Raw genomic sequence first — 288358 nt, 5'->3', positions numbered from 1 at the left:
CATAAATACTGTGAGGGGGCACATATCTGGGCATATTACTGTGAGGGGGCACATATCTGGGCATATTACTGTGAGGGGGCACATATCTGGGCATATTACTGTGAGGGGGCACATATCTGGGCATATTACTGTGAGGGGGCACATATCTGGCCATAAATACTGTGAGGGGGCACATATCTGGGCATATTACTGTGAGGGGGCACATATCTGGGCATATTACTGTGAGGGGGCACATATCTGGGCATATTACTGTGAGGGGGCACATATCTGGGCATATTACTGTGAGGGGGCACATATCTGGGCATATTACTGTGAGGGGGCATATATCTGGGCATATTACTGTGAGGGGGCATATATCTGGGCATATTACTGTGAGGGGGCATATATCTGGGCATATTACTGTGAGGGGGCACATATCTGGGCATATTACTGTGAGGGAGGCTCTACCTGTAGCGACCTACTATTGGCTGCCCCCCCCCCCCCCCAATGTTTTGATACACACGACGAGGAGATGCAGCAGCGGCGGCCGTGCGGGCATCAGTGGTGACGCTGGTGCAGGGGAGCGGGGTAAGTACAATCTGTATGAGGGGCCTGGGCATTGGGGAGGGGGGCATTTTTGGGGTTAGATAACACCTTTAGGGGACTGGGTAGGTATAGCTAAGCTTTGGTCGGAGTTACAGGCTTGTCCGGTTATGGAAAAAAAAAAATCGGCAAACTAAAAAAATACGCCACCTAATAGATGCAAAGGAAGCAAACGCTTTCAGCCCGTGAATAGATCACGTAGACTAGTGGTCAATGAGGCTCCAGTCTACAGGGGCTCATGCCTCAGCTCTCTACCCCAGCACTGTCTGCTGACAGCCGCCGCGTGTCACGTGATGTAAATCGTCACGCGCAATGTTGTGTAGTCAATAAAGTTATCCTGAAAAAAAAGAAAGAAAGGAAGAAAGCTGAAGACGTGGTACCACAGGCACGCAATACCGGCTTCCCACTTCCGGGTGTTCAGGTCGGGGGCATGTTTGTAGATGGCTGTGTGGGCACCGTCTCCATACCCCTGATATGAGGAGAGTGGCGCTCGTGTTGTGTCTGTAAAGTGGAGGGGATCGGACTGTGATAGTCTGTGGAAGGACGTCTGACACGTTGACAGGTAGATTATAATAGCTGTAGAACTACAAGTCACAGCACACATTGCTAGTCTCCTATTCTATTATCGACAAGACCATACTAGTAAGTAAAGGAAAAAAAAGCACACAAAAGGTACAAGTGGTGCCTCTCTACAGTGTAATAGCCCTGATGCACAGGCGGCTCCCCCGTAATGGCCCCGAGGCGCAGGCGGCTCCCCCATAATAGCTCTGATGCGCAGGCGGGTCCCTTGTAATATCCCTGATGCGCAGGCGGGTCCCCTGTAATAGCCCTGATGCGCAGGCGGGTCCCCTGTAATAGCCCTGATGCGCAGGCGGCTCCCCTGTAATAGCCCTGATGCGCAGGCTGCTCCCCCGTAATAGCCCTGAGGCACTGGCTGCTCCCTGTAATAGCCCTGATGCGCAGGCGGCTCCCCATAATAGCCCTGATGCGCAGGCGGCTCCCCCGTAATAGCCCTGATAGGCGACTCCCCCTCAATAGCGCTGATGCGCAGGCGGCTCCCCCGTAATAGCCCTGATGCGCAGACGGCTCCCCCGTAATAGCCCTGATGCGCAGGCGGCTCCCCCGTAATAGCCCTGATGCGCAGGCGGCTCCCCCGTAATAGCCCTGATGCGCAGGCGGCTCCCCCGTAATAGCCCTGATGCGCAGGCGGCTCCCCCGTAATAGCCCTGATGCGCAGGCGGCTCCCCCGTAATAGCCCTGATGCGCAGGCGGCTCCCCCGTAGTAGCCCTGAGGCGCAGGCGGCTCCCCCGTAATAGCCCTGAGGCGCAGGCGGCTCCCCCGTAGTAGCCCTGAGGCGCAGGCGGCTCCCCCGTAATACGGACCCCGGCTGCTAGCATGCCCCCTCCCCTAGGGAAAAGTCCTATTCAAGTCCGCAAAATATACAAGAATAGGACATGTTCTATTTTTTTTTGCTGGGGGACGCTGAACAGATGTAAGGATGCCGACACAATGTGCTGTCCGCATCTTTTGCTGCCCAATGGAGATGAATGGGTCCGCATCTGATCCGCAAAAAACGCGAATCGGATGCGGGCCAAATCTACGGCTGTGTGCATGAGCCCAGAGACGTAGGTGATGCTCCAAAAAAGCATTGTGACTTTATCCCATTCAATAAAGTAGGGCAAAAGTAGACGCAGTGTTTTCCCCGGGGTTATTACCGATCAGACGTTTCTAGCATATCAATCATAATATCCTAAATCTCTGTGATGCAGTCAGTTCGGGTCGGGGAAAGCTGGAAGGTGCGGCCGACGTGTTTTCTAGGCCAAACGTGTATCCTATTCTTAGGATAGGTTGTCAGTATCTGATCAGTTTGGGTCCGACAACTGGCACCTCCACCGATCAGCTCTTTCGAAGAGGTGTGCCAGCACAGCGCCATTCTTCATATAGTGGCTGTGCATGATATTGCAGCCCAGGCCAGTTCACTTAATAGGACCAGGTCACCGATGAATGTGACATCACTGCCCTAGGCAGAGGCCACATTGCTTACCAGAGCTCCGCGTCCTGTTCAAACAGCTGATCGGTTAAAATGTTGGGAATCAGACCCCTCACCCATCAGACACTGATGACTTGGGGCTCACGCACATGACCGTATGTATTTTGCGCTCTGCAGAAAACGGATCCGCAAAAAATACAGATGATGTCCATGTGCATTCCATATTTTGCGGAAGGTAACAGCTGGCTCCTAATAGAACAGTCCGATCCTTACAATACTAGGACATGTTCTATTTTTTTGCGATACTGAATGCGCATAGAGTAACCTAATTGCTGACCCATTAAAATAAAAAGGTTTCGCATACGGTCCACAAAAAAAACCCGGAACGTATCCCGAAAAAATATGTTTGTGTGCATGACCCCTTATCCTAAAGGATAGATTATCCATATTGTACTCCCGGAAAAAACCCTTTAGGGCTGTTTCACACGAGCGAGTCCATTGCGGAAATCAAGCTCCGTATGCGAGTGTGATCCTCCGCTCTGGACTTGCAGGAGCGCACGGCATTATCATGATTTATAATGCTATGTGTCTCTGCTTGACCTTATTTCTACAGAATCACACTGACAGCTTTATGTCACTATTATTCTGTGGAAATAAGGTCAAGCAGAGACACACAGCATTATAAATCATGATAATGCCGTGCGCTCCTGCAAGTCCAGAGCGGAGGATCACACTCGCATACGGAGCTTGATTTCCGCAATGGACTCGCTCGTGTGAACCAGCCCTAAAGGGATCCTGCAAGTAATGAGCAAGAGTAATGATTTGACCGATAGGTCTACAATTATGGTTGTGTATTTTCCTAAAGATTTCTCTGTCTCCCTCTTAGGCCTCATGCACACGACCGTTGTGTGCACCCGTGGCCGTTTTCCGTTTTTTTCTGCGGCTCCATTGACTTTCAATGGGGCCGTAGAAAACTCGGCTTGTGCACCGTTTTTACACCGCGCCCGTGACCCGTGTTTCGAGGCCGTGAAAAAAATATAACCTGTCCTATTTTTTTCACGGCCAACGGTTCACGGGCCCATTCAAGTCAATGGGTCCGTGAAAGAACACGGATGCACACAAGATTGGCATCCGTGTCCGTGATCCGTGGCCGTAGGTTGCTTTCATACAGACGGATCCGAAGATCCGTCTGCATAAAAGCTTTTTCTGATCTAAGTTTTCACTTCGTGAAAACTCATTTCCGACAGTATATTCTAACACAGAAGCGTTCCCATGGTGATGGGGACGCTTCAGGTTAGAATATACTGAAAAACTGTGTACATGACTGCCCCCTGCTGCCTGGCAGGTGCTGCCAGGCAGCAGGGGGCAGACCCCCCCCCCCCCTGTTTTTAACTCATTTGTGGCCAGTGCGGCCGCCCCCCCCCCCCCCTCCCTCCCCTGTAGTTAACTTCTTGGTAGCCAGCCCCCCCTCCCTCCCCTGTAGTTAACTAATTGGTGTCCAGTGGGCCCCCCCTCCGTCCGCTATAGATAACTCATTGGTGTCCAGTGGGCCCCCCCCCTCCGTCCGCTATAGATAACTCATTGGTGTCCAGTGGGCCCCCCCTCCGTCCGCTATAGATAACTCATTGGTGTCCAGTGGGCCCCCCCTCCGTCCGCTATAGATAACTCATTGGTGGCCAGTGGGCCCTCTCCCCTCCCACCCCCTCCTAATTAAAATCGCCCCCCTATCATTGGTGGCAGTGGTGAGTACCGATCGGAGTCCCAGTGTAATCGCTGGGGCTCCGATCGGTAACCATGGCAACCGGGACGCTACTGCAGTCCCGGTTGCCATGGTAGCTTAGCAATTTGTAGAAGCTTTATACTTACCTGAAGAGCAGCGATGTCTGTGACCGGCCGGGAGCTCCTCCTACTGGTAAGTGACAGGTCTGCGCTATAAGCAATGCACCGCACAGACCTTTCACTTACCAGTAGGAGGAGCTCCCGGCCGGTCACAGACATCGCAGCTCTTCAGGTAAGTATGAAGCTTCTACAAATTGCTAAGCTACCATGGCAACCGGGACTGCAGTAGCGTCCCGGTTGCCATGGTTACCGATCGGAGCCCCAGCGATTACACTGGGACTCCGATCGGTACTCACCACTGCCACCAATGATAGGGGGGCGATTTTAATTAGGAGGGGGAGGGAGGGGAGAGGGCCCACTGGCCACCAACGAGTTATCTACAGCGGAGGGAGGGGGGGCCCACTGGACACCAATGAGTTATCTATAGCGGACGGAGGGGGGGCCCACTGGACACCAATGAGTTATCTATAGCGGACGGAGGGGGGGCCCACTGGCCACCAACGAGTTAACTACAGGGGAGGGAGGGGGGGCCCACTGGACACCAACGAGTTTACTACAGGGGAGGGAGGGGGGGGGGGCGGCCGCACAGGGGAGAGAGGGGGGGGGCGGCCGCACTGGCCACCAATGAGTTAACTACAGGGGAGGGAGGGGGGGCGGCCGCACTGGCCACCAATGAGTTAAAAACAGGGGGGGGGGGGGTCTGCCCCCCTGGCAGCACCTGCCAGGCAGCAGGGGGCAGTCATGTACACAGTTTTTCAGTATATTCTAACCTGAAGCGTCCCCATCACCATGGGAACGCCTCTGTGTTAGAATATACTGTCGGATCTGATTTTCACGATGTAGCTCATATCTGACAGTATATTCTAACATAGAGGCGTTCCCATGGTGATGGGGACGCTTCAAGTTAAAATATACCATCGGATTGGAGAAAACTCCAATCCGATGGTATAAAAGAACTCCAGACTTTACATTGAAAGTCAATGGGGACGGATCCGTTTGAAATGGCACCATATTGTGTCAACTTCAAACGGATCCGTCCCTATTGACTTGCATTGTAATTCAGGACGGATCCGTTTGGCTCCGCACGGCCAGGCGGACGCCAAAACGACTTTTTTTTCATGTCCGTGGATCCTCCAAAAATCAAGGAAGACCCACGGACGAAAAAACGGTCACGGATCATGGACCCACGGACCCCGTTTTTGCGGGCCGTGAAAAAAAACTGTCGTGTGCATGAGGCCTTAGTCTATGATCGCTTTGTGAATGAAGTCGTGTGATCCCTGTATGACGGGTTCTATGATATCTTGTAGTGGTGCCCCTTTAATGTCTCGCCTCCCATTACTGGTCGCACAATGGACATATACAGGTCCTTCTCAAAAAATTAGCATATTGTGATAACGTTCATTATTTTCTGTAATGTACTGATAAACATTAGACTTTCATATATTTTAGATTCATTACACACCAACTGAAGTAGTTCAAGCCTTTTATTGTTTTAATATTGATGATTTTGGCATACAGCTCATGAAAACCCAAATTTCCTATCTCAAAAAATTAGCATATTTCATCCGACCAATAAAAGAAAAGTGTTTTTAATACAAAAAAAAGTCAACCTTCAAAAAATTATGTTCAGTTATGCACTCAATACTTGGTCGGGAATCCTTTTGCAGAAATGACTGCTTCAATGCGGCGTGGCATGGAGGCAATCAGCCTGTGGCACTGCTGAGGTGTTATGGAGGCCCAGGATGCTTCGATAGCGGCCTTAAGCTCATCCAGAGTGTTGGGTCTTGCGTCTCTCAACTTTCTCTTCCCAATATCCCACAGATTCTCTATGGGGTTCAGGTCAGGAGAGTTGGAAGGCCAATTGAGCACAGTAATACCATGGTCAGTAAACCATTTACCAGTGGTTTTGGCACTGTGAGCAGGTGCCAGGTTGTGCTGAAAAATGAAATCTTCATCTCCATAAAGCTTTTCAGCAGATGGAAGCATGAAGTGCTCCAAAATCTCCTGATAGCGGCTGCATTGACCCTGCCCTTGATAAAACACAGTGGACCAACACCAGCAGCTGACATGGCACCCCAGACCATCACTGACTGTGGGTACTTGACACTGGACTTCAGGCATTTTGGCATTTCCCTCTCCCCAGTCTTCCTCCAGACTCTGGCACCTTGATTTCCGAATGACATGCAACAGTCCAGTGCTGCTTCTCTGTAGCCCAGGTCAGGCACTTCTGCCGCTGTTTCTGGTTCAAAAGTGGCTTGACCTGGGGAATGTGGCACCTGTAGCCCATTTCCTGCACACGCCTGTACATGGTGGCTCTGGATGTTTCTACTCCAGACTCAGTCCACTGCTTCCGCAGGTCCCCCAAGGTCTGGAATCGGTCCTTCTCCACAATCTTCCTCAGGGTCCGGTCACCTCTTCTCGTTGTGCAGCGTTTTCTGCCACACTTTTTCCTTCCCACAGACTTCCCACTGAGGTGCCTTGATACAGCACTCTGGGAACAGCCTATTCGTTCAGAAATTTCTTTCTGTGTCTTACCCTCTTGCTTGAGGGTGTCAATGATGGCCTTCTGGACAGCAGTCAGGTCGGCAGTCTTACCCATGATTGCGGTTTTGAGTAATGAACCAGGCTGGGAGTTTTTAAAAGCCTCAGGAATCTTTTGCAGGTGTTTAGAGTTAATTAGTTGATTCAGATGATTAGGTTAATAGCTCGTTTAGAGAACCTTTTCATGATATGCTAATTTTTTGAGATAGGAATTTGGGGTTTTCATGAGCTGTATGCCAAAATCATCAATATTAAAACAATAAAAGGCTTGAACTACTTCAGTTGGTGTGTATTGAATCTAAAATATATGAAAGTCTAATGTTTATCAGTACATTACAGAAAATAATGAACTTTATCACAATATGCTAATTTTTTTAGAAGGACCTGTAGACCTGTGTGTTGACGTTGAATATCCACTTTCCTTAATATTAGTAACACCCCATCCCCCCCCCGTTGAATTGTTATCTCGGTCCGACGTGTCAGCTGCATGTTATCTGGTCGGTTAATGTCCAGCACTTTTGTCACGTCACATTAGGAAGCCTGAGCAAGATGACGGCTGTGATCCAGGTGTAACTCTCCCGCACAGGAGGAGGCGGAGGCGATGCTCGTATATGTGACTCCACTTTCCAGCGGCAGATTGCGTAGGAGGTGACATGTGGACAGCCGACACGAGGAGCAGCTGACTAGGATCCTATGGCCAGGTAATTAAAACAAAGGCAAAAGTGATTTTGTCTGGGGAACACAGATCTATAGCAAAGGGTTAGGGGAAGGGTACAAAGGGGCTGCACCTAGAAAACTTTTCATCAGTCTGAAAACATCACCGTAAGCCAGTTTTCGCCACCCTGTGGCTTGGCAGCTGTTGGAAAACTACAACTCCCAGCATGCCCTGACAGCTGCAGTTGAGATGCTGAGTGTGGTAGTTTTGTCATATCTGGAGAGCCACAGATTGGCGACCTCCACTGTAGTTCTGTGTTATTGGCGACCTCCACTGTAGTTCTGTGTTATTGGCGACCTCCACTGTAGTTCTGTGTTCTTTATGACTCTCCAGCTGTTGCAAAGCTATAACCTCCAACGGTAGGCTGTGAGGGGAAGCTGGGGGTAGTAGTTTTGCAAGAGCTGAAGAGGCACAGATTGGGGAACCCTGCTGTGAGACATTGGTAGACTGTACTTTTGAGGTTGGGTAAGAGCAACTTCCATCGACATCGGTGTAGACCAAAATGTAATGCTCCAGAAGCGTATTTCCGTTTGCTACGTGGCTCCTCGGACTTTTCCAGCCATACTAAATTATTTCTGCTGCTTTCTGTTGTCGGCCCTCCTTTTAAAAATCTAAAATGTTCTAAACATAGAGACTCTGCTGTGGCATTACCGCCGCGCCACACATGGCCTCAAGGACAACTGTTTGGCTTTACTATACATAGGAAGATTACAGGATTATTTTAGGTGAATGTCATTGGATGAGCCAAATATATTATGTTACAAAAGCGGAATGATGACTGTGACTTTTTGCCAGTTTTCCCTGTAACATGCTGGCAAAACAGGAGAAAAAACTCTATTGTAGTGTTTTTTGTAATTTTTTTTTTTTCAGGACCAATCCGAAATAAATAATGCATCTTTAAAGGGCATCTGTCAGCAGTTTTGTCCCTATGACACTGGCTGACCTGTTACATGTGCGCTTGGCAGCTGAAGGCATCTGTGTTGGTCCCATGTTCATATGGTGTGAACGCTTTTACACTGTCTGGTCCTGTCAATGACAGTGCAGTGAGAGCAGAGCCTCTAGGTGCAATGGTAACACCCCCGTTGCTCCTAGTGGCTCATTTGCATATATTAAAATATGATTTTTCTCAGCAATGCGGGCACATATGAACATAGGACCAACACAGATGTTTTCAGCTGCCAAGCGCACATATAAGGCTATTTTGTCATCTGTGCTTTCCGTCATAGGATCTCAATAGTGTGTGTGGGGGGGGGGGGGGGGGACCGCTTCAGTTTTGTCCCCATTCATTGTCAATAGGGACAAAACTGAATGAAACTGAATGCTCCAAAATGCATTCCGTTCCGCTTGGTTGCATCCCCATCGCGGACAGAATAACGCTACAAGCAGCGCTTTTCTGTCCACAATGTGGTACGGAGCAAGACTGATCTGTCCTGACACACAATGTAAGTCAATGGGGACGAATCCCTATTCTCAGACACAATAGAAAACGGATCCCTCCCCCATTGACTTTCAGTGGAGTTCATGACTGATCCGTCTTGGGTATGTTAAAGATAACACAACCGGATCTGTTCATAACGGATGCAGACCGTTGTATTATCGTGACGGAAGCATTTTTGCTGATCCAGCAAAAACGCTGGTGTGAAAGTAGCCTAACAGGTCAGCCGGTTTCATAGGTACAAATCTGCTGACAGATGCCCTTTAAGAATTCATTCAGGAAGCGGGCACAAGTGTTGTTTACTTATGATCCAGTTTTTCTTTGGTCTTTTTCAGGATTAGTTTCTCCTGCTTGTTTCCCGTGTCCTGGCACTGCAGCCTGCCCTCGGTCACACAGTTTTCCCGGCAGCGAGTGGCTCTCCTGGTGATTTTTATTGTGATCTTCCTCGTTATTTTGGTGGCCGTTGTAGACCCCACAATCTGGAGCAGCAGGGCTGGGAGTGATCACCAGTTTAGGAGGTCAGTAAAATTTACCATCATTTAGCCTGGTACGTCAGTCCAGGCCATTCTATTGCCTTCACCAGATCTTAAGGAAAGTGAATTGCAAGTCAGTTGTTTAAAGGGGTTGTCTCTCATTTCAGCAAATGGCATTTATCATGTAGAGAAAGTTAATACAAGGCACTTACTAATGTATTGTGATTCTCCATATTGCCTCCTTCGCTGGCTTGATTACATTTTCCATCGCATTATACACATTATAGCAGGATAGTTTGGCAGAGCAGACACTAGCGGATCGCTAGTGTCTGACACCTAATTATGTGAAATCAAAGTGGTAGAAACCCTTTAAGGGGGTTTTAGCTAGCGGGGTTGAAGTGGTTAAAGACTTGGACACCTTTTTTTTTTTTTTTTTTTTTTTTTTTTTTTATTCATTTGATTTCTAAATGCAACGCTGAGCAATTTTCTATTATCTTACTCACTTATATAGTGCTGACATATTCTTCTGAAGCGCTTTACAGACATTATCATTGCTTACTGTCTCCAAATAAACTCACAACCTAAGGCTAGTTTCACACTAGTGATTTTAGATCCAGCAGGTGTTCGGATCGCTCTACATTCTGGCATACCACATAGCCATCCGGGCGCATTCACTATAATGGGGGCTGGTGGAGATCCAGCCCCAACCTGGCAAATGTGCCGAGAATCGGCTGGACGAAAACTGCTGAGCACAGCAAGTGTGAAACTAGCCTTAGGGCTCTTTCACACCTGCGTTCTTTTCTTCTGGCATAGAGTTCCGTCGTCGGGGCTCTATGCCGGAAGAATCCTGATCAGTTTTATCCTAATGCATTCTGAATGGAGTGAAATCCGTTCAGGATGCATCAGGATGTCTTCAGTTCCGGAACGGAACGTTTTTTGGCCGGAGAAAATACCCCAGCATGCTGCGCTTTTTGCTCCGGCCAAAAATCCTGAAGACTTGCCGCAAGGCTGGATCCGGAATGAATGCCCATTGAAAGGCATTGATCCGGATCCGGCCTTAAGCTAAACGTCGTTTCGGCGCATTGCCGGATCCGACGTTTAGCTTTTTCTCAATGGTTACCATGGCTGCCGGGACGCTAAAGTCCTGGCAGCCATGGTAAAGTGTAATGGGGAGCGGGGGAACAGCATACTTACCGTCCGTGCGGCTCCCGGGGCGCTCCAGAGTGACGTCAGGGTGCCCCAAGCGCATGGATCACGTGATCGCATGGCACGTCATCCATGCGCATGGGGCGCTCTGACGTCATTCTGGAGCGCCCCGGGAGCCGCACGGACTGTAAGTATGCTGCTCCCCTGCTCCCCACTACTACTATGGCAACCAGGACTTTAATAGCGTCCTGGCTGCCATAGTAACACTGAAAGCATTTTGAAGACGGATCCGTCTTCAAATGCTTTCAGTTCACTTGCGTTTTTCCGGATCCGGCGTGTAATTCCGGCAAGTGGAGTACACGCCGGATCCGGACAACGCAAGTGTGAAAGAGGCCCAAGTTCCCCATCAGTATGTCTTTAGAGTTAGAAAATCCAGATGACGATGCTCCTTCCCTTCTGAGAACCTGTCGTGCGCCCATACAGCAGTTTACTGTAAACTGCAAATCGGCGTAATAAATATTTAGGTTTGTTTTGTTGTTAACTAGGGATGAGTGACTCGACTTCGGATGAAACATCCGAAGTCGATTCGCATAAAACTTAGTTCTAACGAAGTTTTTTTGCGAATCGACTTAGAATGTTTCATCCAAAGTCAATTCGCTCATCACTATTGTTAACCCCTGCTGTATTGCAGGAAAAAAAATGATTAAAATGGAAAAATCTGCACACAAAAATGAAATTTTTAAATTTCAACTCCATTTTGCTTTAATATCTGTGGAACACCTAAAGGGTTAACAAAGTTTCTAAAATCAGCTTTGAATAATTAGAGGGGTGTAGCTAAAAATTTGTTTCTACTATGTAAATTCCTCAAAGTGACATATATAACTGAATTCGTCCTTAAAGGGATTCTGTCACCTCCCCTCAGCCAAAAAACGATTTAAAAGCAGCCATGCAGCACAGCTTACCTGGATTAGGCTGTGCTGTTTTATCTTGAAATCCGTCCAGCAGTTACTTCAAAAAACGACTTTGATCAATAAGGAAATGCGTCCTGAAGGTGCCCAGAGGGGCGTTTTTTTCTTCCTAGTGAGCCCAGTACCGCCCCTCTTTCAGTGCCCAGCCCGCCTTCCTTGTACTGTCTAACCGCCGCCCCCAGCCTGCCACAGCCTCCCCTCCCTCTCCTCCCCCTCCCTCACGCCGAACGAACTCTCGCACAGGCGCAGTACCCACTGAGGGCTGCGCCTGTGCGATCATCAGGAGACTGAGGGCGGCAGCTTCATCCTCGTCACTGGGCATGCGCTGAGCCCAGTGACGTCCGATGCTCGCTCTTCCCTCAGTCAGCAGGGAAGAGCGAGCATCGGACGTCACTGGGCTCGGCGCATGCCCAGTGACGAGGATGAAGCTCCTGCCCTCAGTCTCCTGCTGATCGCACAGGCGCAGCCCTCAGTGGGTACTGCGCCTGTGCGAGACTTCGTTCGGCGAGAGGGAGGGGAGGCTGTGGCAGGCTGGGGGCGGCGGTTAGACAGTACAAGGAAGGCGGGCTGGGCACTGAAAGAGGGGCGGTACTGGGCTCACTAAGAAGAAAAAAACGCCCCTCTGGGCACCTTCAGGACGCAATTCCTTATCGATCAAAGTCGTTTTTTGCAGTAACTGCTGGACGGATTTCAAGATAAAAGAGCACAGCCTAATCCAGGTAAGCTGTGCTGCATGGCTGCTTTTAAATCGTTTTTTGGCTGAGGGGAGGTGACAGAATCCCTTTAAACTTCAGTTTTTTTTAAACTTTTTCTTGAAATTGTGAAAAATAGTTTATAAAATTCTTAGACTTCTAACATCCTAAAAAATTTAAATTAAATTTACAAAATGATGCCGACATAAAGTAGACAGATGGTGAATGTTAATAAACATTTTATGAGGTGTCACTATCATTCTTAAAAGCAGAGAAATTGAAATCTCGAAAATTGCTAATTTTTCCAAATTTTCCATAATTTTTTTTGGGTGGTTTTATAAGTAAAGGTAAAACATATCTGCTCACGTTTGCCACTAAGTCTACTTTCACACTGGCGTTTTGGCTTTCCGTTTGTGAGATCTTTTCAGGGCTCTCACAAGCGGTCCAAAATGGATCAGTTTGCATTCTGAATGGAAAAGGATCAGTTCCGTCTCCATTCCGCTTTTGAAACTGAGCCAAACGGATCCGTCCTGGCACTCAATGTAAGTCAATGGGGACGGATCCGTTTTCTCTGACACGATCGAAAACTGATCCATCCTCCATTGACTTTCAATGGTGTTCAAGACTGATCCGGCCGAGATCCCGCGCCTGTGCACTGCCTCTCCGGGCCAGAGCATGCGCACTGCAATGCCCATTGTGGGCACGGCATCGCTTTAACTACTGCGCATGCGCCTGTAAACGCCCCCTTGCTGCTGGTTTTGCACCGTTCGCCCGGGGAGGCAGTGTGCAGGCGCGGGATCTCGGCCGGACCGAAGGATGACGCAAGGGAATAGGAGGGCCGCCATAAGCAGAGGCTGGGGCGGAGTAACAGTGATATGAGGCAGAGCAGCCTGGGCTCCAACACAGTGACCGCCGCCCCTGGGCACTTGCCAGTGCTCATTTGCATATGTTTTAAACTTTGTTTTTCCAGCTTCTGCATGTATAGGTGTGCTATAGCACAATGTGAGCGCTGTATATGGCCATATGGAGGTGACACTCCCTTTAACGAGCAGCCGATTGTCGGGAAGTAGCTCCTCCTCCCAGAGTCTAAATGCACCACTCTGCTCTATAAGGGCAAGGTATACTATACTGCGGGGTCCTATTACATATTGATGCACAGTCCTGTAAACCACTGCCCGGCAGTGTAATGAGCCCCGGGCCGGATCCCTCCCGCCAGCTGCTGCCGTTCCCACCGCCTCCTCACAGCTGTCTCCAGGGTCAGACCTGGCTGGGAAGTCCCATATGCCCAGTTCCTTGAGACTTGTTGAAGTGATTCCCAGTTCAGCAGCTGCTTTTCGGAGGCTTAAAAACTGCAGATGATTAAAGTCTTTTGGTAATTACTTTGTCTAACTGTTTACTCATTAGACGTCTTTCCTCTTTGTGGAAGATCATTTTGGAGAAAAACGTAATCTGGGTCATATCCTGGAGCAGACATCAAAGGGCGATGCCAGGCAGTGAAATCTTGTGAGGAATTACCATAGTACTTAATGTGCACCTGTCGCCGAGGGTGATCTGATTTGCAGGAGGGGATGCAATTTTTAAGGGGTTGTCTCATCAGGTCCTATATATGGATGTCATATGGGAATGAGGGGTCGTAACCCACTCGGAACCCCTGGTACTGGCATGGAAAGTTGTTGCACAGAGAGAGAATAAAATATAAAAATATAAAATAGTGCCCCATAAGAATGCATTATCTATAAAGATTGCAGTGTTGCATTTAATGAGTGTTGGTGTGGATTTTTGGTTGGAAGTTGCATGTGACTTCGTCATCATGAGCTGCAGTGTAGTTCACGTGCTTGTATGACATTTGGTTGTGTTGATATGGGCAAAATCAGAACTCTAAGGCCTCTTGCACACGACCGTATGCCCTCTGAGATATACGGTCCGTGAGCGGGCCATATGTCCCGAAGCGGCATTGATCGTGCGCACGGAAGCACACAGCGTTATAGATTACAATGATGCTGTGCACGTCGGGCCGCCCGCAGGACTATTGTCCCGCACTCATAAGATCATATGAATGTAGTCTAAGTGTTGCATAATATACAAGTGTATCGCCACAGCAATTTGGAACTGGCAGCAGGAGGAACAGACTAGAGGTGCAGATAAGGGTCCACACGTCTGTAGAATGGGTTCGCAATTTGCGGAACGGGTGCAGACCCATTCATTCTCTATGGGGCAGGAATGGATGCGGACAGCACACAGTGTGCTAGCTGCATTTCCGGAGCGCGCCCCCGATTTTCCGGTCCGCAGCTCCGGAAAAATATAGAACATTTTCTATTCTTGTCTGCAATTGCGGACAAGAATAGGCAGTTCTATGGGGGTGCCAGCCGGGTGTATTGCGGATCCGCAATACACTACGGACGTCTGAATGGACCCTTAAAGGGATTGTTTGGTTTCAGCAGGATACCAGACAACCACCAGCATTTGCCTGAAATAAAGAACAGACAAGTAACAGATCTCACACCGTGGCTCCGTTATTTTTGGCCGGGCACTATTTACCTGGCTGCAGCAGTGACGTTATGTCGACAACATGTTATCACTGCAGACCATCACTAGCCACAGAGGCGTACCAAACAATGCTGTCGACATGACATCGCCGCAGCGGCCAGGTAAATAGAGCCCAGCTTGGAGAACCAGAGCAGCAGCGGCGTGATCTGTTTGGTAACTACTTACCTGTAATTTATGTCCGTTTTCAGGAGGAAACCCTTTATTAAATCTCTGCATGCAGGTAATTCCTGTGAATCACCGTACTGATGGCATTGGCAGTGGAGCTGTGCATGCACCATCATCGGCGGGATGCAGTTACAAATGGCAGACAATAGGCTGCTGTCTCAGCGTGGATCTGGGACGACTAGAATCCCAGCCGGTTAATCTCAATATTAAGAGTGGTACCTAAGTTACCCCATAGGTAACTGATCTGATCACGGGGTGCCAATGGGCTGCTATGGCAGCTACACCTCATCTTACTGACAGTCGGCCTTCCAATTTAGAATGAACACTATTGATTCTAAAGCAGTCAAGCCAGAAACCGTGCATTGTGGAGTGGATCATGTGTCTTTTGCAGATCTAGATGATGGAAGGCCTTGTAAATATGAAGCGGGATCCACATCTTGCGTGCATCAGACTAGCCCTTGTCGTATGAAAGCAACTTACCTGTAACAGTTTTTGGAAATTTCCTCTATCGATATACATATACATCTTAGGCTACTTTCACACTAGCGTTCGGCTGTCCGTTCGTGAGCTCCGTTTGAAGGGGCTCACGAGCGGACCCGAACGCTTCCGTCCAGCCCTGATGCAGTCTGAATGGATGCGGATCCGCTCAGACTGCATCAGTCTGGCGGCGTTCAGCCTCCGCTCCGCTCGCCTCCGCACGGCCAGGCGGACAGCTGAACACTGCTTGCAGCGTTCAGCTGTCCGCCTGGCCGTGCGGATCCGTCCAGACTTACAATGTAAGTCAATAGGAACGGATCCGCTTGAAGATGACACCATATGGCTCAATCTTCAAGCGGATCCGTCCCCCATTGACTTTACATTGAAAGTCTGAACGGATCCGCTCAGGCTACTTTCGCACTTAGAAATTTTTCTAAGTTATTAATGCAGACGGATCCGTTCAAGCGCAAGTGTGAAAGTAGCTTTAGAAGAGTTGGTCTAGATCAGGGAAGCACAACCTGCGGTCCTCCAGCTGTTGCAAAACTACAATGCCCAGCATTCCTGGACATCCTACAGTTATCAGCCTACAGCAGGGCATGGTGGGAGTTGTAGTTCTACAACAGCTGGAGGGCCACAGGTAGAGCATCCCTTGTGTAGATCATGATGTATGAAGGGCACTAGGGTAATGATCTAATCCTAAACAATCAGTCATCACTTCCAACCCCAGAGCCTCAGCGCGGAGGAGGGACGGAGCTCTGCTAAAACGTGTTTTTATTTACATCATGTGGACATCAAGGTGCATGTGGGTCACTTACCTGGAGAACAGAATGCCTAGGATGTACTATGGGAAGTCGACGAGGCAGTGTGATGCTCTGGGCAATGTTCTGCTGGGAAACCTTGGGTCCTGGCATCATATGGATTGAACACGTACAACTTACTTAAAGGGGTTATCACATGACTAATATAAAAAATCAGACATCATATAGTACATGACAATCTCTTTCTAACAAAGCTAGAACCAGCCCTGTACCTCACATGGATCCAGAGATCTCCCCATTCATTGCTCTGCTAGATTTATATCAAGCTGACAGCTCACGGGGAGTGTCTTTTCTGCTACAGCTAAGTGGGCGTGTCTCAGCTCTCCCTATCACAGCTCAGGGGGCGTGTCTCAGCTCTCCCTATCACAGCTCAGGGGGCGTGTCTCAGCTCTCCCTATCACAGCTCAGGGGGCGTGTCTCAGCTCTCCCTTATCACAGCTCAGGGGGCGTGTCTCAGCTCTCCCTTATCACAGCTCAGGGGGCGTGTCTCAGCTCTCCCTTATCACAGCTCAGGGGGCGTGTCTCAGCGCTCCCTTATCACAGCTCAGGGGGCGTGTCTCAGCGCTCCCTTATCACAGCTCAGGGGGCGTGTCTCAGCGCTCCCTTATCACAGCTCAGGGGGCGTGTCTCAGCGCTCCCTTATCACAGCTCAGGGGGCGTGTCTCAGCGCTCCCTTATCACAGCTCAGGGGGCGTGTCTCAGCGCTCCCTTATCACAGCTCAGGAGTTAAAGGATGAAACTGAGCATGTGCGGCCTTCTCAGTGAGCAGGACAAAGAAATAAGAACAAACAGCAGGTGGCGCTATACAGATACATTTTTTTTGAATAGCTCAGTGGCTATGCTAAATTTTTTATTACATTTAATTACAAAAGAATTCAGATCCAGGTGCTGGTTTAAAAACTGTAGAATACTTTTGTGGGATAACCCATTTAAACACTGTACAGACAACTATTCCCTAATGGTCTCTTTCAGCATGAAAATGCTCCAGCCACACTGCAGAAATTGTTCAGGAATGGTTTGAGGAACATGACAGTTCAAGGTGGTGACTTGGCCTCCAAATTCCCCAGATCTCAATCTGATCGTCATCTGTGGGAACCCTCTAACCCCTTCCTGCACTGATCTCATTGATTGACCCACTCAGCGCTGCTTTCAAACGGTTATTCGCATCTTGGCCTGGTAGGAATAACATGAGTAAGTGCCGATTGGGGGAAGCGTTGTTATGGCCGAGTGGGAGTTACAGAAAGCGGCAGCTTGATTCGCTATGCTGTTTGTAAACCTCCCATTCGCTGCTATGAGAGCTACAGAAACAGAAGAGCGCAGCTAGCTTGGATGTTTCCGGAACTCTGGCCATCCCCAGCCGGCAATTTTTTTGTTTGCAAAGGTTACAAAGGCTGAGTTGGGAATAACCCTTTAAAGGGGTTGTCCGGGTTCAGAGCGGGTTCATGTTCCTCCTTTGGTATGGCGTGTTTTCTTAATGAAGTATGCTTAGGCACGATTACATGTATAGCTGTATTAGGGTCATGCAGACTTCATAATAGATTTTAGATTTGGATATATGTCGTTCATATAATGCCATTAGTAATGATAGTATTGACTTTTTGATTACTACATGTATGTTGGAGGAATGTGTGGTGGTTCCACCCCTATGTTGGTATTCTATCTTAACTTTTGGGGTTATTTGGATTATTTTATTGTTTATTTAATAATAAATTGATTTTATAGGGAAACAGTTTTTTGGCTCAGTTGCAATTTATTTGTTTTAAAGATTAATAGTAGTATCTGGGCCATGCAAGTGGCTAATTTATTGATAGGAGTGGACTATGTGTGATGACGCCCCTAATATGAGCATCAGAGTATTTCCACCTCATCACCACGACGGCTACTAGGAGATTGACCCCTGACCTCTGTAGGGGCAGGAACAGAGAGGGTTTAAATCCCCCTCCCAGCACCAGTGTTTTCCTGTCCCTACAGAGAACAGGGACAGAGAGAGAGAGAGAGAGAGAGAGAGAGTCTCCCTGTGAAGGAGATGAAGATGATGGCCGCCGTAACACCTGGTGTTTCCCCTGCCCTCCTGCGGTCCTGGTACTAATGCTGGGCAGGGGTGACTGAGGGAGGCCTCGCTCCATTACTATATGTGAGCCTCCTCCTCTGGGGCTGTAGCCGGGTGCGCGCCAAGCGCTTCAGGTAATGCGGCAGACGTCGCTTCCGGTGGACGGAGGAAGTGATGTGTTTTAGGATGCGTCTCCATTTAAAACATCGGCACAGCACATGGAAGTGCCGAACAACATAGCGTTGTGTGTGCCGACATGTCGACCGAGCCCCCTGGATGCCAACAACCAGCTCTCAATCTTCCAACTTCAGAGAACTTAAAGCGGTTTGGAAAGCTCTGAAAGCCGCAACGTACCTACTCGCGGGCCGGCATGTAAAGATCCTTTCCGACAATACTACAACAGTAGCATACCTCTCTCACCAAGGAGGGACGAGATCAGAGAAGCTGATGTCCGTGGCAAGGAAAATCTTCAATTGGACGGAGTCCCACGTAAGATCCATCTCCACGATTCACTTGAAAGGAGCACTAAACGTGGAAGTGGGCTATCTCAGTCGGCAGCTAATAGACCACACCGAATGGTCTCTAAACCAGGACGTGTTCCAGATACTAATAGAAAAATGGGGCACCCCCCAAGTGGACCTGTTCGCCTCCAAGAGGAACACAAAGGTACCAACGTTCTGTTCCTTGAATCCACGGGACAATCCCTGGGCGCTGGACGCGCTCACGATACGATGGGACTGGAACCTCTGTTATGCATTTCCACCCCTGCCTCTACTTCCCAGGATAATTTAGAAGCTCAACCGAGAGGATACAACTCTAATATTGATAGCCCCTTATTGGCCGAAGAGGAGCTGGTTCCCTTCCTTAAAGAACCTGTCAATAGAGGACCCATGGCCTCTCCCTTCCAGAAGGGACCTGCTTCATCAAGGGCCAATCTTGCACCCAAACCAGAGTTTCCTCAAATTATCAGCTTGGATCCTGAGGTCCAGAGGTTGAAATCACAGGGTCTTTCCGATCGGGTAATATCTACCCTGAAAGCGAGTATAAAGAAGGTTACCTTCTCGATCTATCTGAAGATTTGGAAGAGGTTTTGCTCCTGGATCGGTAACCCTGCCCCGAACTTAGAGCCGCCTAATTTTTAGAAGATTCAAGACTTCCTCCAGCAGGGTCTCGAATTGGGTCTTAGACCCTCCACCTTGAAAGTACAAGTCTCGGCCCTAGCTTGTTTCTTCGATCAAGATCTAGCCAACCACCGCTGGATCAGAAGATTTATGAAAGCAGCCTCTCGGCTAGGCCCTTCTCTAAAATCCCGGATCCCCAACTGGGACCTTAATACAGTGCTCACAGGCCTGACACTCACCCCTTTTGAGCCCCTGTCAAGTTGTTCCACCAAACATCTATCTCTAAAGACCACGTTTCTGGTTGCCATCACGTCCGCAAGAAGGTTAGGCGAAATTCAAGCTTTATCAATACAAGAACCCTATCTCCGCATCACCGACGATAGAATTATTCTTAAGCTAGATCCCAGGTTTCTTCCTAAAGTAGTATCCGATTTCCACCGAAACCAGGAGATAGTTTTGCCTTCCTTTTGTGGTAATCCCTCTAACAATAGAGAATCCAGTTTCTATTCACTAGATGTAAGACGCTCAGTCTTACGGTATCTTGAAGTTACAAAAGGATTCCGTAAAACCAATAATCTATTTGTCTTATTCTCAGGTAAGAATAAGGGTCTAAAAGCTTCTAGGTCTTCTCTAGCACGATGGATTAAGGATTCCATTACTATCTGTTATGAGATCCAAGGCCTTCCTTGCCCCTCAAATCTAAGAGCTCACTCTACCCGAGCTATGTCCTCCTCCCAGGCCGAGCGTGCTGGAGCTTCTCTAGAGGACATCTGTAAAGCTGCCACTTGGTCCAACATTCACACCTTTACGAAACATTATAGACTAGACCTATCTAGTTCAGACTTGTCTTTTGGACGTAAAGTCCTTTAGGCGGTCCCCCCCAAGTTATAATTTTTTATATCTCCTAGTAGCCGTCGTGGTGATGAGGTGGAAAGCCGGAATTAGACTTACCGGTAATTCAGTTTCCACGAAATCACCACGACGGCACATATTCCCTACCCTTAATCTAGTCCTTAGTTGGGAGGTTATGAAGTAATACCCTCTTGATTTATTAAATTTTTTCTCACCACCTTTTTTTCTGTCTCTGTAATTTTGGACACACTGGTGCTGGTGGTGGGAGGGGGGCTTTAAACCCTCTCTCTGTTCCTGCCCCTACAGAGGTCAGGGGTCAATCTCCTAGTAGCCGTCGTGGTGATTTCGTGGAAACTGAATTACCGGTAAGTCTAATTCCGGCTTTCATGCTCCGATGCTCTCCATTGTCCTGCGCTGTATCGTACAAGGCTAAGGCCCCTTGCAGACCAGAGTTCCTCCCACAGTGAGTCCGCATCGCAGCACCCGGCCGGACTTCCCAGCACTGACGGGATTCACATAGCATTATGCCAGTGTTATCCAATACATTTCAGAACTGTAAGGGTTACATAGCATCTTAAATCAATATAATGCTATGTATGCTAGAAGGTCAAGCCGAGAGCTGCGTTGCGGACTCGCTGTGGGAGGAACGCTCGTCTGCCTAAGGCTTTTTTGAGATCCGGTAATGTACCGGGCTCTCCAAAGGGGTAAGCTAGGCAGAGGCTTCTGCCTAGCAGTGAGCCCGGTGACGTCACTGGCACTAATAGGTGGGCTTTAGCGCTGCCCTAGTCTGTGAAACGGCTAGGGCAGTGCTAAAGCCTGCCCATCACAGCCGATGACGTCACCAAATACACTGCTGGACGGAAGCCTCCTCCTAGCTGTGTAATAATCTAAACAAAAAAGCCCTTGCCCTGTGCTATACAACACAGGGCAAGAACAGCTAATATCAGGGGGGCTGCCTGGGTGAAAATGGGGGTATGTCTGGGTTCCGCTCTGGGACAACCCTTTTAAGCCTAATTGAGGTACTGTGCAGAAGGGGGGGGGGGACCCCTTGTAGCTGTGAGTACCAGCTCCGGTGACATGATCCCTGAACTGGATGTTAATATGGAGATAGCCTGGGACCAGAAAAAGGTCCCTTTAAAAGCCTGTGGTAATGCCCTAACTGGGGCCTGTTCATATCTTCATGCAAAGTCATGATATACAGGCACGCATAAATATGTCAGTATATTATAATAATAAATGAAAAACACATTTGTTATAAAAAAAAATACACAAAACCCTGTTTTATTAATTAGACCAAAATCATTTAAAGGGAACCTGTCCTCCTTTTTTTTTTTTTTTTTTTGCTGTCTGATTCATGGGCAGCATAACCTCTCTACCGGATCACTGATTACATAGAGCTGTGAAGTATTTCAGAGAAAGTGTAGGGCAGGATTGAAATCTCCTGCGCTGAGGGAGAATGTGATTAATTTATGACTAGATGCAGTCCTCGTCATATTTTAGGTGCCTCCTCCGGCAGTCCGTGCTCCAGGATGAGCTACAGAACCTCAGAGCTGATTGAGCAGTTTTCTGTCTTCATGAAAGCGGGTGCAAATAAAGATAACTGTGGTGGACCCACCAGCCCTGTCTTCGTCATGCCCCCTTTTCAGAGGGCGGCGCGGGAACGCAGTTTGCGACTTTTATTCACCAAAAAAGAGGTGCAGGGAAGGGTGATGATAAATCTCCCCCAAAGTTTTTTTTATAAACTGGTAAGGAATGGGGAGAATAGTCATCTGTATGGTGTTTCCCCATCCTGCACGCCTTGATTAGCTAATATCTTCCTATATGAAAATAGACTTGTCAATAAAGCCGAGCCGGAGGATAGGGGCCCTTTAAAAACACACATTCACTAAGCTAACCCCCCCATAACTGTCACAACATATAATATCAAGGTATGCACTTGGCCGTTGATGAAAATGGCTAAAAAACAAATGTCGGAATGGTTTTGTTTTTTGCGTAAAAATGAAATTCAACAATGCTAGCATATATGTACCCCTCACAATGGTACCACTAGACCCTACCACTTTATTCTTGCCTTAAGGCTACGTCTACACGACGACATTTGTCGCGCGACACATAGAGCACAACTACACTGCAACATTTGTAGCGCAACATTTTGTTGCACTAATGTCGCGCAGCAATTTTTATAATGGCAGTCTATGGTGTCACACTGCAACATGCAACATACTGCGACACAACAGTCGCAGAAAAATCCATCTTGAATGGATTTTCTGCGACTGTTGCATCGCAGCATGTTGCAGTGCGACACCATAGACTGCCATTATAAAAATTGTAATGTCGCGCGACAAATGTCGTCGTGTAGACGTAGCCTTATACAACATTAAAAACTCAGTTTTGATGAAAAATCTCTAACATTTCCCTGGTCCTAAATGTTCCTAAAGGGGTAACTATTCCACACACATAATATGGGGCACCCACGACCATAACACGTTCTCCACCCCATAATGATGATCCAGATTTCCACCATATTCTAACACAAGGATTACGTCCTCTTGGTGATGCTTCTAGGCACAAGTGTCAGCTGCCACGAGATGAAAAGCAAAGGCTTGTCGGGGATCATAGCAAAGCGGATTAAAGGCTAAAATATTAGAAAATACCTTTAACCCCCGGCTGTAGAGGGAGACCCAGATCGCAGCAGTTTTGACGACCGCGTTTCCAGACGTGTTAATGCCCTCATTAACCGGCGAAGGGGGCCCTAATGATGTGCGCTTCCAACAAAGGGATTAGAAAAGCAGCAGCCGTATCCTTCCAAGACCACCGCAAAGGAAGCCAAGACATGATGTAACCACAGTGTAACATCAGACGGAGAAGTGACCAGCCAGATGGGTCCTGCTCTAATTCCATCAGAGGAGCCATCGCCTTCAGCGCTGTGGTCTGGTTTTTCTTTTCCGCTCACAGGAACAAGTTCTGTTACAGCGTAACCTGATTGAGGTTTTACTTACCAGCTACAACCCGGATCGGTCAATTTCAGTATGGTCACCCCAGAATGCTTGTACAATTGGGTTGAAACGGCCCGGCGCAGGTCCCCAGGCGGCGGGCCCGGGAACATGATGCTCCTGTGGATTCCTAACGACGTTATGTTTATCCTAATGAGCATTGTAGTCTATTATCTCTCCGCCGCGACTTGTTTAACTGGTGGCTCCATTTTAATTTCTGCTCACTAAGCAAGTCCGAGCACCCCCCGTATTTGTTTTTTCAGCCAGATGATTTCATATAATAGATGAGCTCGTAGCAGCAGACTGACACAGTGTAGATGTAAGCAGAATGTAATCTCGTCTATTGGGATCCCCAGAGGAGTGTTTGGGCCTTCGTCAATATTTTTCGTGTGCATTAGACCCATTAGCCGATCTATACGACCTACTCCCAGGACGAAAGGTGGAATCGGATTAGGTGACTTGTCAGTGTATTATTGCATCCGTGCGTGCTGTGAGTAGTAGTAGTAGTAGTAGTAGTAGTAGTAATTGTTTTACAAACTCCAGTTGATCCCAAAGAAGGCAAAAAACACTATTAAAGGCAGAGATCCAGTTTGCCATAAAGTGGGAAACGTTCTTTTCTGCCCCCTGCTGGCCATCGGACAGATTCCTATATAACCTCACCTGCCGTGAAACTACAACTCCGAGCATGCACACTAAATTGGCTAGTCTTGTAACTCTCATAAAAATGAATGGGAATTTTAGTTTCAGAGCAGCTGGAGTGCCAGAGGTTGCTGATACCTGTCCTATATTAAAGGGGGTTTTCTGGGAGTAGAATATTGATGACCTATCCTCTGGATAGGTTGTCAATATCAGATCGGCAATGTTGATCTGCATCTCCAGATTTGCGGACCCATTGAAATGAATAGGTCCGCATCCGTGATGCGAAAGGGCCACGGAACGGTGCCCGTGTATTGCAGATCCGCGAATGCGGTCTGCAATTTGGCAACGGGCATCACATGTTCGTGTGAACGAGCCCTTACAGAGTGTTTGTTTGCTCCCCTATAAAAGAAGGGCAGGATGATTGGTCGGCCATACTCGCTTACATTACAATGCCCAGGTAGAGAGTGATGCCTTTTTTTTAGGCTCTCATGGTCCATTAGGAACAGTGTCGTAACCTACTCCCACTCCATCATGTTTCGACCATCAGAGGATGCTAGGTGTTGTAATATCTCCACAGCCAGTTGAGCTCTGACCATTGTACAAAGACCCAAACTCCTGAGCAGGTGGTCTAGTTGGGTTTAGTTAGGCTAAGTTCACATCACTGTTCAGCCGGATTTGGCACATAACGGAGCCTATAGACCCCTATAGACTATAATGGGGTCCGTTAGGTTTCCACTCAGAAGATGATTTTGGAGCGGAAATAAAAGTTGTGTATGCAGGACTTTTGTCTCCGCTTCAAAAATCTTCCTCTGAGTGGAAACCTAACGGACCCCATTATAGTCTATAGGGGTCCGTAGGCTCCGTTCGGCTCAGTTATGTGCTGAATCCGTCCTTTCCGTTCTCCTAAACCGAGCAGGAGAACGGAAAGGCGTGAACCAAGCCTTAGTGCTTCTCCTCCAAAGTGACCTGTTCTTCTTCTCTTGCAGATATTTGGATCCGATCGAGGAACTGGAAGCCACAGACACAAAAGACACGAAGCTAAACTATGGCATTGTCATTGACTGCGGGAGCAGCGGCTCGCGGGTGTTTGTCTACTTCTGGCCGCCACACAACGGCAATCCACACGACCTCCTGGATATTAAGCAGATGAGGGACCGCAGCAGCAAACCTGTGGTGAAGAAGATCAAACCAGGTGCGTCTGTAATCCCAGTAATCTGTCGGATGTTTCCATGACAGAACTTCTTTATCATCCAGGATTTCATCTTGAAGCCGGAACTGTCTACATTCCACGGATTGTCACAGACGTGTCAGTTCATAGGTTTATTTCTCCAGGGTTTGATCAGTTATCTGGCACGTGGCCAAAATAGTCATGTTTAGGAGTTGCCTTGGCGTTACTTCACCCTATGGAAGCACAAGGCGACAACAGACTGCTTACAACTGCAAGGCGACTCCTAATAGTCGTATCATTTATAGTGAAAGCCACAATTATTCCTTATAATGCGCCCCAGCTGCTGTAGAACCTCTTCTTGAAGATAAATGGAAACCATTCTGGTCCACTCTATATTAATTGATGTGACACACCTTTATCTTTTCATTAAAGGGGTGTTATATTCGCCTCTTTCTCCCGTGCCGTTCCCTGGGCCTCTGGCCTGGTCCTCCTGTCACTGCTTGTTTACAAACTGCAACAGTGACTAGCGACGCCAGGAAGACGGGGCCAGAGTACGGCGCTGGAGAAAGAGAGCGAATAGAACGCCGTTTATTTTAGACCTTTCAGGGGGCTTGTCAGAGATTTTTAATTATCTCAGACAAGCCTTTTAGGAAGGTCTAAACTAATCGAGATGTTTAAGATGTTCTGCAGCAACTGAGGTGTGTATTATGAGGTTCTGCAGCAACTGAGGTGTGTATTATGAGGTTCTGCAGCAACTGAGGTGTGTATTATGAGGTTCTGCAGCAACTGAGGTGTGTATTATGAGGTTCTGCAGCAACTGGGGTGTGTATTATGAGGTTCTACAGCAACTGAGGTGTGTATTATGAGGTTCTACAGCAACTGAGGTGTGTATTATGAGGTTCTGCAGCGGCTGAGGTGTGTATTACCATGTTCTGCAGCGGCTGAGGTGTGTATTAGGAGGTTCTGCACCAGTTGAGGTGTGTATTAGGAGGTTCTGCACCAGTTGAGGTGTGTATTAGGAGGTTCTGCAGCAGTTGAGGTGTGTATTAGGAGGTTCTGCAGCTGCTGAGGTGTGTATTAGGAGGTTCTGCAGCTGCTGAGGCTTGTACACCGTATACCGCACATGCTGAACAACTTGATAAAGAGAGGGGGTGCAGTACGTGTTAGTCAATCAGTAGTTGGCACAGGGAGAGGAACTCCTTTAAGAAAGTGATCTGTGACTGACCAGTCATGCAGGTAGAGACGAGCAGCGCCTATAGTGCCACTCATCTCTGCCTAATCACCTGCTTCTGATGTCATCACATGATTTGTATACAAATATTACTAACAATACATAATATAATCGTATAACAATGTGTATTCTATTGTTATTCTACCTCTTTTGTGCTGTGGAGTTGACCTTGTTGTATAACTGAGTCTGTGCTGCCCCCTAGTGACTATTTTGTGATATTGCAAACAGTGGCAACATAATGTTATCTGCCGTGCCGTCACATTGGGGTTAGGACTTGCACCCACCGCTGTGACAGCAATATTATTTTTGCTATGCACTGAGTAGTAATATCTCCTGTATCAGACGCCTTGTTATGTTCCTATAGGTATTTCTACAATGGCAGCTACTCCGGAGAAAACGAGTGATTACATGAAGCCTCTTCTGACGTACGCAGCATTGTACATCCCCAAAGCCAAGCACAAGGAGACTCCTCTCTACATCCTGTGCACGGCGGGCATGAGGGTCCTGCCGGAGAGGTGAGGGCGTTCTGCTCCCGTCATCACTATGATATTATATACGTTGTGACTGCCCATGTAACACGTGTTCTGGTCAGTCAGCAGACCGCCATCCTCCAGGACCTGGTGAAGGACGTCCCCCAGGAATTTGACTTTCTTTTCTCAGAAGCTCACGCTGAGGTCATCTCGGGAAAACAAGAAGGTATCGGATCATGTCTCTGGTATACAGTGCGTTACTTCTGAAGCTTGTGATTATGGACCCCCTCCTTGTATATGCGCTTATTATTACTTTTTTCTCTACAGGTGTTTATGCGTGGATCAGCATTAATTTTGTGCTTGGACGGTTCGACCATGTGGTAGACGGTGAGTGGAGATTCGTCCGCAGGTCTTATATGCAACAAATGTATATTTCTATAATTAAAATCAATGTATAAGCTTGTCACATGTTTGCATGTCTGTCCGCCAGAAATGCAAATTTATGCCAGCTGTGGGGTATCGTAGTGTTGCAACTAGTAGTATCTGTCGGGCCCCTAAGCCCCGGACACTTTCTAAAATGCCCCCAATAGACAATCTATAGTGTATCCATCATGTGTGAACAGGGCCTATTGGTCACAGCTCACAGGGTCATGAGCTGTGAGCTTCACCCGCTGATTGACAGCTTTCTCCCTATGCACACTTATGTGGACATATGCCTTTTGGAAAACGTGCACTTCAGGTGTAATGGTTCTGTCACTCCTCTGTTTCCATAGAGGAGGATGCAGTGGTTGCGGTGACTGTAGGGACACAAGAGGACACCATTATCCGCAAAAGAACGGTGGGCATTATGGATATGGGTGGCGGTTCACTGCAGATCGCCTATGAGGTTCCGAAAACGATGACATTCCCCTCTGCGGAACATGTAAGTATGGGTCTAGCCTCAAAGCCAGACGCAATGAGATTTATAATCGGTCACATTTCTCATCGCCATCATATTCCGCAGCGCTGTACAGAGGTTGTGATCACTCGCATCAGTCCCTCAGGCCAGAGCGGCTCACATTGCGATGTCATTTCCCCATCTTCCTCACCAAGGCCAATTTCAATCTATCATGTTTTGGAGGCTTATCTTAAATGTTACAGCTTGTAGTATACTGCAGTGTGGCATTCACAATTCTGCCGGCTTCTGCATTCCTTTCCGATTTAATGTCTGTACAGAGTTTAATCTGCTGATTTACATTCTGAGAGAGACACCATACAGAAGCCAGTGAAAGGAAAAGATATCTTCCAGCAACATAGGAGCTCAGCTAAACTATTATGGTTTATACAACAACAAGCTTATCAACTGTTTCCAGTGACAGCGAGCAGAATAGTGAGTGCCGCTCTGGAGACTATAGTACTAGATGTAAATCAGGATCAGTACAGGGTAAGTAATATAATGTACACAGTGACTCCACCAGCAGAATATTGAGTGCAGCTCTGGAGTATAATACAGGATGTAACTCAGGATCAGTACAGGATAAGTAATGTAATGTATGTACACAGTGACTCCACCAGCAGAATAGTGAGTGCAGCTCTGGAGTATAATACAGGATGTAACTCAGGATCAGTACAGGATAAGTAATGTATGTACACAGTGACTGCACCAGCAGAATAGTGAGTGCAGCTCTGGAGTATAATACAGGATGTAACTCAGGATCAGTACAGGATAAGTAATGTATGTACAGTGACTGCACCAGCAGAATAGTGAGTACAGCTCTGGAGTATAATACAGGATGTAACTCAGCATCAGTACAGGATAAGTAATGTATGTACTCAATTTAAAAAGTTACTTGACTTATTTTTTCAGATAAAATCTTTATAAACTCTAAAATGGTGCTTATACCCTTTTATATGACTTAAATTCTGTTCATTTCAGGAGGAAGTTGCAAAAATGATGCTGGCAGAGTTCAACCTGGGTTGTGATCTTCAGCACACTGAGCATGTCTACAGGGTGTATGTCACAACATTCCTGGGCTTCGGAGGGAACTTTGCCCGCCAACGCTACGAAGACATGGTGTTTAATGAGACTGTGACCAAAAATAGGTATGTCGTGCTGAGTCATTGGAGTTTTGGGAATTGGTATACAAGGGGAGAAGGGGGGCCTTTTGGGTGCGGAAACTAATTCCAGGGTTTATTAGCTTGATTGCAGCCAGTATTGATGATAACATTGCTGACTCCTCAGTGAATAATGTGTCAAGGTCACTTGACCATTGTCTCAGCTGTAACTCTCATAGACTTCACTAGAACGTGGAGAAGTGAGTACATGTACGGCTGTTACTCCATTCATTTTATGCCCAGATGTGGCATCCAGGGGCCATCTCACAAGATGGATAGTGCAACCTCTTCTCCTGGTGGTGAAGGCGGCATCTATTTTATGGAACTGCCTTAATGGGGTTATCCCATGAATAATGTAGAAAATTAAAATCAGACATCCTATAGTACATGACATCCTATTTCTAACAAAGCTAAAACCAGCCCTGGACCTCGCATGGATCCAGAGATCTCCCCATTCATTGCTCTGCTAGATTCATATCAAGCTTGACAGCTGAAGGGGAGTGTCTATTCTGCTGCAGCTCAGGGGGCGTGTCCATGATCCCCCTATCACAGCTCAGGAGGCGGTTGAAGGATGAAACTGAGCATGTGCGGCCATCTCAGTGAGCAGGACAAAGAAATAAGAAAAAAACTAACTGCAGGTGGCGCTATACAGATGTATTTTATTGATTAACTGAATTTTTAATTACATGCAATTACAAAAGTATTCAGATCCAGGTACTGGTTTAAAAACTGTAGAATATTTTTCATTGGACAACCCCTTTAAAGGACATCTGTCAGCAGTTTTGTACCTATGAAACTGGCTGACCTGTTACATGTGCACTTGGCAGCTGAAGGCATCTGTGTTTGTCCCATGTTCCTATGTGCCCGCATTGCTGAGAAAAGTGTTTTGATATATGCAAATGAGCCTCTAGGAGCAACGGGGGCGTTACTATTACACCTAGAAGCTCAGCTCTCTCTGCAACTGCCGCACCATCTGCACTTTGACAGGGCCTGGCAGTATACCATAAGAACATGGGACCAACACAGATGTCTTCAGCTGCCAAGCGCACATGTAACAGGTCAGCCAGTGTCATAGGTACAAATCTGCTGACAGATGCCCTTTAAAGGTCTTTAGTGCAAAAACTTGGGGGAAGTGAAGTGACAACTGCCCTAGAAATATTAGTCAAGTCCACTCGTTGATTGGACTGCTGCTTAAATAAACGGCTTGTCCTTACTGTTCCAACATGAACTACTGCCCCCTGTAGACTTCATGTGGAACTGAACAGAAAACATCATACCTGCCTGGAATTGCTCTTCATAGACAACATTTCTCTTCTCCTTTGCTGTAGAGTGTTGGGGGAACAGAAGGGAATAAACCCCAGCACCCCATACGTGGACCCATGTTTACCGGTTGGCCATAAGAACAAGATTCAGCGGCAGAACCAGGACTTCCATATCCTGGGCAAAGGGAACTGGGAGAGCTGTCGGCAGCTACTGGAACCGCTGTTGTCCAAATCTAATGACACTCAGGCCTATCTGAATGGCGTGTACCAGCCAGCCATTGATTTTCCAAACAGCGAGTTTTATGGTTTCTCAGAGTTTTACTATTGCACAGAGGACGTGCTGCGCATAGGAGGTGTATACGACAATGAGAAGTTTTCCAAAGCCGCCAAGGTACGTGGCAGTGATCCGGCATTTGTCAGGATTGTGATATTACTTTATACATGTTCCTGTTCTGCTCTTCTCAACAGGATTACTGCAGCATGCCCTGGACAACGTTGACTGAACGCTTTAACAACGGCCTGTACTCTGCTCATGCCGATCAGTATCGACTCAGGTAAGTCTAGTTGGAACTCTGTGTTGTCCTTTCCCTCTGTTATTCTACCTGGAAATGTTCCCCTTGTTAAAGTGTGTCTGTCTAGTGGGTGCTTTGTGGTAGAACCTGTAGGGACACGCAATGTTAGCAAGGACAATGGTTACACCCAGTTATCTGTGTGTGTGTGTGTATGTATGTATATATATATGTATATATATATATATATATATATATATATATATATATATATATATACATACAAACCGGATTCCAAAAAAGTTGGGACGCTATACAAATTGTGAATAAAAACTGAATGCAATGATGTGGAGATGGCAAATGTCAATATTTTATTTGTAATAGAACGTAGAATAAGAGGCTGGAAAAAGTACATTTGAGCATAACGAAGAGCTGGAAGACCAATTAACACTAATTAGGTCAATTGGCAACATGATTGGGTATAAAAAGAGCTTCTCAGAGTGGCAGTGTCTCTCAGAAGCCAAGATGGGTAGAGGATCACCAATTCCCACAATGTTGCGCAGAAAGATAGTGGAGCAATATCAGAAAGGTGTTACCCAGCGAAAAATTGCAAAGACTTTGCATCTATCATCATCAACTGTGCATAACATCATCCGAAGCTTCAGAGAATCTGGAACAATCTCTGTGCGTAAGGGTCAAGGCTGTAAAACCATACTGGATGCCCGTGATCTCCGGGCCCTTAAACGACACTGCACCACAAACAGGAATGCTACTGTAAAGGAAATCACAGAATGGGCTCAGGAATACTTCCAGAAACCATTGTCAGTGAACACAATCCACCGTGCCATCCGCCGTTGCCAGCTGAAACTCTACAGTGCAAAGAAGAAGCCATTTCTAAGCAAGATCCAGAAGCTCAGGCGTTTTCACTGGGCCAGGGATCATTTAAAATGGAGTGTGGCAAAATGGAAGACTGTTCTGTGGTCAGACGAGTCACGATTTGAAGTTCTTTTTGGAAATCTGGGACGCCATGTCATCCGGACCAAAGAGGACAAGGACAACCCAAGTTGTTACCAACGCTCAGTTCAGAAGCCTGCATCTCTGATGGTATGGGGTTGCATGAGTGCGTGTGGCATGGGCAGCTTGCATGTCTGGAAAGGCACCATCAATGCAGAAAAATATATTCAGGTTCTAGAACAACATCTGCTCCCATCCAGACGTCATCTCTTTCAGGGAAAACCCTGCATTTTTCAACAAGATAATGCCAGACCACATTCTGCATCAATCACAACATCATGGCTGCGTAGGAGAAGGATCCGGGGACTGAAATGGCCAGTCTGCAGTCCAGATCTTTCACCTATAGAGAACATTTGGCGCATCATAAAGAGGAAGGTGCAACAAAGAAGGCCCAAGACGATTGAACAGTTAGAGGCCTGTATTAGACAAGAATGGGAGAGCATTCCTATTTCTAAACTTGAGAAACTGGTCTCCTCGGTCCCCAGACGTCTGAGTGTTGTAAGAAGAAGGGGAGATGCCACACAGTGGTGAAAATGGCCTTGTCCCAACTTTTTGGGGATTTGTTGACACCATGAAATTCTGATTCAACGTATTTTTCCCTTAAAATGGTACATTTTCTCAGTTTAAACTTTTGTTCCGTGATTTATGTTCTATTCTGAATAAAATATTAGAAGTTGGCACCTCCACATCATTGCATTCAGTATTTATTCACGATTTGTATAGTGTCCCAACTTTTTTGGAATCCGGTTTGTGTGTGTATATGTGTGTGTGTATATATGTGTGTGTATATATGTGTGTGTATATATATATATATATATATATATATATATATATATATATATATATATATATATATACACTCACCTAAAGAATTATTAGGAACACCTGTTCTATTTCTCATTAATGCGATTATCTAGTCAACCAATCACATGGCAGTTGCTTCAATGCATGTAGGGTTGTGGTCCTGGTCAAGACAATCTCCTGAACTCCAAACTGAATGTCAGAATGGGAAAGAAAGGTGATTTAAGCAATTTTGAGCGTGGCATGGTTGTTGGTGCCAGACGGGCCGGTCTGAGTATTTCACAATCTGCTCAGTTACTGGGATTTTCACGCACAACCATTTCTAGGGTTTACAAAGAATGGTGTGAAAAGGGAAAAACATTCAGTATGCGGCAGTCCTGTGGGCGAAAATGCCTGGTTGATGCTAGAGGTCAGAGGAGAATGGGCCGACTGATTCAAGCTGATAGAAGAGCAACGTTGACTGAAATAACCACTCGTTACAACCGAGGTATGCAGCAAAGCATTTGTGAAGCCACAACACGCACAACCTTGAGGCGGATGGGCTGCAACAGCAGAAGACCCCACCGGGTACCACTCATCTCCACTACAAATAGGAAAAAGAGGCTACAATTTGCACGAGCTCACCAAAATTGGACTGTTGAAGACTGGAAAAATGGTTTCTTGAACATCACAATGAGTTCACTGTACTAAAATGGCCCCCACAGTCACCAGATCTCAACCCAATAGAGCATCTTTGGGATGTGGTGGAACGGGAGCTTCGTGCCCTGGATGTGCATCCCTCAAATCTCCATCAACTGCAAGATGCTATCCTATCAATATGGGCCAACATTTCTAAAGAATGCTATCAGCACCTTGTTGAATCAATGCCACGTAGAATTAAGGCAGTTCTGAAGGCAAAAGGGGGTCCAACACCGTATTAGTATGGTGTTCCTAATAATTCTTTAGGTGAGTGTATATATAGATAGATAGTAGAACAGACATGCCAGTAGAGGTCACTGGTCTTCTTTAAACTGGACTTCTGTATGTAAAAAAATATAAATTACCAGAGGTTGCACTACATTTATTCCAGAAGAGTAAAAATATTTCATCATTTTGGGGTACATTTAACATATTGACTAAGCGATGGTGACAGAAGGAACCCTTTCTGCCTATATGCTGCTGTCACTATTAACTGCAGCATCCAGGAGGGGAGAAGGTTAAGCAGCCGGGATTGGTGCTATCTACATTTCTGTCCGTTAAAGCGGAAGCCCGGCTTAAAGGGGTATTCCCCAGCTATAACAAGTTATCCCCTATCTAGAGCATAGGGGATAGCTATCAGATTGGTGGGGGTCCTACCACTGGTACCCCCACTGATCACAAGAAAAGGGGACCTGTACCCTGTGAAGTCCCATTGAAAAGGACAGAGTGGCTGGTCGGAAAAGTGCGCCGCCGCTCCATTCATTTCTATGAGGGCGCTGGAGATAGCCAAATACAGCACTCACAGGAGCACCAGCTGATTAGTGGGGGTCCCGGGTGTTGGATAGGTCATCAGTCAGAAAACCCCTTTATACACATGCAGGTTATCCTGCTGAACCATCATACACTTCTGCTTTCCAGGTATCAGTGTTTTAAGTCCGCATGGATGCATAAAGTTCTTCATGACGGTTTCCACTTTCCATACGATTACCCAAACCTCAAGACTGCCCAGCTGGTTTATGACAAGGAGGTTCAGTGGACACTTGGAGCAATGCTTTACAAAACCCGCTTTCTGCCTCTCAGGTAAGTGACCTTACGTATGGACTACAACCACACAGTCTAATAATCTTAACTTCAAAGCCTACAGATGTCCTCCAGAATTAGCTAGAGGGCCCATAAAGGGGTATTCCCATCTGAGACAATGGGGGCATATTGCTAGGAAATGTCCCCATTGTCTGATAGGTGCTGGTCCCGCACTTATATTGAGACCGGAGCGGGGAAGGTAGTGGCCGGAAAATCCAGGGTCCGGCCACCACCAAGTGCTCTCCCCTTAGAAGTGAATGGGAGCGCACCGAGCTTGTGCAGCCAACGCTCCCATTCACTTCTATGGGGCCAAGGGAAATAGCCAAACCAGTGCTTAGCTATTTTCAACGGCCCCATAGAAATTAATGGAGGGCGGTTTTCGCATGCGCATTGTGCCCTCCACCACTTTCAGTGCTCTGTTCTCAGTGCAGGTCCCAGTGGTGGGACTCGCACTAGCGATATGCCCCTATTGTCTCAGATGGGAAAACCCCTTTAAATGGATTCTCTGTGAATACAGAAGATTCATACTTACCTGTTCCCCACTTCTCCGGTCCTCAGCACTGCCTCCCGCATGTCCACGTTCCGTTCCCTGCATTGTGTTTACATCCACGCCAGCATGGGCATGGTGAATATGTTCCGCTGCAGCCAATGATTGGCTTCAGTGGAGACCAGGCCACAAGCAGCACATCACGGCTGAGGCCAGTCATTGGCTGCAGGGAAGCATGTGACCAAGGCAATGCTGCGGTGGATGTAAACACCGCATGATCCCTGGTAGCACAGTGACTGCTAAAGCAGCTCTGCAGTGTGAGGACTCCACCAAACAGCTCCTCATACCTCAGCTTCCTGCTCTGTACTTTGCATATTAGGCTACTTTCACACTAATTTCACCACCTTTAACAGAACTTTCTTCTTGCAGGGATATCCGCCAGGAAAGCTCCCGTCCCGCTCACGTCAGCTGGTACAGGATCTCGTTTGTCTATAACCACTATCTGTTCTTCGCCTGCATCCTGGTGGTGCTGCTGTCCATTATTCTGTATATTCTCCGATTGAGACGCATTCACAGGAGACTGGCGCGGGCCTCTGCCCTGGACTTGTTATTGCTGGAGGAGGGGGTGCATGTAGTAGCAGAGCCTGCCATTACCAGATAGTGCTGAGCCACAACTGGCTTTTGGGTTTATTATAGGTTTTAATAGTTTTCTCTTTTGCTGACTGTCAGGACAGCCTCTACACTCATGTGCACTATTTTTTATCAAAACGCAGCATGTGCTGGGTATGGCGTTTTTTTTTTTTTTTTGTTTTTTTCTTGTGTTTTTTTTCTGTATAGGTCTTATTTTAGGACTTGAAAAATGCCAGACAAAAACATATTTTAAATGTAAAAAAAGGCACAAAAACACATGTAAAAAATATGAACACATACTCTCTTTTTAAAAGCTTTAAAACTCTTAAAGCGTTAAAGCCCTTAAAGGGTTTGTCTCACTTCAGCAAATGGCATTTGTCATGTAGAGAGAGTAAATACAAGGCGCTTACTAATGTGTTGTGATTGTCCATATTGCTTCCTTTGCTGGTTTGATTCATTTTTCCATCACGTTATACACTGCTCATATCCAGGGGTTACAGCCACCACAGTGGAGCACGATGCGAGGTGGCCGGGACAGGAGCTGCTGCACCTGCACGCTCCCACAGTCCCGGCCACCAGAGAGGCCGGTGCTTTTTCCTATAGTGGGCAAGCACGACCACCGCTGCTGGATTACAGGGTGGTCGTAACACCTGGGAACGAGTAGTGTATAATGTGATGGAAAAATGAATCAAGCCAGTGAAAGAGACAATATGGACAATCACAATACATTAGTAAGTGCCTTGTATTAACTTTCTCTACATGAGAAATGCCATTTGCTGAAGTGACACAACCCCTTTAAAGGATTTGTCTCATAGTTGACACTTATCAACTATCTTGTCTTATCGCTGGGACCCTACTGATCACACGTGTGTGCTACCGCTCCATTTAAAATCTAAAGGGCTGATAGAAACAGGTGAAATACAGACGTATAGATTGAATGTAGCGGTAATGTGCTGTGGAACTGACGTGGTAGCGGAGTACAGTGCTCAGAATTGTATCTGTCAGGCCGTAGCCTTTGAATGGAGTGATAGAGCACATGCGTGACCACTGCTCCATCACACTCCCCATTCTTGAGATTATTGGGGTGATGAGCGTTGATCATGGGACATCCCCTTTACTGTTATTTTAACTAAAATCGCTAATCGCTCCAGACTTCTCAGCGAAAGAGAAAACACTGTGTGAAGTGCATGTGTCACGGATACATTGTGAAGGCAGCCATGTTGTCCTGTATGTCTGCAGCCAGTCACTTAGGGCTCTTTCACACTTGCGTTCTTTTGTTCCGGCATAGAGTTCCGTCGTCGGGGCTCTATGCCGGAAGAACCCTGATCAGGATTATCCTAATGCATTCTGAATGGAGTGAAATCCGTTCAGGATGCATCAGGATGTCTTCAGTTCAGGACCGGAACGTTTTTTGGCCGGAGAAAATACTGCAGCATGCTGCGCTTTTTGCTCCGGCCAAAAATCCTGAAGACTTGACGCAAGGCCGGATCCGGAATTAATGCAGATTGAAAGGCATTGATCCGGATCCGGCCTTAAGCTAAACGTCGTTTCGGCGCATTGCCGGATCCGACGTTTAGCTTTTTTAGAGTGGTTACCATGGCTGCCGGGACGCTAAAGTCCTGGCAGCCATGGTAAAGTGTAGCGGGGAGCGGGGGAGCAGGGGAGCAGTATACTTACCGTCCGTGCGGCTCCTGGGGCACTTCAGAGTGACGTCAGGGCGCCCCAAGCGCATGGATCACGTGATCGCATGGCACGTCATTCTGGAGCGCCCCCGGAGCCGCGCAGACTGTAAGTATACCGCTCCGCGCTCCTACTATGGCAACAAGGACTTTAATAGCGTCCTGGGTGCCATAGTAACACTGAAAGCATTTTGAAGACAGATCCGTCTTCAAATGCTTTCAGTACACTTGCGTTTTTCCGGATCCGGCATGTAATTCTGGCAAGTGGAGTACACGCCGGATCCGGACAACGGAAGTGTGAAAGAGGCCTTAACTGAGATGGTAAGCTAGATTCTGATAACTGTTCGGCTCATGACTTGCAGCCATGCTTCTGCCCCCAGCGGGCACTGGCTCAGACCACACATTGGCTGCCTATATGCACTTTGTATTGATGACCTGCATAAACATGTCCCCTATTTCTGCCTTGAGGCAGTAGATCACTTTATTGGGCTCGTTTTTCTGAGCTGAATCTTTACATTCCAAGTATCTTGTGTATTTATAAGCTAAAGAGAAAAGTGACGTTTTTTTATTAGAATTATCCACCAGTAGTGTTGTACGCAGTACCTTGTGTATACTGGTATGTTCCCCAGTGCCAGCCTGCGTTCTGTCTGCATTAGCTGGCTGACAGTGAGCGCCAATGAGACAGGACGTGTGATCAAGCATACGGTCCATGGTTTAGTGACCGCTTACTGTGGACGCTCCTGTGTGACATTGTATGTACCCAAACTGCACGCAGCTGATATTGTGTGAACTCACTCCTGGTATATGTATGTATATGCTGCCTTAGTTGTAGCAACTAGGGATGAGCAAATCGACTTCGGATGTTTCATTTGAAGTCGATTTGATTTGCATAAAACTTTGTTTCAGTACTGTATGGAGCGAGCGCTCTGATGAGCCGAAGTTATTACTTTGCGAAGTTTCGCGAGACTTTGTGTAATAACTTCAGAAATTGATTTATACTGTAAAAAAACATTTCCCGAACTCTGGTTCGGTTCCAAGGTACCACTTGGAACTGAACCCGTTTCCGCCAGATCTCCAAAACGGAGATGTGAATGCAACCTAAGACAGTGTTCTTGATTTTTCTCCAGTGTATCCTAGACCAGGCAGCCATTTTGCCAGGGTAAACCATTGACCTGGTGTTTCTCCCCCCATGCTCTGGTCTTAGGCCTTATGCACATGACCGTATGTTCGGTCCGCATCCGACCTGCATTTAGATCCATTTATTGAAATGGGGACACTTGTCCGTTTTGAGGGCAAGAATAGGCATTTGTAGCATACAGTAGCTCAGGACCTGTGGAAGGAGAAAAATGCGTGATGCACACAGCTGGGATCTGCGATTTGCAGACTTCAAAACGGATACAGTTGTGTGCATGAGACCTTAAGGGAACAGACACATGTTGAGGCAACTGCAAATTAATTGCTTGAAAGCCGCCCACCTGCGATGGCCAATAGCCGCACAGTTTAAAAGGTAGTGTCCACCAGATCTAAGTGCAGTTGCCTCATCTTTATTCTGTCTCCTAATTATTCCGTGCTTTTTTTTGTTATAGTCGTTCACCATTCACAGTCCAACACCTCCACTTTGATCACCACCTTTCCTTTTGGCAGGGACCCCGGTGACTGAAAGGGTCCATTGCTCAATGACTGCTCCTTTCCCAGCAAGCATTGTAATTAGGGATGAGCGAATGTATTGGCTTCGGCTCATAGGAGCCAGTACCTTCTAATACTGTACGGAGCTCTCGCTCCGTACAGTATTCAAACGCTGTATTATGCGAATCAACTTCGGATGTTTCATCGATTTGTTCATCCCTAATTGTAATCAGTGGACAACTATAGAATTCAACAATAATAATCAATGTATCACAATCTAATAATACAATTTGATTCTCACCCTGGTTAAAATGTTAGAAAGAAAACAAAAAATTATTTATTGGTAGGATAAACTAAAAATGGGGCAAACAAGCCCCTCACCAAGGTGCACTATTGGGGAGGGGGACAAGGGGTATGTAAGTATGTATGTATGTATGTATGTGTGTATAATATTGTAAGGGATCGCTCTCCCTCAGGGGGTCGCAATCACAGATTTCTCGTCAGACAGTGGATTTACAGTTCAAATAATCATTTATTTTGGCATCAGCACAAACCTAACCATCAAAATAAACACCTGCCCGTCTGGGCTCTAACTAATACGTTCGTTTCCCTGACTCACCTCTAAGCTCAGCTTGTACACAAAGTCTTACCCTAAGTTCACACCTGAGCGTTTTACAGCGTGTTCAAACGCGCTGTAAAACGCTCAACACGTGAAAACCAATGCTTCCCTATGGCCCTGGTTCACACTTGAGCGTTTTACAGCGCGTTTGAACGCACTGTAAAACGCCAGACGCATAAACAAGTTCTTGAGCTTTTTTTGGGGCGTTTGTCGCGCGTTTTGGCCATAGACTCATTGGACAACACTGCAGTCAATCACACAAACGCGCGTTTACTATTGAAAAAAACGCGCGTCAAATACGCGCGTCTCAGAAACGCTCAGGTGTGAACCCAGGGTTAAGGTCCACCCTTAGCAGATCCGGTCACGGAACACAAGTCAGGATAGGAAAGAGATTTGGCTTCACATAGCCTCGTGGCCCCTCAGCCCTCCTGGCTGAGACCACCCAGAGCCTTTGTTTCCAAGTCTTCTCTCCACAGACTGACACACAGAGGGTTGGTTTTACCCCTCCTTGATTACAGCAGGCCTCACCTGTGATCACCTCTGGCAAAAGACAACACTTGTACTGGAAGGGTGTGGACTGGAAGATCCCACTACCAAACCTATCCACCAGTCCAAATAAAATCCATCCCAGAACAAAACGTAAACAAAACTGTCTCGGCAAACTAAGCTTTGCTGAAACCTCGGCAGCTTTCTGCTTCAGGTGCACCTTAGCCAATACTCTGTGCAGTAATAACGTAAGACAGACTCACTCTTGTTTCACACAATGAGTGGATGTTTAGCACAGTGTGAATAAACAATTCACTGGGCAAAAGGCTATATATGTACAGCCAGGGGCATTACTAAAGTCTCATGGACCCTTGTGCAAGAGTTCAGCTTAGGCCCCCCTTCGATCAGTGCTTTGTGGTCAAGGGCAGGGAAGCACATAGCCTTCGTGTTGCCTGAGGCAAAAATCGAACCCCCCGCCCATGCCAAATTCTTGACCTAGCCCCTTCCCTCCAGCACTTTCTATAATACTGGCGTTTTCTTATGTGGCACAAGGGTGTTTGGGCCCCCTCAGATCCCTGGGCCCGGTGGAGACTGCTACCTCTGCACCCCCTATAGCTACACCCCTGCGTACAGCTCCAAGCGCATGGTAATCAGCATAGAGCTAAGCGCTGGAGCCGAAAGCAAATCGCCCTGCCTGATGGTATCTAAATTGTCGTGCTCGACTTGTTTCCATGTGGGTGAAATTCCACGTTTCTTCAGGAGCAGCAAAAAAGATGGTGGCTATTTGGATAGAGCTATCCGCTGATCGTTTTTGAAATAGCTTTTTACGCATCCTCTTTGTGTTCAGGAAAAACCACAGCATGCTCTATATTGTGCGATTATTTTTTTTTTTTTTTTTTTTTCCACGCAGCTCTGGCTCCATGGAAGTGAATGGGGCTTGCGTAAAAAACGAAAAGCATCCGGTTGCTTACTTTGCCACTACAGTCTAATGTACTGCAATGTGATATGTTCACCAGAAATCACGTGATTGCAATTGTACAGGGTGGGCCATGAAGTCAGACGCGTTTCCCTTGTGTGGTTTGTACAGGATAATGCTTTATCGGGCCTCATTCATCAGCATGTCTCTATTGCCCATAGAACGAGATTCCTGGTAGTCTAGTGTTCCTGTGTATGCAGGTCAGTAGCGTCATGTGTGAATGTATTCAATTCCATGATGAATTGTGGGCGAGGGGACAGATGTACGCACAGGACTGCTTTGCTGGTCGATTTCTAGACCTTCCCGGTTTCAGCAAAAAGCAGTATGTCTTTTTGTCTTGGTGCAAAAGTGGTGTAAACACAAGACCTGTGGTTTTTGCAAAAAAAAAAAAAACCTGTGGGTTCAGGTACCCGTTATTGTCACAAACATCCATGAGAAGGGGGCGTTCACATGACCGTATCTGTTTTGCGGTCTCCAAAGCTTGGATGCCGCTCATGTACATTCTGCATTTTACAGATCAAACACATCCCTTTGTAAGAAATGGCTACTCTTGTCTGCAAAATGGTCTTCTTCTCTGACTCCCACTGATCCGCTGTTTTATGAGACCACAGCTCTTACCAGTGCTGCCTTCTCTTCACCCTTTGCCTGCTCGCCGTTGACTTTGCAATGAAATTATAGTTGCTCCGTCCCTGCTGCAGTGCCGACGGTGAGCAGGTAAATGTCGAAGAGAATCCAGCATGAGTTCTGCGATCTCTTCAGAGATGCTGAGAGTTTGACCCCTGCCAAGCTGCACCCACAGCCACTTCATGTGCCAAAAAAATATATAAAAATCTGCAAGATGGGCGCAACTCACCGTATGTCACAGGAGAACCTACGTGAGGAGAGAGTTGTGGCCTCCACAGTCACCAGAACTAACTTTAGGGCCATGTTCACATCTCTATTTTGGAGATCCGGACCAAAAAAAGTCACATGCAACGTTTTTTGTCTAACCGAAACCTGGCATTTTTGCCAGAAAATGGCCAGATCATCGCTGGACCTCATTGCAGTCAATGGGGATCTGCCGGTGCCGGAACGGCGTGACAGATCTCCAAATGATGTGAACAAGGTCTAATCGGTGGAGTGACCTGAAGGGTTCATAATCATAATGTCTGAACTATGGAACATGTGGTGCTGTCAAAGGTGTTCCTCCTAAACCTGACGGGCATAGCCGCTGGTGGAAACAACTTTCAGCGTCCTGTACAAACCACACAAGGATTCTTCTTTTTTTTTTTTGCGGTCCACCCTGGATGTTTCGAGTCCAGCCACGCAGACACCACCTGTTAGTGATGAGATTTGCTGCCGCCATCCACCTTTCTAAGTTGTATCATTACAAATTATACAGTTTTCCAATATACTTTCTGAATTGATTCCGCATATTTTACAAAATCTCTGCTTTCTGTCATAAAAAAAAAATAAAATCATCCGAGGTGTGTCTCTTAATGAAGCCCGACAAGATCAGGACCGGTTTTAACTATAACAACAAGCAGAGATCGGAATTCCATTGGAACAGTGAATATGCTTTATGTACATAAAATGGGGAAAACCCCCTTTAATTTTAGGGAGGGGGTGTGTGTGTATGAACCTTCTTTCTGCACACAAGCCAGTCCACTGCCATTTGCATACTTGTCTGGAGGGATCAGTGTGATGGGGATCAATAAATGGATCATGTTTAGCCATTATCATCTGAATCCACCTCATATCTGGTATTTCATGTCCATGCTGTGAAATCTCATTAACTGCCATGTTGAAAGGGGTTACCCAGGAATATGAAAAACATGGCTGCCTTCTTCCAAAAACAGTGCCACACCTGTTCACAGGTTGTATGGGGTATAGCACCTCTATCACATTGTAAAGAGTTTTACCAGGACCCCTGCCAATCCACTGTATGAAGAGGCTGCAGCCCTCAGCGAGTGCCTAGGTCAGTGACGTCTCCGTACTTCGGTCATGTGGCCTAGGTGCAGATCAGCCCCATAGAAGTGAATGGGGTTGAGCTGCGATACCGAGCACAGCCGCTATACAATGTACAGCGCACTGAGGAAGCTGTGGGGCTCACTGTAGCTCCGGGGGGAGCACCGCAGCTTCCTCAAACAGCTGATTTAGGCCGAACGCACACGGCCGTGTTCCGCGGCCAAGAGCAGTCCATGGTATGCCGGGCTGGATTCCTATTCAGAGCAGGAGCGCACGGCATCATTGGTTGCTATGACGCCGTGCTCTTCATGCCGCCGCTGCTGTACAGTAATACACTATACGAGTATTACTGTACAGCAGCGGCGGCATGAAGCGCACGGCGTCATAGCAACCAATGATGCCGTGCGCTCCTGCTCTGAATAGGAATCCAGCCCGGCATACCACGGAACACGGCCATGTGCATTCGGCCTTACTGGTGTCCCGGCAGTCAGACCTCCGCCGATCTCATATTTATGTCCTATCTTGAGGATCAATATGAAAATCCCTGATAACCCCCTTTAAATCAACTGCAATACCAGACAGGGTCTGTGGTGCGGTTTCTGGAAGAAAGAAGCCATGTTTTTCGAACCCCTTTAAGTGAAAGGGAACATTTCTTCTGAGCCGCTTTTAATTTAATGTGAAATCTGTCCCGTGTTCTCATTGTTGTAAGCATCTGATTAAAATTTCTTCAATTTCCATGTCTCCTGGCGTCTGCATTTATACTTCTCCACGTAGGCCGTACAGCGAAATATCTCACTTAGGACTCATGGACATGACAGTGGCTGTGATCCACATCTGATCCACGTTTTTTTGGGGATCGGATCAGGACCCACGCATCTCAATGGGGCAGCAAAAGATGTGGACATCGCACCCATATGTCTGTGCTTTGGCCCCGCAAAAAAAAAAAAAAATTTAACTTGAACATATCCTATTCTTCTCCATTTTCCAGACAAGGATAGGACATCCCTATAGGAGTCAAATATGGTGGCATGCACTCGGCCATGATCCATGACCGCAAAACACAGCCGTGTGCATGAGCCCTAATGTCCATAAGTCGGTCAGCAAAATGCAAATACCGTCCATGTGCACTTTTTTCTCACTCCCATCAATAGAAATGACTATACTCTCCCGCAATACAGACCAGGATAGGAGATGGTCTGCAGAATGGCCCCATAGAAATGAATGGGTCAGTTTACATCCGCAAATAACACAGGGAATAAAAATATGGCTGTGTGCGCGAGGCCTACAATTTTATCAGAATTGTTAATGGACAAAAACGAGTTCTTCACATTATTATTTATTGCACTGTCCAGAAATACACAAAATAAGTTAAATCCACAACATGGCTGGAGAATCGTTGGCAAGATCCGAGCCGCCTCTACATTGGTCACACGCAACCGTATCGACAATGGGGGAGATTTAATCAAAACTGTCTGACTGAAAAAGTGGGCCTTGTTGCCCATAGCAACCAGACAGAGCTCAGCTTTTATCTCAGACTACTGAGGGAAAAAGGAAAGCTGCCCTGTGATTGGCTGCAACGGGTAACAAGGACCGTTCTCCTCTAAAACAGCCGAATGTAGCATTCATTTTTTACTACACATTTCATTCAGAACACACAGGGGGAGATGTATAAACCTGTCTGAAAGAAAAAAAAAAACTGTCTTTGTTGCCCATGGCAACCAATCACAGCACAGCTTTCATTCCATATTTGGCCTTGATGCAATGAAAGCTGTGCTGCGATTGGTTGCTATGGGCAACAGAGTTTTTCTTTCAAACAGTTTAAAAAATCTGCCCCATTACAAACTCCAGTCCATGTCTCCTAGGCCCGGACTGTGTGTGCTGTACGTGGGACAGACTTGGTTTCCATTGTGGGACTGGTCAAAAAACGTACAGGGGTGTGGAAAATTCTCTCAGGTTGTCTAATAGATACTGAGTGTAGGAGGGGGATGAGGATGACATCAAAGTGGAAACCTGCAAAGAGAGGAATTAGCGTATTAGGCTCAAAAACACTAGGCACAGGTCTGATGTTACTGTCCAGACGCATTACCCGTCCCCAGCAATTCCCCATGTAAATCCCTTGTGCAGATAGAGAAAAACCATGGCTGCTTTCTTCTAGAAACAGTGCCACCCCCTGTATTCAGGATGGGTCTGGTATTACAGCTCAGCTCTATTGAAGTAAATCGGACTAAGGTCGCATTCACACGACTGTGGTACTGCCGTGCCTTTGTTGCAAACCCATTGACAGGGGAGGCACAGTTCAGCATGGACAGTATAAAAATCCTATTCACTATTAGGGTCCATTCACACGTCCGCAATTTCGTTCCGCATTTTGCGGAACGGAATTGCGGACCCATCCATTTCTATGGGGCAGCACATCGTGCTGCCTGGACACGGAATTGCGGACCCGCACTTCTGGGTCCGCACTTCCGTTCCGCAAAAAAATAGAACATGTCCTATTCTTGTCAGCAATTGCGGACAAGAACAGGCATATTCTATTAGTACCGGCAATGTGCGGTCCGCAAAATGCGGACCGCACATTGTTGCTTTCTGTGTTTTGCGGATCCGCAAAATACATTGCGGATGTGTGAATGGAGCCTTAGGGTGAATAGGAGAAGAGATCAAAAGATCCCATGTACTTGATAGATATTAACAAAAAAGTGAATTTTTATTTTTTTTATATATATTAAAATGTTTAAATCGCCCCCTTTTCCAATTTGATATATAAACAATAAAAAAAATATCTTTATTAGGTATCGCAGAGTCTGAAAATGTCTTAAAGGGGCATTCCCATCTCAGACAATGGGGGCATATCGCGAGAACGAAGCGGGGAGCGCTGTGGCTGGAGGACTCCGGATTTCCCGGAGTCCGTCCACCACCAAGCGCTGCTCCCATAAAAGTGAATGGAAACGCACCACGCATGCACGGCCCACGCTCCTATTCATTTCTATGGGGCAGACGGCAATAGCCGAGCCAGTGTTCAGCTATTTTCGGCGGCCCCATAGAAATGAATGGAGGGTGGCTACACATGTGCAGTGCGCCCTCCGTTCATTTTCCGGCTCCGTTCTCATTGTAGGTGCGGGTCCCAGCGGTGGGACCCGCACCTATCAGACAATGGGGGCATATCCTAGCGATATGCCCCCATTATCTGAGATGGGAAAACCCCTTTAACTATTAAAATATTAAATATTTCTTGTGCGGTGAACATTGTAACAAAAAAATTGAATAACCGTGATCAAAAGTCGCAGAAAAACTACAGTTACACAAAAAACAAGCCCTCATACTGCTCTGTAGATGGAAATAAAAAAGGTTATGGCTGTCAGAATATAGCAATGCAAAGAAAATTTAGATTTTATTTTCAAAGGTTTTTAAACAAAATAAAAACTATACTATATCGTAAGTTTGGTATTGCTGCCATCGTATCGAGCCGCAGAGTAAGGACGTCAGGTCATTTTTAGAGCATAGCGAACGCTGTGATGTCAAAACCCCAAAAACCTTGGCGGAATTCTGTTTTGTTTTCAATTTTACCCCACAATTTTTTTTTCAGTTTTCCAATACAAGTAATGGTAAATTAAATGGTGGCATTAAAAAAATGCAGCTTGTCCCGCCTAAAAATAATGGCTATGTGAACAGAAAAATAAAAATGTTATGGCTATTGGAATGTGGGAAGGAAAAATCCAAAATGCAAAAATGAAAATAGGGACTCGTGTCTGTGAAAAGGGTGCACATGCGCAACGTCACCGCGTGTTCAGCCCTTAGGCCTCATGCACACAGCCAGTGTGGGGCTCCATGTGCCGCCATACAGTGCTCCATTGGGTGCCGTATGTAAAGAGATATTCTACAAGGGGGCAATACCTCTGTACATACGGCATCTCATGGAACATACCACAACGGTTTCTTTGGCTCCATACAGAAGAGAACCACGATACGGCCGTGTGCACAAAGCATTCAACTTTTGGATCTAATTCCAGTCTTTGGCTTTAAAACGTATTGATTCAGTGTGTGAACAAGGCCGTATGCGGGCCGTGAGACATTACCTTATAAGTTTGCCGTTCCAGCCTCTTCACTCCCATAGGAACCGCACATACCAAATTGTGTCATTTTTCAACTGTGGTCCAAATAGTGGATTGACTTGGGATAAGATGGTCACCAGCCAACTACAGAGAAGAGACATCAGGAAGTCTTTACTGGTCCCAGTATAATCACATCTTGTATGGTTTCTCATCGTACCCATGTCTGAGCTCGTGGTGCATGACATAGAGGGATCAATGAGATGGAGAACCTCTGTCATGCACTGGGTGGTACAAATACAACCAAGGGGTCTCACCATGACTATCCCCTGTACTGCCGATAGGTGCACATGTTTAGACAGCCCTCCATACCACTCCTCCCCTCTATGGTCATCCAACTAAGAGACAGATGGAACAGAGGACCTTCCAAAATACCAGAGTCCTCTGACCAAAGTGGGAAACAAGATGGCTACCATCACACAACCTCTTTAAATAGCGGTTTCCAGGACTAAAAACAAATTGATGACGTTTCCTAAGGATATCAGTTTGGTGGGGGTCCGACTCCTGGCACCCCTGCTGTTTTTGAAGAGGCGGAGTGCTGCAGCCTTTCCATTGCATACGAAGCACAGCGCCATACATTGTATAGTGGTTGTGTTTGGTATTGCAGCTCTGTCCAATTCACTTGAACTTGGGGGCTGAGCAGCAGAAAGGCCATGTGATGTCAGAGGGCAAAGGCACCCAAGCACTGAATCCTCATCAAACAGCTGATTGGCAGGGGTGCCAGGAGTCAGACCCCCAGCGATCCGATACTGATGAGCTATACTAAGGATATCTGCAGATATGTGGTCCGCAGACTGGTAGGAAGACGTCGGTGCTCAGCGGTAGGATATACGCCATATCAAACTTGCAAAAGTAACCACACTCCGAATACGCATGACTGATACTGGTGGTACTATGGATAGTGCATCGGTATTCAGACCCCAGAAAACCCCACTCAGGTATGGTCACATGAGGTTTTTGCGGCAATTCTGCGGTGGATTCACCACGGATTTCACTCTCTGCATTGAAAAGGGCGAAATCCGAGGTGGAGATCCACACTGTAGGTCAATTTACACTGGAGCTGATTTTTGCAGCATCTGGATGAGCTTTCTGGAAATCTCAGCCGCTTTGCTGGTACTGTACAGCACTAAAGATTTGCCTTCAAGGCTATGGACGCCTTCAGGACAATATTTTTATTTATTTTTTATGATTGCATTTTACTCATTTTGGGCTAAAAATAATTTACTGAATTGGTGTTTATTAAAAAATGTCATTGTCAACGGCTCATGTGTGGTCCTTATCTCTGATCTCCTGACAGCTCTAACACTATTTAGGCCATATTCTTTTCAGTTTGATAAGGGCTCTTTCACACTTGCGTTCTTTTCTTCCGGCATAGAGTTCCGTCGTCGGGGCTCTATGCCGGAAGAATCCTGATCAGGATTATCCCCGTGCATTCTGAATGGAGAGAAATCCGTTCAGGATGATTTCAGTTCAGGACCGGAACGTTTTTTGGCCGGAGAAAATACCGCAGCATGCTGCGCTTTTTGCTCCGGCCAAAAATCCTGAACACTTGCCGCAAGGCCGGATCCGGAATTAATGCCCATTGAAAGGCATTGATCCGGATCCGGCCTTAAGCTAAACGTTGTTTCAGCGCATTGCCGGATCCGACGTTTAGCTTTTTCTGAATGGTTACCATGGCTGCCGGGACGCTAAAGTCCTGGCAGCCATGGTAAAGTGTAGTGGGGAGCGGGGGAGCAGCATACTTACCGTCCGTGCGGCTCCCGGGGCGCTTCAGAGTGACGTCAGGGCCCACGCGCATGGATGACTTGATCGCATGGCACGTCATCCATGCGCATGGGGCGCTCTGACGTCATTCTGGAGCGCCCCCGTGAGCCGCACGGACGGTAAGTATACTGCTCCCCCGCTCCTACTATGGCAACCAGGACTTTAATAGCGTCCTGGCTGCCATAGTAACACTGAACGCATTTTGAAGACGGATCCGTCTTCAAATGCTTTCAGTTCACTTGCGTTTTTCCGGCGTGAAATTCCGGCAAATGGAGTACACGCCGGATCCGGACAACGCAAGTGTGAAAGAGCCCTAAGTTAGGCCGATTAGGCGGCGTGAAGCGCACAGCGTCATAGCAACCATTATAGCCTTAAGCTATAATGAGTGTTTATGAGGTCAGGAGATCAGAGATAAGGCTTTACATGAGCAGTCAGCTGATGGACAGTCCGCAAATAGACCCCCTGTATCTCAAAAACTGCTGGAATTTCTTTTATTTTTTATAAAGACCAACTGAAAAAAATGATTGATTTTTTAGCCCAAAATGAGTCAAATACAATCATTAAAAAAAACTGCCTCAAAGATGTCCACAACCTTTAAAGTAGTGCGGCTTTTTACAACTCATTAGAGTCACTTGGTCGGTACGTAATTAAAGGGAACCTGTCACATTGCACGTGGTCTCTAATCTGGAGGCAGCAGGTTATAGAGCAGGAGGAGCTGAGCAGATTGATATCTAATTTGATGGGAACAGATTGGGTATATCTTGTATTTTATTCATTTATATCCCTGCTCATTCTGGGCTTTGAAGTCCAGGAGGCGGTCCTATCAGTGATTGACAGTTATCTCTGTATACACAGTCATAGAGGGAAGGCTGTCAGTCACTGATAGGACCGCCTCCTGGACTTCAAAGCCCAGAATGAGCAGGGATATAAATGAATAAAATACAAGATATACCCAATCTGTTCCCATCAAATTAGATATCAATCTGCTCAGCTCCTCCTGCTCTATAACCTGCTGCCTCCAGATTAGAGACCACGTGCAACGTGACGGGTTCCCTTTAAAGATCAGCCCTTTCAGAAGAGCAGATACTTACAAGAGATAGCAGCACACGGCTGTGGTGACCAACATGGTGATGATGACCCTGAAAGAGGGGAAAGAAATTGGTCAATATGAATGCTCATCTAATATAATTAAAAGTAATACCCCACCTATAAAATTATGGGGGCCAATACTATACCCCCTGCTCCTGTCTGTGCAGGGACCGGCAGGCAGCACAGCCCATAGACTTGCTTGGATTTGGGCAGCACAGCCCATAGACTTGCTTGGAATTGGGCAGCACAGCCCCATAGACTTGCTTGGATTTGGGCAGCACAGCCCATAGATTTGCTTGGATTTGGGCAGCACAGCCCATAGACTTGCTTGGATTTGTGCTGCGGTTCATGCAGAGAAGATGGCCGGGAACACCCATGATAAGAGAAGACCAAGAAGTGGATGCCGCCATAAACCAGCGCTGTGTCCCCTTCACGCTCAGGATCGTGGGAGTCCCAGATGTCGGACCCCCACCTTTCATAAAGTGATGGCATAGTTTATCTATCTTAGCTATATGCCGTCACTTTGTATTACAGCTCATGCACACGACCGTATGTATTTTGTGGTCCGCAATAAATACGGACGACGTCCGCGTGCATTCTGTATTTTGCGCAACAGAACATCTGGCCCCTAATAGAACAGTCCTATCCGTGTCCGTAATGCAGACAATAATAGGACATGTTCTATTCTTTTGCAGAACGGACATACGGAAACGGAATGCACACGGAGTAACTTCCGTTTTTTTTGCGGACCCATTGAAATTAATGGTTCCGCAAAATGGAACGGATATGGAAAGAAAATATGCTCGTGTGCATGAGCCCTAAGTCGGGAATACCCCTTTAACAAAGGATTTGTCAGTATGGATAGGGCCTGGGCTTCTGGTCCCCCTGTACTTGTAGGGGTTTCCTAGAGGTACCCCAATAGTCCCCCTCTAAAAACATACCCCAGCGTGACTCAGACTGGATGGTAGACTGCACTGGGGTCACAGACCGATTACAAGGTGATCCATAGAAAGAGATGTAACAGCCCCTTCTGTGCACAGCCAGCTCTCTGTGTCTTACTCAGCACTGCTACATCTGAGAATGTAGAAGAGGAGAGGAGGTTACAGCAGGACTACTGCCTCCCATCATTTATAGATGGGCCTACTACTACACCAGTCATCCGCACTACAAGTCTAAGCATGCACAGATCTGGCGGGTTACTCCACGGAGAGCTAGGTGTGATCGCAGCCAATGGCCGGCGGCTCCATCACCAGTGATGCTGAGGAGGACCCCGCTTACCCTCTGTTAGGGCCTTTCGGGACGAACCAGGGGGCCGCGATGCCGATGATGCCCCAGAAGGTGGTGAAAATTATCATGGGCACCGTGAACGAGTGCGCCGTCATGTTGGCGAGGATTACCGTCCGGACACAGTGTATCACCGCACAGACCGCCGCTGTCACCTGCACTTCCTGCCGCCCTGCTATTGGCTGCCGCTCCTCCGTAGTCTGATCCTATTGGCTGCCGCTCCTCCGTAGTCTGATCCTATTGGCTGAGTCTCGTGTCAATCCTCACTGAGCATCTCTGATTCATTCTACATCCAGGAGCATCATGTCCTCTGTAGAATAATGTACCAGCAGCCTGGAAAACTACACCTCCCATCATGTCCTCTGTAGAATAATGTACCAGCAGCCTGGGAAACTACACCTCCCATCATGTCCTCTGTAGAATAATGTACCAGCAGCCTGGGGAACTACAACTCCCAGCATGTCCTCTGTAGAATAATGTACCAGCAGCCTGGGAAACTACAACTCCAAGCATGTCCTCTGTAGAATAATGTACCAGCAGCCTGGAAAACTACACCTCCCATCATGTCCTCTGTAGAATAATGTACCAGCAGCCTGGAAAACTACACCTCCCATCATGTCCTCTGTAGAATAATGTACCAGCAGCCTGGGAAACTACACCTCCCATCATGTCCTCTGTAGAATATTGTACCAGCAGCCTGGGAAACTACACCTCCCATCATGTCCTCTGTAGAATATTGTACCAGCAGCCTGGGAAACTACACCTCCCAGCATGTCCTCTGTAGAATAATGTACCAGCACACAGCCTGGGAAACTACAACTCCCAGCATGTCCTCTGTAGAATAATGTACCAGCAGCCTGGGAAACTACACCTCCCAGCATGTCCTCTGTAGAATAATGTACCAGCACACAGCCTGGGAAACTACACCTCCCATCATGTCCTCTGTAGAATAAATGTACCAGCACACAGCCTGGGAAACTACACCTCCCAGCATGTCCTCTGTAGAATAATGTACCAGCAGCCTGGGAAACTACACCTCCCATCATGTCCTCTGTAGAATAATGTACCAGCACACAGCCTGGGAAACTACACCTCCCAGCATGTCCTCTGTAGAATAATGTACCAGCAGCCTGGGAAACTACACCTCCCATCATGTCCTCTGTAGAATAATGTACCAGCACACAGCCTGGGAAACTACACCTCCCAGCATGTCCTCTGTAGAATAATGTACCAGCAGCTTGGAAACTACACCTCCCAGCATGTCCTCTGTAGTATAATGTACCTGCAGCCTTGGGAACTACAACTCCCAGCATGTCCTCTAGAATATTGTACCTGCAGCCTGGGAAACTACAACTCCCAGCATGTCCTCTGTAGAATATTGTATGTGCAGCCTGGGAAACTACAACTCCCAGCATTCCCTCTATAGAATACTGTATGTGCATCCTGAGTAACTACAACTCTCAGCATCCCCTCAATAGAATATTGTGTGTGTACCTTAAGAATCTACAACTCTCAGGATGTCCTCTATAGAATATTGTACCTGAAGCCTGGGAAACTACAACTCCCAGCATGTCCTCTATGGAATATTGTACGTGCAGCCTGGGAAACTACAACTCCCAGCATGTCTGTAGCGTATCAACCACTGAAAGCCATAGTCCGGGAAAGTAATGGGGTTTTGGGGTGCTGTAGGGAAAATAAATGATTTTCCGTGAGGCAGGGATGTCTGTGGCCACTGTTCCCTCTAGGCTGTGCACTCTGGAAATTATAGAGTTAACCATTCTGCAGACAGGTAGAGCTGTTAGGGCAGGGCTTGACAAATTTCCTTGGAATCTAGGAGCCGGGCGGAGCCGCGTCATAAAGCCCCCAGTAGATGCCCCCATAGTGCTCCTTCCCCTCTTCTCCATAGTGCCCGCCCCCCATATTGTGCCAGTATATAGGGCCCACATAGTGCTTCCCCTCTTCCACATAGTGCCCGCCCCCCATATTGTGCCAGTATATAGGGCCCCCATAGTGCTTCCCCTCTTCTCCATAGTGCCCGCCCCCCATATTGTGCCAGTATATAGGGCCCACATAGTGCCCGCCCCCCATATTGTGCCAGTATATAGGGCCCCCATAGTGCTTCCCCTCTTCTCCATAGTGCCCGCCCCCCATATTGTGCCAGTATATAGGGCCCACATAGTGCCCGTCCCCCATATTGTGCCAGTATATAGGGCCCCCATAGTGCTTCCCCTCTTCTCCATAGTGCCCGCCCCCCATATTGTGCCAGTATATAGGGCCCACATAGTGCTTCCCCTCTTCTCCATAGTGCCCACCCCCCATATTGTGCCAGTATATAGGGCCCCCATAGTGCTTCCTCTCTTCTCCATAGTGCCCGCCCCCCATATTGTGCCAGTATATAGGGCCCACATAGTGCTTCCCCTCTTCTCCATAGTGCCCGCCCCCCATATTGTGCCAGTATATAGGGCCCCCACCCCCCTTCTTGCCATACTGTACTATAAATAATAAAAACAATAAACTCACATACTTACCTCAATGTCAGTGATGCGATGCAGGCCTCTTCCGGCCTGTTTCCTGCACTGTACGGCTCAGGCGGCGCTCGTGCCGCCTGCGCCGGCCTCTGATAGGCTACAGACCTAGTGCCTGTAGCCTATCAGAGGAACGGGCAAGGGAGACGCCTCTCCCCTCCTCCTCCGCACCATTCATCTGTATCACTGTCCTGAGGACGGCGATACAGATGAATATGGAGATGAGCGCTTCCACAATGGAGGCGCTCATCTCCACTCCTGCTGCTTCCGGACAAAACGGGCCCCCCTCCGGCGCTCCGCACCCGTCGCCTGGGCACCTTTGAAAACGGGCTGACAAATACCCAAGTGCCAGGACCAAATTCCTGCTCGCCATGGCGCCTGGGATTTGCCGAGCCGTGTACAAGAGGCCTAAAAGGAACGGGGACGTGTGCTGTCCGCGGGGAATGAGGCTTTAGGCTGGTTCACATGATTAGCTGCAGATTTCTGTGCGCTACATCTGCAGCATTGTACAGGACCGGCAAAGTGAATGTTTTTAGCTATCCTCTTTCATACATGGCAGAAAAAAAATCAGCAGCAGAAACTGACCTCTGGTGCGGATTGTTAATCTGTAGCAGCGGATTTCGTAATTTCCAATGCAAAGAGTGAAAACCATTTTTGAGGGACCCATTGAAATAAAAAAAGCCTATAAAATGGACAAGAATTATAAAGGTTGCGGCCCGGATGCAGACAGAACATGGATGCTGCTGTTTTTTTTTTTTGCATAGAAATAAATATGTGAGCAGACACTGACCAAAAATATGGTTGTGTACCTGAGGACTAAGGGTACAGCCACACAGCGCAGGCGTGCAGCAGCATCAGTATTTACGTAACTCAGTATAGAGATGACTTTTTTACTGCTCATTAATGGCCGTGTGGTATCCTCCAACACCTTGCAGCCATTAATGCACAGTGAAAATGCAATTTGTTTTGAATGGGTTACTTGTACAGTCGTGGCCAAAAGTTTTGAGAATGACACAAATATTAGTTTTCACAAAGTTTGCTGCTAAACTGCTTTTAGATCTTTGTTTCAGTTGTTTCTGTGATGTAGTGAAATATAATTACACGCACTTCATACGTTTCAAAGGCTTTTATCGACAATTACATGACATTTATGCAAAGAGTCAGTATTTGCAGTGTTGACCCTTCTTTTTCAGGACCTCTGCAATGCGACTTGGCATGCTCTCAATCATCTTCTGGGCCAATTCCTGACTGATAGCAACCCATTCTTTCATAATCACTTCTTGGAGTTTGTCAGAATTAGTGGGTTTTTGTTTGTCCACCCGCCTCTTGAGGATTGACCACAAGTTCTCAATGGGATTAAGATCTGGGGAGTTTCCAGGCCATGGACCCAAAATGTCAACGTTTTGGTCCCCGAGCCACTTAGTTATCACTTTTGCCTTATGGCACGGTGCTCCATCGTGCTGGAAAATGCATTGTTCTTCACCAAACTGTTGTTGGATTGTTGGAATAAGTTGCTGTTGGAGGGTGTTTTGGTACCATTCTTTATTCATGGCTGTGTTTTTGGGCAAAATTGTGAGTGAACCCACTCCCTTGGATGAGAAGCAACCCCACACATGAATGGTCTCAGGATGCTTTACTGTTGGCATGACACAGGACTGATGGTAGCGCTCACCTTTTCTTCTCCGGACAAGCCTTTTTCCTGATGCCCCAAACAATCGGAAAGAGGCTTCATCGGAGAATATGACTTTGCCCCAGTCCTCAGCAGTCCATTCACCATATTTTCTGCAGAAGATCAGTCTGTCCCTGATGTTTTTTTTGGAGAGAAATGGCTTCTTTGCTGCCCTTCTTGACACCAGGCCATCTTCCAAAAGTCTTCGCCTCACTGTGCGTGCAGATGCGCTCACACCTGCCTGCTGCCATTCCTGAGCAAGCTCTGCACTGGTGGCACTCCGATCCCGCAGCTGAATCCTCTTTAGGAGACGATCCTGGCGCTTGCTGGACTTTCTTGGACGCCCTGAAGCCTTCTTAACAAGAATTGAACCTCTTTCCTTGAAGTTCTTGATGATCCTATAAATTGTTGATTGAGGTGCAATCTTAGTAGCCACAATATCCTTGCCTGTGAAGCCATTTTTATGCAACGCAATGATGGCTGCACCCGTTTCTTTGCAGGTCACCATGGTTAACAATGGAAGAACAATGATTTCAAGGATCACCCTCCTTTTAACAGGTCAAGTCTGCCATTTTAACCCGATCAGACCTGACATAATGATCTCCAGCCTTGTGATCGTCAACATTCTCACCTGAGTTAACAAGGCGATTACTGAAATGATCTCAGCAGGTCCTTTAATGACAGCAATGAAATGCAGTGGAAAGGTTTTTTTGGGATTAAGTTAATTTTCATGGCAAAGAAGGACTATGCAATTCATCTGATCACTCTTCATAACATTCTGGAGTATATGCAAATTGCTATTATAAAAACTTAAGCAGCGACTTTTCCAATTTCCAATATTTATGTAATTCTCAAAACTTTTGGCCACGACTGTATACCAGCACAGCCTTCAGGGTCACATAGTTCTCGCAGCACCGCGGCCACTTCTCAATCACCGCATGGCCATGCCAACCCATGAAAACCAGTGTATGCACAATTTTGACAGGAGACAAAATAGAGCTTGAGTATATGTTAGAGAGCTGCCCATAACCTATTTAGGCCTCTTTCACACTACCACGGCCGTTTTTTGTGTTTTGTATACCGTCCGTATACGGAACCATTAATTTCAATGGTTCCGCAAAAAAAAACTGAATGTACTCCGTATGCATTCCGTTTCCGTATTTCCGTTTTTCAAATCCATTAAAAGATAGAACATGTCCTATTATTGCCCGCAAATCACATTCCGTGGCTCCATTCAAGTCAATGGGTCTGCAAAAAAAAAACAGAACACATACGAAAATGCATCCGTATGTCTTCTGTATCCGTTCCGTTTTGGCGGAACCATCTATTGAAAATGTTATGCCCAGCCCAATTTTTTCTATGTAATTACTGTATACTGTATATGCCATACGGAAAAACGGAAACAAAAAAACGGAACAATGGATCAGTGAAAAAACGGACCGCAAAACTGAAATAGCCATATGGTAGTGTGAAAGAGGCCTTACTCTGGTTGTTTCCATTAATAACTAGCAGAATAGTGAGTGCAGCTCTGAAGTATAATGAGGGATGTAACTCAGGATCAGTACAGGATAAGTAATGTAATGTATGTACACAGTGACTGCACCAGCAGAATAGTGAGTGCAGCTCTGGAGTATAATACAGGATGTAACTCAGGATCAGTACAGGATAAGTAATGTATGTACACAGTGAATAGTGAGTGCAGGTCTGACCTCCTTTGTTAACTTCACCTATGTCGGTCTTAATCATCTTGTCACGTAAGTTAACACCACGTTTGTATGCCATCAATGGCGGTTTATCAAATTAACTTACTGAAGGAAGACCACTGTGTAAAATATGCCAATCCTTTCTCAGGATCTGTGCAATATCTACACTGTGGTGGGCAGGGGCGTCGCTAGGTTAAAACATTCAGGGCCTGGGCCCCGAATGTCCTGCCTGCCTGCTAGATACAACTGTATTGCCGTACACAGAACGGCAATACAATTGAATCTTACACTGGGAAGAGGTGAAGGACCTATGGTGACATCACAGGTCATGTGATCAGCAAAACAGGCTGTGATAGGATGACCTTGATGATGTCACCATCATGTGACCAGTGCAGGATTGGACCGGAGTGAAGAGGAGAAGGAGCCTAATGGTGATGTCTGTACATGAGGAGAGGTAAGTTAAGGGAGAGGCAGATGCTGGGAGTTTATTTAACTGGGATGTATGTTAGGGCTGAAGGGAGGGATGTTATTGACATGGAACTGTGTGCTTGAGGTGGCTGGGGGAGGGAGTGATGTTATTTACATGGGACTGTATGTGGAAAGTGGATGGTGGGGGGGAATGATGTTTATGTACATGGGAATTAATGTTTAGGCTACGTTCACACTTGAGTTTGGGGATCCGCTTGTGAGATCCGCTTCAAGGCTCACAAGCAGCTCCAAATGCATCAGTTTAACCCCAATGCATTCTGAATGGATGCAGATCCATTCAGAATGCATTCGTTCGGCTCCGTACGGCCCCCCGTTCCGTTTTGGAGGCGGACCCTAAAATGCTGCACGCAGCGTTTTTGTGTCCGTGTGGCCTTGCAGGGCCAAACGTATCCATCCTGACTTACAATGCAAGCCAATGGGGACGGATCCCTTTGCATTGACACAAAATGGTGCAATTGTAAACGGATCCGTCCCCCATTGACTTTTAATGTAAGTCAGGACGGATCCGTATTGGGACTTAGAAATTCAAATCTAATACAAACGAATCGGTCCTGAACGGATGCATTTGTTTGTATTATCGGTGCAGATCCGCACGATACAAGTACAGGACAGATCCGCACGAACGCAAGTGTGAAAGTAGCCTTAGGGGGTGATGTTTACATGGGATTATTGTGCGTTGGAGGCGGCTGGGGAGGAGGTGATGTTATTTACATGGGACTGTATGGTGGAGGGAGGATTATAACTGCAGGGGGCACTGCAGATCCAGGGGACATTATAGGCGGTCTTATTACTACTGGGGGCTCTATAGGAGGGTCTTATAGATCCGCCTTATTTCTACTAAGAGCACTATGGGGGTCTTATTACTACTGAGGGGTCTGTAGAGAGCAGCTTTATTACCACTGGGGGAACAATAGGGGGCCTTATTTCTACTGGGGACTCTGTGAGGGTATTATTAATATGGGAGGGCTCTTATAATAATGGGGGCATTGTTGAGGAGCATTATCACGGTTGGGGCAGTGTTACTAATGAGGGCATTCTAGAAGGGAATTACTATTGGTGGGACTATGAGGAGCACTATTACTATGGGGGGCAGTAATGTTTCTTCAGGATAGTATTTGGGGGTATTGGGGGGGGGGCAGGGGCGTAACTAAAGGCTCATGGGCCCCGGTGCAAGAGTTCAGCTTGGGCCCCCCTTCCCTCAGTGCTTTGTGTGTCTTCTTATGCGGCACAAGTGTCTTTGGGCCCCTTCAGGCTCCTGGGCCCGGTAGCGACTGCTAGCTCTGCACCCCCTATAGCTACACCCCTGGGGGGGGGGGCACAGCAAGCAGCAGGATAACACTGTGGGGACTCCAGTTGGGGGATAATGATAGAATGTGAGGAAGCTAAGATGTCTGTGTGTCACACTCTGCAGAGACGAGGCGGCTGAGAGAAGTGTCCGGACCGAGTGGAGAAGATCTACAGAGAAGATGATGACAGAGAGGAGACGTCACCTGGAGGCCCTGGATGTGACAGGTAAGTGCTGCTGTATAGCAAGTACAGCAACGTGCGGGGGGGGGGGCAACATATTTATTGGGGCTTGTGCCCCGGATCTTTTGAGACCCTAGCAACGCCCCTGGTGGTGGCTATAGGTAGATACAAACGGGATTCGTCCCATGTTCTTATTCCTAGATGAAGCCTGAACGGTGGACACCCTGTCAGCCAAGGAGATCCGGGCTCTCGATCTGTGTAACAGCCTGCGTGGATATTTTCTCTTGGCAAATTTATTGCACATCTCATTAATACGGTTCGTGAATACATCATCTGACACCACTCGTCTCACTCGCAGCATCTGGCTCCAAGGTAAGGAGTCATGCATACAGCGTGGATGATTACTGTCATATCTTAAAAGATTGTCTAATGAGTACCAGGTACATTTGATTCTGGAGTAACACTTCTATTGGCAGCATTGATCATTTTAATTAACACAGGTGGTATTAAAGAGTAGTTTTTGCTTATTGGCTATATCATGTCACATGGGGGGCTTAGTAGGGTATTTATATGTTTGACTAATTTTGTACCAGTATACTTCGTCGTATTTGTGTGCACTCTTGGTCCCCAATAAAAGTCACACTGGATATGCTGCTGTGAAATCTTCTGTTATCTACTCATATACATGGGACGGCGTTGGATTGGCGGTTCCATCACGGCTGATGCATTCCGGACAGGTCAGAAGGTCCATTTTGTGCTGCTCTAAAACTATTTCTTATTACTGCACCAGCAGAATAGTGAGTGCAGCTCTGAAGTATAATACAGGATGTAACTCAGGATCAGTACAGGATAAGTAATGTATGTACACAGTGACTGCACCAGCAGAATAGTGAGTGCAGCTCTGAAGTATAATACAGGATGTAACTCAGGATCAGTACAGGATAAGTAATGTATGTACATAGTGACTGCACCAGCAGAATAGGGAGTGCAGCTCTGGAGTATAATACAGGATGTAACTCAGGATCAGTACAGGATAAGTAATGTATGTACACAGTGACTCCACCAGCAGAATAGTGAGTGCAGCTCTGGAGTATAATACAGGAGGTAACTCAGGATCAGTACAGGATAAGTAATGTAATGTATGTACACAGTGACTCCACCAGCAGAATAGTGAGTGCAGCTCTGGAATATAATACAGGATGTAACTCAGGATCAGTACAGGATAAGTAATGTATGTACATAGTGACTGCACCAGCAGAATAGGGAGTGCAGCTCTGGAGTATAATACAGGATGTAACTCAGGATCAGTACAGGATAAGTAATGTATGTACACAGTGACTCCACCAGCAGAATAGTGAGTGCAGCTCTGGAGTATAATACAGGATGTAACTCAGGATCAGTACAGGATAAGTAATGTATGTACACAGTGACTGCACCAGCAGAATAGTGAGTGCAGCTCTGAAGTATAATACAGGATGTAACTCAGGATCAGTACAGGATAAGTAATGTATGTACATAGTGACTGCACCAGCAGAATAGGGAGTGCAGCTCTGGAGTATAATACAGGATGTAACTCAGGATCAGTACAGGATAAGTAATGTATGTACACAGTGACTCCACCAGCAGAATAGTGAGTGCAGCTCTGGAGTATAATACAGGATGTAACTCAGGATCAGTACAGGATAAGTAATGTATGTACACAGTGACTCCACCAGCAGAATAGTGAGTGCAGCTCTGGAGTATAATACAGGAGGTAACTCAGGATCAGTACAGGATAAGTAATGTATGTACAGTGACTCCACCAGCAGAATAGTGAGTGCAGCTCTGGAGTATAATACAGGAGGTAACTCAGGATCAGTACAGGATAAGTAATGTATGTACAGTGACTGCACCAGCAGAATAGTGAGTGCAGCTCTGGAGTATAATACAGGAGGTAACTCAGGATCAGTACAGGATAAGTAATGTATGTACACAGTGACTCCACCCTCTATGTACTTTATGTACATAAACTATAAAATGACAAAGTGGAACAGTAACATACATTATATAAAGTCACTGACAAAACATTATGTCACAACTTAAGAAAGACGTTTATTCTGACTCCCCCAATTGCTCTGCAGACAGAAGTGAAGATTTTTTATAAACATTAAAAATGTATATATTTAGAGAAAAAAAATAGTATATACAAATGCATTATTATAAATTAGGAGGCAAAATCTATGTACAGGGAACTCCTTTTTAGACTGGCTATGAGCTGTGCGCTGCGATTGGCCAGTGCTGCAGCAAGGGACACGCCTCCTACAAAAAAATCAGTCCAGTACAACAGACGGAGCTGAGACACCGGAGCCTATACCGGGCGAACGGAGCGGCGCCCAGGCATACTAGTAAGTGCAGGGGGACCCCTGGGCGCCGCTCTGCCCACAGATAGAGTTAGTTTTTAGTTTGTATACTAGTGAAAGGTCCTCTTTAATCAGACAGAGTTTTTATGAAAGAAAAAAAAATGAAAAAGTTTTCCATCCCAGAAAAAATATAATATTATGTGAACTGAAGAAGTTATATTCGGAAACGTGCGATGATCCCATGTGTACTTTCACTTCTTGGTCACTATTTTGGAAGACGTCTCAGTTCATTCATGAGCCAGATAGCCATACTGAGGAGAGCGAGCGAGCCAGACTGGTGGGTGGCAGCTAGAGGTGTTGGGACGTACAAGAGCAACGTGCTGATGCCCAGCGTAACCTGAGAAGAAGGAAGAAACACTGTAAGATGGGACTGCTGTTCTGCACCATGTGATTGAATTACCTCCAGTCAATGATATACATGACAGCAAGTCTGTGCTTTCCACAATAGAAATATACAAAGATGTAACCGGCTACCTGTAGATAGGCCACAGCAATGAGAGAATTCACAGCGAGCCTTGCTCTTCGAGGCAGAGGAACCTTCCGAGAATAGTAATATAAGCCAGTGATCGCTGCTACAGAGCTGATCCCCTAGAAAAAAAAGTCATAGAAAAGATTGCAAAAATTAGAAGTAAATTAATGAAATTAACAATTTTTTGTAAACTGATGCACCAAATGACGCCACTTATTCAAAATATTTTTGATGCAGATACATTAGTATATCTAGGCCATTGTATTCAATCTAAGTGACTGTTAGTAAATTTAGGCCACTGTGCCTCTTGGCTAACGCGTCTGCGCCAAAATTCTGTCTAAAATTGGTGCATTTTGGGTTTTTACAATTTTTTCGCCATGCTCAAAAGGGGTAAGGATTAGAGAAAAGGAACAGAGCTTCATGGGAAAGGGTGAGACCTAAGATGTGCCATTTTGTGCCACGATTCTGGCATAAAAATCTGTCTTAAAGTAAGCCAACCAATAGCTGGTGTAGAGCCAGAGAAAAGTGTCCATCCCTGCACCACATTTATCATCCAGCCTGAGCCCCAGTGATAAATCTGGCAGAGGTCCAGACCGCCGGTCTACGTTTATGCCATCTTTAGGATTAGTCATTCTGGGTCAATATCTTTTGAGATGTTTGGTGTTGTTACACCTCAGTGTACCCCAATAGTCTTCACACTTTTGACAAGGTAAACTATTTGCATGTGCTAGTGGTTACCATTTAGTTAAAATAGTTGCTTAAAGGGATTCTGTCACCTCCCCTAACCCAAAAACCGATTTTAAAGCAGCCATGAAGCACAGCTTACCTTGATTAGGCTGTGCTCTTTTATCTTGTGATCCGTCCAGCAGTTTCTGCAAAAAACGACTTTTATTGATATGCAAATGTAGTCCTGAAGGTGCCCAGAGGGGCGTTTTGTTCCTCTTAGAGAGCCCAGTACCGCCCCTCTTTCAGTGCCCAGCCCGCCTTCCTTGCACTGTCTAACCGCCCCCAGCCTGCCACAGCCTCTCCTCCCCCTCCCTCACGCCGAACGAACTCTCGCACAGGCGCAGTACCCACTGAGGGCTGCGCCTGTGCGATCAGCAGGAGACTGAGGGCAGGAGCTTCATCCTCGTCACTGGGCATGCGCCGAGCCCAGTGACGTCCGATGCTCGCTCTTCCCTGCTGACTGAGGGAAGAGCGAGCATCGGACGTCACTGGGCTCGGCGCATGCCCAGTGACGAGGATGAAGCTCCTGCCCTCAGTCTCCTGCTGATCGCACAGGCGCAGCCCTCAGTGGGTACTGCGCCTGTGCGAGAGTTCGTTCGGCGTGAGGGAGGGGGAGGAGAGGGAGGAGAGGCTGTGGCAGGCTGGGGGCGGCGGTTAGACAGTACAAGGAAGGCGGGCTGGGCACTGTAAGAGGGGCGGTACTGGGCTCTCTAAGAGGAACAAAACGCCCCTCTGGGCACATTCAGGACTCATTTGCATATCAATAAAAGTCGTTTTTTGCAGAAACTGCTGGACGGATTACAAGATAAAAGAGCACAGCCTAATCAAGGTAAGCTGTGCTTCATGGCTGCTTTAAAATCGTTTTTTGGGTTAGGGGAGGTGACAGAATCCCTTTAAGTTTCATGACACAGTCTCCATTCCTTCACTCATTTTCAGGCCCCCGATATTCAGTTCACAACCTGCTCCTAGTTTCAGGCTTTTCTCATGTGAGCATGTCTCTCCCAGTAAAACATGCTGGACATGAGGCCTGTGTGTCCATGATGCTGCTGGCTTCACCAGCTCTCATGTATCAGCACAGCTTCATTGATAACCATTCACTTGGACTGGCAGCCACTTAGGCAGATGAGTCTGTGATTTCCCTGCCCTGTAGAGTTTGCCGCAGGTTCTATCCTCTCTCTACACTAATATAAAGCTTGTGTGATCTGCCCCCTTTGCAGACAGCCTTTTGTTTGTGTTCTCGTCCCTGTCTACAGCCTGCATGAGTTGCACTCTTTGGATGTTTTTCCCGTCTCCACGCTGATGTGCCGTCTACAACTTCGTCTCCCACCTGCCGGTATCTCTAACAATAAGAGGGAGAGAGCAGAGAAAGAGGAGTGAATGGGGCTGAGCTGCGATACCACGCACGGCGGTGTGCTTGGTGAGCTGAGAGAAGGCTGCACCGCTACTGCGAGCGCCCGTGGCTTCTCAAACAGCTGATCGGTGGGGGTCACAGGTTTCGGACGCCCACCTATTATATACTGATGAGCTATCCAGAGGATAGGTCATCAGTAAAAAAAAAAAAAATAAAACACTTTAATTTAGCATTGAAAAAGCAAATTAACAAGACAGTTCTAGAGCAGGAGGAGCACAGCAATTAGTCAAAATAGATGCAGTAAAAGGTGTAATTTTTTCAATATAAATCCCTGCTCACTCTGGGCTTAGGAGTCCTTTCAGCGGAGTGACTCAATGACTGACCGCTTTCCCCATGTGTATTGTTGGAAAATCAGCATTAGATCTGATAGTCAGCCATGTTGTATCAAGCAGACATCTTGTGTCCTTGCTTTAGAAAGGAGTTCAGTTTGTTGGAGTACACTGTGGTGTGTCCTAGTGGTAGGAGATAGAGTTCTAAGTAATGGATTAAAGGGTCACGATATAAGGGTGACCTTGAGAAAGTGAATGGTATATGTATTAATGGAAGACATCTTGGCTGGAAAAAAAAGGAACTTGTTCACTGAAATTGTAGAAGTTTATTGAAATGTTTATGCTTATGTTTGACCCTTGGTGTTCGGATAGGTCATAAATAAGGATGACCAATTCAAGTGTTAATGGTCCATATGTCTCCTTGGAGAAGGAGAACGGAGACAAGGACTAAGACCGGGGAATATTGATGAATGACTCAAGGGAACAAATTATTTATGGATGACGTGTTACGATAAGAAACTTGTCCAATTGAAAGTTGGTGGAGGTGTAACTTTTGTACGTCAATGTATATGAATAGTAAAATATTTGTGATGACATATGTTATTGTATAATAATGATTTAGTGAAGTATTTTGTGTGTAAACATTTATGTCTATGGCCTGCGAAATACTGCGGAAAACTTGAATTATAATACTAATTATTCCTTTGTTCTTTGGGGACACAGACACACAGCACTGCCCTTTTTCTACTGCCGCTCCATACTTCCATCTACCTCATGTCATATTCTACGCTGTCTTGCTCCTCAAGAAGTCTGGTGTTGCTGCGGCCAATTTCCAACATGTATGTGCATACAGATATAGCTACTCACGCTGATCATATACATTACAAACTCAATCTTTATGACTTTCATATGTCAAGAGACGAAACATATAATGCCACTTACAAGGATGCGATGATCGAACTGTACTGTTGTTGGATTTTCAAAGACGTTTCTCAAGGTTGGAGAAAAAGCAAGTAGATCATCCGGGATCCAACGCTCTCCCATCTTAGGAAAAGAATTGTAAACGAGACCGGCATCTAGTCCTGCCACAAAGGCTCCTGTTGTCATAGAAATGACTCCTATTAGTCCTTAGTTAGACAATGATGATCTTTACTGACACTATATACTAAAAACACATTTCCTTCAATCACTTTCATAAGTCACACACCAAAGACAATCTCATCAAAATCAAAGGGGGCATTTCCATCTGGCCATTTAAGGCATATCGACAAGATATTTTAAGAATTAGGCCCCGTAGTGAATGGAGAGCAAGCCGCGGCTATGCGGCCACCCCTCTGTTCACGGCTAGTCCTGGCTTGGCTATTTTCAGAATTCCTATAGCAGTGAATTGAGGAGTGGGAGCCAATGGATGCACTAGGGGTATCAGGAGACTGACTTGAATTAGAGCATTTGGAACTTTATCAGTCTTTTTATTAGTTCATTCAATTATGTGTATTTATGTAAAATCAGCCAAGTATTTTGAAGCAAAAAAAGTCAATAATGAATATATACACGTCAATGGCTATGGACACCTTTACAGTGGTTTTATTTATTGTTCATTTACATCCTAACCATAACATTACTTTCTAAATAGTCTTTGTTAAAGAATTCTCATTTTGATTCTGCAGAGTGAGTGTATGTCCTTCACCTAATGCTGGATTTACATGGCTCGATTTTCGGGCTACTATTACTTACGAACGCTCGTTCCGGATAATTGGCCTGTGTACAGGTCCTGCAGATCACCCAATGAATGAGCAAAATGCTCACTCTTCGGGTGACATGATCTTTTGTGAGGACATTTCAATCATGGTTTCTGGGCAGCAGATCATGCTGTTTAAGTCACTAAGTCAAACGGTCTATAGCCTACAAATGAAACTGTATATGAAATACCTGACAGCGCTGTTAGGAAGACGAGACCTGTCGTCCAGTGTGTAAACTTCCTTAGCTTCAGCAGCTGAGTTGTCTCAATCATCTTTGGAAAAAAACAACAATGTTATAATATGCACAACCCATGGCACATCATGAAAAAAATGTCATACAAACCCTTTGGGCTACAGCAGCACAGGATGGATTTTGGTGCAAAAACTCAGCAATGAATCCAAGTCAAACTCTGTTTAAGTTACATGGGGATTATGCTGGGAATTCTGGCTGCAGAATTTTTTCCTCACCAGTGTAAGCAACGAGGTATCTTCTCTTTTCTCAGAAAATACCCCTTTGCATTTTGCTTTACCCTGGAGCATTGCCAATAAATCTCCATACTATGCAGCACTATCAGTAAGTCTCCTGCCTAAGCTGAAGCCTCTCAATTGCAAAGGGTCAAGTCTGCTGAGAAAATCTGCAGTATAAGGCCTCTTGCACTTGCACACGATCGTTGTGCGCCCATGGGCTGTGTGCACTCCGCCTCACGGATGCGAACCCGTTCACTTGAATGGGTCTGCAATCGCGGAGATGAGGAACGGAAGCACGGACCGGAACCCCCTGAAAGCTTCCGTGTTTTTTCTGTCTGTGCCAACGTAACGCAACAAAAAAACAACTTGCTCTATTTTTTTGAGGTGCGGACGGATCACGGACCCATTCAAGTTGAATGGGTCTCGATCAGTCCCGGCTGCCTAAGGACGTTGCTCGTGCATTGGGGACCGCAAATTGCGGTCCACAATGCATGGAACGGATGCACAACGTTCGTGTGCAAGCAGCCTAAAATGAAATGTGGATTTAAAGAGGACCTTTTACCTCAAAATGCAGTGCAATCTGAAAGCACCATGTTATAGAGCAGGAGAAGCTGAGCAGATTGATATACACTGTATTATTGTAGGAAAAGATTCAGTAAAACTTGTAATTTATACATTTATATCTTTATTGTTTTCACTCCTGTGAAGGCCTATTGGTACAGGAGGCTGGTGTGCTCAGTGATTGATAGCACTGTGTGTATAAGTGTGGATACAGAGATAGCGGTCACTCACTGATAACACCTCCACCCTGTACCAGATTTTCTAAGATATAAATTACAGGTTTTACTGAATATTTTCCCCGCTCACTATATATCAATCTGCTCAGCTTCTCCTGCTCTATAACATGGTGCTTTGAGATTGCATTGCATTTTCGGGTGACAGGTCCTCTTTTAAATCCACATTTCCTATTTCAACAGCGTATTGCCGTTACTGTATAGGCTGTGGATTTCTCCACTGCTGAAAATCCTTTGCCAAATACCTTTTGTTTAGGAAGTAGAAGAGATAATCCTGTCCAAAGACTTGCACAATAGAGAACAAGTGCAGAACCTAAATGTGCGGCCAGGCGATACTGACTGACACGGGGCACATCATACGAGTCCGGTTTCTCTTCCAGTCCACTCTTCACCATGTACCAGCCCAGCAGACCCTGTAAAGAGACAGACACATACATCAAGATAAACTAACTCTCTCTCTGAGAGGAGAACAATTCCTTTATCCATCTCTGCCCTTCCTTTATTTTATTTTACCTGGAAGCAAACAAATCCGCAGAGGCCGAGCACACGTCCTTTCATTCCCCGGTTAAACCATCCCTTTCTCCAGAAGTAGATGGCAGGTAAAATGTAAGCCAGGCCCACTGCTCGCCCCCACATCCGATGGGAGTACTCCATGTACCAAATAAACTTGAATTCGTTCAGGGTCATGTTGTGATTCAAACTAAAGGAAATTTAAAAAAACAAAAAACAAGATATCAAGTCAGGCCTTTCGAGACTATGGGAGAAATGGTTAACTGGGAGACCAAATGATTGGACCCCCACCAATGACACATGTATGCCATAAATGTATGTGATGGAAAGCCCCCTGATGTTTTCCTCATATGCCCTCCGTCCCCTCCCTGCTGTAAATGCTACAGGCCCAGCTCTTTAATCTCGTTCTATGTCATTGCCTCTTATATATTTGCCACGTCTTACACTTTGAATTCTGGGAACTGCTGGTATTTGTGAAACTCTGCCTCCCATTCTTCCCGAGTTCTCGGTGGCTTCATTTCTTTCACCAGGTGCCAATCGACCATCGACAGCCCGGACTCCGTTAACCTATGGAGCAAAAAGTGGGAAAACCTTTAATTGTCTGTTGGTTCTTCACAATATCCATTTCTGCGAAAGAGTAACAACCAGGATGGATACTGCAAAATTAACCACATGGGTCGTCACCCCTGCTTTCCTGAACTTGTGAATGAAACATTTCGGGAGCTTTAGAAAGCTGGGTGAAAAAAAATGTCATCATCCAGCATTTCCAGACGCATCCGCTGAAGAGAATTCGAACATATAGCATTTAACTAAAGGGGTTGTCCAGGATCAGAACTATATGGCTGCTTTCTTCCAAAAACAGTGCCACAACTGTCCACAGGTTGTTCTAGGTATTGCAGCTCAGTCCCATTTACCGGAGCTGAGTACTCATACCAGTGTGGAGCTGTTTCTGGAAGAAAGCAGTCATGCTTTTCTAATCCTGGGCAACCCCTTTAAAGGATTTTGCTTATTCCCAAAGATACTGCAGCATGACCCCCGGTGACCATTCTGCACACTCAGCAGAAGAAGCCGATGTCTGTGTTTGGGGGTCTTGCAGCAATCATGGATTATACTAGTTCCGTAAATAAAAAAAATAGCACTTGCCTAGTTACTCCACCAATGATCACAGCTCCGGCTACCATACCGCTGCACACAAGAAGCCAGCGACCCATGACACGTTCGGCAGCAGAGTTTGGTAGAGACCCGACCGCAGCTCTGGATGGAGCGGCCACCTCCGACACCACACTGCTCTTCCATCTTTTCTGGACTGTGTGTTTCCACTGAGTGCCGGGATGCTAATACAAGTGAGAGACGATGCAGAGCGATAACTCAATAAGCCACAAAGTACATGATACAAGAAGACTCGCTACATGCATAAAAAACATATATAAAAGGGATGCAACACCAGCTACACAGTAGAAAGGATCAGATGCATATAAAGGGGATACAAGCACTGTATAGCCATAACATGGGTCCACAGATAAATATACTCCTGTGTCCGTGGTAACCCACCATACATAGGTTTAACTTTAGACATAAAGTCGAAATCCTTTAAACTGGTGACCAACTTTTTCTTATTGTGCTTTCCACAGACAATCATATATAGAGGAGGCCAAAATACATAGGAATAATACAGGTGAGCATTTACCTTTGCGCCTGCTGAGTGAATGTAGCGCACAGCTTGCACTCTGCAGTGTGTCAGGCTGGAGCGAAGACTCAAAAGAAGCATCTTTGGTTCCTTCTAACACAAGATCAGCTGATGCAATTTTACAATCTCCCCTCAAAATTCACCTAGAATAGAAAAAAATTATATTAAAAAAAAAAAACAAAAAAAAAACTAAACACACACACGAGAAGTCGTAGCTGTTCAATGGAAATGTAGAATGTTTAACGTTACACCTTAGGACGGCCAGACTCCGCAAGCTGAGCGTCTTCGATTAGGACTAATGTATGGCAGCCTAGCAATCTCAGCAGCATCGCTGAACAAGTTCACATCATTTGATTCGCTTAGGTGAAGGCTGGAAAAAAGATCTAATGCACGTGGCTCTGTTTTTGCGATCCGCAAAACACGAATACCGGACACGCGAGTTCCGCATTTTGCAGATCAGCACATCCTGCCCTCTTAAAAATTCCTATTCTTGTCCATAAAATGGACATGCAAGAACAGGACATGCTCTATATTATTTGCGGGGAACACAGAACGGACATATGGATGCGGACAGCACACTGTGTGCTGTCTGCATCTTTTTCGGCCCCGTTGAAATGAACGGGTCTACATCTGATCAGCAGAAAATGCGGACTGAAACTACCGTTGTGTCCATGAGGCCTTGTTCTGAGGATAGCAGTGGTCAACCCTTATTTTAGGGGTCCAGGATGATAGTTTTTTTAAAGGCTATGTACACCTTTGGGGGCCATTTTTTAATTATTGCATTGTACTCATTTTTAGCTAAAAATACCTTTTTAAATTAATCTTTATAAAAAATATGGTGGCCTTTTTTTGTGTAAATAGCCGAGATGCTCTATCGGCAGCCTTTGGGTTTTCTCTCTTTTCCGTCAGTTGGGGAGCTGACAGCTCCTTATCTCTTTTTTTCTTTTCAATAATTTTTATTGGTATTCTCTCTTTTCCGTCAGTTGGGGAGCTAACGGCTCCTTATCTCTTTTTTCTTTTCAATCATTTTTATTGGGTTTTACAAATAAACAATTCCTGAAATAACAAAAAAGTGCGGGATTCCAAACAATAGATATGATACACAATATCCTTGCCAGTGATTAGCATTTGGAGACCCTATATAAGAAGTGGAACATCTTATCTTAAAACTGAAAAACAGACAAACTAATCAAGTCTACTGCATACAATGGGTATCGTGATTTTTATTGATTGCGTTATGTGCCGAGTATGCATAGGCAGAAAATTAAACCAGACCTGCCAATGGTAGTGGAAATGATCAAGTTTATGGTCTTTGATAGCCATCATTTTGTCATATAAACAGTTTTGTTGCACCCATTGTATAATATCTGACAAGGTCGGGATAGTTGATGATTTCCAACATCTGGTAATGTTTAGTTTGGTAACTATGAATAGGTGAGCTATCGAGGTCCTACAAGATATTGGAATGTCCTGCAGATCCATGAAAAAGAAGGCCCAATATGGGGAAGGTTTTAGGACTAAGCCGCATAATCTGGAAGCTAGGTCAAAAACCTCCACCCATAGATTTGTTAGCCTGGGGCAGGACCATAGTATATGCAAAAGTGTACCTTTAGCTCGGCATTGACGCCAGCATAAGTTAGATGTTCCAGGAAAAATCTTGCTAAGTCTGTCAGGGTACCACCTTAGGCAACTTTCGATAGCTGCCTCGTAGAGATAAATGCTGAAAAAAGGTTGTGGAGATAAATCTCAAAGCTGGTATCCAACTGGTCGCTGGAATTGACATATTCAATTCCTTGTCCTAAGCCAAAAAGGGGGCAGATTTTTGGAATAATAATTTGTCACCCATATATGGTTTTAAGGCTTGGGACCTTCACAGATACCCTACAGCAGTGTTTCCCAACCAGTGTGCCTCCAGCTGTTGCAAAACTACAACTCCCAGCATGCCCGGACAGTCTTTGGCTGTGCGGGCATGCTGGGAGTTGTAGTTTTGCAACAGCTGGAGGCACACTGGTTGGGAAACACTGCCCTACAGGAACCCCATAACTCAAACAGTTGCCTGTTGGCTACAATTTCACATGGGTTGTGCGTTTGCAACAGAAGTCTAAGTATTTATAGAAATCTGTGTCGGGGTAACCCAAATTCTTGTTGAAGATTAGTAAAGGACTTTATTTGCCCATTACTATATAGTTGTGAAATCCACCTAAGACCTTGTGATCTCCAAGTTAAGAGAGCTTTGTTAGGAAGTTTCATCTCTAGTAATTGAAGGGAAGATATAGCTAAAGTGTTGATATTTTCAGGAGCACATCTGTGGTGGAATGAGCGCCAATGATGAAGAGCTGCATCTATAACGTAGGGTAGGTTAGAGAGCTCAGTTGGGGAAGAGTTTAAACAATCAATTAGTATGAATCTGAGATGTTTCAGTTTGGTTAAGGAGGATTCCATTTGAATCCATGGAATGGAAGTATCCCCCTCCCACCACCTAAAAAGCTGATTGACCTGTGTTGCCAGAAAATAATCTACCAAATTTGGTAATCCCAGACCGCCACCCCTTTTAGCTTTGTTTAGGGAGAAGGAGGACACATGTGGTTTCCACCCTGCCCAAACAAAGGAGCTGAGAATACCCTGTTCTTTTATAAAGAAGTTAGAGGGTATTCTGATGGGTACTGTGCGGAAAATGAATAAAAGCTTAGGTAGGGTCATCATTTGAAAAGTAGCAATACGGCCTACCTATGAGACTTCAAATTTACCATAAGAAGCTATATTGTTTTTGATGGTATCTAAAAGAGGGAGGCAATTATGTTGAAACAATAAGGCAATAGAAGATGTTAGATTAATGCTCAGGTATTTTATATGAGTAGTTTGCCAGTCCAATGGAAATTTTGACTTTAATTCAGGTATTTGTTGGGAATGGATATTAAAGGGTAGGAGTTGGGATTTGTTTTTATTCATTTTGTAGTAAGAGATACGGCCACTACTAGAGATGAGTGGGGGGGAGGAGAGGGATAAGAGTATATCGTCAGCATATAATGATATGCAGTGTTGTTTATCAAATGTGAAACCCGCAATATCTGGATGTTGCCTGATAGCTTGAGCTAAGGGTTCTATGGCTAAAACAAAAACGAGGGGGGATAAAGGACATCCCTGACGAAGGAAACGAAGTTGATACCGCTCCATTTACAAATACTTTTGCTGTAGGAACGGAATACAAAGCTTTAATGGCTGTGATTAGAGTACTTCCTAGGCCTAGTCTTTCTAGGACTGAGAAGGCATAAGACCAGTTTAGGCGATCAAACGCCTTCTCGGCGTCTAGCGTGACCAAAAAAGCAGGACTTTTATGACGTACAATATGATCAAGGATATTTAACGCCCTTCGTGTGTTGTCCGTGAGCTGCCTGCCCCCAACAAACCCCACCTGATCTATATTCACTAGTGATGGGAGGACTTTTGAGAGTCTGTTTGCGAATACCTTAGCGTTAATCTTTAGATCTGTATTCAGGAGAGAAATGGGTCTGACATTTGGGGGTTTATCTTGCGTCTTGCCGGGTTTGGGTAGTGCCACAATGGTGGCAGACATTTCCCGTGGGAATGCTCCCTCCTGAAATGCTTGTGTAAATATTGACGTCATATTAGATAATAAATATGGGGTAAAGGTTTTGTAATAAGCGTTGGATAATCCATCTGGGCCCGGGGATTTATGTAGTGGTAAGGATGAGATCACTTGAGATATCTCTGCAGATGTGAACGGAAGCAATATAAAGTTTTGTTGCTGTTCCTGTAACATGGGAAGATTAAGGGAAGATAAAAAGGCGTTTATCTCCTGTGGGGTGGCCTGATGGGTTTGTGGAGATGTTTTCAGGTTGTATAGGGATGAATAATATTCTATAAATTGATTGGCAATATCCTTCAGGTCATATAATTTGCTCTCATTGTCCGAATGAAATAGGAAGAGGATTCTAGATTTAGCTAGCCCCTTTTTAATCCTGTTAGCTAGTAGCTTTCCTGCATTATTATTCTGGTTATAATAACGAGCTTTAACCAAGAGGAGTTGTTTTTCATATCGATAAAGTAGACAGTCTTTTAGTTGTAATCTCAGGGAGTCAATCTGAGCTTTTCGGTCCTCAGTAAAGAGGGTTTTGTTTAGAGCCTCTAAAGCTGCCAGTTTAGAAATAATAGAGTCTAATAGCCGTTCACTTTCCCTTTTTGCACGGTGACCCAACTTAATAAAAATGCCCCTTAGGAAAGCTTTGTGAGCATTCCAGAGGATGAATGGGCTGCTAGACACTAAACCTGTATTTAAGGAGAAATACTCTGATAATTATCTCTCTAGCACGCACTTATAAGTGGGGTTAGATATAAGAAAGTCATTACATCGCCACAGAGTATCCTTGACGTTGTATGTTTCTGTAATAGATAAGGAAATTGCGGCACGGTCTGACCATTTAATACTTTCGATAGTGGATTGAGAGGCTAACTGCAATAAGGATCGTCCTAGAAAAAACAGGTCTATGCGGGAATAAGTATTGTGCACTGAGGAAAAGTCATGTTCTTGGAGGTGGTGAATTCTGCATATATCATATGCAGTGGATATAAAAAGTCTACACACCCCTGTTAAAATGTCAGGTTTTTGTGCTGTAAAAAAATTAGACAAAGATAAATCATTTCAGAACTTTTTCCACCTTTAATGTGACCTATAAACTGTACAACTCAATTGAGAAACAAACTGAAATCTTTTAGGTGGAGGGAAGAAAACTAAAAAAAAAAACTAAAATAATGTGGTTGCATAAGTATGCACACCCTGTTATAACTGGGGATGTAGCTGTGTTCAGAATTAAGCAATCACATTCAAAATCATGTTAAATAGGAGTCAGCACACACCTGCCATCATGTAAAGTGCCTCTGATTAACCCCAAATAAAGTTCAGCTGCTCTAGTTGGTCTTTCCTGAAATTTTCTTAGTCTCCTCCCACAGCAAAAGCCGTGGTCCACAGAGAGCTTCCAAAGTATCAGAGGGATCTCATTGTAAAAGGTATCAGTCAGGAGAAGGGTACAAAAGAATTTCCAAGGCATTAGATATACCATAGAACACAGTGAAGACAGTCATCATCAAGTGGAGAAAATATGGGACAACAGTGACATTACCAAGTACTGGACGTCCCTCCAAAATTTATGAAAAGACGAGAAGAAAATTGGTCTGGGACTGGGAGGCGACCAAGAGGCCTACAGCAACATTAAAGGAGCTGCAGGAATATCTGACAAGTACTGGCTGTGTGGTACATGTGACAACAATCTCCCGTATTCTTCATATGTTTGGGCTATGGAGTAGAGTGGCAAGACGAAAGCCTTTTCTTACGAAGAAAAACATCCAAGCCAGGCTACATTTTGCAAAAACACATCTGAAGTCTCCCAAAAGCATGTGGGAAAAGGTGTTATGGTCTGATGAAACCAAGGTTGAACTTTTTGGCCATAATTCCAAAAGATATGTTTGGTGCAAAAACAACCCTGCACATCACCAAAAGAACACCATCCCCACAGTGAAGCATGGTGGTGGCAGCATCATGCCAAGGGGCTGTTTTTCTTCAGCTGGAACTGGGGCCTTAGTTAAGCTAGAGGGAATTATGAACAGTTCCAAATACCAGTCAATATTGGCACAAAACCTTCAGGCTTCTGCTAGAAAGCTGAACATGAAGAGGAACTTCATCTTTTAGCATGACAACGACCCAAAGCATACATCCAAATCAACAAAGGAATGGCTTCACCAGAAGAAGATTAAAGTTTTGGAATGGGGGGTGATCTGGAGAGGGCTGTGCACAGGAGATGCTCTCGCAATCTGACAGATTTGAAGTGTTTTTGCCAAGAGTGGGAAAATCTTGCCAAGTCAAAATGTGCCATGCTGATAGACTCATACCCAAAAAACTGCTGTAATAAAATCAAAAGGTGCTTCAACAAAGTATTAGTTTAAGGGTGTGTATACTTATGCAACCACATTATTTTAGTTTTTTGTTTTCTTCCCTCTACCTAAAAGATTTCAGTTTGTTTTTCACTTGAGTGGTACAGTTTATAGGTCACATTAAAGGTTGAAAAAGTTCTGAAATGATTTATCTTTGTCTCAATTTTTTAAATCACAGAAACCTGACATTTTAACAGGGGTGTGTAGACTTTTTATATCCACTGTAGTTCTTCCCTATGCAACAGAGGCCCTCGAATTGCTTTGTGAGCCCTGGAGGGGGCTGTAGAATCCACAGCCGCATCTGGAACCATATTAAAATCCCCACATAGTAAAACATGACCTTGCTTTAACTTATTCACTTTTGCTGTGAGTCTATTAAAAAAATGTGTCTGATGCTTGTTAGGAGCATAAACTACTTCTATAGTATAGGTAATATTATTTAGACTACATGCATGAATAATAAACCTTCCATTTGGATCTACAGAAGATGCAATAGGTGAGTAGGCAACTGAGGATTTAAAGGCTAACACAACCCCTCTCTGCTTCTTATGGTAATTGGCTTGTATGATATGGGGAAATGAGTGGTGGGTTATCCTATGGGCATCTTGAGGTATAATGTGTGATTCTTGAATACATAGAACATCAGCATGTAGTTTAATCACCACGGTGCCGCCCCATTATGCTATAATTGTTTTGCGAACTAAGAAGTATGATAGACAACACAGACCTGTAAAAATGGATTGCACAGGGAAAATTTCTACCTGAAATGACAATCACCCAAAATGACCCCGTAGTAAAACTGTGCATTAAAAGAGAAATAACATAAACAAAACAAAAATGCAAAATTTTTGGCTGACCGAATAACAATTCAAACTGAAGTTGACCTGGATTAGTCACCCTATTGTCGGATGAATAGAAACTTGGGGTCAGAGTTCGTGCTGTTGCCCTTAACCATCATAGCGCTCTATGGCACTAATGAAAGATCAAGATAGTCAATGTTTGGTCCCTCGACGGGCGCCGACCGTGGGCCGTTCCATCTCCAGGTGGTATTGTGGTTGATTATGAGGAATAATAGATTCCGCAACTGAAATTGTCATGCCCTGCTCAGGCTATGTGCGGAGGTCTGCCAGGTTAGCAGCGCGTGTGTAGCCTTTTTGTTTTGGAATTGAGCAATATCCGCCTCCCTTCAGGTTTACTGGGTGGGGTCGTTGGTTTGAGTGTAAATTACGCCCACCCCCAGTGTCCTATGCGGGTTATAGCTTCTGTCTGGAAGGAAGGAGAGATATCTTTTACTGAGCAGGAAAAGCAAAAACTAAGTTGGTTTTGTTTTCTTGTGGTTGTCTGTCTAGGCTGTTAGAGAGACGCCTGCCCCCTCCAGGTCCTGAGGGAGCAGGCTGCCACTTTCCCCCTTTCACCATCTTAGGGATTCTAGGGAATCTTCAGCCTAGGCACGAGGACACGTTATTCCTACCTTCAGGGTCTGAACGTGGGCAAAGAAGTCTAGGGAGAGCTGGTAGGGATTTGTCAGGAGGTGACCTCTATCCCCAGCTTCTTGCCTAGACACTTGTATGTTTATATCCTGTGTATCTTGTATCCTGTCTGCCGTGACAGAAATGTTCCAGGATTCCAGTAATTTACGGCTCTCTTCCACTGCACTAATAGTAAGTTGTTTCCCTTCATGGATGAGTAGAATCTTCACCGGAAAGCCCCACTTGTACGCCATTTTATGTTCCCTGAGAGCTGTAGTGATTGGGGCTAACGCACGGCGTTGGCTTGAGAGATCTGCATACAATTTCTCCGTTTGATATTGTGTCGGCAAGTTTGGCATCTGCCTTGCCGCAGCTAACATGATAAAAATGTATGCGCGCCAAAGTGTCCCTGGGAGCTGTGTCAGGAAGATGGTAAAGTCCAGCTCTGAGCAGGAGGGGAGAAGCAATTTAAGAAGGGCTTGCAAAATAGGCAGTTATCGCAGATGGGCTGATATCTTCAGGTATCCCCCTAAACTTAATATTATTTCACCTAGAGCGATCCTCTAGGTCTATTATTTTAGCTTTCATGGCATCTATGGACGCTGCCATTTCCTTATGAGAGTCAATGAGCCGATTGTGAGAAGAGGCAAACTCTCCCATCTTTGTTTCAACATGTGACACTCATGACTCAACCTCTGCAATGGAGGATTTTATAGGGGTTAATAAGGAGGAGAAGTCCTTATGAAGGGTGGAGCTGAACGCAATCAGCATATCTTTCAGTAACTTCCCAGAAGCAAGTTGATCTGATATAGGGAGAGATTGGAGTGCCCCAGCCAGATGGCTCGTCTGTAACAACTCAGACTCAGGGCTTACCTCTTCTGCGTGCTCGTCTTGTAGCCACGGCCTCTGCTTCACCGGGCTTCTGGAATTACGGCTTCCTTCAGACGGTGAGGAGTTTGCTGATCCTTGTCGTGACTCTTTGGAAGAGCCTGCTACTGAAGATATGTGTTGGTTCCCGCAGGGAGATTTAGTCTCTGTGGGAGGCATATACGGGGGTGTAGGTAACTGCTGGGAAGATGGCGGGAGGATGCCGGAGCCAGCGCCGTCTGCTTATTTCTCGAAGAAGAACTTAAGCTTGCCTTGTTTTTGAGGAATTTTCTTCCCTCTAGGCATGGTGAAGGCTGTTTTAGATCTTGAGTGGGGGTGAACAGGTCGGCGAGAGGCTAAGGACCACGCTAAGAAATCGCTGTGTGCCAGAGCTGAAGGATTCCGCTGCGATTCCGCTCGGCAGCCACGCCCCTCGACGGCTCCTTATCTCTGACCTTATAAACACTCATTATGGCTAGAATGTGGCTTTGTTTATGACTAGGGATGAGCTAGGGTACCACTTGGAATCGAAACCGAGTTCGGGAAAAGGTTTTTAACAGTAGAAATTAATTTCTGAAGTTATTACCCAAAGTTATTCTTCACTGCTGTAGGAGAGCTTTAAAGGAAATCTGTCATCAGCATAATCGCTATTGAAGTAAAGCCACGGCTTTATAGCTGTGGATGACACTGTTAAGGGAGTGGAGTGCTGTGGAGGTCACAGTTCAGGGCCATTTAGGCCACCCTGAAAAGACGGACTTAAAACCCCGCCACCAGGTCCCACTAAGCCACGCCTCCGATCCGGTTAGGCCACACCCCCACTCATCAGCCGACACGGATTAAAAAAATGAAGTTAAAAATCAACTTCTAGGTCCCACTAAGCCACGCTCCCGATGCAGTTAGACCACTCCCACTCATCAGCCAACAGGGATTGAAAAAATGAAGTTAAAAATCAACTTCTGTCACCTGCAGAGGTGGGAGTGAGAGTGACTTTCTCCCTGCAGCTCACACTCAGACAGCACAGTGCTGCTGTCTGAGAGTGAGCTGTTCAAAAGGACATCCCTGTGTCTGTCCAAGCCCTGCGCCAGAAGGGGGACAGGGAGTTTGAAAGCCAGACTGTCCGGCCTAAAACTGGACCTCTGGCCACCCTAGGGGCAGGCTGCTGTGGAGGTCAAAATGAAGGGGGTGGGCTGCTGTGGAGGTCCCATTTTAAGGAGACGGGGGTCAGTGTTAAGGGGTGGGGGTTGTGGAGATTACTGTTAGGACATTGGGGTGCTGTAGATGTCACTGTTATAGTGGATAGTGTTGATATCTTTTAACGACACACACACAAACATTAAAGGAAATAGATGAAATATACCCTTGCGAAGCCGGGTCTTTCAGCTAGTCTAATATATAAAGCCGAGTGTATGAGTGTGTTTAGGCCTGCACGATATATCGTCAAAGCAATCATATCGCGATAACGGCATCTGTAATAGGAATAACAGTGGGGTCCGGTGCAGTCCCTGTATTCTAATGCACTGGCCCCGCTCACTGTTGTATAATATTATCTAACATGTAGGCATTGTTAAAGGGGTTCTGCACTTTCATTTAACTGTTGATCTATCCTCTGGATAGATCATCAGCTTCTGATCGGCGGGGGTCCGACTCCCGGGACCCCCGCCGATCAGCTGTTTGAGAAGGCAGCGGCGGTCCAGCAGCGCCGCGGCCTTCTCACTGTTTACCGCCGGCCCACTGACGTCACGACTAGAGTTGTTGCGATACCAAATTTTTGATTCGGTTTCGATACCATGAAAAAGTATTGCGATACTCGATACCACGCGAAAAAAAATAAACCAAAAAAGCCACGTGCATTCCGCATGTTTAAAAATGGCGAATCGCGCAGTTTTTATTAATTTTTTTCTGTTCCGGCGTTCACCACCTAGATTTTTTTTTATATTTTAATAGTTTGGACTTTTCTGACGTGGCGATATGTAATATGTTTATTATTTATATATTTTATATATGTGAAATTGGGAAAAGGGGGTCATTTATACTTCATATTTTGGTGGGGGTTTTTTTTACTTTTTTTTTTACACTTTTTATTTAATAACTATTTCCCCCCTTAGGCTACTTTCACACTAGCGTTCGGGTGTCCGCTTGTGAGCTCCGTTTGAAGGGGCTCACAAGCGGCCCCGAACGCATCCGTCCAGCCCTAATGCATTCTGAGTGGATGCGGATCCGCTCAGAATGCATCAGTCTGGCAGCGTTCAGCCTCCGCTCCGCTCAGCAGGCGGACACCTGAACGCTCCTTGCAGCGTTCGGGTGTCCGCCTGGCCGTGCGGAGGCAAGCGGATCCGTCCAGACTTACAATGTTTACAATGGAAGTCAATGGGGACGGATCCGTTTGAAGATGACACAATATGGCTCAATCTTCAAACGGATCCGTCCCCCATTGACTTTCAATGTAAAAGTCTGGACGGATCCGTTCAGGCTACTTTCACAGTTAGAATTTTTTTTACAATATAATGCAGACGGATCCGTTCTGAACGGATCCACCGTCTGCATTATATGAGCGGATCCGTCTCAGACGGATCCGTTCTGAACGCAAGTGTGAAAGTAGCCTAAGGGGCTAGAACCTGGGATCTTTCATCCCTTGTCCTATTCAGCTCTATCAGGGTGAATAGGACTTCACACTGTCCCTGCTGCTCTGTGCCTTGTGCACACAGCATCAGGGATGTTACCATGGCAACCAGGGCTTCTGTAGCGTCCTGGCTGCCATGGTAACTGATCGGAGCCCCAGGCTTACACAGCTGGGGCTCCAATCAGAAGCTGCCACTGCACCACCAATGAGGGGGAGGGGAGAGGTCCCTGTGGCCACTGCCACCAATGATTTTAATACTGGGAAGTTGAGAGGGGCCGGCGCACTGTGCCACCAATGATTTTAATGGGATGGGGGGTTGAGGGGAGGGGGCACACTGAACCACCAATGATAAATTACCCCTTTATACAGGAGGCGGGTACTGGCAGATCAGCAGTTAACCCCTTAGGTGCCGCACCTGAGGGGTTAACTGCCTCTGATCGCAGCTCCCTGTCAGGGGCAGGGTGCCGGCAATCCGATTCTGCTGCCGGCACCCGCCTCCTGTATTGTGTTAGACTGACTTTCACTATCAGGCCACACAGAGCGGCGCCCAGCGATGTCTCAGCACTCACCATTAGTCCTGGGCGCCGCTCCGTTCGCCTGCAGTGCTCCATTACTGTCTCCTCTCCTGCTCCACATGCTGCTGATTACTATCGGAGCGATGGGAGGAGACATCAGCTTCACTAGTGGGCGTTCCTTCTTCCTGGCTGTAGCGCTGTTCAATCGCAGCGCAGGGAGAAGGAACGCCCACTAGTGAAGCTGATGTCTCCTCCCATCGCTCCGATAGTAATGAGCAGCATGTGGAGCAGGAGAGGAGACAGTAATGGGGCACTGCGGGCGAACGGAGCGGCGCCCAGGACTAATGGTGAGTGCTGGGGCATCGCTGGGCGCCGCTCTGTGGGAAATGGGAATAGTCCTATTTGGTAGCGCAGAGCGCCCGCCCCTCCTCCGCCCCTCTCTCCTCATTGGTGGCGCAGTGCGCCCGCCCCTCCTCCGCCCCTCTATCCTCATTGGTGGCGCAGTGCGCCCACCCCTCCTTCCCCCCTCTCTTCTCATTGGTGGCAGCGGCAGCAGCACAGGGGGGAGGGAGGACTGCTTCCTTCTCCCCGTGCTGCTGAGAGAACATGAGCGCGCCGATAGCAGCGCGCTCATGTTCAGAGATACTAGGCTGCGCAGAAGCGCAGCCCAGTATCGAAAAAACGGAAATCCCGGTATCGTATCGATACCGGGACAAAAGTATCGATTGGGTATCGAAATTTCGATACCCGCAACAACCCTAGTCACGACTAGTGTCAACTAGCGTGGGCGCGGCTAAGCTCTGTTCACTTGAATGGAGCTTAGCCGCGCCCACGCTAGTTGATACTAGTCGTGACGTCACTGTGCCGGCGGTAAACAGTGAGAAGGCCGCGGTGCTAATGGAGCGCCGCTGCCTTCTCAAACAGGAAGAAGCTGATGATCTATCCACAGGATAGATCAACAGTTAAATGAAAGTGCAGAACCCCTTTAAAATATAATAATCCTGCATAATCCAGCTGTATTACTTACAGCTAAATTCCGTAGAAGAGAGGCGGCAGGCCGGCGCGTCACTCACTACGTCATGCACCGGTGCCGCTCACTTCTACGGAACTTAGCTGTAAGTAGTACAGCTGGATTATACAGGATTATTATATTTTAACAATGCCTACATGTTAGATAATATTATACAACAGTAAGCGGGGCCGGTGCATTAGAATACAGGGACTGCACCAGTCCCCACTGTCATTCCTAATACAGATGCTGGCCGCCAGCCCCTTCACACTGCAGGGACACTATTATGGGGGGGGGGGGGGGCATCCACAGATCCCCCTCCATAACAGTGGCATCCACAGATCCCCCTCCATAACAGTGCCATCCACAGATCCCCTCCATAACAGTGCCATCCACAGATCCCCTCCATAACAGTGCCATCCACAGATCCCCTCCATAACAGTGCCATCCACAGATCCCCTCCATAACAGTGCCATCCACAGATCCCCTCCATAACAGTGCCATCCACAGATCCCCTCCATAACAGTGCCATCCACAGATCCCCTCCATAACAGTGCCATCCACAGATCCCCTCCATAACAGTGCCATCCACAGATCCCCTCCATAACAGTGCCATCCACAGATCCCCTCCATAACAGTGCCATCCACAGATCCCCTCCATAACAGTGCCATCCACAGATCCCCTCCATAACAGTGCCATCCACAGATCCCCTCCATAACAGTGCCATCCACAGATCCCCTTCATAACAGTGCCATCCACAGATCCCCTCCATAACAGTGCCATCCACAGATCCCCTCCATAACAGTGCCATCCACAGATCCCCTCCATAACAGTGCCATGCACAGATCCCCTCCATAACAGTGCCATGCACAGATCCCCTCCATAACAGTGCCATCCACAGATCCCCTCCATAACAGTGCCATCCACAGATCCCCTCCATAACAGTGCCATCCACAGATCCCCTCCATAACAGTGCCATCCACAGATCCCCTCCATAACAGTGCAAATAGACTTCTAGCACAATTCCCTTAAAATATTGCATATTGTTATCGCAATTTTAGGGCCCTAATCGCAATCGCACAAAATATATCGTGCAGCCCTAGTGTGTATGTCCGCTAAAGGGATCTGCACTGTTGCATTTACAATCACAAAATTTGGCACACAGGTACATCAGTTTGTCTGGAAAGGTTTTAGACCAGGTCTCAGCTCTCTACGACGTACCGTTCCTGAGATATTCCCAAAAGATGCATTAGCCAATAGAAGCTTGGTCACATGATCCTTATCAGCCAATAGAAGCTCGCAGGCCCTTAGTCTCCACATACACACAGTTTTACACCAGGTTTTCATAACAACCCAGCCATTTTTCTTCACTACTGTAGGTCAGCTTTAAAGAGGCAGGGCGCTGTGGATGACACTGTTAAGAGAGCGGAGTGCTGTGGAGGTCACAGTTCAGGTGGCAGGTAGGGTGGCCATTTAGGCCACCATCTAAAGACAGACTTAAAAACCCCGCCCCCAGGTCCTGCTAAGCCACGTCCCGACCCGGTTAGGTCACGCCCCCTCCACTCCGCAGCTGACAGGGATTGAAAAAATGAAGGTAAAAACCAACTTCTGTCATCTGCAAGGGTGGGAACGAGGGTGAGTTTCTCCCTGCAGCTCACACTCAGACAGCACAGTGCTGCTGTATGAGAGTGAACTGTTCAAAAGGACATCCCTGTGTCCGTCCAGGCCCTGCGCCAGACAGAGGACAGGGAGTCTGAAAGCCAGACTGCCCAGCTTTAAACCGGACCTCTGGCCACCCTAGGGGCAGGCTGCTGTGGAGGTCAAAATGAAGGGGGTGGGCTGCTGTGGAGGTCCCATTTTAAGGAGACGGGGGTCAGTGTTAAGGGGTGGGGGTTGTGGAGATTACTGTTAGGACATCGGGGTGCTGTAGATGTCACTGTTATAGTGGATAGTGTTGATATCTTTTAACGACACACACAAACATTAAAGGAAATAGATGAAATATACCCTTGCGAAGCCGGGTCTTTCAGCTAGTCTAATATATAAAGCGGAGTGTATGAGTGTGTTTAGGCCTGCACGATATATCGTCAAAGCAATCATACCTGTGGAGGTCCCCCGTTAAGGGGGCGGGACGCTGTGAAGGTCCCCCGTTAAGGGGGCGGGACGCTGTGAAGGTCCCCCGTTAAGGGGGCGGGACGCTGTGGAGGTCCCCCGTTAAGGGGGCGGGACGCTGTGGAGGTCCCCCGTTAAGGGGGCGGGACGCTGTGGAGGTCCCCCGTTAAGGGGGCGGGACGCTGTGGAGGTCCCCCGTTAAGGGGGCGGGACGCTGTGGAGGTCCCCCGTTAAGGGGGCGGGACGCTGTGGAGGTCACTGTTATGGTGGATACTGTCGATATCTTTTAACGACACACCCAAACATTAAATTAAATAGATGAAATATACCCGTGCGAAGGCGGCCAATTGAAAAAAATATTTTTAGCCAAGAATGAGTAAAATGCAATCATAAAAAAAAATAAAAAAATTTGCCTCCGAAGGTGTACAAAGCCTTTAAAAGGGGTTATCCGAGTTATTTTGTTGTTCTTTCTATGTTCCTAACTGGGCAAATATAACAACTTTACAATTAAAGGGAACCTGTCACCATGATTTTGTGCATAGAGCTGGGGACATGGGCTGCTAGATGGCCGCTAGCACATCTGCAGTACCCAGGTCCCATAGCTCTCTGCGCTTTTATTGTGTTAAAAAAACGTTTTGACTGATATGAGTCCTGTATCCAGAGATGAGTCAAGCGGAAAGGAGCCCAGCACCGCCCCGCGTCCTCCGAATCTCCTCCTTGCTGGCTGACGTCACAGAGCTGGAGCGCCGAAATCTCGCGATGCGCGAGCTAGTGCATGCGCAGTGTCGGCATCATGTTCATTCCCTGTACTGGCATCAGCACAGGGAACGAACTACTCATGCGCTAGCTTGCGCATCGCGAGATTTCGGCTAGGGATCGACCGATTATTGGATTTACCGATATTATCGGCCGATATTCAGGATTTTGAACACTATCGGTATCGGCATCTATTTTGCCGATATTCCGATAGTGTATGGGGAACACAGATCTCGCTGCTGACAGCGCTCTCCGTGTTCCCCTTAGCAGCACAGGGGAGAAGGAGCAGTGTCTCCTCCCCCTGTGCTGCTCCTGCCGCTGCCGCCAATGTAAGGACAGGGGACAGGAGGAGGGGAGGAGCTATGGCCACTGCTCCACCAATGAAGCTTAATCTCTCATTCATTCATATACAGGAGGCGGGAGCTGCAGGATCACATAGCCGGCTCCCGGCCTCTATGAGCAGTAGCTGCGATCTGTGGTAGTTAACTCCTCAGGTGCCGCGGATCGCAGCTACTGCTCATAGAGGCCGGGAGCCGGCTATGTGATCCTGCAGCCAGCTCCCGCCTCCTGTATATGAATAAATGTGAGATTAAGCTTCATTGGTGGCGCAGTGCGCCCCCCCAAGCCCCCCAGTATCAGACATTGGTGGCGCAGTGCGCCCCCCCCCCCAGGGGTGGCGCATAGGGCCCCCCCACCCCAGTCGCAGTGCGCCCCTCCACAGGATCCCCTCTCCCTTGCTCCTCCGATCGGAGCCCCAGCAGTGTAATGCTGGGGCTCCGATCGGTTACCATGGCAGCCAAGACGCTATTGAAGCCCTGGCTGCCATGATAAGCTCCATGCTGCTGTGTGCACAAAGCACACAGCAGCAGGGACAGTGTGAGCTCCTATTCACCCTGATAGATCTCTATCAGGGTGAATAGGACAAGGGTTCTAGTCCCTAAGGGGGCTAAAAGTTAGTTAAAAAAAAAAGTTACAAAAAAAATAATAAAAACACCAAAATATTAAATATAAATGAAAAAGAAAGATTTACAAAAAAAATAAAAAATACACATTAACAATAAACATTAATTTTCAGCAGATTTGTGGGAATTTTTTATTTTTTTTCAAAAATGAAAATTCCCAGAATATCGGTATAAATTATCGGCTATCGGCCTGAAAGTTCACAAATTATCAGTATCGGCCCTAAAAAATCAATATCGGTCGATCCCTAATTTCGGCGCTCCAGCTCTGTGACGTCAGCCAGCAAGGAGGAGATTCGGAGGACGCGGGGCGGTGCTGGGCTCCTTTCCGCTTGACTCATCTCTGGATACAGGACACATATCAGGTCATTTGCATATCAATCAAACAGTTTTTTTTAACACAAAAGCACACAGAGCTATGGGGACTGGGTATTGCGGATGTGCTAGCGGCCATCTAGCAGCCCATGTCCCCAGCTCTATGCGCAAAATCCTGGTGACAGGTTCCCTTTAACTCACTTTATCTGCAGTGGCTGGTTTCTCAGATTTGAGGGTCACATGACCTGTGATGTCAGCTTCTCTCCCTGCTCTGGTAAAGTTTGTTTACAGGAGATGTCACTGTGCTGGCCACGCCCCCTTCACTGCCATCTCTCTGCTAGGATTCTTAACCCCTTCAGCTGCATACACTGTCTAGCTGCAGCAGTGACAATTCTGGGCACAGGAGCTGACAGACTAGAGAGAAGATCCTGTGTGTATTAGAAGTGTCATTATACAGCTGGGACTTGTAGTCCTACACATACTACATGCAGCAGAGTCTCCCAACAGGCAGACATGTCACTCAGGGCAGCTCTTGTATTCACTCCCTTAGCAGAGCAGGGGGGGGGGGGGGGGGGAGTTTTTATTGCATGTAAACAAAGGGCCAGAAAAGAACCAGGGAAATGAGGAAATATATTATTTTTTTTGCCTGAAACTTGCTTAGTTATATATTGCTGCCCATCAGATTTTCAGTGCTATATTTTTTTTCATAACTCGGACAACCCCTTTAAAGAAATAGTCACAAAAAAAAAGCCCATGGTCACAAGGAGGTCACTTGAATCGCAGTCTAATCCTGTGACATCTCAGCGACTCGCCAGCAAACTCTACTAATTCAAAAATATACAAAAACAAGCAAGCAGCCAAAAAAACCTAAATATAATGATATGTCCAAGTGATACGCTATGATGACAGCCCCTGTCCGGGTAGGAAGGAGACACGTGGACAGAGGTGCTGCTGCTCATTACAATTCTATGGGAGCTGCCGGGTGACTGCACTCACACCTCCTATATATCTGTAGGGGCCTCAGTGCGTGGACTTAGACCCCCAAGGACCTTATGATACCTTCCTATGGATGCGCCTGGGGCAAGGACAAAATGAAGCATCAGACAACCAATCAGATTGCAGCTTATATCTGCCAGCGTCCTTTTGGAAAAAGCAAGCAGCATCCTGATTGGTTGCTATGGGCAACTGCACTTTGTATTGCACTGACGCCCCCCAGCAGATAGCCCGGGCTTAGAAAGCACTCAAGTGTTTCGGTTGTCAGTTTTCAAGGATCTAGAAATACTAACGGACCAAGAATTTTCTCGAATTTGGACACTTACATTCCCTCCGCACACTCGGATGCTAGCCAGTGAAGACCGAAATGTCACTCATGGGCGCAGCCATGTTGGGCGCGACGTCATGACGTAGTACGTGTACGTCAGGAATAAACGTCAGACCAGCTTCTCCTTTAGCGTTAATATATTATAATTATATTATATTATAAGTCGGAGGTGACCGAAAGTGGAGGAATACGTGCACGCTGGCGCCAAGCCGCTGTTTTATTTTACTATATGATAGCCCTACCACATACCTGAACCAAAATGGCGCCGCCTGTAAAGCCGCCAGACGCACGCTAAAGAGTTTCGACCAATCGCAGAGCGCCGCTGTCAGACGTTCAACCAATGAAATACAGCTAGTGAGAAGAGGTTTGCCGCGGAGAGCCAATCAGCGCTGACGCTCACGTTTAGGGAGCCAATGAGAAGGAAAGTAATTGAATAGGCATTTGAAGCGGAAGGAAGTTAGAAGGAAAGGGTAACCTATCAGGAGCCAGTGGGAGGCGCTGTCAGGGAGGGAGTGGGGGATGGTCATACAGGGAGGTAAACATGCCATTTGTGTGTGAGCTGCATGTGTGACCCGTTGTAAGGAGGCAGGATGTGTGTGACTACCCCTAGATACCCATGCCACCTGCTGCTGCCATTGCCCATAGCTCCTTATTGTGCCCATATATATAATGCAAGTTATAAATGAACCCTGGAACCAGTGTGCCATGATGTGCCAGGAGCCCTGCAAGATGCTTGCCGTGCATTGCAGGGGTTAATCCAGCTGTTCCAGTGTAGCATTTCTTGAATTCCTTTGGGGGGGACACAATAAATGTGAAATATTCCACATCTGCCACGCCTCATCCAGCGCAAAAAATAAATAAATGTAGTATTACCCATGATGCACCTGGGCAATGGTGCATTTTAGGGCATTACTGATTTGTCATCTTAATATTCTGCAAATAAAGGTCGGGGTTCCTAATTTTTAACTCTTCATGTGCCCTCATCATGTCTGACCATTACCTATGTGTTCTGATGCAGAGAGATGGGCGACCAGGGGTTCCTTATGGAAGTCTGTGTAGATTCGGTGGAGTCTGCAGTGAACGCTGAGAGGGGAGGTAAGAGATCATTATATTCTCATGTATTGTCTGTTAGTGATGAGCGGCATAGTTGATATTAAAATTCGCAATATTTTGTGAATTTTTGGCCGAATAATCGCCATAAATTCGCAAATTTGAGAATTTGTTATCTCCAGCCATTGTTTACTTGATTGCGAAAATCGGCAGTGTAATAGATTCGCGATTAGAATATTTAACACTATTCGCGACTACGAATATATAGCACTATATTCTAAATATTCACAAATTCTCAATTCGAATATTTGCGCTCAACACTATTGTCTATGGCTTTTATTACATTATTTGGTTTTCTTTCTATGCAGAGACTTAGATAAGGCTCCGTTCACATCACCGGTAACCTGTTCCGGCAGAGAACAGCCTGCCACAATTCACTAGATCCGGCATACTGCTGTTTACCTCTGGACCCCGTGGACTGTGATGGGATCTGGCAGGGATCCGGTCACTTTCTGGCACGAGTGTCCAGCGGTGAACAGAGTCGGCTCCAGTGAACTCTGGCAGGCTGTTCTCTGCCGGCTCAGGTTACCGGTGATGTGAACGCAGCCTTACGCAGTGTTATTCTGCTTTTCTCTCCCTGCTAGGCGCTGGACGTATAGAGCTGTGCGCCAGTTTGCTGGAAGGAGGAATAACCCCCACCATAGGTGAGTATGATAAGACCCAAGTACCTGTGGGCTTGATGCTCGACAGTCCTGAGTGCTGATGGATGCTGGAGGTTTCACCCCAGTGGTGGTTCTAGGGCAGCTGCTTATGAAACTACAACTCCCAGCATGCTCACTTACTCGGCTGTTCTTATTATTCCCATATAAATGAATGGAGCATTCTGGGAGTTGTAGTTTCAGAATGGCTGGAGTGCCCGGAGGTTGCTGATCCCTGATTTACATAAAAGGGTTTCTCCAAGTTCCAATTTTTGAGGGGCAAACGGCAGCGAGGCAGTTAAAATAATAATAAAAAAAAACGAACTTGCCAAATGAAGTCCCTGCTCCCTCACTAGCTACAGTGGTTTATGGCATGAGGCTGGTGATTGGCTGCAGCGGTCATATGTGATATAGGCGACTGCGGCAGTTAAAACTAGGGATCGACCGATATTGATTTTTTAGGGCCGATACCGATAATTTGTGAACTTTCAGGCCGATAGCCGATAATTTATACCGATATTCTGGGAATTTTCATTTAAAAAAAAAAAATTCCCACAAATCTGCTGAAAATTAATGTTTATTGTTAATGTGTATTTTTTTTTTTTTTTTGTAAATCTTTCTTTTTCATTTATATTTAATATTTTGGTGTTTTTATTATTTTTTTTGTAACTTTTTTTTTAACTAACTTTTAGCCCCCTTAGGGACTAGAACCCTTGTCCTATTCACCCTGATAGAGATCTATCAGGGTGAATAGGAGCTCACACTGTCCCTGCTGCTGTGTGCTTTGTGCACACAGCAGCATGGAGCTTATCATGGCAGCCAGGGCTTCAATAGCGTCCTGGCTGCCATGGTAACCGATCGGAGCCCCAGCATTACACTGCTGGGGCTCCGATCGGAGGAGCAAGGGAGAGGGGATCCTGTGGAGGGGCGCACTGCGACTGGGGTGGGGGGGCCCTATGCGCCACCACTGGGGGGGGGGCGCACTGCGCCACCAATGTCTGATACTGGGAGGCTTGGGGGGGCGCACTGCGCCACCAATGAAGCTTAATCTCACATTTATTCATATACAGGAGGCGGGAGCTGGCTGCAGGATCACATAGCCGGCTCCCGACCTCTATGAGCAGTAGCTGCGATCCGCGGCACCTGAGGAGTTAACTACCGCGGATCGCAGCTACAGCTCATAGAGGTCGGGAGCCGGCTATGTGATCCTGCAGCTCCCGCCTCCTGTATATGAATGATAGATTAATCTTCATTGGTGGCGCAGTGGCCATAGCTCCTCCCCTCCTCCTGTCCCCTGTCCTTTCATTGGCGGCAGCGGCAGCAGCAGCACAGGGGGAGGAGACACTGCTCCTTCTCCCCTGTGCTGCTAAGGGGAACACGGAGAGCGCTGTCAGCAGCGCGATCTGTGTTCCCCATACACTATCGGAATATCGGCAAAATAGATGCCGATACCGATAGTGTTCAAAATCCTGAATATCGGCCGATAATATCGGTAAATCCGATAATCGGTCGATCCCTAGTTAAAACATTACAAAATGGCTTGGAGGGGGCTCTAATTTATTTATTTATTTTATTATTTTAACTGCCTCCCTGCAGTTTGGACCCTGGACAACCCCTTTAGGTATCTTTGTTCATATATTGCATTGATCCTGCGTTAATTCTTATATTATGCCTCAGCTGCATTCACAGTCCTGGTTGCTTTTGGAGACAGTAGAGAAGCTTGTTGTCAGGAACACCCCTAACAGCTTAGTCTACTTTCACTCTCGCGTTTTGGCTTCCCATTTGTGAGATCCGTTCAGGACTCTCACAAGCGGTCTAAAACGGATCACTATGCATTCTGAATGGAAAAGGATCCGCTCAGAATGCATCAGTTCAGTCTCTATTCCGCTTTGGAGATGGACAGCGTTTTGGTGTCCGTGTGATGAAACGGAGCCAAACGGATCCGTCCTGGCACACAATGGGGACGGATCCGTTTTCGCTGACACAATCTGGCACAATAGAAAACGGATCCGTCATCCACTGACTTTCAATGGTGTTCAAGACAGATCCGACTTGGCTATGTGAAACATAATACAAACGGATCCGTTCTGAACGGATGCATGTGTATTATCTGAACGGATCCGCACAAAACGCAAGTAGCTGGGTTTTCTATATTGCAGTGACAGCTAGTTTGTGCTACATCAGATCACTGTATGTAGTTGACAAGAAATGCTGGGAGAATTCTGTTTTGAAGTTGCAGAATTGGGAATACAGCTCTGGAGTTTAGTAGAGACTGTAACTGAGGATCAGTGCAAGATAAATAATAATAGGAAAACCCATGGCACTCAATATAAGCGTTGGAATTCCATTTATTGTAATCCATACAGTGCAGGGGAACATCAGGAGGATAGCCCACAGTACGCGGCCTATGGCCGTTTTCGCCTCCTCTGACGCTTTTTCTCCTTGAGAAAGACACTGCTTGTGAATCTATGAATAGGGGCTATTTTGACCACAGAGCACCGCCAGTGCATGAATAAACCCCCAGAAGAAGGTGTTTTGCCAAAACGCGCGTCGGGTGTGGTCCTTCTGAGGTGACAGTAATATCTATGGGTAAGCTTAGATATTGCCTGCTCTAATGTGGGAGGTATATTGAGACTTTCTTTATCAGATTCGTGCACAGTTTTTGCTACAATGCATTTGGCGCTATGCACTAGATGTGCCTGTTATCTGAATATACTATGGTGTTTATATTGACCCCTCACAGTTTACATACCTGATATATTGGTATTGTGCCCCTCAGCAGTGCCACACTATAGTGGTTGTGTTTTTCATCTTTTTAATGTAATTTATTAAATAAAGATTATTGTTATTTTTATGTACTCTTGGCCAGTTAAAAACTCATTTTTTTTGTAGCTTTATCAGATTTTTTATGAGTTGGCTACTTTTTGAGGGGCTATTGTACAGTGCCCAACATTTAGATTTGGCTTATGTTTGTTTTGTTTGTTGGTAACCTACCGTATGTTCTCAGTGCATGAATAAAGCCTAAGGGGGCTCCTTTCTCTTAATGGCTGTTTCACACGAGCGGATGCCGCGCGTGACATACGCTCCGTGAATGACAGCCAAGACCCGATGCAGACTGCAGAGGCACGGAGCATTAACATGACTGATAATGCTCCGTGCCTCTCTGTGACCTCTTTACTACGAAATCACAGTGACAAGTAATGTATGTACAAAGAGGCCTTACTCTGGTTGTTTCCATTAATAACTAGCAGAATAGTGAGTGCAGCTCTGAAGTATAATGAGGGATGTAACTCAGGATCAGTACAGGATAAGTAATGTAATGTATGTACAGTGACTCCACCAGCAGAATAGTGAGTGCAGCTCTGGAGTATAATACAGGATGTAACTCAGGATCAGTACAGGATAAGTAATGTATGTACACAGTGACTCCACCAGCAGAATAGTGAGTGCAGCTCTGGAGTATAATACAGGATGTAACTCAGGATCAGTACAGGATAAGTAATGTAATGTATGTACAGTGACTCCACCAGCAGAATAGTGAGTGCAGCTCTGGAGTATAATACAGGATGTAACTCAGGATCAGTACAGGATAAGTAATGTATGTACACAGTGACTGCACCAGCAGAATAGTGAGTGCAGCTCTGGAGTATAATACAGGATGTAACTCAGGATCAGTACAGGATAAGTAATGTATGTACACAGTGAGTCCACCATCAGAATGGTGAATGCAGCTCAGGAGTATAATACAGGATGTAACTCTGTAAATAGATGTACAAAGTGACTTCACTTTTTATGTAGAATTATTCTGTATGTTTGGGCATATCAGACAGAGATCTAGATCACCAGCTTTGTTCTTCGGCTTTGTTTGTAAGCATGTGTCAATCATCCTCAATCCTTTGAGTGTCAGGAGAAGGGATGACACCAACCTGCTTGGTTATTTTACAGGTCTTCTGCAGGTAGTGAAGCAGTATGTGCAAATCCCAGTATATGTGATGATTCGGCCGCGAGGTGGAGACTTTCTCTACTCTGACCGAGAGGTGGAAGTCATGAAGGCTGACATCCGACTAGCAAAAATACATGGGGCCGATGGACTGGTGTTCGGGGCCCTGACAGAAGACGGCAGAATCGATGCAGAACTGTGTATGGATTTACTTGGTAAGGAATATACAGAAACCATGATTATGTGCATCTGCATACAGGGTTGTGCTGACTGAACCCCCCACATGATTAGGTTTATGTTGCAAAGAATCTAGGCTTAATCTTGTGTTTTCTGGTATTTTTGTGCTTTAAAGACAAAGGGAATAATAAAGGGGTATTCCCATCTCAGACAATGGGGGCATATCGCTAGGTCCCAACCACCTCTGGGACCCGCACCTATCTTGTAATCGGAGCCTTGAAAGTCACAGAGGGCGCACAGCACATGCATGGCCACCCTCCATTCATTTCTATGGGGCCGCCGAAAATAGCAGAGCGCCGGCTCGGCTATTTCTGTCAGCCCCATAGAAATGAATAGGAGTGGTGGCCACAGATGTGCGGTAAACTCCCTTTCATTTATATGGGGCCGACTGAAATGCCCCCATTGTCTGAGATGAGACAACCCCTTTAAGACCCAGAAATGAATGATCACGATTAACAGAAGATAATGTTACTCCCAGTGTTTTTCAGTCTGCAAGATTTTCTGCATGTTCTTGGAACAGTTTTGTAGAAATTCTGCAGAGAACAAAGGGTTAAATATCCTGCTGATCAGCTCCATTTTTGGCTGGGGAACAGCTGAGCATACAGGGCCTTGGGGGGCGCCTGCTGCAGCTTGTTTTCTTACAGCTTGTCACTAACAAGCTGCAGTTAGAAACATAGAATGTGTCGGCAGATAAGATAGTCTGCCCAATATACTGAATACTATGGATAGCCCCTGGCCCTATCTTATATGAAGGATGGCCTTATGCCTATCCCATGCATGCTTAAACTCCTCCACTGTATTTGCAGCTACCAGTTGTCGAAAACAGCTGATTGGTGAGGGTGACAGATGTTGGACCCCCACAATTCTGATGTCAGAGACCTATCCTGAGGAATACATTAAAATTAGCATTAAGGGGGTCATTTATTATTCTGAAATATGCCTAAAAATCTGCAACTTTTCCCCCCTCACGCCAGGTCTAAACAAGTGGGTTGGGAAGGGGACGGCCGGCAGGCAGGCTCGTCTCATTTACCATTTTCTATGCCCGTTTTAGGCCTAGAAAAAGGTCTAAATGTCAGACAGCTCAGAAGCTGTTTTCGATTTAGAACTGGCGAAGGATCCGATGTGCTCTTCATAACTTCGGCGGATCCACCGCCAGCGATCGGGTTCATTAAGACTCAAGTCTTAAAATATGTCCCCCTAAGTTCCCTATGGGGATAAAAATAAAGATCAATCATGAGAAAACGATACATAAGTGATTACAGCCTCGGCGCTCTTTCTTCCAGTTTTCATTCCAGTGAATTGTAGGGATCTCCCAATGATGACAACATTTTGAAAAGTCAGTTATCCTTAAAGTTGAGTATTTCATAAAAACAAAAACAACAACACAGTAGCTCATCTATATGCAAGAACTATAGAAATTTGCAATAATCTATATAATGTGATGTTCCTGTGTTTAATTTTCCAGCCGTCTCTCGCCCCCTTCCCGTCACTTTCCACCGAGGTAAGCATGTTAATGTTGGGCCATGTTAGTGTGTGTCAAAGGTTCATGTAAATGGAGTTACAATGGCTCATGAATTACAGATTTATGATGTTAGAAATGATATATATACTTCCAGTGCAGTGCTCTGTGCTATTGTATTGCAGCATTTGACATGGTCTACGATCCTCTGCTGGCTATGGAGACGCTGATCTCACTGGGGTTTGAGCGGGTGCTGACCAGCGGGTGTGACAGCTCAGCACTGGAAGGTCTGCCTTTAATAAAGAGGCTCGTGGAACAGGTAATGTAAGGGTGCTTGTGAAATTAATTCCTGCACACGACTGTATCCATTTTGCGGTTTCCAAATTGCGGATCTGCACACAGGTACTGGCCGTGTGCATTCCACAGGACATGTTCTTTTTCTTTTTTTTTCTGCGGGCCAGAGGAACAGACATACAAATGTGGACAGAACACGGTGTGCTGCCTGCATTTTTCGGCACCAATAAAATGAATTGGCTCTGCATCCGATCCGCAAAAAATGCGTATTGGATGTGAAAAAAAAAATCTGGTCGTGTGCATGTGGTCTTAAAATTAGCATGAACATCATATACCTGTCAGGTGTCCCATGTTGGCAAGCAAGATCTTTGGACTGGAGGAGGATAGGCTGCCAGGTGCCTGTGGTGCTGCTTATCATGGGGAAGGAAGGATTTGGACCTGTTTAAACGTAGTCCATCAGCAGTGCTGACACCACTAGATAGGGCTCAGGAAGAACAGTACAAACATTCTGTTTAGGAGTGACAGCTGTAGTGGTCTCCTTATTGGATGCTACAGTTGTCAATCAGAGAGGAGTTGAGGGCTGTGAAGCACCTCAATGCATAGTCTATGCTACTGGGAACCCTGCCACTTCAGTTGCTGCCTATGACTTGTCTGCAAGTTTTTAGGTCAACATCTGAAAAAGAGACATTCAGATGCACGCGAGACAGGGGCGTAACTACCATAGCGGCAGACCATGCGACTGCTATGGGGACCAGGGCAAGGGGGGCTTATCTTAGTTGGGATTATCTCCTCTTCTGCTGGAGATGAAAACTTGGTCAGGACTCTACCCTCTAAAAAAACAACTTTTAGCAAATGAGGCAGTGGAAAAAATGGCCCAAGGGTCATTGAAAAGGGTTTAGGCAGAAACCCTTCTGGGGCTGGTTTGATCCTTGCTATGTCCCCTTTCTTCTCTATGTACGCCACTGACTGAAGATGAAGTGGAAAGCACTGAATTTATTGGTCTCAATTAATTGTGCCCATTATATTTAATTTGCCTCAGTGCAGGGTATGGTATTAAATGGGTTATCCCTGGAAAACGGCATTCGCAGAGGTGGAGCCGCTCGGAGGAATAGTCATATATCCATGCTCTAAATTCACCCACCGCAGCTTGATTTACGTCCATCAAGATAGAATACGTCATCTCAAGCCAGCTCTGGCAGCCTCCTATGGAAGCGTAGTGGAGCCGGCACCAGCATGCCTCACTTCACTGCGCATGCGCTGGATATCATCAGAGCTGAATGTATTTAGGGTATGCGTGTCATGACTATTCTGCTCAGCGTCTTCATCTCCATGATGACAATTACCGTATATACTCGAGTATAAGACGAGTTTTTTGGCACATATTTTTGTGCTCAAAAAGCCCCCTCGTCTTATACTCGAGTCTAGGTCTTGATTGCGAAAATTCGCAAAAAAATCGCATTCAAATTTTCGCATAAAAATTCGCATGAACTGATATTTTCCCAAAAATCGAATATTCGCTTTAGTTGGTTTTTGTACTGTTAAAGTTATTGTTGATACCATATTGTTTTTCTTTGAAATAAATATTCAAAAACCTTTAACCTACTGATGCCTCAATAAATGTAATTTTTTTGGTACGGTATCTATTTTTATTTTTGAAATTTACCAGTAGCTGCTGCATTTCCCACCCTAGTCTTATACTCGAGTCAATAATTTTTCCCATTTTTTGGGGGTAAAATTAGGGGCCTCGGCTTATATTCGGGTCGGCTTATACTCGAGTATATACGGTAGGTACTATGCATACATTCTCCAAGTGTTCTGTTTTGCCATTTAATTTCCATCGTCCTCTTATAAATCACATGATGTTACTTTTCTCTTTTAGGCTAAAGGCAGGATCATGGTGATGCCAGGTAGGTAAATCACAAGCTGCCCTTCCATTGTAGTATGCATTATCTATTTAATTTTTTTTAAATTTAACTTCTTTAATGTATTTTTTCATTCCACTAGGGAACTTGAACAGTATATTGGTTGTGATACTACTGTATTGCAGTGTATTATGATTTTACCTTTATCCACATTGGAGCCCTTTCCCTCTGTCTAAGGGCTCATGCACACGACCGTATGTATTTTGCGGTCCACAAAAAATACGGATGAGATCCGTGTGCATTCCATATTTTCAGAACGGAACAGCTGGGCCCTAATAGAACATTCTTATCCTTGTCCGTAATGCAGACAATAATAGGACACGTTCTATTTGCTTGCGTAACGGACATACGGAGACTGAATGCACACGGAGAAACATCTGGGGTTTTTTTTTGTTATTTTTTTTGCTGACCCATTGAAATAAATGGTTCTGCATACGGTCCGCAAAAAAACCCCGGAAGAAAATACGTTTGTATGCATGAGCGCTAACTGCTTAGATGCTGAGGTTGCTATTGATTGTAGCATCTAGGGCAGTGATGGCTAACCTTGGCACTCCAGCTGTGGTAAAACTACAACTCCCAAGATGCCCCCCTTGCTTGGCTGTTCTCAGAACTCTATAGAAATAAATGGAGCATGCTGGGAGTTGTAGTTTCACCACAGCTGGAGTGCCAAGGTTAGCCATCACTGATCTAGGGGGTTTAACTGCATCAGCTGTTTAGTACAGCCAGCACTGGAACCATACACTCCTTTGCAACATGTGACATACCTGTATATCACATATTGGGAAGGGGTTAATGAAACCCAATACATTCCCGCATGTCTAATTGCTCATTATCACACATGCACTCTCAAAATATCTACATTTATTTTGTATCTTTTTTTTATTTTGTGGTCCTGTAGGTGGCGGCATCACAGAGAGGAACCTCCACAGAATTCTGGAAGGCGCCGGGGTTCAGGAATTTCACTGTTCTGCACGATCTACCAAGGAGTCATTAATGAAATACAGGTACAGATCTAAGATCGTATTGCACCTTGCCATTTTCACACTGTACTCCTGGTCATATGGTATGTGTTCTCTCCATCAGAAACAACTCTGTGACCATGGGAGCTGCACTCACTACCTCCGAGTATGCCATCAAGGTTGCCGACGTGACCAAAGTCAGGACATTGAATGCTATGGCAAAGAATTTCCTCTGAAACAACCTCCCATGGAGCCGCAGGGAATGTGGTGTTGCATCAACACAGAAGATTGGTACCTGGAATACTGTGCTTGACTGGTGGTTGGGTAGCTAAAGGGCCAGCCATGGTGTGGAGGCGATTGCATGACGGATTTGAGGTTTATTTGTTCTGCTTGTCCACTATAGGTAAAGACGTGATTGATTGGAGATCTCCTGTAACACAGTCCTGTGATGTTCAGACCAGCTCTGTGCCAAGGAGGGAATACACACATTGTTCTTTTAAAGGCTGCATTCACACGCAGTGGAAAAATCCATGCTGCGGATCTTAACATCTGCAGTATGTTCATTATTGGAAAGGCTGCAGATTAGCCCCATTGATTGACAGTGGGGCTAATCCTTGTGCAGATCTGCAGGTATATCCAGGCAGAAATCCGAGTGTCAGCCTGGATCTCTGCTGCAGGGTGAAAAATATATATTTGCCTTTGACAGATCCTGCATGTGTGAACCCCAGCATTGAAAAGTATCGGGATAAGGGTTGGTTTAGGCTACGAATCTGTGACCTGAGAGCTGCACATGAACTACTACTTTGATACAACCACCATCATCTATTTAGTTGTTTGCTAAATTAAAATCCAAGATACATCAGTGGGATATAGTTGGAGGCTGGACCATAAATGGATAAATTGTGAGCTGTCGGAAAAATTAAAGGGAAAGTCCACATAAAATACTTATTTTGACTCAATATATACTCGTAACAGGTTTAAAGGGCTTGTCTGGCCCAATAAAAAAACACTTTCAATCCAGCAAGGACTTCAGGGAACCATGGCACCTGGAAAAGTGAGCGAGTGTTTTTTTAAACAGGCCAAACAACCCCTTTAATTCGCTGAACTAAGATTTTTTTCCGATTCCTTAGGTGCTGTCCATGGATTTTTGTCACTGAAACTCAAAGTAATTGGCGCTTTATCACAATCATTAAAGGGTTTGGTTCTCCAAAAGCGGAATGCTGGGTCAGTAAGGATCCAGGCTTGTGGACCACAGCAGATGATATCTTGTGTGATATCTACGTGTTCAGAGAAGTGTTCGGAAGATACATTTTAGTATTATTGATTGGCGAGCGGCATAATAGCCTGACCAGGGCGAACCTACCATCCAATTTGACCTCTGTACATCCATGTGGATGGACCCTACAGAAGTCTGCTATGTCCACAGCCAGCAGTTTGTAGCGATCTAGAAACCAACTAGGTTTTATACACGTGACAGTTTTCTTTCACATGGAAGCCCTAAAAGTAGGTAAAAGGCAACTGTAGTGACCTTCTCCTAAGCCTGGATCTATACACGGCTCTAATGTTTTCATTACTATTTTTTTAAAGCAGGGTAGGCACCAGTGCTCCTAGAAATCTGCTACTGAAGCTTAACCTTTTGGGTGGTTTTCTTTAAAATGTGTTCCTTTTCTTAGATATAAGAATGCCAAGAATACCCACAATGTCCATGCGGATGAGCCACTGTGCCTGTCTAATCAATACGTTACGCCCCTCATGTCTAGGCTGGCCCTTACGTCTATACCCCTCAAGGTGTCTATAGGACCTATAATCTGCCTTCTATTCATATTTTGCGGACAATAGGCAGCATGTCCTCATTGAAGGAGTATTCCTATCTGAGACATTTATAGCATATGAATAGAATATATTCCATAAATGTCTAATCTCACCTCTGGGACCTGCTCCTATCTGAAGAACAGGTCACACAGCATGCGCAGCATCCTCTCAGTTAACTGCTATGCTGTATAAATAGTTAAAGGGGTTGTCCGGGCTTTTACTATTAATGACCTCAGGATTGATCATCGAAATCAGATGGGCGGGGGTCAGACACCCGGCACCCCCGCTTGATGAGCTGTATGAGGAGACGGTGCTCGCAGTGCGCACGTGCCGTCTCCAGTCTCTCTTCCTGCTCTGCTGTCTATGGCAAAGACTATAGACCGCAGCAGCGGACAGGAAGAGAGAAGGGAGACGCGCCGTCTCCTCATACAGCTCATCGACGGGGGTACCAGGTGTCGGACCCCCGCTGATCTGATATTGATTACCTATCCTGAGGATAGGTTATCAATAGTAAAAGCCCGGACAACTCTTTTAAATAAGCAGGCTGGCTATTTTTAAAAGTCCCATAGCAGTCAATGGAGAGTGAGCTGTGCAGCCTCTGCCATCCCACCATTCACTGCTATGGGACTTTCGAAAAGGAAGTCCCATAGTGGTGAGTGGACGAGTGGCTGCGCTTGTGTGACTTACTCCCCATTCACTTCCAGGTCCTATTCTTGAGATAGTTGTTGGTTCCTCCTCTGGGACCCTACTCCTATCAGACATTGGTGGCATATCCTATAGCAGGGATGCTCAACCTTCGGGCCCTCCAGCTGTTGTAAAACGACAACTCCCACCATGCCCTTCTGTAGGCTGTCTGGGAATGATGGGAGTTGTAGTTTTGCAACAGCTGGAGGGCCGCAGGATGAGCATGCCTGTCCTATAGATATCATATATGCCCCAGCTGGGAATGTACCTTCACGGAGACTATACCTATGAACACCTCGATTTTATTCCCAAATTCATGTTTTCAGTTGAGTTTGTTGAATTCTGCCCTAATTCTGATTACCATTATTGTTTCCATCTCTAGTGTGGTGATTACAAAGTGGGGGAAGGGCCGGTAAGGTTACAGAATTGGTTAATGAGCCTATTGAGTGTTCCGAATATGACAGTATGGAGTATTAAGGATTTCAAAGTTTATTAAATTAAATAGTATAAAAACAATTACGTGCATTTAGTTGCTTTATAGTTAGACGTGATTTCGCTTTATACGTATTACACAGTTGAGTCCCATTATTCTGACCGCCAGACAGTATCCAGAGTAACGGCTGCGTGTAGCATGGACCGCAGCTAGACGGGCATGGAGTGACTCAGTAAGGTCCTGGTAGGTTGTCACAGGTATCTGGAGCCATGCTGACTGCAGTGCATCCCACAGCTGCTGGAGGGGGCATGATCCTAGAGATGCTCACTTGGGTTCAAGTCTGGAGAATTAGGGGGTCATGGTAGTTCATGGAAGTCTTGGTTATGGTCTTCCAACCAATGTCAGGCTTTTCTATCTACGTGACATGTCGCAGTGTCTTGCTGGAAGATCCAATCTGCCCCAGGAAAGACTATCGGCACATATGGGTGTACATGATTCATACCCAAATCAGTCCAGAGTGCCTTCCGCATGGATAAGTGGAGCCAGAGAATGCCACAAAAACACTCCCTGGACCAGACGGCAAGGCTTTTCAGTTTTGTCGCCATTTGTTGGATGCGCCCCAGAAGCGATAGCAGAGAGTGGCACTCTACTACCCTACAGGCTGGCTGCTACTGTACCTCGCCGCTGCGCATCTCCACCTCCTCAGGACTGCCAGAGGTATTTAAATGTACTGAGAGTTTGTGTGACCGGATTGGGGGTCGGCAGATGAGGGTGAGATGGGAAAACCAGCATGTGACCTGATTGGGACTGGGGGCAGGAAGGTGAGCTTGGGAAGATGAGCATGTCACCAGATTATGGGTGGGGGGAGGTTGGTAAGCCTGGACAAGATGGTGGGGGGGGGGGATAGGGGAGGCTGGTTATGAAGGGAAACCAGCTTTCTGACTACTTTTGGGGGAAGCAGTGATGAGCCTGAAATGATTTCTGGGGAGATGGGGAACAAGCTGACTGACTACTTTGGGGGGTGCGGTGGGGATGGTGAGTCGGAATGTGATTAGTCTGTGGGAGGGGGGGGGGGGTGAGATCGAAGTGTGATTGGTGCAGCTCTGTGGGGGTCACCAGTATATGGGGTACCAATTAGAAATGAGCTAATTAAAAAAAAAAATTGGTTCGCCGAATTTTTCTAAAAAAATTTGATCAGAATATATTCGTGCGAATTATGTTAAAAAAACAGCTATTTCCTGGCTGCTGAAAGCCTTTATAGGGGTGTAGAACACTGTGCCTTGCAGTAACACGCATAGGGAGTGTGCTGTGGTAGCGAAATAATACTGTGAGTCAGTATGACATGCAGATGACAGGCGTCGCTATTAGAATAACACTGCACACTTCACTTATTAGGGCAGTCACGGGGCCAAAACTGACCAAATAACTCAAGTATGAAGCGCACTCCTTTTACACCTTCATCAGCTGATTCCACATAGATGTCTACAGAACCTGTTCTATTAAACGCTTATACAAGTAGAGCCCCCCCGACAGAGTGGAGAGGGTGTCAGCAGTAAGTTTGTGTTGACGTCACTGATTATTTTGCCCTTCCTCTGATCCGTCAGAGCAATAACCCCCAAAAAACTGATCCTGTCTGTTGAGCATCCGCCTTCACTCGGTCAGCATTTGGTCAGCAATCCATCAGTATTACTAATGCCAAAAAAAAAAACAGGAGTGGATATAAAACAGAGATGATACATGAATGTAATATTTGCATGTCTTCTGTGTTTTCTACCCACTCCTGCTTTTGGCTACCAAATCCTAAGCCAATTCTGATGGGACCATACAGGCCTTACAGGTGCGACACAGACATGATCCGTTGTAAGTCTCATTTTTCCTTCCTTCTGACAGATCAGAAGAAAGGTCAAATAAATGATGATGTCAGCCAGGCCGAAAGGCAAAATAGTGGCCCAGTCATGAAGTGGGGAGGGTGGGAACAGCATGAGACGTCCACAGAGTGGACCTATGACATAGTGGTGAGGTGGAAGCAGCATGAGGAGACCACAGAGTGGCAAGGTGACATAATGTGGAGATGACTGTGACTTGTCCCGCAGTGGAGGCTGAGGACACGGTGGAGGATGAGGAGACAGAGGCTGACATTGTTGCAGGACCAACGGCGTGACAACTTGGAGGCAGAAGCGGTGTGACCTGGCCAAGTTGCTGGTGTGGCTGTGCAGGAACCACATTCACCCAGTGGGCCGTAAAGGACATGTACTGTCCCTGACCATAGTTACAGCTCCACACGTCGGCGCTGCCGTGCACTTTGGCAGACACCGATAGGCTCAAGGACTGGCCCACCTTCTGTTCTACATATTTGTGCAGGGCTGGTACTGCTTTTTTCGCAAAGAAATGACGGCTTGGGACTCTCCACCTTGGCTTGGCACAAGCCATCAGTTCTCTGAAAGGTGCAGAGTTCCACCACTTGGAAAGGGAGGGACTGCAGCACCAGCAACTTGGACAGGAGCACGTTCAGCTTCTGCGCCGTTGGATGCGTGCACACATACTGTTGTCTCTTGGCAATCGCTTCGGTGATCGATTGCTGACTGACTGACTAGGAGTAGGAGCAGGAGCATCTGGACCAGCAGAAGATGGGATTGACAGACAGCTCCCTTCGGCTGAGGTGGTGGAGCTATGACTGGCTGAAACCGGGTGCGTGCCACTGGGTGATGCAGCGGTAGCTGCGGAAGGATGGACCACCACATCGGAGCCACGGTTCTCCCAGGCCACTGCATGGCACCCTGGCCACGCTTCACCTTCTACCCACATATTCTACATATGGCCACGTTAACCTCCTCTGGCAGCTTAATAAAAAACTGCTACACCGCCGAGCAGTCCGCATTGACTGACTGCTACCGCCGCTGCCTCCGTGATCCCCTGCACCACTACTTTCCGGGCAGGTAGGTTGCTGCGAAACAGGTGGGCTACCACGGGCACGTTTGGCCTCCGACCTCCCACTGCTTCACCCTGCTGACTCCCAGCCATACTACCACCTTGCTAACTCTGCCGCTGCCTCACGGGCAAGCTGCCACCCTCTTCTGATGATGATGATGAAGCCCCTTCTTCACCTGGCTCCCAAGTGCGATTGGCTTCATCATCATCGAGTAGAGTCTGCACATCACTGATGTCCTCCTCAATGGTCTCTGGGTCAGGAGCCTGACCACTCGCAACACCATCTCCCACGCCACTCTCCTCACCATGGAAGCGGCGGATGTCTCCTCCAGATCTTGGCTGGGCAGTAGCTGCTGAATGTCCTCTAGTAGCTCATCCTCGCTGTATAGTGGAGCTGACGTTAGAAATCGTATAGTGGAGCATGTCGGTGACGTTAGAAATCGGAGAGATACACCTGTGTCACGACATGTAAATAGTGAACATGATGGCAAACCCGACTGTCTTTCCTTTACAGGAATTGAAAGAATCAAGCCAGGGATTAGACGGGGGGATGTGGACAGGAGGATCCTACAATGTGAAGCAAAATGGATCTTCTATTTGAAAACTGTCCACCCCTTCGGTCTAAACGAACAAGAAAATTATAGTTGCTTCATATGACTGCAGTGCTGCTATGATATAGTAATACACCACTTGCACTGAAGGTTTTTTCCGTGCGCACATGTAGCGAATGGTAGGTTTTGTCATTTCTAATAGGATTATTAGCATAAACATAAAACATAATTCATTTTTTCTGTCGGCGCGATCATATCGGGATTGAGGCCTAAGCTCGATTATCCGGCCAGATTAATATCCTATTTTCATCTATACTTGCGATTGAGCATTACTAAAACAGCAGGCAGGACATCAAATGCAGCATAAGGGCTATGTAGAAGCGAGCTGGGCAGTTGCCCAGCAACTTGCGACGCTCAGACGCAGGCCCTGACCTCACTTCCGGTGAGCCCGCACCATGTGACGCCAGCTTCCGGTCCGGTGGAACGCACACGAGCGTTCCACACACTATTCCAGATACCATGGTTGTTACGGACAGGTGAGAGAGGCAATCGGGGGGCGTACTTGTACCGGGAGGTGGGGTATTTAAAGTGGTGGATAGCAACTAACAATTGCTCACCCAGATGACCATTTTGGGTGAGACAGACAACTTACATGGGACACTTCCCATGCTATGGTGTGGATATGACCCATTGAATATCCAGAGTGGAAGTACGAGGCTAAACAATACCTTCTTCTTTCAGTAAGTAATCTGAGTTTTTAATATACTTATTTACAGTTATTACTCAGAGTATTTAGTGATCTATAATTAGTACATATTTGTAATTTGTTTCCAGTTACCCTTGAAAACATTGTTGAAGTCCCCTGATGAGGTCTGGACATTGAGACCGAAACATGGCGTGTAGGGCTGCGCAATTAGGGTATTAATAGGAATAGGCCCCTACCGAGGGTCAGGTTCGGTATGGGGTCGCCCCTGTCGGGGCGGGTGCTCCATGTGTGCTAGGCAGGTGTGTATTTAGCCCCCAGCCCACTTTGTAGGTAGGAAAGACACAATAGGGTGATACAGGAGTATTCACACTGCCTAAGACATCAGCACCCAGGTCACACAGATTCAGGTAACCACTGAACACCTGAACCACCGACCGCAGGCTGAGGTATTCACTAGATGTGGTAAGATCAAACCATTTTTTATTATCTCAACGTGAGACATATCCATAGAGGTATTTGTAAATCTTGTTTGTCTGCGGCAGTTCTGGATAATTATCGTTGTGTTAATAATCATTGTTTTTTCACCCATTTGTAATTTTAAAGGACTTAGTAAACGTTATATTTTAATAATCCCTATTCACATATATAATTCAGTCATAGTGGAGCTGAGCCCACAGCATACATAACTTCTCTGGCTGAGGGAACAGAAAAAGACAGAGGCAGGTTGAGGACAGGTAAAGGCACAGGGCCTGCTCCCGAGCCATGCCAACTAAGGGTTGTGTCTGACGAACCCACCGACTGTTGGTTGGGGGTGTCTGATGTCACTTGGGATGAAGTGGATGACGAGTTAACCAATCAGGAACTTCTGGGTTGTTGGTCAAGACACACCCGCTAGATGACATCGTGAGCTCAGGCCTCTCGCTGCGACTCCTGCTGCCACTCCCCCTTACTCTGCTGCGACCTGTGCCTGCACCAGAAATATTTAGGCCTCTTCCCCTCATTTGTGCATGGCCTGGCACTTCTCTGTCTGACATACTTTTAGCTGAACTAAATAAATTAAAAGCAAATAAAAAAAATAAAATAAAAAAGCGACGAATATATTTTTCTTTCTGTACTGAAATAGACCACTAAATGCTTTTGCCACAAATAACTGCAACAGTGATGTGCGTATATATATTTTTCTTTCTGTACTGAAATAGGCCAGTAAACACTTTCAACACATATAACTGCAGAAGTGAACTGAGAATATATTTTTCTTTTTGTACTAAAATAGACCTTTAAACACTTTTGCCACAAATAACTGCAACAGTGATGTGTGTATATATTTTTCTTTCTGTACTGAAATAGACCACTAAATGCTTTTGCCACAAATAATTGCAACAGTGATGTGTGTATATATTTTTCTTTCTGTACTGAAATAGGCCAGTAAACACTTTCAACACATATAACTGCAGAAGTGAACTGAGAATATATTTTTCTTTTTGTACTGAAATAGACCACTAAACACTTTTGCCACAAATAACTGCAACAGTGATGTGTGTATATATTTTTCTTTCTGTACTGAAATAGACCACTAAATGCTTTTGCCAAAAAATAATTGCAACAGTGATGTGTGTATATATTTTTCTTTCTGTACTGAAATAGGCCAGTAAACACTTTCAACACATATAACTGCAGAAGTAAACTGAGAATATATTTTTCTTTTTGTACTGAAATAGGCCAGTAAACGCTTTTACCAGAAATAACTGCACCAGTGAAGTGCGTATATTTTTTTCCTTTTTGTACTGAAATAGGACACTGAATGCTTTCAACAAATTTAACTATAGAAGTGAAATGCGTATACACTGGTCCTTCAAGTTACAATATTAATTGGTTCCTGGACAACCATTGTATGTTGAGTAAATAACTGCAACAGTGATGTGTGTATATATTTTTCTTTCTGTACTGAAATAGACCACTAAATGCTTTTGCCACAAATAACTGCAACAGTGAAGTGCGTATATATTTCTCTTTCTATACTAAAATAGGCCACTAAATGCTTTTGCAACAGATAAGTGCACCAGTGAAGTGCGTATTTTTTTTCTTTCTATAATGAAATCGGCCACTAAACACTTTTGCCACAAATAAGTGCACCAGTGAGGTGCGTATATATTTTTCTTTCTGTACTGAAATAGGCCAGTAAACGCTTTCAACACCTATAACTGCAGAAGTGAACTGAGAATATATTTTTCTTTTTGTACTGAAATAGGCTAGTAAACGCTTTTACCAGAAATAACTGCACCAGTGACGTGCGTATATTTTTTCCTTTTTGTACTGAAATAGGACACTGAATGCTTTCAACAAATTTAACTGTAGAAGTGAAATGCGTATACACTGGTCCTTCAAGTTACAATATTAATTGGTTCCTGGACAACCATTGTATGTTAAAACCATTGTATGTTGAGTAATCGGTTCCAAAGCCCCAAGATAAGATAAATGTATATTTTTCCTTTTTGTACTGAAATAGGACACTAAACTCTTTCACAAATAAATGCACAAGTGAAGTGCGTATATTTTTTTCCTTTTTGTACTGAAATAGGACACTGAATCCTTTCAACAAATATAACTGCAGAAGTGAAATGCGTATATAGTTTTCCTTTTTTGTACTGAAATAGGCCACTAAACTCTTTCACAAATAAATGCAACAGTGAAGTGCTTATATTTTTTTACCTTTTTGGACTGAAATAGGACACTGAACTCTTTCAACACAAACAATTGCAGAAGTGAAATGCGTATATATTTTTCTTTTTCCACAGATATAAGCCACTAAAGGCTTTTCAACATAGCACTTGCACCCCAATTACAAGAACAAATTGCTAGCATGCCAGAGCTGTATAATGGCTATTTGGATCCCCAAATAATGTTTTCCTGCACTTGTAAATCGCTTATTTTTTTCCACAATGAGGTTTTTCTAGCACTGTCCCTAGCGCCTTCTGACGTCTCTTCCTGCACTAAGATACTGTGAAATGATTCCTCCCTATCCTTTCCCTGCACTTATAAATAGTTTTTTTAGTTTTTTTTTTCACAATGAGGTTTTTCCAATTGCTGTCCCCTGCCTTCTCACGTCTGTCCCTGCACTCTGAACGCTGGAAAATGTCTGACTCTAAGATGGGCGCTGTATTTATAGGGCTGTGACATCACAGGGTTGGCTGCTGATTGGCTGCATGCATGGCATAATGGGTCAGCCCGCCTTCCCAGAGTTCCTTGCCCCATGTCCTCACATGTGTAGCCGCCATTTTAGGAAAAATTGTGATTTGTTACAACGAAGCGCGAGGAAATTTACATTCGTTGCGAATCAAATTTATCCCGAAATTTGGATCGAATTCCACTTCGTCAGCTTCGATTCGCTCATCTCTAGTACCAATGTATGTCGGCCAGAGGTGGGGGGAGGGCTGCTCTTCCCCACGGTCAGTAAGTGTATGGTTGGGGTGGGGGGCCCATATACAGGTCCTCCATATATTGGTCCCTTAGGAGGATTCTGAGGAGCAGTGACAATCTTTACGATCTATTTTTCTGAAACGTTGTAAACCTCTTTAAGCCAGGCAGTCTTGTGGAGAATTTTGGGACATTGCCCGTAAATACCTGATTTATGTCACATATTTGAGTTATATAACTTTCCCGTATGGCTAGGCACACCGAGCACTTCAGCTTTTATTTTTTTTAATCGGCACTCCTGCCCTAGACCTAACGCTGCCACCACCAGCTTGTGTTCTTCCAGCAATGGTTGCAGGGTGTTTGTTCTCTGATGCTTCTTTCCTGACATGCCAACGTCCATCTGCAATAGGGTTCGCTCAACTGTTGTTTAGACATGTCAGGTAGCCCCCTGGTTTATTTTGGGGGTGAGCTGCTCCACTGTAATATGTTGGTAGACCTTCGTAACTGACGTTCACCTCTGACATCAATGGCACGTGGTGCTCCACAGTTTCCACGTAGCTTATTCACAATGGTGCCATTTGTCCACGATATACTTTCACCACAGCAGCAGGAGACCAGTTTCAGATACAACGCCACAGCTTATATACCCACCAAGCTAGCTCACCACACCTTATATACCCACCAATCCAGCTCACCACACCTTATATACTCACCAAGCCAGCTCACCACACCTTATATACCCACCAAGCCAGCTCACCACAGCTTATATACCCACAAAGCCAGCTCACCACACGTGACTTCTTTCATGGGCTACAAACTGCCGACATAGGAAGTGGTCAGATTAATAGGAGTTGACTGCGTATTGTTCTGTGCTTTCCACCAGGCCCCTTGTATCATCCAGGCCAATTAAGTTTCTGCTAGACATTTCAGGATGTTATACTGTAATCACCAAATTAAATCTTTGTAATTACAGTAGAAGACTCAACGGGCCAAATGTATCATTTAAATGTGCCACATTTGTGGCGTGAAAAATTAGCAAACTGCATAATTTTTTTTCCGTTATTCGCCTCGTCACTTTCTTGAAAAGGGGTGTGGCATAGGAGCGGAGGGGGTTGGATCGGTGGCCCCGCCACATTTTCCAGGTCATCTGGTGGTGGTGAAGTCCACAGATGTAGAGGAATGGAAATACAGGACAGAAGTCTTTCTTTATGTAAGTAAAAGGAAGGGTCACTGAAAGAAGGGAATGTAATGGCCCTGAATGGGCGTCCCATAGGATACTTTAGTATGATGAAAAACCATACACAGATGGGGCCTGTAAAATTGTGAACTAGAGAACTGATATGGGACCTCCACATTCCCAGAGCTGTCCTTGGAAAGCTACAAAATCTTCCGATCTGTATTGATCTCAGCGATGTTGGGCCTCCCCCTCCACGATTATAACGCCATTATTTTATTTATGCGGTAAAACTGTTAAAGGATTTGTCCAGCGTATTACATTTATTTTTATATATGGCTCACAGTGGGCTGCTCTACACTTCCTGAACCTGGCTTGACACACAGGAAATGCCTGCACAGCCAATCACTGGTCATCGCGCTGACCCGCCGCTTTTTCTGGCAGTAGTGGGCGATCAGTGATTACATTTAGGTACTTTCTTCAGTTACTGCTCCTTGGCTGTTAGCTCACCTCCATTAGGGCCGAGCTGTGCCTTTAGTTTAGCTACAGTGTCTGCAGGGAGTCTATGGTAGGCTGAGACACAGCCCATGTCTCATCATTAGTTTAGGACCGTAAGACCAGTGAAGACAGTTTGGGACCCACGGAGCCAGAACGGAGCGAGGGGAAGCAGGTAGGTATAGATGTCTTCACCAGTCCCACTGGGACCCTGCACTAGGCAACAGTGTTTTAGAATATTCCTTTAAGTGCTCACGCATACAACCGTATTAATTTTGTGGTCCACAAAAGAGGGATCAAAAAAAATATGGTTGACGTCCGTGTGCATTCCGTATTTTGCGGAACGGAACAGCTGGCCCCTAATAGAACAGTCCTATCCTTGTCGGTAATGTGGACAATAATAGGACATGTTCTATTTTTTGCGAGAACAGACATAAGGGAATGGAATGCACACGTAGTAACCTCATAATTTTTTTTTTTTTTTGCGGACCCGTTGAAATGAATGGTTCCGCATACAGTCTGCACAAATAAACGGGCTCGAAAAGAAGGGCTCAGGCACACGAACATTATATTTTTTCCGTGTCCGTTCCGTTTTTTTGCGGCCCGTATGCAGAATCATTCACTTCAATGGATCCGCAAAAAAAAAAACTGATGCAATACACAAAGAAAAAGGGGCATTTGTCAGCACATCCCAATGGATAGAAACACAAAGAAAAAAAAATGTCTTTGATGCAATACGGATGTCATCCGTATTTATTTTTTTATCCGTGTTTCGCTGACCGCAAAATACATATGGTCTTGTGCATGAGCCCTAAGGAACATCTATAACATTTGTTTCCCTTACATTATATAACCATGTGTAATATCTGTACAGCAGCGGGTCTTGACCTGTCGCCAGTTCCCACTGGCAGCGCAGTGTTTGTTAGGTTACGTACTAGGACTGATGGATTAATTATTAGGATGGATGGTTCTGTTTAGTTTAGCTAATGACTGATACATTTAGTGATTACAGTAGCTTGGGAGCTTCATCATGACATGCAAAGTCTTTATATAGGAAACCTGCACCCCCCTCTCTTGCAGCACAAAACAGAGACGTTGTCTACCTACTGATAGTTTTTTGGAAATGAAAAAAGTTGTCAAGAAGAGTCACAATTTCGGGGGCGTGGCCTGACCGAGCTCGATGGCGGCTGCTTGTTAGCAGAGCTCTCGCCACCAGACCCTGTCTTAGCCTCTATCAAAGCACTACTCTGTGTTCGGCTCTGGGCGAAACGACGATCCTAGCCCGAACCAAGATATGGATAAATACCTTAACTAGTCGGCCTCTCAGCCGCCAGCGCGGACCTCTAAGATGGCGCCGAAACAGCATGGCGCGGCTTTATGCGATTCAGCACCGCAAGCGTCTCAGGCACTGAGAGGGGAGGACGATACCAGTGAGCACAGCTCGCAACACGGGGATGAGAGGTCTGCTCTCACCAGAGAATTCCTGGAAGGGGCATTACAGAGAGCGCTAGCTCCGTTAGCTGCTGACTTGGCATCCATAAAGACGGACATTCACCATATCGGAGGCCGAGTGGAAACATTGGAACAGTCGCAAGACGCCATACTCACGTTCAATTCGGCGGTGAAAGAGTCCTTACACTCCCATGCCAGAGCGATGAATACTCTCCTGTTGCAGATGGAGGATCAGGAGAACAGAAGCAGGCGGAGTAACATTAGGCTTAGAGGCCTACCTGAGGCTGAGGAGAAGGAAGACCTATTCCAGGTAATGGACTCCCTCTTTCATATGTTGCTGGGCCCAGAACAGGCGGTTCATGTTACTGTTGAAAGGGTGCACAGGGCTTTAAAGCCGAAACCGGCCTCCCGCGACAACCCCGGGGACATAATCTGCGGTATCCTGAGCTATAGGGACACCTAATTGATTTTACAAGCTGCTAGGAAGAGGGTGACATAAAGCTTCAGGGGGCCACTTTGCAGATCTACCAAGACCTGGCAGCCTCCACCTTGCAAAAGTTGAGATTACTAAATTACCGCAAAGTTCCCATACAGGTGGCTTTTCCCGTTTGGGATCCTAATCACGTCCGGGAACCGTCGCATAACTGTTCGTGCACCTGAGGATCTCCCCCCAGTCTGGGAAGCACTGCAGCTTTCGCCGGTGGAGATTCCCTCCTGGATGCCTGTCCCACCTATGGAGGACTTACCACCGCTGCCTTCGGTATCGAAATGGATGCGGCCTAAACCTCAAAGATCCGGGAAGAATAGAAGAGCCTGGACCCAGGGAGTACCGGACTGAGGGTTTGCCTATAGAGCTAATCTCCTTTTTTTTTTTTCCTCATCTTGCAAATTGGTGCCATTGCACCTGGGACTGCTTCGTTATAGTTGTTGAATCTTATATGATAGCAGCTCCTGGGATCCTGTATAACCTTTTTTTTTCCTACCTGGCATGGTTCTGACTTCTTCACTTTTAGTATAATGTGCATATGGCACTGAGGTGTTCAACTCCTTTTTTTTTCCGCTCACTATTGTCCCTTCCTATCTGACTGAAATGTAAGTTAGAGTAGTACAGTAATTTTTTAGTATTAGGGCACTCGGGGCTAAGAGTAGGGGTTCTGGGCTGGTCGGGATGCACGTCACTCACATGTGTAATCTATCTTTTTCTCGCCCCAGCACAAAATTCCTACTTTATCAGGAATTGTCCTATAGTTATATTCTATGTTATATGGTTATAACAGTTTTGATGTGTACATCCTTGTCATCTGGTCGAAATATATGATCTCAGTTCGTGGTTTTATGGCTAACCCCCAATGGCTCCGTTAACATTATGCCTATCCACATTTAATGTGCACGGATGCAATAATCCAGTGAAACGTAGTAGAATATTTCAAGTACTTAAGAAAATTGTGGCTGACATCATACTCCTTCAGGAGACCCATTTTTCGAATTCACATGTGCCTAATCTTAAAAACTCCCCCTTCAATGCTTGGTACCATGCCACTTCTAGCAGTTCTGCAGCCAAAGGGGTCAGTATCGGCTTCAGGCGAGGTGTTCCCTTTACACTGCAGTCAGAGGTAAGGGACCCTGAAGGGAGAGATAGGTCACCACACTGTTACGATCTGCAATGTGTATGCATAAAACATAAAACCGACTAATTGGCTGAATGATGTATTGGGTATAATCGGGGATCTAAATCTAGCCCTGAATCTGCTACTTAAAACTTCTACTCGGAAATTGGCCATTTCTTTTCGTGCTCTCAAATCGGTCCAGACTCGCCTCAGAGGTCTCCATCTTAGCGATGTCTGGAGATCGGTGCATGGTGACAGGCGTGATTTTACGTTTTACTCAAACCCCCACAAGTCATAACAGAGGCTTGATTACCTCCTTATTTCAGATAGATGTTTGCCTGAGGTGAAATCTTCCACAATACATAGTATCACGGTCTCTGACCATGCACCGGTCTCCTTTGTTCTCAATTTTCCTGACCTGTGTAGCAAAGAGTGGACCTGGAGATTGAACCACACTCTCCTGGACTCAAGCACTCAGGTAGAGTCCATATCCCAGAAATTAGAGGAATACTTTAACATTAATGTAGATGCCAGCACACCTAGTACCATTGTTTGGGAGGCGCATAAGGCGGTAATCAGGGGGGATTTCATTGCGCTTGGCTCCCATATAAAAAAGAGTTGAATGGGCAAAATGTCAGATCTATTATCTCGCATTGCCACACTCGAAATGTCCCACAAGCGCTCACTTGCATTGAGAGATTTGGAGGAACTGAAAGTTCTGAGGCAGGAACTTAAGGAGTTACTAAATATTAAAGCATCTAAGGCCTACATGAGGGTTAAGCATAAACAATACGTCCATGGTAACAGAGGAGGAAAAATTATGTCAGCTCTCATCAAAAAACGGGACGATCAGGTTTTCATTAAACGCATGAGAGCGCAAGAGGGGACCATTACCTCTGACACTAAGCAGATTTCTAAGATACAAACCGGATTCCCAAAAAGTTGAGACACTAAACAAATTGTGAATAAAAACTGAATGCAATGATGTGGAGATGGCAAATGTCAATATTTTATTTGTAATAGAACGTAGATGACAGATCAAACGTTTAATCCGAGTAAATGTATCATTTTAAAGGAAAAATACGTTGATTCAAATTTTCACGGTGTCAACAAATCCCCCAAAAGTTGGGACAAGTAGCAATAAGAGGCTGGAAAAAGTAAATTTGAGCATAACGAAGAGCTGGAAGACCAATTAACACTAATTAGGTCAATTGGCAACATGATTGGGTATAAAAAGAGCTTCTCAGAGTGGCAGTGTCTCTCAGAAGCCAAGATGGGTAGAGGATCACCAATTCCCACAATGTTGCGCAGAAAGATAGTGGAGCAATATCAGAAAGGTGTTACCCAGCGAAAAATTGCAAAGACTTTGCATCTATCATCATCAACTGTGCAGAACATCATCCGAAGCTTCAGAGACTCTGGAACAATCTCTGTGCGTAAGGGTCAAGGCCGTAAAACCATACTGGATGCCCGTGATCTCCGGGCCCTTAAACGACACTGCACCACAAACAGGAATGCTACTGTAAAGGAAATCACAGAATGGGCTCAGGAATACTTCCAGAAACCATTGTCAGTGAACACAATCCACCGTGCCATCCGCCGTTGCCAGCTGAAACTCTACAGTGCAAAGAAGAAGCCATTTCTAAGCAAGATCCACAAGCTCAGGCGTTTTCACTGGGCCAGGGATCATTTAAAATGGAGTGTGGCAACATGGAAGACTGTTCTGTGGTCAGACGAGTCACGATTCAAAGTTATTTTTGGAAATCTGTGACGCCATGTCATCCGGACCAAAGAGGACAAGGACAACCCAAGTTGTTATCAACGCTCAGTTCAGAAGCCTCCATCTCTGATGGTATGGGGTTGCATGAGTGCGTGTGGCATGGGCAGCTTGCATGTCTGAAAAGGCACCATCAATGCAGAAAAATATATTCAGGTTCTAGAACAACATATGCTCCCATCCAGACGTCATCTCTTTCAGGGAAGACCCTGCATTTTTCAACAAGATAATGCCAGACCACATTCTGCATCAATCACAACATCATGGCTGCGTATGAGAAGGATCCGGGTACTGAAATGGCCAGTCTGCAGTCCAGATCTTTCACCTATAGAGAACATTTGGCGCATCATAAAGAGGAAGGTGCAACAAAGAAGGCCCAAGACGATTGAACAGTTAGAGGCCTGTATTAGACAAGAATGGGAGAGCATTCCTATTTCTAAACTTGAGAAACTGGTCTCCTCAGTCCCCAGACGTCTGTTGAGTGTTGTAAGAAGAAGGGGAGATGCCACACAGTGGTGAAAATGGCCTTGTCCCAACTTTTTGGGGATTTGTTGACACCATGAAATTCTGATTCAACATATTTTTCCCTTAAAATGGTACATTTTCTCAGTTTAAACTTTTGTTCCGTGATTTATGTTCTATTCTGAATAAAATATTAGAAGTTGGCACCTCCACATCATTGCATTCAGTTTTTATTCACGATTTGTATAGTGTCCCAACTTTTTTGGAATCCGGTTTGTATTTAGCTATTATTATCATACCTTATATAACCTTAGGCCTGAGGAGCCAGTGGATGTGCGGTCGGCAAGGGATAGAGACATAGGGAATTATCTGCAGCATTTGACCCTACCAGTTCTTGATGACCCCTCCAAATTTTCTTTGTTGGCCCAGGTTACTCTGGAGGAAGTTAAAAAAATCCTTGGTTCCACGCCGTCCGTGAAAAGCCCTGGCCCTGATGGGCTCACGGTGGCTTACTATAAGAAATTTTTTCCTGTCTTGGGTCCGCAGCTGGTTGTTTTTTTTTCAACTCATTACTGAATGGGTCCCCTTTGACTAAACAGGCGTTGGAGGCCCATATTATTGTCTTGCCGAAGCCGGGCAAAGACTTGGAAGTTCCAACCAGTTACAGGCCGATCTCTCTGCTAAACGCAGACGTAAAACTGTGGGCTAAACTTTTAGCCAACAGGCTCTCCCCCTTATTGCCAGGGATCGTTGTGGGGGGCAGGGAGTGCAGGGACAGAACCTTCCGAGTGTTACAGGCCCAACAATTCACTCTGAAACATGGAAAGAAGCTTGTGTTCCTCAGTACAGACGCAGAAAAGGTGTTCGACAAAGTGGACTGGAATTATATGAAGGCCACTCTGTTGAAATTTGGCCTCCCTTCTCAGTTTGTGGAGGCGGTGCTGTCCCTGTACTCTAGCCCTTCTGCTAAGGTTCAGGTTAATGGCGTACTGTCACCTGCCTTTAAGATTTCTAACGGGACCCGACAGGGATGTCCACTATCACCCACATTATTTATACTGTGCTTGGATACGTTTATCCAAGCTTTGAGACAGGACCCAGCTATTGAGGGGCTGAAGGTGGGCAGGGACGACATGCTTCTTTTTTTGACAAAACCTGAAGAAGCTTTACCTGCCCTTTTAAAACAGCTAGATGTTTATGGCTCTTTGTCCAATTTTAAAATTAATCTATCTAAGTGCATAGCCTTAGGTATTAATATCCCCCGTTCAGCGTCAGAACCTCTTAAAAGAGATTTCCCTTTCCAATGGCATGACTCCCACATAACGTATTTAGGTATTAAAGTGACGAATGACCCCAACCAGCTATTCCATCAAAACTTCCCTCCATTGCTGTCGGACATTAAACAGCAATTAGCTGATATCAAAATCCCCTTTCTGTCCTGGATAGGGAGGAAAAACCTGCTTAAAACTTATATTTTACCTAGGCTATTATACACTATGCAGACATTACCAATACCTCTCCCCCAATCCTTCTTAGCGAGGGTCCGCAGCCTTTTCTCCTCTTTTGTTTGGGGTAAACGTAGAGCAAGGTTGGCGTATAGAATTCTAGCCAAACCCATCTTTAGAGGAGGTTTTGGACACCCCGACAGGGCCACCTATTATAGGGCAATTCAACTGAGATTGCATACTGAAATCAGCAGCCTTACGACAAACAAGCTGGGTTGCAACATAGCCAGGCACTTATTAGGCCCTAGGGGCTTAGCGAATCTTTGGGATCCCAAATTGGCTGTGAAGGGTGGCATCAGCCGGGGCAGCCTTGACCCCCTCAGAGGAGTCTTAGCTATATGGTCTAAGATGTCTGCACTTATTTGTCCTTCTCCTTGCTTGTCACCATTCACACCCATATGTTGTATTCCATACTTAGTTGTGAAAGGTTTTCAGGATGATCTGGGACTATGGGCGGCATTAGGCACAGGGGCAATAGGAGACATACTGCAACAGCGGATGGTCCCTCCCATCCTCAGCCTCCAGTCGAGGTTTCCACACATATCATGGTCTCCCCTGCACTATTCGCAATTTCGGAAAATATGCAACCAGTACATAGCCTGCACACCTGATCGTCTCGACCCCTCTTGGTATGACGCAATCTTGCTTCAACAGACAAACAAGAAAGGGACCATTTCTAGGATATACAATAAAATGCTGGATAGTGAAGATTCCAATAGGCCCCTGTTTATCTCCCAATGGGAAAAGGATTTGGGTACTACCTTTGACTCTAGCACAGTAGACAGGATTCTATGCCATTCTCACGGGTATTCCAGATGTATCCGGATTCAGGAAAATGCCTATAAGCTGGTCACCAGGTGGTATAACACACCGGTCAAACTTCATGCCATGGACTCCTCCCAATCAGATAGGTGTTGGAGGTGCAGGGAAGAAAAGGGAACTCTATTGCACATATGGTGGGATTGCCCCTTGATTTCCCCGTTCTGGGATATGATTTCTAGACACATCCAAGAGATCAGCCCTTCCTCCTCTATACTTACCCCCATAGGGGTCCTGCTAAATTTGCTCATGACCAATTTAGTATTAACGAAACACTCACTGCTGGCTTCATTAGTCGCAGCGGCGAAACTTTTAATCCCAATGTACTGGCTCACCAGTAAATCGCCGTTTCTGACTGATTGGATAGATAAAGTGCAAGAGATACGCCAAATGGAGGAACTATCTAGTTGGAGTTCCCTGGCCCATGACAGATATTTGAGGGTTTGGACTCCATGACTGAAGTGGCAGAAAAGTCATTGCACCACTCCCAATGGAATGGGATCTGATCCTGCATAGCCAAGGGGCTACAGGTAAATCACATAGCGTATACGCCGCTTTTTGCCTGGCTCGTAGGTATGGGACTCGGTCTTTTATTCCTGGCCTGTGTATGCATATACAGCTAAGGATTCTTGGGACTGATGTTTTGAAAAGTGTATGATTGTCTGCTTTGCCGTGTTCAGTTGGGGAGAAGCGCAACTGTCATTATCAACGTATTTCTCTGGATGCTTTAGCCACCATGTTAATTCAGTAATATCACTTATTTGAATCCTTTGTCACTGCTTTTTATGAATTCATACATATCTATATGCTATCTTTGTACCAGATCATGGATGTACTGTTTTGTTGTTCTCGAAGTACACTTGTATGTACGCTAATGTCATGATGAAAGAAAATCTGAATAAAGATTTGATTAAAAAAAAAAAGAAGAGTCACAATTTCCACATGTGAAAACGCCCATACTATTAAAATATAAAAATATTTATGTGGCAAAACATCAAAATCTCTGATTCACAATTTTTTACACTTCACCGCCCCCCCCCCCCCCAAATGGAAAAAAAAAGTGATCAAAAAGTCGTACATACTCCAAAATTGTATCATACAAAAACTAAAGATCGTCCTACAAAAATGAGCCCTCACACAGCTCCGTAGACATAAAAATAAAAACTTATGTGGGTTTTTAATATAACCAATGCAAAGAAAAAATGATTTTTCCAAAGTTTTTATTTTTTGTAATAAAACGCAAGAAAAAGTGTAATGACCCAGAGAATGAAGAAAATGGGTCAGTTTTACTGCATAGGAAACTTCTCTACCATTTTACGGCTTTTGTTCCCACTGCGTTCTGTTTGCAGCAAAACTGAACCATGCCCTTTATTCTCTGGGTTGGTATGATTGCAACGATACCCCATATGTATAGGTTTTTTATGTCTAAATAGTGTAAAAATATATACTGTATATTCCTGCGTATAAGACTACTTTTTAACACATGAAAATCTTCTCAAAAGTCGGGGGTCGTCTTATACACCGGGTATGGCGGGCGCTGCAGTGCCGTGACGCCCGAATTATCAACAGAGAGAGCCCGGGCTATTGCCTTGTATCCCCAGCAGCTGAGAGCTGCGATGTAACCCACAGCATATGCCCCCCCTGCGCTGTACCTTGTATACCGCCCCCTGCTCTGTACCTTGTATGCCTCCCCCCTGCTCTGTACCTTGTATGCTCCTTGTACCGCCATCCTCCCGGCCGCTCGCATCTCGCTCCTACGCATGTGCGAGATTTCATGCGGCGAGCGTGGATACACGGGATCCTCACGGCCGCTCGCTCCTGCGCATGTGCGAGATCTCCGTGCGGCGTATCTAAGTGCGGCGCAGATGTGCATATGTGAATGTGAATATGAAGAATAACATAACAAAAACATGTTCAGGGTATAGGTGGCACATGTTTAGGGTCTGGGAGGCAGGGAGGGAGGACAAGGAAGGTGGTGGGATGCAGGGATGGTGGTGATACCATGGGATGGTGGTGGGATGCAGGGATGGCAGTGGTATCTAGGGATGGTGGTGGGATGCAGGGATGGCAGTGGTACCCAGGGATGGTGGTGGGATTCAGGGATGGCAGAGGTACCCAGGGATGGTGGTGGGATGCAGTAATGTACTGCTGTGTGTTGAAAAAGGGGTAGTCTTATACGGCGAGTATATCCCAAACTCTATATTTTCAGTGTAAAAGTTGGGGGTCGTCTTATACGTCGGCATATACGGTATATTTTTTTTACATCACCATATTCTGACCCCCATAACTTTTTTTTTTTTATAGTTATATCTATTGAGCTGTGTGGGGGCTCATAGTTTTTATTGATAGCATTTTAGAGTGGGTGTATGACTTTTTCGTCACAATTTATTACAGATTTTTATTTTTTGGGTAAGAGAAGCGATGAAAAAATGGCAAATTGGACATTTTGACCCTTTTTTCCATTAAAGGGTTTCTACCACCAGAAATACTGTTATGTAGCTGACTGACATTAGCGATGCGCCCATGTCAGCACTACATAACAGTATGTTTCTAACATTATTCCCTGCAGCCGTTTTTGTTAAAAAAGCACTTTTATTATATGCTAATGAGCCTCTGTGCTATGTGGGCGTGAAATCATCACCTAGAGGCTCCGTCTACTCACTCTGTATTCCGCCCAGGTCCAGTGTTGTGCCTGCCCCACTCCTCTTGATTGATGCCACTGTTCCCTGCATCGTTGGTGAAATCCCGCGCCTTCGCCGTTCACTTCTGCGCAGTGAGTGATTGATGCGATCCTGGTGCCGGCTTCCTCACTGCGCCTGCGCTGACTACGTCACAGTGACGAAGCCAGCATCAGGAGAGTGGCCTTCACTTACTGCGCCTGCGCCGAAGACCGAAGTGAACGGTGCAGGCGCGGGATTTCTCCAACGATGCAGGGAACAGTGGCATCAATCAAGAGGAGTGGGGCAGGCACAACACTGGACCTGGGCGGAATACAGAGTGAGTAGACGGAGCCTCTAGGTGATGATTTCACGCCCACATAGCACAGAGGCTCATTAGCATATAATAAAAGTGCTTTTTTAACAAAAACGGCTGCAGGGACTAACGTTAGAAACACACTGTTATGTAGTGCTGACAAGGGCGCATCGCTAATGTCAGTCAGCTACATAACAGTATTTCTGGTGATAGAAACCCTTTAAGTAATTTGCCGTATTGGAAAAATATTTTTATATTTTAATAGTACGGACATTTTTGGTTGTGGTGGTACCCATGATGTTTATATTTTTTGTTACTTATGTATTTATTATACGAAAAGAGTGGTGATTTAAACTTTATTTTTATTTATTTTTTTACTTTGTTGTAATGATTTTGAAGCTCATATTTCAGCGTACAAAATCCCTTTTTTATTTTGTTATTCTGAACAATCATGGATTTTTAAAATCCATAAAACAAAAAAAAAGAATTGCAGATTCAATGCCCTCATCCTCTTCAGCGAGGCTGAATGTATTGAAATCAATTAAGCCTCATTCACACGTCAGTGTTTGGTCAGGGATTTCCATCGGTGACTTTGAGCCAAAACCAGGTCCGGCTCTAAACACAGAACATGTGCAGATCTTTACCTTATACCAGGCATGTCCAAACTGCAGCCCTCCAGCTGTTGCAAAACTACAACTCCCAGCATGCTCTAATAGCTGTAAGCTATCCAGGCATGCTGGGAGTTGTAGTTTTGGAACAGCTGGAGGGCCGCAATTTGGACATGCCTGCCTTATACCTTCGGTCTGATGGGAAAACACTGACATGTGAATGAGGCTTTACCGGCATTCTCACCGGCCGCAGAGGATGCTGGCAAGAAGAGCGAGCTTTATCACGGCATCTAAAGGCTTTAATTACTGCGATTGGCTTTATTGCTGGTCGCGGTAATTAACCACGGGTCTCCGCTGTTTGAAATGGCCATGAAACAGGCACCATGTTTGCCTATCGCTTCAGCTCTGTACATGTACGGCGCTGGTAGCGAAAGGATTAAAAAGTACAACTTGTCCCTGCAAAAAAAAAAAAGCCCTCCTACAGCAATGGGAAAGGGCAAAATAAAATTTCTTCTCTCTTGTGGGGCTACCCACCTTTTCCGACAGCCAGGCACTGGTCTCAACCTTACGGCTGCATAATCTTTTGTGGTCCATTATAATTGCCTTAAAAACAGGGTGCTGTGGAATAATACCGCTGTGGAATAAAAAAATAAAAAAAAAAGTATTTTGCCAGTCTCATTGAGGTGAATGGGAGCAGCACTTCAATTACCAGCTTTGTCACTACACAATGGATGGATCGGTGTCGTTCCAGCCTCCGGCTACTCTAAAACAGCTGATTGGCATAGTGCGGGGTAGGCTTGAGCGAATCGAGCTTTGGATCATAGATCTGAAGTTGATTTGTTCAAACATTTTGTTTTAATGCTTTCCGGAGACCTGTCTCTGTACAGTATTAAAATGTATTGGCCGGACTGGGGGGCAGGGCCTTTAATGGAGGCCAATATGATGGGGGTTTGGTTCAGGGAGACCCCGGGAGGTGGGATAGGTTAGTTTGATTAAAGGGGCGGTTTTGAGGAGACCCTGAGGGGTAGGGATTGGCTAATTTAATAGTGGGAGTGTGGATTAAGGAGTTAAATTGTTGTGGAAGGGAGAAGAAGGGGGCCATTTTAGGTTTGATCAGAAAGAGCTCCCACCCACCCAAGCCCTGTTTTATTGGAGACGTTTGGGTCATTGGTAGGTTAAAATAATTAGATACGGAAAGGGGTAGGGGGCTGGTGGAGCAGGGTGTTAGAGAGTTGGTAATTTTGTTGTGGCGGGGGGAGGTCCTTGAAGTTGGTTATATTCACAGGTGAGGATGATGGGAGGGCTCCTTGGTTGGGGCACGACTCACCAATTGTGGCAAAATTAAAATGGGCCATTCAGTGGTGCTTCTGAGCTGGTGGGCAATGGCTGGAGGCAAAATGGCTCACCCTGGTGGGGTAATTTCAGTTATTTGGTGCTTGAAGGACCTCTCCCTGGGTGGATTTATCATTAAGTGTTATGGTTTTTCTATGTTTGTTGTATGTTAATAAAATGGCTGCTGTGATCGGTTCATTCCAGCTTGGTGTCCGAGTTTTTTTTTAAAGGTTATGGGTAGTTCAGAACAGTGGGCTGAGAATGTATCAGTGGGGTGAGGGCCGGACGAGAGCTAACCAATACTTCCTTCATGATTGGCTCCGTGGAGGCAAAATTAGTTTCACCCAAAGTCTCGGGAGACTTCGTGAATTAATTTGGTATTAATTTCTGCATCTTTAAAAATAGTTCAAATTCGGAATCCGAAGTCCAGTTTGGTACCGGCTGGTACCTCGGTACCAAACCCAACTTCGGATTGCTACTGTATTTTAAAATGTTTTTAAAGACGCAGAAGTGAATACCAAATTCATTCACTGAAGTCTCATGTGATTTCGGCTGAAACGAATTTTGCCTCCACGGCAATACATTTTTAATACAGGTCTCCGGAAAGCAATAAAACGAAGTGTTTGAATGAATCAACTTTGGATCTACAGTGCCTTGCAAAAGTATTCACCCCCTTGACTTTTATTGTATTTTGTTGCCTCACAACCTGGAATTAACATGGATTGTTTGAGGATTTGCATCATTTAATTTACAGGACATGCCCACAACTTTGAAGATGTTTGTGTTTTTTTTGTTGTGAAGCAAACAACAAATAGGACAAAATGACAGAAAAAGTTAATGTGCATAACTATTCACCCCCCTAAAGTCAATACTTTGCAGAGCCACCTTTTGCGGCAATCACAGCTCCAAGTTGCTTTGGATAAGTCTCTATGAGCTTGCCACATCTTACCATTGGGATTTTTGCCCATTCCTCCTTGCAAAACTGCTCCAGCTCCTTCAAGTTGGATGGTTTGCGCTTGTGAACAGCAATCTTTAAGTCCGACTACAGATTTTCTATTGGATTGAGATCTGGGCATTGACTAGGCCATTCCAACACATTTACATGTTTTCCCTTAAACCACTCAAGCATTGCTTTAGCAGTGTGTTTGGGGTCATTGTCCTGCTGGAAGGTGAACCTCCGTCCTAGCCTCAAATCACGCACAGAGTGGTACAGGTTTTGTTCAAGAATATCCCTGTATTTAGCACCATCCATCTTTCCCAGTTTCCCAGTCCTGGCTGCTGAAAAACATCCCCACAGCATGATGCTGCCACCACCATGTTTCACTGTGGGGATGGTGTTTGTGGCAAAACTAACCTGTGGAGGGGCCCGTTTGCCAGCCTCTTGCCTCAGAATTATGGCCCATGTACTAACTTTGAAGGAGAAGACAGACCAGCCGCACAGCCTAAATCTGTGGAACTGTTTTGGGCAGGAAAGCCATGCTTGCGGTCGACCAAATGTGACTTCCATGGAATTCGGGAACCCCTGCTCGGATCTGGGTGATTTTTGGATATGTTATTCACCCAGATCAGAGCTATGCATGGATAAATTATGGGGATATGTGGGGTTTTGAGGTGTTTTCTGTGTTTTGGGGAAAAATTTGTGTTTTCTGCCTGTGAGTGATTAAGTTAGCCCATTATGTTTGGTAATTGTATCACAGGCAGAGCCCATTGTGTTTTGGTAATTGTATTTTGTTGATTACGTCAAAGACAATGCCTATTCTGTTATTGAGTGCATCACAGGCAATGCCATTATGTTTGTTAATTGCGTCACAGACAATGCCCTTGTGTTTGTTGAATGTATAGTTTTTGTGTTTAAACTGTAAGGATTGGCTGCTATGTTATGTCCTCAGTTCCCAACCAGGTGCACGGGGGTGGTACCCTTGTTGGAAAATGTGTATATAAGTCAATGCTTGTGTGTTCAATAAAGAGTTCCTGTTTTACCCTTCATCATGTTGAGGCTGGTGTTTGGGTAACTGATCGACACTGGGGATTGCTATACGCTGAAGATTTGCTATACTCCCCTGGCTATAACTACTAGCTCTTGTAAGAGCTGTTTCTGTTCCTGGTTCCTGTGGTGGTTACGGTGTAGAGCGTAGTGCTTGGAGTCCTCGGAAAGCGCTATGAGCATCCATCAACGGAAGTACCCGGTCGGGGTGCCAGGAGATCCGTTACTGTGTTCTTTTGGTCATGTGATGTGTTGGGTTTGTGCCAGACATAGCGTTTTCTTTGATGTACGAAAAGTTCAGTTTTAGTCTCATCAGACCGGAGCACCTTCCTCCATACATTTTGGGAGTCGCCCACATGCCTTTTCGCAAACTCACAACGTGCCTTTTTGTTTTTAGCTGAAAGTAATGGCTTTCCTCTGGCCACTCTGCCATAAAGCCCAACTCTAAGGAGCTTATGGCTTTCTGTCGTCCTATGTACAGATACTCCAGTCTCTGCTATGGAACTCTGCAGCTGCTCCAGAGATAACTTAGGTCTCTGTGCTGCCTCTCTGATTAATGCCCTCCTTGCCCGGTCCGTGAGTTTTGGTGGGCGGCCGTCTCTTGGCAGGTTTGCTGTTGTGCCATGTTCTTTCCATTTGGTTATGATAGATTTGATGGTGCTCCTGGGGGATCATCAAAGATTTGGATATTTTTTTTATAACCTAACCCTGACTTTTACTTCTCAACAACATTGTCTCTTACTTGTTTGGAGAGTTCCTTGGTCTTCATGGCAGTGTTTGGTTAGTAAGTGATGCCTCTTGCTTAGGTGTTGCAGCCTCTGGGGCCTTTCAAAAAAGGTGTGTATATGTAATGATAGATCATGTGACACTTAGATTACACACAGGTGGACATCATTTCACTAATTATGTGACTTCTGAAGGTAATTGGTTGCACCAGAGCTTTTTATGGGCTTCCTAACAAAGGGGGTGAATACATACGCACATGCCAATTTTCTGTTTTCTATTTCTAAACAATAGTTTTATTTATATATTTTTCTCATTTCACTTCACCAACTTAGACTATTGTGTTCTGATCCATCACATAAGATTCAGATTAACAAAACATTGAACTTAAGGCTGTAATGTAACAAAATTAAGATTTTCTCAACACCAGTGCAGGGTGTTGAACTCAGGCCAATCAGATATTAATGGCTAAGGCTACTTTCACACTTGCGTTCGGAGCGGATCCGTCTGGTGTCTGCACAGACGGATCCGCTCCTATAATGCAAACGATGGTATCCGTTCAGAACGGATCCGTCTGCATAACAGTTTTTTTCAGATCTGATTTTTCACTTTGTGAAAACTCAGATCCGACAGTATATTCTAACACAGAGGCGTTCCCATGGTGATGGGGACGCTTCAAATTAGAATATACTAAAGGAACTGTGTACATAACTGCCCCCTGCTGCCTGGCAGCACCCGATCTCTTACAGGAGGCTGTGATCCGCACAATTAACCCCTCAGGTGCCGCACCTGAGGGGTTAATTGTGCGTATCATAGCCCCCTGTAAGAGATCAGGTGCTGCCAGGCAGCAGGGGCCAGACCCCCTCCCTCCCCAGTTTTAAATTCATTGGTGGCCAGTGCGGCCGCCCGCCTCAGTATTATATTCATTGGTGGCCAGTGCGGCCCCCCTCCCTCCCCAGTATTATATTTATTGGTGGCCAGTGCGGCACCCCTCCCTCCCCAGTATTATATTCATTGGTGGCCATTGCGGCCCCCCTCCCTCCCTCCCCAGTATTATATTCATTGGTGGCCAGTGCGGCCCCCCTCCCTCCCTCCCCAGTATTATATTCATTGGTGGCCAGTGCGGACCCCCCTCCCTCCCCAGTATTATATTCATTGGTGGCCAGTGCGGCCCCCCTCTCCCCCCCCCTAATTAAAATCACCCCCCCCCATCATTGGTGGCAGCGGAGAGTTCCGATCAGAGTCCTAGTTTAATCGCTGGGGCTTCGATCCCAACCATGGCAACCAGGACGCTACTGCTGTTCTGGCTGCCATGGTTACTTAGCAATTTCAGAAGCATTATACTTACCTGCGATGTCTGTGACCGGTCAGGTGCTCCTCCTACTGGTAAGTGAAAGGTCTGTGCGGCGCATTGCTTATAGCACAGACCTGTCACTTACCAGTAGGAGGAGCGCCCGGCCGGTCACAGACATCGCAGGTAAGTATAATGCTTCTAAAATTGCTAAGTAACCATGGCAGCCAGGACTGCAGTAGCATCTTGGCTGCCATGGTAACAGATCGGAGCCCCAGCGATTAAACTGGGACTCCGATCGGAACTCTCCGCTGCCACCAATGATGGGGGGGGGTGATTTTAATTAAGGGGGGGAGAGGGGGGAGGCCGCACTGGCCACCAATGAATATAATACTGGGGAGGGAGGGGGGGGCCGCACTGGCCACCAATGAATATAATACTTGGGAAGGGAGGGAGGGGGGCCGCACTGGCCACCAATGAATATAATACTGGAGAGGGAGGGAGGGGGGCCGCACTGGCCAACAATGAATATAATACTTGGGAAGGGAGGGAGGGGGCCGCATTGGCCACCAATGAATATAATACTGGGGAGGGAGGGGGGCCGCACTGGCCACCAATGAATTTAAAACTAGGGAGGGAGGGGGGTCTGGCCCCTGCTGCCTGGCAGCACCTGATCTCTTACAGGGGGCTATGATATGCACAATGAACCCCTCAGGTGCGGCACCTGAGGGGTTAATTGTGCTGATCACAGCCCCCTGTAATAGATCAGGTGCTGCCAGGCAGCAGGGGGCAGTCATGTACACAGTTCTCAGTATATTCTAACTTGAAGCATCCCCATCACTATGGAAATGCCTCTGTGTTAGAATATACTGTCGGATCTGAGTTTCACGATCTAACTCTTATCCGATGGTATATTCTAACATAGAGGCGTTCCCATGGTGATGGGGACGCTTCAAGTTAAAATATACCATCGGATTGGAGAAAACTCTGATCCGATGGTATATTAATAGGGACTCCTGACTTTACATTGAAAGTCAATGGGGGACGGATCCGTTTGCAATTGCACCATATTGTGTCAACGTCAAACGGATCCGTCCCCATTGACTTGCATTGTAAGTCTGGCTCCGCACGGCCAGGTGGATACGCGAACGCTGCAAGCTGCGTTCGGGTGTCCGCCTGCTGAGCAGAACGGAGGCCAAACGGTGCCAAACTGAGGCATTCTGAGCGGATCCGCATCCACTCAGAATGCATTGGGGCTGTACGGATCCGTTCGGGGCCGCATGTGAGAGCCTTCAAACGGAGCTCACAAGCGGAACCCCGAATGCAAGTGTGAAAGTAGCCTAAGTCTTAGGCAATGTTCACACGACCGTATGAATGAGTCCGCATCCGTTCCACAATTTTGCGGAAAGGGTGCGGACCCATTCATTTCTATGGGGCCGCAAAAGATGCGGACAGCACACCAGGTGCTGTCCACATCCGTAGTTCCGTTCCGCGGCCCTGCAAAAAAAATAGAACATGTCCTAGAACAAGAGTAGGCACTTTCTATGATAGCGGCAGCATCCGCAAAACACCACGTTTGTGTGAATCTAGCCTTACTCACGCGTCAGTGTTCCACATACGTGTTCTCCGCAGACAGCACACGTACCCATTAATTTTAATGTGTGTATTCACACATCAGTTCAACATACACATGACAGAAAGAATGTAGAAGGGGAGACAAAACAAAAATTTATAGAAAATTGACTGCCACTGCTTCATTTTCCACAATTTTTTTTATAAAAGTAATCAAAAAGTCATGCACACCTCAGAATGGTATCAATAAAAAGTATAGATCACCCCACAGAAAATGAACGCTCATACAGCTCCGTTCACATAACTACAAAAAGGTTAAAGGAGTCAAAATGTGCTGATGAAAAAATAAAAATGCAAGAAAAACTATACATATAAGGTATCTCCATATTCGTACTGACCTGTAAAATAAAAGTAAGGAGGCAAAGGGTGCAAAACGAAAAAACCCATCCTGTTTTAAGGAATTAAGGCTAGGGCTACATGACGACATGTGTCGTGCGACACATAGGGCACAACTACACTACTGCGTGTGTCGCGCGACATTGATGTCGCACGACAATTTTATAATGATAGTCTATGGTGTCGCACTGCTACATGCTGCGACTGCAACGCGACAGTCGCAGAAAAATCTATTTTGCATGGGTTTTTTGCGACTGTCGTGTCGCTGTCGCAGCATGTCGCAGTAGACTATCATTATAAAAAATGTTGCGCGACAAATGTCGTTTGTTGTGTAGCCCTATCCTAAAAAAAGCAATTCTAGGAAATATTTAACATGATTTTCCTGGAACGTTTTTCCAACTTCCACATAATAATGCCTCCACAGTGCAAATTCTATAATTATGAAACAAAATATGTAGGGAGGCAAATGTGCAGTGTGCGCAATGGCGGATGGACATTGTTGAGCTTCACACCAGTACTCCAAATCCTCTTGCACACAAACATTTTTTTTTTTGTTTTTTTGCGTTCCGTATACGGAACCATTCATTTCATTGGTTCCGCAAAAAAATAAAAATGTATTCCATATGCATTCCGTTTCCGTATTTCCGTTTTTCAGTTCCGTCGAAATATAGAACATGTCGTATTACTGCCCGCAAATGATGTTCCGTGGCTCCATTCAAGTCAACGGGACAACAAAAAAAAAAAACGGAACACATACGGAATGCATTCAGTTTTTGCGGAACCATCTATTTAAAATTTTATGCCCAGCCCAATTTTTTCGATGTAATTACTGTATATGCCATACAGAAAAATGGAACCGGAAACAATACTGAACGGATAAACGGATCCGGGAAAAACAGCCCACAGAACACTGAAAAAGGCCTCTTGGCTTTTTCAGTATTTTGCGGGATTCAAAAAACGGATCTGCAAAAAATACGGATGATGTCCGTGTGCATTCCATTTTTTGCGGAACGGAACAGCTGGCCCCTGATAGAACAGTACTATCCTTGTCCCGGCCGGCACCCCCATAGAACAGCCTATTCCTGTCCACAATTGCAGACAAGAATAGGACATGTATTTTTTTTTCGGAGCTGCGGACCGGAAGATCGGGACCGCGCTCCGGAAATGCATGCTCTCCGCATCTGTTCCTGCCCTATTGAAAATGACTGGGTCTGCACCCATTCCGGATATTGCGGAACGGATGCTGACCCATTCCACGGACATGTGAATGGATCCTTAGGTGCCAGATGTTCCGTTCGTCAAAAAACTAAATGCACATGGATGTCATCTTTATTTTTTGCAGGTCCGTTTTTTGCGGGCAGCAAAATACTGAAAAAGCCATATGGTCGTCAGCAGGAGGCCTTAGGCTACATGCACACGAACGGTGTTTGTCCACAAAAAGTGTGGAACTGCTCCACCATGTTTTGTCCGCATCAGTATGTCCGTTCCGTAGCCCCCAAAAAAAAAAATAGAACATGTCCTATTCTTGTGCGTTTTAGGGCTCGTTCACACGAACATTTTTGGGGTTCTGTATACGGCTGTATTTTTTGTTCCGTATACGGTCCGTATATGGAACCATTCATTTCAATGGTTCCGCAAAAAAAACGGAATGTACTCCGTATGCATTCTGTTTCCGTATTTCCGTTCCGTTCAAAGATAGAATATGTCCTATCCTATCCGTGGCTCCATTCAAGTCAATGGGTCCGCATAAAAAGGAACAAATACGGAATGTACTCGGTATGTTTTCCGTATCCGTTCGTTTTTGCGGAACCATCTATTGAAAATTTTATGCCCAACCCACTTTTTTTTTATGTAATTACTGTATACTGTATATGCCATAAGGAAAAATGGAACATGAAACACTACTAAAACAAAAAATGGAAAAACGGATCCGTTAAAAACGGACCGCAAAACACTGAAAAAGCCATACGGTTGCGTGAACAAGCCCTTAGGCATTGTTACAATGGTTCCGCAAAAAAAAAACTGATGGAATACGGATGTCATCTGTTTTTTTGCGGACTGCAAAACACATACGGTACATGTACATGTACAAAGGCATCCGTTCAGTCCCTTTTGCATTTTTTGGACGGAGAAAATACCGCAGCATGCCGTGAAGGATCCGTGGTTGGTCTGTGTGTCCGTTTTTACCATCCATGTGTCATCTGTAATTCACTGACGTTGCTCAGCTGAAAATTAATTTCCAAAGAATCTCCTATCAGTCTTCAGTAAAAAACAGGCGCCATCCACGGTGTGTCAGTGATTTTCACGGACCTATAGACTTCTATGGGCGTGCTTGGTCCGCATCACAGATCAAAGTAGTGCATGTCTCCGTGATTTTTTTACTGATCCACTGAAATGTGAACAGACACATCCTTTAAATCAATGGGTACGTGTGCTGTCCGTGAAAAATGTAGACAGCACACGTCAGTGAAAAACAGCAGTGTGGACGAGGCCTAAAGCATCTGTATGCCTCATGACCAGGGAGAGCCATCAAATAAATTCAGCCCCATAAAGACAAAATTGAGGTAATTTATTAAGGTACTTGCTAGGGATGAGCAAACTTCTGCTTTCAAGTTCAGCGTACAAGGTTCGGGCTATCTAAGAATTCCGTTATTGATTCCACTACCACGGGTCATAACTTATGATCCGTGGTAGCGGAATCCATAATGGAATTCTTAGATAACCCAAACCTTGTACGCTGAACTTGAAACCACAAGTTCGTTCAACACTAAATAAGACGCCGTCTGCTTATCTACCACAAACAGAATAGTCAGCCATCTTGGACAGAACATCCACCAGCTGGACCTCCTCCATTTCTCCTCCAACATATCCACACCTTATTCTGATGACAACTCACAGCAGCTGCAAAAGACTTTTCTAACCAGATCCATGGGTGGCCTATCCAAAGTTTGGATTTGAGAATTGAACATATGACCCTCACCTGCCCTCCCAAAGTGGACATTAAGATCCCTTGAGGAGGTGTACAGATAGCATTTGGAGCTAACATCTCATAATACCCAATCTTGGCTTATGTTTCAAGATCTCAATACCTGTCCCGCAAATGGTCCTTATAAACCTGGCCTTAAAAACCTTAAAGGAATACTTCTCCAGCAATACTGCATTAAAATAAACCTACCCCGCGACCCTCCACATACTGTAAGTATCCATCTTGTCATGTTCTGGAGGACAATTGTTTGGTTGAAGACTAGAGTTACACAAGATTTCATCTACTGATACCTCAATTATCCTTCTACTAGAATACTCTGTACCAGGGGCAGATTAAGTGCATGCATCATAATCTCTGGGCTATCTACCCAACTTGGGCCTCCCCCTTTCCGCGTGCTGTCCAATAGTTTTTTTTTTCTGTCTTAAAATGTTGCAGCGATCCGTGAGCACCACAGCCTCCTCCTAGACCAGTGACGTCACGTTCACGTGGCCTAGGCGCAGCTCAGTTCCTTTCAAGTGAATGAGGCTGAACTGCAATACCAAGCACAGGCACTATACAACGGATGGCGCTGTGCTTGGTAAGCTAGGAGGAGGCCTTGGCGCTCACTGGAGCACCACGATCTCCTCAATCTGCGGATAAGCAGGGACGCTGGGGCTTGTACCCCCACCAATCTCATATTGATGATCTAGCCTATTCTCATTAATATGTAAATCCTGGATAAAATGATGTTATCTGTGGTATACCATAGGACTGCAGATGACATCTACTACATTATCTGTACTCAGAGAGTTATCACTGTGTTATCTATGGTGTTACATAGGACTGCAGATGACATCTACTACATTATCTGTACTCAGAGAGTTATCACTGTGTTATCTATGGTGTTACATAGGACTGCAGATGACATCTACTACATTATCTGTACTCAGAGAGATCACTGTGTTATCTATGGTGTTACATAGGACTGCAGGTGGCATCAACTACATTATCTGTACTCAGAGAGATCACTGTGTTATCTGTGGTGTTACATAGGACTGCAGATGACATCTACTACATTATCTGTACCTGCAGAGTTATCACTGTGTTATCTATGGTGTTACATAGGACTGCAGGTGGCATCTACTACATTATCTGTGCTCCGAGTCTGAATACAAATAAGGGAAAGTTCACATCACCGTTATTTTTCCGTGCTTCCCACCTGTCACAAGTCACAAAAACAGAAAAATAAAGAAAAAAATGGGACCTGTAAAAAAACGGATCCGGATCAGTTATTCACATTTGGCATCCGTTTGATCTATTTTCCACCCCTCTAAAAAAAAAAAAGGATCTCAGGCGGAAATGGCTCAAACGGATGCCAAATGTGCATAAGGGCTCATTCAGACGGCCGTATGACTGAGTCTGCAATTTTGCGGAACCGGTGTGTGACCCATTAATTTCAATGGGGCCACAAAAGATGCGGACAGCACACCGTGTGCTGTCCGCATTCGTGGTTCTGTTCTGCGTAAAAAGATAGAACACGTCCTATTCTTGTCCGCAGACAAGAAATGGCATTTTCTATTAGGGTTGCGGCCATGTGCGGTCTGCAAATTGCGTAACGCACATGGCTGGTCTCCGTGTTTTGTGGATCCACCAATTGCGTATCCGCAAAGCACAACTGCAGTCTGTGTGTCCCCGTGGCCGTATTATGGCCCACATACGGTTCACTTGAATGGGTCTGCAAATCTGGAGAAGCTGTGCGGAATGGAACCACGGAACGGAAGCTCTACGGAGTGCTTTAGTGGGGTTCCGTTCCGTGCTTCCGTTCCGCAAAAAGATAGAACTTGTCAAGTGAATGGGGTCGCGATTCGCATGCGGTTGGCCCACGGTCGGTGCCTGTGCATTGCGGACCGCAATTTGCGGCAGCAGCACGTTCGTGTGCAAGAGGCCTAAGGCTGAGTTCACACTTCAGTTATTTGGTCAGTTATTTCCATCAGTGGTTGTGAACCAAAGCCAGTAGTGAAGCCGACTGAGAGATAAGGTGTAATGGAAAGATCTGCACCTGTCCTGTGGGCTACAATAACTGACCAAATAATGTAAGTGTGAACTGGATTAGAAGAACGGAAAAATAACGGTGATGTGAACTCTCCCTGACGTAGTAGATGTCACCTGCAGTCCTATGTAACACCACAGATGACACAGTGATCGCTCTGAGTGCAGATAATGTAGAAGATGTCACCTGCAGTCCTATGTAACACCACAGATGACACAGTGATCGCTCTGAGTGCAGATAACGTAGTAGATGTCACCTGCAGTCCTATGTAACACCACAGACGACACAGTGATCGCTCTGAGTGCAGATAACGTAGTAGATGTCACCTGCAGTCCTATGTAACACCACAGATGACACAGTGATCGCTCTGAGTGCAGATAACGTAGTAGATGTCACCTGCAGTCCTATGTAACACCACAGACGACACAGTGATCGCTCTGAGTGCAGATAATGTAGTAGATGTCACCTGCAGTCCTATGTAACACCACAGACGACACAGTGATCGCTCTCTGAGTGCAGATAATGTAGTAGATGTCACCTGCAGTCCTTGCTTCCGTCGGGTTCAGTGCCAACGTTCCGCACCGGACCTTTCCAGATTGCAGACCCATTCAAGTGAATGGGTCTGCATCCGTGATGCGGTGCACAACTGGCCGGTGCCCGCATATAAGGCCTAAAGGTGGATTTAGACATGCAAACATTGCCCCATCTAAATCCACCTTAAGAGACTTGGACAATAGACTATTATTAGAGAAATGTCCTGGTAGATAATAATTTACTTGCACCGCAAGCCGTGGAGGATGAGAGTGGTAATGGCTGTAGCAGTCAATCACAGCGGCAATCCTCGCCTCTCCCACCTAGTGCCGGAAGGGACAGAAGGACACCACCTCTTGGTTGGAGGTCTGAGGCGACATTTCATGTAATGTATTTGAATGGTGTCACAATGCGACATACGGCGACGTGACAGTCACAAAATAATCCGACTTGCCATGTTGCAGCACATCGCATTTCGATACCATCTGAATACACTACATGAAATGTGGAGCAACACATGGCGCGGTGCAGCCCTGGCCTTATTAAAGAAGTCCACTAACTTATTATAGGGTTGTTGGTTGTTTTGAGCTTATAGCAGTCTATAATGATTTTAATTTTTTATTTCTTTTTATAGGGGGCAGGGTACTTAATATCTAAAAGCCCCTCCCCCATAGTAGTGAGAAGATTACGATGTAGTGGACGTCTCGATGCAGGTGAAAGTTTGCAACCTGTAAACGGACTATATAGGAAGAGGCGATAAGAGTTATTACGTTCCCGCTCTAATTATTAACAGATGAATGACTCGCCTGTCTGCACATTGGACCTCAAAGTCCTGCCTCCTCTATATGATAACCACCTTTCTGACAAAGGATGACATTGCAGATCTAAGGGTATAACTTAGCTGTGGCTGTGTCAGCAGGATCAACCCTATTAAGGCCTCTTTCACACGAACGTATTGGTTCCGGTCCCCAATGCACGGGCAACGTCCGTGGGGCCGGGACGGATCTAGACCCAGACCCATTCAACTTAAATGGGTCCGTGATCTGTCCGATTCCGCAAAAAGATAGAACAAGTTCTATTTTTTTGCGGAACGGAAGCGCGGATCGGAACCCCACGGAAGCACTCCATAGTGCTTCCATTCCACACAGCATCTCCGGATTTGCTTGAATGGGTGCGGGTGCGGAATGCCCATGGCCGGTGCCCTGTGTATTGCGGAACCGCCGTATGCAGCCCGCAATACGGCCACGGGAGCACTACGTTCATGTGAAAGAGGCCTAAACCAGACATACTGCGTGGCAGGGTTCATCCTGCGGACTAAAATGACACCTGTCTTGTAAAAAAATAAAATTATGCAAATGACAGCTTCAGTGCACTGAGGGTGGGGCCTAGCCCCTCAGCTTTCCAATGCATGCCCCTCCCCTTGGTGTGCTGCAGACCTCAATTGAATAATAAAAAAAAATAAAAAATAAAAAATAAAAATCCTTTTTTATTTTCCTCAGGAAAGCCACAACTGATTTTTACAAGACAGGTAACATTTTAATCAGCAGGACCAACCCTTGATCCTGCTGACGGGTTCTCTTTGCTGAATTATCTTTGTTTTTATGATGCTGGCAATGACTGCAGGAAGGATGGCAGGAAACCCACAAATAAAGGCAGAAATGGTATTTGACATCATTGAGACAGCAAAAGACTGGTCACATGTCCACGATAGCGGGGTCTGGACATGATCCGGGCAATCTTATGGGGGACACGTCATAGAAAATTATTTAAAAGTAAAATGGTAACGCTCCCATACTTACATTGCAGTTGGTAAATTAGGCACAACCAGATCCCAGGAGCACTACCAAACCAAGTGGTAACACCCTTTCATGGGCAGGGCTTACATGAGCCCCACTCATTTTTAGCCCAAAACAACCCGAATTTTTAGGGACTGGGGGTCATTTACTATGGGCTCATGCACACACGACCGTATGCATATTGCAGTCCACCAAAAAACGTATCCGGAATAAAAATATGGATGACGTCCGTGTGCATTTCGTATTTTGTAGAACAGCTGGCCCCTAATAGAACAGTCCCATCCTTGTCTGTAATGTGGACAATAATAGGACATGTTCTACCCTTTTGCGTAACGGACATACGGAAACGGAATGCATATGGAGTAACTACCGTTTTTTTGCGGACCCATTGAAATGAATGGTTCCGTATACAGTCTGCAAAAAAAATTGAATGGACACGGAAAGAAAATACAGTTGTGTGCATGAGCCCTAAGGCTCAATGGCCGGGCTATGGACCACAAATTGCGGTCCACAATGCACGAACACCTACCGTGGGGCAGCCGCAGCGGATCGCAGACCCTTTGGTTGTGCGGGCATGCTGGGAGTTGTAGTTTTGCAACAGCTGGAGGCACACTGGTTGGGAATCACTCCTCTAGGAGATGGAACAGAAAGCCGCGATGCGTCAGTTGTGGCAGACTGTTCCAGTGACTGTTCACCGCGCGCCTGTCATGGTCTTACCTCCTTGCTGTTCCCTTCGTTTGACATGTGCTGGCGGCCATCTTGGTTTCTGGGTTTTCTTGTAGCCTCCCACCCTGCGGCTCCTCCTTCCCACTGGGAGGAGCTGGATGCCTAGCTCATATATATAGGAGGTCTGTGGCTTCAGTTCCTTGCTTGGTCCTCCTGTGTTCACATGCTTCCAAGACTGCTGCTGCTTCTGGTTCCTGATCCTGGCCTCGTCTGACTACCCCGTTGGTTCCTGATTCCGGCTTCGTCTGACTACCCCGTTGGTTCCTGATTCCGGCTTCGTCTGACTACCCCGTTGGTTCCTGATCCTGGCTTCGTCTGACTACCCTTCTGGTTCCTGACCTCTGTCTCCGCAAGACCCTGCTTCGGTTTAGCCATCCGTTCGGACTTTGCTACGGCTTGCTCTTCAATAAAACCTTCTTATTTTCCACTTATCTCTTGTTGTACGTCTGGTTCATGGTTCCATGACATTAGGACCAAGCCATGAATTCTGACGGTACAGGGCCACCCTCGCTACCTACGCTGGTTGCCAGACTTGATCAGCAGGATCACCTGTTGGGTCGGTTCGCTGTGGCGTTGCAAACCCTGCTTGAACGCACGGCTCATTTAGCTTCCGTTGCCGATGGGTCGGTTGTCGCTCCTGGGCCCGCTCCTACTACCGCTCCGGTTGTTGCGCCAGAGTCTACCCTGACACCTGTTGCTGCGCCTGTGGTGTTTCAGGGTATGACCGGTTCTGCCCCCCTTCCACAGCGCTTTGGGGGAGAGCCAACTCAGTGCCGAGGTTTCCTTAACCAGGTGGGCATTTACTTCGAGTTGCTGCCACATGCCTTTCCTACTGAGAGCTTCTTGATCTCGCTGCTCTCGGACAAGGCCTTGGCCTGGGCCAGCCCTTTATGGGAGAACAACAATCCGGTGGTTGCCGAGTTTTCCGGTTTTGTTGCTTCTCTTCGGAAGGTATTCGATGTGCCGGCTCGTGCTGCCTCTGCTGCGAAGCTCCTTATGTCCATCAGACAGGGTTCACGATCCGTAGCTGAATACGCCATTGAGTTTCGTACCCTGGCAGCAGAGGTGGGCTGGAATAATGAGGCTCTGGTCGCTGCTTTCTCTCATGGTCTCTCGGATGCCTTGAAGGATGAGGTTGCAGCTAAGGACCTACCAGTGGAGCTCGAGTCTCTTATTTCTTTCCTGATTTTGATTGACACCAGACTCAGGGAGAGACCTTCCTTTAAGGAGAGCCTGCGGAGGCCTTCTAACAGATTGGCGCCTACGTTTGCTGTCCCACCCGTGCCTCCCTCTCCTCCCACGCCTCCTGGGGATGACTTGTCTGGGGGTGAACCCATGCAGCTGGGGTTTGCTCGCCTGTCCTGAGGGGGAGAGGGTACTCCGGAGACGCGAGGGCCGATGCATGTACTGTGGTCTCGGTGGGCATTTTCGGTTGGCATGTCCGAACCGTCCGGGAGAACGCTCGCACCTGAGATCCTGTCGGGGGCAGATCTTGGGTGGAGTCTCCTCGTCCCCGGTTTCCCGTGTTGACAAACCACTGATTCACTGTTGTCCTCTCCTGGGTCGGGGGCTCGGTGACGACCCAGGCGTTGGTGGACTCTGGTGCTGGTGGTTTGTTCATTGATAGTGGTTCGCTGCCGCCAATTCCATTCCTCTGCAGCCTCGAGGTTCCCCACTGGCTCTTGAGGCGATAGACGGCAGACCCCTTCTGCCGCCACACGTGACTCATGAGACCCTTCCAGTGGGGATGGCCATTGGTGCCGTTCACAGAGAGTCGGTCTGTCTCCAGGTTATTTCGTCTCCACACTACTCGGTGGTCTTGGGGTACCCCTGGCTCCAGAAGCATAATCCGACTTTCGATTGGAAATCGGCCGAGATCCTCTCGTGGTCACCGCAGTGTGGGGCTAGTTGCATCCATGGGCCTGTCAAGTTGCTGAGTACTTCCTCAGACTCTCTGTTGCCTCCTGAATACGAGGAGTACCGGGATGTATTCGATAAGGTGCGTGCGGTTGCCCTACCTCCGCACCGCCCATACGATTGTGCCATAGAGTTACAATCTGGTGCCGTTCCTCCTCGTGGCAAAGTCTATCCACTGTCGGTAGCGGAGAATGAGGCCATGGAGGAGTACGTGAGGGAGGCGCTTTCACGCGGACACATTCGCAAATCCTCGTCCCCGGCAGGGGCTGGATTTTTCTTTGTGAAAAAGAAGGGCGGTGAGTTGAGGCCTTGCATCGATTACAGGGGTCTCAATCGCATCACGATCAAGAACGCTTACCCGATACCCTTGATTTCCGAGCTGTTCGATCGCCTCAAAGGGGCCACGGTCTTTACCAAACTCGACCTGAGGGCGGCATATAACCTGGTAAGGATCAAGGCGGGCGATGAGTGGAAGACCGCGTTTAACACCAGGACCGGTCATTATGAATCCTTGGTTATGCCCTTTGGGTTGTGCAATGCGCCCGCAGTCTTCCAGGAATTCATCAACGATGTTTTCCGTGACCTGTTGCAGCAGTGTGTGGTGGTCTATTTGGATGACATCTTGGTATATTCTGAATCCATGGAGGCCCACGTTCTGGATGTCAGACGAGTGTTGCAACGGTTACGAGAGAACAAGCTGTTCGGTAAGCTTGAGAAATGCGAAGTTTCACCGATCCCAGGTAACCTTCTTAGGTTACATCATTTCCGCTGAGGGGTTCTCCATGGATCCTGAGAAGGTTTCGGCTGTCTTACAGTGGCCCCAGCCCAGTGGTCTTCGTGCCCTGCAGCGCTTTTTGGGCTTCGCCAATTATTATCGGAAGTTCATCAGGGACTTTTCCATGCTAGCCAAGCCTCTCACGGATCTGACCAGGAAGGGCAGCAATCCCCAGGTCTGGCCGCCCGAGGCCATCCGAGCTTTTGAGGCTCTAAAGTCCGCCTTTGTGTCGGCTCCGATTCTGTCGCATCCCAACCCTGGGTTGCCGTTTGTCCTTGAGGTGGACGCGTCTGAGACGGGAGTAGGCGCCCTCCTGTCTCAGCGTAGAACACCGGAGGGTCCTCTGCTTCCTTGTGGGTTTTACTCCCGGAAACTGTCTTCCGCGGAGTGCAACTATCAGATTGGTGACAGGGAGTTATTGGCCATCGTGCAGGCCCTTAAAGAATGGAGGCACTTGCTCGAGGGCTCGGTGGTTCCGGTTCTCATCCTGACGGACCACAAGAATCTGACCTACCTCTCTGAGGCCAAGAGATTGACACCACGTCAGGCCAGATGGGCTCTGTTCTTGTCACGTTTTAATTACGTGGTCTCCTACCTACCCGGTTCCAAGAACATCAGAGCGGATGCCTTATCACGGCAGTACTCCGAGCTGTCCGGGGAGGAGTCGATTCCGACTTCGGTCATACCTCCGAATCAGATCCTGGCCGCCATTCGCACCAGCCTGACCTCTCCCCTGGGTGAGCAGATTTTGGCGGCTCAATCTGGTGCTCCCTCTGGGAGACCCAACGGCAGGTGTTTTGTGCCTGAGGAGTTGCGCACTCGGTTGTTGCGAACCTACCATAACTCCAAGGCCGCGGGGCATCCTGGAAAGAATCAGCTGTCCTGGGCTGTTTCACGTCTGTTCTGGTGGCCTTCCCTACGTTCCGACATCGCCGCATATGTAGCGGCATGCTCCGTTTGTGCCCAGAGTAAGTCCCCTCGGCACCTTCCGTTGGGCCTTTTGCAACCCATAGCCACCGGGGAGCGTCCATGGTCACACCTGGGGATGGATTTCATTGTGGACCTCCCTGCATCCCGAGGCCATACGGTCATTCTCATGATAGTGGATCGGTTTTCCAAAATGTGCCACTGTGTTCCTCTCAAGAAGTTACCCTCTGCACAAGAGTTGGCCTCGATTTTTGCCAGGGAGGTCTTCCGGTTGCACGGTTTGCCCAAGGAGATTGTGTCGGATCGGGGGAGTCAGTTTGTGTCCAGGTTCTGGCGCGCCTTTTGCTCCCAGTTGGGGATTCATCTCTCTTTCTCCTCGGCCTACCACCCTCAGTCCAATGGGGCCGCAGAACGATCCAATCAGGCCTTGGAGCAATTCCTTCGTTGCTATGTCTCCGATCACCAAGACAATTGGGTTGACCTCCTGCCTTGGGCTGAGTTTGCCAGGAACACGGCGGTGAACTCTTCCTCTGGGACGTCTCCCTTCATGGCCAATTATGGGTTCCAACCTGCCGTGTTACCGGAGGTATTCTCTCCCCAGGATATTCCGGCTGTGGAGGATCACCTTTCCGTCCTACGTGCTTCTTGGGTACAGATCCAGAGGTCCCTTGAGGTCTCTGCGCAGCGCCAGAAACTCCAGGCTGATCGCAGACGAGCGCCCGCTCCTTCCTACCAGGTCGGAGACCGCGTATGGTTGTCCACCCGCAACCTCAACCTTCGAGTGCCCACTCCCAAGCTGGCGCCTCGCTTTGTTGGTCCCTTCCGAGTGCTTCGCAGGGTAAACCCGGTAGCCTATGCCCTTGCGCTTCCTCCTGGCATGCGGATCTCCAACGTGTTTCATGTCTCCCTGTTGAAGCCACTGGTGTGTAATCGTTTCACTTCCTCGATTCCTCGGCCTCGTCCGGTCCAAGTGGGCAATCGTGAGGAGTATGAGGTGAGCAATATCCTGGACTCACGCCTGGTCCGCGGCCGGGTGCAGTTTTTGGTCCATTGGCGTGGTTATGGTCCAGAGGAGCGTTCCTGGGTTCCCTCCGCAGATGTCCATGCTCCTGTCTTGCTCCGAGCCTTCCACGCACGCTTCCCTCAGAAACCGTTCCTTACTCCGCGGAGGAGGGGCCCTTGAGGGGGAGGTACTGTCATGGTCTTACCTCCTTGCTGTTCCCTTCGTTTGACATGTGCTGGCGGCCATCTTGGTTTCTGGGTTTTCTTGTAGCCTCCCACCCTGCGGCTCCTCCTTCCCACTGGGAGGAGCTGGATGCCTAGCTCATATATATAGGAGGTCTGTGGCTTCAGTTCCTTGCTTGGTCCTCCTGTGTTCACATGCTTCCAAGACTGCTGCTGCTTCTGGTTCCTGATCCTGGCCTCGTCTGACTACCCCGTTGGTTCCTGATTCCGGCTTCGTCTGACTACCCCGTTGGTTCCTGATTCCGGCTTCGTCTGACTACCCCGTTGGTTCCTGATTCCGGCTTCGTCTGACTACCCCGTTGGTTCCTGTTCCTGGCTTCGTCTGACTACCCTTCTGGTTCCTGACCTCTGTCTCCGCAAGACCCTGCTTCGGTTTAGCCATCCGTTCGGACTTTGCTACGGCTTGCTCTTCAATAAAACCTTCTTATTTTCCACTTATCTCTTGTTGTACGTCTGGTTCATGGTTCCATGACAGCGCCATCGTATGCCATGTGTGCTGCTTGCAGTGTTCCGTGCGTACTGGCCGCGGATACTTGTGGGTGTGAACTGTACCTCTGTGAGGCCGGGTTCACATCACCATTTATTTTTTCATTCTTCTAATCGGTCAGAAAAAATAAATAAAAATCCTGTATTTTAAGCATCCATTTTAGCCATTTCCATCTGAGATCCGGTATTTTAGATGGGGGGGGGGGGACTTCGGGAGGACTTTTTTCAGTCTAAAATAATGGCTGTAAAAAATGTTTTCTTTCGTTATCTGTTCTTCTGATGGATCAGAAGAAAGAAAAACAAAATGGTGATGTGAACCCGGCCTGACATGTCTGTTCGCTGTTTATGTTGCTGACATATATCTTTCCAGTCTGGTCCTTGTGGGGTTAATTCCACCGTCTGATTCTGCACCGGTTGTGCTCCTTCAGTCTGCTCTATATGTTCCTAGTTCTGTGTCAGACTGATGTATGTTGCTGAGCTCTGTGTCTTGAGTTCTATAACCTGCCCTGGTTGTGCAACTTTAATATCTACAGTCTTTGTGTACTTTTCTGGACTTTTTATTAAGATTTTCCGTTTTGACAACACAAACCAAGTGATACAAATATGTCAAATTCACTTCATGCCAAGCTCTTTGTATCAGGGGATGGGCAGGAGTATGCTGGAGGGGGGGGGGGGCACACATTGAACAAAGGGGTGTAACAGGAATAGACAATCATGGACACTTTCTATTACAACTTACGAAGAGCAATATAGGAGGTGAGGTGACATATCCTTGTTAAGGCCTGGACTGAGGCCCACACCCTAGATGAGGCAAAATTACATGTCAAAGGCAGAGGCAAAGGCAAGGGCGACCCAAGTCAAGTGGTAATAGGTATTTGACTCCTACTTATTGTGCTTAAGCTAATGAGGTTGTCTAAAAGCTTTCCAGGGGTTCCACAGGCGGACATATTTAGCGTGTGTTCTGTTGGCCCAGCCGGCTAACTCCTCCATCATGCGTATCTGGCCCACTCTGTCAAACCATTGTTCTAAGGTGTAAGGGTCAGAGCTCAACCACTTAGGCCTCTTTCACACGGGCGTCATATTTTTGGCCCGGATAAGAGGTGGGTGCGTTGGGGGAACACAATTTTTCTGCGTGAGTGCAAAACATTGTCATGCGTTTTGCATGCGCGTGAGAAAAATCGCGCATGTTTGGTACCCAAACCTGAACTTCTTCACAGAAGTTCGGGCTTGGGATCGGGGTTCTGTAGATTGTATTATAAGGGAAAATAATAGCATTCTGAATACAGAATGCATAGTAAAATAGCGCTGGAGGGGTTAAAAAAAATAATTTAACTCACCTTAATCCACTTGCTCGCGTAGCCGGCATCTCTCCTGTCTCTTTCTTTGCTGATTGTAGTCAAAGGACCTGTGGTGACGTCACTGCGCTCATCACATGGTCCATCACATGATCTTTTACCATGGTGATGGATCATGTGATGGATCATGTGATGACCGGAGTGACGTCACCACAGGTCCTTTGACTTACAATCAGCAAAGAAAGAGACAGGAGAGATGCTATTTTACTATGCATTCTGTATTCAGAATGCTATTATTTTCCCTTATAACCATGTTATAAGGGAAAATAATAATGATCGGGTCTCCATCCGGATCGTCTCCTAGCAACCGTGCGTGAAAATTGCACCGCATCCGCACTTGCTTGCAGATGCTTGCGATTTTCAGTCAACCCCATTCACTTCTATGGGGCCTGCGTTGCGTGGATTATCGCACTGCAACGCACAATATAGAGCATGCTGCGATTTTCACGCAACGCATAAGTGATGCGTGAAAATCACTGCTCGTGTGCACAGCCCCATAGAAATGAAAATTGCGGGATAGGGGTTTTCGGTACTTGCGTTAGGGCACGGGATAAGATTAGCGGTCAGATGTTTTGGCGGGTCAGAGAATAGGGGGGCCCTGGAGTGTGTAGATTGCGCGGTCAAGAAAACCCCTCTGGTGAGACCTCCTGGTGTAATCATCTGATGGCGTAGGCCCCATACCCTACTAATTGGTTATCTGTTATTAGTGCTAATTCAATGTCTGAGCCTAAGGGTCTATATCTAGGAATGCAGAGTTGAAGCCACTTTTTGAGTTGTATGGCCCTGTAGTAGGTGTGCATGTCCGGTAGACCAAATCCACCCACCCTACGGCTCATAATTAGTCTATTGTATGCCAATCTCGTTTTTTTTTGTTTTTTTTCCCTTCCAAAGGAAGGTGGAGAATATATGCCTGATTTTGCTTAAAGAAAGTTTGTGGGAGGTGTATAGGGACCATCTGGAGTAGATATGTTACCTTAGGGACAATGTAGGTCTGAAGTAGATTCTATCTTCCCAACCAGGACACCCATGGGATAGTGAAGGATTGTAGCTGTGTCTTAATCTTCTTTATTAGTGGGTGGACTCCCTAGTTTAAGTCTAAATTGTGTTTTATCTGTGTGTATGGCTTTTCGTCCGTATTCCTGTAACTGTTGTGTCTGTACAGTGCCCTGTTATGCGAGCATCTTGTGCATCTTTCTGCCTAGTCGTCTTCACCACTGCTGTCCAGTAATTAATGGTGGGACTCCAGCCCTGGCAAATTTACTAATTGTATGCCAGGAAAAAGGCGTAAAAGTTGCTAGAAAACCACCCCAGCTAGGGGCTGGCATAGATTTTCCAGCAGGTGCATCTTCCGTCGGCAATCCATGTGGCTCAGATTCGGCGTGGAGACTTAATTGGAGGGTGAGCGCCCCACGATTGTAATTATTTTATTCTTTTTGATGAATCATGATTTCACATGTGCACCTGACCGGATGAGAAATCGTTAATTTCTAACGATAATTTGTTTTCCCTTAGTCCTAACAGAAGCACAGACGGGGTTAACTGCCCCCTGTGGACTGGTAGGACCGGCGGAATTTTTAATGAGCCCAAGAACCAATAATAAAGTTCCCACTCCCTCAAAAGGAGGGAACTACCCCCCATCCACTGTGTTTTCAGCAAGCATACGTACTTGGGGTGGGAAATTTGTGTGCTGCTGTTAGGGAAAACAAAGGGAAAACAAATTATCGTTAGAAATTAACGATTCCCTTATGTCCTACCAGCAGCACAGACTGGGAAATAACAAGAAGAAACCCCTAGGGAGGGCCTTCCTGCCTGGCAGAATTAAGAATAGTCTGCCCAAAGGCCGAAAACTCTGCAAACTTAGCACCAACTCTGTAGTGCGAGATAAAGGTCGATTCGGAGCTCCAGGAAACCGATTTACAGATTAACTCTAAGGGAAGATGATTTCTTTCCGCCACAGAGGTTGAAACGGCCCTAGTAGAATAGGCCCTAACAAACTCCGGAGGGTCCAGAGATTGAGACAGAAAAGACTCTTTAATGGCTTCTCTGATCCAGCGACTAATGGAAACTTTAGACGCTTTGAGGCCTTTAGATTTACCGGCAAACAGGATGAAGAGATTCTCATCAATCCTAAACTCCTTGGACCTATCCACATAGGTCTGGAGGCATCTCGATATGTCCAGAGGATGTCTGACAGGAACCTCGGATGAGGCGGAAGAAAATAAAACTGGTAAAGAAATTGCCTGGTTAATATTCTGAAAAGATAAAACCTTAGGTCTGAAGTAGGGTAAGAATCTTAAGAGGACTCGGTGCTGCAAAAAGGTGATATTTGGATGCAGAGCCGAGAAGGCTTGTAACTCCGAAACCCTCTTGGCTGATGTCACAGCTAGCAAAAAAACAGTCTTTAAGGTGACAAACTTGAACCCGACCTCCTCCAATGGCTCAAAGGGAGGAGATGCTAACCCATTGAGCACTACTGAAAGATCCCACTGAGGAATGGGTCTCAGTATTGTAGGCTTCAATCTCTCGGCTCCCTTATGGAAGCGTTTGATGAGCGGATCCCGAGAATATGGCTTGTTTAGACAGGCCGAGATGGCAAAAACCTGAACCTTAAAAGTGGCCGGAGCAAGGCCCTTGTCTAGTCCATCCTGAAGGAACTGTAGTATGGCGGAAAGGAGCGGATCTGCAGACGCCACCTGGTTGGAATCGCACCAAGAGGTGAAGATTCTCATCACTCTGGAGTAGGCTTTTTTAGTGGACTCCGCTCTTGATAACGTTCTCAGGACCGCCTCAGAGAGCCCTTCTACTCTGGGAATGGACTGATCAACCTCCAGGCTGTCAGGTTGAATCTGTGCAGAGATGTGTGTCCCACGACACCAGGGTCTGCTCCGGGGGAGGCTCCAGTATTGTCCCCGACTCATCTGAATGAGCTGGGTAAACCAGGATCTCTTGGGCCAGAATGGAATGATGGCTATTACCGAGGCCCGATCCTGACGGATCTTTATCAATACCCTCGGTATCATGGAAAAGGGAGGGAAGATGTAAGCCAGCCCGAACCTCCACGGTATCGACAGAGCATCTATCGCCAGGGGGTTGTCCTCCCTGTATAGAGAGCAGAACCTCTGTACCTTGGCGTTGAACCTGGTTGCCATGAGATCCACCTCCGGTAATCCCCATCTGAGGACTATCTGCTTGAAGATCTCCGGATGCAGAGACCACTCCATGGTCGGTAATCCGCAACTTAGACGATCTGCAATCATGTTGAGGGACCCTCGAATGTGGGTGGCAGATAGATGGGATAGGTTCAACTCTGCCCACCGTAGAATTGCCCCGATCTCTGAAAGAAGGGGTAGGGATCTCGTACCCCCCTGTTTATGTAAAGAACTGCAGTCATATTGTCTGACTGTACTTTCACCGCTTTGCCCCGGATCTGAGGGGCGAAGTGAAGGAGGGCTAGCCGGATAGCTCGCATCTCACGGAGATTGGAGGAGAGACGCCGCTCCATGAGAGACAAAGTTCCCTGAACTGTGGAACCGTCTAGATGAGCGCTCCAGCCTACTAGTGACGGATCTGTAGTCAATATGAGCCAAGACGGTTGGGTCATAGACTTCCCTGCAGGGAGCTGGAACCACCATCTCAGGGAATTCCGAGTTTGGGAGGATAGAGAGTATAGGGAATCTAGCCCCGTAGGGCTGCCATCCCAACTGTTCAAAACTTCTGTTTGAAGAGGGCGGAGGTGCCATAATGCCCAAGAGACTGCGTCCGCAGCCGCTGACATGAGCCCCAGCATCTTCATGAGAGTCCGAATGGATACTCGTCGTGGTACCGATAAGAACCTTGCTAGGTCTTGTACTCGGGACTTCCTCTCTGGTGTCAACTGAAGGGACATCTCCACAGAATCGATTATGAAACCTAGGTATTGTATTGAAGTCGAAGGGCTCACGTTCGATTTCTGCCAGTTGATGATCCACCCTAGGCGGATCAGAAAGGAGATTGCCAGATGAAGATGGTGGGTCAGAACTGGTACAGTGGCCGCCAGAAGGAGCCAGTTGTCCAGGTAAGGGACAATGGTCAGTCCTTGAAGTCTCAGTGCTGCCACCACTGCTACCACCACCTTGGTGAAGATAAGGGGGGCGGATGAGATTCCAAAGGGAAGGGCGGCAAACTGAAAATGCCTGAGAACCCCGGAAATCTGGACCGCGATCCTGAGGTATTTCCGAGAAACGGGATGGATCGGAATATGGAGATAAGCATCCCTGAGATCCAGAGTGGCCATTACCTCTCCCAGTCTGAGAATGTGGCTGACTGACCTTATGGTTTCCATACGAAACCTTGGCCTTCTTATGAATCGATTTGAGGTATCTCAAATCGATTATCATCCGGAGATCGCCTGTTTTCTTGGGAACCAGAAACACTGGAGAATAGATCCCTAGGCCCTGCCGTAACTTCCTCCAGAGCCCCCTTTGAAATATAGTCCTGGATGTAGGATTCTAAAAACCTCTGTTTGGCAGGCTGAAAGCCTCGATTGATAACGAATCTTTCTTGGGGCAGAGAGACGAGATCTATAAGGTACCCTGAGGAAACGATGCTTAGAACCCAGGGATCTGCAATCTCCTGGGTCCAAACCTCCTTGAAATGGGAAAGACGCCCTCCCCACGGGGATCTGGGGAGAGGGTACAGGGAAAGCCAGAGGCGTAACGTCAGGGACAGCAGGGGGAAACCAAGAGCCTCTGGGAGGCCCGCAGTCAGGAGGGATTGGCCTCCTTAGTGGGTCTGCGGTGGCACCTCGAAGATCTTCGCTGCCCCCCCAGTTTCTACGGGAAGTAGCCTGCTGGCCCTGTCTGCCCCCCGATGCTGACTGGAGCGTCCTCGAAAGGGCTGTTGAGGAAGACTATTGCCCTTTTTGTCAGAGAGGCCCTCCATGATTTTGTCTAGCTCGGACCCGAAAAGCCGATCAGGCTCAAACGGGAGCCCACACAAATTATATTTAGAGGCATTATCTGCCTTCCATGGTTTCAGCCATAACGGTCTACGAGCTGCAGAGACTAAACCCATGGTCTTGGCCGCAAGCTTTAGCTGTACTTGCGTAGTATCGCATAAAAAGTCCATAGCCAGATTCCCCGTTTTAAAGGCAGCCAGGATGTCATCACGTGATACACTCTGATCCACGTCGGTCTGGATCTGATTTAGCTTATCCCTCAAGAAAGACGACACTTCGGATGCTGCTATGGCAGTAGATGCTGAAGCTGCAGCGGCTGAAAAGCCTCTTCTTAGTGTGCACTCCGCCCTTCTATCAAGAGGGTCTTGCAGACTCGACCCATCATCTGCAGGCACCAGAGTGCGTCTAGACAACTTGGCTATATAGGGCAATGTCAACCCTGGGAATGGAACCCCACGATTCCATCAAGGGTTTCGCCATTGGGAACATCATCTTGAATCTGCGAGTCAGGACTGGTCCTTTCTCCGTTTTTTTTCCATTCAGTACGCATGACTGAACGGCGGGTCTCATCCGCCTACTTAGGCTACTTTCACACTAGCGTTCGGGGCTCCGCTTGTGAGTTCCGTTCAAAGGCTCTCACAAGCGGCCCCGAACGCATCCGTCCAGTCCTAATGCATTCTGAGTGGATGCGGATCCGCTCAGAATGCATCAGTCTGGCAGCGTTTGGCCTCCGCTCCGCTCAGCAGGCGGACACCTGAACGCTGCTTGCAGCGTTCGGGTGTCCGCCTGGCCGTGCGGAGGCAAACGGATCCGTCCAGACTTACAATGTAAGTCAATGGGGACGGATCCGTTTGAATATGACACACTATGGCTCAATTTTCAAACGGATCCGTCCCCCATTGACTTTCAATGTAAAGTCTGGACGGATCCATCTGAGGCTACTTTGACACTTTGCATTATATTGTAAAAAAAATTCTGACGGATCCGTTCTGAACGGATCCACCGTCTGCATTATATGAGCGGATCCGTCTCAGACGGATCCGCTCTGAACGCAAGTGTGAAAGTAGCCTTAAAGACACGCTGTGCCCGACCAGCGGGATCAGAGGACTCCCCAACGTCAACATCCTGGTTCCCCGACCTGATGGACTTCAAAAGCTTTTGAGTTTTTTTCTGGAGGGGAAAAACATGAGGTTAATTCCTCCTCGTCAGAGGATGATGAGCCTACAGAAAGGACAGCGGGGGTCTCTCGCTTGGTGCGGTTACCTCCATAGGAGTTTGGGAGGGTCCCGGCAACCTCTCATTCAACAGCTTGACTACCCCCTTAATTGAGTCATCCACATAACACCTAGCCCACTGATACATTTCCTGCATAGTGGGTTCAGTAGTGGTACGGGAACGGCAGCTGTCACATCTTGAAAACGGGCAGTTGTCGTCTAGGGGGGTATTACAGTCGAAACAGGCCAAGTGCTTGTGTTTGGCGGTGGATTTCCGCTGGTCAGAGTCTCGCGGAGAAGACATGACTGCGAAAAGAAAGAGGAGGATTAAAAGCGTATTCAGCAATAAGAAGACAAAACACCACCTTAAAAATAAGCCCATCAAACAGGAACGAAGTTCCGAGATCTCAGTATCACAAGGAGAGCTAGAAAAAATTCTCTCTCAGCGCAATAGGGCTCTGGAGGCTTGCTTAAATAGCTGCACAACCAGAGACTGAGCAAAGGTAACTGAGGGTTTATAAGGAGGCGTAAGGGTCCGCCCTAGGGCGGAACTATTGCAGGCAAACTAATCGCACTTGATGCAGCCGCCCACTTTCCCTCCTATTTTCTTTCCCTCTTTTTATTTTTTATTTTTTTCCCTAGGGATGTCATTCCCCATTGAAAACAGGGGATTTAATAATATCCCGGTCTAACAGAAAATCTATGTGCAAAAGGTCACTCAATTCCCCCCCCCCCCCTGCTAGGAGTGAGTGCCGGCAGCGCGTAGCTGCCGGCGAGGAGGAGCACACAGAAGTGACGTCGCTTGGTGACGTCATCCAGGGGAGACAGCGGCGCGGCGCCGCCGGAATCCCTCAGTCGGTGCCTGCAACTAGAGCGACGAGGGGACCGGATCGCCGGCGATCCCCTGAACGGGCAAGGATAAAAACAGGTTAGCAAAAGGGAGCCTGCTAGAGAGGGGAGAAGGGGTCAGAAGAAAAAAGGGCAATCGCAAAGCCCTAAGATAAGTAAATACAAGGGGAAAGATCTATTCCCCAAATCTATGCTCCCCCCAACTAAAAAAGAAGGAGGGAGGAGCTACACGCCAGTCCACCTGTCCAAAGGACAGAAAAAAACACGGTGGCTGGGGGGTAGTTCCCTCCTTTTGAGGGAGTCAGAACTTTATTATTGGTTCTTGGGCTCATTAAAAATTCCGCCGGTCCTACCAGTCCACAGGGGGCAATTAACCCCGTCTGTGCTGCTGGTAGGACGTAAGGGAACATGAGTATGTCTGGTTCTAGAAAGAGAAACCTCCAATACTGGTCAGCTGGTAGTACCAAAGAAGCCACAGTATACTGAAAAAAATATAAAAAATAAAGATAACCTACTGACCCTGGTTCTTACGTACAGCCGACAATTCACAGAAATACGCCGCATCATCAATGATTGCTTGCGATCAGGGCCGGTGCAAGGATTTTTGCCGCTCTAGGCAAGATAAAAATTGCCCCCCCCCCCTTATCAGATTATCTGCCCATATCATGACATCACATATGTTCCACCCCTTTCTCAGCATTTAAATTAAAAGAACTGCTATGTTTACCTTAGGGTTAATCAAGCTTCTTGTAGCCGTCTCTGCTAGAGGTGCTTCCGCGATTCTCACTGTGAAAATGACAGTGGGAAGACGTGGAACATAGTTTTGAATGCGTGCACATGCGCATTCGCAGCTGAGAGGAGGATCGGGGAGAAGAGTTCCCAGTGCCGGCGCTGGAGAAAGGTAAGTGGCTGAAGGGGTTTTAACCCCTTCAGCCCAGTGGGATGGGGACACGAGGGTGCCCCACTCCTAGCAACTATATAGTGCCAGGAAAATGAGTTTGTTTTCCTGGCACTATAGTGCTCCTTTACCTCCAGCACTGCACAGTGTCTGTTCTCTGCAGGAACAGGCTATAGACACCAGTACTACTACATTAAACTGTACTGGTTCGGGGACTATAGTGTCCTTTTAGGCTCCATTCACACTAAGTGAGCACTTCCTGTCAGTCCGTCCGGGTACAGGAAACAAAAGCTCCTGTACCGCGGACCGAACAGAGCTCGGCCACGCTACATTAGAGGCGCTTCCCTCCTGTCAGTGCGATTCTAGGGGGGAGAGCGTCGCGGCCCCTAGCGGTGGGTCGGCGACATGACACCTTGTCCGGGACTGCGGCGGTGGTTACACCCCCTGATCTGCAGCATGAGACTGCGGCTCGCAGCGCCTCTGCTGTGGAGCCCGGATCGCTCAGGGTAGCTGAGAGGAGGAATTTGCGGCCAGGTGTGGTGGCCTCTGCTACAAGGGAGGCATCGGATGCCCGTCATCTTCAGGTGAAGTGGACCCAGGAGACGACACAGTGGCTGGCGGCTCCTTGGGGGACGACGCCGGGCCATCCGGGATTGACGCGCCATTGGTGATACCCGAGAGGAGACCTGCGGCTGCCGGTGACACTATCTGGGGACGGCCAGGTGAGAGGACGTTGTGTCAGATCCCTGTTGGGGGGGTTGGGGGTTCTGTGTTGCAAGGGGGGGGGGGTTTTGTCGGGTATGCTTGCTTTGCTATTGCGGTTGGGCTCGGGTTCTGCCACGTCCCCGGTGTCTGTCTGGGTTCCGCCTCCGGAGGCGGCGCTGGCTCAGGGGTCGGCGCGTGGTTTGTTAGGGGTGGGTGAGGACGGCTCCGTAGCTGGTGTGCAGGCTTCAGGATCGGGGCTGGTAGCGGGGACTAGAGGTGATGTGGGTGATGGTGTTAGGTTGGCGGATGCAGCGAAGGGCGAGATTTACATTTGTTTTGAGGGGCCGCTTGGGGCTCATTTGAAGCAGGAGGTCAGGGAGAAGATATGGAATGATGACTATGTGTGGAAATTTTCTCGTTGCTTCCTTTGGAGAAATTTAATTTGGATAGGGGTAAGCCGGATGAGAGTAAGAAGAAGGAGAGGCGGAGGTATAGGTTGATTCCGCGCACTTTTCAGAATTGGCTTCAGGCCTTTGCGATTTTGGCCAGCGTGGTTGGGGAGAGGGCGCCCGAGCACTGCTCAGCCCTTTTTTGCTATATGGGTGCTATTGGGGAGGCTCATCGGACGTATGGGGGTGTGGCGTGGCTCAGGTCCGACGAGCAGTTCCGGCAGCAGAAGGCGGTCAGGCCTAGCATTCGTTGGGACCACAAGGATATTGGTCTGTGGATGCGGTTGATGGCTGCACCCCGGGGGGGGGGGTCTCGGCCCTTTCGTGGACCGTCCGGGGGTGCCTCGGTTTCGGAATCCCAAAGGGGGAGCAGGAGGGGTTGTTGCTGGCAATATAACGAAGGACATTGCCGGTTCTTGTCTGACTGCAGGTACAAGCATGAGCGCTACGGTTGCGGCGGTTCCCATAGCTTGTCTCGGTGCTTCAAGCGAGGGAAGGGTAAGGGACCCGAGGTTATGCAGAAGTGGGGTGACGCCGGTAAGGGTGGAAGAGATGGAGACGTATTTAGGGAGGCGGCTCGGTTGTTGTTGGACGGGTTTACAGTGGGGTTTGTTATTCCGTGTAGTTTGGTCAGGGCGAGGGTGGCGTCCCGAAATTTGTCCTCAATTTTGCGTGGTGAGGGAGAAGATTGTGAAGGAGGTTGCGGGTGGTCGGCCCCTTTTCGGAGTGTCCTTTGCCGGACTTGTGTGTTTCTCCTTTGGGTTTGGTTCCTAAGAAGGAGCCCAATAAGTTCAGGCTCATTCATCATTTGTCCTATCCGCTGGGTGGGTCGGTGAATGACCGGATAGCTGATGAGTTATGCTATGTGTCGTACACGTCTTTTGATGAGGCGGTGCGTTGGGTTCGGCATTTCGGGCAGGGCGCCCTGCTTGCTAAAACTGATATTGAGGCTGCTTTTCGGTTGTTGCCTATTCACCCTGACAGTTTGCATTTACTGGGTTTTCAATGGGAGAGTTGTTTCTATGTTGCCTATGGGGTGCGCGATCTCGTGCTCATTGTTTGAATCGTTTAGTTTTTTTCTCGAATGGGTGGTGAAGCAGGAGGCGGGATGGAGTTCGGTTTTGCACTACCTGGATGATTTCTTGTTTCTGGGCCCTGCCGGATCCAGGGTCTGTGCTGTTTTGTTACACACTATGAAAAGGGTGGCGGCGCGTTTTGGTATCCCGTTGGCGGGATACCCGTCCACGGTTATCAAGTTTTTAAGTATTGAGATCGACAGTTTGGCCATGGAATGTCGTCTGCCTGGCGATAAAGTGCTTGATCTGTTGCACGAGGTGGTGTTTTTGAGGAAGGCTAAGAAGGTTCAGCTGAAGCCGGTTCAATCGGTTTTGGGTAAATTGAATTTTGCTTGTCGCATTTTGCCGATGGGGCGGGTATTTTGTCGTCGCTTGGCGTTGGCGACGGCAGGAATTACTGCCCCTTTTTATTACTTGCGGTTGCCGGCAGCAGTGAAGGACGATTTGGCGGTATGGGAGACTTTTTTGCAGGATTATAACGGGCGGTCAGTGTGGATGGCAGCGGTGGTTAGTAACGTGGATTTGGAATTGTTTTCGGATGCGTCCGGTTCGTGTGGCTATGGTGTTTTTTTGTAGGGGGCAATGGAGTGCGGAGGCATGGCCGGCGGAGTGGAGGCGGGTTGGTTTTCTTTCCAACTTGGTGTTGTTGGAGCTTTTTTCCTATTGTTCTGGCTACTGAATTGTGGGGGGACTGGCTTAGGAATCGGCGGGTGCGTTTCTACTGCGATAATATGGGTGTTGTAGAAGCGATTAATAGCCAGTCGGCGAACTCGCCGCCAGTGTTGAATTTGCTGAGGCATCTGGTGTTGCGGGGATTGCGGTTGAATGCATGTTTTGTTGCAGTACATGTTCCGGGAGTGGATAACTCACTTGCTGATTCCCTTTCTCGTTTTCAGTGGGAGCGTTTCCGCGGTTTGGCGCCGGATGCCGAGGTCAAGGGGTTGTCCTGTCCCCAGTGGCTCTGGAGCGTAGACTTGGGGTTTCAGCGGACCTGATTAGGCGGTCGCTTAGTAGCGGTACGTGGTCAGCTTACTCTTCAGTGTGGTCTTTGTGGGAGGATTTGATTGAGCAGGTGGGTGGTTGCCGCTCGTTGGACGATTTTCGGACGTTGTTGGTTTTTTGGGTGGGCACGTGTTATGCTGCGGGTGTGTCCTATTCGGTGGCGTCCAAGAGGGTAGCGGCTGTTGCCTTCTGGTTGCGCCTGCGGTGCATTGCCGATGTGTCAAGGTGTTATATGGTGCGGCAGGCGTTAAAGGGTTACCGCCGTGGTGGGATACGGAGACACACTCGTAGGCCGGTTTAGTTTGCGGTGTTGCAGATGTTGTGGACGGAGGCGGGAACGGTTTGTGTGTCGGCATTTGAAGTGTGTCTGTTTAGGGCGGCATTTGCGCTGGCCTTTTTTGGAGCATTTCGTATATCTGAGTTGGTGGCAGCGAGTCGCACGGGCGATGGTGGTTTGGTGTTTTGCGGTGTGTAGTTCGCAGGTCTAAGACTGATCAGGAAGGTAGGGGTGTTGTTCTCTGGCTGAGGCCGTTGGTGGGGTCGGTACTTTGTCCTGTGCGCTGTGTAGAGGAGTTCTTGGAGGTACGGCTCGGTGTTGGGGGTACATTACTGATTCATCAGGATGGTTCGCGGTTGTCTCGTTTTCAATTTGTAGCTGTTTTCAGGAAGTGCTTGTTGGCCGCGCGTTTGCCCGCTAAGGAGTATGCCTCTCACTCATTTCGGATTGGGGCCGCAACCGAGGCGGCCAGGTGGGGGCTAGGGGAGGAGATTATACGGCGTATCGGGCGCTGGGAGTCGGATTGTTTTCGGTCATATATTAGGCCTCATCTGTTGTGAATGGCGAGGGGGCGGTTCAGCAAGGTGTGTTGTGATTTGTTTGGTATTGGTGGATGTGGTTTAACTTTGTTTGTTTTGTTTCAGGGGCGGCGCCTTGTCTGGCATGGATATTCGGGCACTCGTACGTTCATTGGGGGGCCTTGCGAGCGGATGACAGACGGAACGGACGCCAATTGGGCTTCCCGGCGGAAGAGTTGCTGATTAGGTGGATTGGTTTGAGGGGGCTTCTTTGGGGGAGGGTTTTGCCTGAGTTTCATTTGAATGTCATGTTGGATCGGCCGCCGGATATTTTGGTTCTTCATGTTGGTGGAAATGATTTGGGGGTCCGTGACGTAATTCGGGATATTAAGCTGGATGTGTTGCGTTTGTTGGCGGATTTTCCTTATCTGTTGTTGGTGTGGTCGGAGGTGGTGGCGAGAAGTAGTTGAAGGTTTGCCAGGTCTGTGGAGCGGATTAACAAGGCTCGGGCGAAATTGAACAAGGAGGTGGGGCGTTTTGTTTGCAGGCAAGGTGGGATAGCGCCATCGGGAATTGGAGGCGACTCAGTTCTTGAGAGCTGATGGAGTGCATCTTAATGATGTTGGAATTGACATGTGGGCCTTGGGCATTCAGGAGGGTTTGGAGACGGCCCTGAGGGTGTGGCAGGACGTCCACAGGTGAGGTGTCACCGGTGGTCTTCTGGTGGCTGATTGATATGGGATCCAGGGGAGCAATACAATGGTTAAGAGATGCGGGACATGTTGGAGCCTGCATCTCATGTGGTTTGTGAATGCCGAGGATGGGGCTCCTGTTTGGAGGAGATACTTGTATACTTCAAGGATTTGGTGCCCTTGGGTCGGTGAGTGCGGCCAAGGGTAAGCTTGAAGTATAAGGTGAGACGGTTAAGGAAGATACCGCTTGTTTGGGTTGCCTTCCAGGATCCTTGTTACGGTGCAGTGGGTCATAACGTTGAAGGTTGTGTTAAAGTGCCTGTTGTTATTTTTATTGTTATTATTATTATATGTGAATAATAAAGTTCGGCCGCCATGGTCATTTTCACCAAAGCAAGATGGTGTCGGTGTGGTTATTGAAGGGTACAGGTTAGTGTGAGTAGCCGGAGGAAATTCTTCCATCCTATTAAGTCATAGGATTTTAGAGCATTAAAACTATATATCTAATCTGTAGATTATTGAATATTTCTAGCGCTGCTAAACATTTTATTATTAAACATGATCACAAGGTTAACTTTTTCTGTGCCTTTGCTATTGAGAAAGTCTCCTCTCATCCTAGGGGAGGCAATCTCAAAAAAGCGATTCTGTTAAGAGAAGCTTACTGGATATTTAGACTCAACACTAGAATGCCTTCAGGTCTCTCTTTAAAAAGAGAACTTATGTATTTTTTATCAATAAATTGTTTTCATAACCTGTTTATGGTAATCGTGATTCGGAATCCATTTTGCCACTGCATGTCGATGGACCCATCCCAGATTTTAATAAGTATTTTTTTCATTGTCTTTTTATGTGTCTGTTCACACCATGTGGATTTTGTTGCACTGACATAGCAGTATATAATTGTAGATCACGCTTCATGGCATGCTCGTCAGTGCTACACCCACATGTGATTGCTACCAGGTGTGTGATGCTGGTTAGACTATATATTTTTTTATCCTTTACCACCCCCACTTAGTGGGAGTCGTATTCTTTCAAATGAGGTATTTATTGTCTCTCTTTAGCATCAACCTGTGTTACGACCTAGGACTTCGTCCGAAACGTGTCAACGAAATACCGCTTGTGTCTGCATTGTCTAAATGTGGATTTATGTTGCTTCAATAAATGGAAGATTTCTACTACCAAGTATCTACAGTGTCGGATTTTCTCTCTTTATCGCCATATTTCATTTAATGTTTGTGTGTGTCGTTAAAAGATATCGACAGTGACCTCTACAGCACCCGCCCCTTTAACAGTGAACTCCACAGTCTCCCACCCCTTAAAGAGGACCTTTCACCTGGAAAAACATTGTGAACTAAGTATCCTGACGTATACAGCGGCGCCCGGGGATCTCGCTGCACTTACTATTATCCCTGGGCGCCGCTTCGTTCTCCCGTTATGTCCTCCGGTATCTTCGCTCACTTTGTTAAAGTAGGCGGAGTCTGCCTTTGTTCTGCTAAGCGTCTCCTCCTCCTAGGCTGTAGCGCTGGCCAATCGCAGAGCACAGCTCACAGCCTGGGAGAAAAAAACCTCCCAGGCTGTGAGCTCTGCGCTGCGATTGGCCAGCGCTACAGCCTAGGAGGAGGAGGAGACGCCCAGCAGAACAAGGGCAGACTCCGCCTACTTTAACCAAGTGAGCGAAGATACCGGAGGACATAACGGGAGAACGGAGCGGCGCCCAGGGATAATAGTAAGTGCAGTGAGATCCCCGGGTGCCGCTGTATATGTCAGGATACTTAGTTCACAATGTTTTTCCAGGTGAAAGGTCCTCTTTAAGGGCTTTCCGAGGCATACGGTCCGTGAGCGGGCCATATATCCGAGAGAGGCATACATTGGGAGCACACAGCATCATGGGTTACTATGATGCTGTGCGCATCGGGCCACCTGCGGGACTATTGTATATGATATTATGAGTGCAGGACAATAGTCCCGCGGGCAGGCTGATGCACACAGCATTATAGTAACCTATGATGCTGTGCGCTCCCGTGTGCACGATGTATGACGCTCCGGGTCATATGGCCCGCTCACGGACCGTATGTCTTGAAGGGCATATGGTCATGTGCATGAGCCTTAACAGTGCCCCGCCACTTTAAAATGGGACCTCCACAGCAGCCCATCCCCTTAACTTTGACCTTCACAGCACCCCACTACCTTGACAGTGACCTCCATAGTACCCCGCTGCATTAACATTGACCTCCACAGCAGTTGCCCCTTTAATAGTGGCCCCTGCCCCCTTTAACAGCGACCTCCACAGCACCCTACCCCTTTAATGCTAGGGCTACACAACGACATGTCGCGCAACAATTTTTCATAATGATAGGCTATGGTTTTGTACTGCATGGTGCCATATGAGCAATTACTAAACTGGCATAACATTCAACTTAACAGATAAATAAATAATAAATAAATAACACCAAACTAAACTGTGGTATAAAATTGGCCGTGGTCCTTTATTAAGGGTTACATAAATATAATACTGCTGATAATAATAATAACCATCAATAATTAAATAACCAATCAATAAATACTCATTAAATCTTCATTAAATTCCAGAATTGTCCCCCCAGCAAAGCTGGGTGACTAACCCACCAGACATGAGGGTATTAACCCACATGTCCCCCCCTAAAAACCACGGCCTTCTCAATCATGTCCTGCAAACCCGAATTAAATATATCAAGACCTATCTCTGACAAATGAACCAAATCATTCCGATAAAGACCTACAATAAAACCCTCTAGCTCAGTGTGTCTTAAGGACCAACCCGCTAATTTAGGAAGATATTTCTCTAGGCTCCTATTAATTCTTTTCCTAATTTTCTCAATAAAACCGAACTGCTCACCTTTCCAAATCAACCTTGGGATAATTTCAGAGAAAATCAATGTAACATGCGGAAGTAATGATTTAATATGATCGAGATCAGATTTCATATGATCCAATAAATCTAACGTTCTAATTCTTCCTAAATCATTACCACCAGCATGGATTATTAGAACATCCGGTCGTGGCAACGACCTTAACTCACCTTTTAAAATCGGAATGATTTGTTACCATTTTAAACCCCTAAAACCTAACCAGAAAATAGAAACAAACAAAGAACCCATATAACTTTTATTAAAATAATTACGCTCCGCAGCCCTTCTTTCTGCCCAGAACACGAAAGAATGACCCAGAATCCATACGATCATTTGCTCTGTACCTGAAAAAGATTTAATAAAATTAAAGTACCAGATTAGGTCTAACATACAACTTATATCTATTAGAATCCCAGCGACCAATTTTTTTAATTATCGCCTCATTTAATCCCAGGCTAGCGGCAACTGTTGCAGCCCCAATTCGGAAAGAATGAGACGAATAATTCTCATTAGATAACTCCAATAATGCTAAACATTTTTTAAGAATTGCATTGAATTGATACATTGTCAACACTGAACCATCCTCATGAATTAAAAAAGCACCGCCTCTCTGAGGCCTAGCATCAAAAAATTCTCTAACTGTTTCAACTGGGCATAACGGTGACTCTGCTAACCTTGCTAACTTAATCTCTCTCCCTTTCGCCAGCTGATCCGTTTTTGATTTTTTGATGAAAATTACGACTGAATTATTATATAAATTAATATCCTCAACCTCTAATGGTGACAATGACTTCCTATTTGCCGCAGCTAGTTCTCCTATCCGAAATGCCCCAAAAAATGATAACACAAATGATACTTTAAAAAGCATAGCTTCAAATTTTGAATAAGTACACTTCTTCAATACTGATACTAGAGAACCAAGCAATTCAAATGTGATTAGGTCGTCTAACATCGACACTATTTAGGGACCTCCTGACCCCTTTCAAAAATTGTTTAACCACAAATTGATTCGAAAATGACTGACAACCTGCCTAATTTAAAAAAGAACGAAACACCTGCAACTGTCAAATGCAACACAGAGTAACCAAAACCTTCTTCTAATAAGGAACAAAGAAATTGAAAAAATACATCTAAATCAAACAAAAAACATGAAACATTCCTAACTGAGCAAAATTGATACCACCTCCTTCCAAGCCAAAGAGTATCCTTCCCATGTCCGAGGCGCTAATGACTTCTGAATGAACTTGCTGATTATAATCCGGATAAGCTCCCAAACCCGCTCCGGGCACGGAATTCCCACCTTCTCTGCTTGCGGCACTAGATGAAAAAATCTTTCCCACTGAGCGCGGGAAAGTGAATCAGCTATCTTATTTTCTTTACTAGGAATATATTTAGCTTTCAGCCAAACGTTCAACTCTAAACAAATATGAACTAACACACGCAACAATCTAATACAACCTCTGAATGAGACGACAAACAATTAATTGCAAATAACACCCCTTTATTATCCGAAAATATTAGTACTCTCCTATTCTTAAAAACATCACCCCAAATAACTAGCGCCACCACAATAGGAAATAACTCTAACAACACCAAATTCTTATTCAAACCTAACTCAACCCACCAATCCGGCCATGGTTCAGCAGACCACTGACCATTTAAAAATGCACCATAACCCCATGACCCTGAAGCATCAGTAAACAAACCTATAGATCCTGCCTCCTGAAATTCTGCTTGCCAAGCACAACAACCATTAAAATGGGTTAAGAAATCCTCCCATACTCCCAGATCATCCCTGAGAACCCTTGTAATCCTAATATGCGCGTAAGGAGATTTCAAACCTTTAGTTGACATATATAATCTTCTGGAAAAAACACTGACCTACTGGGATGACCCTAGACGCAAAAGCTAAAACTCCCAACAAACTCTGCACTTCCTTCAACTGCGCCTTTTTTACTGAAACGATTTTCTTGATCAATAATAACGCCTTTTCCACCTTCTCCATAGGAAGCCTAACTTCCATATTCACAGAATCGATTAAAATACCTAAAAATTCAATCACTTGACAAGGCCCAACTAACTTTCTCCTGTGCTAATGGGATATTAAAATACTGACAGATCCGGATAAAAGCCATCTAATAAACGTGAACACTCATTGAAAGAACCTACAAACAGAAAATCATCTAAATAATGTAACACATTAACAGAACCCAACTCTTTAATAACAACCCAATTCAAAAAGGAAGAAAACGATTCAAAATAAAAACACGACCAAGAAAATCCCATTGGCAAACATTTATCAAAGAAAAATTGCCCGTTGAACTGAAAACCTAAAGAATTAAAGCCTACAGGATCTATTGGTAACAAACGAAACGCTGCCTTAATATCTGCTTTCGCCATAAAACACCCTTTCCCTGCCGAACGGACTAGAGAAACTGCGTCATCAAAGGATGTATAAGTTACTGACGCAATCTCTTTATCCAACGAATCATTGAGAGACTCTTTGGCAGGGTATGACAAATGATGAATTAATCTAAATTCATTAGGATTCTTCTTTGGAACAATCCCCAAAGGAGATACCCTAAAATTAGGAAAAGGTGGAGAAATAAAAGGACCCGCTATCCTACCTTCCTTTAACTCTTTAACAATCTTACTTTCTACAACAACTAAGTGCTTATTAACTGATGGCAAATTATCATACACTAAACAACCTTGACCTGTAAATTTCGGAACGTAAAAACCATTAATAAAACCTTTAAGAATTAACTCCGCCTTCAGACGGTCTGGAAACAAATCTAACCATGGCTGCATTCTTACCCAATTCACTGGCGTCTGAGCTTTTTGAAAAATCTCTATTGGATTGAGTCTGTAAAACGGCTTGGTTTGATCTTTTAAAGCACCGAAAAAAGGGGGTGCGCACCTGAACAAAATGAGCACTCATGCCGGTATCTGCAATTGCTCAGCCATCTACACGCCGACTCATTATAGGCGAAACAAAAACCTTTCTTGCTAACCGTACCAGACGCCACTGAATTAATTGGTCTAGTTTGAAAACCGCTTTTCTGCGGTAACATCAAACTAAGCCACAGTCCCACATCCTTTGAGCCCCACTCCATACCATTATGTACTGCTAATTTCTGCCGAAAAGTTTCATCATATGTAAACCAAGCGAGGCCACCGAAATTACGGTAAGCCTCCAGGATAGAATCCATATGCTGAAACAAACCAATACTGCTCTGAGGATGCTTTGCACAATATACTGAAGCATATATAAAGAAGGACTGCAACCAATTATTAAAAGATCTTGGCGCAACCCTTCTTCTATCCTCATCTTTTTCAAAACCTTTTTTCTCAACCTTAAAGGACTCTTTGGCGGAAGGGAGTAACGATAAAATATCGATATAATCCCTTCTCCAAATCTTTTCTTTTACAGATTGGGATAAATGAAACCCCAAAGGAGACCCGTCACACGTTAAGGCCTCCTTCAAGCAAGTTTCACTTATACCAGCACCACTATCTACAACTACTGCATTTACTGATTTATTAACACTTATATTATCAGCACCTGCATCAGCTGGAATATCCCTCCACACTGCTGCAGGCTGATCTACTGACACAGGCACACTAGCTGTAGCCCACTCAGAAAATAATTTAGCTAAACTATTCAATAACCTATTCTCATTTGTCCCTATGTTGATAGGCAAAGCAAAGCTCTGCCTACATATCTCCTCACCAGTCTCCGGTAACCGGATCCATGCTGTGCGCGCTGGAGGCCGGCTGCGGCGCTCGACTCAAAACCCCAGGCTGCGATACCGCACACCTGGGGGAGGAGCGCACACTGCCACCTTTCTTGTTCTTTACTTCGGACGGTGAGTACGCCCTCCTCGGCCTCTTGGTCCTCTTTGACACCCGGACTTCAGCGCTGTGGGTAGCGCTTCTTGATGACCTCGCCGTCACCGTCGCATCTTCCGTGACGTCACTACGCCGAGCGACGTCACTTACTCCCGCCTCTTCATCTTCAGCTGACAGGCCGTCAGCCAAGCACCGCTGAAGCCACGCCTCTCCTCCTCTTGACTCGGCGCGCTGTATCAGCCTCTTCAGCAGTTCCTCCATTAAACCGGTGAGTCTTCTCCGCTGTCTTTAATCTTCAGCCACCCAGGCCAGTACACTTTTCCTCCGCCTGAAGTCGCCGAACCTCCGGAACTCAGCGCCGCTATAGCCTTCGCCGCCGCGCTGCTTCGCTGCTCACTCGTCGCTCTTCACAGCCACCGCTCCTCACAGCCGCCGCTCTTCACAGCCGCCGCTTCTTCACAGCCGCCGCTCAGCTTCTGCCTAGTAATGCCGGCACAGCTTAATAGCTCTTTTGCAGCTTATGCCGGCAATTCACCAGGGCTTCCGACGACGGTCCTCTTCTTACAGGCTCCGCGGCGACAAGCCCCGGACCTGCTGCGCTCCTCATTAAATAGTTGAATTTCCCGCCCTAAACCTCCATCCACCAATCAGCAAGTGGCAGAAAACAGGTACCTCTACAACAGGTAGGCAACCAGGTACCAATCAGAATCCTCCAATAAATTCACCTCAGAATGCTGAAAAAGAACACATATTAACACAGAGAAAAGGGCGGGAAAAAGGGGAGAAAATGGGGGATTAAGCAACCACTACCCCCAATATGCTGAATGCCACCATGGTGGGCATTCGGTATACCCTTCATGCCCACTATCAATATGTGACATATTGCGACACCACAGTTGCAAAAAAATCGCAGCATGTCGCAGCATGTCACATGTCGCAGTGCCACACAATAGACTATCATTTTAAAAATTGTCGCGCGACATTTATAGCAGTGTAGTTGTGCCCTATGTGTCGTGCAGCCCTAGCCTAAAGCTGACCTACAGCAGTGAAGAAAAATGACTGGGTTGTTATGGAACCTGGAGTAAAACTGTGTGTGTGGAGACTAAGGACCTGTGAGTATCTATTGGCTGATAAGAGACATGTGACCGTGTGTATGGCAGTTGGGATATGAAGAGAAAGACTTGCAGGCTTGTATTGGATAATGCAGGTCATTTTTGGGGAATATCTCAGGAATGGTACGTCCTAGAGAGCTGAGACCCCCTCAAGATTTCTTTCTAGGTAGCAAGGGATGTGTATAGCAAGTTTCGTTGAACTCGATGGTTGCGTTTTTGAGTGATTGCGGAACATACATACACACATACATTGCTGAAAGTGGTCCCCTTTCAGGTCTCTGCATCTTTGGGCATGTTGGATTATGTTGGCTGATACTGTTTGTGATGCTACAGAAGAAAAATGTCCTGCTTTTTCCAACAAGTTGGGGCAACATTCCGCACCTCACGGAACTCGCTGTTTACGGAGCAGCGAATTGAGAACAAGGGGTTTTGGCCACTATGTTCCCCAGATGTGTCCACAACGCGATATTTATCTGTGGGGAAAATTAAAACAGAAAGTGTTCGCAAAACAATCCACATCCCATGGATGAACTTGAGGAGAACATCACAAACACTATCCTCAGCATCACTGCTGAAACATAATCCGATGAGCCCAAAGATACAGAGACCTGAACGGGGAGCACTTTCAGCATTTTTTGTGACTTGTGGGTAATTAAAAAAAATAATAATCCACTTGCTCGTTCATCTTGTCGTACTATCACTTGAGGCAGTAACTTTTCATAAGCCACCCTGTGTATATATAGTAGGATTATTATACAAAATGCCTGGTAAAAATCTGACATTTGAGTCTTGTCAGTAATGAGAGTGAAGTACAGTGGTGGCTTTATAATCACAGCTTGTACATTTTGATTGGCCCACCAGAAGATCTGCAGATCCATCAATTGTTCCAAGATCAATTTCCAACCACAACATGGCCCATGAGATCAAAGGATAGCCTCAATGTCCCCAGTGTACTCCAATCTCATACTGCTTTGTAGGTTCCATATCTTGGAGATCTGTACACTTGATCAGAATGATTGGCTTGGGGTGGTTAGAGGTCTCCATGGTCTTGGTGAGAAATTCACTCCATAATCGTATGTATTACAAGAAAAAGGGGGCACCATCTAAAATTAGTTGGGGGGGGCGGGAGATCAAAACCAGTGTCAGGAAATATTTTTACATTGAAAGCGTAGTAGGGGCTTGGAACAAACTTCCAGCAGATGTGGTTGGGAAATGGAGAACAAGTGAATTTAAACTTGCCTGGGCTAAACACTGGTCTATCCTAAGATAAATAATAATATAAGGACAGACTAGATGGACAGGATTGCCAGCCAGAGTTTTTCAAAAATAGCGACAGACAGCAATATTTTTTATGGACAAATTTGAAAACCATAATGAATGATAAAGATAAGTAATAAATGTGTATGGCTCAATATACTGATAAGAACTCCTCACCAGCATTTATGGTGAGCTATAAAATTATAATTACCACCAAAACAATTTACTGAAATATCGCAAATAAAATATCCATAAACACAGGAAAAAAAGTTGCCTATATTTATTTTATTTTTTTGACTGTCCATACATTTCTGGACGGCTGGCCACCCTGTAGATGGACCATATTCTGTCAATCATTTCTGCTGTCAATCTTCTGTGTTTCTATAAAAACAAAAAATGAAAGTCACGAGACCAGAATACAAAGAGTACGTAACTCTAGGAGCCGCCTTCTGAGATTGTTCAGGACAAACTCTGCAGTTAGGAAAATTATTAACCATAGTCCAATAGGTATCTGATGAACTGGGATGTCCCTTCAGTAGGGTAGAAAATGGAGTGGGTGGGGGCGAGAGACTTTTTGAAACTGCTGATTCACTGGGTGATGACTGGTGCACTGGTATAAACCATGAGGACTATCTAGGCATGTAGTAATCCAACGTCTCAGTGTTGTCCTAGGTACTGTGGACGGGCGGCAGAAGGCTGTTCTCCCCACCTCGAAACATGTCCAAGGCTCTGGATGACTACTGCGGCTCTGTGTTCTGGGTAAGTTCTTTTCTTATTTCTAATTGTTACGATTGTTCTGTATAGACGGGCAGTTTTTTTTTTTTAAGCACATGGGGTCAATACATAAGAAAATATGTTGTCTGAAACATCCCTGCTTCATTTTACCCCAAATATGCAAACCACAGTGTAAAATATATATTTTTTTTAAAAATTTCATGGTTATACAAAGAGTACGTAACTCTAGGAGCCACCTTTATGAGACAAACTCTGCAGTTAGGAAAATGATTAACACAACTATAGTAATATCTGAAAGGAATTTGTAATATGTAATGTATACTTTTTACCAACGCATTTCATGGCACTGTATGCAATGTAAAATATATATAATTATACCTGTCCCTTATGGGGATCGCAATCTAATTTCATCTAACTCTATCACACACACACACACACACTGGAAGGGCAAATTTATCTAAAGCCAGTCTATCTATTTTAGTATGTTTTTTTTTTGGAGTGGGGGGAACAACATAGAAATGCTTCCGTCCACTAAAACCAATGAAGAATGCTGTGGGGCTGTGCTTCCCTCCAGTAAAAACACTGAGGGGTCCCCACCGTTCAGAAGTAATGGCATGTCCTAGCACAATTCCATCATAGGAACATAGTTTATAAGGCCGTCCATCCAGTTGCAATAGGCCGTCAGGCGCACTACTTGGGGTTTTGCTTGTAAAGTACATATTTTGTTGTGACGACAGTTGCAGTGAAGCAACAATGGCACAAGGCCCCTTTTAGTGATGTTGTGGTACCCAGGGTAGGAATGCCAGAGTGGTGTTGGGTGGCCTTATGTCCCTTTATAGTGTTGCACTTGTAACGGTGCTTCTACCTGGATACACTGAAACCACAGGCGTGGCCCTCCGGAATCGCAAAAATGGGTAGTAGTGGTAGGTTATGAAGAATAAATTGAGTTCAGACCTTGTGATGAGGTTAACAGCTTTACTTGAATAAACTTTCTTCCAACATGATTTACAGGCTTTGTCTTGGTTTCCAGCAGGCGTAGGCATTAACTGTGGCAGGCAAACAAACTCAACTCTGCTACATTAGTTGCTCTCTGGTTCTGCTGTGCTAACAGGCTAGCTGTAGAACTTGGCTTTCTCTTTATGCTGTCCTTGACTTTATAGTCTGGTCTGTCTCTAACTTTATCCAGGGAATTTCCTCCTTCTGGCTTCTGAAGCTTCAGGTTTTGGCCTCTGTGTCCAGCTGAGCTGAAGGTGCTCTAGCTGGCTTAGGCAAAGCTCGTGCTTCCTTCCCCAAGCAGGGGGTAAGCTAGAATCTCCTCTAACTAAACTCCTCCCTCTAGAACTAGAATGGAAAGAAGGGATCCATTCTAAGCGAAATAGCGCTGCTATTGTTGCTGCCATCTGCTGGTGAACCAGGTATATTACATGAACATTAACAGTTGCATAGAAATAGATAGGCACATTTTCCAAGACCTGGAAATTAATGCAGGACATAACATCAGGTTAACCATAGGAGACAGTAGCAAGGCACAAAGGTGGTAATGCCACTCTGGGACATTACACAGTTCAGCCTGTTATCCTGCAAGTTGATCCAGGGGGAAAGCAAAAAAACCCTGTGAGGTAGAAGCCAATTTTCCCCACTTTAGGGGGAATAAATTCCTCCCCGACTCCAATCGGGCATCAGAATAACTCCCTGGATCAGCGACCCCTCTCTAGTAGCTATAGCCTGTAATATTATTACTCTCCAGAAATACATCCAGGCCCCTCTTGAACTCTTTTAGTGAACTTAGTCACCATCACCACCTCCTCAGGCAGAGAGTTCCATAGTCTCACTGCTCTTACCGTAAAGAATCCTATTCTATGTTTTGTGTAGTAGATGGCTTTATGAGATGGGGAAACACCTTAAAACCATGATGTAACACAGGCCAAAAGAATAGCTATAGGGGTTAAGAAGTCATACATGGGTCCTAATGCCTGTGAGGACATAAAGACCCTTCTGCCCTATGAGAAGACACCAGGATTTTAAGTGGCACATGATTTTGCAATGGGATCCAGGAGCTATAGTATTAAGGAGGATCTGCCATTAGGAAATTCACTGATAAACCAGGTATAATGGGGTCATTTACGGTTCGATATACGCCACTCCTTTACACTAATGAACGTGACTTCCCTGGCATAGGAAGCTGCGGCCTCCTCAAACAGCTGATCGGCAGAGGTTCATGGAGTTTGACCCCACCATTCAGATACCGATGGTATATCCTGAGCAGAGTCCACCTGTACTCTACAACAACATCAGGTTCTCTCAGGTTTCAGGTTCTCTCTACAGTACGGTACAATGTTCTTAGAACTTCCAGTTTTTAAATGACACCCCTAAGAGGTAGAAAATGGTGGAATGCCAATAAAGTATCTCATAGCACTTTAGCGTATAGTATATTCTTTTGGCTATAGACCTGTGATGGCTTACCTCCAGCACTCCAGCTGTGGTAAAACTACAACTCCCAAGATGCACACTTGCTTGGCTGTTCTCAGAACTCAATAGAAATGAATGGAGCATGCTGGGAGTCGTAGTTTCACCATAGCTGGAGTGACGGATGGTAGACATCACTGCTATGTATATAGACAGTAGATTGGTATCAGCCAAACAACCCTTCCGCTGATCTGTATTACTTCTTTCTGTTGCTTTAGCATGGGACCACATTGGCTCACCAAACACGTGTTGTTTGCATAGAAAAGGACACACATGGAAGAACTATTCCCCTTTGGCAGCACCCTCTTTAAACAGGATAATTCCCTGCCCACCATGCAAAAAATGATTAGGAATAGTTTGAAGAACATAACAAATATCAAGGTGATGAGTTGGCCTCCAAATTCTTCCGATCTGATTGTTGATCCATGGGATTGTGCTGGAAAAACAAGTGGAATCCACAGAGGTCCCACATCGCATTGTACAGAAACTAAAGGATCTGCTGCTAGATAGTGACAGGACACCTTCAGAGGTCTGATGTGGTCTATGCCTGGAAGGGTCAATGCTCTGTTGGCAGCACAAGTAGAGTTGCCACCTGACCAACTTAATTAGTATTTGTGGCAGGAGGCCAATGTCAGTAATTTATTTTTTCCAGCACATTAAAGCACCAGTAATTACCTGCTCGGCTCTCTAGCTGACGCCATATGTGGAGTTGCTATATGGGTTAGGACTCCCTGCTCTGCTGTCTGACCCCATATATTGAGTCAGCACTATGATAACGAGCTGGGAGTATCCCCAGTACTGTCAGGGCTTGAGGATACACCTATTATTTAACTTTCATTCTATCGCTTGACTTGTCACAGCCAGGTCTTGGACCCAGGACCTTCTTTATTGGAGAATAAAACCCTAGACAGTGAGCCACTGGAAGTAATAGGAGGATTTTCTCTGGCTAAAAACAGTACACTGTATGTTGGGTTTTGTTTAGTTTTTTTTTTTTTGTAAGAGGATAACATTTTATATATATATATATTTTTTTTTTTTTGCTAACTACAAAAAATTTACTGGCACAAAATAAGTTACAATTAGGAATGAGTAAATTTGCATAAAACTTTGAAGTCTTACGAGACTTCGGGTAATAACAGAACTCTGGTTCGGTTCCAAGGTACCACTTGCTGTAAGTCAGGCCCCCACCAAACTAATATTGATGGCCTATCCTGAGTTTAGGTCATGGATATATTCAACTCCCCTGAAACCCTTTTGGGTCTTGTAGGTTTAGGCTGATACTGGCTTGGCTGAGAGTATCGCCTAATTGTTGCAAGAAATGTTAATTGTTACATGTATTGAATTTATGTAATCGGAATAGACCCTAATTATGTAAGTTTCTATCAAGGATGGTTCATATAATATTTGTATATAATGAACTTAAAACCTATCTTCATTCAAGAGGCTAGGTCTGTATTTAAATTAGAGCCTGACCTGGAGTCTGAATTTGTTTTGGAGTCGGAGCCTAGGCTCTTTATTCATGTTTGGGGTCTGATCTGGAGTCTGAATTTATTTTGGAGTTTTGCTCTGTGGTTTGAATCTATTTTTGGGCCTAGGGTTGTTTTGAGGCTTAGTCTTGGGCCTGTATTTAAAGTAGGGTCTGATCTTGAGTCTGGATTTATTTTTGTCTGAGCTTAGGGACTTTCATGTTGGGGGTCTGATCTGGAGTTTGAATTTATTTTGGAGTCTGAGCCTGGGGTCCTTATTCATGCTGGGTGTCTGAATTGATTAGAGTCTGAGTCTGATTCTAGGCTGTTAATTTTTTTTATTTTTTACATTACTTGTGATTGAAACGCATTAGTTTAGGGGGTGTCCTGTATCAATGGATGATAGAATGTTAAAAATATTGTACACTGGACGTCACTTCTTTAGGATCTACCTGATGCCACTGTTCATAGGAAAGCAAATATGATTACCACTACGTAGAAGTCATCTCTGGTCTACAAAGCCTGGAGTCCTGACTCTTCTTCTCTTCACAGAATTCTTCTCTGCTGGAGAGACCTGATCCGGATTTGACGATATGTTTTCAGCAGACAGTTCTGGTTTGGATCCCTCTTATCTTCTTTTGGCTTTGTGCACCTTGGCAGCTGCTCAACTTGTGTCAATCAGACAAAGTGAAATCCCCTATTACTAAACTGTATCTGACCAAGCAGGTAAGTCACCCAGACATTAAAATCCTGACAAAAGAGCCCTTGGGCCCGTCGACCTGATCATAAAAGGGTTGTTCTTGTGCAGGATTACAAAAAAGGTTTGCTTGTTTTTATTTTTTTTCCCCTTCTTTTTCCTAAAAACTCTGTCCATAGGCTGTGTCTGGTATTGCAACTCCTCTGTATTCTAGTGCAGTGTTTCCCAACCAGTGTGCCTCCAGCCAAAGGCTGTCCAGGTATGCTGGGAGTTGTAGTTTTGCAACAGCTGGAGGCACACTGGTTGGGAAACACTGTTCTAGTGAATGCATTGAACTGCTATACCAGACACAACCTGTATAGAGATGTGGCGCTGTTTCTTAAAAAAATTTAAATAAAATCAAACCTTTTTTTCTAATCCTGGACAACCGTTACATTTTTACTTAGGCCTCGTGCCACACGACTGGGGATTTCCCGAACTCAGGTTCGGTTCCAAGTGGTACCTTGGAACCGAACCAGAGTTCGGGAAATGTTTTTTTTTTTTCAGTATAAATCAATATCTGAAGTTTTTACGTGAAGTGTCGCGAGACTTCGTGAAGTAATAACTTCAGATCATCGGAGCCAATGCATTCTAATACTGTACGGAACGCTCGCTCCCTACAGTATTAAAGCAAAATTTTATGCAAATCGACTTTGGATGTTTCATCCGAAGTCGATTCGCTCATCCCTACACACAACCATATATGCTTTAGTGTGTTTTGCGATCCACAAACCGCTGATACCAGCCGTGTGCATGCCGCCATTTTCTTTATCCCTTCTACAGAAATGTCCTATCCTTGTCTGCAAAATGGACAATTATAGGACATGTTCTTTTTAATTTTGCAGGATTGAGGCACGGACATATGGATACAGACAGCATTACTGCTACCCTGCAGGTGCACTGTTTAGGTGCTAAAAATGTTGTCGGGGACATAAAGTTGCAATCTGAAAGCTCAGTACAATAGAAAAACATGGCTGCTTTGTACAGTCCTGATCAAAAGTTTAAGACCACTTGAAAAAATGGCAAAAAATCATATTTTACATTGTTGGATCTTAACAAGGTTCCAAGTAGAGCTTCAACATGCAACAAGAAGGAATGGGAGTGAGACAAAACATTTTTTGAGCATTCAATGATTGAAAATAACTATTAAACTGAAACAGGCTGTTTTTCAGCTGATCAAAAGTTTAGGACCACATGCCTTTAAAAGGCCAAATCTGTGCAAAGATGTGGATTTATTGTCACTTTCTGTCAGGTAGTCACACGTTGTGATGGCAAAGGCAAAAAAAACTCTCCCTTTTTCAACGTGGTCGGGTTGTTGAACTGCATAAGCAGGGTCTCTCACAGCGCGCCATCGCTGCTGAGGTGGGACGCAGTAAGACAGTCATTTGGAATTTCTTAAATGATCCTGAGGGTTATGGAACAAAAAAGTCAAGTGGAAGACCCACAAAATTTCATCAGCACTGAGCCGAAGGATCCAATTGGCTGTCCGTCAAGACACTGGACGATCCTCGACCCAAATTAAGGCCCTTACTGGTGCTGACTGCAGCCCCATAACCATCAGACGGCATCTGAGACTGAAGGGCTTCAAAAACAAAAAACGTCTTCAAAGACCTCGTCTCCTTGAACGCCACAGAACTGCTCGTTTGGAGTTTGCAAGAGAGCACCAAACATGGGACATTCAAAGGTGGAAGAAAGTTTTATTCTTTGATGAGAAAAAATTTAACCTTGTTGGTCCTGATGGTTTCCAACGTTACTGGCATGACAAGCAGATCCCACCTGAGATGTTTTCTGTGCACCACAGTGGAGGGGGCGCCATAATGGTCTGGGGTGCTTTTTCCTTCAGTGGAACAATGGAGCTTCAGGAAGTGCAGGGGCGTCACACGGCCGCTGGCTATGTCCAGATGTTGCAGAGAGCATTCCTCATGACTGAGGGCCCTCCTCTGTGTGGTAACGACTGGGTTTTTCAACAGGACAACACTACAGTACACAATGCCCGCAGGACAAGGGACTTCTTCCAGGAGAATAACATCACTCTTTTGGCCCATCCTACGTGTTCCCCTGATCTAAATCCAATTGAGAACCTTTGGGGATGGATGGCAAGGGAAGTTTACAACAAATGGACAACAGTTCCAGACAGCAGATGGCCTTCGTGCGGCCGTCTTCACCACTTGGAGAAATGTTCCCACTCACCTGATGGAAACGCTTGCATCAAGCATGCCGAAACCAATTTTGGAAGTTATAATCAATAATGGCGGAGCTACTCATTACTGAGTTCATGTTTGGAAGTTGGATTTCTGTTTTGAGGGGGTTTATTTATTTATTTTTTGGAGGTGTGGTCCTAAACTTTTGATCAGCTGAAAAACAGCTTGTTTCAGTTTATTCATTGTTTTCATTAAATTGAATGCTCGAAATATGTTTTGTCTCCCTCCCATTTCTTCTTGTTGCATGTTGAAGCTCTACTTGGAACCTTGTTAAGATCCAGCCATGCTAAATAGGATTTTTTGCCATTTTTCAAGTGGTCTTAAACTTTTGATCAGGACTGTATTAGAAACCGCGCCATTCCTGTGCATGGGTTGTGCCTGGTATTGCAGCTTCACAGCTTCATTCTAGAGAATGGGATTGAGCTGTAATACCAGACACAACCTGTGTACAGGTGTGGCACTATTTTTTATCTAATCCTGTAGATGTTTCGGCTACGGCACCTTTAGGCCATCAGTAAACGCACATAAGATGAGCAGGAATTTCTGTGCGGTTTTTGTGCGTTTGTGCAGCATATCCTCACCAAAATCTGCAATGTGTGTAGTGGTATTGGTGTGTATTAGATGCGGTTTTGCCGCAGATCTCGCCCTTCCATTGGTGAGGGTGAACACCACAACTAAAACTGCAAACCTTATAGACATGCTGCAGATTTTGAAATCCGCACGGCAGGCCAATTACCGCACAGAAAAAACCTGCAAAGTGTATAGGAGATTTGTGTGATCTGATGCACTTTGCTGGTACTGTACTACGCCGCGGTTTTTCTGCACAGGAATTTTCACAAAGAAAACGCATGTATTCCGCGACGTGTGCAGGTGACCTTAGTGACCTTTTTAAAATAGGATGTTAGTGAGCTGTATTTTGTACGTCCTGTTCTTTGTCTCCAATCGGTCCATGTATAGAATATACTTCATTGTACCAATCACCTCTTCTAAACTAGGAATGGTGGGGAGTAACCAGTGTCTAAGTAGGCATTTCTTTATAGCCAATAAAAATAGATGTACTCCCTTAACTCCAATAGCTTGGTTTTGATCTCCCTCTGGGCTTCTCGGGATACATTGGAATATGCAATGTTTTGGAGAAGGGTTCACCTCTACCCTCCAGATTTCTTTAATAAACTCCCTGCCCTGACTCCAAAGTTGGGAGATGTTTGGACAGTCCCACAGACCATGAAGTAAATTAGCTTTTGGGAGTTGACATTTAGGGCAACTCCTAAGGTAATGAGCAGGGGCATCCTTGTATGAGATATCAAATGCGTACGTAGCTTTATGAACAATACGAAATTGCATCTCTCTCCATGTTTCACTGCTAATAGCCTGTCTCACTCTCTCCATGCCTGCTCTAATTTTCCCCGTCAGGGAATCATCCTGTAATTCTCTCTCCCATTTTTTAAAAACTGTCTTTCCCAAGGCTAAGGTATGAGTACTATGAATTCTCTGATACAGATCCGATAGAGAACAGGTTGATCCTACTTTTCCTATTAGTCCCTCGAACCAAGCCAATCTGTCACTGTCTCCTAGTTTTGAGGTTTGTTGTTTACAATAGGATTTAATCTGCATATATGACAGTATTTGGGAGTCTGGGAATGAAAACTTGTTTGTAATGACTTCCCAAGACAGCATTTCCGACCCCGAAGGATTTAAAATGTCTCTTAATCTGAACATCCCTTTTTCCTTCCATTTATGAAACATTTTTGACTCCCTTCCTGAAGGGAAGGCTGGGAGCGTCCAGAGAGGCATGTAGGGAGAAACATACATTGGTAACCTATAAAGTTTTCTGATCGCTCTCCAAGCCGCAGCTGTATCTTTGATCAGAGTATAAGATTTTACCCCTAATGGCAAATCTCTTATTCTTGAGTGTAGAAGTGCTGTTAAATCCCAAGGGGCTACCAAAGCACTCTCCAGAGCTCTATTTGAGAAAAAAGAGGTGTTCCAGATCCAATCCCTAATGTGTCTGGTTAGAGCAGCCAGGTTGTATTTTCTAATATTAGGCAGGTGGATTCCTCCCTCCCATTCTGTCAGGGTCAGCTTCTCATAACTAATTCGCGGATGTTTTTTATTCCAAAGAAATCGGATAAAGCTTTTGTTTATCCTTCTTACGTCAGTGTGTTTAATTAGCAAAGGGATCGTCTGCATTGGGTATAATAATCTCGCAAAGCTAATCATTTTTATTAGGTGGGCTCTTCCGAATAAAGATAAGGGGAGGTTAGACCATCTGTCCAATTCTTTATCTATCTTCTGTATAAGAGGTATATAATTCAGTGTATATAGAGAGGCTGGCGATTTTCCTATTTTAATACCCAGGTACGTCAAGAATTGCGGGACCACCTCCACTCCTTCAAAGGTGTTGTGATGAGGCGTCTTCTCTGACAGGAATAATAGTTGGCTTTTGCTGATGTTGATCTTATACCCCGTCTCAGAGCCAAAGTAGAGCACTTTCTCCACTATTTTCCGTACATGTTTCTGAGGGTCGGACATGAATATCAGAACATCATCTGCAAAGCATATCAATTTTACTTCCCTCCCACCTACCTTGATTCCCTCAAAAGTATCCGAGTGAATCAAATACTTCACTAGTGGCTCTAAAGCCAAGTTAAATAGGAGGGGTGAAAGGGGGCATCCTTGTCTAGTTCCCTTTGCCAGCGTAAATGGGTCAGAAAGGAAACCCGGAAGACTGACTCTTGCTTGTGGCTTACTATACATATCCTCTATTGCCGTTCGAAACTGGCCCCTTACTCCAAAGGCATCCAGGGTCCATCCCAACCATCTCCAATTTACATTATCAAAAGCCTTTTCGGCGTCTAACGATAGAAAGGCTAATTGGCTTTTGTTCACTTTATTATGAGCTATGTAGTCCTGTACAGCAAGCACAGTTCTGATATTTGTCACCGCCGCTCTCTTCCTAGTGAATCCCACTTGATGTGGGCCTAATAGGTCTGGCATATAATTTGCCAATCTGTCTGCTAAGATCTTAGTAAAGATCTTCAGATCTTGGTTGATTAGTGATATTGGCCTGTATGAACTAGTTAAATTCGGGTCTTTACCCGGTTTTAAAATAACCTTAATATATGCCATGTTTCCTGTAGGCATCATCTCTCCACCTTCCATGAAGAAATTAAATAACTTCGTCAAAGTTGGCGTGAGTTCTGGTATTAGTGATTTGAAAAATTCCCCTGTATTCCCGTCAGGTCCTGGGGCCTTACCGTTTTTTAAGTTATTCACCACTAGTTTCACCTTACCCTCTGTAATAGGAGAGTTCAAGCATGTTAGTGCTTCCTCTGTCAATCGAGGTAGCTGGACCTGTGTTAGAAGCTCTTTGCCTTGAGACCCCTCGCAGGGTTCCTGTCAGTACAGTTGTTTATAGAATTTTCCAAAGCACTGTGTAATGGTTTTTAGATCTCTTATTACCTCTCCATCCTCCTCTATAATTTTACTAGGTCCTCCACCCCCTCTTTGAGTTTTAACTAGGTTAGCTAGCATTTTACCTGCATTATTTCCATATTTGAAGAATTCCGCTGACTTTTGGTCTAAAAACATCCTCGTTTTTAGTTCTAAATAATAGTCATATGAGTGTTTAGTAATAACCCAATTGATCCTATTTATGGACGAGGGGTCTATCAAAAAAAACGTGTACGCTTGTCGAACCTTTTCAGTTGCCTGTCTATAATTTTCTAGTATTTTTTTCCTTTTGGCTGATGCATATGATATTATATTCCCCCTTAGAACAGATTGGTCCGTCTCCCAGAACAGGACATGGTCCTCTGTGTGTGCCTTGTTATTCTCCTGAAACTCCCACCACCAGCCTATCCTGGAATTCCTCATCTAATAGCAAATGACTAGGGATCCGCCACGTATAGTCACTACCTCTAGGCATTATCTCTCTTAAATGAGCAATTACTGGAGCGTGATCTGAGATAATTAAATCTGAAATCTCCACCCTTTCTATTCTCTGCATCAATAGTTGCGAGGATAACACATAATCAATCCTAGCCCATGAGCGTTGAGCATGGGAGAAGTGAGTAAATTCTCTTTCCATTGGATTAAAAAATCTCCACATATCTTTTAGCACAGTATCCTCCCAAAAGGGTTCTAAAGTAAAGGTCCCCTTAGTTTTAGGCAAATTATCAGGACAGGAATGCTTACGATCTTCTTCTAATCTTCCTACTGCATTGAAATCTCCTGCCACTAGAATTTGTCCCTTACCCTCCTTCAAGATAACTGGAACTAATGACTGCCCCACATTAGGACCATATATGTTAAATATGGTCAGTTCTCCTGCATCAGTCTCCAATTTAGTCATCAACACCCTTCCTTCCTCATCGTTGTGGCATGTTATCAGATTATGGCGCAAACGTCGGTGTATTAAGGTTAGAACTCCTGTCCTTCTCCCTTTTGCTGGTGAACCATATACTTGACCCACCCACATTCTCTTCATTCGCCTTTAAGCCCTTAACATTCCAGGTCACGATTTTCATGCCTGTTTAATAATTTTTGATCTAGCAGGAGACACACGCGGTGGACGCCGTCCTCCGTGAACTAACATCAATAAAGAAATGTTTTTGTACCCATGAAATATCGCCATCAACATAAATCCCACCCCCTCCCCCTTCCCAACATCCCAACAATAATTCTCCTTTCAGGAGATTGAATCGACCAACGGTATACTATTATAGACTTCTCTTTTTTCGCTCTCTTCTGGTCAAGGTTGCAGGTATAACCATAACCAATCGCATCGCAATCTAACATTTGTGCTCTTAACAAACAGTATAAAAGTTCAACTCTCTAAGGACCGGTGCTGCTTTTTCTCTATCGAGACCAAGTCCTTGATGTAGGTATTCAGCCAGTTACCTTTCCTTATACCGGTCTCATTCCCATTCTGGGCTTGATGTCTGGCTTTGTTCTTCTCGCTGGGTGTTCGGAGAGGATCCCGGACGGTTTCTGCGTGGAAGTCCTTGATGATGATTCCCCCTCTGGGAGACATAACTTTCATGTCGATCCTCTAGGGTCTTTCTTGCATCTGCCGGAGTGTGGTATGTTTCAATGGTGCCCTCCTTTCTAAAGATCCTGAGGGTAGCTGGATAAATCAGCGCAAATTTCACCTTATCCTGGACAAGCTGTGTGCAAATCGTGGAAAACGCTCTCCGTTTCCTGTCTACTTCTGCTGAATAGTCCCCAAATAGTAACATAGAAACATAGAATGTGTCGGCAGATAAGAACCATTTGGCCCATCTAGTCTGCCCAATATATCTGAATCCTATGAATAGTCCCTGGCCCTATCTTATATGAAGGATAGCCTTATGCCTATCCCATGCATGCTTAAACTCCTTCACTGTATTTGCCGCTACCACTTCTGCAGGAAGGCTATTCCATGCATCCACTACTCTCTCAGTAAAGTAATACTTCCTTATATTACTTTTAAACCTTTGCCCCTCTAATTTAAAACTGTGTCCTCTTGTGGTAGTTTTTCTTCTTTTAAATATGCTCTCCTCCTTTACCGAGTTGATTCCCTTTATGTATTTAAAAGTTTCTATCATATCCCCTCGGTCTCTTCTTTCTTCCAAGCTATACATATTAAGGTCTTTTAACCTTTCCTGGTAAGTTTTATCCTGCAATCCATGGACCAGTTTAGTAGCTCTTCTCTGAACTCTCTCTAGAGTATCTATATCCTTCTGGAGATATGGCCTCCAGTACTGCGCACAATACTCCAAGTGAGGTCTCACCAGTGATTCTGTACAGCGGCATAAGCACTTCACTCTTTCTACTGCTTATACCTCTCCCTATACATCCAAGCATTCTGCTGGCATTTCGTGCTGCTTTATTACATTGTCTTCCCACCTTTAAGTCTTCTGAAATAATTACTCCTAAATCCCTTTCCTCAGATACTGAGGTCAGGACTGTGTCAAATATTCTATATTCTGCCCTTGGGTTTTTACGCCCCAGGTGCATTATCTTGCACTTATCCACATTAAATTTCAGTTGCCAGAGTTCTGACCATTCTTCTAGTTTTCCTAAATCCTTTTCCATTTGGCGTTTCCCTCCAGGAACATCAACCCTGTTACATATCTTTGTGTCATCAGCAAAAAGACAAACCTTACCATCGAGGCCTTTTGCAATATCACTTATGAAGATATTAAACAAAATTGGTCCCAGTACAGATCCCTGTGGAATCCCACTGGTAACATGACCTTGTTTTGAATGTTCTCCATTGACTACAACCCTCTGTTGTCTGTCACTCAGCCACTGCCTAATCCACTCAACAATATGGGAGTCCATGCTCAATGACTGCAGTTTATTGATAAGTCTTCTATGTGGGACAGTGTCAAAAGCCTTACTAAAATCTAGATATGCGATGTCTACTGCACCTCCACCGTCTATTATTTTAGTCACCCAGTCAAAAAAATCTATAAGATTTGTTTGACATGATCTCCCTGAAGTAAACCCATGCTGTTTTTCATCTTGCAATCCATGGGATTTTAGATGTTCCACAATCCTATCCTTTAATAGGGTTTCCATTAATTTGCCTACTATTGATGTCAGACTCACTGGTCTATAGTTGCTCGATTCCTCCTTACTACCTTTCTTGTGAATGGGCACGACATTTGCCAATTTACAATCTTCCGGGACGACTCCTGTTACTAATGATTGGTTAAATAAATCTGTTAACGGTTTTGCCAGCTCACCACTAAGCTCTTTTAATAATTTTGGGTGTATCTCATCAGGCCCCTGTGACTTATTTGTCTTCACTTTAGACAGCAAACTTAGAACATCTTCCTCTGTAAAGACACATGCATCAAACGATTTAATAGTTATCCTTTCTAGTGGAGGTCCTTCTCCTTCTTTTTCTTTTGTAAAAACTGAACAGAAGTATTCATTAAGGCAGTCGGCTAGCTGTCATGGAACCATGAACCAGACGTACAACAAGAGATAAGTGGAAATAAGAAGGCTTTATTGAAAATCAAGCTGTAAGCAAAAGTCCAAACGGATGGCTAAACCGAAGCAGGGTCTTGCGAAGCCAGAGGTCAGGAACCAGAAGGGTAGTCAGACGAAGCCTGGATCAGGAACCAGCAGGGTAGTCAGACGAAGCCAGGATCAGGAACCAGCGGGGTAGTCAGATGAGGCCAGGATCAGGAACCAGAAGCAGCAGCAGTCTTAGAAGCATGTGAACACAGGAGGACCAAGCAAGGAACTGAAGCCACAGACCTCCTATATATATGAGCTAGGCATCCAGCTCCTCCCAGTGGGAAGGAGAAGCGGCAGGGTGGGAGGCTACAAGAAACCCAGAAACCAAGATGGCCGCCAGCACATGTCAAACGAAGGAGAACAGCAAGAAGGTAAGACCATGACACTAGCCATTTATTCTCTTCTACATACCTTCCGTCCTTTATTTTTAATTTAGTTATTCCTTGTTTTAATTTCCTTTTTTCATTTATATATCTGAAGAATGTCTTATCCCCTTTTTTCATAGACTGAGCTAGTTTTTCTTCTGCCTGAGCTTTAGAAGTTCTTATAACTTGCTTGGCCTCTTTCTGCCTAATCTTGTAGATTTCCTTATCTTCATTGCTCTGGGTTTTTTTATAATTACAAAATGCTAGCTTTTTATTTTTAATGATTTGGGCCACTTCTGCTGAGTGCCACAGTGGTCTCTTCCATTTTTGCTTTTACTGACAAGTCTAATGCAATTTTCTGTTGCCTTCAATAATGCACCTTTTAAGTAGTCCCATTTCTCCTGGACTCCATGTAATCCGTTCCAGTCTGATAAGGACTCATTTATGACTAATTTCATTTTTGAAAAGTCTGTTTTTCTAAAATCTAAAACTTTTGTTTTTGTGTGGTGGGACTCTTTCACAGTTCTTATATTAAACCACACTGACTGGTGATCACTAGATCCCAAGGTTTCGCCGACAATGACCTCATATACCGAATCCCCATTTGTGAATATCAAATCCAAAATGGCCTCCCTCCGGGTTGGCTCCTCAACCATTTGTTGTAGGGATAACCCCAGTAGGGAATTTAGAATATCTGTACTCCTGGTAGAACTTGCTATTTTGGTTTTCCAGTTTATATCTGGAAGATTGAAATCTCCCATAATGATAACTTCTCCTTTCATTGTCATTTTAGCTATTTCTTCAACTAGTAGATCATCTAGTTCTTTAACTTGATCAGGTGGTCTATATATCACACCTACACGAGTTACTGCATGATTAGCAAACTGCAACGTAACCCAAACTGACTCTATGTTGGCCTCACCAACTTGTATTAGGTTAGATTTAATGCTAGTAAAATCTTGTGTCCACGAATTTGTGGTGGGCGCGCTGCTTTTCTGTATGTGTTTAATAGAACCTCTTTCTCAGCATAGTTAAGGTATTTAACTATTACAGCTCTGGGTCTTTGTCCCAAGCCTTCTTTAAAAGTCCCTCTCGCAGGATCAACCCGGTGTGCTCTTTCAACGGTCATCTGCTGTTGCAGGCCCAGGGTCTGTGAAAGTTCCGTTGAACATATTTGTGCCAGTTGGTTAGGGGGGATCGATTCAGGGAGTCCCACGATTCTCAGATTGTTCCGTCGTTTTCCAGGTCGTCTATTTTATTTCTGAGAATCTGGTTTCTTTGAGGGTGTCTTCTGCCAAGCTCTGTGTTTTGTCAAGCCTGTCCTCCATATCTCCTACTCTCTGTTTTAACTCCTGCAACTGGAGCGTGTGCTGTGCAATCTCGCACTGTATATTTTGAAGACACGTGGCCACCGTCGCTTCCAGAGATGCCTTGATATAAGGCGCTAGCAGGTTCGCCACCTCTATAGCCAGCTCCTTGCAAGGGAGCTCCAGCCCTTTTACCTGAGAGGGGATCTGGGTCTTGTACGTTCTGTTCTTATCCGTACAGCAGGTCAATGCCGGGGTCACCTTCTTTGAAATACTATGTTATTGATCCAACTAAAGAACATATCGTGTGACGCTGCGAATCCTTGTAGTGCCGGACTCATCCAGAGTCATAAGAGCTGTGTGTCACGGAATGTGTACAGGTAACAAGGCAAAACAACATGCATAAATGACTCGCTGGATCCAACAGCTAAGGAACAAAAGGGAGACCCCTGTAGAAGACCTGGCACTTTCCCTGGCTGTTTAGCCTATGCATAGATCCGAATGGTGGAGGTATGCATATCCACGTACCTTGACTATATAACCCCTGAGCACCCTACAATAGTGAGGGGACACGACCACCGGCTCCCTACACCAGACACGGAGGGAGTCAGGGTCACCTGGGATCCAGCAAACAGAAAATAACAGATAACAGTTCAACACTTAACTTTGTAGAGGAGAGGAGAACCAGATGGGCATGCACACATACTCCAGGAAGAAATATAAGCCGCCCAGAAAAGCCTTCTGGGGAAGAATTTAAAGGGAAGCAATTAGTCCAACACATGACAGCTGAGAGAGGCTAAGGAGAGGAGGAGCTGAATACCAAAACACAGAAACTCAAAGAGGAGGTTCTGAAAGGCCTCTGTCAGAGCTTCTCAGCTGTCTGGTTGTGACAGTACCCCTCCCTCTACGAGTGGACTCCGGACACTCAGAACCCACCTTCTCAGGATGGGACCTATGGAAAGCCCTGATGAGACGAGAGGCTTTAATGTCCGTCACTGGGACCCACATCCTCTCCTCAGGACCATACCCCTCCCAGTGAACAAGGTACTGAAGAGAACCGCGGACAAGACGAGAATCCACAATCCCAGAGACCTGAAATTCAAGATTCCCATCAACCATAATCGGAGGAGGAGGCAAAGGCGAGGGTACAATGGGTTGAACATAAGGTTTCAATAAGGACTTATGAAAAACATTATGGATCTTCCAAGTCTGAGGAAGATCAAGACGGTATGCAACAGGATTGATGACAGACAGGATTTTGTAAGGCCCAATAAACCTAGGACCCAACTTCCAGGAGGGAACCTTCAATTTGATATTCTTGGTAGACAACCACACCAGATCACCAACATTCAGGTCCGGGCCAAGCACACGTCTCTTATCAGCCACACGCTTATATCTCTCACTCATGCTTTTTAGATTATCTTGAATCTTTTGCCAAATAGATGACAAAGACGAGGAGAATCTGTCCTCATCAGGTAAACCAGAAGACCCCTCTCCCGAGAAAGTCCCAAACTGTGGATGAAACCCATATGCACCAAAAAATGGTGACTTATCAGAGGACTCCTGACGACGGTTATTTAAAGCAAACTCAGCAAGGGACAAAAAAGAACACCAATCCTCTTGATTCTCCGCCACAAAACAACGCAGATATGTCTCCAGATTCTGATTGACGCGCTCTGTCTGACCATTCGACTGCGGGTGGAAAGCAGAAGAGAATGACAACCGAACCCCCAAGCGAGAACAGAAAGCCTTCCAGAATCTGGAAACAAACTGCGTGCCCCTATCAGAGACTATGTCTGAAGGAATACCGTGCAATTTGACAATGTGATCAACAAATGCCTGCGCCAGCGTCTTAGCATTGGGCAAACCAGGAAAAGGGATGAAATGCACCATTTTGCTAAAACGGTCCACCACCACCAGAATCACAGTCTTCCCCGAGGAACGAGGCAGGTCCGTTATGAAGTCCATGGACAGATGTGTCCAAGGACGGGAAGGAATGGGTAAGGGAAGGAGAGGACCTGATGGCCGTGAATGAGGGACTTTGGCACGAGCGCAAGTCTCGCAGGCTGCCACAAAACCCTCAACCGACTTACGAAGCGCAGGCCACCAGAATCTCCGAGCGATGAGATCCAGTGTGGCTCTTACCCCCGGGTGCCCAGCAAGGACCGTATCGTGGTGTTCTTTAAAAATCTTGTGTCTTAAAGCGAGAGGCACAAACAACCTCCCAACCCTACAATAATGAGGGGACACGACCACCGGCTCCCTACACCAGACACGGAGGGAGTCAGGGTCACCTGGGATCCAGCAAACAGAAAATAACAGATAACAGTTCAACACTTAACTTTGTAGTGGAGAGGAGAACCAGATGGGCATGCACACATACTCCAGGAAGAAATATAAGCCGCCCAGAAAAGCCTTCTGGGGAAGAATTTAAAGGGAAGCAATTAGTCCAACACATGACAGCTGAGAGAGGCTAAGGAGAGGAGGAGCTGAATACCACAACACAGAAACTCAAAGAGGAGGTTCTGAAAGGTCTCTGTCAGAGCTTCTCAGCTGTCTGGTTGTGACACTGTGGTGTAATATATAGGATGATGGAAGGTATAATATAGATGTACACACACACAGATACAAAAGGTTGTGTTTCCCTTGTCAAATTACGTGTTCTTTTGATCTGAAAAGGGTCAAAGGGTTTGTCCGAAATTAGCCCAGAAACAGCGCCACTCCTGTCCACAGGTTGTATCTGGTATTGAAGGTCATCCCCATTTATGTGAATACAGTGTGAACCTGTCCCTTTAGGCCTCATGCACATGACCGTTGTTTGGGTCCGCATCCGAGCCGCCGTTTTGGCGGCTCGGATGCGGACCCATTAACTTCAATGGGGCCGCAAAAGATGCGGACAGCACACGGAGTTGCTCAGTTCCGCAGACAAGAATAGACACTTATATTGATGGCCGCCCATTCCGTTCCGCAAATTGTGGAAGGCACATGGGCGGCTTCCGTTTTTTGCGGACCTTAAAAAACAGAACGGTCGTGTGCATGAGGCCTTAGGGTTACGTTTCCTCTTTTACAGATCCTGACGTTATTACTTTTATGCACTTCGATTGCTGGAATCGGAATCACAGTATCAGAACATGTGGACGGACAGTCAAGCGCCAACTCTGCCAAAATACTTCCTACCGTCCTCTATGTAAATCCGGCCCTCCATGCTGTAACATGGGTAAGAACTGTTTGGATGATCTGTCCTGAATGTTATATATAATACTAGTACAATCATTTTTCACCTCTGGCCTGGAAAACATTAACATGGAGTTTGTGTGTTTGTGAGGCACGGGCTATTGATTTTTCCCTCCCCTATGCTTTGCACTGCAGCTCTGACTGTTCAGATTAGTTGCTGTCTGTAATCAAAAGGTCACCAGGAGATTTTCACCAAACTCAATAACAAGTGTGCCTTGTGTGAATGTGACCTTATATACTCCTCATCTCTATTCAGAATAATTTGTCTTATATTGGCACTCAAAACATGTAGTCTGACTGTACATCTTCCTGTGCACTTAGATCTTGGTATTAATAGTCCACCATGGCCGAAGGTACTGTGTCCGGACAGACACTGGAGCCCTCTTCATCTTCTGGACTCTTTCAGTTGTTTGTGGGATTTTTCCATTTCAGTCTCTAATCCGAGTTGCACTGAATGTAAGTAATAACTTTGTATCATATAAAACACTATATATTATAAAACACCATCTAATAATATTATCATATAAAATACCATCTAATGTAAAACTATATAAAAAAAAAAAAATGCACCAGGTAATATAGAACAATTTATCAAATGACACACTATGCAATGCCAAACGAATATATGTAAAACACTACAATATGAAACAATATGTAATGTAAAACATTGCATAATATAAAAAACACCAAATATAAAACCCCCTATAATTTAAAACACTATATATTATAATGAGATATAAATCAATAGCTAATATAAACCTCCTTGTAATGTAAAACTATGTATATTGTAAAACACCATAATATAAAACAATATATAATGTAAATATATAATATAAAACACGACATCATAAAATAATATAAAATGTTAGGTAATGTAAAACAAAATATAACATGCTATAATATGAAACACTATATAATAAAAACAAGATATAATATAAAAAATACTATTAATAAATACTAAATAATATTAGATGGCATAAAAATTTAAAAATTGCATGATATAAAACGCCATACAATGAAAAACATTATATATTATAAAAAATGATGTAACAATATAAGTCATCATCTAATATAAACACTATGGGGGTCATTTATTAAGACAGGCGTTTTACACTCCAGTCTTAATAATCCGGATATCTGGTGAAGAGGCGCCAGCCTGTACATAACTTCGGCACATCCAGCACCAGTCTAAATTTAAGACTGCTTCCTTGCTGGGTTACATTTAGACCATTTTCTAATTTGTTCACCCACGTCGCGCCCACTTTTTTAGACCTGGCGTAAGTGGGGAAAAGTCGCACATTGCAGCGCAAATAACCTTTCTAATATAGACGTATTTCAGCTTAATATAAAATGGTGCATTAAACCCTATTTTATGTAAAATACCATGTAATATAAAAAAAATATAGAATACTATATAATGCTAATATATTTTATAGTAATGAAACTAAACCTCTCCAGGAGACCACGGCTTTCAGACAACCACCCCTGATCACGATCACATTTTCTGTGAGGCTGGTCTCACACGAGCGAGTTCAATGCATTAAACTTGAAGCATATGTCTGCGAGAGCTCCCGCCCTGACCTACATAGTACTGATGGGAACACATAGCATTATATTGATTTATGATGCTATGTAACCCTTAGGCCCCTTGCAGACGAGCGTTCTTCCCGCAGCGAGTCCGCATCGCAGCACCCGGCCTGACCTCCCAGCACTGACGGGATTCACATAACATTATATTTATTTAAGATGCTATGTAACCCTTACAGTTCTGGAATGTATTGGATAACACTAGCAGCATTATGCCAGTGTTATCCAATACATTCCAGAACTGTAAGGGTTAGATAGCCTCATAAATCAATATAATGCTACAGTGGATATAAAAAGTCTACACACCCCTGTTAAAATGTCAGGTTTCTGTGATGTAAAAAAATTAGACAAAGATAAATTTCAGAACTTTTCCCACCTAATGTGACCTATAAACTGTACCACTCAATTGAAAAACAAACTGAAATCTTTTAGGTGGAGGGAAGAAAACAAAACAAAACTAAACAAAAAAAATGTGGTTGCATAAGTGTGCACACCCTCTTATAACTGGGGATGTAGTTGTGTTCAGAACTAAGCAATCACATTCAAAATCCTGTTAAATAGGAGTCAGCATAAACCTGCCATCATTTAAAGTGCCTCTGATTAGCCCCAAATAAAGTTCAGCTGCTCTAGTTGGTCTTTCCTGAAATTTTCTTAGTCGCATCCCACAGCAAAAGCCGTGGTCCACAGAGAGCTTCCAAAGCATCAGAGGGATCTCATTGTTAAAAGGTATTAGTCAGGAGAAGGGGACAGAAGAATTTCCAAGGCATTAGATATACCATGGAACACAGTAAAGACAGTCATCATCAAGTGGAGAAAATATGGGACAACAGTGACATTACCAAGAACTGGATGTCCCTCCAAAATAGAGAAGACGAGAAGAAAACTGGTCTGGGAGGCTACCAAGAGGCCTACAGCAACATTAAAGGAGCTGCAGGAATATCTGGCAAGTACTGGCTGTGTGGTACATGTGACAACAATCTCCCATATTCTTCATATGTCTGGACTATGGGGTAGAGTGGCAAGACGAAAGCGTTTTCTTACTAAGAAAAACATCCAAGCCAGGCTACATTTTTCAAAAATGCATCTGAAGTCTCCCAAAAGCATGTGGGAAAAGGTGTTATGGTCTGATGAAACCAAGGTTGAACTTTTTGGCCATAATTCCAAAAGATATGTTTGGCACAAAAAGAACCAAAAGAACACCATCCCCACAGTGAAGCATGGTGGTGGCAGCATCATGCTTTGAGTTTGTTTTTCTTCAGCTGGAACTGAGACCTTAGTTAAGCTAGAGGGAATTATGAAAAGTTCCAAATACCAGTCATTATTGGCACAAAACCTTCAGGCTTCTGCTAGAAAGCTGAACATGAAGAGGAACTTTATCTTTCAGCATGACAACGACCTAAAGCATGCATCCAAATCAACAAAAGAATGGCTTTATCAGAAGAAGATTAAAGTTTTGGAATGGCCTAGCCAGAGCCCAGACCTGAATCCGATTGAAAATCTGTGGGGTGATCTGAAGAGGGCTGTGCACAGGAGATGCCCTCGTAATCTGACAGATTTCGAGTGTTTTTGCAAAGAAGAGTGGGCAAATCTTGCCAAGTCAAAATGTGCCATGCTGATAGACTCATACCCAAAAAGACTGAGTGCTGTAATAAAATCAAAAGGTGCTTCAACAAAGTATTAGTTTAAGGGTGTGCACACTTATGCAACCATATTATTTTATTTTTATATTTTTTCTTCCCTCTACCTAAAAGATTTCCGTTTGTTTTTCAATTGAGTTGTACAGTTTATAGGAAAAAGTTCTAAAATGGTTTATCCTTGTCTCATTTTTTTACATCACAGAAACCTGACATTTTAACAGGCGTGTGTGGACTTTTTATATCCACTGTATGTGACCTCCGGCAGCGCTGGGAGGTCAGGCCGGGAGCTTCGTTGCAAGGGGCCTTACAGTTCTGGAATGTATTGTATAACACTGACTTAATGCTGTCGGTGTTATCTGACTGAAAACTGCCACAGCAATAACCATTTGAAATAGGCTGGTTTTAAGGGGTGGATTTTCTTCCATAGTGGATCTCCCTCTACTTTTAATCTTTGGATTGCAAAGGTTGAAAATTGCAGAAAAAAAACTACTGTACAGCAACTATTGACATGTTTTGGATGGTCATCTCAAAGACTCTACACAGCATCAAGGTGCACATGATGGCTGCTACGATGAGTATTTGGATATGACCACAACATGTCCGTCTCCTATAAAACGTTTTCATACGTCTCTTTTTTTTATTCACAGGGAGATATTCCGGATCTTCCCCGGTTCTGTTTGTTTTTCATCTCATTTGGTCTTCAGGTTCTTATTCTTTTCATTTCTTCCATCTCAGAAACCAGCGATCTCTCAAAAAAGGTAAGGAAAGCCATGATGATGATGATGATGATGATGATGATTGCTAACTCGGCCAGGATAATGTAACATTATTGCAATTAGTGGTCCCCCTCAAATTTTCTTCAAATTTATTCTAATGTATAAGCAGGGGTGCACCAGCAATGAGTCCAGGTGAGGCAATCTCCTCAGGCAGCACCAAGTAGGGGCAAGGCGGGGGGCAGCTGAAGGTCCATGGGCTGAAGAGAAGGGGTTGGGTTAAGAAATTGGCATTGGGGGGAGGGCGGTTCCGTTTCAGTTTTCGCCTCAGGCAGCAGAAAGGCTAGGGGCACTTCTGCGTATAAGGAGTTTAATAAAGAATCTTGTCATATTTGCCATGAAAAAAAAAACAGGATCCTATAGGTTGGCTTTTTACCTGTCAGATCCTATTGTTTCCCCAATGGGAAAGGAAGGTTTTAGCAGGAGATAATGTGGCAATTCCTCCAGTCTTTCCCAAACTAGTGATGAGTGGAATAGGCAATATTCAAATTTGCGATACTTGCGATATATAATATGCACATATTGCGCGCAATTTCAATACCTATAACATGTAATAAACCGATAATCACACACAGGCTATATGCTAAAAGCCGGGCATGTGCAAGCTAACAACCTATCCATGAGACAGGAATTCAGCATACCTTACAATGGCAGCCTTGTGCACTTTGAGACATTCAAAACCAGCTCTCATCTGACTGAGAGCCAGTAAGCCTCAAAGTTGTATGATTTAAGTTGGATGGCTTGAGGGAACCTGCACACCTAGATTATTATCATTAGGGTGACAAAAATTGTAAATAAATTTTGGGGGGATACCAGCTAACTCTTCTCTTACTGCTTAGGAGAGCTGCATAAAAAAATTCTGTTTTCTAATTGTCCAAATATTATATTCAATAACCTTTCTATACTCTTTTGTCATGTATTCCCATTTGCATAAACTTAAATATATGCTAAAGACATGCAAACTAGTAGAATCTGCCTTGTCTTTCAGCTGGAACACTATTTGCATGTCTTTCCCATATTCACATTTATGAAAATGAGTTTACATGACAAAACAGTATAGAAAGGTTATTGAATATAATATTTGGACAATTAGAAAACTGAAAATTTTTATGCAATCCTCCTAATCAGTTAGAGAAGAGTTAGCTGGCATCCCAAAAAAATTTACAATTTTTGTCACCCTAATGATGATGATCTAGGTGCACAGGTCCCCTTGAGCCATCAAACACAAACCAAGCAAATTTGAGGCTTACTAGCCCATAATGTTTATTCGAGGTGTGTTTATTGTTAGTCTACTTTCACACTTGTGTTTTGGCTTTCCGTTTGAGATCCGTTCAGAACTCACAAGCGTCCAAAATGGATTAGTTTACATTCTAATGCATTCTGAATGGAAAAGGATCCACTCAGAATGCATCAGTTCAGTCTCCATTCCTCTTTGGAGACTGACACCAAAACGCCGTGTCCGTCTGATGAAACTGAGCCAAACAGATCTGTCCTGGCACACCATGTAAGTCAATGGGGACGGATCAGTTTTCTCTGGCACAATGGAAAACGGATCTGTCTTCCATTGACTTTCAATGGAGTTCAAGACTGATCCGTCTTGGCTATGTTAAAGATAATACAAACGGATCCGTTCTGAACAAATGCAGACGGTTGTATTATCTGAACAGATCCGTCCATGATGGATCCGCACAAAACGCAAGTGGGAAAGTAGCCTTAGTTGTCTCATAGTGCACAAGGCTGCCATTGTAAGGTATGCTGACTGTATCTGTCTCATGGATAGGTTGTTGGCTTGCACATACCTGGCTTTTGGCATACAGCCTTTGTGTGATTTTGTTATATGTTGTGTATTGTTTGTTATATGTAATGATTTATATTAAAAATTAAAATAACATAAAAAAAATTATAGATAAAAATACTTTTAATAAGAATTTATCAATGATAGGTAAACTAGTAACTATAATTTTTTTTATGCATGATAGATAACATAATAAGTATAAAGAGAAGCTACCTGTATATACAATAATTAAAAAAATATGTTTATAAAAATATAGCACTAATATTCTAGATTCACATATTTGCGATAAAAATTTGTTTAACACTATCCCAAACATGACCAGCAGTGAGACTTGAAAATAAGGCAGCTATTACTTGGTGTAAATGTTGTTGCATTTTATAGTTAATATAGTAAAGGGACAGGAATGTTAAGCATTTTTTAAATCTACTTTAGAAAGATGTTTATTTGTACAAGGGATTTAACAATTTTCTTAGCAAAAGCTTTGAGCATTGCTAAGGGGAGTCTGTCTTCAGTATTCAAGGTTTTATTTAGTGCTAAAAAAGGCCTGTGTGTAACAAGTCAGATAGGCAGGGTGATGGGCAGTGATAGGCCACATGTCCATAGTCAGGGACTGGGGTAATGACAAGAGGCAGAAAGGAAGCCTCTGAGTGTTAGACATAGGCGTCTTCAGCGCTCATTAGGACTGAAGACTGAAGACAGACTCTTCTTAGCAACACTCCATTAGAGCTTTGCTAAGGAGACTCTTTACATTCTACAAAAAAGCATCTTTTCCCTAATAAAGTATATTACAAAAAATGCTTAACATCCCTGTCCCTAACCAGTATTAAAATTAAACTGAAATGACAGTTATACTTTAAGGGAGCTCTCTGGGCTTTTAATATTGATGACCTATCCTCGGGATAGAGCAGGAAGAGAGATGGGAGAAAGTAAGTGCACACTGCATGCGCCGTCTCCTCATACAGTTGATCGGCGGGGGTATCTTGAGGATAAGTCGTCAATACCAATAGTGCGGCCTATAGTGTCTCTTTATGTGTGTCACGGTGCTCCTACCTTGATACGGCTGTACCCTAGGCTTTGACTCCGAAGCAATAAATAGAGGGAATAATTGAGGAATTTGAAAGAAAATTTAGTCCAGACCTTGTATATAGTTGAACAGTAGATTTACTTGAATAAATGTTCATCAGATACAATCTTAAAGCTTTGTCTTGGTCCCAGCAGGCTTTAGCATTAAAACTGGCAGGCAAACCCGACTCTGCTACATCTGTTTCTCTCTGGCTCTGCTGTACTGACAGGCTGGCTGTATAACTTTGCTTTTTCTTGTAAGCTGCACTTCACTCTGTATGATCTGTCTCTAGAATAGGCCAGGGAACTTTACTCCTGGCTCCTGAGGCTTCGCGCTTTGCCCCCCACGGCCAGCAGAGCTTAGGGCATGGGCATGTCCAGCAGAGATGTACCCTGCACACCTTTTGCCTAGCAGGGAATAAGCTAGACTACCCTTCCTGCAGGAAGTGGGACAAGCCCACTTCTCTCCAGAGGGAGGTTAGAATGGAATGGTAAGCTCCATTCTACTGAAGTACAGCTTTGCCATTTTTGCTGCCACCTGCTGGTGAACCAGGCATATTACAGGTGAACATAAGAGTTGCTTAACAAAAGAGGAATGCACATTGTGGAGGACCTGGAATAAATACACAAGATGACATTAGGTTAGACCAATAAAGACAGTTGCAAGGTGCAAAAGTGGTAACACCATTCTGGGGTGTTACATTCCCCCTTACTTATAACCAAGCCGCCCTCGGCTTGTGCTTAGGGTGTGCTCTAAGGGTACCCTAGTAAGGTTAAAGTGCTGCATGAGACTATTTTTCATTACATACATACATACATACATAGACATAGCAACGGCTACCACTAGGTTCCTGCCCATATGAGTAGGATGTCTATTCACAGTTTGCCCTCTCTGTAATAATCAGTGAACCAAAAAGACTGCACAAAGCACTCAAATACTCCACATCGTGGCCACAGTCGTATGTGGAGCGTGGGGGTGTCCTGTACTGTAATCCCTCCACATTGCTATGAGAAGCCCGCAAATAGAAGGGTGGCTTTATCCTGTATTCCCTTCCAAGCAACAAGGTCTACATAAAGCTTTTCGCACGGTCACTCTTTGACCCACTCAGATTGGGGAAGGAGTGGTTCAGAGTCCAGCACAGGGACATCAAGGGCAAGGTCTGCAGGTAAACGGCCCTGTCTTCCGAACATGAGGTAGTATGGGGTGTACCCGGTGGAGCAATGAGTTGTGTTATTATACAGGTACACTACTGTATTCCCTTCCAAGCAACAAGGTCTACATAAAGCTTTTCGCACGGTCACCTTGATGACTAAACAGGTAGCTTCAAAAATTTCCTTAAGGCGGTGCACAAGGCATTAGGACATACCAAACTATGAGGAGGAGCCAGTTCTCTCCCATATCTCCATGAGGGCTACTTCCTCTAAACACACATTAACAGCTGGGTTACTTTTGACGATGTTAGACCTGCTTGTGACTTTACCACTTGGTCCTCCCTTTGTAGCAACAGCACATGATCCCAAAGACACAGGACATACTGGCTCATTCCCCTCCCAAGTCTGTGGGGAGAACAAGGTTAAGGGGATATGCAAATCATACAATATACCACCTAGGCTTTCTGAACTAACACAAGGCGAAATAGGACCATTCAGTGTACTAAGAGGCAGTCCTTATGAGCAAAGATGCAAGGGTCGCTAACTATCTGGCTAACAATATAAAGTCCAAAGTCCATTCAAAAAGTGAATAAGAGGTCACATTGTTGTACCTGTAACCGAGTCAATACAATGGGCTAAAGTGCTTAAACGTTGCTAAACTGTAAACTTGAGTGCAAAAACATTGTGCAAAAGTATCACAATGGAGATTCCTTGGGTGCTGGCTTATAACGTTGCAAAACTGGAACATATAATGCAAAAAGGAAAAAATGTAATTTGTAATCCACTTGAGGTATGGTGCCAATGTGCACAAGCTGGAGATAGTGTGTTGTATTTAAATTTTTTGGGGCTGATGGATGGAGTCTTAACAATCTGTGCTCTTCTGGGCAAGAGGTAAAACAGGGCAACAAAATGGAAAAGACCAACAATTCTCTAACTCTTTAGAAGCAGTCCCTGTTGTGGCTCCATTAGTCAAATGGATTTTCTTACAGTGCTGGTTCACTTACAGGAAGGGCTGGAAGTCTCCCCCTCGGCCGCTGCTGCTTAAAGTCCCTATAACGGGCAGGCGGCTGACCTTTAGTGGTCCGTTGGCATTTCCACAACAGACAGTTCAGAGTATCCGGGGGCGGAGGTAGAGTCTGGGACTTGTGAAAGAGGATCAGCAATCAGACTTGGTTCTGTGGACAGAGTAATCTCAGCAACTGGCATCAAGACTCTGATGTGAGGCTGAAAAAAAAAAACACTGAAGGGTGTCAAGCATGGAAGGCAACTCTGTTGCTCGGGTGACTTATCCACTTCTGGCTGCTCCTGAACAGGTTCCTGCAGGCATTTCTTGAGCCTGTTGCGGTGTACTTGCTGAGTACCTTTATCTTCTCTCTGGATCTCCTTGACCTCCGATGAGGGGACAGCCACTACTGTATATGGCTCGCGGTCCCAGCGAATACCCAGCTTGCTCACTGGGTGATTGTTTCTGAGCCAGACCTGGTCTCCTGGTTGTAAGGGCTCAGCATGTGCATGTAGATCAAAGTCCTGTTTTTGTTTTTGCTGGGCCGTCTCTATTTTGGAATCCACTATTTCTCTGGCATCCTCTGGCGCCTCTGATGCTCTTTGAACCACTCAGATTGGGGAAGGAGTGGTTCAGAGTCCAGCACAGGGACATCAAGGGCAAGGTCTGCAGGTAAACAGCCCTGTCTTCTGAACATGAGGTAGTATGGGGTGTACCCAGTGGAGCAATGAGTTGTGTTATTATACAGGTACACTACTTCAGGCAGAAGCAAAGGCCACTCGGCCCTCTTGTGAGGTGGCACAGCCTTGAGCATATTGATCAGTGTCTGGTTCATCTTCTCGGACAGCCAATTTCCCTGAGGGTAATATGCGGTGGTCCTCAGTTTTTTGCAGTTGTACAGGGCACAAAGTTCATAGAACAACAGAGACTCTAATGCGGATCCCCGATAAGTGAGTATCTTGTCAGGACACCCATACAGCAGAATGAAGCTCTTCCACATGGCAGCAGCTGTAGTTTCAGCAGTTAAGTCCTTTACAGATAAAGCAACAATGAATTTGGTGTAGTGATCTATGATTGTCATAGCATAGGTGTACCCGGATCTGCTGGGTTCCAGTTTCACGTGGTCAATAGCCACGATTTCTAGAGGACTCCTACTCGCTATCGGATGAAGGGGGGGGGGGGGGGGGGGGCTCGCTGGTCATGTCTTTCTCCTCTAGCCACAGCACAGGTGGGACACTCCCGGTTTCAATATCACTTCTCATGCCAATCCAGTAGAAATGCCGCCTGCTTCTGTTTTTTGGGTTCCAAAATGACCAGACCTATTATGGTACATGTCCATTACCATCTTAGCATCTCTTCGGGGCACTACTATCTGACGGAGGCTCTCACACGTGACTGGATCAAGCGTTCTCCTGAAGAGCAGATCTTTTTGTAGGAAGACTAGTTTCCGTTGTCACCAGAGGCGAAACAGCTCCGAGTCAGCTCTCCGCAGCTGGATTCTCTCCAGTATAAGCCCACTGGAAAAATAATCCAACAGTTCTCAGATGACTCTACTCTCTGTTTATAGTTTGAGGCAGACCTCTTTCTCAACTTACGGTGAGGGACCACAGGTCTTTGGAGAACTAGTGGCTTTGGAGGCCTGATCCCTAATGTGTGGAGCTTCCTAAAAAGGCAAATCGGGAGTAGAACATTGGCATTTCCACATCTTCCCACTGATCATCTTTAGAAATTAGTTCCTTCTGAGCAGGTAGCCTGGACAAGGCGTCGGCATTGTCATTTGTTTTGCCAGTCTGGTACTTAATGATGAAGTCGAAGTTCGCCAGTCTAGAGGCCCATCTTTGCTCCAGAGCTCCCAGACACGCAGTGTTCAAGTGAGCCAGTGGATTATGATCGGTGTAGACCGTGAAAGGTGTGGCTGCCAGATAATCCTTACATTTCACAGTTACAGCCCATACCAAGGCTAGGAATTCCAGTCTGAAAGAGTTATATTTTTGGTCATTCCACTCCGGCTCTCGTAAAGACCTGCTGGCATAGGGGATAACTCTCTCAGTTCCGGCTTGTGTCTGAGCCTGAGATAGTATGGCTCCTAAACCTTTCTTACTGGTGTCAGTATAGAGGCAGAATGTCAGGCTATGGTCGGGGTAGCCCAGGACTGGTAGCTCTGTAATTTTTTCTTTTTTTTCTTTTAACAGTTGGAAAGCGGCTTCTCTCTTCATTCCACTCTACTGGTATCTTGGCATTCTGACAGCCTTTAGGATAACCTTTTTAAAAGCTCCTAGATAGGCTCCGCAATTTGAGCGAAGCGCAGGATAAATCTCCGGTAGTAACTTACAAATCCAAGAAAGCTCTTGACTTCTTTGACTGTTTTAGGAGCTGGCCAGCTTTGTACTGCAGCTATCTTATCAGGGTCCGGTTTCACGCTTTCCGCACTCGCATGTCCCAGATATTTCACTTGGGGCTTCAGCAAGTGGCACTTTGAAGGCTTTACTTTCAATCCATATTGGGCCAGAGTCTGGAACACCTCCTTCAAGTGCTGTAAATGCTCTTCGTAGATCTTGGAGTAGACGATCACATCATCCAAGTACAGCAGTACGGTTTCAAAGATTGTGTCTAAGACATCTCTCCATGAGTCTCTGAAATGTCCCAGGGGCATTGCACAGCCCGAATGGCATGTAGTTGGACTCGAACAGACCCATTGGGGTAGTGAAAGCTGTTTTCTCTTTATCTCTTGATGCATGGGGACTTGCCAATAGCCACTGGTTAGATCCAGGGTGGAGAAATAAGCAGCAGATTCCAGGGCTTCTAGAGACTCCTCAATTCGTGACAGGGGGTATGCATCCTTGTATGTAACATTGTTGATCTTGCGGTAATCCACACAGAAACAGATGGTTCCATCCTTCTTTTTTACTAAGACCAGAGGGGCAGCCTAGGGGCTGTGACTATCCTGGATGATGTTAGCTGTCTTAATATCCTGAACTTCATATCCTTTCTTCTTCACCTGCTGGTACCGGGCGGGAGGCACTGGCCTATATCTCTCTTTCATTGGAGGAAAAGTGCCGGTTGGAATAGTGTGCTGTATTAGGCTAGTTTGACCATAGTCAGGGGGTGTTTGCTGAAGTCTTGGTTGTGTTCATTGGCTAAGTCCAGCACACCTTTGATCTGTTCGGTAGAGGTTGTGGCATCTCCAATATGTAGTTCGGCCCACCAGGGCAGCTCAGGCGGTTCTTTGGCTGCATCCGCTGTTTGAAGCAATTGTTGTGCAGCAGCAGTAGGGAGATCCAGGACATCTTGCAGACTGGCGTGATATAGACTCGCCACTGGATAGTACTTTTTTAATTCTACAGCTTCATCACTTAGATTGACCAAGTGTATGGGTACATTTTCGTGCGAAACAATGACCAAGCTCCTAGTGGCTAGGACAAGGAGATGATCTTGTAGATATAAGGGTTTCACGAGGGACGGGTAATCCTGACCTTGAACACCAATGCAAGCCTTGCACTATATTGGGCTGGAATAGGCTGAGCATCCTTGATGTGAACATGGCAGATTTCACACTGTCTGTTGCTGAATTTTTGTTGGGCAGCTGGTACCTGGATGGTCTGGTGTATGACGCATTGAGTTACACGGGGTGCGGTCAGTAGGGTTTTCTGCAAGGTTTCTAGCACTTCAGTGTAAGTTGCCGGGTACATTCATACCCAGGACCACAGGGCAATTGTCATCTTCCGGGAGCTGGATCACGACTACCCCTTGGTGTGGGAGTTTGGTATCTTCAATCTGTAAGGTAGGTTCCCAATGGACATTGGTAGCTGTGATGTGGAGCCAGGATTCCGGGGGTTGTCAGCTGGGATCTGTTCTGGCATCTTTCGAATGCAAATTGACGGATGGTAGTCACTTGAGATCCAGTATCAATCAAAGCAGAAAACATTACTCCGTTGATGCTAACTTCAACCACGGGGCGCGCGCCCACATACCTAGGCATGAAGGCTGGATCTTTGGGACCTACTATTCTTCCTCCCAAGGGGCGGTCCTTGGCCTCAGGGGATACCTGTTTAAATGCCAGCAGTCCCTTTCGGTGTGTCCAGGCCTCTGACAATGCCAGCATACACTCTTCCTGGTGTCTCTATACCCAGGATCTGACAACCTACCGGTCAGCCGGCACTGATTTTCTCGTGGACCAGGGGTAGGACGGTCTCTTGGTGCAGAAGTCCTTTTCTCAGCCTTGGGCTGCTGTTCCAGTCGCTCTAGCTGCTTCCTTATCCTCTCCATATTCTCAGCTAAGAGGGAGACTTCAGCAGTCAGGGCTGCAACAGCATCTGGGACGGGATCCTGAGCCCCATGCTCAGCTATCTGGCCGTGGGCAGCAGATCGTAGGACGGGCCATGCATTCTTGCCTTCAGGAGGTTCAGACTGGTGACCTTGTGGGGGCAAAGACCCCTTACTCTAATTTTTGCTGAGTTCCAAATTATTATTATTATTATTATTATTATTATTATTATTACCCATTCAATAATGAGTACTCATTTGGAGTATTGATTTGACCGACACTCGAGTGATCAAACAAGTCTCTGTTTATTCAAACAAAATGCATATAATATTATACTGTCTTGGCGAGGAGGGGGTGGAAAAGCCACCCACACACGTCTCATGAAGGTCATGACCGTATTTGTACATATATGTGCTTATAGAAACAGAAAATGTAAATGTCAATTAACCGCAGACGCATACAATTCAGAATACAGGAAATAAGTTTCATAGCTAGCAGTTTCCATCTATCGAAAATAGCACAGGTAGGGGCTAAGTTACTTCCTGCAGGGACTTTTTGCATGTCAAAGTTTCTGATCTATTAACTTCAAAAAGGTCATACAATGTAAAATGGCTGCTGCAGACACCAAGATGGAGTCTCATCCCTCACATCTCCCCCATTTGAGACCATGGTGAGCCCGTAGGATCCGGCCGGACGTACCCAAGATGTTTCACCTTATGGATGAATTGTACATCTGCCGGCAGCCGTGCAAAGGTCAGTTGAACCAGGGTTCCAAGCTCATCCATTGTCTCACTACGGAATTGGTAAAAAGTTACTTCTTTCTGCAGTCTTTAATTACATGGCAGAATACAATATACAACTATTATAAGCAAGATTATAACAACAAGCAGTGATACAAATATTCAAGATTTACCCTCCATCTTTGAGACCTCTGTGGACTGTCACCGCCCAGAAGTACTTCAGAACAAGCTAATCCTATTCTGTCCTTTGGGATCCCTTCCTGGGTGGGAAACAGTACCACAGATACTCTCAATAATCTCAATATTGTTTCTTCTTTTTCTTATAAACTTTATTGATGCACATAAGCATAAGCTTGATTATAATGTAAATGACTAGTATAATTAGCACTACTTGTACTACTGCTTGAATAAGCCCCATTAGCCAGCCAGCCAGCCCTTTGAACCAGTTGACAGGATTGATAAAAGAAAAGGTGTCTCCCCACCATGAGCCTTTATCAGCTTTATGTGCGTCCAACCATTTATCCCTTAGATCCGCCATTTTCTCTAGACCCACCTTAACTTGCAAATTACCCTGCGGGTCTATGTAATGACAACAAGCGGGTCCCACAACCTGCACATACCTCCATCTTTGGCTGTAACATAGTGTAGAACTAATGTGTGTTGGTTGGTGACAATGATCAACTGGTTTTGCACAAAGTTCGAGGTATTCATAAGTTCCATCACTTCCCATATTTGATCATCTAGATAATCAGTTGCCACCACCAAATGATCACACATCTGCACTATCATTGGATATATGAAAAGACTACTAAGAATTTTATTGGAAATGCTCATTTCTACAACATGTTGTCACGGACAGTGTACAGGAAACAATGAAAAACAACATGCATAAATAACTCGCTGGATCCAAAAGCTAAGGAACAAAAGGGAGACCCCTGTAGAAGACCTGGCACATTCCCTGGCTGCTCAGCCTATGCATAGATCCAAATGGTGGAGGTATGCATATCCACGTACCTTGACTATATAAGCCCTGAGCTCCCTACAATAGTGAGGGGACACGACCACCGGCTCCCTACACCAGACACGGAGGGAGCCAGGGTCACCTGGGATCCAACAAACAGGAAATAACAGATAACAGTTAACACTTAACACTTAACTTAGTAGAGGAGAGGAGAGGAGAACCAGCTTGGGCATGCACACATACTCCAGGAAGAAATATAAGCCGCCCAGAAAAGCTTTCTGGGGAAGAATTTAAAGGGAAGCCATTAGTCCAACACATGACAGCTGAGAGAGACTAACGAGAGGAGGAGCTGAATACCACAACACAGAAACTCAAGGGGGAGGTTCTGAAAAGCCTCTGTCAGAGCTTCTCAGCTGTCTGGTTGTGACAGTACCCCTCCCTCTACGAGTGGACTCCGGACACTCAGAACCCACCTTCTCAGGATGGGACCTATGGAAAGCCCTGATGAGACGAGAGGCCTTAATATCCGTCACTGGGACCCACATCCTCTCCTCAGGACCATACCCCTCCCACTGAACAAGGTACTGAAGAGAACCGCGGACAAGACGAGAATCCACAATCCTAGAGACCTGAAATTCAAGATTCCCATCAACCATAATCGGAGGAGGAGGTAAAGGCGAGGGTACAATGGGTTGAACATAAGGTTTCAATAAGGACTTATGAAAAACATTATGGATCTTCCAAGTCTGAGGAAGATCAAGACGGTATGCAACAGGATTGATGACAGACAGGATTTTGTAAGGTCCAATAAACCTAGGACCCAACTTCCAGGAGGGAACCTTCAATTTGATATTCTTGGTAGACAACCACACCAGATCACCAACATTCAGGTCCGGACCAAGCACACGTCTTTTATCAGCCACACGCTTATATCTCTCACTCATGCTCTTTAGATTATCTTGAATCTTTTGCCAAATAGATGACAAAGACGAGGAGAACCTGTCCTCATCAGGTAAACCAGAAGACCCCTCTCCCGAGAAAGTCCCAAACTGTGGATGAAACCCATATGCACCAAAAAATGGTGACTTATCAGAGGACTCCTGACGACTCAGCAAGGGACAAAAAAGAACACCAATCCTCTTGATTCTCCGCCACAAAACAACGCAGATATGTCTCCAGATTCTGATTGACGCGCTCTGTCTGGCCATTCGACTGCGGGTGGAAAGCAGAAGAGAATGACAACCGAACCCCCAAGCGAGAACAGAAAGCCTTCCAGAATCTGGAAACAAACTGCGTGCCCCTATCAGAGACTATGTCTGAAGGAATACCACGCAATTTGACAATGTGATCAACAAATGCCTGCGCCAGCGTCTTAGCATTGGGCAAACCAGGAAAAGGGATGAAATGCACCATTTTGCTAAAACGGTCCACCACCACCAGAATCACAGTCTTCCCCGAGGAACGAGGCAGGTCCGTGATAAAGTCCATGGACAGATGTGTCCAAGGACGGGAAGGAATGGGTAAGGGAAGGAGAGAACCTGATGGCCGTGAATGAGGGACTTTGGCACGAGCGCAAGTCTCGCAGGCTGCCACAAAACCCTCAACCGACTTACGAAGCGCAGGCCACCAGAATCTCCGAGCGATGAGATCCAGTGTGGCTCTTACCCCCGGGTGCCCAGCAAGGACCGTATCGTGGTGTTCTTTAAAAATCTTGTGTCTTAAAGCGAGAGGCACAAACAACCTCCCAGGAGGACAAAGATCAGGAGCCTCTGACTGGGCTGCCTGCACCTCTGCCTCCAATTCAGGAAAAAGAGCAGAGACCACCACACCTTCAGCCAAAATGGGACCCGGGTCTTCAAAATTCCCGCCTCCCGGAAAACAACGTGACAGGGCATCTGCCTTCACATTCTTAACTCCAGGGCGGAACGTGACAACAAAATTAAACCTAGAAAAGAACAACGACCATCTGGCCTGTCTCGGGTTCAGACGCTTGGCTGACTCCAAGTAGGCCAGATTTTTATGGTCAGTAAATACGGTAATAGGGTGTCTGGCTCCCTCTAGCCAATGGCGCCATTCCTCAAAAGCCAACTTGATGGCCAACAATTCCCTATCTCCCACATCGTAATTTCTCTCTGCGGAGGAGAGTTTCTTCGAGAAAAAGGCACACGGTCGCCATTTGGCAGGAGAGGAACCCTGAGACAAGACCGCACCCACACCCACCTCAGAAGCATCAACCTCAACTATGAAGGGTAAAGAAACATCAGGTTGCACCAAGATGGGAGCGGAAGCAAAACTCTCCTTGATATCAGAAAAAGCCTTACGCGCCTCTACTGACCAAGAAGAAAAATCTACCCCCTTTCTGGTCATATCAGTGAGTGGTTTAACAATAGAAGAATAATTCAAAATGAACTTCCTGTAATAATTGGCAAAGCCCAAAAAACGCATCAGCGCCTTTTGATTCTCAGGAAGCTCCCACTCAAGCACAGCGCGGACCTTCTCGGGGTCCATGCGAAAACCAGAAGGGGAGAGAAGAAACCCCAGAAATTGAATTTCTGGAACCGCAAACACACATTTTTCCAGTTTCGCATATAATTTATTCTCCCGCAGGATGAGCAAGACCTGACGTAAATGTTCCTTATGAGTTTTGAAATCGGGAGAAAAAATCAAAATGTCATCCAAATACACCAATACAAATTTTCCCATCAAATGATAAAAAATGCTGTTCACGAAATGCTGAAAAACGGCTGGGGCATTCATCAAACCAAAAGGCATAACCAAATTTTCAAAATGGCCCTCAGGGGTATTGAAGGCCGTCTTCCATTCGTCCCCTTCTCTGACCCTGACCAGGTTGTATGCCCCTCTTAAATCTAATTTGGAAAAGACTTTAGCCCCAACAACCTGGTTAAATAGGTCCGGGATGAGAGGAAGCGGATAAGGGTCACGAATTGTAATATTGTTCAGCTCCCTGAAATCCAGACAAGGTCTTAAAGAACCATCTTTTTTCTTGACAAAGAAAAAACCAGCGGCAACAGGTGACTTCGAGGGTCGTATGTGTCCCTTTCTCAGACTCTCAGAGATATAAGCACGCATAGCGACCCTTTCAGGTTGGGAAAGATTGTATAAACGAGATTTAGGCAGCTTGGCGTCTGGGATGAGATTAATAGGGCAATCGTACTCCCTGTGCGGCGGCAAATCCTGAACTCCACTCTAAGAGAAGACATCCGAAAATTCAGAGAGAAAAGATGGTACAGTCTTAGTAGCAACCTCAGAAACAGATGTCATGAGGCAATTCTCTCTGCAAAAGTCACTCCAACCATTTATTTGCCTCGCTTGCCAATCAATGGTGGGGTTATGCTTCGTGAGCCAGGGCAGACCCAACACCAGAGGGGTGGGTAAACCGCTAAGGACGAAACATGACACATCCTCAACATGAGCATCACTCACAATTAAACGGATATTGTGAACTATGCCCTTTAATGATTTTTGAGAAAGTGGGGCGGAGTCGATAGCAAAAACAGGAATATCCTTTCCCAAAGTGCGCACTTGGAATCCATGAGTTATCGCAAATTGATTATCAATGAGATTGACCGCTGCTCCACTATCCACAAAAATCTCACAAAAAATGTTCTTGCTCTCTAGCGCCACCCTAGCCGGCAGGACAAAACGGGAACTACAAGCAAACGGAAAACCTTCAATTTCCGCCTCAACCCTGCCAATAGTAACAGACGGAACATTTTTAAAAGATTTTTTCCTCTTTGTTTCTTTATTATACCCAGAGAACTGCCTGAATCTCCTAGAGGGACAAATATTTGCCAAATGATTAATACCTCCACAACAAAAACAAACCCTCCCATGCGAGCTGAATCTTCTATTGTCAGAAGCAATCAACCCCAGCTGCATGGGCTCCTGCTCAGAAGGGGCTGACAGCGACTGAGACCCCTGCGCACAGAATGGGACCGCTGCACAGTCCTGGGACCGAGTATGACAGGAAGGAGAGATCTCTCCTCTCTCTCTAAGACGCCTGTCAATACGAACGGCCTGAGACATAGCAGAGTCCAAAGAAATAGGCCTCTCATGAAAGGCAAATGCATCTTTCAATCCCTCTGAAAGACCATGGCAAAATTGACTTCGGAGTGCAGCATCATTCCAACCAGTATCAGCTGCCCATCTCCGAAATTCTGAGCAGTATATTTCTGCGGATTGTTTACCCTGGCATAAGAGACGTAGTCTAGACTCCGCCAGAGCAATACGATCCGGATCATCATATATCTGACCCAGGGCTAAAAAGAATTCCTCCACTGAACGGAGGGGCCGTGCCCCCTCCGGCAGCGAAAAGGCCCAGGACTGAGCGTTACCCCTGAGCAGCGATATAATGATCCCCACCCTCCGTTCCTCATCACCAGAAGAATGGGGAAGAAGGCGAAAATGGAGTTTGCAAGCCTCTCTAAAACGCACAAAATTCTCACTACCCCCGGAAAACGTATCCGGGAGCGAGATCTTAGGCTCAGAACAAACTCCATGAACGCCAGCTGAACCGGTCACTTGAAGCTGAGAACAAGTCCTGCGGAGATCAGCTACCTCCAATGAAAGACCCTGAAGGCGTTCAGCCAAAAGTGAAACCGGATCCATGCTTGAGACGGTTATGGCGGCTTATAATGTCACGGACAGTGTACAGGAAACAATGAAAAACAACATGCATAAATAACTCGCTGGATCCAAAAGCTAAGGAACAAAAGGGAGACCCCTGTAGAAGACCTGGCACTTTCCCTGGCTGCTCAGCCTATGCATAGATCCAAATGGTGGAGGTATGCATATCCACGTACCTTGACTATATAAGCCCTGAGCACCCTACAATAGTGAGGGGACACGACCACCGGCTCCCTACACCAGACACGGAGGGAGCCAGGGTCACCTGGGATCCAACAAACAGAAAATAACAGATAACAGTTAACACTTAACACTTAACTTAGTAGAGGAGAGGAGAGGAGAGGAGAGGAGAACCAGCTTGGGCATGCACACATACTCCAGGAAGAAATATAAGCCGCCCAGAAAAGCTTTCTGGGGAAGAATTTAAAGGGAAGCCATTAGTCCAACACATGACAGCTGAGAGAGACTAACGAGAGGAGGAGCTGAATACCACAACACAGAAACTCAAGGGGGAGGTTCTGAAAAGCCTCTGTCAGAGCTTCTCAGCTGTCTGGTTGTGACACATGTGGCTTACCATTTGGTCTAGGTGTATTGTCCTTAGCCCTTCGATACAAAGTATGTTTAGGTACAGCGTTTATATCTGTCAGAATGGGGTATTATAAAGGTTGCAGGAGTAAGTCGGGCAATTGTACATAAACCAGTGACATTTCTGGGCAACCACTTGTATGCCTTATGCTTACAGACTAGTTATATACTTTCTGGGACTGCAACTACCGTACTATCAAACAACTGAGTTATCGATTTGGCCAGCTGGACACCTTTTGTCCCTTTTCCTGACTCTGAGGAGTAAGGTCATTCCAGCAATTAAATCAACTAAGGTACGGTTGTTGCAGGCCAGATTCTTACCCTTTACAGGATCTATACTAACACACTGCACCAGGCTGTTCGGGTTAGAGTCATTGCAGCCGAATTTGTCATGAGGACTAAAAGACATACCTTTCGACTGTATTTGCAAACAATGACAGTGTGACCAACTTGGAAAGCATGACACATTGCGACACATGTTCTCGTTCCAGGGGGTAGAGCTATATTCAACTGGTGACCCTGATCTGTTTACCATGAGCCAGGGGGGCTCAGCCCATCCTGCAACGGGTAAGGGTACCTCCTTGTTTTTAGTTTTGGACTTAACCTGCATCATGCCTGTGAAAAAGATAGCAGAGTTGGCAAGTTCAGTTAGTTCAGAAAAGCTGAGGGGCATGGCGAAATAGGGCATACTGGCTGAACTCACAGGACTGTGAGTACAGATCCAACAGCCTCTCAAATTTTCAGTGTCGCTTAGCCCCTCAAACAACAATTGATGGTGCCGTATCAAAGCATAGTCCCATTCATCATTCAGTGGATGAAACACTGCTGACACGCTCAAGGTCAGAGCCACTGTCAGCAGAAGGACCCTCATCCTGCGGTTCCAAGACTTTCTTGCAATAAGAAGCGTGTATCCAGTTGGGTTTTCCTTTTAACTTTTACAGCAGTCTCAGTCTTTAACAAAACTTTGAAGGGACCATCAAATCTGGGCTCAAATGTCTTTCTCACATGCCTTTTTATGACAACCCAAACACCAGGCACCAGGGGGTGCGTCCCTTCCACTGAGTCTGTATCTGCACACAAGATCACTGACCAGCTTTTTTGCAGTATTCTCGGCATTTGCAGTAGATACAGGGAAAGCCTCCGGCCATCCTGAAAAGAGATCAACGCACACAAGCACATATTCGTATGTTCCTACCTTCAGTAACTGTATATAGTCTATTTGCAGTCTCTGGAATGGGTAAAATGGCCTAGGTGTATGTTTCTAAGGTGTCTTAACTACCTGTCCGGGGTTGTTTAGAGCACAGATCATACAGCCTTGTACAAATCTACTGGCAATAGTGGAGAAACCAGGTGCAACCCATCTCTTCAGTACCGTGCTCACCATAGGACCCTTTGCTTGGTGTGTGAGCCATCATAGGATAGAGGGCTCTAGAGAGGCATATTTTTCCTGACACTTCCCAGAGTCCCTGCCCATTCGGCACTGCTCCTCTATTAGTCCAGGAGGTCTTTTCTCCTTTATCTGCCTGTGCAGACAGTTTAATCAACACGTCTTCAGAGGCTCCAGGATGCCGACAGGGATTACCTCGGGTTTCTAAGGTTTAACTGCTGCCTCTTCTGCAGCCCCATCTACCCTGTTGTTGCCCCTAGCCTCACGGGTTTGTTGTCTGGTATGTGCTTGAGAAGGTCCAGGTGCAGGGCGGGAGGCATCCGGCCCTGCATCTTGGACAGGGGATTGGCAAGCACTTAACACAGGGGAAGAGGAGGCAGTGGTGTGACACGCAGACACTGTGGACCCAGGCGTTTGGCCCACTTATTACGGTGCTTTGATGCCATGTGGTGGTGAGGTTTCTAGTGTTCGCGCCCCTGCTAATTTTGGTACGGCACAGGTTGCAAATGACAATTCTTTTATCGTCCGCACTTTCCTCAAAAAAGTGCCAGACTGCGAAATGCCTAGCCCTTGGCAAGGGAGATTGCCACAAGGGGGTGCTCCGGAGAACAGTTGCGGGCCTGTTTGGTGTGGCCCACCTTATCCCTTTTGCCACCACACTGCCTCTTCCAGTCTGTTGCAGTGCTGTGGATCCCTTCCCCTCTGTACTGCTGTCCTCACTCGGCTTGCCACCTTGCCATGTTGGGTCAGTGATTTCATTGTCCACCACCTCCTCTTCCACTTCCTCACTCTGGTCATCCTCCTGACTTGTTGACCTAACAACAACCTCACGTATTAACAACTGTGTCTCATCCTCATCATCATCCACCTCGTGAAAAACTAATTGCCGTTGACTTATTGGCAACTGTGTGTCATCATCATTATCATCCACCGCGTGAAACACTAATTGCTGTTTTCACACTGTAATTTTCTTGTAACTGTGGATGCTCAAGAGTTTGGGCATCAGTGCACACGATCTCCTCATGTCCCTCTTCAAGCGGGCTTGGCGAGAGGCCCAAATCAAGGAATGGTGATGAAAAGATCTCCTCGGAATATCCGAGTGTGGTATCACTTGTTTGCCAAGACTCTCCATGGTGGGAAGAAGGAGGATCAGGGGGAGGATTCTGTTGACCAGACTCTTGGCTACTTACACTGGACTTTGTGGAAGACAGGATGGTGCTTAACTGAAGCATTATCTGCTGCAATCCAAACGACCACCTGGTCACACTGGTGTGACTTTGAGAATGGTGTCCTGCACTGCCCTGCAATCTAGGACATGAAGCTAGGTATCGTGGATGAGTGTGTTTCTTGTGCTCTGGCAGCAGGCACAGTTTCACCGTCCCCAGGGCCACGGCCTCTGCGTGCACCATCAGCAGCACGGCCACTTCCCCAGTCCCTTACTGCTCGCCTTCTGCATATTAAATGGTATATATGCTTTTAAGGATGTCACATGTACAGTAGCGCAGGTTTTGTAAGTGTATGCGCAAATACATTACACTGAATGTCGCTGATATTTAGGATGTACAAATGTTATACAGGAGATGTCCGCAGCATCTACAGTAAAAGTACACTGGCTGTCAGATATATTTAGTATGCGCACATGTGAGGGGTATTACCCATCGCTTGACGTCGAACTCGCGAGACACGGTGAGGGGTATTACCCACCGCTTGACGTCGAACTCACGAGATGCGATATGGCCCCTAGTTACCAAGGCGTGACATTACGCCCTCCCAGAGGAGCATGTAAGGTCAGCTTGGTACAGTTTACACAGACACCTCCTGTCCACGCGGGCACAGAGGGGCAACAAGCCGAGAAAACCTTTTCACTGCTGCAGTAAAACAGCGCCTTCTCAGCCTGGGTAATCTGCCACCAGCTTCTCGTTTGATATAAGCCCGGTCCGCTAACAGAATTTTATAGGGTGAGAAACCAACCCGCGGTAGCTTATAACTAGGCCGAAACACGGACATGGGGATTCGTGATCGAGATACAAGACAGCACAAGATTAAATTATATATTTAATCGACTTGAGGGCACACTAGATATAGCACTATACACACAGATTATTTACAGTGGTCTGAGGTTACAAATACAGGTAGTATGGTACAAACAGGATTACAGAGTACAAGTCAGTTACCGGGTGGTTGAATGTTCCATTGGGTTATGATTAGTCCTTGGTTTTAGTCACAAGGAGGGCCGTGATGTCAGCTGGTTGCAGGTCCCTCTAAACACATGGCATGATGTGACCCTCCTTCAGAGAAAGACATGCCCGCTTACTGGCACAAGCCTTTTAAAGGGGGTCCACTCCCCCCTCTTCTGAGCTGGCATTAAATGACCCACAAAACCATTCAGGGTTCATAGCTCCAGACCAGAACGTCAGAGAGGGATGGTTCTGGGACCAACAGATCAGCCTGGGTTCCGGCTACAAGTCCAAATATGGTACCGTTATTTGGTTTCTGTGGGGAGATATGTATATCTCCCTTCACTGGCATCCCACCTCTATACTAAGACCATGGGCATGTTCACTGTGGCCATCGGGACACAAATATGTATCCGGTTTGCACCTATGATGGCCGGGCGATTCATAGTTCTTTATAAATCGCCGGTTGCATGCTGTCTGCTAGATTTGATTGAACTAGGTAATGGCTTGGACCCCTTGCAGGGAGGTTTTCCTGCAGGATCCATGCTGTCTGAATGGGGTGTGAAATGGTAAACAAAGGTGGCCTGCAAAAAGTTCCCTGCCATATGGCTGGGGCTTTGAAGCAGGGCCCTCCTGTGGCGTTCACTACCTCTGCTAGCTGACAGCTGATGGCTGGTGTGGGAACATGGCTGACATGAAATAATAATCCATATTCCTCACAGCACACGTTAAACAGGAGATGTAGCGCAGGTAATGTAAATGTCGTCAGCGTCTACGGAAAAAGTACATTAGGTGTCGCAGATATTTTTAGGATGCGCAAACGTTATGCAGGAGATGTAGCGCAGGTAATGTAACTGTCCGCAGCGGACACAGTTTACGGAAAAAGTACACTGGATGTCACAGATATTTTTAGGCTGCACACACGTTACACGGGAGATGTAACGCTGATAATGTCACTGTCTTAAAAGGACTTTTTGGTCTCTAATTGCACCCAATTTAGCAGGTTGAGCTAAAAATATATATTGCTGCCAGACACAACAATAGTTCTTAAAAGGACTTTTGGGTCTCTAACACCAACCCTGCCTAACCAAAAAAATAAAATGTAATTCCCTACACTATCTGTCTCTTCTACAGCACCATTCTCCCTAAGACTGGCCGAACCACATGTCATCGGGTGATTTATAGCACCTGATGACACGTTCTGGCCAGCCAATCACTGTAATGACAGTCACCAACATAGCTATGCCATTACATTGAGTGGCAGTACCTGCACGTTTATCGGCTGTGTAGCAGCCAACAAACGGGGGAGTAGACTCGAGCATGGCGCTCGAGTGCACGCAATATTTGGCCGAACACCGCGATGTGCCGAGCATCGTGATGCTCATGCCAAACTGGTGTTCGGCCGAGCATGCTCTATCATCACTAATAACTTTGCTTCTTCTTGTAAGCTGCATTTCACTCTGTATGATCTGTCTCTAGATTAGGCCAGGAAACTTTCCTCCTGGCTCCTGAGGCTTCACGCTTTGGCCTCCATGGCTAGCAGAGCTTAGGGTGCTCTGGCTGGTGTGGGCACGTCCAGCAGAGACATGCCCTGCACACCTTCCCTTAGCAGGGGATAAGCTAGACTAATTAGAACTGGTCCCCACCCTTCCTACAGGAAGTGGGACAAGCCCACCTTTCTCCAGAGGGGGTTTAGAATGGAATGGTAAGCTCCATTCTACCTAAGTACAGCTCTGCCATATTTGCTGCCACCTGCTGGTGAACCAGGCACATTACAGGTGGACATAACAGTTGCTTAACAAAATAGGCATGCAAATTGTGGATGACCTGGAAAAAATACACAAGATTACATTAGGTTAGACCAATAAAGACAGTAGCAAGGTGCAGAAGTGGTAAAACCACTCTGGGGTGTTACACTTACAATGAATATTTATATATATTTTTTTCTACTAACTTCCTTTATATTTTGATATCATTTTTAGAATCCTGAATTAACAGCATCGTTTTTCAGCAGAATCACCTTCAGCTGGTATGACAGGTAGGTTTTCTGTATGTTTCTACGTGCATTTCTTGCATGATCTGTCCATTGGGACAAAAACTTTGCAAATAGTATGTTTTGTGTATTCACCTCCTGTGCAGACATATGTGACTGCATGGTAACAGGCTGCAAGCAAACCCTGTGTAGTCTGATGATGTAGACATGTGTTACTCCATGTCATCTGTTCTCTTTTTGTTTCTAACCTCTGGACTGTAGAAGAGATGGCACATGAGTGTAACACACAACTATGGGACCAGACTACGCAGAGTTTGTTTGTAGTCTGTTACCATGGAGATACATAGATCTGTAAGTGTTGTATAACCATAAAGGTAGGAGTTTTGTTTTTCCCACGCCATGTTATAAACGTATATGGGAATGGGAATGGGAAGTATATGGCATGGGAAGTGTCACTTTAATGCCTGAAAAAAAATGGAAACTCAAAATCTACAACCTGCTCAGTCAGTTCTGAGACTGGTATTTAAGTCAGGTAGCATTCTAGGGCCACTTTTGGGATATTTATAAAAACTGCAGAATCTGGGTAATATTTTATCACCTGCTGTGTTAAAAAATTGATTAAAATCTACCCAAATTTTTTTATATTTCACCTCCATTTTGCATTCATTTTGGTGAATACTTTGAGAAGTGCATTTTTCTAAAATGAGGTGATGTATGGGGGCGGCGAGGGGGGTTCTTATATGCAGGCCTCTCAGAACCAAATAGGATTATTTTCTTAGAAAATGTCTAAAATTGCTGCTAAATTTCTAAGCCTTTTAACCTCTCACCTCTCAAAGTATGATTAAATAATGATGCCAACATTAAGTGGATGTATGGTACATATTAATTATTAACTTTTTTTTTGAGGTATCACTATTTATCTTAAATACTGAAAAATGTTGTTAAAAGAAATATATCTGCCAAAATGTCCTACTAACACAAGGTACTATAGGTCACAAGAAAACAGCCTCAGAATCACTTGTATAAGTAAAAGCATTCCAAAGTTATTACTACATAAAGTGACACCTGTTGGATTTGAAAAATGGGGCTGTGTCCCAAAGGCCAAAATAGGCTTCATCTTTAAAGGGGTTGTGCGAGAATAGAGGGCTTCGGGTGAACTTAGCCACTTAGCCAGGCCTGTAAAGGGTAGTTTACTTACCTGCTTCCCAAAATGTATAAAAAGGGGTTGGGGTCTGCACTGCAATAAAGGAAAGCATAGGGGTAACTCAAAAATCACTGGTTCTTTTTTATGCTGCTGCTTCCAATCGCCTCCTTATCCTTCCTCCTTCGCAACTTCTTAGTCTCTGAACCAACGAGCTGTAGTGGGTATGCTTCTCACGCATTAAAAGAAAGTATCAACATAGCACAGACCCGTATGTAAAATAGTTTATGTTTCTTTATTAGACTTACAAGATCGTAATCTTGAACGTCACATAGAACATATGATAAAGCCCAACACGGTTTTCGAAGCATGTTCCATGTGATGTTCGAGATTACAATCTTGTAAATATAATAAAGAAGCATTAACTATCTTACATACGGGTCTGTGCTATGTTGATACTCTCTTTGAAGGCGTGAGAAGAATACCCACTACCGCTCGTTGGTTCAGAGACCAAGAAGCTGCGAAGGAGGAAGGATAAGGAGGAGATTGGAAGAAGCAGCATAAAAAGAACCAGTGATTTTTGCGTTACCTCTAAGCTTTCCTTTATTGCAGCGCGGACCCTAACCCCTTTTTATACGTTTTGGACTGAAAGAAGTGGGGACCTACTTCTACAAAGGGACTGCAGCTAATATCAACACGTAATCTAATGCACACAACTTTTGTTTACCTGCTTTCCGGTGCTGGCTCCCCGCTCCTTCTCCCAGCCCGCGATGCCCTGCTGCACTCCCTTGCCGAAAACATCCAGTTTGACACCACCTGCAGCCAATCGCTGACCCCAGAGGTCACTAGCTTCCTTTGCGTCACGTGACCATTTGTCAAGGGTAGCCGGGGACCGCCATGGCCAGTGATTGGCTGCAGGCGGTATCAAACCAGATATTTTCAATGAGGGAGCGTAACGGAGCATTGCAGGCCAGGAGGAGGAGCAAGGAGCCAATGCTGGGCAGATCAGTAACCTTCCCTTTTACAGGTTCCATTCCCCCCATTCTTACACAACCCCTTTAAGGGGGTTAAACAAAATTACATAAAAAATAGCTTCATTCTTTTACTTATAGACGGGCTGGAGGAATCATAATGGCTTCAAAAGTACACACACCATTTAATTTCAACTTGAGTGGTCTCCATTGTTATATCTCACGCTTTAACCGTTAACACTTTGTTTCGTGCAGCATAGTTTTTAAAGGGTACAGGAGACCTTTAGTCATGGAAGATCTCTGGGAATTGAGCAAAGAAAATCAGACCCAAAACATCTACGAAGAATTCGACAAAACGATGAAGGTGGAAGTGGCAAAAGCAAGGAAAGCTCTGGAGAAACGTAGGAATAAGAGGAAACAGCAGGACGGAGCTATTGAAATGAATGGGCTGAGCAAGGTGCACAGCCAGGACGTACTGGTCGAGGTAAGATCCTGGACATACTCCGTTGTGTGGGCTACTGTTTGTCTATAGAGGTGTTCATGTTCATTGGGATCTATGTACTACAACTATACACATCCATCATAGAACCATATTTACCAACATTCTTGTTGAAATATTTGGGTTATTTAAGCCCTGCCACCAGGAATGCCCACAAACCTGGTAGGACTTTCCACTTATGGACAGGATCTATTCAAGCCTTTTTGACCAGGGAAAGCCTGATTTTCCCAGGACTGTCTCAAAAAATTGGGGACATTCCCTGCAAATTTGGGACTGTTGGCAACTATGCATAACTAATGAAGCAGTGCATCCCTCAAAACCCCCACCCACCATATCAACCTCCTTTTAACTTTTATTTCCTGCTTCATTATCAGAATTTTTCTTTGTCCCTTTCTAGGAAAAAAATAAGAAAAAGAAAAAAGAGTCTGTATCTGGAACGTCTAAAGATTTCCCCAAGTCCTGGCTATATAAGACCTTGATTAAAACAAATGCAAAGATCCTCCTACAATCGGCTTTCTTTAAACTCGTTCATGACCTCTTGGTGTTCGTCAGCCCCCAGATCTTGAAGTAAGATTTGTTTTCCCCTTTTATCTCTTTCACTGTCTTTATATTGGGGACAGTCAACCATAAACGGCAGCTTGTGTGTGCTGAGGAATCTGCCAGACATTTATAGGTGGTGTCTGGATAAAGAAAAAGGGTCTATTTTTGGTCTAATGACTGCAGCTCAGACCCAGCCAAATAAATGGGTCTAAGCTGCAATACCCAGGACAACACATGGAGTAGAATGGCGCAGGCGTTTTTTGTTCAGAAAAATAAGAAGACAGTGTTTCTAATCCTGGAAAATCCCTTTAAATCTGCAGCAGCCTTCTTGTTATAGTTACTTCCATTGGAGTGATTCTAACAATAATCATTTCTACGACACTAATAATCAATATAAGTTCAGTTGTCCTCCTCTGTCAAGTTGATACAATTTTCTCAAAATTCTGGATGACAATATGACTTCCATAGGGTGTTTTACCCAATTTCTAGTACCCTAAATGCCAAACCTATCTAGTAAGGGTACATGCATATGTCCATGTAATGGATCTGTGTTGTATGGATGCATGGGTGGCCTTAGGGGTGTGCACAGAGCATGTAGCATTGTATCAGGGGGCACTATGTGGCACTATGAATGGGGGAACAAACTTTGTTTCTCTATCTTTAGAGGGTAGTACCATTAAGGGCACTGTGTGCGTGGGGCATTATTTTTAGGGGGCAAAATATGGGGCAGAGTGTATACTGCCATTATATTCAGGGCACAACACGTGGCACTGAGAGGAGTTTGTGTTAGTTAATATGGTACATTGGAAGAGTTGGTAAAGTGAGGAGTCGAAGACATATGGGCGGCAAACTCTGCAGAGATGAGTCATGGCTGGGAGAAGCCAACTATGGTAGTGTGAACTGGATGGAAAGAAAAGGAGAAAAACTCTGGAGGTCACTAAATGTCAATGATTATTCTGTCACTGACTGTATCTGATTAGTGCTGTAGTCACTTGTATGGTCTACAGTGTGACGATGGGTGGTAGCATCCTCTTTTGTGAATCAACAACTACCGGGATACCTTTACACCTGTTTAGGACATAGTGGGAGCTGTAGTATTGCACTATACATGCTTGGTTTTTGTGTTTATGTAATGAGCTTAGTACTGGTGCTGTATGTGTGTGTGTGTGTGTGTTTTTTTTCTATATATATATATATATATATAATGTGATTGGTTCTGGTGCTGTATTTATGTAATAAGCTTGGTTCTGGTGCTGTATTCATGTAATAAGCTTGGTTCTGGTTAGGGATTGACCGATATTGATTTTTTAGGGCCGATACCGATACTGATAATTTGTGAACTTTCAGGCCGATAGCCGATAATTTATACCGATATTCTGGGAATTTTCATTTTTGAAAAAAAATAAAAAAATTCCCACAAATCTGCTGAAAATTAATGTTTATTGTTAATGTGTATTTTTAATTTTTTTTGTAAATCTTTCTTTTTCATTTATATTTAATATTTTGGTGTTTTTATTATTTTTTTTGTAACTTTTTTTTTTTAACTAACTTTTAGCCCCCTTAGGGACTAGAACCCTTGTCCTATTCACCCTGATAGAGATCTATCAGGGTGAATAGGAGCTCACACTGTCCCTGCTGCTGTGTGCTTTGTGCACACAGCAGCATGGAGCTTATCATGGCAGCCAGGGCTTCAATAGCGTCCTGGCTGCCATGGTAACCGATCGGAGCCCCAGCATTACACTGCTGTGGCTCCGATCGGAGGAGCAAGGGAGAGGGGATCCTGTGGAGGGGCGCACTGCGACTGGGGTAGGGGGGCCCTATGCGCCACCACTGGGGGGGGGGGCTTGGGGGGGGGCGCACTGCGCCACCAATGTCTGATACTGGGGGGCTTGGGGGGGCGCACTGCGCCACCAATGAAGCTTAATCTCACATTTATTCATATACAGGAGGCGGGAGCTGGCTGCAGAATCACATAGCCGGCTCCCGACCTCTATGAGCAGTAGCTGCGATCCGCGGCACCTGAGGAGTTAACTACCACAGATCGCAGCTACTGCTCATAGAGGCCGGGAGCCGGCTATGTGATCCTGCAGCTCCCGCCTCCTGTATATGAATGAATGATAGATTAATCTTCATTGGTGGAGCAGTGGCCATAGCTCCTCCCCTCCTCCTGTCCCCTGTCCTTACATTGGCGGCAGCGGCAGCACAGGGGGAGGAGACACTGCTCCTTCTCCCCTGTGCTGCTAAGGGGAACACGGAGAGCGCTGTCAGCAGCGCGATCTGTGTTCCCCATACACTATCGGAATATCGGCAAAATAGATGCCGATACCGATAGTGTTCAAAATCCTGAATATCGGCCGATAATATCGGTAAATCCGATAATCGGTCGATCCCTAGTTCTGGTGCTGTATTTATGTAATGAGCTTGGTTCTGGTGCTGTATTCATGTACTGAGCTTGGTTCTGGTGCTGTATTTATGACCTGAGCTTGGTTCTGGTGTTGTACGATACAATACACTTTATTGATCCCGAGGGAAATTTCAGTATCACAGCAGCACAAGATAGACATGGATCACAGTAGACAATTGACAGTATAATTCCATACATGTCTGCTCATGACAGGCCAGTACAATACACCATTGGTAGAACAGTTATACAACAGTCACTTGAAGGATTTCACACTTAGGTAGTTGTTATACAATCCCATAGCAGTCGGCACGAACGATCTCCTGTATCTTTCTTTTTTACACCTCAGTAGGATAAGGGCTCTTTCACACTTGCGTTGTCCAGATCCGTGTACTCCACTTGCCGGAATTACACGCCGGATCCGGAAAAACGCAAGTGAACTGAAAGCATTTGAAGACGGATCCGTCTTCAAAATGCGTTCAGTGTTACTATGCCAGCCAGGACGCTATTAAAGTCCTGGTTGCCATAGTAGTAGTGGGGAACGGGGGAGCGGTATACTTACCGTCCGTGCGGCTCCCGGGGCGCTCCAGAATGACGTCAGAGCGCCCCATGCGCATGGATGACGTGCCATGCGATCACGTCATCCATGCGCCTGGAGCGCCCTGACGTCACTCTGGAGCGCCCCGGGAGCCGCACGGACGGTAAGTATGCTGCTCCCCGCTCCCCACTACACTTTACCATGGCTGCCAGGACTTTAGCATCCCGGCAGCCATGGTAACCATTCAGAAAAAGCGAAACGTCGGATCCGGCAATGCGCCGAAACGACGTTTAGCTTAAGGCCGGATCCGGATCAATGCCTTTCAATGGGCATTAATTCCGGATCCGGCCTTGCGGCAAGTGTTCAGGATTTTTGGCCGGAGCAAAAAGCGCAGCATGCTGCGGTATTTTCTCTGGCCAAAAAACGTTCCGTTCCGGAATTGAAGACATCCTGATGCATCCTGAACGGATTTCACTCCATTCAGAATGCATTAGGATAAAACTGATCAGGATTCTTCCGGCATAGAGCCCCGACGACGGAACTCTATGCCGGAAGAAAAGAACGCAAGTGTGAAAGAGCCCTAAGACGGTTACTGAAGCTGCTTCTCTGCCTCATAAACAGCTCATATAATGGGTGTGCATTATTGTTCATAATCGCCATACACTTCTTTCCTCCACTACTTCCTCAGAAATGTCAAAATGGCAACCAACAACCGCTCGTGCCTATCTGATGAGCTTGTTGAGCTTATTAGCGTCAGCCACCCGCACACTACTTCCCCAGCATGATTGCAAAAAAGATGCCATAACAGACTGGTAGAACATTTCTAACATTTTCTTGCACACAATAAACAACCTTAGCTTCTGTAGGAAGTGAAGTCTGCTCCCCCCCCCCTTTTTGTAAACCCTCTCCCTATTGCCCCTCCAGTCTAGTTTGCTGTCCAAGTAGACCCCCAAATATTTGTAACTCCTGCTCCACTTCCTGACCCTCAATACTGACAGGTAAATATCCGATCTTTCTCCTGCTATAACTTTCCACTAACTCCTTAGTTTTCTTTACGTTTAGTTGTAGATAGTTAGCCTGGCACCACTCCACAAAATCTGACACCAACTTCCTATACTCCTCCTTACCCCGGCCCCCCCTAATACATCCGACTACCACAGAGTCATCCGAGAATTTTTGCAGATGGCAAAAATCAGAGTTCGGGCTCATGCACACGACCGTTGTTTTGCGATACGTTTTTCACGGATCCGTTAGTCGGTATCTGAGGACCTTTTTTTTTTCTGTTTTGAGTCCCCATACGTTCCATTATGCCACAAAACATATCCGTATGGTTTCCGTATGTGTTCCGTTTTTTGCGGATCGTATACGGACGAAAGAATGAGGCAATAAAGAGTTACAAATTTTAACCTCTGCCACTTCAAAACTTTAATTACAAACTGAAAGCACAAGCCTATTGTGGGCCTGGCCTAAGAATCCACAGCACGGATCCGCAAAAAAACGGATGAAATGCGTACGGTGGTGGTCCGTATTTTCTGTGGACCCATTGAATTGAATGGAGCTGCGGACTATGATTTTAAGACCACAATAGGAGATGCACTACTTGTTTGCGGAACGGAAATGCAGACCTACGGACCCATTGAAATGAATAGTTCCGTATAGGGGACACGGAAAGAAAATAAGTTTGTGTGCATGAGCCCTTATGCAGAAAATCGGCAGTATACAATGTGAAAAGTAATGGCGACAGCACAGTTCCCTGGGGGGCACCTACACTGCTCAATAATCTGCCAGACACTGCTGCCCCCATCCTTACAAACTGCGGCCTGTCTGACAGGTAGTCAATTATCCAATTTTTCATCCTCTCATCAACCTTCATGTCAGTCATCTTCTTGCTTAAAGGGGTTGTCTGGGTTCAGAGCTGAACCCGGACATACCCTTATTTTCACCCCGGCAGCCCCCCTGAGCCTAGCATCGGAGCATCTCATGCTCCGATGCGCTCCAGTGCCCTGCGCTAGATCGCGCAGGGCACAGGCTCTTGTGTTTTCAATAACACACTGCCGGGCGATAACTTCCGCCCAGCGGTGTGTTCGGTGACGTCACCGGCTCTGAGGGGCGGGCTTTAGCTCTGCCCTAGCCGTTTTACTGGCTAGGGCAGAGCCAAATCCCGCCCATCAGTGCCGGTGACGTCACCGGGGTTCCTGTCAGCCCCATAGAGAGCCCCTGTACGTCACCGGAACTCATAAAAATGCCTTTGCCCTGTGCAATTTAGCGCAGGGCAAAGGAGAGCATCGGAGCATGAACTGCTCCGATGCTCATGTCAGGGGGGCTGCCTGGGTGAAAATGGAGGGCTGTCCAGGTTCAGCTCTGAACCTGGACACCCCCTTTAATAGGAGTGGCTGTAAGGTAATAAACGCGCTAGAGAAATCAAAGAACAATGCACACACAGGCTGATTGCATACATTTTACCCTTCATCTGACCACGGCATCTGATCAGTCTGGAAGCGGAAGTGGGCGCTTCCGCTCCAGTAACAGCGTTCCCCGACTGAGATCGGGGAACCTGTTACATTGCCAAAATAGCCCGAAGCCTCAAGCAGGCTTTGATGCCTATTTCAGGAAAATACCAATACAGGCCACTAGGTGGCAGCATTGTATTGTTTTATTGAAAATGAAGTATTCAATGATGGCTATATAGCCATCAATGAACACAATGAGCAATCTAATGATTGCCAGTTATTGTCACCCAAGGTGACGTAAAAAAAAGGTAAAAAAAAGTTTTTACAAATATAAAAAAAAAAAACGAAAAGTTCAAATCGCCCCCCTTTCGTTAAAATAAAAATACTTAAACATCATGGGCATCGCCGTGTGTGAAAATGCCAATACAATTAAAATATAACAATATTAATGGCATACGGCAAATGGCGTAACGGGGGAAAAAAAATATAAAAACAGCCAATTTGCCATTTTTTTGTCACTTCAACTACCGAATAATTTTTTTTATAAAAAGTGATCAAAAAGTCACACACATTTCAAATTGGTATCACTGAAAAGAACAGATCACCCCGCAAAAAATTAGTCCTCACACAGCCCTGTACACAACTACAAAAAAGTTATAGGGGTCAGAATATGGTTATACATTTTTATTTTAATTTTTTCCCCTCAAAGGTTTTAATTTTTTTTCAGTATTAAAACGCAGGAAAAATTATACAAGTGTGATATTGTTGTAAGCGTACTGACCTGGAGAATGAAGATAACAGGTCAATTTTACCACATAGTGTACAGTGTAAAAAATAGAAACCTTTAGCAGAATTGCGTTTATTCCCAATTCTACCCCATTTGGAATTTTTTTCTGCTTCCTACTACATGGTATGCAATCGTAAATGGTGCAATTAGAAAGTACAACTTGTCTCGCAAAAAATAAGCCCTCATAAGGCTATGTGAATGGAAAAATAAAACGTTAGGATTATGGGAAGGCAGGAAGTGGAAAACGAAAATGCAAAAAAGGAAAATCCCAGGGTCCTCAAGGGGTTAAGGACACGCGGACTAAGTCCGTCTGGCCCTGCTGCTTTGCCTATCTTCAGTTTCCTAAATTGTCCCCTCACATCATTTTGAGAGACCCTGAAATCGGCTAGTATTTATGTAATGAGCTTGGTATGGAACCACTACTACTGTATCTTAAAGGGGTTCTCTGGGAATTAATACATTTTGAAAATTAAATTACTGAAAATACTTAATTATTACTTTATTATAAATATATTCCCAAATAACTTTAGTTATAATGGCTCATTTTGTCTGGGGAGCAATCATTAGGAGAAATAAAATGGCCGCTCTCCCATTAGTTCAAACACAACCTGTCCTAATTGCAGAGGAGGACATGTTACTTCATAACACTGAGCTAAAGAGCTGCCTCATCCTCCTCTCTGCTCTGCTCTGGATTATGATCCTGACCACAGCTGAAAAAATGAATCTCTGTAGAAATGGAGATCATGAGGAGACATGAAGTACAGAGAGGAGGTGAAGATATGGCTGATGAGCAGCAGCACTTGTATGCAGTCTCCATTACCACAGTCTGTCCTGTCCGTCCTCTCTGTAGGAATGGAGTTCATGAGGAGATGTGAAGTACAGAGATTCAGCTGAAGATCATATTAAAATGTATTCAGGATCACAATCCCTGACAAGTAGGAGAGGAGGATGAGGCAGCTCTTTGGCTCAGTATTGTGAAGTAACTTGTCTTCCTGTGTGATTAGGACAGGTCTTGTGTGCACTAATAGGATGGCGGCCATTTTATTTCTCCTAATGATTTCTCCTTCAGACAAAATGAGACATTATACATGACTAAAGGTATTTGGAAATATATTTATAATAAAGTAATATAGTATTTTCATTTTCTGAGTTCCCGGAGAACCCCTTGAAATAGCATACTGTGCATGCATGGTATCCTCTCCATTTACTGCGTTGGACTTCAGAAAATAGTTTGACATAGTAGAGGGTCCTCCCCCAGAGGTTGGACCTGCATCTGTCGAACATTTATGGTATATCCCTTAAAGCGGAACATCCTTTTAAGCATTAGCTCTGCATTCTTTTCTCCATAAAAATTAAGTTACACTAAATTAGTAGCATCAGATTAAAAGATTTAAAATTTGAGGAGGTGCGTCTACAGTACAGCCCGATCAAAGCCACCTATACACGCTTCAACATTTTGTGACCGTAAATGCAGGGCATTTTAAAGGGGTATTCCAACCAAAGCAAAGAGTTCCACTGGCAGAAAATGTATAAAAAAATAAATAAAGAAAAGCGCTTATATTCGCCTCACTGATTCCCCCGCCGCTGCCATTCTGACGGAGCCAAGGACTGGTTGGTCTCCACCACCTGCTCCTGTCTTGACATAGCAGTGGATGGCTGTGACTGCGACTCACTGGCTGAGGCAGGTCATAATTACCGCCGGTGATTGGCCACTTTCACAGCTATTTCCTGCCACGTCAAGACAGGAGCACGCAATGGAGCGTAGCAGGGATCCTAGTACAGGGCGGTGAATTAAGTAACTATTTTTTTCCCAGTTGGAGACACTCCTGTGTATTTTTCCCATGTATTATGTATTCACATATACAATGTACTGGAATCTAAATAACTTATTTTTCCATGTGTATTTTAACATTTATTAAAGGGATTCTGTCACCAAGTTTCAGGCTATAGAGATACGGATATGCACGGCTAGATCGCCGCTAGCATGTCCGCAATATAAGTTCCAGCAAAAGAGTAACCCCTAAAATCACAATTTTAATGATATACCTTAAAAAAGGTCCCGCATGGGCCTCCTATAGAAAAACAAAAAATTACATACAAGATAATTAACTGATAGTTAATATCCAGAAACTAAGTCATGTTACCTGGGGTGGGGGGAGAATTTGTCCCTATATCCGCTCCTATCCTAAGACCTCAGCCCAGGGGAGACTCCTAATGGTGGAGACCCCCTGTCCACGTTCCTAGACTAATGTCCCTATTATGTCCCTACAGGGATGGATACAACAATTATTCTGGAGTGCCCCAGGTATGAGGTGAGGATAATAGAGTGCCAATGGCACAGTCATTAACTGGATATTACTGGATATCAAAGACAAAGTACAGACACACATTAAAGAGTCAGGGTTGATATAGTGATCAAACACCTAATACAAATAAAATGTAAGTATAGATAATTAGGGTTGACAATATAGTCAAAAGACACCTGAGTTAACCTCGAAGCGTTTCCCCCTAGTCAATGCTGTGGGATCATCAGGAGGTAAAGATAATAAAGACACTGTTGGTCTATACAGTACTCGTATAACAAAACATATACTGGGTCATAGCCAGGTTACATAAATACATCATCGCTCTACATTTAGTTTATGCAGGGGGTGCCATTCTAGGGCCAATCCACATAAAGCATGGCCCTTTGCCAGACCAGCCACAAGCCACGGATATCTTGTGCGGCTATGGTCTGGGTGCTGTGGTCCAGATCCGGGAGGCCAGAAAGAGGTGTATTCCCCGTCCTGTTCGACAAAATAGTCATTTGCCCAAATCAATAAAACTTCCAATAAAGATATACAGTGGGATGCGAAAGTTTGGGCAACCTTGTTAATCGTCATGATTTTCCTGTATAAATCGTTGGTTGTTACGATAAAAAATGTCAGTTAAATATATCATATAGGAGACACACACAGTGATATTTGAGAAGTGAAATGAAGTTTATTGGATTTACAGAAAGTGTGCTATAATTGTTTAAACAAAATTAGGCAGGTGCATAAATTTGGGCACCACAAAAATGAAATGAAATCAATATTTAGTAGATCCTCCTTTTGCAGAAATTACAGCCTCTAAACGCTTCCTGTAGGTTCCAATGAGAGTCTGGATTCTGGTTGAAGGTATTTTGGACCATTCCTCTTTACAAAACATCTTTAGTTCATTCAGGTTTGATGGCTTCCGAGCATGGACAGCTCTCTTTAAGTCACACCACAGATTTTCAATTATATTCAGGTCTGGGGACTGAGATGGCCATTCCAGAACGTTGTACTTGTTCCTCTGCATAAATGCCTTAGTGGATTTTGAGCAGTGTTTAAGGTCGTTGCCTTGATGAAAGATCCAGCCCCGGCGCAGCTTCAGCTTTGTCACTGATTCCTGGACATTGGTCTCCAGAATCTGCTGATACTGAGTGGAATCCATGCGTCCCTCAACTTTGAAAAGATTCCCAGTCCCTGCACTGGCCACACAGCCCCACAGCATGATGGAACCACCACCATATTTTACTGTAGGTAGCAGGTGTTTTTCTTGGAATGCTGTGTTCTTTTTCCTCCATGCATAACGCCCCTTGTTATGGCCAAATAACTCAATTTTAGTTTCATCAGTCCACAGCACCTTATTCCAAAATGAAGCTGGCTTGTCCAAATGTGCTTTAGCCCACCTCAAGCGGCACTCTTTGTGCTGTGGGCGGAGAAAAGGCTTCCTCTGCATCACTCTCGCATACAGCATCTCCTTGTGTAAAGTGCGCTAAATGGTTGACCGATGCACAGTGACTCCATCTGCAGCAAAATTATGTTGTAGGTCTTTGGTGCTGGTCTGTGGGTTGACTCTGACTGTTCTCACCATTCGTCGCTTCTGTCTATCCGAGATTTTTCTTGGTCTGCCACTTCAAGCCTTAACTTGAACTGAGCCTGTGGTCTTCCATTTCCTCAATATGTTCCTAACTGTAGAAACAGACGGTTGAAATCTCTGAGACAGATTTCTGTATCCTTCCCCTAAACCATGATGGTGAACAATCTTTGTCTTCAGGTCATTTGAGAGTTGTTTTGAGACCCCCATGTTGCTACTCTTCAGAGAAAATTAAAAGAGGAGGGTAACTTACAATTGACCCCCTTAAATACTCTTTCTCATAATTGGATTCCCCTGTGTATGTAGGTCAGGGGTCACTGAGCTTACCAAGCCAATTTGAGTTCCAATAATTAGTTCTAAAGGTTTTGGAATCAATAAAATGACAACAACAGTGCCCAAATGTATGCACCTGCCTAATTTTGTTTAAACAATTATAGCACTCTTTCTGTAAATCCAATAAACTTCATTTCACTTCTCAGATATCACTGGGTGTGTCTCCTATATGATATATTTATCTGACATTTTTTATCGTAACAACCAACGATTTATACAGGAAAATCATGACGATTAACAAGGTTGCCCAAACTTTCGCATCCCACTGTATTAAATTCATTATAGTGTAATACGCACTTACAGTTAGAGGATAAAGTACACCCTTGTTTGAGGGAAAAAAGTGCATTCCCCGCCCTGTTGGACAAAATAGTCATATGCCCAAATCAATGAAAACTTCCAGCAGAGATATATCTCAAGTTCATTATAATATACTACGCACTTACAGTTAGAATATGTAGTATGCCCCAGTTAGAGGATATGGTGCACCAGGTAGCGTTCCTGTCGTCCTGCCATGTAAGAGTCTTGATAAGACCCACGCTATAATTAGGAGACGGGGTCACCATAAGTGCATACAGAAAGTTATTATGTCCCTCCAGTCAGGGGTTATAATAAGTACAACTTACGTCCTGCAGGCCTCCCTCCGTTTAGAGCTCCCCCTGGTAGGCGATCTATTAGCCCACTTCAGGTGCATTTAAAGCGCTAGTGATTAGCGCCACTCAGATCATTGGTTGATCACAGTGTGTCCGGAACTGCCTCTCTTCCTGTTGTTGGAACGCACATGCGTTCCAAGAGACAGTTTCTGGTACCAACTCAGGTTCCTGTTTTTATATCGCGCTACTAGTCCGGCACTGCCTCTCTTCCTGTTCTTGGAACGCAAATGCGTTCCAACAGATGACTTCCGGTCCATTGAGGGAAACACTACTACTTTCTAGGACACATCGATGTGATGATCATGCAGCCGAAGTATGTATCCCCAGTTCCGGTCTTTGGAACGCACATGCGCTCCAGAGGACAGTTTCCGTTCCAGCTCGGATTCCTATATTTACATCATACTGCTCGTCGAATGGCCGGAATGCATCCTCAGTTCCGGTGGAATGCATATGCGCTCCATCGGGCGACTTCTAGGTCCGGTGGATAGATATAATTATAAGCGTGCATCTGATGTAGAGAGCCCCGTCAGTTCCGGTCCGTGGAACGCATTGCGTTCCAGGTCATACATCAATCTTTTTAAGTGAATAGGCCACAGCACTCTTTTCATAAAACGGCAAGGGTGGGTGCACGTCCAGGTTGTGTTCTGTAGCTCCACCTCAAGAACTGTAGGTATCACAAATATTTAGACAGCACTCCTTAAGTGATGATAATTAATGGTTTTAGTTCATATTATTTCAGCCGGAGTAAGTGGTATATTAGTTTGTATTTCAAAGTTGTCTCTGCCAGATATCGAACCCACGGCCATCTGAGTGCCATACTTATTCTTTTTGTGGGCCCATTTTACGGACCAGGATAGGACATGTTCTGTAATTTGCTGACCGGACATACAGATGCGGACAGCACATGGACGGTATCCGGGGTTTGTGGACTGCAAAACAGATACATTTGTGTGCATGAGGCCTTATAGTCAGTTGCATAACTAGAAATGTCTTGGCCCCACAGCAAATTTATGAATGCTCCTCCCTGCAACTTCTTTTCCGCCCTCTCCTCCCTTTGCAACCCCCACTTCTGTGGCTACTAAAGGGGTTTTCTCATCGCAGACAATGGGGGCATATCGCTAGGATATGCCCCCATTGTCTCATAGGTGCGGGTCCCACCGCTGGGACCCGCACCTATATCGAGAACGGAGCCCCGAAAGTGCAGGAAGAGCGCTCTGCGCATGCGCAGCCGCCCTCTATTCATTACTATGGGGCCGCCGAAAATAGCAGAGCACTGGCTCGGCTATTGCCGTCTGCCCCATAGTCTGCACATGCGCGGCACGCTCCCATTCACTTTTATGGGAGAGGCGGGGATTAGCGCTTGGTAGTGGACGGACCCCGGGAAATCTGGGGTCTTCCAGCCACAGCGCTCCCCGCTTCGTTCTCGATATAGGTGCGGGTCCCAGCACCTATCAGACAATGGGGGCATATCCTAGCAATATGCCCCCATTGTCTAAGATGGGAAAACCCCTTTAAAGATCGCTCTCTCAGACCAGGCCCAGACCAGGCCCAGCAGCTGCTCTGTCTGTTTCCTACAGTGTCTCTGTACATAATATCATTATATAATATTGCTGAGGGGCCCTGACCATTAAAATCTTTTAGTCCTCCTCCCAGACTGACCCCTTCTGAGTTTGGGCCCCAAGCAGTTGCTTCCACTGCTTCCCGTATAGCTACGACCTTTCATATAGTCAGTGCAGTCCATCAGTTTCCATTCATTTCCGTCATTTGATAATTAACGGTTTTGTGCCTTTAAATTTCTTGCAGTTGCTAAAAATATATAAAAAGTCCTGGTATATATGTATATGTGTGTGTGTGTGTGTATATATATATATATATATATATATATATAATAATCTACCATACAACATCCTGGTTATATATAGAGATGTATCTGCAGATACCAATACATTGTACATTATACCTGGGAAAAATACTACTGACGTTTTTAGCCATAGAAAATCTTCCATTTACTAACATTGAACGCTATAGCTCAGTGGTTACAGTCTTTGCCTTCAGTGCAAAAGGTTGTTGGTTTCAGACCCGGCAGTTCCATCTCAGTTGTTTTTTTTTTTCAGGGCAAATACTACTTGATGTTACGGTATTTTAATGTGTCCTGTTGCTGATTTGCAGAGCGATGGTCTCATTCACAGCCAACCCTGAGGAGTATCTATGGAAGGGATTTTTTTATGCGGCCTTGCTGCTGGTAACAGCTCTAATCCAGTCACTCTGCCTGCAGCAATATTTCCAGGGCTGCTTCGTCATGGGAATGAGAGTCCGTACAACACTAACCGCTGCCATATACAAAAAAGTGAGTATACATGATGAATGGTCTACAAGGTCTACATGAGCTTGTAAGGCTATTGCAATATAACTTCAGGGTTTCCCTACATGCAACAATTGTGTCTGTTGCTAAATCAGGAAGATCAGGATTAAAAAACTTCTTCAAAATCTATGGCGCCTCTTAAAACAGAAGAATAGATCTGTCATTGACCCGTGGTCTTTTCTATCCCTCTAGGCTCTGACTGTCACAAATGCCATCCGGAAGGAGTCAACAGTAGGAGAAACCGTGAACCTGATGTCTGCAGATGCACAGAAATTCATGGATCTGACGAACTACATTCATCTCCTTTGGTCATCACCTCTGCAGATGGTGGTTTCTGTGGTATTCCTCTGGGCAGAGCTGGGACCGTCAGTCCTGGCAGGACTTGGAGTGATGATTCTTTTGATACCAATCAACGCAGTCCTAGCTACTAAATCAAAGACATTCCAGGTGAGGCTGTCGGCATCTACTGGACATGTACAAATTTGCTGAAACTGATGTCATGTTGGAGGACTTCATGACCTTCAAGTTGGCATAGTCGATTGTTTGCTAATATTGCAGTACCATGACACACATGCCCACACTCCTGCCAAGTTCAGGAGACTTTTGAAAAAAGGACAGAGCTTTCAGATTTCCAATTTTTCTTCAAGATTAACCCAATTATTAGCTTATTTTTTTTTATGGCAGCTGTAGATTGTTCCTGCTGCCGACAATAAGAAGGGGTGCTGTAGTTTACACTTCACACTATAAAGGGGGCACTATAGCTGGAACATTAAAGGAAACGTTATGGCTGTCACTGTTATGGGTGAAACTGTAGATGACACTGGTATAGGCACACCATGACTATTACTTTTATGGGACTTTTGTTGCTGCCACTTGTTTTGCACAATGTGATGGAGTGCAGCATGCTGCAGGAACATGCTTAAGTGTGGATGGCCGGATGGGAGTTCTAGTACTCGCGGTTCTGATGTTTCCTGGCCTCATGCAGTGATGTGGAAGGGTGCACCTTTCTTCCCTTCGTGACACTCTTTGGTTCTAGGATTCTCCTCCCTTGGTGTTGCATGTTTTGAGGTGCATGGCAGGGTCCCAGTTGTCATGATCCCAACACTTTGCAGTGTACTAGGGGTGCAGGGAGCAATGATGAGGCAGTTGTGCAGCAGAACAGTTCTTTACTGAAGAATTCAAATGCAAACAGATCAGGACAGTTATCATGCAATGGATTGGCTGTTGCTGCACAGGATGCACTGTTCACAGATGTTACACGTTTCATGGCTGCACTGGTAGTTGAAAAGTAGTTTTGTTTGTCTTGCAGTACCTGTAAAATCCTTTTGCTGAGTTCATTGGGGGACACACAAGACCATGGGTATAGCTGTTGCCGCTAGGAGGCGACACTAAGCACAAAAAAAAAAGGGTTAGCTTCTCCTCTCAGCTATACCCCTCCTGCAGACACTGAGCTAATCATTTTGTACGAAAGCAGTAGGAGCAGCCAGGAAAAGACGGAACTCTATGCCGGAAAAGAAAAACGCTAGTGTGAAAGTACTCTTATAGAGCAAGTAGTCGTGACGCCAGTTGCAGTTAAGCAACAAGGTCACGGAGTCCCTTTTGTAGATGGTAGTGTGAGTACCCAGATATAGGATTTCCAGGGTGGTGTAGAGTGGCCTACACTCTCTGAAGGTGTTGTAAGCACGTGTCATGGTGCTCCTACATGGATATCCTTGGATCCCAGATGTGGTGTAGGCCGAAGCAAGTGCAAAAGTGGGGTTGTTGAACTTGGGTGATGAATAAGTAAAATCAATGGAGTCCAAACTTTGCATTAACGTTGAACACAGCTTTACTTGGCATAAACGATCATCTAGTTTCCAAATGGTATCTTGGTCATCAGCAAGTATTGGCTTAACTTTGGCAGGCAAACACATCTGCAACAATCTCAGCTCTGCTATGCTGTAGCTTTCTCAGCTCTGCTATGATAGCTGGGTTAAATAGGAACTTTTCCTCTTCTACTGGAATTTTACTTAGCTGTCTGTGGTCTCTTACTTTAATCCTAGGAACTTCTTCCTGGCTTCAAGCTCTCTTAGCTTGGGGTTAAGGCAATGCAAGCCCAGGAGGGTACAAGCAACCATGTAGACTTCAAAGGATCGGCCTCTGGGCCTAGCAGAGCAGACAGTGCTCTGCTAGCCAACACACAACCTTTCCCCAGGTGGGGGTAGTCTAGACTGACTCACTAACTAAACTCCTCCCTTTCTAGAGAGGGCTGGAAGGTAACTAGAAGGTTCCTCTCCATGTAAACTAGTTCTGCCAATGCTGCTGCCACCTGCTGGTGAATCAGGCACATTACACTTTAACATTGTTTTACAAGGAAACACATTCACATATTGCAGGAAATGGCAAATATCTAAGATGACACAGGATCACAGAATGCAGATAGTGGGGGATACAAAAGGATGTGGTAATGCCACTCTTTTAAGAGTAACAGGTAATTATTTTTCTCCTGGTCACAGAAGCACTGAGGCAATGAAGGGGTTAGGTAGGTTGGGGGTGGAGGTCAGTGGGCCGAAGATATGGGTGTGAAGTTTCGCGCTCAGAATACAGTCCCTGCCCCCAAACACTCTGGTAGAACGCGGCATAGTAGGCCGCAGAGCCGGGGCCTCATGTACAGGTGGGGCGACCGGAAGAACTTCCGGCTGGGAGAGCAGCGCATGGAGGGAGTGGACAGAGGAGGTTCCTGGCCTCGTACTGACGCCCAGTTAGAGAAATCAGCGGCCGTCCAAGGAGGCCTGTGAGCGCTGGAGTAATGCCAGGCCTGGAGGAAGGTTAGGGGCTGGTGACCGAGGGACTGAGAGGCCAAGGTTTTGAGGAAATAAAACCTTTTATTGTGTTTACTTTAGAGAACACAGACGAAGGGGACCCAGCAGAAGGTTAACCCCTAGAACCCAGTACAGAAAGGAAGGTTAACCCCTGAGGGGGTTGGGGGGGGGGGGGTGGCGGGGTCCAGCAGGGAAAGGTAGGTAATACTTACCTAGACTGTTTCTGCCCACCCCGATTCCAACAGTGTCGCCTTTCTCAGTGTGTTGCCCCTTTGGGAGGGTGGCTACACTGGTAACAGGGGGGACTTCTGGAAGTAGCAGATAAGGTGACACTGTAGCTGGTGGGTTACAGCGGATTTGAGATCCACTGTCCCTCCTTGCCTTCCAGAGGTGGGGAACGAGCAGCGGGCTTGAGGACCCACTGGTCTCCCCCCTCAAGTGTGAGGAAAAACAGGTGGTTGGACGCCGCCTGTGGTCCGATCAGAAAAAGAAAAAAGAAAAAATCTTTGGCAGACCAGCAGGAAAACATGTCTGTCTCCTACGGACTCTAAGCTAAAACTGATTAGCTTAGTGTCTGCAGGAGGGGTATAGCTGTGAGAAGGAGCTAACACTTTTTTTTTCTTAGTGTAGCCTCCTAGTGGCAACCGCTATACGCATGGTCTTCTGTGTCCCCCAATGATACGAGTGTCTCTTTAACCACCTCCGGACCGCCTAACGCACATGTGAGACGCGAGATGACGCGAGTATGCGCCCGCGCGTGCGCAGTTCGCGCCGGCATTTCATCGAGAGGTATTTCGTCAGCAACCTGCCAGCCAATGATCGTGGCTGGCAGGTTGCTGATTTTTAAAAAATCCAATCAAAGTGCCAGATAGCAGATCATATTTGTAAATATGATCTGTTATATGGCTGCCTGCTCCTCTGCTGGTTCTTTTCGTCGGTTGGATCCAGCAGAGGAGCAGGCTTCACAGTGAGTACACCAACACTACACTATAGCCCCTGATCACCCCCCTGAACCCCAATTAACCCTTTGATCACCTCTTTGATCACCCCCTGTCAATCACAAGTGAAAACTTTTTTTTTTCACTGTTATTGACCGTTAGGTTTTAGGTATAGTTTAGGTCCCTTGGTTAGGTAGTTAGCGATCAGTTAGCGCCCAGCCCACCGCACCGCAGTCCGTTATTCGCTGATTAGCGTATCGCTAATCAGCATTTGTACTTTTATAGTATCTGAAAGTGATCAAAACTGATCACGGTCAGATCTATAATAGTACTAGTGTCACTTTAGCTCGCCCTCCACCCAAAACGCAGTGTTTGCCCGATCAGGCCTGATCGGTCGCCCACACGTGCGTTCGCCCACACCCGCCCCACCGCAGTGACAAAAAAAAATTTTTTTTTTGATCATTGCACATTCACTTTACACGCACTGCGGCGATAAAAAAATCAGTTTTGATATTTTTTATCAACCGCAGCGGCCTCCGGTACTTCGCTAGCCTCCCCTTTGTAAGACAGGCTTGCTTTTTTTTTCTTGGGTAGTCTCAGGGAATACCCCTAAATTTAGTTGCCCACATGTCAAACAGGGGGTATTCTTCTGAAGAGGCCTACAGGCTTCTGACCCAGTCGGATGAGGAGTGGGAACCCTCATCTGATGAATCCAGCGGGTCAGAATACGAACCTGTAGAAAGCAGTGGCTCTCTGACCCAAAGTTCGGACGAGGAGGCTGAGGTCCCTGATAGCACCAGGCGTACCCGGCCCCGTGTCGCTAGACCGCAGGTTGCGCAGGATCCGCTTCAAGAGCAGCAGAGTGGGGCTGGTGCTGTCGGATTACGTGGTGAGGCATACACCAGCAGCCCAGCCCTCCCTGGACCTAGTACCAGCACTGCCGTACAACCTGGTGAAGTAGCGAGCACCAGAAGGGCAGTTGAAGCTGGTACGGTGGCACGTGCAGTAGTGACCCCGTCGCAGCCACCGCAAAGACGTGCCCGTAGAGCCCCTAGAATCCTAGAGGTGCTGGCAAACCCTGATTGGCAGTCCCCAACTTCAGCCGCACCTGTAGTTTTCCCTTTCACTGCCCAGTCTGGAGTTCGGGTTGAGACGGCTCAGATCGGTTCGGCCCTGGGATTTTTTGAGCTGTTCTTGACTGCGGAGCTTTTAGACATAGTTGTGGCCGAAACAAACAGGTATGCCACACAATTTATCACCGCTAACCCGGGAAGCTTTTATGCCCAGCCTTTCCGGTGGAAACCAGTCCAAGTTTCCGAACTTAAAACTTTTCTGGGCCTCCTCCTCAACATGGGTCTAACAAAAAAACATGAATTGCGGTCATATTGGTCCACGAACCCGATTCATCACATGCCCATGTTCTCTGCTGCCATGTCCAGGGCACGTTTTGAGGCCATCCTGCGGTTCCTGCACTTTAGTGACAACACCGCCTCCCGTCCCAAGGGCCACCCTGCTTTTGACCGGCTCCACAAAATTCGGCCCCTCATAGACCATTTCAACCAGAAATTTGCAGATATTTATACCCCAGAGCAAAACATCTGCATAGACGAGTCCCTGATACATTTTACCGGGCGCCTTGGCTTCAAGCAATACATCCCAAGCAAGCGCGCCCGGTATGGGGTCAAATTGTATAAGCTCTGTGAAAGGGCCACAGGCTATACCCACAAATTTCGGGTCTATGAGGGAAAAGATCAGACCCTGGAGCCGGTCGGTTGCCCTGACTACCTGGGGAGCAGTGGGAAGACAGTTTGGGACTTGGTGTCACCCTTATTCGGCAAGGGGTACCATCTTTATGTGGACAATTTTTACACAAGTGTGGCCCTCTTTAGGCATTTGTTTCTAGAACGGATTGGCGCCTGTGGTACCGCGCGAACTAGTCGCGCGGGCTTCCCCCAACGGCTCGTTACCACCCGTCTTGCAAGGGGGCAGAGGGCCGCACTGTGTAACGAAGAACTGCTCGCGGTGAAATGGAGAGACAAGCGTGACGTTTACATGCTCTCCTCCATTCACGCAGACACGACAATACAAATTGAGCGAGCAACCCGTGTCATTGAAAAGCCCCTCTCAGTCCACGACTATAACCTCCACATGGGAGGGGTCGACTTCAATGACCAGATGTTGTCTCCGTATTTAGTTTCCCGACGCACCAGACGCTGGTATAAGAAGGTGTCTGTATATTTAATTCAATTGGCTCTGTACAATAGTTTTGTTCTCTACAGTAAGGCTGGGAGAACTGGATCCTTCCTCAAATTTCAGGAAGAGATCATTGAGAACCTCCTGTATCCAGGAGGTTCCGTGGCCCCAACCACCAGTGTAGTTAGCCGTCTACACGAGCGACATTTCCCCAATGTCGTTCCTGGTACCTCAACCCAACCGTCACCCCGAAAAAGATGTCGTGTCTGTAGCAGGAGTGGAATAAGGCGTGACACCCGCTATTTCTGTCCTGACTGTCCGGACCACCCTGCCCTATACTTTGGAGAGTGTTTCCGGAAGTACCACTCACAGGTACACTATTAGCATAGGGATCATCTCACCAGGACAGGCACACAGGGCTATTAGGGCCCATTCACTCACTGCTGCTGCAAACGTCTCCTTTCACATGGGACAAAGTGCATAACGCACTTCGCCACATCTTTGGGCGATTTGCGCTTTGCACATTGACCCATGGGGAAGGAGAGGTTTGTTCTATAAAGGTAAAAAAACAAAAAAAAAAACAGGTAAGCAAACAGGTTAATGTTTAGTTCCAAAAGTTAAAGTTACATGTTCTGTTCCAAAGTTAATAAAATTATTGCGTTGTGGCCTGTTTTTTTTTGTCTTTTTACCTTCCAGGTGGACCAACCGATCTACTAGCTGCAGCACCGATGTGCATTCTGACAGAAGCATTGAGCTGCTGTCAGATTACACGCAAGTCGGTGTATGCGGCGCTGCAAGACGGGATTTTCTCCTCTGCAGTGACAGATACGTTTGCCGAGGCATACGAGCTGAGGAGGAGGCGGCGTTCCTATGCTTTGGCAAGCACTTTGTATGTATATATATATAAAAAAAATAATCCCGGCAATGATTTATTCATCCACATCGATTGATGCGAATGGAGAAATCTGGTTTGCCAGGGCATACGAGCTAAGTGGGTATGGATGTAGGGCGGAGCTCCTATGTCCTGGCAGACGCCTTTCCCTCCATTTTTTTTTTTTTGGCAGAGATTTTTTCATCCACATTGATCGATGCGAATGAAGAAATCTGTGCCGTTCATTTTTTTCTTTCAGCCCAGAGGCTGAACGGAAAAAAAAATCTCATTACCTGTATGCTCAATATAAGGAGAATAGCAGAAACTCCTAATGCTGGCCATACATGTAATGATTGCGGAGACCCTCAAATGCCAGGGCAGTACAAACACCCCACAACTGACCCCATTTTGGAAAGAAGACACCCCAAGGTATTTGCTGAGGGGCATATTGAGTCCATGAAAGATTTAAATTTTTGTCCTAAGTTAGCGGAAAGTGAGACTTTGTGAGAAAAAACAAAAAAAAATCAATTTCCGCTAACTTATGCGAAAAAAAAAAAATTCTTTGAACTTGCCAGGCCCCTCATTGGATACCTTGGGGTGTCTTCTTTCCAAAGTGGGGTCACATGTGGGGTATTTATACTGCCCTGGCTTTTTAGGGGCCCTAAAGCGTGAGAAGAAGTCTGGGATCCAAATGTCTAAAAATGCCCTCCTAAAAGGAATTTGGGCCCCTTTGCGCATCTAGGCTGCAAAAAAGTGTGACACATCTGGTATCGCCGTACTCAGAAGAAGTTGGGGAATGTGTTTTGGGGTGTCATTTTACATATACCCATGCTGGGTGAGAGAAATATCTTGGTCAAATGCCAACTTTGTATAAAAAAATGGGAAAAGTTGTCTTTTGCCAACATATTTCTCTCACCCAGCATGGGTATATGTAAAATGACACCCCAAAACACATTCCCCAACTTCTCCTGAGTACGGCGATACCAGATGTGTCACACTTTTTTGATGCCAAGGTGGGCAAAGGGGCGCATATTCCAAAGTGCACCTTTCGGATTTCACCGGTCATTTTTTACAGATTTTGATTGCAAAGTACTTCTCACACATATGGGCCCCTAAATTGCCAGGGCAGTATAACTACGCCACAAGTGACCCCATTTTGGAAAGAAGACACCCCAAGGTATTCCGTGAGGGGCATGGCGAGTTCCTAGAATTTTTTATTTTTTGTCGCAAGTTAGTGGAATATGAGACTTTGTAAGGAAAAAAGAGAAAAAAAAAAAAATCATCATTTTCTGCTAACTTGTGACAAAAAATAAAAAATTCTAGGAACTCGCAGTGCCCCTCACGGAATACCTTAGGGTGTCTTCTTTCCAAAATGGGGTCACTTGTGGCGTAGTTATACTGCCCTGGCAATTTAGGGGCCCAAATGTGTGAGAAGTACCTTGCAATCAAAATGTGTAAAAAATGCCCTGCAAAATCCGAAAGGTGCACTTTGGAATATGTGCCCCTTTGCCCACCTTGGCAGCAAAAAAGTGTGACACATCTGGTATCGCCGTACTCAGGAGAAGTTGGGGAATGTGTTTTGGGGTGTCATTTTACATATACCCATGCTGGGTGAGAAAAATATCTTGGTCAAATGCCAACTTTGTATAAAAAAATGGGAAAAGTTGTCGTTTGCCAAGATATTTCTCTCACCCAGCATGGGTATATGTAAAATGACACCCCAAAACACATTCCCCAACTTCTCCTGAGTACGGCGATACCACATGTGTGACACTTTTTTGCTGCCAAGGTGGGCAAAGGGGCGCATATTCCAAAGTGCACCTTTCGGATTTCACCGGTCATTTCTTACACATTTTGATTGCAAAGTTCTTCTCACACATTTGGGCCCCTAAATTGCCAGGGCAGTATAACTACGCCACAAGTGACCCCATTTTGGAAAGAAGACACCCCAAGGTATTCTGTGAGGGGCATGGTGAGTTCCTAGAATTTGTTATTTTTTGTCGCAAGTTAGTGGAATATGAGACTTTGTAAGAAAAAAAATAAAATAAAAAATCATCATAATTTTCCGCTAACTTGTGACAAAAAATAAAAAGTTCTATGAACTCACTATGCCCATCAGCGAATACCTTAGGGTGTCTACTTTCCGAAATGGGGTCATTTGTGGGGTAGTTATACTGTTTGGGCATTGTAGAACCTCAGGAAACATGACAGGTGCTCAGAAAATCAGAGCCGTTTCAAAAAGCGGAAATTCACATTTTTGTACCATAGTTTGTAAATGCTATAACTTTTACCCAAACCATTTTTTTTTTGCCCAAACATTTTTTTTTTATCAAAGACATGTAGAACTATAAATTTAGCGAAAAATTTATATATGGATGTCGTTTTTTTTGCAAAATTTCACAGCTGAAAGTGAAAAATGTCATTTTTTTGCAAAAAAATCGTTACATTTTGATTAATAACAAAAAAAGTACAAATGTCAGCAGCAATAAAATACCACCAAATGAAAGCTCCATTAGTGAGAAGAAAAGGAGGTAAAATTCATTTGGGTGGTAAGTTGCATGACCGAGCGATAAACGGTGAAAGTAGTGTAGTGCCGAAGTGTAAAAAGTGGCCTGGTCATGAAGGGGGTTTCACCTAGCGGGGCTGAAGTGGTTAAAAGGGTTATCCAAGACTACATTATTTTTTTTAACAGGCCTCTTCAGATTTACTGGACCTGCGGTGGGGTTCATAGTTACCTGATCCCCGCCACTGGCTTCTGGCTGCATCGCTCCACTGCTACCTCATCAAGTTCCGGATCTCTGGGAATCAACATCCTGTTGATGGGCGTCATGTGACTGCTGCAGCCAATCACTGTGATACATCATTGGGTCACTTGCCGCACAGTTGACATGTCACCGCCCATCTACAGCATATTGATTCCCAGAGGCCTCAGACCTGCGGATGTGGCAGAGAAGCGATGCAGCCGGAATCCATTGGCAGGCACCAGGTAAGTATGAATCCCGCCACGGGTCCAGCCACTCTAAAGATGTCTGTTAAAAAAATAAAGTTTAGTCTTGGATAACCCATTTAAAGTAGTTTTCCTTACTCTGCTTCTCTAGCTGACTTTGATATCCAGGCATGGGGTGTACACTTTAGGTAATGCGATGCAACTACAGGGCTTTTCCCTCTAATTGGCAGACAAAAACTCTGCTCCTTTTTTGAACAGGTTGCTGTACTTGCAGTACATGTCCACAGAATCCACCTTGGGATGTGGGTATTTCTGATAGTGGGCCAAACTGTTATTTGGTATGCTCAGGCATCGCGCTCCTGAATATGGACGCTATACAGTTCTTAGACAGGTTTTCTCTACTGGGCTTTCTCTACACCTCTGTTACATCTGGCCTGCTTTTGTAGTTGTTGTCTCTGGCCCAGCTGTGAATGGATTTGGGTCCAGGCTGCTACATGAGTCAGAAACATGTGCTCCTCTCACTATAGAGCCTAAGGGTGCATTCACACAACTTCGTATCCGCAAAAAATGCAGATGACTCCTGTGTTGCATCTGGGTTTTTATCATTTTTTATTTTTTTTTGCCCATCCATTGTAACCATGCCTGTTCTGGTCTGCAGGAAAAGAATAGGACATGTTCTATCTTTTTTACGGGGCATGCAAAATCCAGTAAACACATGTAATACACAGAAATACATTATTTTGCACTTTGCGGTGTACCCTGACTCTGGAGCAGGACACTGTAGGGGCACCATGGCTGTCTCTGCTATGAAGACTCTGTGGCTGCCACTAGTTGTGGGCACTCTGTTGGTCACTATTATGTGGGCATAATGGCTGTCGCTGTTATTGGGACTCTGTGGCTGTCGCTGTTATTGGGACTCTGTGGCTGTCGCTGTTATTGGGACTCTGTGGCTGTCGCTGTTATTGGGACTCTGTGGCTGTCGCTGTTATTGGGACTCTGTGGCTGTCGCTGTTATTGGGACTCTGTGGCTGTCGTTGTTAAAGGAGTTGTCTAGCATAGGAAAAGCACAGCTGCTTTCTTCCAAAGTCAGCGCCACACCTGTCTACAGATTGCGCTGGGTATTGCACCACTCACTTCAGTTTAGCTCTGCTGCAGTACCAGACACAACCTATGGACAGGTGTGGTGCTCTTAGTAAGCCTTGTTTTTCTTATCCTGGACAAACCCTTTAAGAGGGGAACAGTGACTCTGTGGTATAGGAGCACCATGGCTGTCAGTGTTATGGGGGAACTGTGGCTGCTACTGTTATGGAAGCACTTTGTGGGGTACTATGGCTTTCCCCTTTATGGGGGAAACATGACTGGTACTGTTGGGGGCACTATAGTTTTTTGTCCAAGGGCAAAAGTTTGAGGATACGATCTATACCTTTAAGGGGCAGGACATACATCTGAAAGTAGGTGATAATGACCTAGAGGGAGGGCGAGGCCTGCGACTGGTCTCACATGGAGGAGGGGACCACTATTCGGTTCTATGGCTGCCTCTACGGCACATACACATAAAGTCCAATCTACTCTTGTGTTCTGCAGATGAAAAACATGAAAAACAAAGATAAACGGCTGAAAATAATGAATGAAATCCTGAACGGCATAAAGGTGAGGGTTGTTATTACTCGGCTTGTGATGTATTTAGCTGCTTTATGAATGTTTGCCGCCATATTTACTCTACGTCATGTGTTTTGTTCTAGATCTTGAAGTTGTACGCCTGGGAGCCTTCATTTGAGAAACAGGTGCAGGAAATTCGTGAGAAGGAGCTGAAGGACATGTTACGCTTCGCCTATCTATTCTCCGTCTCCATGTTCATATTCACCTGTGCCCCGTTTTTGGTAAGAATCAGTTAATCCCCTGTCACATATCTTATGTTATAGTCACATAGGGTCCCATTTATCAGAACTGTCTAATAGGAAAACTTATTTCTTAAAGTGTTCTGAAAAAAGTTATAGGTGAGCCCTGATTGGTTGCTATGGGCAACTAAGACAGTCTTCCTATTAGACAGTTCTAAATGAGGCTCATAGCCTTTTCTTTTATTGTCGGTAACTTGAGAAATAAAATGTTATCTGACAGGTTGCTATGGACAACTGTGCCATTTCCCACGTAGGCCTCTTTCAAGTTACAGGCTTGTCTCCCATAGCAACCAATCACAGTACAGCTTTTATTTTACCAGGGCAGTTTAAGAAATTAAAGCTGATCTTTGATTGGTTGCTGTGCGCAACAAAGACAGTCTTCATTTTACACAGTTTTTAGAATCTGCCTAAACTACTATGATGCTGTTTCTCATTTTTGCAGGTGTCGGTGGCCAGTTTTGCTGTTTATGTCGTGGTTAATCCAAAAAATATACTGAATGCAGAGAGAGCCTTCACATCCATCTCCCTGTTTAACATCCTCCGCTTCCCCCTCTCCATGTTGCCTATGCTTATATCTACCATGGTGCAGGTAAGTAAAAGAGCTTCTATATATATCTATCGTTTTAGGTCTTATTCACACAAATATAATGTAGATATGTGAGGACGCAGGCTGCACACGGACCCATAGTGGTGCCATCCATACCTCCTTCCGAGGGTCCTTGCGTAGAAATTCAGGGCGTGCACTATTCTGCTCCATTTCTCATGACCCTGGAGACCATTGGGTGTCGGGTCTGTGTCCTACATTTGTAACACCCCAGAGTGGTGTTACCACTTCTGCACCTTGCTACTGTCTTTATTGGTCTAACCTCATGTCATCTTATGCATTTATTACAGGTTCTCCACACTGTGCATTCCTAATGTTATGTAACTGTTTATAACATGTAATGTACCTGGTTCACCAACAGGTGGCAGCTACACGGCAGAGCTATACTTAGATAAAGTGGAACTTTCCATTCCATTTTAATCCCCCTCTGTAGGGGAGTGGGCTAGCCCTACTTCCTGCAGGAAGGGTGGGGCAGAAGTTCTAGTTAGTCTAGCTTACCTCCTGCTTGGGGAAGGGTGTGCAGGGGCATGTCTCTGCTGGACATGGAGGCCAAAGCTTGAAGCCTCAGGAGCCAGGAGGAAAGTTCCCTGGCATAACCTAGAGTCAGACTACAAAGTGAAGTGCAGCATACAGAAGAAGCTGAGTTATACAGCCAGCTTGTCAGTACAGCAGAGTCAGAGAGAAACAGATATAGCACAGTTTATTTTACCTGCCAAAGCTTGGGGTCCACCCGTATCCAGGTAGGAGCACCATGACATGGATAAAGAGACATTTTAGGCCGCACTATACCACTCTGCATTTCCTACACCTGGGACGCGCGTGTTATATAGAGGGCCCTAGGGGGCGGCACCCGTTGCACATTGACATAGAGACCTATTGTCGTATTGAAAATGCACCTATGTGTTGCAGCTGCAACATGGATGCCAGATGTGCAGAATAAACGCATGACCAGGGTGGGAAAGACCGTAAACGTTATGTCTGGATCCTCTGCACAACTTGTCTTTACTGAGGGGCTAGGGGCACTTCCTGGGCAGGGGCTCTTGGGCACTGCTCAAATGGTCAGTTTTTAACTTTACTAGGAACGTAACTATAGTTGTACTGTGTGTAACCACTGTGTATATAACGGTCTTCTAATGACTATTTCTAATTTCCAGACAAACGTATCCTCTGCCCGCCTGGAGAAATACTTGGGAGGGGATGACTTGGATAACTCCGCCATAAGCAATGATCCCACTGTTGGTAAGAAGTAAACATCAAAGTCTCATCCATATACATACATTTAGAGCATAAAGTGGTAGCCCAGTGGTTGCAAATCCTGATTTATCAAGATCAGTGTGTTCTACTCCGGTCTTCATATGCCCTTTACCGCCAGAGGATGCATTCATGACAACTTGCGGTCCGTTTGCCTGATTGAAATCTATGCCAGCTCGTAGCTGGCGTAGATTTCAGTCATCGTTTATGTCAGTTTCCAACATAAATGATAATAAATATGCTGAGGCTGATGGCCCCACCTATTTACTGCCTTCGCCATGCCTCCTATTTGGAAACTGACGAGGGCAGCATAAAAACTCTAATTGCGACTAAATTTAGTCGCAGACCCCAAAAACGGGAGTAAGGGGGAAATAAATCTCCTCTTTCCACTACATTGGTCTTATGAATTGCCAGTAGATGTGACTACTATAGTCCAGTATTTATTTTGCAGCAGGTTTGTACATAGAAATCATAGGGCCCAATAGTAAAACTTGAGCTTGAAGGGGTTGGCCCAAGAGCAACATTTATGAGGCTCCATGGGAAAAGAATATGCAAAGAGATATCTCCCAAGGAAAGAAAACCATCTCGCTAGTGCCACCTTGTAGAAGTGGCTTTCTAGGAGTCAAATTCTGGCTTGGTGTGATGCCTTGATTGCAGCTTAGATGGTCTCCTGGGTCTCCTTAAAGAGAGCAGCTATGTATAGAGATTTACTGGAAGTTAGTTCAAAAGTCGGATTTTGACTCGTATGGAGGGAAATACCTCTTTGCATATTCTTTTCCCATGGAGCATTGCCAATAACTTCCATACCATAGAGCACTACCAGTAAGTTTCCATACATAGCTGGTCTCCTTAAGGAGAACCAGCACTCTGCCTAATCCACAAGTAAAAAAAAAAAAAAATTGTAATTTTAGAAATATCAACAGGGTGCTTTTACTAAGTTTTGCTATGGGGCCCTGTGATATCTGATGTGCCCCAGAGCTCACTTTACCCTTGTTTGTATATTGAAAAAAGTGGCGCAGATACTTCTGAATACCATATTTTTCAATGTATTTATAGAATAGAACTGGCTTCCTAACTAAATTGATAAATCTACTCCATACAGCTCCAACCCCCCTGCTTTACTTTGTATGGTACATACTAAGACTCTGGTGGCCTGCAGCCACCTCTAGGGGGAGCTCTCTGCATGGATTTGTACAGCTACTAGTGAACTTAGAGGAAGCTGTAAAAATCTCTATGCTGTGACTCCCCTGAGTGGCAGCTGCAGGAAAATAATGTGACCCTGTGTCGGGAACTAGGAGAAGCTCAGCTTTCTGCCCCCCTCGAACCACAAGCCACATAGCAATTGCATCTATTGTAGGTACAACAGTTTTCCAGTCTAAGACTTGTTAGGTTTTATAGTGTTTTGGTTCATAATGTGAGACGTACCTTATCATTCACAGATGCTGCTATCCAGTTTTCTGATGCCTCTTTTACCTGGGAGCCGGGCACATCTCCAGCAGTGAAGAAGTAAGGCGATATTGCATGTTGCCCTGATATTGCAGCAGAAGCAAAGTAATGGAGGCACTTTTATGTTGCCACAAACCAAAATAATAATAGTAGTAGTCGCACAATAATACAGCACGTGGTACCAAGATAAGAACCCAAGGTAGTAGGATAGTGACACCTATCACCTGTATTTCTACATTCATCTACTGATTGCTCTATGTTGGTGGACACCAGGTTCTTGACATCTAATGTAGTCATATCAGCTGAGGTTTCAGGCTTTGCCAAGTGTACAGCTATTTTCTAAGGTGGACAGGTCCTTTATGAACTATCAATATCTCCTAGGTGGCCCACTGTAGTAGAAGTAGATGTTCCCCCTCTAGGCTTAGCATGGGTAAATTCAAGAATTTCGTACATGTCTACACTTCTGATGTTCATATGTGCTGTCTTCTTGCAGTGTCAACCTGAATATCAAGGAAGGTAACCTGGTTGCAGTAGTTGGTGGGGTTGGTTCTGGGAAATCGTCACTTGTCTCTGCGATGCTTGGAGAAATGGACCATGTCTATGGACACATCAACATAAAGGTATAACGTGAACACTGCATTCTGTGAGTTCCATCTCCTCTCTAAAATACTGCACATAGGTATGTATAACATTATGGGTAATATAATGTCTTATTAGTAGTTCAATTTTGTGTTTCAGGGTTCTGTGGCCTATGTTCCTCAACAAGCCTGGATCCAGAATGCCACGCTGAGAGATAACATCTTGTTTGGGTCACCTCTAGATGAGGCGCGATATCAGCGAGTTCTAGAAGCCTGCGCCTTGCTTCCTGATTTACAGATGCTGCCGGGAGGGGATATGTCTGAAATAGGAGAAAAGGTGATCCTGTTAAGAAAAAGTGTTTTGCTTTATTGTTTCTGCACTGTATGGGTGGTGGCATGCTTTTGGTACCATATAGTAATATGAGTTGGGTGTTTAGGCCACTGTTTTTTATTCCCTATAGAATGATGATTATATAGGCACTGTAGGCAGTATTATTTCAGCATTGTATTTGAGTGTTATTTAAACACTGAGCCACTTTAGTTTTTTACCACTGCCTACACAGTGTATAAATGCCACCTCTAGACCATGCCTAACTTAAATGGAGGCAGACCACTCAACTGCTATAGGGGCCTGGGGGAAGGGACCCGGTGCTGAACACCTTTTCTTTCTAATGTGCAAACACTGCATTTTCATGCAGCCACCACTAGGGACTCACGGCAAACACATAATTACAGCTTCTATTTCAGTCAATTGTACCTGCATAACAGCTTTGTAGTAGATGGGAAGTTGAGATGAGTGAATTTTTCAAAAATAGTGTGAAATTCGCACTCCTTTTTATACAGTTGTCAGCTGATTCCACAGATTTCTACAGAACCTGTTCTGTTACATGATGATATAAGTAGAGGTTTCCCCCGACATAGTGGAGAGGGTGTCAGCAGTAATCCATCAGAATTGCTAAGGCCAAAAAAAACAGGAGTGGATCCAAAACAGAGATGACATGTGAATGGAATATTTGCATGTCTTCTGTGTTTTGTACCCACTCCTGCTTTTAGCTACCAAATCATGAGCCAATCCTGATGCGAAATAGGGCATGTCATACAGGCCTTATGGCTGCTCCAAAGACAGGATCTGTTGTGTGTCTCATTTTTCCATCCTTCTGAGAGATCAGAAGAAGGGTAAAATAAATGGTGATGTCAACAAGGCCAAACAGGAAAAATAGCATCTCCGTCATAGTGGTGATGTGGCAACTTCATGAGGAGTCTACACTATGGCTCAGTCACAGAGTGGGGAGGTGGCAGTACCAGCACAAGATGGTGGGTGTCAGTAGGAGCACCTGGCACCAGGTGTGTGGCATCAGGCAGGTGGCAGCATCAGAATAGTGGCTGAGGCAAGTAGCCAGATGAAACTGGTCTCTTTTCACAAAGTTTGGGTTTGGCACCACAAATGATCTAGTCTGATGCATCAGAAACTGATGTTTGGAAATCCTGGCTGATCTATGCCCGATTCATCTTCACAAAGGCCAGTCTCTCCACATCTTGAAAAGGCAAGTTCTCCTTGGGGTAACTATGGTCCCTGCCACACTAAACACCTGCTATGATGCCACAGTACTGGCCGGGCAGGAAAGCTGGTCCATGGCAAACTTGGCCAGTTGTGGCCACAAACCAAGTTTGGCTGCCCAGTAAGGGAATCTTCGATGTGGGGTGGCAGGGTGCAGTCAAAGTATGCCACCACCTGCTGCTTCAGGTTCTGCTCCATGTCTTGCTGATGGTGGGTGGTTTCTTCACTAGGTGGGAGTAGAAAACTGCTCATCAGAGACTCTAGACTTAAGTTGCTGCTGCTGTAGCTGGTACTGCTTCTGCCTCCCCACCCCTCTCCTCCAGCCATGGCAGTGGAACGTAAGTGCAGTGGGCCTCCCCGGTCAGACCTTTGTGAGGATGGATGATGGCGCACATAGGCAGCAGACAACTAACCTCCTCAGCGGGTGGAAAAAAAGGCCCCCATTTTGGACGGGTAGCGAGGGTCTAAGATGGTGGAGAGCCAGTAGTCATCCCTCTGCCAAATGGTGACAATTCGGCTGTCCCTACGCAAGCAACTGAGCATGCATTGGACCATTTGCGCAAGTGACTCTGAGGGACTCCCTGCCTCCATCTCCTTCATACTGCCACTGTGTGTCTGGGTCATCTACCTGGTCTTCCTCATTGCCCTGTAGCCCCTCCTCTCCTGTCACCTGTGCAGAAAAAAAAAACCATTTCGGTATACATTGCTTGTGCATGAATGTTCTCCTCCTCCTCCAGTTCAGCCCACACAGGGCTCATGTGGCCGTGAGATGTAGGCGCCACGTCTCCTGTCCCCTGGCCAGCCGGAATTAGCAGCATCTGCTCCAGGACATGAATCAGTGGAATAACGTTGTTCATCCCGTAGTCCTGGCAACTGACAAAGTGGCCTCCTCAAAGGGCCTGAGCAAACTGCAGGTGTCATGCATGAGCTGCCACTGGGTAATGTTGAAGTTACATAGTGGAGTACTCCTGTCTGCCTGTATCTTCAAGAAATCGTTTATGGTCTTCCTCTCTTCATATAGTCGGCCCAACATATGGAGGGTGTAGTTCCAATGGGTGGAAACGTTGCATATCAGCGCATGTTTGAGAACGCCCTTCTGCCTTTGCAGCTCAAGGAGGGTGTGCTTTGCAGTGTAAGAGTGGCTGAAGTGCATGCGCAGTTTCCTGGCCATTTTCAGGATGTCTTGCAGATGGGTGGAAGACTTCAGGAACCGCTTTACAACCAGATTAAACATGTGCCCATGCAGTGTGCATGGCTCAGCCCTCCTTGACGCAGCGCTGACACCATGTTCCTGTTGTCGGTGACTATGGTTCCTATTTTCAGTTAGCGAGGCGAAAGCCAGGATTAGATTCTGTGACTTCATTCGCCCATTGAATCTATGTGCAGAACACCGTGGCACCACCGTGCCCTGCACATGTGGTATGCTGGAGGAGCACTCCGAATTGTCCTCGCAGTAGAGGTTGAGGACGCAGTGGAAGATCAGGAGGCAGAGGCGTACATTGGCACAGGACCCACAGCTTGAGAACATGGAGGCAGCAGTGGCGTCGCCTGGCCAAGTTGCTGGTGTGGCTGGGAAGAAAGCACATTTACCCAGTGGGCCGTAAAGGACATATATTTCATATGAAAACTTACAATTACTTGGCTTGACCCTTGGGGATCTCAGACACCTCCACACTTTGGCCGGGGGCTCGGCGGAGCTGATGTGTTTTATCCTAATGAGAAAAATTTCATAATAAGGATTTGGAGAAGAGGCAGAGGGATAGCAGAGCAGGGAGAGGCTGGTGCTGCTACTAGGGGGCTCAGACCATGGGGGAGTAATAAAGCCCACCATAATGCCCCCCCCCCCAGTAGAAATAATTCTCCTTATAATAGTGCAAAAAATACTCCCTTGTAAAGCCCCCAATTGAGCTAATGTCCCCATAGTGCCCCCTATAATGTGCCAGTAGCCAATAGCCCCCCTATAATGTGCCAGTAGCTATAGGCCCCCCTATAATGTGCCAGTAGCCATAGGCCCCCCATATAATGTGCCAGTAGCCATAGGCCCCCCATATAATGTGCCCGTAGCCATAGGCCCCCCATATAATGTGCCAGTAGCCATAGGCCCCCCATATAATGTGCCAGTAGCCATAGGCCCCCCATATAATGTGCCAGTAGCCAGATAGTGCCCCCCTATAATGTGCCAGTAGCCATAGGCCCCCCTATAATGTGCCAGTAGCCATAGGCCCCCCATAATTTGCCAGTAGCCATAGGCCCCCCCTATAATGTGCCAGTAGCCATAGCCCCCCATTTAATGTGCCAGTAGCCATAGGACCCCCTATAATGTGCCAGTAGCCATAGCCCCCTATAATGTGCCAGTAGCCATAGGCCCCCCTATAATGTGCCAGTAGCCATAGCCCCCCCCCTATAATGTGCCAGTAGCCAGATAGGGCCCCCCTATAATGTGCCAGTAGCCAGATAGGAACCCCCCCTATAATGTGCCAGTAGCCAGATAGGAACCCCCCCCTATAATGTGCCAGTAGCCAGATAGGAACCCCCCCTATAATGTGCCAGTAGCCAGATAGGAACCCCCCCTATAATGTGCCAGTAGCCAGATAGGAACCCCCCCCTATAATGTGCCAGTAGCCAGATAGGAACCCCCCCTATAATGTGCCAGTAGCCAGATAGGAACCCCCCCCTGTAATGTGCCAGTAGCCAGATAGGAACCCCCCCTATAATGTGTCAGTAGCCAGATAGGAACCCCCCCCATTATGTGCCAGTAGCCAGATAGGGGCCCTATCAGTGACAGAAAAATTAATAAATAGAGTCAGTCAGACTTATACTTACCTCCTCGAGCACCTTCACTGAATCACCCCCGTCCCGCCTCCAGTGCTGCTGTGTCTTTACGGCAGCGCAGCGGCTTAGTCAGGCAGCGCGATGTTGTCATCGTGCCGCCTGCGTCGGTCCGGCGGCCTCTCTGATTGGCTGCCGGCAGCACACCTCCCTTTCTCCCTCCGCAGTACGGAGCCGCAGGTAAATTAGTAACAGCGGCGGCGGAGGCAGTGCGCTTAGTGACAGTCTGATTCCGGCCTGGCCGGCCGGGACAGTGAGGCAGCAGAGAGGCCCGGGGGGCAATTGCCCCCCTGCCCCCCGGCCCAGTCCGCCCCTGAGTATTTGCAATACATACACCCCAAAACTGTCTGTATGAAACAGCACTTTCTGTACAGAAGCAAGGGTGATGTATCATATCGTGCAAACAACCTGAAAGCAGTAGTATTAGAGCAATTTGGATCCCCATATAGTGCAACCAGGTGTAATAGTAATTGCTCCTATTATCCAGGCTGTACACTCCTCTATTGGTCCCTCCTCTCTCCTTAGTGTTGATGATGCCTCCCTATCCTTTCCCTACACTATGAATGATCTTTCCCTGAACTGCTCAATCATTTATTTTTTTTTGGCTGAATAAAGTCTTTCCTAGCACTGTCCCTAGCGCCTGTCACATCTCTCCCTGCACGAAGTACATTGGAAAATGGCTAAATCCAAGACGGCTGAGGCTACTGATAGGGCTGTGACATCACAGGAGCTGGCTGCTGATTGGCTGCATGCATGGCTTTTTGGGTGATCCCTCATACCCAGAGTTCTTAGTTTCTCGTTCTAACATGTGTAGAAGCCATTTTAGAAAAAAATACTATTCGTTATGATGAAGCCAGAGGAAATTCAACTTTGGTACGAATATAATTTTTCCTGAAATTCAGATCGAATTCCACTTCGTCAGCTTCGATTCGCTCCTCTGTAATGGGAAGCAGTAAATTTATGCCAGCTGTCTGGTGTGAATACAGAGAAATACGAGATTCAGAATAAGCCTCATATTTATGAAGCACCTATTCCACTTTACTGATAATGTGGGTAAAACCAACGGAGACTTATTACCTTTTTTAATAAAATGTTACCCTCTTAATAACCCCCCCCCCCCCAAAAAAAAAAAAAAAAAAAGATTAAATCTGGGGCTTTGTGCTTTTCATTCTGCATTTCTTGGGAGGGATTGACGGACACGTACTGGGAAATTTGGTGGGGCAGGGAGACCATACTAAATATTGCAACGGGGCCCTGTGAGATCTGTGTATGCCCCTGTGTAAAGAAAAATTCTTTATTTTTAAAAAATTCCTTCCCGACTCCAATCAGGCAATCAGAATAACTCCCTGGATCAGCGACCCCTCTCTAGTAGCTATAGCCTGTAATATTATTACACTCCAGAAATACATCCAGGCCCCTCCTGAACTCTTTTAGTGAACTCATCATCACCACCTCCTCAGGCAGAGAGCTCCATAGTCTCACTGCTCTTACCGTAAAGAATCCTCTTCTATGTTTGTGTACAAACCTTCTTTCCTCCAGACGCAGAGGATGTCCCCTCGTCACAGTCACAGTCCTGGGGATAAATAGCTGATGGGAGAGATCTCTGTACTGACCCCTGATATATTTATACATAGTTATTAGATCTCCCCTCAGTTGTCTTTTTTCTAAAGTGAATAGCCCTAATTTTGATAATCTTTCAGGGTACTGTAGTTGCCCCATTCCAGTTATTACTTTAGTTGCCCTCCTCTGGACCCTCTCCAGCTCTGCTATGTCTGCCTTGTTCACAGGAGACCAGAACTGTACACAGTACTCCATGTGTGGTCTGACTAGCGATTTGTAAAGTGGTAGGACTATGTTCTTATCACGGGAATCTATGCCCCTTCTGATTATCTTATTGGCCTTGGCAGCAGCTGCCTGACACTGGTTTTTACAGTTTAGTTTGCTGTTTACAAAAATTCCTAGATCCTTTTCCATGTCGGTGTTACCGAGTGTTTTACCATTTAGTATGTACGGGTGACTTGCATTTTTCCTTCCCATGTGCGTAACTTTACATTTGTCAGTGTTAAACCTCATCTGCCACTTATCTTCCCAAGCCTCTAATCTATCCAGATCCCTCTGTAGCAGTATACTGTCCTCTTCAGTAAATTACTTTACACAGTTTAGGCTCCATTCACACGTCTGCAATTTTCCTTCCGCATCTGTTCCGCAATTTTGCGGAACAGGTGCGGATCCATTCATTTCAATGGGGGAGTAATTGCTGTCCGCATCAGCAGTTCCGTGATGCGGTTCCGCCAAAAAAATGAAGCATGTCCTACTTTTGGCCGCAAATTGCGGTCCGCAGCCCCATTGTACTCAATGGGTCCGCAAAAAAGCGGATGACATGCGGAAAGACACCAAATGTCATCCGCATATCATCCGCATTACCCTAGCAGCATGTATTCCTCCTTCCTTTTTATTTCTACGGAAACACGGAACGGATGTGGATGCACTTTTGTAAAAAACGGAAGGTTTTTACGTAAACACGGATCCGCAAAAAAAAAAAACGGACCGTAAGGAAAATTGCGGACGTGTGAATGGAGCCTTAGGCTCCATTCACAAGTCCGTGATGTGTTGCGGACCCGCAAATTGCGGGTCCGCAACACACCAGCCCAGCACCCCCATAGAAATGCCTATTCTTGTCCGCAAGCTGCGGACAAGAATAGGACATGTTCTATCTTTTGCGGAGCTGCGGACCCAAAGATCGGGGCAGCGCTCCGCAATTGCGGATGCAGACAGCACACTGTGTGCTGTCCGCATCCATTCCGTCCCCATAGAGAATGAATGGGTCCGCACCCGTTCCGCAAAATTGCGGAACGGATGCGGACACATTCTGCGGACGTGTGAATGGAGCCTTAGTGTCATCTGCGAAAATTTGAAGCACACTGATACTATTCCTTGTACACTATATGACAGTATTTTGTAGACACCGAATGATGCTATTGTTTGCCCACTGTATGGTGATTTTATCCAGCAGTATATTTATATTTTGACTTTTTATGAAACTGTTTTGTGTTCATTACATAACACTTTTATGTAGATATTATTAGGCACTATTATGTGGGTGCTATTTTGTTTCTCCCTTCATGACATACTTTTTTCATGTGTATAAAGGGAGCTGATGTTTTTATTTTTCTATTTTATCATTTTTGAATGTATATTCTATAGGGAATAAACCTGAGTGGAGGACAGAAGCAGCGGGTGAGCCTGGCTCGGGCAGTATATCAGAATACGGACATCTACATCCTTGATGACCCTCTCTCTGCTGTTGACGCTCATGTGGGGAAACACATATTCGAGAAGGTGGTTGGCCCCAATGGTTTACTAAAAAACAAGGTAAACAGAAGACAATGCAGCTCTATTCTGTGATGTAAACCAGTATTTAAATGGAAATATCAATTCACAAGAATCAGCCGACATTATAACAACACCCACCTCCAATGTGCAATGTCATCAGTGGGCGCACTCCCTGGGGGCTTTTCAAAGTACACATTTAGAGTAAAATACTTGTTTGATTTGTCGTGACGCCAGTTGCAGTGAAGCAACAAGGGCACAGGGCCCCTTTTAGTGATATGGATGGTACCCAGAGTAGAAATGCCAGAGTGGTGTAGAGTGGCCTAATGTCCCTTAATGGTGTTGCACTTGTCACGGTGCTCCTACCTGGATATGCTGGAACCCCAGGCATGTTCCTCCGGAATTACAAAAAGGGTAGTGTAGTAGAGGGGTATGAAGAATAAATTGAGTTCAGACCTTGTGATGAACTTGATAACAGCTTTACTTGAATAAACTTTGCTCCAAATGATTTACAGGCTTCGTCTTGGTTTCCAGCAGGCTTTGGCATTAACTTTGGCAGGCAAAAAAACTCAACTCTGCTGCATCAGTTGCTCTCTGGCTCTGCTGTGCTACCAAGATTAAATTGGAACCTTTTCCTTTCTTTTCTGCTGTACTTGACTTTCTCTGATCTAGTCTGTCTCTAAACTGATCCAGGGAACTTTCTCCTTCTGGCTTTTAAGTCTTCAGGCTTTGGCCTCTGTGTCCAGCAGAGCTGAAGGTGCTCTAGCTGGATTAGGCAAGGCTCGTCCAGGAGGGACGGCTCCTGCTTCATTCCCCAAGCAGGGGGTAAGCTAGACTCCTCTACCTAACTAAACACCTCCCTCTCTTGGAGAGAGCTAGAATGGAAAGGAAGGTTCCATCCTACATCAACAACAACAGTTGCATAGAAATAGATATGCACATTATACAGAATCTGGAAATTAAGATATAAGATGACATGAGGTCAACCATTAAAGACAGTAGCAGGATGCAAAGGTGTTATATTTTGCGTGTTTGTATGCTTATCTCTCCTCCTCTCTTCACAGACCCGCATCCTGGTCACTCATGGTGTAAGCTTTCTGAAACACACCGATGAGATTGTGGTGTTGGTGAATGGCGGCGTTACTGAGACCGGCTCATATAAAACATTACTGGCAAACAATGGAGCTTTTGCAGAGTTCCTCAGGACGTACGCTAAGCAAGACAATACCAAGGACTCAGAGGCCACAGGTAAAGTCAATCTAGATTATAGTTGTAGATATGAAATTTTATTTTACAGATCATATACAATTCATGTCAAATGCATATGTATTTGTATCATTTTAATTTAGACTTGGTATCCTGCAAGTGAAGAAAAACTATAGTATTTTCAATGCCAGCCACTAGGTAGAGATACAGAGAGGTCTCCCACTTAAAGAAGACCTATAACCCACTTCTGACATGCCTGTTTTAATAGCTTCATGCATTCTTCATGTAATAACATTTCTGGAGCATCTATTCTCATGGCTCTATGTTGTGTCATTCCTTTGTTATGTCTACTAGAAGTTATGAATGAATTGCTAGCAGTCTGCAGTAAGGGTACAGAGGGGTGGTAACCAGTGGGAGGTGTGTCCCTGCACAGTTTGACAATGGCAGCACTGATTGGATAGAGCGAGACTGTGCAGGGACACACCTCCCACTGGTTACCTCCCCTCTGTACCCTTACTGCAGACTGCTAGCAATTTATTTATAACTTCTAGTAGAAATAATAAAGGAACGGCGCAACATAGAGCCATATGAATAGATGTCCCAGAATTGTTGTTACATGAGGAATGCATAAAGCTATTAAAACAGGCATGTCAGGAGCGGTGACAGGTCTTCTTTAAGTGGGAGACCTCTCTGTATCTCTACCTGGTGGCTGGCATTGAAAATACTACAGTTTTTCTAGTAGAAATAATAAAGGAATGGCACAACATAGAGCCATAAAATAGATGCTACAGAATTGAAGATTTTCCTAGTTTTCAGTGAAGGAAAATATAGATTTAGTGAAAGACAGGATACGAACATTATGCTAACAAATCTTTCTTTTACTCCCAGCAGCAGAATAGTTAAACGTGTCACAGAAAAAATTTACATAAATATGCAAACAAGGTGTAGTCAGTAGCCAATAGTAACGTATCCCAGGTGATAAATGGCCTCTGCAATCATGTGACTCCCTTCTTTCTGGATACAAATAAAGTAGATCCAAAACACGAATTGAAGGTAACCAAGGAATAAACTCAATGAAGACGAATTCTCCGAACTTGAAGATGAATTGGAAACTCCACCAGACATATGGAATTAGATTATACTGAAAGGGAATAAGAAACACATGGGTGGGTTATTAGGGGGGGCTAATGTTCATCTCCTGTCTTTCATAAAATCTATATTTTCCTTCACTGAAAGCTAGGAAAATCTTCAATATTATTTCAAGGCAGGAGACTCCATTATGCATTTTAAAGCTTATACTTCTAAAATATGCTATCAACAATAGCTGTTAAGTAAGACAACATAAGACTAGTATCAGTCAAATAACACCATGGACACATGAGGGCCGGGGCGGAAATAAAAGGTTCTGAAGACAGATTCAGAAGCCCAGTTGGCTGCTTTCAGAATATAAGCAAGAGAGCCTCCTGCCTGCCTGACTTTAGTGGACATAGCGCCCCTGGTGGAGTGGGCTCTAAAGATGGAAGTATCAATACCACCTAGAGACATAGTCTGAGAAATCCATCGGCATAAAGTAGAAGCAGACACCGGAGTATGGGGAATGCAGCAGGAGATAAGGTGTTGTGAGCATGACAGATTCCTAAGAGGAAGAGTTCTCTCCTTATAGAATCGTAAGCAGCGGACTACACACAATTTCTCTTGTTGGGGAAACATCGGGTAGAACACTGAAGAAATATTGGTCTTGGTGCGACGGACGATAGAGAATTTTACTCCCTGAGGTAAGTATTGTCTGTGAGCAATATCTAGGGCACGAACATCTGAAACTCGCTTTAGGCTACATTCACACGTCAGTATTTTCCTATATCCCCATTTTCGGTCCGTTTTTTGCGGATCCGTTGTTCCTGAAAATGTTTCTGTATGTCATCCGTTTTTTGCGGATCCGCAAAAAACGGAAACATGTATAAAGTTCAATAATCAAATAAAGTTGTTTGGATTTCTTTGAAAAAAATAAATAAAAATAATTTGTGTTTCCAGGAACGGATTCCGCATAAAACGGATGACATACGGAATGACATCCGAATGTCTTCCGTTTTTTTGCGGATCCATTGACTTTGTATTGTACCAGGATACGAATTTTGCGGACAAGAATAGGACATGTTTTATATTTAAACGGACATGCGGAACGGAACAACGGAAACGGACAGCACACATTGTGCTGTCCGATTTTTTCCTGGACCTATTGAAAATGAATGGGAACAGATCAGGAAAGAAAAAACGGACGTGTGAATGGACCCTAACAGAAATTAGGCATAGGAGCATTAAATAGATTGAACACAAGACTGACATCCCATGTGGACTGATAGCTAGGAAAAAGAGGTCTGCGGAATCGAATTCCTTTTGTCAGTTTACAGACCAAGGGGTGTTTGCCCACAGGTAAAGATTGAATGGGAGAATGATAGAAAGAGATAGCCGACGGATAGACGTTAATTGTTCGGTAGGCTTTCCGTGCTTCAAAAGAGGTGGAAAGAAAATGTAATACTTGGTTTAGAGGTGCATGTACGGGATCCAGATCCCGTTGATTGCACCAATCAGACCAAATTTTCCAGGCTGCTCCGTAAGAAGATCGGGTACCTGGAGCCCAGGCGTCAGAGAGGATGCTCTGAGTAACGTAACGTGTGAAAGTTCGAAATCAGAGTTTGTTGGCCCGAGATGAACCAAGCAACAAGGGACAAGGTCTCTGCTTGAACCAGGGGGTGTGGATTCCCAAATGGGTCTAGAAGAATGGAAGGATGAGATGGAAGGATGCGCGGAAAGTCTACCGCCATCTCCAAGATCTGGGGAAACCAGGTCTGGGTCGGCTATAAAGGAGTGATCAACATCAGGGTTGCCTTTTGAATTTTTGTCAGAAAAATGACTCGCGGGATTAAGGCAAAAGGAGGAAACGCATACAGAGTCCCGCGGGCCGAATTTGGAGGAGAGCATCGGTGCCTAGAGCTTCTGGATCTGGACGCCAGCTGAAGAATTGTGGGAGTTGCCGATTCAGATGGAATGCAAAAAGATCCATCAGAAAAGGACCTCAAAGAGATTGAAGATGTTTGAAGAGTAGAGGATCCAGTCTCCAGTCACTGTTGTCGGCCAGGAAGCGGGAATTCCAATCTTCAATAGAATTGGAAAGGCCCGGAAGATATTCCGCTTTGAGAGTGATGTTCTTGTCTAGGCAAAAGTGACAGAATTCCTTGGCAATGTTGGCCAGATGCTCTGATCTGGTGCCCTGAAGGAAATTGACATATTGCACTGCTGAGATGTTGTCCATCCTCAGACAAATGCAACAGTGTGACTTGTCCCTTGCAAAACTCTTGAGGGCAAAGGATCCGGCCAGAAGTTTGAGACAATTGATATGAAGAGATGCCTCTTCTGCGGACCACATCCCTCCTGTGGAAAGGGAGCCGCAACAAGCCCCCCAGCCTTGGAGACTGGCGTCTGACTCTATCATCATGTCCGGTATTGAATTGAAGATAGCCTTCCCATTCCAGGCCTGGATATGCTGTAACCACCACAGGAGTTCTTCCTTGGTGTCTGGGGTTAGGGCTATCTCGTCCGAACACAGTAAACCCTCTTGTAAGTGGCGAGTCTTCAGACGTTGAAGAGCCCTGTAGTGTAGTGGTGCAGGAAATATGGCCTGGATTGAAGCTGACAACAGGCCCGCTCCCTGAGCGATAGCTTGCAGAGATACTAGTTTTTTGTTGAGTAGAGACCGGATTTCTCTCCTGATGGTCTTCAACTTCCTGGATGGAAGGCTTAGGATGGCTGATCGAGTGTCGATCAGGAACCCCAAAAATTCTCTCTTTTGAGGGATTCAAAATGGATTTTTCGTGATTTATAAGAAAACCGAGGTTCGTTAGGAGAGATAGAGTTCATTGAATATGGAGTAGAATTATTGACCGAGACTGAGCCATAAGAATGTCTTCTAGGTAACTAATAATAATTAGGCAAACGCCTCGGGACCTGAGCATGGCGACCAATGGTTTTAATAGCTTTGTAAAGCACCAGGGAGCCGAAGAGAGACCAAATGGTAGACCTGAGAATTGGAATTTCCGACCTTCTCATATGAATTGGAGGTAGGGTTGGGATAGAGGGTGCATAGGCACCGTGAGGTAGCCATATTTCAAGTCTACCTTGGCAAACCAATCGTGTTGTATTAGTAGGTCTCTCAATAGATGAATGCCCTCCATTTTGAAGTGGCGGTAGAAAACAAAATTGTTGAGAGCGGTTAGGTTGATGATTGGTCTGTGACCGCCGTCTCTCTTTTTGACAAGAAAAATATTGCTCAGATAACCTTGGGATTGCCAAGGGATTTGTGTAATCGCGTCTTTGGAACTCAGTTCTCTTATTTCTGATCTTATTAGATCTCTGTCTATTTTTGAGAAAAGTATAGGATGGGGTCTCTGTGTTTGTACTGGAGGACATATGAAGTCTATTTGATAACCCACTACAGTGTGGTTACAGTGACTTCCTTGCGGCTGGGAAACCAGCCCATTCGTTTCCCAGCCCTGCCAAAAACATGTCCTTGAAATACACGTTTCAAAGACATCTGAGCCTTTTCTAAGGATGAAAACAGCCCTACATATTTGTTAATTTCTTTAACAAAGCTATCTCCAAAGAGAGCCATCGGATGGGGGCGGAATGTCAGAAGTGGCCAGATGGATCAGTTGTGGATCCAGGCGCATGAGGATTGACCTCTTCCTTTCAGCGCATTGGCATTCCCTAACAAACTGCCCTCTGGGCCCAACCTTTTTAAGGGTTGGGAGATCAATAAATTCACTGTTGGTAGAGGCGGTCTCAGAGAGGTCCAGGATTTTTGTTAACGGGCTTATCACATCAAGGAGTCTATCCTGGATGGTTTTGAAAGAACCCCAGTCTCCCACACACCATGAATTCACTAGTAATGGCTGCTCAATCTATTGAGCTATAGCTAGCAGACATGGGAAAGAAGAAATAGATAAAGCTATAAGCAGTGGACAAACACTGAATAAGGATACTGTAATAGGCGTCAGAACACTAGGGGACCCCAGTGGACAGCTGACTAGGCTAATCAGAGCAAGGAAGAAGCAGAGTATGGAGGAAGACGTGAACGCCGGCTGACTGAAAAGAAGAGTCTGAGGTGACTAAAAGTGTGCGCAGCTGTAACACCAGCTCGGCGCTGCTACCACAGACTGTGAGGTAAATAACAGTAACGGCGATAGGAATCCTAAAAATAGAAAAACTGCCCAGTAACAGGGGAAAACAGACTGGGAATGGAGGGAAGAAAAACAGACCTTGGGGAAGCTGGGTAGGTGAACGAAAACACACCCACTGATAGTGGATAGTAAAAAGAAGACTGGGTGGCACAGGAAGGACTACAAATATCAGCAAAACCTATAACCTCAAAGATATATAGCACTCAAGAAATATAGATACGTATCTCCTGCGGGAGCAGCAGAAAGAAGGGAGTCACATGATTGCAGAGGCCATTTATCACCTTGGATACGTTACTATTGGCTACTGACTACACCTTGTTTGCATATTCATGTACATTTTTTCTGTGACACGTTTAACTATTCTGCTGCTCGGAGTAAAATAAAGATTGTTTTAGCATAATGGAGTCTCCTGCCTTTAAATAAAATTATTACATGGGGAATTGATGTAGCTATTAAAACAGGCATGTCAAGAGTGATGACAGGTCCTCTTTAAGCATTTGCATTATTATATGCATTTTATATACCACACTGATCCAGGATTATGTATACCTTACTATTCTTTGGTTTAATGGTGTATTCTGATAGGTTAAAGTTACCCCCTACCCACAGGATGGGGATAACTATCAGATCAGTGGGGTTCCTACATCTTGGAACCCCATTTATCATGAGAACGGGGGCCCCATACCCTCTGCAGGTGTAGCGGTCAGATGAGGAAAAGACCGTAGGGTAGGGTTCAAATACAGTACAGCAGATGAGGAGGCTGAAGCAGATGCCGGCTTTATTAAAGAACAAAATATAATGGCCGGAAAATCGGATTAACAGTATTGTGCTGATGCACCAGGGGCGCAATCGACAGACTGGAACAGTGTTAACAGGTTTACATAAACAGGAAGGATAACTGAACTTTGCATCCCAAAAATGAGGTCCAAACAGCAAACACATAAAAATGCAAGCTACTCTCCTCTAATATTTTCCTGTCTGCCCCTGCTAACCAGGGCATGTTTATACAACGCACTGACTAAGTCTCCTGCTCTATGTCCTACCACAGATTAGCACCAGTGCACACTCATCTTGTCTTGGTCTGGCACGTGAAGGCAGGTGCAGTCTGTCTCCTGATCCGGTCGCTTGCTTGTCCCAGCGTGGTCTTTTCTTCTCTCTCTCTCTAGAGTGCAGGTGCAGGAATCCACATAGTCCAGCTCTGACAGGAGTAACCCGTCCTGTCACAGGTCTCTGAATTGAACACTTTGCTCCTCTGGAACACACTTTGCAGTCTCTGTGGACCTGTCCCACAGCAGCCAGGAAAAATCACTTTATAGTCCCTGTAGCTCTGTCCCACAACAGCAAACTCTCTCTGTACACCTCGGCAAGGACCGCAGCCTCCTGCTCTCCAAGTCTGGGAACTTGAACTCCTCCCACATCCTCCGGAACAACAACATCCTATCTTTCTTTCTTAAAGACACAGTGGCGTCTTGTGGCCGGAAGAAGGCATAGCAGTCTGTGTGAAATATTATCACTGGAGAGGCACTTGATAATTCTAGGGGCTGACCCTTACACAGGACCCCTTCTGCTCCCCTGAAATGACTGGAGCGGTCGCTCCATACATTTCTATGGGAGTTCTGGAGATAGTGGAGTGCTGTACTCGGCTATCTCCAGCACACCTATAAAAATGAATGGAGTTGACATGTGCAACCAGCCGCTCCAGTCATTTCAGGGGAGCAGGGGGCCTGTAGAGGGCACAGGTCACATGTTCTTGTGATCGGTGGCAGTCCCAGTGGTAGGACCCCTAGTGATCTGATGGTTGTCCCCCTCCTGTGGAAAGGAGGAATGCCCCTTTTTAAGTGTATAATATTAGTTGTATATGTTGTGAGAGTCGAAACTTAAAATTTAAAATAATTTAATATATGATTATTTACTCGGTTGATGAAAATTTTTCCTTACTCAGCCCTTCAAAGGCTCTATGATTGATGCCATACATCTCACTGGTGGTGGTTGAGTAGTTGACTCCATAAGGTCAATAAATTGTTGTGTGGTTTTGAGTCTTCATCTGATTTTCTCTTGGTCTTTCTTGCAGTACTACTCAATATAGATGAAGATGATGGTGAAGATCCCGTAGAACAAGCCGCCGAAGTAGCAGAAGACATTGTGACAACGACACTTAAGAGAGAAAACAGTCTACACAGGAGGAAGCTTAGCAGGTGAGTCTGACTGATTTAGGACACAAAGTTTGATGGATTTGTAATTTACATTATGGCATAGATTATGCACACCATCTAATCTGCAATTTATGATTTCTTCTCTACCTGCAACTATGTGATTCAGTATGAATGGCAGTTTAAGGAGGTCACTGAAGGAAGTAGCAAAGAACAAGAGAGAAGATGAGAAGACAATTGAAAAAGGACAAAAGCTGATTGAAAAGGAGACGGTGGAGACTGGAAAGGTACAGAAACAAATGTACTGCAATCATTCTCAGGCAGCACCCATAGTAGCAGGTCATGTCTCCACAGCAACAGCCAGTGTATCTACTAACCCTATGTCATCAACTGCCAGGAGAGTACCCCTATAAACAGTGCCACGCATAATATTCAAGAAATGCGGCCTCCGATAAACACTACTGATAGCAGAATGCTGCTTAGTGCTGTGCCAACAAATTCATTGAAAGTATTCTGGCTGCCTGCATCCACCACCAGGGGGAGCTCACTGCTCATACTGTGCACTTGTACTTCTATTGAACGCAATGGAAATATGAAAATAATAAAAATATATCTAGCTAACTCTTCTTAGTGGCAGTTGCCGGCAGCATTTGTGGCAAACTTGTCTGCTCTGCCAGGTATCTGACAGATCTGTTTTTCGCTTTTTAAAGGGGTTGTCCAGGACTTTGATGTTTGTAAGGATAGGCCATCGATATCAAATCGGCAGGGCTCCAGCACGCCCACCTATTTGATATTGATCACCTGTCCCGAGGATAGGTCTTCAGTATCAAAATCCTCAACAACTCCTTTAAGATAAGGCTCATACTACCACATTCCTTGTGGATGGTAGATTAAATTAAAGCATACAATGTCAATCAGCTGCTTCTAAGGCCACCAGGATATTGCCATGCATTAAACGAGGCATGGACTTGCGGGGCAGGGATGTAATACTACCACTTTACAAGGCGTTTGTGCGGCCTTATCTGGAATATGCAGTTCAATTCTGGGCACCAGTCCATATAAAGGACGCACTACAGCTGGAAAAAGTACAGGGGAGAGCAACTAAAATAAGGGGCCTGGAGGGTCTTAGTTATGAAGAAAGATTAACCACTTCAGCCCCCCTAGCTTAAACACCCTTAATGACCAGACCACTTTTTACAATTCTGCACTACACTACTTTCACCGTGTATTGCTCGGTCATGCAACTTACCACCCAAATGAATTTTACCTCCTTTTCTTCTCACTAATAGAGCTTTCATTTGGTGGTATTTCATTGCTGCTGACATTTTTACTTTTTTTGTTATTAATCGAAATTTACCGAAATTTTTGCAAAAAAATGACATCTTTCAGTTGTAAAATTTTTCAAAAAAACGACATCTATATATACATTTTTCACTAAATTTATTGTTCTACATGTCTTTGATTAAAAAAAATGTTTGGGTAAAAAAAAAATGGTTTGGGTAAAAGTTATAGCATTTACAAACTATGGTACAAAAATGTGAATTTCCGCTTTTTGAAGCAGCTCTGACTTTCTGAGCACCTGTCATGTTTCCTGAGGTTCTACAATGCCCAGACAGTAGAAACCCCCCACAAATAACCCCATTTCGGAAAGTAGACACCCCAAGGTATTCGCTGATGGGCATATTGAGTTCATAGAACTTTTTATTTTTTGTCACAAGTTAGCGGAAAATGATGAATTTTTTATTTATTTTTTCCTTACAAAGTCTCATATTCCACTAACTTTTGACAAAAAATAAAAACTTCCATGAACTCACTATGCCCATCCTGAAATACTTTGGGGTGTCTTCTTTCCAAAATGGGGTCACTTATGGGGTAGTTATACTGCCCTGGCATTTTAGGGGCCCTAATGTGTGCGAAGTAGTTTGAAATCAAAATGTGTAAAAAATGGCTGGTGAAATCCGAAAGGTGCACTTTGGAATGTGGGCCCCTTTGCCCACCTAGGCTGCAAAAAATTGTCACACATGTGGTATCGCCGTACTCAGGAGAAGTTGGGCAATGTGTTTTGGGGTGTCATTTTACATATACCCATGCTGGGTGAGAGAAATATCTTGGTCAAATGCCAACTTTGTATAAAAAAATATGGGAAAAGTTGTCTTTTGCCGAGATATTTATCTCACCCAGCATGGGTATATGTAAAATGACACCCCCAAACACACTCCCCAACTTCTCCTGAGTTCGGCGATACCAGATGTGTGACACTTTTTTGCAGCCTAAATGCGCAAAGGGGCCCAAATTCCTTTTAGGAGGGCATTTTTAGACATTTGGATCCTAGACTTCTTCTCACGCTTTAGGGCCCCTAAAAAGCCAGGGCAGTATAAATACCCCACATGTGACCCTATTTTGGAAAGAAGACACCCCAAGGTATTCAATGAGGGGCATGGCGAGTTCATAGAATTATTTTTTTTGGCACAAGTTAGCGGAAATTGATATTTTTTTTTTCTCACAAAGTCTCCCTTTCCGCTAACTTGGGACAAAAATTTAAATCTTTCATGGACTCAATATGCCCCTCACGGAATACCTTGGGGTGTCTTCTTTCTGAAATGGGGTCACATGTGGGGTATTTATACTGTCCTGGCGTTTTAGGGGCCCTAAAGCGTGAGAAGAAGCCTGGAATATAAATGTCTAAAAAATGTTACGCATTTGGAATCCGTGAGGGGTATGGTGAGTTCATGTGAGATTTTATTTTTTGTCACAAGTTAGTGGAATATGAGACTTTGTAAGAAAAAACAAAAAAACAAAAAACAAAACAATTTCCGCTAACTTGTGCCAAAAAAATGTCTAAATGGAGCCTTACAGGGGGGTGATCAATGACAGGGGGGTGATCACCCCATATAGACTCCCTGATCACCCCCCTGTAAGGCTCCATTCAGAGGTCCGTATGTGTTTTGCGGATCCGATCCATGGATTTGTGGATCCCTAAAACACATACGGACGTCTGAATGGCGCCTAATAGGAGGGTGATCAATGACAGGGGGTGATCAGGGAGTCTATATGGGGTGATCACCCCCCTGTCATTGATCACCCCCCTGTAAGGCTCCATTCAGACATCCATATGTGTTTTGCGGATCCGATCCATGGATCTGTGGATCCGTAAAACACATACGGACGTCTGAATGGCGCCTAACAGGGGGGTGATCAATGACAGGGGGGTGATCAGGAAGTCTATATGGGGTGATCAGGGGTTAATAAGTGACGGGGGGAGGGGTGTAGTGTAGTGTGGTGCTTGGTGCTACTTTACTGAGCTGCCTGTGTTCTCTGGTGGTCGATCCAAACAAAAGGGACCACCAGAGGACCAGGTAGCAGGTATATTAGACGCTGTTATCAAAACAGCGTCTAATATACCTGTTAGGGGTTAAAAAAAATTGCATCTACAGCCTGCCAGCGAACGATCGCCGCTGGCAGGCTGTAGATCCACTCTCTTACCTTCCGATCCTGTGAACGCGCCCGCCTGTGTGCGCGCGTTCACAGGAAGTCTCGCGTCTCGCGATATGACGCGTAGACGCGTGACTCTGCTTGGGACAGCCGCCTCCGGACCGCGATCCTGCGTTAGGCGGTCCGGAGGCGGTTAAAAGAATTGAATTTATTTAGTCTTGAAGAGACGTCTAAGAGGGGACATGATTAACCTATACAAATATATAAATGGGCCATACAAAAAATACGGTGAAAAACTGTTCCATGTAAAATGCGCTCAAAAGACAAGAGGGCACTGTCTCCGACTGGAGAGGGAAAAAGTTCAGTCTCCGGAAGCACCAAAGCTTCTTTACTGTAAGAACTGTGAATCTGTGGAATAGACTTCTTCAGGACGTGGTCACAGCAGGAACAGTGGACAGTTTTAAAAAGGGTTTAGATAAATTCTTAAAAGTAAACAACATGAATGTTTATGAAAACGTGTAGAAATCTAAGTCTCAATTCGTTCTGGGATTCGCAACCCCACCGATCCCTTGGTTGAACTTGATGGACTTATGTCTTTTTTCAACCGTATTAACTATGTAACTAGACAATGAAGATTGATACATTCTGTCAATAACATCAAGGTGAGATTTAGGGAAAAGTCGGGTAAAAGAAAAGTGGAACAGTTACTCATGCTACCAATCTGGATTCTGCTTTCATGTTGAAAAATAAAATCAGATCTAGAAGTGGTTGCTGTGGATGACTTCTCCTCATCCCTCCCTGTTCTATTTTTGATCAATCTTATCCATTGTATCTTTTTTTACAGGTGAAGTTCTCTTTGTATCTGAAGTACCTTCGTGCAGTTGGATGGGTTTACTCTTCCTCGATATTGGTGACCTACGCTTTACAGACCGCGGCCTTTGTCGGACAGAACATTTGGATCAGTGACTGGACGTCGGACGCTGTGACTTATTTTAATCAGAGCTATCCAACTTCCCAGAGAGACATGCGGGTCGGGGTGTATGGAGCCCTGGGGGTGGCACAAGGTAACTTTGTTTTGTTATGTATTTTATTTATAAAACCAAGAAAATAAAACCTAAGATTATCAAGACAACAATTGAGCCATCTATGTAATACCTGACAGCCATTCATCTTTATGGCCGCTGCAGGGGAAATGTCTGACTGGGTGTGATGTCCTTCGGCTGTTTATTGGATCATGGCTCCTTTCTGAAAGAGGCTGTCTCTGATCCATATTCCATTCTTATGTGGCAATATTACATGCTATGGAGGTACTAATGGGTTCTATATGTATTTTTTTTTTTATAGGTATTTTTGTGTTCCTCAGTGCTTTTCTGGTTGCTGCCGGTACAGTACGTGCATCACGGCTCCTCCATTCACAATTACTTCGAAATATCCTGCACGTTCCTATGCAGTTCTTTGACACCACTCCAACTGGACGCATTGTCAACAGGTTTGCCAAGGTAGGTTCCTTTCAGTCTCATTTAAAGTAATGTTTTTACTAATATAAAGGATGACAAATTTTGCAGGTGCCTGAGCTCAGAGGTTTGGGGCAGGAATGTTAGCATGTTAAGATAAAATTACCTTTGTAAGAATCCCTGTAAAGGTGAAGTAACAAGACATTGAGTTTCCTGAATAGTGAGAAACACCTAGACGCTCCACCACATAAAATAGTAAGAAACACTGCTCAATACCCATCTGTGAAATTCTGCTTCTTTCTCCATTCACTCCTGTTTTTAGACTCTGGCTGGACAACATGTTGTCCATAATGTCACTTGACCACATTGTCTAATTGCTGCTGGCCATCATGATGGTTCATCCATAGCGATGTATCAGCCAGTAGCAGCTTCCGTAATATGAAATGCACATAGTAGGTAGGGTCCCTTTGGAGATTTTGCATTGGGGCCCAGGATCTTCAAGATTGTTTTGACACGTTTTGTGGAAGATGCCAAATGGGACAATATGTTTTTGTTTGCTTCCAGGACATCTTCACTGTGGATGAAACCATCCCCATGTCGTTCCGGAGCTGGATTTCCTGCGTCTTGGGAGTGATTGGCACCCTGTTTGTGATTTCCTTGGCTACACCAATTTTTGCTGCTGTCATCATACCGTTGGCAATTGTGTATTACTTTGTCCAGGTAAGCATCTGCTTCCTTTCCTTATCTACCATGGGGTGATGTTCTACTTTCACAGTCTTGTTACCAGTGGGGTACCTCAGGGATCTGTTCTGGGACCCATATTGTTTAATATCTTTATCAGCGAAATTGCAGAAGGCCTCAATGGTAAGGTGTGTCTTTTTGCTGATGACACAAAGATTTGTAACAGGTGATGTTCCTGGAGGGATACACCAAATGGAAAAGGACTTAGGAAAACTAGAGGTATGGTCAAAAATCTGGCAACTAAAATTTAATGTTGATAAGTGCAAGATAATGCACCTGGGGCGTAAAAACCCAAGAGCAGAATATAAAAATCAGTGATGCAGTCCTAACCTCAGTATCTGAGGAAAGGGATTTAGGGATCATTATTTCAGAAGACTTAAAGGTAGGCAGACAATGTCACAGAGCAGCAGGAAATGCTAGCAGAATGCTTGGGTGTATAGGGAGAGGCATTACCAGTATAAAGAGTGAAGTGCTTATGCCGCTCTACAGAGCACTAGTGAGACCTCATTTGGAGTATTGTGCTCAGTACTGGAGACCATATCTCCAGAAGGATATTGATACTTTGGAGAGAGTTCAGAGAAGAGCTACTAAACTAGTACATGGATTGCAGGATAAAACTTACCAGGAAAGATTAAAGGAACTTAACATGTATAGCTTGGAAGTAAGACGAGACAGAGGGGATATGATAGAAACTGCTAAATACATAAAGGGAATAAACAAGGTAAAAGAGGAGAGAATATTTAAAAGAAGAAAAACTGCTACACGAGGACATAGTTTTAAATTAGCGGGGCAAAGGTTTAAAAGTAATATCAGGAAGTATTACTTTACTGAGAGAGTAGTGGATGCATGGAATAGCCTTCCTGCAGAAGTGGTAGCTGCAAATACAGTGGAGGAGTTTAAGCATGCATGGGATAGGCATAAGGCCATCCTTCTTATAAGATAGGGCCAGGGGCTATTCATAGTATTCAGTATATTGGGCAGACTAGATGGGCCAAATGGTTCTTATCTGCCGACACATTCTATGTTTCTATGTTTCAGTTCACCCAGGGCATCCAGTACCATTCCATTCCCCATGTTTATTTATTTCTATTACATTCCTTAAAGGGATAGTTAAAGTGTCTGGACCTCAAGAAAAGCCACTAATGGAGTGCAACACAGCTATAAAAGCTATTGGATAAATGATTAGCTAAAGGACACAACATCAGAGGAGTCTAAAGTTTCCTTTTCAGAGCAATAAGTGTTCAAGTCTATAAAATAATCCCTAAATTTACACAGTAACACAGGGATTATGTCTTTAATGTTCTAAAAATTACTGTCATGCTCCTACCCCTCCTAGATTTCTCTTATAGATTACATGTTCCCTTAAAGACCTATAATCCAGTGGATGTTTTTTTTTTATGGCAATAATTTATTGTCATTGTACCTGCAGAGGTTTTATGTTGCCACCTCACGTCAGCTGAGACGTCTGGATTCAGTCACCAGGTCACCCATCTACTCTCACTTTGGGGAGACAGTCTCTGGTCTGTCAGTCATTCGAGCTTATGGACATCAACAGAGATTCATCCAGCACAATGAAGACAACCTAGATATCAATCAGAAGAGCGTTTACTCCTGGATTGTGTCCAACAGGTAAAGGGCCCTTTACACGGGCTGAGAATTCCGTAGATAATCGCTCACGAGCATTCATAAAAACGCTCCACAGCAATTATCTGGTGGGGTAAATGTACCAGCGATTTACCCGATGAACGAGCAAAATGCTCATTCATCGAGTAATAGATCATTTGTGAGGTCACAAAAATTATCGTTTGCCCACAGCAGATTGTGCTGTGTATGGGGACGAGCGATGGCATTAGCGAGCAAGCGATTCCTTCCTGACTATCTGCTGCTGTATCGTCCCCTGTAAAGGGACCTTAAGATTCTGGAGGAATCTCTAGTAATCTCCTTATGTGATGTGTCTGCAGGTGGCTGGCCATTCGACTTGAATCTGTTGGGAACCTGACAGTGTTCTTTGCTGCTCTCTTCGCTGTGTTAGGCCGTGGCACGGTAGACAGTGGGACTGTTGGACTATCCATTTCCGCAGCACTCAATGTGAGTCAATGTGAACCAGAAATACGATAAACGAGTTGTGCTTTTTCGAAAACACAGAGTGGATAGGTGTTACAAAGAGCATCTAAGCCTCTGGAGGACCTGTCCTGCATTACTGCATTGTAATGATTGACTTCTCCAGTGGTGTCGCTGCAGGGAAACTAAGCACTTCCAGTTTTCCCCACTGATTACTGCTGATTGCTAGAGGTCCCAACAGGGACACTTTCTGTAATTAACCTTTTGACAATGAACTGAGTAGAGATTGTTCAAAGCAGAAACTCCTTTAAATATCCATGTATCTGAAGTGTTCATAGGCTACAGGAGGACCCATAGAAGTAAACAATAGTGTGTTCCCTATTCATCCAAGTCCTTTTAATGAAGTATGTCCCGAACTTTGGACTAGTTCTACTCGTTGGTTCTCCAGTGTTTCCATGCAGGGGCAGATTTGGAACTTAAAGTGGCCCTAGAAAAAAGAATAAAAGTGGCCCCATGTTGTGGGTGGGTCCAAATTGACAGGACATGAGCAGAAACAAGTAGGCGGGGACAACAGAAGTAGGCAGGGCCTGCAGTACCGTAGTGCAGCACAGAATACCGCCCCAGCAGAACCAAATACTGCAGGACAGCAAAAACTACTGCCGCCCCAGCCACATTATTCAACTGCATTACCTTCATGAGGACGGTAATATAGCTGAGTTCAGGAGGGCTCCTGTGACCGTTGAGCATCAGATCATTATATATTATATTTAAATTTATTATTGTACAGATTACGCAGACACTGAACTGGTTGGTGAGGATGACGTCAGAGCTGGAGACCAATATTGTTGCAGTTGAGCGTGTGGATGAGTACGTTAAAGTAGAGAACGAAGTAAGTTCTAAGGGCGTCGGCCAACACTATAGACCTAAGGATAAAGTCAGTTTATCACATAGATTACCTTTAGGTCTTTTTTGTCGTAAAAATCCCATGTCGTGCCTCTCTTTTTATGAAGTTATGTCACAGACTGTTTCTATATTGATTTCTGTTGAAATTAGCATGTATGAGGAGAAGTTAGCTGCTACCTCCCTCACGGATGACACTGAGAAACTATACTCCTTGTCCTTCCTGGTAATGCTATAGGTACAGGCTGTAAACTAGGTAGAAGCCTCTGGCCTGATTGACACCGGAGTTTAGGAAAGCTGTGGAGCTATAACAGTTATCCATTATATAACTAGATAATGCTAAACAGAAATTGAATAGCTTATATTGGTTTGATATATTTGCTACACGTCCTGTATACAGTAATTATTGTTTACGGGTCTTGTTTAGGTTTATGCAGGGGTTTTGTTGCAAGATGGGGCACTCAGAGCCCCCTCTGTGGGCATGTGCACAGGGCCCGGTTAGAAGCAAACAGGCCCAGACTGGAAATCTGGTGGCCAGCACTGTGAAACGTCCTGGCTGGCAGTGCGCCCACCCTCGGCTAACTCTGAGTGGGCCTTCAGCAACATTGCCCTGGGCAGGGACGAGTGCTGACGTCAGCATGTCAGACACTCGGCCGTGCTTTCTGGATTCAGCCCTCCCCCCTGCAGCCTCAGCATGATGGACTCCCATATAGTTCAGTCAGTGTATCTGTAAGCCGTGTACTGGGGTGGGCTCCCCAGGATACAGTGAAGTCAGAAACGAGGAAAGCAACTCTGACACCAGCTTGTGTAAAACAGAACTTTCGTTACTGAACGATATAGCAATGAACACAATCCCAAATATGGAGGCAAAGAAAATGAAGTTACATACCCTCAGCCACAGCTTAGAACCCCTGTGCTGCACATCGAGATGTCCCCTGGTGAATACCAAGGAAGTTTGCTATAATTTACCTACTGGCGGGCGCACTAAAACTACCCCCACCATACCTGTTATTACCCTATTGACGACACAAATGATTGAGTGAGTGGTTAGTAAGGAGTTATCTGCGGTGCAGCACAGCAGCTTACAATCTTATGAACTCTAGAACACCTCCCCTCCCATAACTAGTCCAGGAACCCGTATCGGAGTATTGTTCCTGAGCAATGCGCTGAGCTGAATTGAAGTTGTGGGCCAGTTGTCAACTCTCAATTGCGCAATGTCTCTTATAGTTATGGAGTCCTTGTAATAAACATGGCAAACACTTTTGGTCTTATATAACACAGAGTCCCTATCCAACTAACTAACAGACCTAGCCTCAGTCTCTTAGGTGCCAATCTGCAATTTAGTCCGTGCACGCTTATTCTGACCCAGGTCTTGTTCTGTATCCGATGATGTCTTTAAACTGGACAGCAACAAGTCTCTTCAGCAAACATGAGGTCCTGCAGGATAGCCAGCGCTCCGTTCCAAAGCTCCTAACAGCCTTCTTGGAAACAATCCTGAGTCTGGACAGGATCTGGGTACAGGACAGCGATCAGTCCTTCTCTGCTGCGACTCTGGCCACCCCAGGACACCCTGATGCCTGGATGCGACTGGATTCTGTTCACACACAGTCCTTCTCTGTTCCTCTAGAGGCGGAGGCATCTGCAGCTTCCTGGTTCTTCTCCAGACAGTCCAAAACCCCACCTCCTATGAATATTCAAACACTTGCAATACTTTAGCTGTGTGGGGAAACAGCGGCCTCTTGTGGTCAAAGAGCAAAATGACAGTTCTAATGAATCAATATGCACGTATACAGTATTCAGACAATGGTGACTGTTTCTCCATCTCGCATATTGTACATGTAGAAAGTAAATATTTTATACATACACTGTATATATCTTGTATAAACTCAGCGTTCTTTGCTATGTTCATCTATCAGGCAGAGTGGACGATTCAGAAGCGCCCCCCACAGAACTGGCCAGATAGAGGCGTTGTGCAGTTTGTGGACTACAAGGCCCGTTACCGAACCGAATTAGACCTTGTTCTACATGGGGTTTCATGCAATGTTGACAGTATGGAGAAGGTAATGTGTGATTTTATGATCGATGGATGGATCCATAGATTGGTGGATGGGTCCATAGACGGATATGGGGATGGGTCCATAGATAATGCAAAAGACAGTTAGACCAGCCACTCAAAGCTATGTATAAGGGGAGTTCAGGTGCATGCTACCATGGCTGCAGTGCAAAAGCAAAGAAGGACTACAAGTATCAGCATACTGCTTTATGCGCAAATACACATGCAAACATTGAACACCTTAAAACATTTATGCTGCATTACTGCTTTACTTACTATATGAATATTTAAAGCTCTTTGCACATATTTTTAATCAAGAATGTCGGGCCCATCTACCAGCGACAAGGTGGCTTCTATCAAGCAGGACTGACACTACCGGTCTTCTCTCTTCTGGGCAATGCAGAATCCAGCTATAGGTCGCTCTGCCTAGTGCTTTTTAATCAGAGTATCCCATAGCTGGATTCTACTTTTCCCTGAATGCAATCTATATTTATTCATATTTTCAATGTTTGCATGAGTGTCTTTGTGCAGAAAGTAACATGCTGCTTCTTGTAGTTCTTGTTTGCTTTTAATCCATAAATGGATAGATAGATACGAAATAGATATGAGAGAGAGATTTGATTAGCTGGATGCAAGAGCGATAGATCCAAAAAAAAAATCTCGCCTCATCACAGGCACTAGTGGGAATACGTGCGCTGCACTGGAGGTGCAGTAACCCAGTGGTTCACTGCTAAAAGGGTTAATGTTCTAAATTACTGCTGAAATGTTAATATTCAGGTTCCCCGCTCTACAATGTTTACTGTGGGGACAATCTGTGCACTTTGTATCCCAAAAGGTTTTATATAGGAAATTAGGAAGGAAATATTACAATGGTGGTTCACTTTTCTCCATTTTTCCGAGTGCTCAGACTTCTTGTGGTATTGAATTTTGGCCAGTGTATTCAATGGTGGTATTTTGTGCTGCCCGGTGGTATTTGGTTCTGCTCGTGTGGTATATTGTGCTGCACTATGGTATTGCTGGGCCCACCTACTTCTTCTGTCCTTGTGTTGGTCTTCTGTCAGTATGGACCCACCTACACCATGGGGCCACTTTTAGTATTTTTTTTTCCAGGGTCTGTATATGGACTCTATATTATGGAGGTCCTCGATTGAAGGATGTATGTAAGGAGATGATGAACTATATAATATAATATACTTTAAGTTCACAGTCCGCCCCTGTACATTCCTGCTCTGGTGAGTTGGACTGTGGAAAGTGCGGCCACTATGCTGTAATGCAAACATAATCTCCCAGAATTCAGTGCAGCTCGATCAGTGCATGATCAGCTAAATGCATTGTATGGTGGCTGCTGACAGGGTGTTGATGGATGCTAGCAGCAGTCAGCAGAAATGCAAGTCCTGATCGGGATCAGTAACAAGTTAAATGAAAAACTCATCCCTCATCTGTAACTGAACACTCCATGTGACCGCATATAACTGTTGATCTGTCCCTCAGGTTGGAATAGTTGGAAGGACGGGAGCTGGAAAATCTTCCCTTACGAATTGCCTCTTCCGGATCATCGAGGCAGCAGGGGGGAAGATAATCATTGATGGTCTGGACATCTCCACCATTGGCCTCCATGATCTGCGCAACAAACTAACTATAATTCCTCAGGTAATTCACCCATCATTTATGGCTGACTAGAAGGCTAGCTTTCATATGTAAGAAGTTTAATCGCATAGTCACTGGTCTCAGTGGTAAAACTGTGATTGGTCTCATGGCTGAGGCCAGTATCCCCCCCCCCTTGGCCCATTTCTTCATGATCATGTTCATCCCCTTTAAATTTAAAATGATGTCTGCCTGTAATCACTACATGGGGGAGCTTATGTGCTTTCTGCATTGTGTTTATATAGACCTGTGTCTAAACAGTAGAAAGCTCCCTCTAGTGGTGGTTGTAGGCAAACATAATTTTCTCATTTTAAAGAGGTTGCCCCACCTGGGACATTAATGGCATATTAACAGGATGCCCAGGAGGCCACTCAAGCCCTCTTGATGGCTGCAGGCCAGATACATAATTATGTAATGCTCAACAGCAGGTCCTGAACTCAACCGTATTACCATCCTTTATAACAGTGATACAGTTGAATACTATGGTTGGGCGGCAGTATTATGTGCTGTCCTTTGCTATTTGGTTCTGCTGGAGCGGTATTCTGTGCACTGTGGTATTGCAGGCCCTGCCTAATTCTGTTCTGCCCGCCTAATTGTTTTGGCCCGTCTTCTGTCAATTTGGACCCACCTACAACATGGGGCCACTTTTATTTTTTCCAGGGCCACTTTAAGTTCCCAATCCGCCCCTGGCCATAAGTGTCCAGTAAGTGTGGTTTCCACCTCTGGGATCCGCTCCCATCACAAAAACAGGGCCTGAAGTAAATGTAGAGCAAGCTGTGCATACGTACCCACCCTCCATTCACTGCTGTGGGACTGAAATTGCCGAGCACTGGTTTGGCTATTTTCGGAAATCCCATAGCAGTGAGTGGAGGGGTAGCCGCGCATGCATGGTGTGCTTTCTGTTCACTTTGGGACTATGTTATTGAGACAGGAGCAGGTTCCTGGGATCAGCACCTATCAGATAATTATGACATATCCTGTTTATATACTATAAATGTCCCAGATGGAACAATCCCTTTAATTCTGTCTATGCGGGGAATTCGGATATTTGTCTCAGCAAAAAGGGCTCTGATCACTATAGAGATTTAATATGAAATCCATCAACACTAGGGATGAGCGAACTCGAACTGTAAAAGTCCGGGTTCGGGTTCGGTGTTCGTCGCTTTCTTGGCGCTTTTGTGACGCTTTCTTGGCGCTTTTTGAAAGGCTGCAAAGCAGCCAATCAACAAGCGTCATACTACTTGCCCCAAGAGGCCGTCACAGCCATGCCTACTATTGGCATGGCTGTGATTGGCCAGAGCACCATGTGACCCAGCCTCTATTTAAGCTGGAGTCACATAGCGCCGCCCGTCACTCTGCTCTGATTAGCGTAGGGAGAGGTTGCGGCTGCGACAGTAGGGCGAGATTAGGCAGATTAACTCCTCCAAAGGACTTGATTAATCGATCGATCTGCAGCTGTGCATCATTGAGCTGCTGAAATTCAAATGCTCACTGTTTTTAGGCTGCCCAGACCGTTTGTCAGTCACTTTTTTCTGGGGTGATCGGCGGCCATTTTGTGTCTTGTGCGGTGCTGCGACCAAGTGCATCCAAGCTGCGACCAAGTGCATTTAACCCTCAATGGTGTGGTTGTTTTTTGGCTAAAGCCTACATCAGGGTGAAGCTGTCACACCAAGTGCATTTAACCAGCAATAGTCTGTTCATTTTTTGGCCATATACTACATCAGGGGCAAGCTGCGCCCGTCACCAAGTGCATTTAACCCTCAGTAGTGTGGTTGGTCAAGCTGTCACACCAAGTGCATTTAACCAGCAATAGTCTGTTCATTTTTTGGCCATATACTACATCAGGGGCAAGCTGCGCCCGTCACCAAGTGCATTTAACCCTCAGTAGTGTGGTTGGTCAAGCTGTCACACCAAGTGCATTTAACCAGCAATAGTCTGTTCATTTTTTGGCCATATACTACATCAGGGGCAAGCTGCGCCTGTCACCAAGTGCATTTAACCCTCAATGGTGTGGTTGTTTTTTGGCTAAAGCCTACATCAGGGTGAAGCTGTCACACCAAGTGCATTTAACTAGCAATAGTCTGTTCATTTTTTGGCCATATACTACATCAGGGGCAAGCTGCGCCTGTCACCAAGTGCATTTAACCCTCAGTAGTGTGGTTGGTCAAGCTGTCACACCAAGTGCATTTAACCAGCAATAGTGTGGTTATTTTTTGGCCATATCCCAGTCTAATTCTGTCACTAAATCCATACCGGTCACCCAGCGCCTAAATACTAGGCCTCAAATTTATATCCCGCTAAATCTGTCGTTACCGCTGTACTGTTGTGGCTGGGCAAGTTATTTAGTGTCCGTCAAAGCACATTTTTTGTTCAGGGTTGAAATACAATTCCCAATTTAGCAATTTCATAATTTAGTGGTTTCTGCTATATCAGAGCTATTTGAAATCTATCCCTAAAAGGGTATATAATATTCAAGGTGCACATAGGGTCATTCAGAATAACTTCACACACACACGCTACTGTGCATTTCCAAGTCTAATTCTGTCACTAAACCCATACCTGTCACCCAGCGCCTAAATACTAGGCCTCAAATTTATATCCCGCTAAATCTGTCGTTACCGCTGTACTGTTGTGGATGGGCAAGTTATTTAGTGTCCGTCAAAGCACATTTTTTGTTCTGGGTTGAAATACAATTCCCAATTTAGAAATTTCATAATTTAGTGGTTTCTGCTATATCAGAGCTATTTGAAATCTATCCCTAAAAGGGTATATAATATTCAAGGTGCACATAGGGTCATTCAGAATAACTTCACACACACGCTACTGTGCATTTCCAAGTCTAATTCTGTCACTAAATCCATACCGGTCACCAAGCGCCTAAATACTAGGCCTCAAATTTATATCCCGCTGAATTTGAATACAATACATTGGGCCAAATAATATTTTTGTTGTTGTGGTGAACCATAACAATGAGGAAAACATCTAGTAAGGGACGCGGACGTGGACATGGTCGTGGTGGTGTTAGTGGACCCTCTGGTGCTGGGAGAGGACGTGGCCGTTCTGCCACATCCACACGTCCTAGTGTACCAACTACCTCAGGTCCCAGTAGCCGCCAGAATTTACAGCGATATATGGTGGGGCCCAATGCCGTTCTAAGGATGGTAAGGCCTGAGCAGGTACAGGCATTAGTCAATTGGGTGGCCGACAGTGGATCCAGCACGTTCACATTATCTCCCACCCAGTCTTCTGCAGAAAGCGCACAGATGGCGCCTGAAAACCAACCCCATCAGTCTGTCACATCACCCCCATGCATACCAGGGAAACTGTCTCAGCCTCAAGTTATGCAGCAGTCTCTTATGCTGTTTGAAGACTCCGCTGGCAGGGTTTCCCAAGGGCATCCACCTAGCCCTTCCCCAGCGGTGAAAGACATAGAATGCACTGACGCACAACCACTTATGTTTCCTGATGATGAGGACATGGGAATACCACCTCAGCATGTCTCTGATGATGACGAAACACAGGTGCCAACTGCTGCGTCTTTCTGCAGTGTGCAGACTGAACAGGAGGTCAGGGATAAAGACTGGGTGGAAGACAATGCAGGGGACGATGAGGTCCTAGACCCCACATGGAATGAAGGTCGTGCCACTGACTTTCACAGTTCGGAGGAAGAGGCAGTGGTGAGACCGAGCCAACAGCGTAGCAAAAGAGGGAGCAGTGGGCAAAAGCAGAACACCCGCCGCCAAGAGACTCCGCCTGCTACTGACCGCCGCCATCTGGGACCGAGCACCCCAAAGGCAGCTTCAAGGAGTTCCCTGGCGTGGCACTTCTTCAAACAATGTGCTGACGACAAGACCCGAGTGGTTTGCACGCTGTGCCATCAGAGCCTGAAGCGAGGCATTAACGTTCTGAACCTGAGCACAAACTGCATGACCAGGCACCTGCATGCAAAGCATGAACTGCAGTGGAGTAAACACCTTAAAACCAAGGAAGTCACTCAGGCTCCCCCTGCTACCTCTTCTGCTGCTGCCGCCTCAGCCTCTTCTGCTGCTGCCGCCTCAGCCTCTTCCTCCGCCTCTGGAGGAACGTTGGCACCTGCCGCCCAGCAAACAGGGAATGTACCACCAACACCACCACCTCCGTCACCAAGCGTCTCAACCATGTCACACGGCAGCGTTCAGCTCTCCATCTCACAAACATTTGAGAGAAAGCGTAAATTCCCACCTAGCCACCCTCGATCCCTGGCCCTGAATGCCAGCATTTCTAAACTACTGGCCTATGAAATGCTGTCATTTAGGCTGGTGGACACAGACAGCTTCAAACAGCTCATGTCGCTTGCTGTCCCACAGTATGTTGTTCCCAGCCGCCACTACTTCTCCAAGAGAGCCGTGCCTTCCCTGCACAACCAAGTATCCGATAAAATCAAGTGTGCACTGCGCAACGCCATCTGTAGCAAGGTCCACCTAACCACAGATACGTGGACCAGTAAGCACGGCCAGGGACGCTATATCTCCCTAACTGCACACTGGGTAAATGTAGTGGCAGCTGGGCCCCAGGCGGAGAGCTGTTTAGCGCACGTCCTTCCGCCGCCAAGGATCGCAGGGCAACATTCTTTGCCTCCTGTTGCCACCTCCTCCTTCTCGGCTTCCTCCTCCTCTTCTTCCACCTGCTCATCCAGTCAGCCACACACCTTCACCACCAACTTCAGCACAGCCCGGGGTAAACGTCAGCAGGCCATTCTGAAACTCATATGTTTGGGGGACAGGCCCCACACCGCACAGGAGTTGTGGCGGGGTATAGAACAACAGACCGACGAGTGGCTGCTGCCAGTGAGCCTCAAGCCCGGCCTGGTGGTGTGTGATAATGGGCGAAATCTCGTTGCAGCTCTGGGACTAGCCAATTTGACGCACATCCCTTGCTTGGCGCATGTGCTGAATTTGGTGGTGCAGAAGTTCATTCACAACTACCCCGACATGTCAGAGCTGCTGCATAAAGTGCGGGCCGTCTGTTCGCGCTTCCGGCGTTCACATCCTGCTGCTGCTCGCCTGTCTGCGCTACAGCGTAACTTCGGCCTTCCCGCTCACCGCCTCATATGCGACGTGCCCACCAGGTGGAACTCCACCTTGCACATGCTGGACAAACTGTGCGAGCAGCAGCAGGCCATAGTGGAGTTTCAGCTGCAGCACGCACGGGTCAGTCGCACTACAGAACAGCACCACTTCACCACCAATGACTGGGCCTCCATGCGAGACCTGTGTGCCCTGTTGCGCTGTTTCGAGTACTCCACCAACATGGCCAGTGGCGATGACGCCGTTATCAGCGTTACAATACCACTTCTATGTCTCCTTGAGAAAACACTTAGGGCGATGATGCAAGAGGAGGTGGCCCAGGAGGAGGAGGAGGAGGAGGAGGAGGAAGAGGGGTCATTTTTAGCACTTTCAGGCCAGTCTCTTCGAAGTGACTCAGAGGGAGGTTTTTTGCAACAGCAGAGGCCAGGTACAAATGTGGCCAGCCAGGGCCCACTACTGGAGGACGAGGATGAGGAGGAGGTGGAGGAGGATGAGGATGAAGCATGGTCACAGCGGGGTGGCACCCAACGCAGCTCGGGTCCATCACTGGTGCGTGGCTGGGGGGAAAGGCAGGACAATGACGATACGCCTCCCACAGAGGACAGCTTGTCCTTACCCCTGGGCAGCCTGGCACACATGAGCGACTACATGCTGCAGTGCCTGCGCAACGACAGCAGAGTTGCCCACATTTTAACCTGTGCGGACTACTGGGTTGCCACCCTGCTGGATCCACGCTACAAAGACAATGTGCCCACCTTACTTCCTGCACTGGAGCGTGATAGGAAGATGCGCGAGTACAAGCGCACGTTGGTAGACGCGCTACTGAGAGCATTCCCAAATGTCACAGGGGAACAAGTGGAAGCCCAAGGCCAAGGCAGAGGAGGAGCAAGAGGTCGCCAAGGCAGCTGTGTCACGGCCAGCTCCTCTGAGGGCAGGGTTAGCATGGCAGAGATGTGGAAAACTTTTGTCAACACGCCACAGCTAACTGCACCACCACCTGATACGCAACGTGTTAGCAGGAGGCAACATTTCACTAACATGGTGGAACAGTACGTGTGCACACCCCTCCACGTACTGACTGATGGTTCGGCCCCATTCAACTTCTGGGTCTCTAAATTCTCCACGTGGCCAGAGCTAGCCTTTTATGCCTTGGAGGTGCTGGCCTGCCCGGCAGCCAGCGTTTTGTCTGAACGTGTATTCAGCACGGCAGGGGGCGTCATTACAGACAAACGCAGCCGCCTGTCTACAGCCAATGTGGACAAGCTGACGTTCATAAAAATGAACCAGGCATGGATCCCACAGGACCTGTCCTTCCCTTGTGCAGATTAGACATTAACTACCTCCCCTTAACCATATATTATTGGACTCCAGGGCACTTCCTCATTCAATCCTATTTTTATTTTCATTTTACCATTATATTGCGAGGCTACCCAAAGTTGAATGAACCTCTCCTCTGTCTGGGTGCCGGGGCCTAAATATATGCCAATGGACTGTTCCAATGTTGGGTGACGTGAAGCCTGATTCTCTGCTATGACATGCAGACTAATTCTCTGCTGACATGAAGCCAGATTCTCTGTTACGGGACCTCTCTCCTCTGCCTGGGTGCTGGGCCTAAATATATGCCAATGGACTGTTGCAGTGGTGGCTGACGTGAAGCCTGATTCTCTGCTATGACATGCAGACTAATTCTCTGCTGACGTGAAGCCAGATTGTCTGTTACGGGACCTCCCTCCTCTGCCTGGGTGCTGGGCCTAAATTTATGAAAATGGACTGTTGCAGTGGTGGGTGACGTGAAGCCTGATTCTCTGCTATGACATGCAGACTAATTCTCTGCTGACATGAAGTCAGATTCTCTGTTACGGGACCTCTCTCCTCTGCCTGGGTGCTGGGCCTAAATTTATGAAAATGGACTCTTACAGTGCTGGGTGACGTGAAGCCTGATTTTCTGCTATGACATGAAGACTGATTCTCTGGTGACATGAAGCCAGATTGTCTGTTACGGGACCTCTCTCCTCTGCCTGGGTGCTGGGCCTAAATATATGACAATGGACTGTTGCAGTGGTTGGTGACATGAAGCCTGATTCTCTGCTATGACATGCAGACTAATTCTCTGCTGACATGAAGCCAGATTCTCTGTTACGGGACCTCTCTCCTCTGCCTGGGTGCTGGGCCTAAATATATGCCAATGGACTGTTGCAGTGGTGGCTGACGTGAAGCCTGATTCTCTGCTATGACATGCAGACTGATTCTCTGCTGACATGAAGCCAGATTGTCTGTTACGGGACCTCCCTCCTCTGCCTGGGTGCTGGGCCTAAATTTATGAAAATGGACTGTTGCAGTGGTGGGTGACGTGAAGCCTGATTCTCTGCTATGACATGCAGACTAATTCTCTGCTGACATGAAGTCAGATTCTCTGTTACGGGACCTCTCTCCTCTGCCTGGGTGCCGGGGCCTAAATATCTGAGAATGGACTGTTCCAGTGGTGGGTGACGGGAAGCCAGATTCTCTGCTATGGGACCTCTCTCCAATTGATTTTGGTTAATTTTTATTTATTTAATTTTTATTTTAATTCATTTCCGTATCCACATTTGTTTGCAGGGGATTTACCTACATGTTGCTGCCTTTTGCAGCCCTCTAGCCCTTTCCTGGGCTGTTTTACAGCCGTTTTAGTGCCGAAAAGTTTGGGTCCCCATTGACTTCAATGGGGTTCGGGTTCGGGACGAAGTTCGGATCGGGTTCGGATCCCGAACCCGAACATTTCCGGGAAGTTCGGCCGAACCTCTCGAACCCGAACATCCAGGTGTTCGCTCAACTCTAATCAACACATAATAATGGATTGGTTTAAATAAAAATAAAAAAACAAAAAATGATGTTCAAGGGTGAAAAAAATTACACGCTCCCTTATAGACATGCAGTGTTAGTTATCACCCCTAATGGCCTTAGAAACTGTGATTTTCTATAGAGTAAATAATGATAAAAATCTAACATGGTTGACTTATTAACCCCCACTTCTCCAGACTGGGGCAAAGCTGTGCATAGGTGACTGCTGCACCCAGGCCCTGGTGTCTGATGGGGCGCACGATGCCACACAAAGACACCAGTATTACAAATGTCATATGGTAGGCGGGGACCCTTTTACAGATTTTGCATGTACATTAGTGCACATTAAGTGGATGGTGGGCCCAAATTTTGCAGTGTAGAGGTCTGCCGTAGGAATGAATGGGGTGTGCTGCGACACACGGATTGGAAAAAATATATCAAACTGCTGAATTTTTTGGAGATTGGGATGTTGCAGTTGCAGCCTACTTGCGAGCTGCGCTGTGACCTGATTCATTTCTGTGGCAGCCCTGCTACACTGCCATGCCCAAAATAGCTGTGTGGCCGTACCTGAAATCATCAGCAGATCCCACACCCCAAATGACTACGTCTGTCCATAGCTGCGTGTATAAAGGCGCTGTGCGTTGCTTTACAGATCGCACTTATCAAACCTAACACTAGGTGGCAGCAGTTACACATGTAAAGCCATAGTGAGCGGCGACTGTTTACTAAAATTACATTTGCTTCCCTCCACTTTCTTCATGTTTGGGGTTTCCTGGCAAGACTTAGCTTGTAAATAAAATTTCACAGGCGGCTTTACAGCATGTGGATATCTAATATATATAAGGATTACATCAATCACATGAAGTATTTGAAATCTGTGAGCTGGAAACTATTAAGATGCCAGAAAAAATGAGACCACTGTGATGTGGACACAATAGCGGCTCACCCAACAATGGGAGTCACCTTGTTTTCTTAGCATGAGAAATAAGTGACCCCCAACTGTGCGTGGAGGGATGACATCAAATTCTTCTACATATTCTAATCTGCTATAGCAGTGGTGGGCAAACTTTTTTGTCAACTGAGCCAAATATCGCCAAAACCACGATAATTTTGTTTTTCGAGAGCCAGATTTTTAAAACCTAAAATATTGCGTCAACAGTACCAGTGAGGGCTATTAGGGCTCATGCACACGACCGTGTGCCCGCCGTTGCCATATTGCAGGCAGCATACGGCGGGTCCGGAATACACGGGCACTGGCCGTGTGTAGCCCGCATCATGGACCCATTCACTTCAATGAGTCCAGGATCTGGGATATGAGTGCTACAGAGTGCTTCCGTGGTGCTTCTGGCTGTGCCTCCGCACCGCAAAACAGTAGCGCATGCACTACTTTTTTGTGTGCAGCCCGCATCATGGACCCATTCACTTCAGCATGCGCTACTTTTTTGCAGTGCGGGCAGTCGGATGCGGATTGCGAACCCCATTCATCTGAATGAGTCCGCGATCCTCATGCAGCTGCCCCATGGTCTGTGTCCGTGCATTGCAGACCGCTATTTGCGGTCCGCAGCACAGGCGCGGCACCCTTACATTCGTGGGCATGAGCCCAGAGTGTGTTTTTACATACTTTTATATGTACTTTCTTTTATTTGGATCTTGATTATTATTTCATTTTATCTTTATAATTTTTTACTTTTATTAAACTTGTCTGCAGATGTGGATGTAATGTGGATGACGCACTTATGGGGGATATCTGTGGATGACGCACTTATGGGGGATATCTGTGGATGACGCACTTATGGGGGATATCTGTGGATGACGCACTTATGGTGGATATCTGTGGATGAAGCACTTATGGGGCATATCTGTGGATGACGCACTTATGGGGCATATCTGTGGATGACGCACTTATGGGGGATATCTGTGGATGACGCACTTATGGGGCATATCTGTGGATGACGCACTTATGGGGCATATCTGTGGATGACGCACTTATGGAGCATATCTGTGGATGACGCACTTATGGGGGATATCTGTGGATGATGCACTTATGGGGGATATCTGTGGATGATGCACTTATGGGGGATATCTGTGGATGACGCACTTATGGGGGATATCTGTGGATGACGCACTTATGGGGGATATCTGTGGATGACGCACTTATGGGGGATATCTGTGGATGACGCACTTATGGGGGATATCTGTGGACGACGCACTTATGGGGGATATCTGTGGATGACGCACTTATGGGGCATATCTGTGGATGACGCACTTATGGGGCATATCTGTGGATGACGCACTTATGGGGGATATCTGTGGATGACGCACTTATGGGGGATATCTGTGGATGACGCACTTATGGGGGATATCTGTGGATGACGCACTTATGGGGGATATCTGTGGATGACACATGTATAGCATAAGATGCCATATATGTGTCATCCACAGATATCCCCCATAAGTGCCCTCCACAGATATCCCCCATAAGTGCCTTCTAGTAAGTAAAGTAATGTATTAGTGGGGGGAAGGGAGGAGGCAGGGACACTTGCGGCGGGGCCGGTGCAGTGCCCGGCGCTGTGCACACACCGGGGTCAGCTCCCACCTTTCTGCTGCAGGACATTTCGCTCCTCCTGAGCGGCGGCCTCTTCACCACTCCTCACATGGCCGGCAGTGGGCAGCCGAACTAGAGCGCCGCTGCCCGCCCTTCTGCTGCTGTGCGCAGCGTGACATCTCTCCCTCCGTCATGCGCCTCCTGCCCCGCCTGCCTGCTTCATTCATAAAGTGGAAGGAGCAGACAGACGGGGCAGAAGGCGCATGACGGACATTTTGCAAGCAGCTTGAGCGGCGCGATATGGCTGCGCGACCGCCCACCCGCCAGCCCGCACCAAAGAGCCGCAGTGAAGGTTCTAAAGAGCCGCTTGTGGCTCGCGAGCCGCACTTTGCCGACCACTGCGCTATAGGAACACGTATGAGTATAAATGCCCAGAATCGTTTAGTTTCTCTGCTCTTAAAGACCGCACAGATCTTCTGCTGTCAATCCACTGCATACAATGAATGTGCAGAGCAGCTCCGAGTTGTATCCAAGAGCACCATGAAAATAAATCTGCCTGTCAGTTAATAATCAAGAAATGTGACATAAAGCAAACTATGTAGTAAATGTCACAAGACAGAATAAGAAATCTGATAAAGTAACTTAAGAAATGGAAAAAGCATCAGCACATACAGTATAAGACCTAGTTACACTGTTAATGAATGAATAATGGAGGAATCTCTCTGCAGCTATTAGATTAATTACATGGAGAAGCAGAGAGGTGGTGCTGTCAGCGTCTCCATCATTACCATGAAGGGAGGCTATGTGTGCTTTCATTATTGACAAGGAGGCAACACTATGTGTGCCTAATGTATTTACAGGGAGAGACAAAGAGACAGTACCATCTGTGTCTACATTATATACATGGACACACATGGAGACAGTACGTTCTATGTCTACATTATATACATGGACACACATGGAGACAGTACTATCTGTGTCTACATTATATACATGGACACACACGGAGACAGTACTATCTGTGTCTACATTATATACATGGACACACATGGAGACAGTACTATCTGTGTCTACATTATATACATGGACACACAGGGAGACAGTACTATATGTGTCTACATTATATACATGGACACACATGGAGACAGTACTATCCGTGTCTACATTATATACATGGACACACATGGAGACAGTACTATATGGGTCTACATTATATACATGGACACACATGGAGACAGTACTATCTGTGTCTACATTATATACATGGACACACATGGAGACAGTACTATCTGTGTCTACATTATATACATGGACACACATGGAGACAGTACTATCTGTGTCTACATTATATACATGGACACACATGGAGACAGTACTGTCTGTGTCTACATTATATACATGGACACACATGGAGACAGTACTATATGTGTCTACATTATATACATGGACACACATGGAAACATTACTGTCTGTGTCTACATTATATACATGGACACACACGGAGACAGTACGATCTGTGTCTACATTATATACATGGACATTCATGGAGACAGTACTATCTGTGTCTACATTATATACATGGACACACACGGAGACAGTACGATCTGTGTCTACATTATATACATGGACATTCATGGAGACTGTACTATCTGTGTCTACATTATATACATGGACACACATGGAGACAGTACTATCTGTGTCTACATTATATACATGGACACACATGGAGACTGTACTATCTGTGTCTACATTATATACATGGACACACATGGAGACAGTACTATCTGTGTCTACATTATATACATGGACACACATGGAGACAGTACTATCTGTCTACATTATATACATGGACACACATGGAGACAGTACTATCTGTGTCTACATTATATACAAGGACACACATGGAGACAGTACTATCTGTGTCTACATTATATACATGGACACACATGGAGACAGTACTATCTGTGTCTACATTATATACATGGACACACACGGAGACAGTACTATCTGTGTCTACATTATATACATGGACACACACGGAGACAGTACGATCTGTGTCTACATTATATACATGGACATTCATGGAGACTGTACTATCTGTGTCTACATTATATACATGGACACACATGGAGACTGTACTATCTGTGTCTACATTATATACATGGACACACATGGAGACAGTACTATCTGTGTCTACATTATATACATGGACACACATGGAGACAGTACTATCTGTCTACATTATATACATGGACACACATGGAGACAGTACTATCTGTGTCTACATTATATACATGGACACACATGGAGACAGTACTATCTGTGTCTACATTATATACAAGGACACACATGGAGACAGTACTATCTGTGTCTACATTATATACAAGGACACACATGGAGACAGTACTGTGTCTACATTATATACATGGACACACATGGAGACAGTACTGTGTCTACATTATATACATGGACACACATGGAGACAGTACTCTCTGTGTCTAATTTATATACATGGACACACATGGAGACAGTACTATCTGTGTCTACATTATATACATGGACACACACGGAGACAGTACGATCTGTGTCTACATTATATACATGGACATTCATGGAGACTGTACTATCTGTGTCTACATTATATACATGGACACACATGGAGACAGTACTATATGTGTATACATTATATACATGGACACACATGGAGACAGTACTATATGTGTATACATTATATACATGGACACACATGGAGACAGCACTATCTGTGTCTACATTATATACATGGACACACATGGAGACAGTACTATCTGTGTCTACATTATATACATGGATACACATGGAGATAGTACTATCTGTGTCTACATTACATACATGGACACACTTGGAGACAGTACTATCTGTGTCTACATTATATACATGGATACACATGGAGACAGTACTGTGTCTACATTATATACATGGACACACATGGAGACTGTACTATATGTGTCTACATTATATACATGGACACACATGGAGAAAGTACTATCTGTGTCTACATTATATACATGGACACACATGGAGAAAGTACTATCTGTGTCTACATTATATACATGGACACACAAGGAGACTGTACTATCTGTGTCTACATTATTTACAAGGAGAGACAGAGAGGCAGTACTATATGGTTGTTCTTCAAGGAGACCAGGCAGCAGTACTATCTGTGCTTATGTCATTTAGGTGGAAAAACAATGAGACAGGGACTAATTTGTAAACATTATCAATATTTTCAGGGATAGACGGGAGGTAACAAAATATATGATTACATAATTTTGCAGGCAAATGAATATCTATAACATGTGGAAGAGTTGGTGGCGGATTACCACAGCAGTTTGGCTCCCGTAAAGCAATAGTGATATCACTGCCTTGCAGTCCATTGGCCTTTCACTTAGTGCACTTTTCCTCTGTAGGACCCGGTGCTGTTCTCTGGGACACTGAGGATGAATTTGGACCCATTCAATCAGTACACGGATGAAGAAGTCTGGAAAGCTCTTGAACTCTCTCACCTCAAGCCATATGTAGAAGAGCTGCAGGAAAAGCTCTTCTACGAAGTAAGCGAAGGAGGAGAGAACCTAAGGTAAGAGCACAGCAGCACTGAGGAGTCTCCTATCTTGTGTTGATCCCCGTAGGCTCCTTCTGACAGACAAATCTTAAGACACAAGTTGCTCCGCCCCCCACCACCACTTGGCTAAATGACATTTATTGAGCCACTTTGTATTTTTTGTGATTTGTTAATTTCACAGATTTAGTAATTTACCAAATTCTGCACATCTTCATTCACACCTTGTCATGCTCTTCTACTTTTAATCTACTTCAGTCCAAATTATATCCCGTTTTCATTGGAAAATTGAACTTGTAAACGTGTACATTGTCTTGCATTTCCCTCACAAATGTTGTTGTGTGCAGTGTCGGGCAGAGGCAGCTGGTGTGTCTGGCTCGAGCGCTACTTCGCAAATCCAAGATCCTCATTATGGATGAAGCAACGGCCGCCGTGGATCTGGAGACTGATAATTTAATCCAGAGGACCATCCGCAGTGAATTTGCAGACTGCACAGTGTTGACCATTGCACATCGGCTGCACACCATCATGGACAGTAACAAGTGAGGACACTGCTTATCATCCCTTTTTCTTAGGCTCAATCATGTCAGACACTGGGCAGCATAGGTGTTAGTGCAGAGTCATAGCTGACATCCTCTGTAGGCACGGTCCATGGTTTGACAGGGCCTCATGTTTGGTGTATTTCTACTCATAATGTGTTGTCCTGTTAGTGACCTTGTTTCTTTATTAGATTCTCCCCTGTGTCCGACCCCTCATCTGCTTTGTGATTCTGGATCCTGTTATTTCACTTGTCCTGCGCATATTAAGGGGAAAGGGGATGTAAACCTGTGGGCCTTTACTGGGGACCTCACAAGATAAACATCCTGCAGACTGTCCAGAGACAGAACTCCTTGGAATGTGGTGAAGGAGTAGGGGTCAGCGTGGACTTCTTCACCTTTTGCTCAAGGACCCTCTAGAAGATGCTAGGCTGATAAGTAGAAGGGTGGTTGGGGACTGCTAATTATTCAAAGACCTACCAGCCAGAGGTAATTTTGGAGAGACAAAGTAGAGGCAGTTGGGGGTGGTAGTTGTAGTTGCTGTTGTGTACTTAAGTGTCAGGATCTGTGTTGAGGCCAGATCCTGGGGCCATGTGTGATGATTGTCAGGTCGCGAAGATGTTTTGAGGCTATCTCCTGAGATATCACTGTTAGATTAGATTATAAACAAAATGCTTGAGCTCTGCCTGGATCGTCTAGCCTCTGTATAAAGGACCCTTAAGTCGCCCTCTCGTGGCCTTCTAGGTTATTTAATTGCATAGTTGCTGTATACTCTGTTCTGGCATTTTGTATGACTTTCCCGACCAATGTTCACCACACCTCATTGACATCACATGATGTTTGAAGGGAACTGACAACTGTAAGCATATATCTGACTCATAAAAAGTGGTTGTCACATTTCAAGTCCACTGAGTTCTTGACCGGAGTAGATACTGTCCCCTATTACAATAAAAGGATATGTACTTCAATGAGTAAGTACATTAAAGGCAGACTACGAGCTGTAACCCAGGGCCAGGACTGTTCGAGAGTTGTAGTTGTTTTGCTAGAAGTCCTAGTGATTTTCCAAGTTTCATCTTAGAAAATCATGGACACTTCCAGGTTTTAAAACAACTAAAATGGAAAATAGTAGTAAAATAGTATCTTTTGTCTTTTTCGTTTTTAGGGTCATGGTGTTGGACGCTGGAAAGATAATAGAATATGGTAGTCCAGAAGACCTCCTGGTGAGCAAAGGACACTTTGCCTCTATGGCCAGAGATGCTGGCATTGAAGACACCAACACCACATCACTGTGAGCCTAGAGGATGTAGACGTGTGTGATGAGACCTCAGCATGGACTCTCTTAGAACTCTTTGAGCATTGACTGCTGCCAACCCAAGACAAGTCATGAAGCAATGTAAACTTTGGGAAAAAGATTATCAGCAGTGGAGGGGAATATTGTTAATTGGAAAGTGGATTATAAGCTAAGATGAGCAATCTTGTGTGATGTCATTGAATTTATAGTAACAAGTGAATATATGGTAATAATTACGTGACTGTAGCACTGTCCATATGGCTTCATTATTCCTTCTCCGTAAAAGTCTTGGGTACTTTGGCGGAACATGGCATATTTAAATCCTGCATCTTTGAGACACTTTTTTGACTGAGGGAAAATGTGATCTCTTGCAATTGACTTCAACTGCGAAGCCAGGGTATACATGGATATGAGCATCATACTTGTGAAGCATAGGAGGCTGTCCTGGTCTCTGTTTCAAAAACTTTGCTATAAAAGTTAATGGAGGTGCCCCAGGCCAGCTAAGCTGTGTGGGAATGCAATGGGCACCTTCTACTGCATGTATGGTGGAGAAGCTGCCATGGCTAAGTTTTGTGACCAAGAGTTTTTCCAAGAATTTTTGCGAGGGACAACCTTCTGTGTCTTTGGGTATGCCATCAAACTGTAAGTTTCAGCAGTGGATTATTTTCTCCTGGTCTTGCATATGATGGTGAAGAACAACCAGGCAAGAATGGGCTGCAAAAAGTTGGGATTCTAGTTGTGGCACCCGGTCATCCAAGGAACTAATTTATTTTCTTCTGCTTCAGTGCCCCTTTTCCTTGTATGTTGGGTTATCATGGCAAATAAGGCAGATGTCCACTTGCATCTATCTAAGATGTTAAGGTCATTTGACACTGGTGGGTAGCTTATAAGACTTTCTTCGTGACGCTTTGTGGCTCACTTTGGGCATGGGATTTTCTGGTTTAAGGAGATTCATCTTCAGGTGCCGTTCTTTGGAATTTGTCCAGTATCAATTTTTTTTTGCTATGAGGCATTTGCACCTCCCTTTGAAGGCATGATGGATATTCTGTAGGTGGTGTGATACCACAGGTGCATCCAACTGTCCAATGGGTAGAATTCAGCAGACTGAGTTGTAGTTTGCAACAGGTGCAGTGCCACATCTTGGAGGTCACTTCCTCTAATAACCATTATCTTCTCATTTCTACATAATTTTGTGAATGAACGGTCTTACTGTGTATTTATGTAAATATTAAACACATTTAAAATTGAATACTGGTACTTAATTGGAATTTGTCACCAGACAGAGCATCTAAATGGTTGTCAATTGGAAACCCCCTTTTAGGCAGCTGTCCCAAACTATAAGCCAAAGTGAAGGGCATCTACAAAGAGTGTCCTTCTCTGAAGGACCTGTTATATCCATGCATTAAAAAAAAGCAGCAGTCATTTAATTGTAAAGGTGTAATGCTTCATTTCTCCTGTGGTGGTGCTGCAGGAAAAGGGCACATTTGTTGTTGGATCTCCCCATAGATCACAGCTGATTGCTGAGGGT

General features: G+C 45.7%; 5 protein-coding genes across 9 annotated transcripts; 3 read left to right on the top strand and 2 right to left on the bottom strand.

The window, feature by feature from the left end:
* The first annotated feature begins 514 nt into the window (after positions 1-514).
* Positions 515-35870, top strand: ENTPD7 (ectonucleoside triphosphate diphosphohydrolase 7). Of its 3 annotated transcripts, none has more exons than XM_044298172.1 (13): positions 515-567; positions 7489-7654; positions 9439-9621; positions 25031-25236; positions 26808-26958; positions 27036-27139; positions 27241-27300; positions 27687-27835; positions 28829-28995; positions 30336-30660; positions 30738-30823; positions 34190-34351; positions 35268-35870. In XM_044298172.1, the coding sequence occupies exons 2-13, from the start codon at positions 7647-7649 to the stop codon at positions 35497-35499; spliced, it is 1833 nt and encodes a 610-aa protein (XP_044154107.1). In that variant the 5' UTR covers positions 515-567; positions 7489-7646; the 3' UTR covers positions 35500-35870. The 3 variants fall into 3 exon arrangements, with proteins under 3 accessions (XP_044154107.1, XP_044154108.1, XP_044154106.1); XM_044298173.1 differs by lacking the exon at positions 515-567 and adding an exon at positions 965-1144 and having other exon boundaries at positions 7540-7654; XM_044298171.1 differs by lacking the exon at positions 515-567 and adding an exon at positions 965-1144.
* An 8251-nt stretch (positions 35871-44121) lies between these two features.
* Positions 44122-51213, bottom strand: LOC122941423 (V-type proton ATPase subunit e 2). Its single transcript, XM_044298673.1, has 4 exons — positions 51039-51213; positions 49763-49810; positions 46875-46994; positions 44122-44811 (listed from the first exon to the last, which is right to left on the bottom strand). The coding sequence occupies exons 1-3, from the start codon at positions 51140-51142 to the stop codon at positions 46901-46903; spliced, it is 246 nt and encodes an 81-aa protein (XP_044154608.1). The 5' UTR covers positions 51143-51213; the 3' UTR covers positions 44122-44811; positions 46875-46900.
* A 10096-nt stretch (positions 51214-61309) lies between these two features.
* LOC122940927 (cytochrome c oxidase assembly protein COX15 homolog) lies at positions 61310-87348 on the bottom strand. Its single transcript, XM_044297858.1, has 10 exons — positions 87258-87348; positions 69370-69512; positions 68826-69016; positions 68127-68249; positions 67686-67872; positions 67418-67585; positions 66101-66182; positions 65114-65268; positions 61771-61884; positions 61310-61633 (listed from the first exon to the last, which is right to left on the bottom strand). Exons 2-10 carry the CDS (start codon positions 69448-69450, stop codon positions 61502-61504), a joined length of 1233 nt encoding a protein of 410 aa, XP_044153793.1. The 5' UTR covers positions 69451-69512; positions 87258-87348; the 3' UTR covers positions 61310-61501.
* Positions 87349-87761: 413 nt separating this feature from the next.
* CUTC (cutC copper transporter) lies at positions 87762-98724 on the top strand. 3 transcript variants are annotated; one of them, XM_044297299.1, is made up of 9 exons: positions 87762-87794; positions 88278-88354; positions 88954-89013; positions 92953-93162; positions 94650-94685; positions 94829-94962; positions 96817-96844; positions 97758-97863; positions 97943-98724. In XM_044297299.1, exons 2-9 carry the CDS (start codon positions 88282-88284, stop codon positions 98052-98054), a joined length of 759 nt encoding a protein of 252 aa, XP_044153234.1. In that variant the 5' UTR covers positions 87762-87794; positions 88278-88281; the 3' UTR covers positions 98055-98724. The 3 variants fall into 3 exon arrangements, with proteins under 3 accessions (XP_044153234.1, XP_044153233.1, XP_044153235.1); XM_044297298.1 differs by lacking the exon at positions 87762-87794 and adding an exon at positions 87812-87836; XM_044297300.1 differs by lacking the exon at positions 87762-87794 and adding an exon at positions 87833-87851.
* Positions 98725-165586: 66862 nt separating this feature from the next.
* Positions 165587-288079, top strand: LOC122941129 (ATP-binding cassette sub-family C member 2-like). Its single transcript, XM_044298155.1, has 32 exons — positions 165587-165773; positions 170234-170407; positions 184375-184521; positions 184860-184994; positions 188410-188520; positions 210291-210346; positions 212669-212897; positions 213310-213479; positions 226663-226840; positions 227048-227302; positions 238190-238255; positions 238348-238485; positions 238946-239092; positions 240262-240346; positions 241798-241864; positions 242298-242424; positions 242543-242719; positions 249974-250141; positions 251164-251347; positions 258611-258734; positions 258859-258976; positions 262966-263185; positions 263466-263620; positions 264140-264295; positions 265746-265945; positions 266278-266404; positions 267165-267266; positions 269194-269337; positions 270822-270980; positions 284855-285021; positions 285351-285545; positions 286702-288079. The coding sequence occupies exons 1-32, from the start codon at positions 165732-165734 to the stop codon at positions 286829-286831; spliced, it is 4653 nt and encodes a 1550-aa protein (XP_044154090.1). The 5' UTR covers positions 165587-165731; the 3' UTR covers positions 286832-288079.
* Positions 288080-288358: the final 279 nt, after the last annotated feature.

This window comes from Bufo gargarizans, chromosome 6 (assembly GCF_014858855.1).
Source record: "Bufo gargarizans isolate SCDJY-AF-19 chromosome 6, ASM1485885v1, whole genome shotgun sequence".
In the NCBI taxonomy this organism is placed as follows: Eukaryota; Metazoa; Chordata; class Amphibia; order Anura; family Bufonidae; genus Bufo; species Bufo gargarizans.
Note: the sequence above shows the minus strand (reverse complement) of the source record. Positions and strands in the feature narration are given on the sequence as shown.

Coding starts and splice junctions, on each gene's coding strand:
- ENTPD7 (XM_044298172.1), top strand. Junction 27,301..27,686: donor GTTCGACCATGTGGTAGACG/GTGAGTGGAGAT, acceptor CTGTTTCCATAG/AGGAGGATGCAGTGGTTGCG. Junction 27,836..28,828: donor CATTCCCCTCTGCGGAACAT/GTAAGTATGGGT, acceptor TGTTCATTTCAG/GAGGAAGTTGCAAAAATGAT.
- LOC122941129 (XM_044298155.1), top strand. CDS start 165,732: ATGTCCAAGGCTCTGGATGACTACTGCGGCTCTGTGTTCTGG. Junction 184,522..184,859: donor CCCTCCATGCTGTAACATGG/GTAAGAACTGTT, acceptor CTGTGCACTTAG/ATCTTGGTATTAATAGTCCA. Junction 238,486..238,945: donor TCACCTGTGCCCCGTTTTTG/GTAAGAATCAGT, acceptor TCATTTTTGCAG/GTGTCGGTGGCCAGTTTTGC.
- LOC122941423 (XM_044298673.1), bottom strand. CDS start 51,142: ATGACGGCGCACTCGTTCACGGTGCCCATGATAATTTTCACCACCTTC. Junction 49,811..51,038: donor CCGAAAGGCCCTAACAGAGG/GTAAGCGGGGTC, acceptor CCCCTCTTTCAG/GGTCATCATCACCATGTTGG. Junction 46,995..49,762: donor GCCGTGTGCTGCTATCTCTT/GTAAGTATCTGC, acceptor TCTTCTCTGTAG/TTGGCTGGTGACCATCTTAT.
- CUTC (XM_044297298.1), top strand. Junction 88,355..88,953: donor AGTGAACGCTGAGAGGGGAG/GTAAGAGATCAT, acceptor TCTCCCTGCTAG/GCGCTGGACGTATAGAGCTG. Junction 93,163..94,649: donor ACTGTGTATGGATTTACTTG/GTAAGGAATATA, acceptor TTAATTTTCCAG/CCGTCTCTCGCCCCCTTCCC.
- LOC122940927 (XM_044297858.1), bottom strand. CDS start 69,450: ATGCTTCTTTTGAGTCTTCGCTCCAGCCTGACACACTGCAGAGTGCAA. Junction 69,017..69,369: donor TTCACTCAGCAGGCGCAAAG/GTAAATGCTCAC, acceptor CACTTGTATTAG/CATCCCGGCACTCAGTGGAA. Junction 66,183..67,417: donor TTCTACTTCCTAAACAAAAG/GTATTTGGCAAA, acceptor TTTTTTCCAAAG/ATGATTGAGACAACTCAGCT.